The following is a 258,207-nucleotide window of genomic DNA, read 5'->3' on the forward strand; positions in this document are numbered from 1 at the left end:
TTGAGAAACCCACGACATAACTTGGGACTGCCATCATATTTGGGTGGTCTTCTGTATGCCGAATGTCAGGATACCGGCGCACAGTATACCGGTGCCGGAATCCCGACACCCGGCATACCGACCTATATTCTCCCTTGTGGGGGTCCATGACCCCCCTAGAGGGAGAATACAATAGCGTGGCGTGTGCAGGGCGCCACCGTGCCCGCAGTGTGGCGAGCGCAGCGAGCCCGCAAGGGGCTCATTTGCGCTCGACACACTGTCGGTATGCCGGCGGTCGGGCTCCCGGCGCCGGTATGCTGGTCGCCGGGAGCCCGGCCGCCGGCATACCGTACTACACCCATCATATTTGCCGGGCACGGGCAGATGCAGGCGTGACACTGGAGTTGATGCAGCAGGTGAAGGAGAACCCACTGAACTTGCAGGTGCAGAGGTGACTGGAACTGAAGGAATGACTTCTAAACAACTAAACTGTTGCAGTGTATCGAGATGGGAGGACATTCCTTGCAGGAATTGGATTATCTGCTGCTGCGCAGCCTCTTGACCATCCAGGCGGGAGACCAGATTTTGTACGGCCCCTGACCTCACATTCTGACCATCGGCCGAGTCCATTGGCCTTGGACTTACTGTCAGGCTCTGTCTAGTTTGTGTTCCCGGAGAGGGCACTAGTGGGTCAGTGGAGATGGGATGGAGAAAACGAGGAGGCTGGATAATATTCCTGCGCATGTGCACTGTGTTGTTTATTTGGCAATTGATTCAAACAATATGGCAGCAGGAATACTGATGAAAACAGAAGATATGCAATTGTGGGTGGAACAGCGTGGAAGCTGAAAGTCTATGGCAAAGTCTGTGACGTGAGTAACAATCGATCAGGGGACCGATGTATCGGTATGGGAACCGATGGTTCCTGGATCGTGGAGCACAGCAGGGATAATGGTGGGAATAGCGAGCCAGGTAACTGTTTGCAGGAGACAGGAACAAGTGGTTTAAATCCTCAGTGCAGGTTGGAATAACACTGGCAGCTTGCAGGCTGACAAACAGGTGTAGGTTAACGAGATGCACCTGGAGGAGAGTCTCTACTGCAGAGGACTGGAGCACACTGTAGCTGGATAAGGGGGGTAATTCCAAGTTGATCGCAGCAGGAAATTTTTTAGCAATTGGGCAAAACCATGTGCACTGCAGGGGGGGCAGATATAACATTTGCAGAGAGAGTTAGATTTGGGTGGGTTATTTTGTTTCTGTGCAGGATAAATACTGGCTGCTTTATTTTTACACTGCAATTTAGATTGCAGATTGAACACACCACACCCAAATCTAACTCTCTCTGCACATGTTAAATCTGCCCCCCCTGCACTGCACATGGGCCCTCATTCCGAGTTGTTCGCTCGCAAGGCGATTTTAGCAGTATTGCACACGCTAAACCGCCGCCTACTGGGAGTGAATATTAGCTTCTTAAAATTGCGAACGAAAGATTCGCAATATTGCGATTACACATCTCGTAGCAGTTTCAGAGTAGCTTCAGACTTACTCGGCATCTGCGATCAGTTCAGTGCTTATCGTTCCTGGTTTGACGTCACAAACACACCCAGCGTTCGCCCAGACACTCCTCCGTTTCTCCAGCCACTCCCGCGTTTTTTCCGGAAACGGTAGCGTTTTTTCCCACACGCCCATAAAACGGCCTGTTTCCGCCCAGTAACACCCATTTCCTGTCAATCACACTACGATCGCCTGAGCGAAGAAAAAGCCGTGAGTAAAAATCCAAACTTCATAGCAAATTTACTTGGCGCAGTCGCAGTGCGGACATTGCGCATGCGCACTAAGCGGAAAAACGCTGCGATGCGAAGAAATTTTCCGAGCGAACGACTCGGAATGACCTCCATGGTTTTGCCCAACTGCTAAAAAATTTACTGCTGCGATCAACTTGGAATTACCCCCAAGGTGTGAAGCTGATCACAGGTACCCGGGTTGCTGGTGCTTGAGGTTCCACGGCAGTGCAGGACCAGACTGGATGGAAGAGCAGATACAAAGAGGAACTGGAGAACAGAGCCAGAGACACAGGTCAGAGGGATGACACGAAGTCCAAGGCAAGGACTGACTCACCCTGCTGCTCCTGATATACCCCCCGGTCTGCAGGTATGTGTTGGGAGTGAATGGGAGGTGTGGCCAGGCTCTGGATTGGCTGATGCGGAAGAGCTGACAGGGACTGTCATGGCAGCGCCCATGCCGTGGTTTGGCGTGAATGCGGCGTGCGTGCACGCCTGCTGACAACAGGAGTGTCCTTAGGCCCAGAATGGCATTTAGCGACAAGGTGACCAGTGGCAGCGAGACATGGGTGCCTCAGACGGAGGTTGCACCGGCGGACAGGTGCAGCTGCAGTAAGTCGATTCCTGACACTGTAACATGGCAGTTAGAAGCTAATTGGTTGGTGCTTTAACTCTCTTCAAGCTTTGATAAATCTCGACCCAATGATGCGGCAATATGATGTAATTATAAATTGCATCTGCCATACACACAAAATGATACGCTATACGACAGCACAATGTATTGTAATACGATGCATGTAACAACACCACATCCGCTGTGGAATTGTCCCATTGGACATTCAGCACACATAATGGGACAATTTAATGAACGATGGTCTGGAATGACAGACCTGGGGTACACTCTATACAATGTGTATGATCTAACACACTGTTATTATATATTTTGTACAATATAACTAATAGTGTGTACCTGGATTTAGTGAGTCCCTTAAGTGATTACCTATTCTACATCCATTCCTCTATGCCGCTACAGTACTTTAGCCTACACTCAATATGTATGTTGCGGTGCTGCTACATAGGTTTACACTTGGGGGGGGGGAGGTTTAGTCACCATCGTGGAGGGGGAGGGATAGGCTGCGAGGGGGGGGGGGGGAGGTGGGGGGGGGGGAGGTAGGATGCGGTTAGGGACAGAATGTGGGAAGGGAATGGGATGGTTAGGGGGGGTAGAGGGTGAGGGTTAGGCTACTTACCTACTGGGTGTCAGATTCCTACGCATCAGGATGCCACTGTCTGTATTCTGATCACCGGCATCCCAAGTGCGGGTATCCGATACCAACCCTATGAAAGTACTGTTTGCATTTGCTAGGAATCCAAACTCATGCCCCATAGTCATAATAATAATAATAATAATAATAATTTTAATTATATAGCGCTTTTTCTCCAACAGGACTCAAAGCACATAGTCATGTTTTGTACCTGTTTCTGACTTTTTGCTCTGTGCAAGAATACTCTGCAGGTATGTCTCATATACAAGTCTGTTTCTTTGTGATTAATGAAATGATGATTGGATGAATATAGAGCAGATCTCAGGCCAGGTACTGACACTAAACCATTCTCTACAAATGCCTGATTGCTGGGCCTAATTCAGTAAGGATTGCAAATTCTGCTAATTAGCAGAATTTGTAATCCTTCTGTTCGCATACTGGGGGCTGCCTATTGCTGGGCAAAGCCACCCAGCATGCTGACCGCCGCCTCCCCCTCTTCAACAAGCAGAAATTGCAATCGCTTTTATTTAAGTCCAGAAGAACCTAACAACATGCTGAAGGCAGATAGTTTCCATTATACTCAGACAACATGCTATGTCCCCAAAGGCCAATTCATGAGGGTCATCAGAATCTCACCAGTATTGTGATGAATTCACTGATTATTGGAAGGAGGGTATGACAGGCAGCTTTTACGACATACAAAACAAAAGGAGAGCAGGAAATGTTACCTAGGTATGTGGCTCTCTGCATGGACATCCTCTTGAATTCCAACAATATCCTAATAATAATTGGTGTCACAATCCATCATGATCGGATCCCAGAATATGATATTTCTCCTATTGTGTGTGATAAAAAATTGTATTTTCCTGTGGACATAACCCCAGGGGGGCTAAGAGGTCTGCCCACCATTCCTCTCTGCTAGGCAGAAGCGTAACTAGGGTTTTCGGAGCCCCGGGCAAGATGAAGAGTGGCGTCCCCCCTCACTTCCCCAATTAAAAAAAAACCATAAAATGAACTGTGTGTGTGCGCGCCAAAGGTGTGCGTCGAGAAATTTGCCGTGGCCTCGCTCCAGAAGGGGCATGGCCACATACCAGAAGGGGCATGGACACTGAAAATGGGGTGTGCCAACATGACTATAACCTACCCCTTGTGTCACCTCTCAGCACACTATCACCTACCCCTTGTGTCGTCTCTCAGCACGCCTTCGTTCAATTTTTGCACATTATGGCTGTAGAGTTCCCTATTTACACAGTACACAGGCAGAGTCCCATTTTTACACAGTATGCAGGCAGAGTTCCCTTTTTACACAGTACCCAGGCAGAGTTCCCTTTTCACACAGTACGCAGGCAGAGTCCCCTTTTGACACTACACAGGAAGAGTCCCCTTTTTGCACAGTACACACAGTGCCAGATACACATTGCCCCAGTGCCAGATACATATTGCCCCACAGTGCCAGATACATATTACTCCACAGTGCCAGATACACATTGCCCAACAGTGCCAAATACACATTGCCCAACAGTGCCAGATACACATTGCCCCACAGTGCCAGATATATATTGCCCCACAGTACCAGATGCACATTGCCCCACACAGTGACAAATACACGTTGCCCCACAGTGCCAGATACATTTTACCCCACAGTACCAGATACACATTGCCCCACACAGTGACAGTCAGATACACATTGCCCCACACAGTGAGATGCACATTGCCCCACACAGTGACAAATACACATTGCCCCACAGTGCCAGATACATTTTACCCCACAGTACCAGATACACATTGCCCCACACAGTGACAGTCAGATACACATTGCCCCACACAGTGAGATGCACATTGCCCCACACAGTGACAAATACACACTGCCCCACAGTGCCAGATACATATTACCCCACAGTGCCAGATACACATTGCCCCACACAGTGACAGTGAGATGCACATTGCCCCACACAGTGAGATGCACATTGCCCCACACAGTGAGATGCACATTGCCCCACACAGTGAGATACACATTGCCCCACACAGTGACAGATACACATTGCCCCTCACAGTGACAGACACACATAGCCCCAAGATACACATTACCACCATGACCCCCCCCCCCCGCGCTCACCCACTCACCCATGTGAGGGAAGGAGAGCACAGCGCCATGCCTCTCCTGCCCCTGAATGCTCGATGAAGTCCTGTCTCCGGCGGCGGGTATCTTGGCGCTGGTTCATTAGCTAATCAGGGCTCGCGGACAAGCAGACAATCAGGAGCTGGTCCACGAGCTCTGATTGACTAACAAACCAATCCAAATGGAGACCAGACACAGCACATTGAGGGGCAGGAGAGGCAGTGTGCTCTCCTCCCCTCACATAGCAGCAGGATGGGGGACAGCCCGGGGGTAGGCAAAGCAATTGCAGGGGCGAGTGGGCATGATGCGCCACCCTCTGCAGGGCATGTGCCCGGCTCGAACCCCCTTAGTTACGCCTCTGCTGCTAAGTTGTAAATATTGCGGACATAACCCTAGGGGGGCTAGGAGGTTATCACTCTGAGTGCATTGCCACTATGTCCTGAGACCATAAATGTGTTTAGTAGTGACACTATCAAAACCCAGCAATAAAGTGGGAGAAAAAATTTATGTTTGAGGTTCTGGACTCTCGTCCTGTCATAAATGTTTGGTGGGGGGGTGAAAGACTGCATCAGTCAGTTCCCATTTTTCAAACAACCTGGTTAGATAACAAAGCAGAGAATGGAATGCCTGTGTGTGTGTCCCATCCCCACTGTGTTTGCAAGACAGCTACAAGTCCAGCATTAAGCTGGTTAAAGATCTCAAGGGTTGGGGAAAGCAAGTTTAGCCGAAGGGTATAACTATCTCTTCCACTGTAAAATTATGGTTCATTCTTCACGAGATGTAGCTATAGCTAGAAGTGGACCAATCAACTCCTCTGTGTCATCCCCATGGCAGTCCTAGATCTGTGTGTATGGGGCAGTACACACGGGGAGAGATGTGTGCTGAGCGATCTTTCACAGACCACTCAGCACACAGCGCAATGTGTGCTGAGTGAGGGAGGGGGACAGGGGGGCTGCTCATTTCACCCAGCGGTGAAATGAGCGACCTGCTAGATTGTGCCTGCATGCAGAACAATCTAGTACCAGCGATAGCGACACATGGGGCCGCGCATCGCTATCGCTGTGGGGCATACACAGTCAGATTGCTTAGAATTTAAGCACTGATCTCTCCGTGTGTACCCCCCTTAAGTCTAGGCTTCTGAATTATTATCTCCTTTTATTTTTTTGTTAGAGATTGTACTGTATTCTGTGTGTATTTTTAAAATACTCTTAATAATCTTTGTAACACTTTTTTTTAACTAAAGCTCTGAAGTATTCTTGGAATTAAACTTACATATTCTAGTCCTGATTCTGTGATTCTTAGAACCCAAGGCCTCGTGTGGCCCATGTCTACCTATTTTTTCTAAGTATTGCAGTGTGTTTGCAGGTAAAAGCCAAAGCGTACCTTGCACACAGCACTAAATTAGACTTTTGCTGGTGGCAGCTAAGGTGTTTGTATAACCCCGTGTGTCCAATGTGACTCCCATGTCACAGGTGGTGATTCTCAGATTGGCGTATCTGGAGAAGCAACTGGCAGGTCTGTGACACTTGGTATGGAGTAAGATTTAACTTTTAATAATATTTAATTGTAAAAATGTAAACTATAAAAGCTCCAAGGATGGTTGCTAGGTAACCTAAGATAGGTAGCAGTTTTCATATGTAATCAATTATCGGTTGTGTGGATCACTATATTATGAATTCATTCAGTGTAAGATGAAACTGGTTTATATATGCTAATATTAAGTTTCTCAACAAGGATTTATTTAGACAAACACATACACCAATGTTTCATGTGTATTGTATGTCAGAACCCCAGCACACATGCAGAATATTTTAAGTGGCCTAAGGTTCAGGTGATTTACCAACTAGGACCAATATGTAAGTTCCAGACTTGAATTTAGGAATTCATATTTTATAATTAAAACAGCAATATGTTTGTTTGTTTATTTATTTAATTATTTAGGCCTGATTCAGAGATGGACGCAATGCTACAACCACTGCCTCATTCTATGCTATGTCTGTGATAAAATGTAAAAGCAGCAGGAGGTGGGTGCAGTAGAAAGATGCCCACTGCAGGCTTATGTGATCGGCTGCTGTGTCCAAAGATGCAGCGTGAAATCCTCTACGTGAACATCGGCCATCTGAGTTACCCTCAGGTTACTCATGATGGCCAGTGAAACTGCATCAAAGGGTGTAGACACTGAATTCAGCACGCTGGGAAAATAAAGGCAACACCCCCACTTACCGTTTGCTTGGTGCACTGCAAGAAACATCACAGCCTATGATCTGCACATGAGGAGTACAGCTACTGTGCATACACAGCGCTAAACACACTGGAGATGTACAGTACTTAAACATCAGGTTTATGTACATTGCTGAATTAGGCCTTAGTTATAGATAACAAACAGTACCAAGAAAAGATATGCGCCGGACCAAATCTTGGGTTTGGGTTTTGGATCTGTATCTCCTATGTGTTTTGCAGCTGTATTGGTTTTGCCCCAACCGCCTTTGTGGGTTTTGGTTCTGTATGTGTATTTAAGAAAAAAAAAAGCATACAAACAGCGAAAATCACAGAATTTTGGATGTCCACACAGTATACTGGGTTTTAACATTGTGGCAGAGCCCCTGTATATGGATTATGGACAGATCACCCCTTGTCAGATAAACCACCAGATGACAGACAGAGTACCCCTGGACTGTTACACTAGCCCTACAGCAACCACAAGCCTCACGCCACACAACCAAGCACTGAAACAGACCCGTCCATTCAGTGCACTCTCCACAGTCAGAGTGAAAATGGCACCGATCACCAGGACCTTTATAGAATCTGAAACCCAGCAAGAATCCAGCAGCAGGATGATGACGTTTTGCCTTGTTTTGGGATCCGAGTCTGGTGGGAAACCCCGAGCCTGACTCGGATCTGGCCTCAGATCAGGAAGTTCGGGTGGGTCCGGTTCTCTGAGAACCAGACCCGCTCATCTCTAGTACCAAGCCTAATCTACCCATTTACCTGCTATATAATCTGGCAATGCCTTAACTAGGCATTTTAGCGCTGTGTGCAAGAAACAGCATTGGCGCCCCCCCATGCAAAAAAGGGGCAGTGCGCACCATAAGTGCGCAAAAATGTATAGGGTCGTGGCTTCATGGGGAAGGGGCGTGGCCACAAAATAATACCACTTTAAACTACGGTGCACAGTAGTCTCCATTATTCAAATTACGCTGCACAGTAGCGCCACTACACTAGGTACAGACCCTTTTACACATTACTTCAGACAGTCCCCCTTTTTACACATTACGGCAGACAGCGTCCCCTTTTTACACATTACAGCAGACAGCGTCCCCTTTTTACACATTATGGCAGACAGCTTCCCCCTTTTTACACATTATGGCAGACAGCGTCCCCCTTTTTACACAGTACGGCAGCCAGTCCTCATTTTCATACATTGCGGCAGACAGAATAGATAGAGAAATATATATATATATATATATATAGAGAGAGAGAGAGAGATACTTACCATCTCTCCCCGCTGGCAGTCAAGCTCCTCGTGCTGGCAGATCCCTCGGTGCAGGCAGGGGAGGAGGAGGAGAAGGGAGGGGGACTGGAGCCGCAGCAGCGCTATGTAATTGGTAGAGGCGCCGCTGCAGTAGTCCCCTCTCCTTCCGTATTGGCTGCCCGCCGCCGCTGTGAATGCTGGGATGAAGGAACCGCATCCCAGCATTCACAGCAGCGCCGGGCAGTCAATACGGAAGGAGAGGGGACTGCTGCAGCAGCACCTCTACCAATTACATAGCGCTGCTGCGGCTCCAGTCCCCCTCCCTCCTCCTCCTTCTCCGCTGCCTCCTGCGCTGCTGCTCTCCTCACCAGCGCGGCGCACACAGCAGAGGCGGCTTGTAATGAGTCAATTCGACTCATTACAAGCCGCTGGCCGTTGCGCACTCAGGGCACACCTGGCACACACGTAGTTACGGCCCTGCTGGGTCGGTGTATTGGTCTTGCTAATCCGCCCTCTCGCACTTCTCTCACACACACCCACACTTTACAGTACTGACATTTTAAAAGAATGTCATATTTTCTTGCACATTTTATATCAAAAAATATCTTATCTGCTGGTCAGATTATTATTAATTAATAAACAACATATACATGATGATATATATTATATAACAATCTAAGCCCTGGGTATAATTAATTGTGTCAAGGGCAGCAAGAAGTCTGTAATGTGTAGAGATATAAGTTTAATTGTGGGTTATTTTCACTAGTATAGTATAAATTGAAAATGTTAGTGTCTTAAAGCCTTACTGTATTTCCTGCAATAACACTGTGCTTCCACAAGAGGGAGATTTTGTACTGTTCTGTTTTTGGTTGATAACAGCATCCAAGCATAAATTAATTCATTATGACAATGAATAAACAAGTACAGCAGATCTTCAAAGTGTAATTAGTTTTTCAAAACTAATTACACTTTAATATAAAGCAAGGCTTGTGCTGGGACAAGTTATTTTTTTATTTTAATTACATTTGACCAGTTAACATGTGTTTCTTACATTGATCTGTTTATAGACTAGAGCCCCCTAGAGCAGAGGTTCTCAAACTCAGTCCTCAGGACCCCACACAGTGCATGTTTTGCAGGTAACCCAGCAGGTGCACAGGTGTATTAATTACTCATTGACACATTTTAAAAGGCCCACAGGTGCAGCTAATTATTTCACTTGTGATTCTGAGGAGACCTGCAAAACATGCACTGTGTGGGGTCCTGAGGTCTGAGTTTGAGAACCTGTGCCCTAGAGCATAGGTTCTCAAACTCGGTCCTCAGGACCCCACACAGTGCATGTTTTGCATGTAACCCAGCAGGTGCACAGGTGTATTAATTACTCACTGACACATTTAAAAGGTCAACAGGTGGAATTAATTATTTCACTTGCAATTCTGTGAGGAGACCTGCAAAACATGCCCTGTGTGGGGTCCTGAGGACCGAGTTTGAGAACCTATGCCAGAGCACAGGTTCTCAAACTCGGTCCTCAGGACCCCACACAGTGCATGTTTTGCAGGTCTCCTCACAGAATCACAAGTGAAATAATTTGCTCCACCTGTGGACCTTTTAAAATGTGTCAGTGAATAATGAATACACCTGTGCACTTGCTGGGTTACCTGCAAAACATGCACTGTGTGGGGTCCTGAGGACCGAGTTTGAGAACCACTGCCCTAGAGTATCAGTATTATTTTCCCAGCACCTCGAGCCAAAAAATTTAATCAAGTAAATGTTGCTTACCTGTCATCCTTATGTGGAATTATGTGGTGGATGACAAGGTTATGCTTCTATTTGTCCATTTATTTTATTATTGGTAGCCACCGGCACTGGTTTTGCCTATTACATTGGCCAGAAATAATTTGTTCTGGTTCTGGACCACCAACACATAGCACTCATGCAAGTGCCCCGGCACTCAGTTTGGGACCCACTGGACTAGAAAATTGATTTTCTAGGTATTCGGATGGAAGTTAGACTGTCTTTAGACAGTCAATTGGCCGATGCCAGATGCTCGACAGGCAATTAGGTTAAAAAGGTTGACAGTTAAATGATCATTTAACTGTCGACCTTTTGACTTTTTTGACTGTTTACCATCTGGTGTCGGCCTGTTGACTGTCTATATACTGTTGATCTTTTAATCTACACCTGATTTACTAAAGGTGCATCTTTGACACTAGCGGTGTGGTTATGTGTTGCTTATAATGTCCAACTAGGGGATGCTAAATTAAAATCATCACATTGTAGCAGTGCAGTACAATATTTAACTGGCTTTTAAAATACAATTATAGTTTTCAACTCCTGAGGCAGTTATTGAGTGGGATATTTACAGGCTTAAAAATTAGCACATAAACTTATTTCAATAATCAAAATAACGGTTATAAACACCATAATCCAGTTTCTTCTAAATACTCCATGGCAGCCCTTACTATGTGTTTGTAAACTATTCCCCTAGATGTAGTTTTTCCACAGGGAACACCCACCTCGTGTATGTAGGCTAGCTCCTCCTCTTCCCCCTTGTGTTTTAGAGTCTTTCTTTCCTGGAAAAACACAATCGGATGTGTGGTGTGTGTGTGTGTGTGTGTGTGTGTGTGTGTGTGTGTGTGTGTGTGTGTGTGTGTGTGTGTGTGTGTGTGTGTGAGGAGGCAGTTGGGAGGCTCCTGTCACTAATTAAGTTTCTGCTCTGCAGTGGTGAATAGACGCTGTGCGCATGTGCACAGCGTCTATTCACTGGAGGCAGAGGAGAAAGGCCGGGGGCATGGCCAACAGCTCACAGAGCGCTGGCCATGCCCCCACGGTGACAAACATGGAAGGGGTGGCTCGCGATAGCGGTATTCCCTCTAAGCCATCTGCCCTTTTTGCCACAGCCATGCCCCTTTTCCGGGTGGGCGCGTGCGCTATGTGCGCAAGGGGGGAGATTCAAATGTTTGAAAAGTCAGTTGGGAGTCTGTTTTTTCCTATCTAATAGACAGGAAAAAACAGACACCCAACCGACTTTTCAAACATTTGAATCTCCCCCAAGGAGTCTCGCATCCGGCATTTTGATTGTTGGGAGGTAATCTATAGGGAGGGCAAATATCTACTCAAAACTTCAAAGCATGTGTTTACACAAGTGCAAAATACACATTTGTAGGTGGCAAATGAAAGTACGCATCCTTTAAATCTATAGAGGCGGCAAAGTCTTATTTGCTCATGCCTGCTAAAATTGTCTTCAGAGTTACTATGCAGAATTACTTTATTAGGGCAAATTTGTTTAGTTCCCTCAGATCCAATATTGCTCTGAAATCCCCCAAGGGTTTCTTTACTAAGAACAGACCAAAGAGAATAGTTTTATCACTGACCTGGGTTGAGAGTTTTGTGAACTCGGGGGTTCTTCCGGTGACCGGGAAAAGGAACCACAGCTGGGCCGAAGTAGAGATGGCCGAATGTAGGTTTTCTTCATGCAGGATTTAGCGGCAGGCAAGGTTCGTGACGGATACTGGAAGCCACCTGAAAGACAAGGACTTGAGAACGGTGCTGGTGAATACTGTGAGTGATGCTGAAGAATCACTGTGAGCGATGCTGAGGAGCACTGGGGTTGAGGCTGACAAGCACAGAGACAGGGATTTAAGGACAATGCTGAAAGCACAGTGATTTTTGTGAGCGATGTTGGAGAACACTGTGACAATTGATTGTGAGTGTTGCTGAAGCACACGGTGACGAAGGATTGTGAGCATTGCTGTAGCACACGGTGACAAAGGATTGTGAGCGTTGCTGTAGCACACGGTGACAAAGGATTGTGAGCGTTGCTGTAGCACACGGTGACCGATGATTGTGAGCGTTGCTGAATGCTGGAGCACTGGATGCTGGAAGCACAGAGGTTGGTGCAGCAGAAGAGCACGCTGAATGCTGGAGCCCAGGAGGCTGGAAGCACAGAATGCTGGAAGCACAGGAGGCTGGAAGCACAGGAGGCTGGAAGCACAGGAGGCTGGAAGCACAGGAGGCTGGAAGCACAGGAGGCTGGAAGCACAGAATGCTGGAAGCACAGGAGCTCGTTTGGCAGGAGCAGGAGACACTGAGAACGCTGGAGCACTGGAGTTCTCTTACACAAGAAAGAGATGATACTCAGGCGCCGGAGCTCTGCCCGGCGTCTGAATTTGAACTTCCCGCCTCTGTCTGATTGGCGAGGAGAGCCGATGACGTCACCAGCCGTGGACGCCGGACGCACCCGCGGCGTCCACACTCCGGATGACCGCCGGGACCAGCGCCAACGGGACACCGGAACCCGGAGACCACCAATGGGGACGGCCGCGAGGAGACCCAGCGCGCTCGGAGGGGTAAGCGCGGCGGCGGTGTGACAAGTTTTCCTCTTCTGTAAATTAATCAATTTACTTAAACTGTCCTCAAGAGGGGTGACTTCAATTATTGTAGTATGTGTGACATCACAAATCTGTTCTTTATTTGAACTTTCCTGAATTCTATCTGGGAACCCTCTGGATACCACCTGGGTCATTCCATGTAAATCACTTTACATTTCATGTCCATTCTTAGAAGTCTAAATGTACCACACACAAAAATGAAGTAGAAATTCAACATTTTAAAAATATGACAATAATGTATGGTGTAGGTAGTCATAATACCTAGAAGCAGAATACAATGTACACTCTTAGGGGAGAATTACCTTCCAGATGAAGGCATCCACCACACCGAATCATCACAGCAATAGCCGCACGGGAGCCCAGTCTCGTACACAGGTGTTCGCAGCCCCACTTGGGCTAATTTGGTAAGGGTGCTAAATGCGGTGCAGTTGCCAGCGTTTTAATGCCGCAGCAATGGCAATACGTGCCTTTCGTCTGGAATTGAATTCCCATTAGTGGTTAGATCTTATTTATTATACAGTATGTGTAACTCATGTTACAACAGTATGGACACAGGAATTGATTTAGATTTATTTAAACCTGCTCTCTTAATTATTTTTACAATATGATTGCTATACTGTACACTTATAAACCCTAAATGTATGATTGACACACAAACAAAAAACTGAATGCCAACCAAACTATACTTAAAATCAGTTTTGACATGTGACACGTTACATTTCTGTCCCCAGTGATAGGGCTCTGATACAAATTTCTCAAGCCTGTAAAATCCACGTGAATTAATCAGTGTATGCCTGTTTATCTTCCTAATTAACTGGAAATATGTATTAAATTGTTATGAGCCACGGCTGTGGCTCATTCCTGTTTTGCATGTCGGTTAGGTATTTTATGTTATACTTCTGTTTATGTTCCCCGTGGGTGTCATGGGGTGCTTGGAGCTCTCCCTTAAGGAGAGGATACTGTTATGAACCACAGGTAGTGGTTCATTCCTATTTTATGTTTATAGTTCTGTTGCAGGCCAGGATTTCCCTTTGCTCTGGTTTAGAGGATTATTGTTTGCTGTCAGTGGTCAGTCTGTGTAATTGCAATCTGTTCCCATGTGTTCAGCCTCACCTGGCTGCTAATTGCATCTTGTCAGTTTGGAGTCATGCAACAGGGCAGCTGCATTACATAATTAATTAGGCCTCTCTGTTATATGCTGGCTGAGTGCAATTCACAGACGCTGGTGATATTTCTAGGTTTCCACTCTGCTTGAGTTCTGAGCTTGTTCCTGCCAGTTCCTGAGCTCCTGTGTAGCAGTGTCTGTCGAGCTGCTTCCTGTGTCGATTCCTGTGTCAGTCCCTGTGTCGATTCTTGTGTCTGATCCCGTGTCCTGCCGTGAAGCGTTCCTGTCCAGAAGTCCTGTGGCTTTGCCTATGCCTGGTCGAGTTTCTGGCTTCTTGGTGTACACCGGTCTGTCGTTTGGGATTCTGCCTGTCCTCCAATTCTGAGAGTCTGTGTCGGCAGCATTGGGGGTTCCTGTCCGTTTGCCAGTATTCGTACCGGTTCCGTGAGTAGCGGCTCTGCCGCGTCCGTCGGCCTAGGCCGCTGTATTCCGTTATTATTTCTGTCACTGGTGTTTTGCAGAGGGTTCTGCTTATGCTGTCACCGCCGGTAAACAAAAGTATTGTGTCGGCGTGTGGTCAGCATTTCCTTTGTTGTTCTTTTCCTTTGGCGGCAAGCCGCACATACTTTGGTTTTAGGTTTGTTAGTAGCCCCTGGCCTTGTTGTTTAGTTAGAGGGCCCCTTGTCATCACCCTGTCTCGGTTCACTCTTTGTCTCTCATTAAGACCTGAGGGGGCATCGAAGTTGGGCAGATGTAATCCGCCCTTCAAACGCGGCTGCCATGGGCTCAAGCAACCATAGTCTCGCAAGAGTGTACTGACAGCACGGGCGAGACAACGGAGATAGGGCACCAGGGGCTATTCCCTTTCCATTCCCTTTTCCCAGCATTACGTCCTGGTGCTCTGGACTCACTTCATAATATCTCCCTTGTTCTGAGCACCAGGAACCTAACATAAATATTACATCTGCTGATGATTATTATTATAATTTTAAGTATAAAATACGCAGAAATTAGTCATTTTTGCATCCACTTCAACAACTTCCATATACTGTATGTTTAATGTTTACACATGTAGGAAATCAATGCGAGATAAATACACTGCTCAAAAAAATAAAGGGAACACTTAAACAACACAATGTAACTCCAAGTCAATCACACTTCTGTGAAATCAAACTGTCCACTTAGGAAGCAACACTGATTGACAATCAATTTCACATGCTGTTGTGCAAATGGAATAGACAACAGGTGGGAATTATAGGCAATTAGCAAGACCCCCCAATAAAGGAGTTGTTCTGCAGGTGGTGACCACAGACCACTTCCCAGCTCATATGCTTTCTGGCTGATGTTTTGGTCACTTTTGAAAGCTGGCGGTGCTTTCACTCTAGTGGTAGCATGAGATGGAGTCTACAACCCACACAAGTGGGTCAGGTAGTGCAGCTCATCCAGGATGGCACATCAATGCGAGCTGTGGCAAGAAGGTTTGCTGTGTCTGTCAGCGTAGTGTCCAGAGCATGGAGTCGCTACCAGTAGACAGGCCAGTACATCAGGAGATGTGGAGGAGGCCGTAGGAGGGCAACAACCCAGCAGCAGGACCGCTACCTCCGCCTTTGTGCAAGGGGGAACAGGAGGAGCACTGCCAGAGCCCTGCAAAATGACCTCCAGCAAGCCACAAATGTGCATGTGTCTACTCAAACGATCAGAAACAGACTCCATGAGGGTGGTATGAGGGCCCGACGTCCACAGGTGGGGGTTGTGCTTACAGCCAACACCGTGCAGGATGTTTGGCATTTGCCAGAGAACACCAAGATTGGCCACTTCGCCACTGGCGCCCTGTGCTCTTCACAGATGAAAGCAGGTTCTCACTGAGCACATGTGACAGACGTGACAGAGTCTGGAGACGCCAAGGAGAACGTTCTGCTGCCTGCAACATCCTCCAGCATGACCGGTTTGGCAGTGGGTCAGTAATGGTGTGGGGTGGCATTTCTTTGGGGGGCCGCACAACCCTCCATGTGCTTGCCAGAGGTAGCCAGACTGCCATTAGGTACCGAGATCCTCAGACCCCTTGTAAAACCATATGCTGGTGCGGTTGGCCCTGGGTTCCTCCTAATGCAAGACAATGCTAGACCTCATGTGGCTGGAGTGTGTCAGCAGTTCCAGCAAGACTAAGGCATTGATGCTATGGACTGGCCCACCCGTTCGCCAGACCTGAATCCAATTGAGCACATCTGGGACATCATGTCTCGCTCCATCCACCAATGCCACGTTGCACCACAGACTGTCCAGGAGTTGGCGGATGGTTTAGTCCAGGTCTGGGAGGAGATCCCTCAGGAGTCCATCCGCCACCTCATCAGGAGCATGCCCATGCGTTGTAGGGAGGTCATACAGGCATGTGGAGGCCACACACACTACTGAGCCTCATTTTGACTTGTTTTAAGGACATTACATCAAAGTTGGATCAGCCTGTAGTGTGTTTTTCCACTTTAATTTTGAGTGTGACTCCAAATCCAGACCTCCATGGGTTAATAAATTTGATATCCAATGATAATTTTTGTGTGATATTGTTGTCAGCACATTCAACTATGTAAAGAACAAAGTATTTAATAAGAATATGTCATTCATTCAGATCTAGGATGTGTTATTTTAGTGCTCCCTTTATTTTTTTGGAGCAGTGTATATACATTTTCAATTATCACACTATATACTACGATAATTTAGCAGCACATACTAAAATGCTAGTGGCAGGGACGTGCGGTGAGGTCAATGGCTCAGGAGGCAGTGGCTAGTACCAGAACCAGATTTACACACACTATATGACCCATAAGGTCCATCTGGGCATTATGTAAAGATGCAGCAGTATATACTGCTGGAAATTTGGTGAGGTTTGATCAGAGATGTGCGGAAAAGGTAGGCAGCACTGCCTCACCTGCCATAGACTTTTACTCCAGAGTTATGACTATAAAAATGATTAGAATAATGCAAAGAAGATATTTATAATAAATACTTTGTATTTTTCATATACTTTATAAAGTCAAAACTCTGGTTTATACGTTAGTATGACAGTAAAAGGCTCTGCCTCACCTCACCACACATCACTGATTAGTGGTTATGTGAAATTTCATTTCCATGTACTGTGGTGGTCATTCCGAGTTGATCGCTAGCTGCATTCATTCGCTGTGCAGCGATGAGGCAAAAAAATGGCACTTCCGCGCATGCGTATGAGGCGCAATGCGCACGCACGTCGTACTATTACAACGGCCAATGTAGTTTCACTCAGGGTCTAGTGAACCTTTTCAGTCGCACTGCTGACCGCAGAGTGATTGACATGAAGTGGACGTTTCTGGGTGTCAACTGACCATTTTCAGGGAGTGATCGTAAAAACGCAGGCGTGCCAGGAAAAACGCAGGCATGGCTGGGTGAACGCAGGGCGTGTTTGTGGCGTCAAAACAGGAACTGAATAGTCTGAAGTGATCGCAAGCGCTGAGTAGGTTTTGAGCTACTCAGAAACTGCACAAAAAAACTTTGTAGCGGCTCTGCGATCCTTTCGTTCGCACTTCTGCTAAGCTAAAATACACTCCCAGTGGGCAGCGGCATAGCATTTGCATGGCTGCTGAAAATTGCTAGCGAGCGATCAACTCGGAATGACCCCTTGTGTCCTATATTTCACGGAAAGACCCACTTACAGTATCCATCTGCCTTGAACAAAGTTTTATCATCTTTTGGCGAATCTCAAAAGCCTTCCCCTACTGCATGGTTGGGAGGGACCACGCATAGTCACTGTTGCTGTGGATTAGATCTCCTATAGGTCTGATAAAAGGACTGCCTTGTCATCCCAAGCAATATTTTCGATTGTACTGATGGGTTGGGTACAGAGGCAGACATCCCAACTGCCACAAACCCGGCAGTTGTAGGGTATTGTAAACTCCTCCCCACCCTCCCCCTAACCCTCCTTTCCCACAGCCTAACCCTCCCACAACCTAAACTTAACCCTCCCTTCCCGCAGCCAAACCCTTCCTTCCCGCAGCCTGACCCTAACCACCCCCACCCCCGCAGCCTAACACTAACCATCCTCCGCAGCCTAACCTTAACCCTCCATCCCCACAGCCTAACCTGCCTCTGATGCTTATGTTCATGATGCCTACTGTCGGGATTCCAGATTCGGTATTCTGATAGATGTCAGGATTCCGGCGCCAATGTTCCATCTGCCAGCACCCTGAGCACCGGGATGCCAACTACATCCCATTCTGACAAACTGGCCTGTAACCTCTGGCCTCTCAAAACTGTTGTCTTGTAGTTGTCTTGGTTCATATATTCTGGCAGTCTAGACCTACCTCTTGTCATTTCTTGTATAGATTCATAGATTCAAGTCTGTTTCCAAATAGCAGTTATCTTTAATAAGGTGGAATACACAACCCTTGGAAGTTATTACCCAAAATGCCTACACCAATCATGCAATATGCTTTCTGTGTGCTTAAGGTTGTCTGTTATGTCTGTGTTGCTTATCTAGCGCTGTATAACTTAGATCCTCTGTATTAGGTGCATTGTTTTTGTAAAGCGCCTTGAGTCCTGTTGGAGAAAGAGCGCTATATAAAATTATTATTATTATTAATGTCACTAAACTATTCCGCTGACCAGCAGCAGTCATAATGCGCCTCTTGCCACTAGACCAGCAGCCATAGATCCTGCCAAAAATGTTACCACATCACTGGCTTATTTATAATGGGTGCAGTGTGTGCATTATTTTCAGTACTTACCCTCCGGAGTCCTGCGGTACAGCAGCAGCGCTGCAGAAATCACTGGGAATATGGCGCAGTGGCATTTTCCTGGTGTTTCTCGCATGAGCAGTAGAAAAATCACTGGGAGAATGGCCGCCGTGCCATTTTCTCAGAGATCTGCGCATGCGCTGTAGACTCTGGGACAGCGCCTGGGTCCCCTAGTGCACAGAGCCAAGTGCTGCTGGCTAGAGAGAAGGGGGGCCAGACGAAGCCTGCACACAGGCCTCCTCCACTCTAGAAATGCCCCTGTACCACATCAAGTGAAACTTCACATAAATATTCTACAGCTTTCTATGTTATCTCCACAAGTACTGTTTTGAAATGTTTTCTTGTCTGTTGAACTACAATAATCTTAAAGCCAAGAAAACTGAGGCCTTTGCTCAGCTGTAAAAATATGGAAATTTCTCAAAAGAGATTTTCATCCTCTTATCAATTGCATCTTTAAATGAAGCTCCATTCTCTAGAGGAGAGTTCCCAAACTTCGCTATTACAGTACAGGTTTCAAGGATATCCATGATAGCGTCAAGATGGTTAAATCAAGTTGACTGAGGGTCTACCTCACCACAGAATGCAGCTTTAGGAGGTACATCTCTGGAAAAAAATACATGAGGTAGGTCCTATAAATTGAAAAACTAAACTCTACTGCTAGTGAGACAGGAAAAAAATACAAAGTGGGAAGAGGAGTTGTTAGCCCATATACACCAGGTGGGTGGTCCCTATGTAAAAACTTCCTGTCTACATCTGCGGGAATTGGTAACTAGCCCATAGTAAGGGCAGCCATGGATGAGATAAGAAATTATGAATATCTACATCAGTGGTTCTCAAACTCGGTCCTCAGGACCCCACACAGTGCATGTTTTGCAGGTATCCCAGCAGGTGCACAGGTGTATTCATTATTCACTGACACATTTTAAAAGGTCCACATGTGGAGCAAATAATTTCACTTGTGATTCTGTGAGGAGACCTGCAAAACATGCACTGTGTGGGGTCCTGAGGACCGAGTTTGAGAACCTGTGATCTACATCTGGACATGAAGCGTACCAGTTGCCAGAAATTTGCCTTCTTTGGTAAGACCAATAGGTTGTAGAGTGGTTCATAATACATGCCCCAAGGGGTTTATGTAATAAATCACAATTTTTCATAATTTCAAATGATCAGTGATTTATAAAACTGCCATTTTATTAAAGGCAAAACACAGACTGTCCTTTCTGTATCTTCCAACTGACAATTAGGTAGATGTCCTTTCACATGTACTGTACATGGTGCTATCCCAGTCAATGGTGACACTCAAAATAAAGAGATTTATGGTAGACTTACCATTGTTAAATCTCTTTCTGCAAGGTACATTGGTTCCACTGGGAAACATCGGGGTGTAGAGATGAATCTTGATGCAGGCACCAACAGGCTAAAGCTTTAGACTGTCCCAGGATGCATTGGGGCCTCCTCTATAACCCCGAATCCAGACACTGTGAGCTCAGTTTCATTAACCAGTCCAATGCAGGAGCAGGTAAAAGAGAAGGTGATGTTAGTCACATAGAACCACGTTCTCACGACAGAAGGGACTAGCGGCTAATGCCATACAAACCCATAGAAGCTAGGTGCGTCAGGGTGGGCGCCCTGTGGAACCAATGTACCTTTCAGAAAGAGATTTAATAATGGTAAGTCTACTATAAATTGTTAGGCGTCGGGGTCCGCTTGTCCACGCGACCCGGCGCCTAGCAACTAGGGACGCCATGCACGTACAGCCGCCGGCTCCCTAGCAACGCTAGACGCCGGGCGCGCTGAAGCCGCACGGACCCTAGCAACGGGGATGCCACTGGCGGACCGCGTTCCCCGTTGCTGGGTTTTAGGATTTAATGCGTTCACCTGTTCTCTGGCCGTGCAGCAAGGCAGCTGCACGGCATTTAGTCCAATCAGCCTCTAAACAGCTGATTGGAGGACTCCCTGTTAAGTACACTCCCAGGGCTTCTCACAGACGCCGGTAATAGCTTCCTGCATGCTGCCCTTGTTTGCTGAGAGTCTGTTTCCAGTCCTGCTGTAACCGGTCATTCCAGTCCTCAGAAGTCCTGTACTCGGGAGTTACCATCTCGTCCCTGGAGTCCTGACTGATCACCGTTTTATATCCAGTGGTGTTCGTGAGTTGCGGCTCTGCCGTGTGTTGCGGCTCAGCCGCTTTACCTTTTATATTTTGGGTTTGGAGCATTTGCGGAGGGTTCCGCTTCCACAAGTCCTCTCTGGTACTCGGCGGTGCCGGGTAGGAGAATTGGACAAGTGGATATTTTGGTTGTCCTTTTCCTTGGCGGTTTCTCCGCACATATTATAGTTTTGAGTTTGCTTAGCCCCTGGCCTGGTTGTTTAGTTAGAGGGCCTCTTGTTATCACCCTGTCTCGGGTTTCCCTTTGTCTCTCATTAAGACCGGGGGGCATCGAAGTTGGGCAGACATAATCCGCCCTTCAAACGCGGCTGCCAAGGGCTCAAGAAACCATAGTCTCGCAGGGGATTTCTGACAACACGGGTGAGACAACAGAGTTAGGGCGCCAGGGGCTATTTTCCTGTCCTGCTCCCTTCCCCAGCATTCCGTTCCAGTGCTCCGGTCCTTGCCATGAGATCTCCTCTGACCAGAGTGCTGGAATCATAACATTATTACCGGCCAAACCAAAACTTAAAGTTAAACGAGTTTAATTTTTTCTCATTCAGTTTTGTGAGAGTTTATCGGCCTCATGAATCCAACAGGTTTAGGGCCAAATCCTGGTCAGCTCTTAGTCAGCCAGATTCAAGAACTTACTCAGATGGTTCAGGATCTTTCTCTTTGGGGGAAGTCGCAGGAAGATTTTTTGCGAGCTTCCCCAGGGGTAGTCCCTGAACCAAAGATGCATTTGCCTGACCGTTTTTCTGGTGATAGAAAAGAGTTTTTTAATTTTAAAGAATCCTGTAAACTTTATTTTCGTTTAAGACCAACTTCCTCGGGTACTGAATCTCAGCGGGTCGGGATTATTATTTCTTTGCTCCAGGGGGATCCTCAGACCTGGGCATTTGGTTTAAGAGCAGAGGATCCGGCATTGTTGTCAGTTGACGTTTTTTTTGAGTCTTTAGGGCTCTTGTATGATGACCCTGATAGAGAGGCGTCCGCTGAAAGTCAGTTGCGCGCTTTCAGACAGGGTAGAAATCCTGCGGAGGTTTATTGTACGGAGTTTCGCCGTTGGTCGAACGACTGTGGCTGGAATGACCCAGCCCTGCGCAGTCAGTTTTGCCTCGGCTTATCAGAGTCTATAAAAGACAGTCTCCTTCAGTACCCCGCTCCTGAGACTCTCGATAAACTCATGGAGCTTTCTATTAAGATTGATCGTCGTCTCAGAGAGCGGAGGGCTGAAAAAGGAGCACCTGTAAGGTCAACTCCGTGTGTATATTCCATTCCTGAAGACGTAGAGGAGCCCATGCAGATGGGTCTCTCCCGGCTGTCTCCTGAAGAAAGAGCCAGAAGGCAAAATTCTGGTCTTTGTCTGTACTGTGGGGGTAAGGGACATTTTGCTCGTAATTGTCCGAACAAGTCGGGAAAACGCTTTGACCAGGTGAATTGTGAGAGGGTTCACCTAGGTCTGCAGCTTATTTCCTCGAATAACTCCCTTTTAGTCCCAGTTAAAGTTTCCTTTGGCAGCCTCAGTTCTTCGGTGTAGGCTTTTGTTGACAGTGGAGCTGCAGGAAACTTTATGGATTTAACTTGGGCTAAGGCCTTAGGCATTCCTCAGTTACCTTTGGGTAGGTGTGTCACCATGCATGGCTTAGATGGGAGTCCGCTGTCTAATGGGATTATTTCTCTCCGTACACCCCCTGTACTACTTACAGTAGGAGCTCTACATTCCGAGAAAATCGAGTTCTTTCTTACACATTGCCCAGCAGTTCCAGTTGTTCTGGGTCACCCTTGGCTGGCCTTTCATAATCCCACCATTGATTGGCGGTCGGGGGAGATTTCACAATGGGGTACTTTTTGTGATAAGGAATGTATTACGTTTCCAGTCAGAGTAGCAGCTATCATTCCAGAACCCATTCCGATGGAATACCAGGAGTTTGCTGATGTTTTCTCCAAAGGCAATGCGGACATTCTGCCTCCCCATCGGCCTTATGATTGTGCTATTGAGTTAATTCCTGGTGCCGCATTGCCAAAGGGAAGATTATATGCATTATCCGGGCCAGAAACTGCGGCTATGAATGATTATGTAAAGGAGAGCCTTGAGAAAGGATTTATTAGACCATCAAAATCTCCTTTAAGTGCAGGCTTCTTCTTTGTGGAGAAAAAGGATGGCTCGCTTAGACCTTGCATTGATTTTAGAGCCCTGAATAAGATCTCAGTTAAAAACACCTATCCTTTGCCGTTGATTTCTGTACTCTTTGATCAGTTACGTTCTGCTGTGATTTTTTCTAAAATTGACCTTAGAGGACGTACAACCTCATCCGAATTAAATCTGGGGATGAGTGGAAAACGGCCTTAAGTACTCAGTCGGGTCACTACGAGTACCTGGTGATGCCGTTCGGCTTGTCTAATGCTCCAGCAGTTTTTCAAGACCTCATTAACGATGTGCTCCGTGACTTCCTAGGGAAATTCGTGGTCGTTTACTTAGACGACATCCTGATTTATTCTGAATCAATGGAACAACATGTTACCCAGGTGCGTCTGGTTCTTCAAAAGTTACGTGAGAATCATTTATATGCCAAGCTGGAGAAGTGTGAGTTTCATGTCACGGAAGTATCTTTTTTAGGGTACATTATTTCCCCTCTGGGATTTTCCATGGAACCAAAGAAGCTCCAGGCCATCCTTAGTTGGGCGCAACCCACCAATTTAAAAGCAATTCAGCGCTTTTTAGGGTTTGCGAATTATTATAGGAGGTTCATTCATTCTTTTTCTGACCTGGTTGCTCCCATTGTAGCTCTGACAAAGAAAGGAGCGGATCCTACCAACTGGTCGCGTGAAGCTGAGTTGTCCTTCCGGGCCTTGAAACAAGCCTTTGTCTCGGCTCCAGTCCTCAGACATCCCAATCCGGAATTGCCCTTTGTTGTGGAGGTTGATGCCTCGGAGGTTGGAGTGGGGGCTATCCTTTCTCAAAAGGATCCGGAGTCTCTGGAGTTACATCCTTGTGCCTTTATGTCCAGGAAATTCTCCTCCGCTGAATCCAACTATGACGTTGGTAATCGGGAGCTACTGGCGGTAAAGTGGGCTTTCGAGGAGTGGAGGCATTGGCTGGAGGGAGCAAAACATACTATTTCAGTATTGACTGACCATAAAAACCTGCAATACATCGAATCGGCTAAACGGCTTAATGCCCGGCAGGCACGTTGGGCTGTATTTTTTACTCGTTTCAAATTTATAATCACTTTCAGGCCTAGTTCCAAGAATACTAAGGCTGATGCCCTGTCACGCAGCTTTCTTCCGGTTCACAATAACAGTCCTGTTACTCCCATACTTCCATCTTCGGTCATCTGGGCAGGCCTCACACAAGATTTATTTACCCAGTTAAAACAGCTTCAACACCAAGCTCCTGGAAATACTCCTGCTGGTCGTCTTTACGTCCCTGAGTTTTTGAGAGCTACTGTTTTAACGGAATTCCATGATAACAAAGTTTCCGGGCATCCGGGAATCTCTAAGACTTTGGAGTTAGTCTCTCGCTCAGTATGGTGGCCTGGTCTTTCTAAAGACGTTAAGGAGTTTGTTTATTCATGTCAGGTTTGTGCACAGCATAAGGTTCCCCGTTCCTTGCCTATCGGGCAACTTATGCCCTTAAATGTACTGTTAGGCGCCGGGGTCCACTTGTCCACGCGACCCGGCGCCTAGCAACTAGGGACGCCGTGCACGTACAGCCGCCGGCTCCCTAGCAACGCTAGACGCCGGGCGCGCTGAAGCCTCATGGACCCTAGCAACGGGGACGCCACTGGTGGACCGCGTTCCCCGTTGCTGGGTTTTAGGATTTAATGCGTTCACCTGTTCATAAATCATAACATAAATCTCCTTTTCTGCAGAGGGGTACATTGGTTTCCACAGAGAAACATTGGGGATGTCCTAAAGCAGTTCCTCATGGGAGGGGACGCGCCATAGCGGGTATGAGAACCTGGCGTCCAAAGGAAGCATCTTGGGAGGCGTAAGTATCGAAGACAAAGAACCTAATGAAGTGTTCATGAAGGACCACATAGCCGCCTTGCACAATTGTTCAGTGGACGCGCCTTGGCGGGCCGCCCAAGAAGGTCCAACAGACCGAGTAGATTCAGATGGAAGGCGGAGACAACCTTCGGCAGGAACTGCTGTCTAGCCCGGAGCTCCGCTCTGTCCTCGTAAAAGTAAAGTAGGGACTTTTACATGATAAGGCCCCCAATTCTGAGACGTGTCTAGCAGAATCCAGGGCCAACAACATCACTGTCTTCCATGTGAGGTACTTGTCTTCTACTGTCATCTGAGGTTCAAACCATGAGGTCTGTAGAAATTGCAACACTACATCCAAAGCCCAGGGTGCCGCCAGCGGCACAAAGGGAGGTTGTATGTGGAGCACCCCTTGTAAGAAGGTCTGAACTTCTGGCAACACAGCCAATTTCTTCTGAAAGAAAATTAAAAGGGACGAAATCTGAACCTTAACGGAACCCAGACGTAAGCCTTTATCCACACCAGCCTGCAGGAAACATAGAAAACGTCCCAAATGAAACTCCGCCGGCGTCCCAAATAAAACTCCACCGGCGGAAATGTGCGTTCCTCGCACCAAGAGACGTATCTCCTCCAGATATGATGATAATGTTTTGACGTCACAGGTTTTCTGATTTGCACCATAGTGGCAATTACCTTTTTGGAAAGCCCTTTGTGAGCTAGGATGTTCCACTCAATTTCCATGCCGTCAAACAAAGCTGCCGTAAGTCCGGGTAGACGAACGGTCCTTGCTGAAGAAGATCCTTTCGTAGCGGCAGATGCCAAGGGTCTTTTACGGACATTTCCAGAAGAGTTGTGTACCACACCCTTCGGGGCCAATCTGGTGCAATCAGGATTGCTTGGACTCTGTCCATTGGAGCACCCTTGGGATCAATGAGATCGGAGGAAACAGGTAGACCAGCCGGTAAGGCCAAGGTGATGTCAGTGCATCCACTGCCCTCGCCTGAGGGTCCCTGGTTCGCAAGCAGTAGCAGCGTTGCTTCTTGTTGAGGCGGAACGCCATCATGTCGATCTGCGGGTATCCTCACCTGTCGACAATCTGTTGAAACACCTGAGGATGTAATCCCCACTCCCCCGGGTGGAGGTCGTGGCCACTCAGCAAGTCCGCTTCCCAGTTGTCCACTCCCGGAATGAAAATTGCGGACAGTGCTCTTGCATTTCTTTCTGCCCAGAGAAGTATTTTTGACACTTCTCGCATGCAGGCCTTGCTTTTTGTCCCTCCTTGCCAATTGATGTATGCCACTGCCGCGGCGTGGTCTGACTGAACCTGGATCGCCCGATCCCTGAGCACAGGTGAGGCCTGAAGGAGAGCATTGTATATCGCCCGAAGTTCCAGAATGTTGATCGGGAGTAGGACCTCTTGGGTAGACCACCTGCCCTGGAACTGCACCCCCTGAGTGACAGCTTCTCATCCATGTAGACTCGCATCCGTCGTGAAGAGGGTCCAATCCTGAATCCCGAAATGTCAATCTTCCAGCAGGTTGGAAGACTGCAACCACCACAGGCGCGAAATCCTGGCCTGGGGTGACAGCTGAATCAGTCTGTGCATATGGAGATGTGAACTGGACCACTTGTTCAGGATGTCCAATTGGAAAGGTCTGGCATGGAACCTACCAAACTGTATCGCCACGTACGAGGAAACCATTTTTCCCAACAACTTTATGCAAAGGTGAATGGAAACTCGAGCAGGACGAAGAACCATGCGAACCATCTCTTGGAGTGATCTCACCTTGTCCTCTTGGAGAAACACTCTTTGAGCTACAGTATCCAGTATCATACCCAGAAACAGGAGCCGTTGAGACGGTTCCAGTTGAGACTTCTGAAGATTAAGGATTCACCCGTGGTGAGACAGAAGTTGGATAGTGCAATGTATATGAAGCAATAGAAGCTCCCTGGAACTTGCTTTTACCAGGGGATCGTCCAGGTACGGTACAATGTTGACCCCATGGACTTTGAGCTGGAACATAATTTCCGCCATCACCTTCGTGAACACCCCCCTGGGAGCTGTAGATAGGCTGAAGAGCAATGCCTGAAACTGGTAGTGATCGTTCAGTAGAGCGAACCATAGATAGGCCTGATGAGGAGGCCAAATCGGGATATGCAGGTAAACGTCCTTGATATCCAGGGACACGAGGAATTCTTGTTGTTCCAGGTCCACGATCACCGCTCTCAAAGATTCCATCTTGAATTTGAAAATCTTCAGGTAAGGATTCAAGGACTTCAGATTCAAAATGGGGTACTGGAACAATGACCTGGGACAGGACCAACTTGTTGATGGCCAGTAGTAGCGTAGCACGCATATTTTCCAAAGCTGGCAAGCCTGATTTGAAAAATCGTTGGGGAGGAGCACAGTCGAACTCCAGCTTGTAACCCTGAGAGATAAGATCCCTTACCCAGGCATCTTGGCAGGAACCATCCCAGATGTGGCTGAAGTGACGTAATCGAGCTCCCACCACGAGGTCCCCTCGGACTGGGTGGGCACCGTTATGCTGAATTCTTAGCGGAAACTGAACTGGTGCTCTGGTCCAGAGAGCCGGCAACGGCTGGTTTCTTAGGCTTACCTCTGGAGCCTCTAGCTAGATTGGAGGCACCCCGGGCCCTAGATCGAAATCTGGAGGACCGAAAGGACTGAGTAGACGGTCCCGGGTAGGTACGTCTAGCAGGTGGACCCCCGGAAGGGAGAAAATAGGATTTGAATTACCAACGGTAAATCCTTTTCTCGTAGTCCGTAGAGGATGCTGGGGTCCACATTAGTACCATGGGGTATAGACAGGTACACTAGGAGCCATTGGCACTTTAAGAGTTTGAGAGTGTGGGCTGGCTCCTCCCTCTATGCCTCTACTACCAGATTCAGTCTAGAAACTGTGCCCGAGGAGACAACTTCGAGAGAAGGATTTTACGCAGATAGTGGCGAGATTCACACCAGCTCACTAGCTTGAAACATCAGCAACGGCTGAACAAGATTACTTAACCAAGTAACAAAACAGTACTTAACCAAGAACAAAGCATTACTGAACAAAGTAACCACTGCAGGATCACGAAGCGCTGGGCGGGCGCCCAGCATCCTCTACGGACTACGAAAAAAGGATTTACCGGTAGGTAATTCAAATCCTATTTTCTCTTACGTCCTAGAGGATGCTGGGGTCCAATTTAGTACCATGGGGATGTACCAAAGCTCCCAGAATGGGAGGGAGAGCGCGGAAGCTCCTGCAGAACTGATTGACCAAACTTCAGGTCCTCAGCGGCCAAGGTATCGAACTTGTATAACTTTGCAAACGTGTTCGACCCCGACCAAGTCGCCGCTCGGCAAAGCTGTAATGCTGAGACACCCCGGGCAGCCGCCCAGGAAGAACCCACCTTACGAGTAGAGTGGACCTTAACAGAGCAATCTTGCCATAGAATACGCATGCTGAATAGTGAACCTGATCCAGCGAGAGATCGTTCTTTTTAGAAGCAGGACATCCAAGTTTTTTGGGATCATACAGGACAAACAGAGAGTAGTACTCTTCACATAGATTTTCAGAGCCCTTACAACATCCAAGGACTTTGATGAAATTCAGGAGTCAGTAGCAACTGGCACCAACAATAGGTTGGTTGATATGAAATGCCGACACAACCTTAGGAAGGAACTGCTGACATGTCCGGAGCTCAGCTTTATCTTCATGGAGGATCAAGTAGGGGCTTTTACAAGACAAAGCCCCCAGCTCCGACACACGTCTAGCAGAAGCTAATGCCAACAAAGTGACAGTATTCCATGTGAGAAACTTGACCTCAACCTCCTGTAGAGGCTCGAACCAATCCGATTGGAGAAACTGCAGCACCATGTTAAGATCCCATGGTGCCGTAGGTGGCACAAAGGGAGGCTGGATGTGCAGAACCCCTTTCAAAAAGATTTGAACCTCCGGGAGGGAAGCCAACTGTTTCTGGAAGGAAACAGATAGGGCCGAAAGCTGGACCTTTACGGATCCCAACCTCAGGCCCATATCCACACCTGCTTGCAGGAAGAGGAGAAACCGTCCCAGTTGAAACTCCACCATAGGAAACTTCTTGGACTCACACCAAGATATATATTTTTTCCAAATATGATGGTAATGTTTAGACGTTACTCCTTTCCTAGCCTGTATCAGGGTAGGAATAACCTTGTTCGGAATGCCCTTCCGAGCTAATATCTGGCATTCAACCTCCATGCCGTCAAACGTAGCCGTGGTAAGTCTTGATAAGCGAACGGACCCTGCTGCAGCAGGTCCTCCCGAAGAGAAAGAGGCCTCGGCTCTTCTAGCAGTAGATCCAGAAGATCCGTATACCAAGCCCTTCTTGGCCAGCCCGGGGCAATGAAGATCGCCTGAACTCTTGTTCTCCTTATGAGTTTTAGAACTCTTGGAATGAGTGGAAGTGGAGGAAACACGCACACCGACTGGAACACCCATGGAGTCACTAGGGCGTCTACCACCACGGCTTGCAGGTCCCTCGACCTGGAACAATACTGCCGAAGCTTCTTGTTGAGACGAGAGTCCATCATGTCTATTTGAGGACCACACAAAAGATCTGTTACCTCCATGAACACCTCCGGATGGCGTCCCCACTCTCCTGGATGGAGATCGTGTCTGCTGAGGAAGTCCGCTTCCCAGTTGTCTACTCCCGGAATGAAGACTGACGACAGTGCCAACACGTGTTTTTCTGCCCAGAGGATGATTCTTATTACCTCTGACATTGCAGCTCTGCTTTTCGTTCCGCCCTGTCGGTTTATGTAAGCCACTGTCGTTACATTTTCTGAATGCTCTTGTATGGCTCGATCTCGCAGAAGATGGGCCGCTTGGAGAAGACCATTGTAGACGGCTGTTAGTTCCAGAATGTTTATTGGTAGGCTGGATTCCAGGCTTGACCACCTTCCTTGGAAGGTTTCCCCCTGAGTGACTGCGCCCCAGCCCCGGAGACTTGCATCCGTGGTTAGAAGGATCCAGTCCTGAGTCCCGAACCTGTGGCCCTCCAGAAGGTGAGGTAGTTGTAGCCACCAGAGGAGTGAAATCCTGGCTTTTGGCGACAGATGTATTCTCTGGTGCATGTGTAGGTGAGATCCCGACCACTGGTCCAAGAGATCCAGTTGAAAGGACCAAGCACGAAACCTTCCGTACTGCAGAGCCTCATAGGAGGCAACCATCTTCCCCAGAAGGCGGATGCACTGATGAACCGATACCCGGGCCGGCTTTAAGACATCCCGGACCATTGTTTGAATCACCAACGCTTTCTCCACCGGTAGAAACACCCTCTGCACCTCCGTGTCGAGGATCATCCCCAGGAAAGAAAGGCTCCTTGTCGGCTCCAGATGAGACTTTGGAAAGTTCAGGATCCAACCGTGCTCCTTGAGCAGGTGTGTCGTGAGAGCAATGGATCTTAAGAACTTCTCCCTGGACGATGCATTGATCAGTAGGTCGTCCAGATACGGAATTATGTTCACTCCCTGCTTGTGGAGGAGAACCATCATCTCTGCCATCACCTTGGTGAAGATCCTCGGTGCTGTGGAGAGACCGAATGGCAGTGCCTGAAACTGATAGTGATCGTCTAACAGTGCAAATTGGAGATAAGCCTGATGCGGCGACCAAACGGGAATGTGGAGGTACGCATCCTTGATGTCCTGGGACACCAGGAACTCCCCCTCCTTCAGTCCTGAGATAACCGCTCGCAGAGACTCCAATTTGAATTTGAAGTCCCTGAGATAAGGGTTCAATGATTTCAAGTTCAGAATTGGCCTGACTGAACCATCTGGCTTCGGTACCACAAAAAGGTTCGAATAGTAACCTTTGTTCAACTGATGTGGTGGAACTGGAACAATGACCTCCGACAATACCAATTTTCGGATAGCATCCAGTAAAAATAGGATTTTGATAACCTACCGGTAAATCCTTTTCTCCTAGTCCGTAGAGGATGCTGGGGACGACATCAAGACCATGGGGTATAGACGGGATCCGCAGGAGACATGGGCACTCTAAAGACTTTTCATTGGGTGTGAACTGGCTCCTCCCTCTATGCCTTTCCTCCAGACCTCAGTTGTAGGAACTGTGCCCAGGGAGACTGACATTTCGAGGAAAGGAATTACTTAACTAGTGGTGAGATATCTACCAACTCACACCCTCAACCATGCCGCACACATGGCATTCAACATAACACACGCCAACAGGCAAGAACTAATTGCAGCAACATGCTGAAACCAAGATAACACAACTTGTGTAACTGTAATAACTAAACTGCAGGTAAAGTACGCACTGGGACGGGCGCCCAGCATCCTCTACGGGCTAGGAGAAAAGGATTTACCAGTAGGTTATCAAAATCCTATTTTCTCATACGTCCTAGAGGATGCTGGGGATGACATCAAGACCATGGGGTCTATACCAAAGCTCCAGTACAGGCGGGAGAGTGCGGATGACCCTGCAGCACCGATTGACCAAACTTTAGGTCCTCATCGGCCAAGGTGTCAACCTTGTAGAATTTTGCAAATGTGTTTGACCCTGACCAAGTAGCTGCTCGGCAAAGTTGTAATGCCGAGACCCCCCGGGGCAGCCGCCCAGGAGGAGCCCACCTTCCTAGTAGAATGGGCCTTCACCGACATCGGTAACGGCAATCCAGCTATAGAATGAGCTTGCTGAATCGTACCTCTGATCCAGTGCGCAATAGTCTGCTTGGAAGCAGGACACCCAATCTTGTTGGGAGCATACAGGACAAACAAAACCTCTGTTTTCCGTATTCGAGCTGTTCTAGCGACATAAATCTTCAAAGCTCTAACCACATCTAGAGACTTTGACTCAGCGAACGTGTCAGTAGCAACTGGCACCACAATAGGCTGGTTTATGTGGAAAGAGGAAACCACCTTTGGAAGAAAATGTTGACGAGTTCTCAACTCTGCCCTATCTTCATGGAAGATCAGGTAAGGGCTCTTGTGGGACAAGGCCCCCAATTCAGACACCCGCTTTGCGGATGCCAATGCCAAAAGCATCACCACTTTCCAAGTGAGAAACTTCAACTCTATTTCTTGTAGAGGCTCAAACCAACCCGATTGAAGGAACTGCAACACCACATTAAGGTCCCATGGTGCCACTGGAGACACAAATGGAGGCTAGATGTGCAGAACCCCTTTCACGAACGCCTGAACTTTTGGAAAGGAGGCCAATTGTTTTTGAAAGAAAACTTATAAGGCCGAAATCTGGACCTTGATTGACCCCAATGTAAGGCCCGCATCCACACCAACCTGCAGAAAATGGAGAAAACGTCCCAACTCAAACTCTTCCATAGGAGCCTTCTTGGATTCACAGTCACACCAAGATACATATTTTCTCCAAATACGGTGGTAATGTTTAGACGTTACTCCTTTCCTGGCCTGAATAAGAGTGGGGAAGACTTCCTTGGGAATACTTTTTCGGGCTAGGATCCGACGCTCAACAGCCATGCCGTCAAACATAGCCGCGGTAAGTCTTGATACACACACGGCCCCTGCTGTAGTAGGTCCTCTCGAGGAGGAAGAGGTCGAGGATCTTCTATGAGCAACTCCTGAAGATCTGGAACCAAGCCCTCCTTGGCCAGTCTGGGGCAATGAAGATTGCTCAAACTCTTGTTCTTATTATTATTTTGAGAACTTTTGGAATCAGTGGAAGTGGAGGGAAAACATATACCGACCGAAACACCCACTGGGTCACCAGTGTATCCACTGCCATTGCTTGAGGGTCTCTCGACCTGGAACAATATATCTGAAGCTTCTTGTTTAGACGAGATGCCATCATGTCTACTTGAGGAACTCCCCAAAGACTCGTCACCTCTGCGAAGACTTATTGTTATGATTCCAGTACTTCTGACCAGAGGAGATCTTATGACAAAGGCCAGAGTACTGGAAGGGAATGCTGGTTACGGGAGCAGGAAAGCCTAGTAACCCCTGGCGCCCTAACTCCGTTGTCTCGCCCGTGTTATCAGAAATCCCCTGCGAGACTATGGTTGCTTGAGCCCATGGCAGCCGCGTTTGAAGGGCGGATTATGTCTGCCCAACTCCGATGCCCCCTCAGGTCTTAATGGGAGACAAAGGGAAATCTGAGACAGGGTGATAACAAGGGGCCCTCTGACTAAACAACCAGGCCAGGGGCTACAAGCTAACTAAACTTAAACCAGAAGTATGTGCGGACAAACCGCCAGGGAAAAGGACAACCAAAATCCACTAATCCGTTACTCCTACCCAGCACCGCTGGATACCAGAGTGGATTTGTGGGAGCGGAATCCTCCGCAAAAGCTCCGAGACTCAATATAACAAATAATAAATAGTAAGCGGTCAAGCCGCAACACACGGCTACGCCGCGACTCACGAACACCACAGGATGTTAAAGGTGCTCGGTCAGGACTCCAGGAACAGATGACAACTTCCGAGTACTGGACCACTGAGGACAGGAACGACCGGAAAGAGCAGGACTGGAAACACTCTCTGCAACAGATACAGCAAACAGGAAGCTATTACCGGCGTCTGTGAGAAGTCCTGAGAGTTCCTTTAAATGGAAGCCCTCCAATCAGATGCCAGACAGGGCTAATTACAAACATGCCGTGCAGCTGCCATACTGCACGGCCGGGAAACAAGTGTGGTAATTAACTTTGGACCCAGCAACGGGGAACGCGGTCCGACAGTGGCGTCCCCGTTGCTAGGGTCTGTGCGGCTCCGTGCGCCCGGCGTCTAGCGTTGCCAGGGAGCCGGCGGCTGTCCGCGTACGGCGTCCCTGGTTGCTAGGCGCCGGGCCGCACTGACGAGCGGACCCTCGGCGCCTAACAGTACCCCCCCCTTGAGGAGGGGTCAAGGAACCCCTAAAGCCAGGTTTCCGAGGAAATTCTCGAAAAAATGCCCTCTTGAGCCTCGGGGCATGGAGATCCTTATCCAGGACCCAAGACCTTTCTTCTGGACCATAACCTCTCCAGTGTACCAGAAAATAAAGCCTACCCCGGGACAACTTGGAATCAAGAACCTTCTCCACCAAGAACTCCTGATGACCCTGTACATCTACTGGTGATTTCCCCTGAGAGATCTTTCGAGGAAATCTACTGGAAGAAACGTATGGTTTCAACAAGGAGCAATGGAACGTATTTCCGATCCGGAGAGCTCTTGGTAAACGTAACCGGAAAGCAACTGGATTGATTTTTTTAATAATATGAAATGGTCCAATAAATTTGGGACCCAATCTGGCTGAGGTTTGTCGAATTTTAACGTTGCGAGTCGACAACCATACCCTATCTCCTACCTTAAAAGTGCAAGGCCGCCGGAGCCTGTCAGAAAATTTTTTCTCCCGAAATGCCGCTTTTCTGAGAGCAAGGTGCACTTTTCTCCAAATGAGTCTGAGATGAGAGGTTAAGGTTATCGAGGAGACAGAGGAATGTTGAAAAAAGGAATTAGCTCTGGGGTGAAAACCAAAAACTGTAAAGAATGGAGACACATTGGTGGAGGAATGACAGGAATTGTTGTAAGCAAACTCCGCCAAAGGAAGAAACTCAGACCAATCATTTTGGAGTTTGGCTGAGTACAAACGCAAATACTGTTTTAATGATTGATTAACTCGCTCAGTCTGCCCGTTGGATTGGGGATGGTAGCCAGACGTCAAAGACAATTTCATCTTTTTTTTTTTTTTAATCTGTTTATTATGATTTTCATAGAGTACAATGTAAGACAGAAACAGATAGCAATTATTTGATGAATAAAGCACAAAAACAACATTGGTGTGTACATCAATCAATGTCAGGAATCAAATCTATAATATCGTCAAAGTCGTGGAGTAGATGTGATTCATCAATAAGAACACATTGCACTGGAGTCAAATAGTACTCCAAAAATCAAACCTCAGGAAACCCTTCCTTGAAGTAGAACATCAAAAACATTATATCAAACATAAGTCCATAAGAAAAGGGGGAGATAGAAGAATAGTAGAGAGAAAGTAGGGAGGGGGGGGGGAGGACAGGGAAACACATAAGGATAAGTAGGGAGGAAGAATCAGGATGTTTTTTATTCATAAAGACAAAGTATGGTAGCAATTGATACTTCAATATCAGGACGGAGAGTACTAAATTTCAACTCCAGGGCTTATCTTAAGGTACGGAAAATAGTTTCATAACATGGATTCTTCCAATATCTTCCTGTGAAGGAACCATTCAGTGTGCTCAAATACCTTAAATATTTGGGCCTGTGTGGTCTGATCCCGCGAGTCAATGTAAAGGCCCCACTTTTTGTAGAAAGTTTTGACACCTGACTCTATATTTACTTGAGCCGATTTTCTGTCGTAATATAAGATCTGTAACAACTTACTATGAACTTCTACCAATGTAGGTGAAGAAGACGATAACCAGTGGGATACAATTTCATCTTTAATGAGGCACAAGAAGACTTCCAAAATTGTGCAATGAATTGTGGACCCCGATCAGAAACAATATCAGTAGGTAACCCATGGAGTCTGAAAACATGACGGAGGAACAAAACTGCCAATCCCTGGGCAGATGGCAGTCGGGGAAGAGCAATGAAATGGGCCATCTTGCTAAAACGGTCCACTACTACCCATATGACTCGGCATCCGGCTGACAGAGGGAGGTCTACCACAAAATCCATGGAAATATGAGACCATGGCCTGAGAGGAACATTCAAGGGCATAAGTTGCCCGATAGGCAAGGAACGGGGAACTTTATGCTGTGCACAGACCTGACAAGAAAAAACAAACTCCTTAATGTCTTTAGAAAGACCAGGCCACCATACTGAGCGGGAGACTAATTCCAAAGTCTTAGAGATCCCCGGATGCCCGGCAACTTTGCTATCATGAAACTCAGTCAAAACAGTTGCTCTCAAAAACTCAGGGACATAAAGACGACCAGCAGGAGTATTTCCAGGAGCTTGATGTTGAAACTGCTTTAACTGGGTAAATAAATCTTGTGTGAGGCCTGCCCGAATGACTGAAGATGGAAGTATGGGAGTAACAGGACTGTTATCATGAACTGGAAGAAAACTGCGTGATAGGGCATCCGCCTTGGTATTCTTGGAACCTGGCCTGAAGGTGATAATGAACTTGAAACGAGTAAAAAATAAAGCCCAACGAGCCTGCCGGGCATTCAGCCGTTTAGCTGATTCGATGTACTGAAGATTTTTGTGATCAGTCAAAACTGAAATGGTATGTGTTGCTCCCTCAAGCCAATGCCTCCACTCCTCGAAAGCCCATTTAATAGCCAGTAATTCCCGGTTACCAACATCGTAGTTGGATTCAGCAGATGAGAATTTCCTGGACATAAAGGCACAAGGATGTAATTCTAGAGAGTCCGGATCCTTCTGAGACAGGATAGCCCCTACTCCAACCTCCGAGGCATCAACCTCAACAATGAAAGGCAATTCTGGGTTGGGATGTCTGAGGACTGGGGCTGAGACGAAGGCTTGTTTCAAGGCCTGAAAAGATAACTCAGCTTCACGAGACCAACTGGTTGGATCCGCTCCCTTCTTAGTAAGTGCCACAATGGGAGCAACCAGGTCGGAAAAAGAATAAATAAATCTTCTATAATAATTTGCAAACCCTAAAAAGCGCTGAATTGCTTTTAAGTTGGTGGGTTGCGCCCAACTAAGGATGGCTTGGAGCTTCTTTGGTTCCATACAGAATCCCCGAGGGGAAATAATGTACCCCAAAAAGGATACCTCCGTGACATGAAACTCACACTTCTCCAGCTTGGCATATAGGTGATTTTCACGTAATTTTTGAAGAACCTGACGCACCTGGGTAACATGTTGTTCAATAGAGTCAGAATAGATCAAGATATCGTCTAAGTAAACGACCACGAATCTTCCAAGAAAATCACGGAGCACGTCGTTAATGAGATCCTGGAAAACTGCAGGAGCGTTAGACAGGCCGAATGGCATAACCAGATACTCGTAGTGACCCGACTGAGTACTGAATGCCGTTTTCCACTCATCTCCTGACTTGATTCGGATGAGGTTATATGCTCCTCTCAGGTCAATCTTAGAAAAAATCACAGCCGAACGTAGCTGATCAAAGAGGACAGAAATCAGCGGCAAAGGGTAAGTATTTTTTACTGAGATCTTATTCAAGGCTCTAAAGTCAATGCAAGGTCTGAGTGATCCATCTTTCTTCTCCACAAAGAAGAAGCCTGCACTTAACGGGGATTTAGATGGCCTGATAAATCCTTTCCCTAGGCTCTCTTTAACATACTCATTCATGGCCACAGTTTCTGGTCCGGACAATGCATATAACCTTCCCTTTGGCAATGTGGCACCAGGAATTAGCTCAATAGTACAATCATAAGGCCGATGGGGAGGCAGAATGTCTGCATTGCCCTTGGAAAATACATCAACAAAATCCTGGTATTCCACAGGAATGGGTTCGGGAATGGCAGCAGCTATTCTGATGGGAAACGTAATACATTCCTTATTACAGATGGTACCCCATTGTGAGATCTCCCCCGACTGCCAATCAATGATGGGATTATGAAAGGCCAGCCAAGGGTGACCCAGAACCACTGGAACTGCAGGGCAATGGGTAAGGAAAAATTCAATCTTTTCGGAATGAAGAGCTCCTACCGAAAGTAGAACAGGGGGTGTACAGAGGGAAATAACCCCATTGGACAAGGGACTCCCATCTAAACCATGCATGGTGATACGCCTACCCAAGGTTAACTGAGGAATACCTAAGGCCTTGGCCCACATTAAGTCCATAAAGTTCCCTGCAGCTCCACTGTCAACAAAAGCCGACACCGAAGAACAGAGGCTGCCAAAGGAAACTTTAGCTGGGACTAACAGGGAATTATTCGAGAAGATAAGCTGCAGACCAAAGTGAACCCCCTCACAATTCACTTGGTCGAGGCGTTTCCCGACTTGTTCGGACAATTACGGGCAAAATGTCCCTTACCCCCACAGTACAAACAAAGACCAGCATTTTGCCTTCTGGTTCTTTCTTCAGGAGACAGCTTGGAGAGACCCATCTGCATGGGCTCCTCTAAGTCCACAGGAATGGAAAAAACACAAGGAGAAGACCCGACAGGTGCTCCTTTTTCAGCCCTCCGCTCTCTGAGACGACGATCAATCTTAATAGAAAGCTCCATGAGTTTATCGAGAGTCTCAGGAGCGGGATACTGAAGGAGACTGTCTTTTATAGACTCAGATAAGCCGAGGCGAAACTGACTGCGCAGGGCGGGGTCATTCCAGCCACAGTCGTTCGACCAACGGCGAAACTCCGTACAATAAATCTCTGCAGGATTCCTACCCTGTCTGAGAGCACGCAACTGACTCTCGGCGGATGCCTCTCTATCAGGGTCATCATACAAAAGCCCTAAAGATCCTAGAAAGGCGTCTACAGACAATAATGCCGGATCCTCTGTTCTTAAACCAAAAGCCCAGGTCTGGGGATCCCCCTGAAGTAAAGAAATAATAATTCCGACCCGCTGAGATTCCGTACCTGAGGAGATTGGTCTTAAGCGAAAATAAAGTTTACAAGACTCTTTAAAATTAAAAAACTGCTTCCTATCACCAGAAAAACGGTCAGGCAAATGCATTTTCGGTTCAGGGACGACCCTCGGGGAAGTCCGTAAAAGATCTTCCTGCGACTTCACCCGAAGGGAAAGATCCTGAACCATCTGAGTACGTTCTTGAATCTGGCTAACTAGAAGCTGGCCAGGATTTGGCCCTAAACCAGTGGGATTCATGAGGCCGACAAATCTTCCAAACTGAAATAAGGGAAAAAATCAAACCTTGTTTAATTTTAAGTTTTGGTTTGGCCGGTAATAATGTTATGATTCCAGTACTTCTGACCAGAGGAGATCTTATGACAAAGGCCAGAGTACTGGAAGGGAATGCTGGTTACGGGAGCAGGAAAGCCTAGTAACCCCTGGCGCCCTAACTCCGTTGTCTCGCCCGTGTTATCAGAAATCCCCTGCGAGACTATGGTTGCTTGAGCTCATGGCAGCCGCGTTTGAAGGGCGGATTATGTCTGCCCAACTCCGATGCCCCCTCAGGTCTTAATGGGAGACAAAGGGAAATCCGAGACAGGGTGATAACAAGGGGCCCTCTGACTAAACAACCAGGCCAGGGGCTACAAGCTAACTAAACTTAAACCAGAAGTATGTGCGGACAAACCGCCAGGGAAAAGGACAACCAAAATCCACTAATCCGTTACTCCTACCCAGCACCGCTGGATACCAGAGTGGATTTGTGGGAGCGGAATCCTCCGCAAAAGCTCCGAGACTCAATATAACAAATAATAAATAGTAAGCGGTCAAGCCGCAACACACGGCTACGCCGCGACTCACGAACACCACAGGATGTTAAAGGTGCTCGGTCAGGACTCCAGGAACAGATGACAACTTCCGAGTACTGGACCACTGAGGACAGGAACGACCGGAAAGAGCAGGACTGGAAACACTCTCTGCAACAGATACAGCAAACAGGAAGCTATTACCGGCGTCTGTGAGAAGTCCTGAGAGTGCCTTTAAATGGAAGCCCTCCAATCAGGTGCCAGACAGGGCTAATTACAAACATGCCGTGCAGCTGCCATACTGCACGGCCGGGAAACAAGTGTGGTAATTAACTTTGGACCCAGCAACGGGGAACGCGGTCCGACAGTGGCGTCCCCGTTGCTAGGGTATGTGCGGCTCCGTGCGCCCGGCGTCTAGCGTTGCCAGGGAGCCGGCGGCTGTCCGCGTACGGCGTCCCTGGTTGCTAGGCGCCGGGCCGCACTGACGAGCGGACCCTCGGCGCCTAACACTTATTGGTGGAGGCCCCACTCTCCTGGATGGAGATCGTGTCTGCTGAGGAAGTCTTCTTCCCAGTTGTCCACTCCCGGAATGGAAATTGCTGACAGAGCTCTAACATGTCTTTCTGCCCAGAGGAGAATCCTTGTCACCTCTGCCATTGCCGCTCTGCTTTTCGTTCCGCCTTGCCAGTTTATGTACGCGACTGCTGTTATATTGTCCGACTGGATCTGCACGGGATCTTGAAGAAGATGTATCGCTTGTAGAAGGCCGTTGTAAATGTCTCTCAATTCCAGAACGTTTATGTGAAGGCAGGCTTCCTGACTTGACCATTTTCCTTGGAAGCTTTCTCCCTGTGTGACAGCTCTCCAGCCTCGGAGACTTGCATCTGTGGTTATTAGGATCCAGTTGTGAATACCAAACCTGCGTCCCTCTAGTAGGTGAGAACTGTGTAGCCACCATAGGAGCGAAATCCTGGCTTTGGGGGACAGGATTATTTTCTGGTGTATGTGTATGTGGCATCCGGACCACTTGTCCAACAGGTCCCACTGGAATACTCTGGCATGAAATCGGCCAAACTGTATGGCCTCGTAGGCCGCTACCATTTTCCCCAACAACCGAATGCATTGATGGATCAACACGCTTGTTGGTTCCAATATTTGTTTGACCATTTTCTGGATTTCCAGAGCCTTTTCCACTGGAAGAAATACTCTCCGTACTTCTGTGTCCAGAATCATCCCTAAAAAGGACAATCTTGTCGTCGGTTCCAAATGCGACTTTGGAAAATTCATGATCCAACCGTGTTGTTGGAGTATTGACAGGGAGAGTGCGATGTTCTGCACCAACTGTTCCTTGGATCTCGCTTTTATCAGGAGATCGTCCAGATAAGGAATTATATTGACTCCTTTTTAACGAAGGAGGACCATCATCTCCGCCATCACCTTGGTGAATACCCTCGGTGCCATGGAGAGTCCGAACTGCAACGTCTGAAACTGGTAATGGCAATCCTGTACTGCGAATCTCAGATAAGCTTGGTGAGGAGGATAAATGGGAACATGCAAGTAAGCATCTTTTATGTCTACTGACACCATGAAGTCCCCCTCTTCCAGACTGGAAATCACTACCCTCAGGGATTCCATCTTGAACTTGAACCTTTTCAGGTAGAGATTCAGATTTTCAGGTGTGAAATCGGTATGACCGAGCTGTCCGGCTTCGGAACTACGAAGAGGCTTGAATAATAAAAACCTTCTCCTTACTGTGCCAAGGGTACCAGGACACTGACCTGATCCTGACATCATTTTTTAATTGCCGTTGTTACTGCCTCTCTTCCCGGAAGAGAAGCTGGCAAGGTCGATTGGAAAAATCGGCATGGGGGGACATCTTGAAACTCTAGTTTGTACCCATAGGACACTATTTGTAAGACCCATTGGTTCAGGCCAGATTGAATCCAGATTTGGCTGAAAAGTTTCAGACGTGCTCCCACCCGAGCGGACTGTATGTGAGAATGATGTGTCTTTTTCGCCGGTGTAGGAGCATAAGGCAAGAATGTCGACTTACCTGCGGTAACCGCCGACACTAACGCATCCAGCCCATCACCAAACAAGGCCTCACCTTTATACGGGAGAGCCTCCATATTTTATTTTGGAATCTACATCAGCATTCCACTGGCGAATCCACAACGCCCTCCGAGCCAATACTGCCATGGTAGCGGTTCTTGATCCCAAGAAACCAATATATTTCATGGATTCTAGTACATACGCAGCAGCGTCTTTGATATGACCTAACGTTAGGAGTATCTCATCTCCATCTATTGTGTCAATGTCTAATGACAAGTTTTCTGACCACTTTTCAATAGCACTACTCACCCACTCACAGACAATGGTAGGCCTGAGTAGTGTCCCATTGGCCACATCAATAAATCACCTCACTCACTTGCGGTCTGTCGGCTCCTTAAGTGAAGCCATTCCAGGAGCAGGGAGAAACACCTTTTCTCTTTTATGACAGGGCCCTGTCTAAAATGCGGGGTGACACCCACCTTTTTTGAAAAAAGGTAAGCTGCCTGAATTCCTTTTGGGAATCTGAAATTTCTTTTCAAGTTAAATCAGACCTGAGGTGGAGGGAAAATTACATTACTTCTTTACTAAAGTAAACCCTCTCCTTGTGGTAAAAGAGGGGGCTTCGTAACTTCTAACACCTCCTTTATAGCTAAAACATGTTTTGAATGCTTTTTTGCTAATTTAGGAACTATTCCCCTGGAATCACTAGTGTCGACACAGGAATCAGTCCGTGTTGGTATCAGTTTGTACTACTTGTGCAAATTTGTATGTGACCCAGAAAGGTCCCTGTGGATGAAAGGCAGAACTATTTAAAATCACATCTTCAACAGATTATTTTCATTTTCTGTATGAGATTCAGTCCAACCTCTTACTGATATGATTCACACTATCATATAACCTTTCACCCAGTCAGGCTCTTGGTGTCATATTACACCTCTGTGTCCCTAACATGTCTCCACAGAGTTCCCTGCCACAGACATGTCACACACACGTCCAGAACCACACCACAGACACTCCGGGACTTATAGGGGGATAGACCCACAGTAAAATCTGTCAGAGGGACACAGATGGGATTTGCCAGTTCACAACCCAGCGCCAGTAACACAATGTCTGTGAACACAAAATGCCCACTGATATTCAGCGCTTTTATAATGTTAATCACACAATCACATAGCACCAAATTCACTGTGCCCCCCCCCCCCCCCCCCCCCGTTTTGCACCCTGATACTTGTTCAGTAGTGGAGGAGGACTAGCCTTGTCTCTGCAGCCTGAGGAGAGAAAATGGCGCTGAGCAGTGTGCTGGCTGACTGAGGAGGAAGCTCCACTCTTCAATGGTGTGTTTCTCCTCAGCTTTTATGAGGTAATTTTTTATACTGGTGGGGGTAGGACTGTGCCTCAGTAACTTATGCCCCTTATTTATGCCAGTTTCCATAGGTTTCATGCTGCCCAGGCCCCCCCCCCCCCCGCACCCTGCACCCTGCAGTGCCTGTGTATGTGTGGGCAACATGGCGCGCTGCTCTCCCGCCAGCCACGCAGTACCTTTAGCCATGGCCCATCACTTTCTTGATTGAAGATCTGTCTTCTAACACTCACCTGTCTTCTGACTTCTGGCTCTGTGAGGGGGGTGACGGCGTGCTGTGGAAGTGAACATAGCGTTCAGTTCCCTTCAGGAGCTAATGGTGTCCTGTCAGCCAGAAGCAGAGCCATGAAACTCTTTAGGAAGTTGGTTCCTACTTCTGCCCCCTCAGTCCCACGAAGCAGGGAGTTTGATGCCCGCAGATCTCCCTGAAAATAAAAAACCTAACATTAGTCTTTTCAGAGAAACTCAGTAGAGCTCCTCAGAGTGCATCCAGTCGACCTGGGCACATTTCTAAAACTGAGGTCTGGAGGAGGGGCATAGAGGGAGGAGCCAGTTCACACCCAATGAAAAGTCTTTAGAGTGCCCATGTCTCCTGCGGATCCCATCTATAGCCCATGGTCTTGATGTCGTCCCCAGCATCCTCTAGGACGTATGAGAAATAGCTCTGTCTGCCGGCAACGCCGGCAAGCCTGCTTTGAAGAATCGGTGAGGTGGGAGAGTTTGAAACTCCAGCCTGTACCCCCGGGACACAATATCCTGTGTCCAGGGATCCAGGCCGGATGACACCCAGACGTGGCTGAAATGCCGGAGTCTCGCTCCCACCTGACCTACTTCCAGGCTGCGCGGTCCACCGTCATGCTGAGGACTTTGAGGCACCAGAAACAGGCCTTTGGTCCTGGGATCCTGCGGGAGCAGGCTTTTTGGATTTGGCACGACCACCTCTAAAGAAGGTGTAAGAGGGCTTGTTCTTTCTAGTCCTATTGGGCCGAAAGGACTGTGACGTGTTGGGAGAAAAAGGCTTTTTCATAGCCGGTGCAGCTGAGGGGAGAAAAGGACAGAGCCTGACCTGTATAGGGTAGGCTCTCCACACTTTTCCTGGATTCCGCGTCCGCAGACCATTGGCGCAGCCAGAGACCCCTGCGAGCCGAGACGGACATGGAGGATATCCCCACAGCCATGGAACCCATATCCTTCATGGATTCCACCAGAAACCCTGCAGAATCCTGTATGTTACGTAAACACAAATCAACGTCACCTTTATCCATCGTAATCAAGTCCTCCTGCAGAGTGATTGACCACTTTGCTATTGCTTTTGAAATCCATGCACAGGCAATAGCAGGCCGCAGTATCGCCCCTGAAGCCGTGTATATGGATTTGAGCGTAGCATCCACCTTGCGTTCCACCGGGTCTTTCAACGCGGTAGATCCCGGGACAGGCAAAACCACTTGTTTTGACAGCCTGGAAACAGAGGCATCAACTCCCATTTTTTTCTATCGTCATTCGGGAAGGGAAAAGCAACCAGAACCCTTTTAGGGATCTGGAATTATTTCTCCGAGTTTTCCCTGGCCTTTTCAAAAACGAGTTTTATGGTAAGAACTTACCTTTGTTAAAACTCTTTCTGCGAGGTACACTGGGCTCCACAAGGATAGACATTGGGGTGTAGAGTAGGATCTTGATCCGAAGCACCAACATGCTCAAAAGCTTTGACCTTCTTCCCAAGATGCATAGCGCCGCCTCCTATATCACCTCGCCTCCGTGCACAGGAGCTCAGTTTTGTTAATCAGCCCAATGCAGTAGCAAGTAAAAGAGACGACAACTGCCAGTTGCCACAAACACCACACTCTCCCGACAGGAGTAGTGTCAGCGGCTAATGCCATACCAACCCAAAGAAGCTAAGTGCGTCAGGGTGGGCGCCTTGTGGAGCCCAGTGTACCTCGCAGAAAGAGTTTTAACAAAGGTAAGTTCTTACCATAAAACTCGTTTTCTGCTGCGGGGTACACTGGGCTCCACAAGGATAGACAATGGGGATGTCCTAAAGCAGTTCCTTATGGCAGGGGACGCACTCTAGCGGGCACAAGAACCCGGCGTCCAAAGGAAGCATCATGGGAAGCGGCAGTATCGAAGGCATAGAACCTAATGAACGTGTTCACTGAGGACCACTTAGCCGCCATGCACAATTGTTCAAGGGTCGCACCACGGCGGGCCGCCCAAGAAGTTCCAACAGACCGAGTAGAATGGGCCTTAATGTGAGCAGGAGCTGACAGACCAGCCCTCACATAAGCATGTGCAATCACCATTCTAATCCATCTGGCCAAAGTCTGCTTGTGAGCAGGCCAGCCCCGTTTGTGAAATCCAAACAGAATAATGAGAGAATCAGATTTCCTAACAGAAGCAGTTATCTTCACATAGATACGGAGAGCCCGTACCACATCCAAAGACCGCTCTTTGGAAGACAAATCAGCAGAGACAAAGGCCAGAACCACAATCTCCTGATTAAGGTGGAATGAAGAAACCACCTTAGGTAAATATCCGGGACGAGTCCTAAGAACCGCCCGGTCACGGTGAAAAATCAGATATGGGGAACTACAAGACAAGGCACCCAGATCCGACACTCTTCTAGCAGAGGCAATAGCCAGCAAGAACACCACCTTAAAGGAAAGCCACTTAAGGTCAGCTGAACCAAGGGTTCAAAAGGAGGCTCTTGCAACGCCTCCAAAACCACGACAAGTCCCAAGGAGCCACAGGCGGGGCATAGGGAGGTTGGATACGCAACACACCCTGAGTGAAAGTATGAACATCAGGTAAAGTCGCAATTTTTACTCTGAAACCACACCAACAAGGCAGAAATATGAACCTTGAGGGAGGCCAGACGCATGCCTAACTCTAGACCTTGCTGCAGAAAAGCCAAAAGCTTGGCTGTACTAAACTTGGAAGCGTCATAATTGTTAGATGCGCACCAAACAAAGTAGGAATGCCTGACCCTATGGTAAATCCGAGCAGAAGCCGGTTTCCGGGCCCGCAACATAGTTTTAATGACCTCCTCAGAAAAACCCTTAGCCCTTAAGATGTAAGCTTTAAGAGCCACGCCGTCAAAGACAGCCGGGCTAGGCCCCGGTAGACACAGGGGCCCTGTACAAGGAGGTCTGGGCGTTGTAGAAGTAGAATTGGACGCTCTGACGATAGGCCCTGCAGGTCTGAGAACCAGTGCCGTCTGGGCCACGCTGGAGCTATGAGAAGCAGATTTCCTTTTTCTTGCTTGAACTTCCGAATTATCCTGGGCAGGAGTGACACCGGAGGGAACACGTACGGCAGCCGAAACCTCCAAGGCACCGCTAGCGCATCCACGAATGCTGCTTGAGGATCCCTTGTCCTTGCTCCGAAGACAGGAACCATGTGATTGTGTCGAGACGCCATCAGATCCACATCTGGAAGACCCCACTTTTCCACGAGGAGTTGAAACACTTCTGGATGGAGGCCCCACTCGCCGGCATGCACGTCCTGACGACTGAGAAAATCCGGTTCCCAATTCAGGACTCCCAGAATGAATATTGCCGATATTGCCGGTAGATGGCGTTCCGCCCAACGTAGAATCCGTGAGACTTCCTTCATTGCCAAACGGCTTCGAGTGCCGCCTTGATGATTTATGTAAGCCACTGTGGTGGCGTTGTCTGACTGTACTTGAACAGGACGGTTCTGAATTAAATACTGGGCCAGGTTCAACGCATTGAAGACAGCCCGCAATTCCAGAATGTTGATCGAGAGGAGAGATTCCTCCTTGGTCCACCGACCCTGAAGGGAGTGCTGCTCCAGCACCGCGCCCCATCCTCTTAGACTGGCATCTGTCGTCAACAGGACCCAGTTGGATATCCAGAAGGGACGGCCCCTGTACAATTGTTGGTCCTGGAGCCACCAGAGCAGCGACAGAATAACCTCCGGAGTCAATGAGATCATGTGAGACCTGATCCGGTGAGGCAGGCCGTCCCACTTGGCTAGAATTAGCCTCTGGAGGGGGCGAGAATGGAATTGAGCATACTCCACCATGTCGAATGCTGATACCATGAGGCCCAGCACCTGCATTGCCGAATGTATCGACACTTGCGGACGAGAAAGGAAGCAACGAATCCTGTCCTGAAGCTTCAGGATTTTCTCCTGAGACAAGAACAACCTCTGGTTGTGAGTGTCCAATAGCGCTCCCAGGTGCACCATGCTCTGAGCAGGGACCACGGAGGATTTCTTCCAGTTGATGAGCCACCCGTGGGCTTGTAGAAACTGGACCGTCATATCCAGATGACGAAGGAGAAGATCTGGGGAATTTGCCAGGATTAACCAGTCATCCAGATACGGCAGTATCCTGACCCCTTGACGGCGGCGTACCACCGTCATCACCGCCATAACTTTGGTGAAGACTCGCGGAGCCATTGTTAAACCAAAAGGTAATGCCCGAAACTGGTAATGGATGTTGCCAATAGCAAACCTCAGGTATTGCTGATGTGACACTGCTATAGGAATATGCAGGTAAGCATCCTGTATGTCCAGGGAGACCATGTAGTCCCCAGGTTCCAAGGCCAGAACTATAGAGTGAAGGGTTTCCATACGGAACTTGGAAATCTTCACAAACCGGTTCAATGCCTTGAGGTTGAGAATGGGCTGGGAGGACCCATTCGGTTTCGGGACTAGAAACAGCGGAGAATAGTACCCCCGGTCCCTCTGAGCAAGGGGCACCTGTACTATGACTCCTGTATCCAGGAGGGTCTGTACCACCAAGTGTAGAGTTTTTGCCTTTGCTTGGTCCAAAGGGACGTCTGTCTGGCAAAATCGATGAGGGGGTCGGTTTTTGAAGGCTATGGCGTAACCTCGAGTGACGACTTCCCATACCCAGGCATCTGAAGTGGTCTTCAACCATTCCTGGGTATACCCTTGAAGCCAGCCCCCCACCCTGGGATCCCCCAGAGGGAGGCCCGCCCCGTCATGCGGCAGGCTTATCGGTCTTGGCAGCTGGCTGACGGGCAGCCCAGGCTCTTTTGGGCTTCGGCTTACCAGGTTTGGAAGTGCGGGCCTGCTTATGGTACGCCTGACCTTTTGCTTTACCTGGAGGACGAAAGGGGCGAAAGGACGTACCTTTAGCCTTCGACACAGAATGAGCGGTATTAGGCAGACAGGCAGTTTTTGCAGTAGCCAAGTCAGCCACTATCTTATTTAAGTCCTCCTCAAACAGAATATCTACCTTGAAAGGGAGTACCTCCAGGGTTTTTCTAGAGTCCATATTCACAGACCAGGATCTCAGCCACAATATCCGGCAAGCCAGGACTGACGTAGTAGAGGCCTTGGCTGCCAGGATACCGGCATCAGAAGCCGCCTCTTTAATATATCAAGAAGCTGTGACAATATATGACAAGCATTGTCTAGCATGGTCAGAGGAGATTTCAGCTTCTAACTCCAAGGCCCATGCTTCAATAGCCTCTGCAGCCCAAGTAGCTGCAATAGTGGGCCTTTGTGCAGCACCCGTGAGGGTGTAAATCGCTTTCAGACAACCCTCCACACGTTTATCCATAGGCTCTTTTAGAGACGTGACGGCAGTGACAGGTAGAGCTGAGGAAACCACCATCCTAGCCACATGTGAGTCCACTGGAGGAGGCGTTTCCCAATTCTTAGACAGCTCTGGCGCGAGGGGACAGCGAGCCAGCATCTTCTTTTGAGGCACAAACTTCGTACCCGGGATTTCCCAGGGTTCCTGACGTATATCCACTAGGTGATCAGAGTGAGGTAAAACTTGTTTAACCACCTTCTGACGCTTGAACCTATCTGGTTTCTTAGGAGGAACGGATGGCTCGGGATCTTCCGTAATCTGCAGAATTAACGTAATAGCCTCCAAAAGATCAGGAACATCCACATGTGAACTACCCTCCCCATCAACCGTATCTGAGTCAGAATCTGTGGGGTCAGTGTAAGTGCCGTCTTCATCAGACGAGGTGTCAGTGACAGCAGTGGATTGTGAGGAAACAAGTGCTCGCTTAGAGGACCTCTTGGACTTAGGCGAGCGTTGGTCAGACTTTTTAGTTGTCAAGGACTGGTTCAACTTCTTTAATTGAGCAGATAAATCGTCCGCCCATGGCGGGTTAGCTGCAGGGACCACATACGGTTGTACCGGCATTGGGGGTCCCATAGGGGGTGTTAGTTTATGCAGTGGCGGAACTGTGGGAGGCAATGGAGTCGGCTGCCGCCGGGCTCCTGAGCTGCAGGGGGCTCTTCTCCATTGCCTCCCACCCGACAATCCATCGCCGTGAGTGGACGGAGGAGCTGTGGACACGGCAGCAGCAGCAGCTGCCTCCTCGTATCTATGCACAGAGACGAGAGCTCAGCTGACAGCTGGCTGCAGCTAGGGGGAGCTCTAGCGCACAGCTGCTCACAGGACTTCCAACAGAGCTGGCCGGCTGTAGCTCTCTCTTCCTCCGTCCTGGGGATAGCAACAGGTAGGCACTGGCACCACCTGCCTCCAGCTGCTGCATTGTGTGTGTATGTGTGTGGTGTATGGGTATGTTTGTGTGTGTGTGTGTGTGTGTGTGTGTGTGTGTGTGTGTGTGTGTGTGTGTGGTGGGGGGGTATCTTTAATAAATGTTGGCAGCACTGTGTTTATGTGTGTGAATGTTTTTAAGTGAGGTGTGTGTCTGTGTTTTTTAAAGGAAAGTTGTGTGTTTAAGTGAAAGAGGCGTGTGTGTGTAATTGTGTGTAAGTAAAAGTGGCATGTGTGTGTTTGTGTAATTGTGTGTGTGAAAGTGATGAGTGTGTAATTGTGTGTAAGTGAAAGTGGCGTGTGTGTAAGTGAAATACGCGTGTGTGTGTGTGTGTGTGTGTGTGTGTGTGTGTGTGTGTGTGTGTGTAAGTAAAAGTGGCATGTGTGTGTAATTGTGTGTGTAAGTGAAAGAGGCATGTGTGTTTGTGTAATTGTGTGTGTAAGTGAAAGTGATGTGTGTGTGTAATTGTGTGTAAGTGAAAGTGGCGTGTGTGTAAGTGAAAGTGGTGTGTGTGCAATTGTGTGTGTGGGTGTGTAAGTGAAAGAGGCATTTGTGTAATTTGTGTGTGTGTAAGTGAAAGTGGCGTGTGTGTGTGTGTGTGTGTGTGTGTGTGTGTGTGTAATTGTGTGAAAGTGGTGTGTGTATGTAAGTGAAAGTGGCGTGTGTGTGTAATTGTAAGTGAAAGTGACGTATGTGTGTAATTGTGTGTAAGTGAAAAAGGTGTGTGTGTAAGTGAAAGAGGCGTGTGTGTACGTGAAAGAGGCGTGTGAGTTAGTGAAAGAGGTGTGTATAAGTGAAAAAGGCGTGTGTGTAGATGAAAGAGACGTGTGCAAGTGAAAGAGTTAGTGAAAAAGATGTGTGTGTAAGTGAAAGAGGTGTGTGTGTTTTAAGTGAAAAAGGCGTGTGTGTGCAAAGAAAAGAGGCGTGTGTGTGTGTGTATCTATACTATTTTGAAAGGCGCCTGAGTACACTGCTACTGTTCACCCTGTGTACCAGATATCTACATATGGCGTATGTGTATATATATATATACATATATATATATCCCTATATGTATATATATCCCTATATGTATAGGGGTGGTGGGGGGGCATCAGCATTTTATCATGCCTCCGGGCGACTGGGGCGAACTTACGCCACTGAGTTTATGAACTAGCGTATACAGAAGCGTGGAAAAAGCGGCCCACGGTGGGTGAGTATGTGCCTCCGTTGCCACAGTCCCACTGGGGGGCAAGGATCCTCCAGAACCAGAGCCCAAAGCTGCTATATTCTCCTCATAGGGATCTGTGGCTTCAGCAACACCGGCAGTGTGTTCCGCCCCAGAACCGTTACCCTCAGAAACAGACATTATATAACTAGCAGTATGAGGTAACACAGTACAATTATCAGCAGCACTATATCCCTAAACCCAAACCCCTGCGCAGTGTAGTCAGCACTAGCAGAGATAAAGGAGAGATATGGTGACTAAATCACAGAGAAAAATACAGTATATCTTTGTGAAAATCCTATATTAGATAACACCTGACGCACCAAGCCCCCTCAGGTTATGGAATATAGGGATAGCAAGTTGAGTGAAAGACAAGAAATGGACACCACTCAGCTATCAAATGCACACATAAATAGTCACAGTCTGTACAATGCAGAGGTTATTACTGACAATAATACTGCACTGGACTAGCTTACACAGCTATATAACAATAGATATAAAAGTACACAGTAAGAACTGGATGTATATCACAGGGTAATTGTACTATAAAACCCTGACTAAACGCACTCTTTCTTAACTATCACTGTCTAAAAAGGCAGGTAGAATACTTAAGTGTCATGTAAAGGCACAGCGCTGACAACCAGGCGGCTTTACATAGGAGGATTTGCCCAAGCAGTCCCAGGAACAGTGGACTGAGGAATAATGGCGCCGCAGACACTGACAGGGAGTGAGGAAAAGACAGAAATGCAGCTCCAGGGCGGGAACACTTGCTGGAAATGGCACCCTGGGGCTGGGGGAGGGGCTTCAGGTCTAAGCCTTATCCCCTCTGCTGGCAAAACCACCGGGTACTGTGGGCGATATAAAAACCGGTTTAGAGAGAAAACCTGACCTGCGCCCAAGCCCTGGTGATCTAGTGGGATCGCCTGTACTGCCGCAGTGTCCACCGCCAGCGCGCGCTGCCCATCTCCCACTGACCGCGCCGGATCGCGATAAAGACCGGGTCCCGCAAGCGGGACCCACTTACCACCTCCCGAAGCGTGGCCACGCGATCCTGGAGAACCCCAGCCGTGTGTGTCTAACGTGAAGAAAACCGGAGCCTCCGCTGTAGGTACCCGGCAACCAGGCCTCGGGAGTGTACAGCGCCGCTTGGGGAGAGATGGAGCTGCAGCCGGCAATGTCTACTGACATCTAACACAATCTGTGCCTCTGCTGCAGCCCTTGTAGTCTTCTTTTTTCCTCAGAAAAAGCTTTTATAGAGCTGCTGTGAGCAGCTCTACCTGTTACATGCTTGCACTGCAAGCACCAACTACAAACTAAGCTCCGGTGCACGGAGGCGGGGTGATATAGGAGGCGGCGCTATGCATCTTGGGAAGAAGGTCAAAGCTTTTGAGCCTGTTGGTGCTTCGGATCAAGATCCTACTCTACACCCCAATGTCTATCCTTGTGGAGCCCAGTGTACCCCGCAGCAGAAAATGGCATTTAATTCCTTAGAAGGTGAGAGGGACTTTCTTACAGTCTGTGAAAAAAGCCTCCTCAACCTGCTCAGGAGGTGTGCCAAAAATATTTAACACATCCCGCATGGCCTCAATCATCAACTGCACCCCCTTAGCAAGTGATGCCGTCCCCCTTGACACATCCCTATCACCGCCTGCTGTGTCAGAATCGGTATCCGTGTCATCCTGCGTAATTTGGGCAAGAGGACGTTTATGAGAATGTACCACAAGGGGTCCCGGGGGAGCAGTATCGGACCATACTGCCATAGAGGACTGCAATACATGAGTTGCATGCTCAGTCCTTGCAACCCTTTCAGAAATCTGAGAAATAGCCCCCCTAAGAGAGGCTAACCACTCCGGTTCCCTAGCCAGGATCTGCGCTACAACAGTGCAATCCTGATTACATGGGATGGGATCTTCCTGAGAAGATATATCCTCTGCAGCATATGAGAGTCTCTAAACATGGTTGCTTGCACGCCCCACACACCCCACATGCACACAGGGTACATGGCAGACAGAGTTTCCCCCCAAGAATGGCAGAGAGACACAGACTGGAGCCAACCCACACACAGCGCTATACAGGTATAGGGAGACCCTTAACCAGCGCTGACTGTATCCCTTAATAGGTGACACAGTCCATACACAGCCTCCCCTCCCTTCTACAACCCCCTGGTACCGTACAGATATCTGGAGTTGCTCTGGAGGGACTGCTCTTCACAGGCAGCGTGTCTGCAGGCAGGAAAATGGCGCTGACCACTGCTGGGTCCGCTCTGAGAAGCTCCGCCCCCTTAATGGCACTGTCTTCCCGCTCTTCCAAGATTATACTGGCCTGAGTATTTTCTGTTGGCTGAGAACCAAGGACCCCGACAGGCTTTCTGGTCAGTGTAGGGTTAAGGTGCCGGCTCAGGGCGCCCCTCACAGCGCTGCACCATGTACCGCTGAGCCCCCGGAGAGCAGTCAGTACTGCGCTCCCTACCCTATAGCCGCCATCTTCACATCGGCGCCCTGCTTGCCAGGGAGCCGATGACTCACTCGCCACACTTCAGCTCTGCAAGGGGGTCGCGGCATGCTACCGGGCTGAGCGTTCCCATGCGGCGGGGAACGATCTATCCCCTCTGGAGCTCAGTGTCCAGTCAGCGGAGACAGTGGCTCAATCCCCGCAGGGCGGACACTGCCTCCCCCCTCAGTCCCTCGCTGCAGGGAGACTGTTGCCAGCAGCCTCCCTGTAAAATAACAAACTGTAAAAAAAACTTTTACTAAAGAAGCTCTGTAGAGCTCCCGTAGCTGTGATCGGCTCCTCCGGGCACATTTTCTAAACTGAGTCTGGCAGGAGGGGCATAGAGGGAGGAGCCAGCCAACACTGTTAAACTCTTAAAGCGACAATGGCTCCTGGTGGACCAGTCTATACCCCATGGTACTGATAAAGCTAAATATTTATCTTACTTAAACCCTTTAAGAGGCCTAAGAACACTGTACGCTATTTACGTCTGGAGTACCGTAAGGGTACGCACGTTGCGTAACAATCGCTTAGCCGTAGTCGAGACGCTCAAGCGTTACGCTCGCTCACGGCCAAGAGATCACAGGCAGGCCCGCTATTGGCTGCCGACTAACGTTATGGTTCGCTATAGCGTAGCGTACGCTCGGGACCACGAGGAGATCACCAGCGGCGCAGACGCTCACAATGTTTAACCTTTACATGTAAACCATGAACAATGTATTATACAGGAAAAACCTTAGTGTAATGGTGGGGTGTGGATGCAACACAATGTAACCTTATTAACTTAAAGCTGTTCGAGCGTCTCCGACACTCTGAGAATACTTAACACTATAAGAAATACACAAATACCGGGCTCAGGGTCTAACGCCTTATATGAATGTTATACTTGCAAAAGAATAATACAATACAAGTCATACACTACCAATATAACATAGACTAACTAACCAGATAACTACACAGGAAATACAATACAATACAATACAAGTACGTTTAAGGGAAAAATGAGAGAAAGAGGAGGAGAGAGAGAGAGAGAGATATGGCCCACAATACCAATAAAGACAATATGATTGCGGAGAAAACTTACGCACAAGGGGAACGATCGCATGCGCCTCTGGATATCCAGCTCCCGATTATCAGCAATGAGAACCATTGAAGAGTGAGAGCTGGATATGATCGGCTTGTCTATTTATGCCCCACACACAATACAATTCAATGGTCCCTACAATCTCATTGTTCATTGGACACAGGAATTCGTCTTCACATTATAACAGAAGGTCATAGGTTGATTCATACAGGTGGGCTGTGTCTACTTCCAACTGCTCAGGTGGGTGGGAAACTAGGTTTCCCGCCGCCTGGATAAGTAAGTGCAAATAATAGTAAAAGTACATAAACTTCTTATGTCCATAACTATTCGCACGAGCGATTAATCCGCTTCAAACCAACACCGGAATATTGCTAATTAAATACTCTTCCGATGGATACTAAACACCACTGTATGAATCATGTCTGACCCTTCGTATCAAACAAAGAGGGATCTCTTTGTCCATGAACATGCTATATTAACTAAACTTTCAGAATCTATCAAAGGGACCATGATCTACAAAATACGTTATACAGTTAAAATATATATCGATTGAGTCGCCCGCTAGACGCATACAAACTCTACCGTAAATCCGCATATCGTGCGCCTGCGGGTGCACGCGAAGGCAAATATGCGCACGCACGGGAGAGCTCTTGCACGCGCAGCGGGAGCTCGCATGAGGTGCAAATATGGCAGTGTGCATAGTGATATTTTTCTGACTTTGACAGTCCACCCTTTGGCAGTCAACAATAACTGCCACTTCCTAAAACATTTCAAAACGAGAAAAATATATGTCAAGTGTAAATATTTCTATGGTTGGGTAGGGGAGGAGAGGAGAAGGTAGGAAAAGGGTATGACCTAGTGAGATAGCAGAAGCATGTGTGTATGAATCCATGTTTGGGGGGGTCATGTATCATCGTACCGTACATGTTTTAAATCAAGCTTCGAGGTATTGCAAAGTATACATTCGAATTCCTTCTTATCCCGTGGTACGGGTCTGTGGATGGGCTGTCAAACTTTACCGAGCTCTCTTCGGCTGTGGTTGTAACAAAATGGGGAAGCACATTTTAGTTGATGATACAGGAATGGGGGAATATGTGATTGCTGATATTTGTGCCTGTATTCCCTATCGACTATGTGTTTTATTACCTGAAGGTTGTAGAGATGAAGATAAGACACAATTATGGTAAATGCAGTGGTATTCTATGTCAGGTTAATGAACATTTGTCGGTTGAAGTCTTGTTCGGTGTCTGTTGAATGCAGTCTTCTTTGGGCTTTTGCCAATAGGTGTGAGCAAAAGCTTTGTCAATGTCCATAGACTTACAAAAGTGTTGGGCTAGCGTAAATTTAAAATTTCTAGGGAAACTGGGGGTCTATGGCATAGTTCATCAAATATCTGTGTATAAGGTTGTCAAAACTTCTTCTTTAATCCATCTGTTGTCTGTATACAGGATCATCAAATTCCTCGTCCAAGTGGGTCTTTTTACCTTGGAGAAAACGGAAAAACAGGTGAAAGAAACGGACCGTATAATCGCATTTTCATCACATCATTGTTTCTACAGTTGGGTCAGAAATCAAATCCATTGGAATTACAATTTCCTCACTCCTTAGACTCATTACCCTGGTACTACGTTTGCACTTCATTAAAGCCTGACCGCATCTAAATATCAAGCCAATCGTTATGACAACACCTAAGATACATAGGAGAAACTTCCCTACATCCATTATGACTCCTTGAGCCCATTCTCCTAAACCAGAGAACCAATTTCGCGGGTTCAACCATGACACCCAACCAGTCAGCTTATTACCCACAGCAGCAAGGGTGAGATTGTGTCTCCTGCGAAATTCCCACTTTAATTGGAGAATATCGTCCATCTTTTGGTCTATGACCTCGACCGGATCCTCGGTACTATTCGTTATATATGTGCAGCATTTCACGCCGTACTGCGTTGCCAGTGTGACACAATATCCACCTGTCACTGCCGTGAGATAATTGAGAACCATTCTATGCTGAACCAGTTCTGTTTTATAAGCTTGAAGCTATCTTCCAGTATACCTAAACGTGTCATCATACATTTCTGTGATATTGTCTAACAAATTTGCGAGCGCGGATATGTATTTATAATTCAACACTCCTCTGGCGGTGCGAGTGATGTCTAACGCAAGTAGAAACTGAATCCCGGTGGATTCATGGATCATGTCAGAGGCCGGATGCTCTGTTCTTTCTATCAGGTGCCATTTAACTACGTGCTCGTAATGAGTGTGAGTATAAGGAGCTTGGGCACCACGGTGTATATCTTTCATTTTGGCATGTGATACAGTCATTACTTCAGGCAGTACTTTTCCAATATAACACAATCCTTCAGAGTTTGGGGCAAGCCACTTATACGCCTTCCTCCCGCATATGAAATATGCATCATCGGGGAGAACATATGGGACAGAGTAGGACATAACCATATTACACATCTTCCATGTGAAATCTCCTAACCCTAATTCTCCCATCTGTCTGGTACACGTATCAGTTTGTACGATATGTGCACAGTATCCTGGTGATACCTCTCCAACTCTCGTAATCCTACTTCCTAGGGTATACCTATATCGGAAAGATTTTTCTCTACTGGCTATGTGGCGTATAAGCTCTGTATCTGTCGGCATTCTATCTGCTCTATATGAAAAGGTCATGGTTTGGTTACTCCATGACACTTCCCAATTTCCCGGCTTTCGGGGATTGGAAATGTTAAAACATATTAGGGATCTATCCACATGATATTGGTGGAGCTTCAAACTAGGAGGACTGGAGATATTAAACCTCCTGTCCACCGGTCTCCCACCCTTTAGCTCAAGTACCTCCCCTACCGTTAAAGGAAAAGGTACTAGTCCTGATTTGCTATGACCTTGAGGTACTTGAGAACATACCCAACAATCTGTTTGATTTAACACACTACCCACTAAGGAGTGATAGTCACTCAAGGGATGCCGGTCCATGTGGATATTAAAACTGGATTGGCATTTCTTGATGCACCCATCCTCAACTACATTGTCACAGAGCCTACAGATACAGTTTTCTTCAGCTAACAATCCTTCACAATTCCTTCTATGGTCTATGTTATCGGATCGTTTTCTGATACTCGCCTTTGCTTGTTGATTATGTTGTTCTCGGAAAACTACGCCTCCATCTCCGTCATCAGAACCCATTCCAGAACCTCTCTCGACCTCCATGGTACTCTCGCCGGAACAGACTGCTCTGGTCAACATCATGGTCAACAGGAAAATCCGGATCACAGTCTCTTGAGGCAAGTCCATTTTATAGGAGGAAACGAAGAAGAATGAGAAGGGGGAAAAAATAATTTGAGGGAGAGGGGATGGGAAGTGGAGAAAAACAATAAAAGGGAACAGGGAATCGACAACTGCTTTTGATCTTGTGATTTTCAATGCTCAGGTGCCGCCTCAGTCCTCCTGGAACAGACACTCCAGTGATACAACTTCCTCTACCGTCTGTTCCTTATCACAGGACCTCTCTGGATCAGCAACCTTCTTACAATAGGACGAATGAACCCAAGTCTCTCTCTCGGCAACCTTCAATGCTGTAGTGCTAGTCAATAAGACTTGGTATGGTCCTTCCCATCTGTCAATAAGGCAACCTGAGCGTAGAAAATTCCGTATCATTACATAATCCCCAGGTTCAATGTCATGACAATTACTATCTGGTAAATCAGGAATCACCAACTTCAAATTATCATTTTGATTCCTTAGCTGTTTACTCATGTTAATCAGGTACTTTACAGTCACTTCATTGTTACACTTCAAATCATCCTGAGGGTTAATTATAACATGCGGTTGTCGACCAAACAAGATTTCAAAGGGAGACAGATTAAGAGGGGACCTGGGAGTGGTTCTGATGCTGTACAGTACTATGGGTAAAGCTTCTGGCCATGTCAATCCTGTCTCTGCCATAACTTTGCTCAGTTTATTTTTAATAGTGCTGTTCACTCTTTCCACCTTCGCACTCGCCTGTGGACGGTATGGAGTGTGCAGCTTGCTATCAATTCCCATCAACTTACACATTCCTTGAAAGACATCACCTGTAAAATGGGTACCCCTATCACTTTCGATAATTCTAGGGATACCATATCTACATACAAATTCCTGCACAATTTTCTTAGCAGTAAACATAGCGGTATTTGTGGCCGCAGGAAATGCTTCGACCCAATTTGAGAACACATCTATACAAACAAGTACATATTTCAAATTTCGACAAGGGGGTAATTGGATAAAGTCAATCTGTATTACCTGAAAAGGGCCACCTGTAGGTGGGATATGCGATGGTTCTGTTGGTATTGCCTTTCCGATATTCTTTCTCAAACAGGTAAGGCATGACATTGCTCTTTTACCTGCATGAGATGAAAATCCTGGGGCGCACCAATATGCTCTTACCAACTTACACATTCCCTCCTTGCCCAGATGAGTCAGCCCGTGTGCTGCCTCGGCTAAACATGGAAGATATGCTCTGGGGGCCACTGGTTTACCCTGTCCATCTGTCCAGAGTCCTGAGGACTCCTGGCCATATCCCTTTGCCTTCCAGACTGCCTTTTCCTGTGTGGAACACAAATTTTGCATCTCACACAACTTCTGTGTGTTGATGGTATTGAATACCATCAGTTGTGTGGTGTCTGTCTGTCTGGGGGTACCAGCTGCTAACTTAGCAGCTTCGTCTGCTCGGCTGTTACCAAGTGATACTGGGTCCTGGCTATATGTGTGTGCTTTACACTTGATAACAGCCACTCTGTCGGGTTCCTGTATCGCTGTTAGAAGCCTTTTTATGTGAGCTGCATGCGCTACCGGTGTACCAGCTGCTGTCATGAAATTTCTGAGGCGCCATAGGGCTCCGAAATCATGGACTACCCCGAATGCGTATCTAGAGTCGGTGTAGATATTGGCTGATTTGCCCTTAGCCAATTCACATGCTCTGGTTAGGGCGACCAGTTCAGCAACCTGGGCTGAGTGAGGTGGGCCTAGCGGTTCAGCTTCTATGGTGCCTTGGTCATCTACGACTGCGTATCCAGTACACAAGTCTCCCGAGTCTGACTGTCTGTGACAACTACCATCCGTGTAGAAGGTAATATCTACATCTTCCAGTGGGTTGTCACTGATGTCAGGCCTTGCGGTAAAATTTTGGGTCAAATATTCCATACAATCATGTGTGTCCTCCTTTGTATTAAATTCTCCTTCCCCACCACTCTCATCCTCCACCCTTTGTGCCTGTCCAGGCACACCTGGGAGATATGTTGCAGGGTTTAATGCACTGCATCTCCTTATGGTGATGTTTACGGGGGCCATTAGTGCCAATTCCCATCTTGTAAACCGCGCTGATGAGACGTGCCTGGTTTGGGCAGAATTTAGCAAGGCTGACACTGCATGTGGTGTATGAATTGTGAGGTTGTGACCTAGCACTACATCTTCGCTTTTCGTTACTAGCAATGCTATCGCAGCAACGCTTCGCAAGCATGTGGGGAGGGATCGCGCTACCGTATCTAGCTGAGCGCTGTAGTATGCTACCGGCCTGCTGGCATCACCGTGCTTTTGGGTTAGGACGCCTGCTGCGCAACCAGCACTTTCTGTTCCATACAGCTCAAAGGGTTTCCCATAGTCTGGCATACCTAATGCTGGCGCCTGTGTTAGGCACTGTTTAAGTTTCTCAAATGCCACCTCGGACTCGTCTGTATGCGAAATCCGATCCGGTTTGTTTGAGGAGACCATCTCCTGCAAAGGTAACGCTAGAATGGAAAACCCTGGGATCCAGTTACGGCAATACCCACACATTCCTAAAAACGTTCTGATCTGTTGCTGGGTTTGTGGCAGAGTCATGTCTCTAATTGCTTGAATTCTATCAGCGGTCAGGTGTCTCAGTCCTTGTGTTAGACAGTGTCCCAAATATTTTACTTTAGTTTGGCATAATTGTAACTTGTCTTTGGAAACCTTGTGTCCTGTGTCTGAAAGATGAAACAGGAGCTGTTTCGTATCCTTCAGGGATGCTTCCACTGAATCAGAACACAGTAGTAAATCATCCACGTACTGTATCAATACTGATCCACTCTCTGGTTGGAAAGACTGTAAACAATCATGCAAAGCCTGGGAAAATATACTTGGACTGTCTATGAAACCTTGTGGTAATCGAGTCCATGTGTATTGGACTCCTCTGTATGTAAATGCAAACAAATATTGGCTGTCAGGGTGCAGAGGTACTGAAAAGAAAGCGGAGCAGAGGTCAATAACAGTGAAAAATTTCGCAGTGGGAGGGATTTGCATAAGGATGACAGCTGGATTTGGCACTACGGGGAACTGACTCTCAACTATTTTGTTAATCCCCCTTAGATCCTGCACTAGCCTGTAACCCCTCCCCCCACTCTTTTTCACAGGGAAGATGGGACTATTGGCTGTGCTGGATGTTCTTACCAGAATGCCCTGTTGTAGCAAGCGCTCTATTACTGGGTATACTCCTAACTCCACCTCTGGCTTCAGAGGGTATTGTGGGATTTTTGGAGCTATCCTACCATCTTTTACTTGCACAACTACTGGAGCTACGTTTGCCATCAATCCAGTGTCTTGTCCGTCTTTAGTCCACAGTGACTCTGGTATCTGGGATGTCATTTCTTCTACTTGGGATGGAGTCCTATTTGTCATAATGGTATGTGACATTAATTTTGATGGGGAGTCTAACATGTCTCGCACTTCCTGAGCGTGATTCTCAGGTATGTCCAAGAATACACCTTCAGGAGTACAATAAATGACGCACCCCATTTTACACAATAAGTCTCTTCCCAGGAGATTAGTCGGTGCCGATGCAGCCAGCAAAAAGGAATGCTTGGTATGTAAAGGCCCTACTGTAATCTCGGCTGGTTTGCTAACAGGGTAGTGCTGGACTACTCCCGTTACTCCTATGGCTGGGATTGTCTTACCAGTGGTTCTCATGCCCACTGTCGAATTTATCACTGATTTGGCCGCCCCCGTATCTACAAGAAAGTTTAATGATTTACCAGCTACATTAATTGCAATTTCGGGTTCACTTCCAAGACTTGCAATCAATTTTACTGGCTGCAGATTACAGGTATGGCCATACCCCTATTGGGTATGGTGACCTCCCTGAATCCCGCTGACAGCAACTACTTGTGAAGGGGTTAAATGGGAACTACCAGAGGCTTGCCAGTCTCTGTTCGGGGGGTATCTTTTTGTTGACCCTGCATGTGGCTCATAACTCCGTTTCTGCGGACCCTGCTCCCAATGTCGTGTGTCGTGTCGTTGTCTAGGGGGTTGATAAGACTTTTGTATGTTTCTCGATTTACAGTCTCGTGCAAAGTGTCCCTCTCTATGACAGAAATAACAGGTTACCACATTTGACTTACCCACAGGGTTTGGTGATCTATACAAAGGCTGCCTTGTGGTCAGGGCCTGTATACTTACGGCCATTAACTTATCACCTTGTAATTCCCTGTGTCTGGTGATATTCCGATCGTGATCCACAGCTGCCTCTCTCAAAGTAGCCACCGACAGACCTCGCCAACATGGTTGCGTGGTCTGTACCCTTGTCTTTAATGCCTCTTTTAAACCATCCATTAGTACAGATACTGCTACTTCTCGATGGTTTATGTTTGTTTTAATGTCCTCTATGCCTGTGTATTTTGCCATATCTAGTAATGCCCTGTGAAAATATTCTGCAGCAGTTTCTGACTCTTTTTGTTTAATGTAGAAAATCTTGTTCCATTTAACTACAGCTGGAAAATACTCCTTTAACTGTAAACTTATCCTTTTTACATTGTCTTTGTTGTACACATCTGTAAGAGGTACATCCTGATCCAATCCACAGTCAGCTAAAAATTGAGCCGAGTCGACATTGGAGGGTAAACAAGCCCTCAGCAATACCTGCCAGTCTTTGTTATTGGGCTCTAAAGTGTTCCCTAGGTCTCTGATGTATTTCTGGCTAGCAACTAGATCTTTTCTAGGATCAGGGAATTCAGACACTATGGTTCTTAATTCCATTCGGGAAAACGGGCTGTACATGGCAATGTTTCTGATAGGAGTGACTCCTGTGGTGTCCGTTTTCCCATTGGGAACTGCGATTACCCTAACAGGAGCAAGTTTAATAACATCATTCTGTGTAGATTCTACAGCCTGTGGTGAAATGGTTTCAGCATAGTGTATGGTGCCGTACTTACCTGTAGATACGACCTCACCTGTCCCTCCGCTAGGGGCCTTTGTTACTAATCTTAAGGGTTGGGCCGTGCCTACTGTTGTTTCTGATATGGTGGCTGCTAGAGAGAGCGCCGATATTGTTGCCGATTCGTCCTCTTGATCACACTCCTGGGGAAAGTTCAAAACAGGGTACAACTTGCACGGGTTAATACTTGCATTGGTTAACTTATTAACATTTACACAGTTGCTAAGTGTTTGTTTGTTACACCCTAATGCGTCATTCTCCGCAACCAGTTTCTCTCCTGATATGTATGGTGGCGGCGGGGCCGTGGCTATCAGTTTCTTGATAGGATTAGATCCCGCCGCCTGAGCCAATCCTTTCTGTATTTCACCCTCCTGTTGCCATAACTGCAAATAATCATAATGTTTGATTCGTCTCTTTGTTGATTTAATGAGACATATCCTCCTCCTTAGATTTTGTAACACTTCTGGGCTAAAGCTGCCTACTCTTGGGAACTTCTCCCCGTCATGTACAGTCATTCTCTCCCATTCATCACATAAAACCTCTGTGTGTGAACCGTATTTTTCACACATTACGTACCTTGCCGACCCGATTGGTCGGTTTACTGAATCAACCCGAACCGAGGTTGATCGCCCCCTACCTGAATAATTGGCCCCCATAACTTGCAGGTGTTGCTTTCACCACCTCTGACCTTCTATCAGGGTCTTCAGCGAACCCTTACAAAAACCAAAATGTTCAAGATAGGCTGACGGTGGCGGTTTACCGAGTACCCCACTCACTCGCCCACGCCGACCAATACGACCTACACACTGCCCTAGTGCTGGCGTACTCGACCCAGGGCCCCTATGAACCTTCGTTTACTGGAACATGTGAGTGTGATCCGCAGAGCATTAACCCTTTCCAGTAACTGTTGGTTGTTGGATAATTCCTGAGTGACCAGCAAACTTCCCTTCAGAAAATAAAAAATTACACAAATCACGTCAGAATGTACAAATAGTGTTTGTGACCCGTTTCGTACACAAATGGTACTGGTCAGATTAACTAATGCACACAATTACGTGCGGTACAATCGTTCAGCACATAAGCAACTAATATTATGTGCGGAGCGACCAGTGGAATCGAAAATTGCGGCTGCAAATTCCTTCAGCATGAGCTTTATTGGCCTATATGGGTTCTGCACCAACCCCCTGGGTTGTGCTCTTTTCTCTATTTATAGCGGACTTCCTTGTCTGCTGTACTTGGACCTCCTGGTCTGTTCTGGACCTCCTGGTCTATGCTACAGTATGACCTCCTGGTCTGCTATACTCTAATGCTCAGATTTTATGTTTAACAAAGGATGCCTCCCTTGCCACCATGCACGTCACTTACATGTATGTACCCTGCGAGAACTCGACTTCTTGTGGTTCAAACCTCAAAAATTGTATAAACTTATATATGCAAACACTCACACAGCACATGTACACTTTTGTTTCTATTTCTATTTCTGCGCAGAAATTTTCTTTCCTTTAGACCAGATGTGTTGTAAATTTGGAGAAGGATCTGTTAGTCTAGATTTCGGACACTAAAATAGATTTGCGCTATTTATCGCGTTGCCACCTTTTCGCCTGTTACAATAACACTAGCGTGTGATTTGAGTTACGTGGGCGTACCTGGACGCTCCGTTGCGTAATATACGCTGCGTGCGTCGGCCTTTGAGTTGCGTACGCGAGTCTCACCCTTTGTTAGAGACACGTGTACACAAAGCAAATATCCACCGTAACACAATTTTACACGTTTATCAATGTAGATGATCCTCGATCATCTACCGAACACCACACCAATCTCTCCTTGTATCTTTAGGCAGAGCTGCGTGTGTGCTTTGCAATTTATCTCTTAATGTATTACTTTTACTCTTTAACTATGAAATAGCGACAAATCTCTCTTAGCACGTTTATCAATTATAAAATGGCAAACAGAAGAGTGATATATGAAAATACACGAAAAATGAAAAGAAATGCAGATATGTGCGTGCGTGCGTGCGTACGCAAGACAGAAATAAACAGTTTTAAAAGACACTAGCGTGTTGTTCTTACCTCCGGTTCCGGATTCCCTCAGCACCCTTTACTAAGCGAAGCAGACGCTTATCCAGACAGCACTACGAGGAATATGACCTCCCGCCCTTTGCTGATGGATAATGTCTGCTGAAATTACCTAGTGCAGATATGTGAAGGACGGACGAGCCGCCAATTGATAAAGCTAAATATTTATCTTACTTAAACCCTTTAAGAGGCCTAAGAACACTGTACGCTATTTACGTCTGGAGTACCGTAAGGGTACGCACGTTGCGTAACAATCGCTTAGCCGTAGTCGAGACGCTCAAGCGTTACGCTCGCTCACGGCCAAGAGATCACAGGCAGGCCCGCTATTGGCTGCCGACTAACGTTATGGTTCGCTATAGCGTAGCGTACGCTCAGGACCACGAGATCACCAGCGGCGCAGACGCTCACAATGTTTAACCTTTACATGTAAACCATGAACAATGTATTATACAGGAAAAACCTTAGTGTAATGGTGGGGTGTGGATGCAACACAATGTAACCTTATTAACTTAAAGCTGTTCGAGCGTCTCCGACACTCTGAGAATACTTAACACTATAAGAAATACACAAATACCGGGCTCAGGGTCTAACGCCTTATATGAATGTTATACTTGCAAAAGAATAATACAATACAAGTCATACACTACCAATATAACATAGACTAACTAACCAGATAACTACACAGGAAATACAATACAATACAAGTACGTTTAAGGGAAAAATGAGAGAAAGAGGAGGAGAGAGAGAGAGAGAGATATGGCCCACAATACCAATAAAGACAATATGATTGCAGAGAAAACTTACGCACAAGGGGAACGATCGCATGCGCCTCTGGATATCCAGCTCCCGATTATCAGCAATGAGAACCGTTGAAGAGTGAGAGCTGGATATGATCGGCTTGTCTATTTATGCCCCACACACAATACAATTCAATGGTCCCTACAATCTCATTGTTCATTGGACACAGGAATTCGTCTTCACATTATAACAGAAGGTCATAGGTTGATTCATACAGGTGGGCTGTGTCTACTTCCAACTGCTCAGGTGGGTGGGAAACTAGGTTTCCCGCCGCATGGATAAGTAAGTGCAAATAATAGTAAAAGTACATATACTTCTTATGTCCATAACTATTCGCACGAGCGATTAATCCGCTTCAAACCAACACCGGAATATTGCTAATTAAATACTCTTCCGATGGATACTAAACACCACTGTATGAATCATGTCTGACCCTTCGTATCAAACAAAGAGGGATCTCTTTGTCCATGAACATGCTATATTAACTAAACTTTCAGAATCTATCAAAGGGACCATGATCTACAAAATACGTTATACAGTTAAAATATATATCGATTGAGTCGCCCGCTAGACGCATACAAACTCTACCGTAAATCCGCATATCGTGCGCCTGCGGGTGCACGCGAAGGCAAATATGCGCACGCACGGGAGAGCTCTTGCACGCGCAGCGGGAGCTCGCATGAGGTGCAAATATGGCAGTGTGCATAGTGATATTTTTCTGACTTTGACAGTACTAATATGGCCCCCGCATCCTCTAGGACGTAAGAGAAAACTGTGTTTTTTGTGCATGTGATATATCGCATGCGATGTATTACAGGGAAGTTTGACTGCCATTCTCAGGACACTCCCAGCCCCCGTAGCCCTCTATCCAGCCCATCAGATATATCTTATGGTACAATTGTATGCCGTCCGATATATTGCATGCAATGTATAGCGTTTTCATCAATCGCATGCGATAATCTTATGCAAAAATAGAACAAAAGTACCAAATCCTATGGAATCACTCCCGGGAAGCTCCCAGGGGAGTTCAAGAAAAACTGCATCCGACTTCAGCCTCAGACATATCGTTGTAGTGTATGGGGCCCTTAATGCTAGCCATACATCAGACCAACCATCCAACTTGTCTGTACAACCATCCAACATGTCTGTCCAACTAAAACACTGCCCCACACAGCTAACCAACTTTTTCATCCATCCAGTAACCAGCCAACTTTTTCATCAAACCAGCCAACTTCTCTCCAACTCATGATGTCACAGTAGTAGGCGGATAGTGTCTGCCTACTTTGTATGTTTTGAATAATTTTTTTTAGAAAATAGGATTTTAATTACCTACTGGTAAATCCTTTTCTCTTAGTCCGTAGAGGATGCTGAGGTCCGTATTAGTACCATGGGGTATAGACGGGTCCCTTGGGAGCCATGGGCACTTTAAGAGTTTTAGAGTGTGGGCTGTCTCCTCCATCTATGCCCCTCCTACCAGACTCAGTCTAGAAACTGTGTCCGAGGAGACGGACAACTTGTGGTGAGATTCACAGCAGCTCACACATACAAGGCAAACCAAGCTAACCAGCTTGAAGACTCAGCAACAGCTGAATAACAATACTTAACCAAGTAACAACACAGTACTTAACCAAGAAAAAAGCAGTACTGAATCAAGTAACTACTGCAGGATAACAAAGCGCTGGGCGGGCGCCCAGCATCCTCTATGGACTACAAGAAAAGGATTTACCGGTAGGTAATTAAAATCCTATTTTCTCTTACGTCCTAGAGGATGCTGGGGTCCACATTAGTACTATGGGGATGTACCAAAGCTCCCAGAACGGGAGGGAGAGTGCGGAAGCTCCTGAAGAACTGATTGACCAAACTTCAGGTCCTCAGAGGCCAAAGGATCAAACTTGTAGAATTTAGCAAACGTGTTCGACCCAGACCAAGTAGCCACTCGGCAAAGCTGTAAAGCCGAGACACCCCAGGCAGCCACCCAGGAAGAACCCACCTCCGAGTAGAGTGGGCCTAAACCAATTTAGAACACGGCAATCCTGCCATAGAATATGCATGCTGGATAGTGAACCTGATCCAGCAAGAAATCGTCTCCTTAGAAACAGGACACCCAATTTCTTGGGACCATACAGGACAAACAGAGAGTCCGATTTCCTGTGACGAGCAGTCCTCTTCACATAGATTTTCAGAGCCCTTACAACAACCAAGTACTTCAATGGAATTGCGGAGTCAGTAGCAACTGGCACCACAAACGGTCGATCGATATGAAAAACCGACACAACCTTTGGAAGGAACTGCTCAGCTCTATCTTCATGAAAGATTAAGCAGGGGCTTTTACAAGACAAAACCCCCAACGCCGACACACGTCCAGCAGAAGCCAAGGCCAACAAAGAGACAGCCTTCCACGTAAGAAACTTGACCTCAACCTCCTTGAAAGGCTCGAACCAATCCAATTGCAGGAACTGCAACACCACGTTAAGATCCCATGGTGCCGTAGGAGGCAAAAAGGGAGGATGAATGTGCAGAACCCCTGTCAAAAAAGTCTAAACCTCAGGGATGGAAGCCAGTTGTTTCCGGAAGAAAAGCGATGGTAACGTTTAGATGTTACTCCTTTCCTAGCCTGTATCAGGGTAGGAATAACCTTGTTCGGAATGCCCTTCCGAGCTAAGATCTGGCGTTCAACCTACATGCTGTCAAATGTAGCCGTGGTAAGTCTTGATAAGCGAACGGCCCCTATTACAGAAGGTCCTCTCGAAGAGGAAGAGGCCTCGGATCTGCCAGCAGTGATTCCAGAAGATCCGCGTACCAAGCCCTTCTCGGCCAGTCCAGAGCAAAGAAGATTGCCTGAACTCTCGTTCTCCTTATGAGCTTTAGAATCCTAGGAATGAGTGGAAGTGGAGGGAACCTGTACACCGACTTGAATACCCACAGAGTTACCAGGGTGTCCACAGCCACTGCTTGCGGGTCTCTCGACCTGGACCAGCACCTCCGGAGCATCTTGTTGAGACGGGAGGCCATCATGTCTATTTGAGGTACAACCCCAAAGACTTGTCACCTCCGTGAACACCTCCGGATGGAGGCCCCACTCTCCTAGATGGAGATCGTGCCTGCTGAGGAAGTCTGCTTCCCAGTTGTCCACTCCCGGAATTAAGAATGCTGACAGCGCTACTGCGTGCCTTTCTGCCCAAAGGAGGATCCTTGTCAACTCCGACATTGCAGTCCTGCTCTTCGTTTCGCCCTGTCGGTTTATGTATGCCACCGTTGTTACATTGTCCGACTGCACCTGAATGGCCTGATCTTGTAGAAGATGTGCCGCTTGTAGAAGACCGTTGTACACGGCCCTTAGTTCCAGAATGTTTATTGGAAGAATGGATTCCAGACTCGACCACCTTCCTTGGAAGGCGACCCCTTGGGTGACTGCACCAGAACCTATGAGACTTGCACCCATGGTTAGAAGGATCCAGTTCTGAATCCCGAACCTGCGTCCCTCGCGAAGGTGAGGCAGCTGTAGCCACCACAGGAGTGAAATCCTGGCTTCCAGCGACAGACGTATCCTCTGGAGCATGTGCATAAAAGAGCCTGTACTGTAGAGCCTCATAGGAGGCAACCATCTTCCCCTTTTTTCCACCGGTAGAAATACCCTCAGCACTTACGTGTCGAGGATCATCACTAGGAAAGACAATCTCCTTGTCGGCTCCAAATGTGACTTTGGAATATTCAGGATCCATCTGTGTTCCCTGAGCAGTCTAGTCGTGAGAGCAATGGACTGCAACAACTTCTCCCTGGAAGATGTCTCTATCAGCAGAACGTCCAGATAAGGAATTCTGTTCATTCCCTGCTTGCGGAGGAGTAGCCTCAGCTCTGCCATCACCTTGGTGAACACCCTCGGTGCCGTGGAAAGGCCGAATTGCAGTGCCTGGAACTGATAGTGACAGACCAACAGTGCAAAACTGAGATAAATCTGGTGTGATGGACAAATCAGAATGTGGGGGTAAGCAACCCTGATATCCAAGGATACCAGGAATTCCCCCTCCTCCAGACCTGAGATCCCTGCTCTCAGAGACTCCAGTTTGAACTTGAATCCCCTCAAATAAGGGTTAATGATTTCAGGTTCAAACATGGTCTGACCGAACCGTCCGGGATCGGTACCACCATATAGGTTGTAATTGTAATCCTTGCTTTCCAGATGAGGCTGGACTGGAACAACGACATATGCCCTTTCCAACTTTGAATGGATTCCTGTAGGATAGCCCTTCTCTGTCAGCAAAGCTGGTAAGCCTGATTTCAGAATCTGTGAAGTGAGAGTTCTAGAAACTCCAGTCTGTACTCCTGGGACACAATATCCTGCACCCAGGGATCCAGGCCTGATGACGCCCAGACTCGGCTGAAAATAAAAATTTTTGGAGTCTCGCTCCCACCTGCCCTAATCTGCAGGCTGTGAGGTCCACCGTCATGTTGAGGATTTGGAGGAAACAGAGCCAGGCTTCTGTTCCTGGGAACCTGCAGGTGCAGGTTTTCTGGATTTTTCCCGACCACATCCGAAGAAAGTGGTAGGTGCTTTGGACTTTGTACCCTTTGCAATCCGAAAGGACTGTCTTGCAGACGTATAAAAGTCGTTTCTACGGTGTCTGAGTGGCTGAGAGAAGAAGGGTCGACTTACCCGCGGTCGCCGTGGAGATCCACGCATCCAATGCTTCCCCAAATAGAGCCTGACCTGTGAAGGGTAGGTTCTCCACACTTTTCTTGGATTCTGCCTCCGCAGACCAATGGCATAGCCAGAGTCGCCTGCATGTCTTTGCATTCAGATGACCCAGGTCCTTCATGGCCACTACCATGAAATCAGCAGAATCCTGTATGTGACGTAGAAACATTTCAATGTCACTTCTATCCATAGAATCTAATTCCTCTAGTAATGTGCCTGACTACTTTACTATGGCTTTAGAAATCCATGCACAGGCAATAGTGGTCCTTAACGCCACTCCTGAAGCAGTGAATATGGATTTGAGAGTAGTCTCAATCTTGTGGTCTGCCGGTTCTTATGAAGTGGTAGACCCAGGGACAGGTAAAACCAACTATTTTGACAGTCTAAATACAGAAGCATCTACTATAGGGGGGGTTCCCACCTTTTCCTATCCTCTTCAGGGGATCTGGATTTTTTTTCTCTGGGTTTACCCAGAAATTTCCCAAATAATGCGTTGAATTTCTTAACGCCGAAAAGGTCAGGGAGGCTTTCTTATTTGTCTGTAAAGTAAGCCTCCTCAACCTGCTTAGTTTCTTTGTCATTAACGTAATACATCCCCCAATGGCCTCAATCATGAGCTGCACCCCATTAGCAAGGGATGCCTCACCCCCCCCCCCCAACCTATCCCCATCACCGTATCCCATATTAGAGACGGTATCTGTGTCGACTTGCATAATTTGGACAAGTGCATGCTCATTTGGGGATATACCATGGGAGTTTGATGAGGTATTGGGAACAGAACCAGACAAAACCACCACAGATGTTTACAAAACCTGTGTTTCAGTCTCATTATGAGCTACCCAAGATAAAATCTGGGATATCATTCCCTTAATTGAAGCCACCCCCAAAGGTTCGGTTTCAGCAGGCTGAGACCATAGGTGTGCGCAGGGGGGGTGCCTGGTGCGCACAGGCACCCCCTAATGTCCAGCACCCCTATCTTACATGCCTGATGCAGCCGAGCAGGCTGATTACTGTCCCCTCTGCGCTGATCCCTGTCAGGACTGCATTACTGAACGGATGCCTGGGTTAATCAAGGGTGCCACTGCCACTGACTTTCAAACGCCCGGCTCCACCTCCATGTATAAAAACAGCGTGATGTGACGTGATTATGTCATGCTGATCGCACGCCCACCCATCACACCTGCCACACGCCCACCTCTCTCCTTCTATGCTATGCCAATGTCAGCCTCTGATGAGGATCAGCATGCAGCCAGCGTTCCTCTTAGGAAGGCAAATTCAATACTGGCAGGCGGTCGGCAGCAGCATTGACACGTCACTCGTTTTTCCAGCAGCAGCAGTACTAGTCTGCGACTGTCAGTGTCAGTGAGTTGCTGACTTGTAAGTAAGCTGCTGCAGTTTGCAGGGGAAAGAGAGGGGGAGCCAAACCAGGCTGAGGAGGAGCAGTGTAATTGCAGTGAGTGTCAGATGTTGTGGTGTGCCCCAAACAAACACCCCTGATGGCAATGTATCTGCTTTATTAGGATTGGTACAAAGGTGGATATTTTATATTGCGATGACCGTCAATAGATAATGCTAGACACGCCCCAAAAGGCGGTGCTAGACACACCCCTCCGATGGTGCACCCCCTAATAAAATGTGCTGCGCACGCCTATGGCTGAGACATTACATGACATTCCGGAGTACATGGAATGGATTTCTCTGGAGAAGATACATACTCTGCAGCACAATACACATCGTCCCTAGACATGGTAATGTGATAATGTACACACACAGGAAATTGTCAGACACAGTTTCCCCCAAGTACCTTCAGAGAGACACAGAGATAATGGAACCAGCCCCCACACAGCACCCCAGTAGACAGTTATAAAATAACTGCCTGGCGCTGACTGTGCAACCTAAATTGATTATACAGTGCCAAAAGTGAATAAACACTCTCCCCCCCCCCCCCCCCCCCCCCTTCTATGACCCCCTGTACCTTACAGGATAGCTGGAGTTATGTGGAGGGGCAGCGCTCCCTGTCAGCATCTCTTTTGTGATCTGCAAGGAGAAAATGGCGCTGGTGAGCTGCTGGGTCCGCACTGAGAAGCTCCGCCCCCTGTAATGGCGCATCTTCCCGCACTTTAGATTAGACTGGTCTGAGGTAATTTATCATGCTAGCGGCAGAACAGCCTTCCCTGATAGCCCAGTGATCAGTTTTTTAAGGGTAATGCGCTGGTCCAGGGCGCCCCTCACAGCGCCGTACCTGAGTACAGCTAAGCCTTCTGGAGCACAGCTACAGTACTGCGCTCCCACCCTGTTGCCGTCATTCACACCGGCTCCCCGCTTGTCGGGTCACCGGTGACACACTCACCACCGCGATCTTCTGGCTCTGTTAGGGGGTGGCAGCATGCTGCGGGAGTGAGCGGTCGCCTCGGGGGCTAACGATCATCACCCTCAGGAGCTTAATGTCCTATCAGCGGAGATAGTGGTCGTTAACCTCAGAGGGTTGGACACTACTCCCCCCCACGAAGCAGGGAGGCTGTTGCCAGCAGCCTCCCTGTGCTTAACTCTACAATTAAACAATAAAACCAGAAAAACTCCTATGGAGCTCCCCTAGATGTGGCACATTTTCTAAACTGAGTCTGGTGGGAGGGGCATAGAGGGAGGAGCCAACCCACACTATTAAACTCTTAAAGTGCCCATGGCTCCCAAGGGACCCGTCTATAGCCCATGGTACTAATATGGACCCCAGCATCCTCTAGGACGTAAGAGAAATATATTTCAATATGCTTTTTTATGCTATTGACAGGTTTCCTGTTATCTAGGGAACAGGACTGAACTGTTGAACTACTGCATTACTGCTGAATTAATTTACCTTTGTTGAAGGTAACAAATAGATACTTTTGTTTCTTTATATACGTAAGTTGCAACTACCATAAGCAGATACATAAAGTGATAGTTACTGACATTTCTGTCACATTACACCAGGTAAAGCTCTTATACTCTTTACCCCGTTTACAGCCCTTTATGCACATCACACCAGGTAGAGCCAATTACACACATTACGCCAAGTAGAGCACCTTACACGCATTTATGAAAAGTAGAGCCCCTTACACGCATTACGCCAAGTAGAGCACCTTACACGCATTACGCCAAGTAGAGCACCTTACAGGTTCGTTTCATCATATGTTGCCCGGGGCCGCCACTAGTCAATCCGGCCCTGCCACCTGCCTCAATCTCCCCTATTTCCCTATGCAGCAAGTGTAGTCAGAATAATAGGATTTTAATACCTACCGGTAAATCCTTTTCTCTTAGTCCGTAGAGGATGCTGGGGACTCCAAAAGGACCATGGGGTATAGATGGGATCCGCAGGAGACATGGGCACACTATAAGACTTTGAATGGGTGTGAACTGGCTCCTCCCTCTATGCCCCTACTCCAGACTTCAGTTAGAAAACTGTGCCCAGGGAGACGGACATTTCGAGGAAAGAATTTATTGTTTAAACACGGTGAGTGTCATACCAGCTCACACCTCGAACATGCCGCAGAATGCGGCATTCAATAGAACACCAGCTGACGGCATGGAAAAAACATACAGCAATATGCTGACCGAAAATGTAACACAACCTGTGTGTAAACACGACCAATAATCACATACCGCATGCCATGGCATGAATAACAGTAGCAACAGACTTGACTGAAAAGAAACACCACATGAGTGTAACGACAACCAATAGCTGCAGATACAGTACGCACTGGGACGGGCGCCCAGCATCCTCTACGGACTAAGAGAAAAGGATTTACCAGTAGGTATTAAAATCCTATTTTCTCATACGTCCTAGAAGATGCTGGGGACTCCAAAAGGACCATGGGGTCTATACCAAAGCTCCAGACCGGGCGGGAGAGTGCGGACGACTCTGCAGCACCGATTGAGCAAACATGAGGTCCTCATCAGCCAGGGTATCAAACTTGTAGAACTTAGCAAAAGTGTTTGAACCCGACCAAGTAGCTGCTCGGCAAAGTTGAACCGCCGAGACTCCTCGGGCGTCTGCCCCAAGAAGAGCCCACCTTCCTGGTAGAATGGGCCTTCACCGACTTCGGTACCGGCAATCCAGCCGTAGAATGAGCATGCCAAATCGTATCACAGATCCAACGTGTAACAGTCTGCTTAGAAGCAGGGGCACCACTATAGTTGGGAGCATACAGGATAAACAGAGAGTCTGTTTCCCCAATCTTAGCCGTTCTGGCGACATAAATATTCAAAGCTCTGACTACATCGAGAGACTTCGAATCAGCCAAGCCTTAAGTAGCCCCAGGCACCACAATAGGCTGGTTCCTGTGAAACGCAGAAACCACTTTTGGCAGAAAATGTTGCCGAGTTCTCAATTCCGCTCTATCCACATGGAAGATCAAATAGGGGCTGTTGTGAGACAAAGCCGCCAATTCCGACACCCGCCTTGCGGACGCCAAGGCCAATAGCATGACCTCTTTCCAAGTGAGAAATTTTTACCCAACCTTTCGTAAAGGTTCCATCCAGTGTGACATAAGAAACTGCAACACCACGTTAAGGTCCCATGGTGCCCCTGGGGGCACAAATGGAGGTTGGATGTGCAGCACTCCTTTCACGAAAAGTCTGAACTTCTGGAAAGGTGGCCAATTATTTTTGAAAGAAAATTGATGAGGCCGAAATCTGCACTTTAATGGAGCCTAACTTTAGGCCTGCATCCACACCTGCTTGCAAAAAATGGAGAAAAAGACCCAGCTGAAATTCTTCCGTAGGAGCCTTCTTGGATTCACACCAAGACACATACTTCCTCCAAATACGGTGGTAAAGCTTCACTGTTACTTCTTTCCTAGCCTGAAGCAATGTGGGAATGACTTCACCGGCAATACCCTTTCGGGCTAGGATATGGGATTCAACCGCCAAGCCGTCAAACGCAGCCCCGGTAAGTCTTGATACACGCCCGGTCATTGCTGTAACAGGTCCTCTCGTAGAGGAAGAGGCCAGGGATCTTCTATGAGTAAGTCTTGAAGATCTGGATACCAAGATCTCCTTGGCTAGACAGGAACAATGAGAATCGCCTGAACCTTTGTTTTTCTTATGTTTATCACCTTCGGAAAGAGTGAAAGTGGAGGGAACACACAGACCGACTGAAACACCCAAGGTGTCACGAGGGCATCCACTGCTATAGCTTGAGTGTCCCTTGACCTGGAACAATATCCCTGAAGTTTCTTGTTGAGGCGAGACGCCATCATGTCTAATCGAGGAATTCCCCAAAGACTTGTCACTTCTGTGAAAACTTCTTGATGAAGACCCCACTCTCCTGGATGGAGATCGTGGGGTATATTTACTAAGGTCCCGATTTTGTCCGAGATGGTGTTTTTTCTTCAAAGTGTCAGCTCGGGAATTTACTAAACTCAAATCACGGCAGTGATGAGGGCATTCGTATTTTTTTGGAACTCAAAGAAAAAAATTACGAATGAATACACCATCGGTCAAATACGCCTGAAATTTGGTAGAACTCGGTCATTTACTAAAAAGTGTAATTCACAAACACTGCCGGCAATAGCCAAACACTGCCGTGAAAAAATACAAATCGTAAAAAAGTGCTAAAATAAAACAGACCTGCTTTTTTTTACCGTGTTCTGATAGGCATGCACGGATCCATGAGATCCGTGCATGTTTATCAGTGGGAAGGGGTGGGAAAGTGTTAAATTTTTTGAAAAAAAATGCGTAGGGTCCCCCCTCCTAAGCAAAACCAGCCTCTGGCTCATTGAGCCGGTCTTGGTTTAAAAAATATGGGGAAAAAAGTGACAGGGGTTCCCCCATATTTAATCAACCAGCACCGGGCTCTGCGCCTGGTCCTGGTTCCAAAAATACGGGGGACAAAAAGCGTAGGGGTCCCCCGTATTTCTGAAACCAGCTCCGGGCTCCACTAGCCAGATACATAATGCCACAGCCGGGGGACACTTTTATATTGGTCCCTGCGGCCCTGGCATTACATACCCAACTAGTCACCCCTGGCCGGGGTACCCTGGAGGAGTGTGAACCCCTTAAATCAAGGGGTCCCCCCCCTCCAGCCACCCAAGGGCCAGGGGTGAAGCCCGAGGCTGTCCCCCCCATCCAAGGGCGGCGGATGGGGGGCTGATAGCCTTTTTGACAAAATGTGAATATTGTTTTTAGTAGCAGTACTACAAGTCCCAGCAAGCCTCCCCGCAAGCTGGTACTTAGAGAACCACAAGTACCAGCATGCGGAGGAAAACCGGGCCCGCTGGTACCTGTAGTATTACTACTAAAAAAATACACCAATAAAAACAGGAGACACACACCTTGAAAGTAAAATTATTACATACATCCACACCACCAAACATACATACTTACCTATGTTCACACGAGGGTCGGTCCTCTTCTCCATGTAGAATCCATGGGGTACCTGTAGGAAAAATTATACTCACATAATCCAGTGTAGATCGGTCCTCTTCTGTTCTATTTGTAATCCACGTACTTTGCAAAATAAAAAAACGGACACCCGACCACGCACTGAAAGGGGCCCCATGTTTTCACATGGGACCCCTTTCCCCCGACTGCCAGGAACCCCCCCTGACTTCTGTCTAAGAGGGTTCCTTCAGCCAATCCGGGAGCGCCACGTCGTGGCACCCTCCTGATTGGCTGTGTGCTCCTGTAGTGTCTGCCAGGCAGCACACGGGAGTGATACAATGTAGCGCCTATGCGCTCCATTGTAACCAATGGTGGGAACTTTGTGGTCAGCGGTTGACCGAAAGTAACCTCACCGATGACCACAAAGTTACCACCATTGGTTACAATGGAGCGCATAGGCGCTACATTGTATCACTGCCGTGTGCTGCCTGACAAACACTACAGGAGCACACAGCCAATCAGGAGGGTGCCACGACGTGGCGCTCCCTGATTGGCTGAAGGAACCCTCTTAGACAGAAGTCAGGGGAGGTTCCTGGCAGTTGGGGAAAGGGGTCCCATGTGAAAACATGGGGCCCCTTTCAGTGCGTGGTCGGGTGTCCGTTTTTTTATTTTGCAAAGTACGTGGATTACAAATAGAACAGAAGAGGACCGATCTACACTGGATTATGTGAGTATAATTTTTCCTACAGGTACCCCATGGATTCTACATGGAGAAGAGGACCGACCCTCGTGTGAACATAGGTAAGTATGTATGTTTGGTGGTGTGGATGTATGTAATAAACTTTTACTTTCAAGGTGTGTGTCTCCTGTTTTTATTGGTGTATTTTTTTAGTAGTAGTACTACAGGTACCAGCGGGCCCGGTTTTCCTCCGCATGCTGGTACTTGTGGTTCTCCAAGTACCAGCTTGCGGGGGAGGCTTCCTGGGACTTGTAGTACTGCTACTAAAAACAATATTCACATTTTGTCAAAAAGGCTATCAGCCCCTTATCCGCCGCCCTTGGATGGGGGGGGCAGCCTCGGGCTTCACCCCTGGCCCTTGGGTGGCTGGAGGGGGGACCCCTTGATTTAAGAGGTTCCCACTCCTCCAGGGTACCCCGGCCAGGGGTGACTAGTTGGGTATGTAATGCCAGGGCCGCAGGGACCAATATAAAAGTGTCCCCCGGCTGTGGCATTATGTATCTGGCTAGTGGAGCCCGGTGCTGGTTTCAGAAATACGGGGGACCCCTACGCTTTTTGTCCCCCGTATTTTTGGAACCAGGACCAGGCGCAGAGCCCGGTGCTGGTTTATTAAATATAGGGGAACCCCTGTCACTTTTTTCCCCATATTTTTTCAACCAGGACCGGCTCAATGAGCCCGAGTGTGGTTTTGCTTAGGAGGGGGGACCCCACGCATTTTTATTTTTTATTTTTAACAATGTTTTATTTTTTTACGAAAGGTGCACAATGAAGCCCAGCACAGATCTCACAGATCCGGCGAGATTCATTGTGTTAAAGTCGGCAGTGTTTTACAATTCACTCCCGTAAAACACTGCCAAAAAATACGAATGACATCGACATCGGTAAATATGAAAATGCAGAATACGACAGCTTAGTAAATTAGTCGTAATAAATTCAAAAAGTTGCAAATTTACACTTTCGATGTCATTCGTGTTTGAACTTTAACCTCATTCGGAAAAATACGAATTTTAGTAAATATACCCCTGTGTCTGCTGAGGAAGTCTATTTCTCCGTTGTCTTCACCCGGAACGACGACCTCTAATAGAGCGTTTACATGCCTTTCCGCTCATCGGAAACTTTTGCGGCTTCTACCATTTCTGCTTTGCTCCTCGTTCCGCCCTAGCGGCTTACTTACGCCACTGCTGTTTAGTCGTCCAACAGAATTAAGACGGGCAGAACACGAAGAAGATGTTCCGTTGTAAATAGCTCTTAATTCAAGAATGCTTATTGCAGACAAGCTTCCCGGCTTGACCTTTCCCCATGGAAAGACTGCTCCCCAGCCTCGGAGACTTGTATCCATGGACACCAGAATCTAATCCTGGATCCCGAACCTTCGTCCCTCTAGGAGGTGAGAACTGTGAAGCCACCACAGGAGATATATCCTGGTCCTGGAAAATAGGATTATTTTCCGGTGCATGTGCAGGTAAGGCCCGGACCACATGTCCAACTGGTCCCACAAAAACAACTCTGGCATTTGACCTGCTCACCAAATGGCCTCGTAGGCCGCAACCATCTTCTGCATTAACGGAACGTATCGACGGGTTTACACTGTTGCAAATCTGATCCGACTCTGGATCATCAGATCTCTTTCCACAGGAAAAAACAAACTCTCAACAGATCAGTATCTAATCTTATTCCCAACTCCGACCACTGCGTCATTGTTATCAACAGTGATTCTTTGTGTTGAAGAACTGTCAGAGAGAAACAACAAATTGTACCACTTGTTTCTTGACCTCACCGTAGTCAGGAGAGCGTCCCAGTACAGAATAATAATGGCTCTTACTATAGAAGGAAAGCCATCATACTGCCATCACTCCGGTGAAATGGCAATGACAATCCTGAATAGCAAAACCAGGTAAGCTTAATGCGGATGACACCGCATTTAAACCCTCTTTCTTCTTTTACAGGTTGGAGATCCCTGCCCTGAGAGATTCCATCTTGTAGTTGAATTTCTTGAGTAGAAATCTTTTTTGGGATTGTTCTGACCGAGCTGTCCGGGCTCAGAAGCACGAAAAAGCTTGAATAACAGCTATTTTTTTTTTGTGTGACAGGGACAGCAGGACAATGTCCTGATCCTGACCCAACTCTTGTATGGCGTCGCATACTACCTCTCCAGAGGAGAATCGGTAAGATCTATTTGAAAACTCAGTGAGGGGAATCTTTTGGAAAACTCGAGTATGTCCCCCTTTGGACTCTATTCTTAACTCACTGTGTCAAGTCCATTCCAGGACTGACTGAAGATAATTAGATGAGTTCCCACCGGTGTGGGCTCCAGCAAGATAGACCCAGCAACCTGCGGTGGATGTGGTAGAAACAGAGGACGATATCAGGTTCTGCGAAGTTGAAAAGGCTGCAAACCTCTTACCTTTTCACCTCCCTCTACCTACAAAGAAGGGGAATAAAAACGGTATCCACCCGGTCAAAATGACTGCATCCCACAAAAAATGCGTCACCAACCGTTGTGATGGAACATAGCACAAGAAGGTAGACTTACCAGTGATATCTGCCGAGATCAACTTAACCAAGTCATCCCCAAACCAGATTATCCCTTCATAGGGAAGATACTCCAGTATTTCTCGGAGTCAGTGCATACCTCTTGTAGTCGCACGGCAGCAAGCTGCAATATTCTAGATAAGACCCAAGGAATATCCCATTTCTCCCCAGGGTAATTATATCGGATAACAAGGTAACCGACCATTTCTGAATACAAGCACTCCCCCATGCGTATGTAATGCAAATATCATCAAAGCATATAATTAAAATATCACTTAGCTTCCTGTATACGATCCTTTGTGACAGGGCCCCGTGCAGACCAGGGGTTGACATTCACTTTATTCTATCCACGGCGGGAGAAGAATAAACACTCAGACTCCTTGTGAGGATTCGAGACCATCTTGTCACGGCTGACCTAGAGCTTCATCAACAGAGCGACCAGCACATGAGAAGGAATAACTTTACTTCAGCATTCATAATAAATTGTAATATAAATGTACACATTTAAATACACATATACACACATATATCTATATATACATCTCATATATATATATATATAATCTGTCAGGAACAACAGGGTCCCTAGTGACATTAATGTGTTCTGAATGTGTATGAACATTAAACCTCATATAGTCTGAGGATTGTCCGTAACATAAACCATAACATCTTAACACTTAATTATAATAAATAAAGACACGGAGACTTGAATTTGGCAGAAAATGTAAGCTATTTATTTAAGTGAACCATTAACTGTGGATAATTAAACTAAAGTATGGTGGCCAGAAAGAACGGCTAAAACAACCCTATCCCATAAACAAACTATCTTGTAAAAAACTGACGTAAACCTTTCAACAAACAATAGGTATCCGCTCAACCTCCATCCTGACTACCCACCCGTGAAGGTGATGAGGCTGCCACCCGAGAAGGCGGTCCAGCAGCTGTAAAACCAGTCAGCGAAGGAGAGCGCACCTAAAAATCAACCACCAAACGACCTCCAATCCACTCTTTAATACAACAAATGTTAACTTGCCGTTCTTTCCCGCCAACAGCGAAGTTCTGCTCCACAGAAACTACGCACCGCCACCATACCCCTAACCCACCGAACCAACCACCGAAACCAGATCCTCCAGAAATATAGATAGTCCCTGTCCTGTCAAGTCCACCCCATCAGGTCCAAACAAGTAGAAGTACCGGAACTTGATCCGCTGGTGCCAAACTACCGCACCGCCATGGGCCACCACAAACTTAGCAACCGCGGCATTCACTTTCCGGCGAGCCACATCGATCGCCCGACAAATCACCACTCCACGCCAACACAACCGCGGCACTATACAAGACCAGATAAGCCTACAGCCTGGCCAAGCGCCCGTAATCACTTGCAAATCCTGAATAATGGGCAATCGAAGATTCACTGCCTTCCTCTTACCCAGGTCGTTCCCTCCTAAGTGAATCACCAACAGCTTGGGGATGCCAAACCGCCGAACCTGCTCCATAAGCCTCGCTTTCAGGTCATGCCAAAGCATACCCCGAACACCTATCCACCGTACGTCATCCGATCCAACAAAGCAAGGAGCCCCTTCCGCAGCCAGAAACTCGGCTGCCCAATAAACATAGGAGTGACCAATCACCCACACACCACACACATCCTCCCGCCAACCTATAAAGGGAAAGACAGATAAACAAATGTGAATATGTGAGGTAAAACCAAACCCAGCCCAGAACAGGAACCAACTACCAAAACGAGGATCTGCCAAAAAGAAAAATTGAATAGAGGACTATAACTTTCCTCTTGGACAAGTTTCAGGCCAATCGAAGCAACAGAAAGAAACAAAAGGAAAAACAAAATAATAAAAAGGGGGAGGGAAGGGGGGGGTTAGAGTTGGGGGGGTGGGGGGTGTAGGAACACACAGGATAACTCGGCTGGAGGTGAAACGTAAAAACCTGCTGAGGAACTTGTAATTAGATGCCAATTAGCTGAATTGAATGAATTAAGCCAAATCAGTTCGTCAGTTCAGGCAAAAAATTGCGAAGCACTCCAGACCCCTACTGCCAGCAGTGGCGAGTAGCTAGCCATCCGAGTAGGGAGGACAGGGGAGACAAACAAAACAGCACGAACACACTGAACTGAAACACATAACGCAGTAAACGAACAACATGTTAGTAGCAACAAACTCGCTTACGCAACAGCGGGCCGAATGTAACGTTTATAAGCCGCCGACTTCCAGCGGCCCAAAGCCATAATTTCGTCCACAGCGCGCCCTGCAGATGCTGCGGAAGTGGCGGCCCCGATTCTAAAGGAATGTGAACCAAAGTCCCGAGGGGAGAGGCCCAAACTGGACAGGCAGCGCCGCATCATCCATGTAAATTGGTACTTCGTCAATGGCGACCCATCGTAATGTAGCAGCCAAGACCCCTCAGACAAGGGCCTGACCTCCGCATACCGACTAGCCAAAGCCACCGGACAACAGTCCTAACCACCCGATGGTGCCAAAGAGATCCAATGACCTCTACCCATCTGATCAGTTTTGGAGCGGCGCAGCCTGCACAGCACAGACCCCCCACCCACGACAACATCCGCGCACCGCATCATGGCCTCGGACTTCTTAGAAGCCGCAACCAGCTCAGAAACCCTGAACGCGCCATGGAAAGCCATGGAAAAAGCCAGCTGAAACCGGAGCGCTTCAAAACGGGAGTCCGCCACCCCAGCCACCGAGAGGGAAGAAAGCAGGGACGCTTCAATAGGGCGCCGACCATCAGGAGGGACCGGTGCCGAGCGCGCCCAACCTCTAAGCGCCCTCGCCAGCAGGAAACCCTTCGTAAAATCCGGCATACCCTTCAATTTAGAATAAAAGGATATCCCGGCGAGGTATCGAGACACCACGGCCCTCGATCTCCCCGTTACGAAGAGTTGCCAAACGAAGTCTAGAAACAAGCTCTGACCCCTCTTACCTCTAGGCCCTTGGTCACGGGAAAAGTCTTCCCACTCCTTCCAGGCCCGACGGTATCCAGCGAGAGTGGACGGAGCCAAAGACAGCTCTGCTAGCCCTTTCAATCCGCCATGATGACCTGCCAAACATAAGAAGGGCAGGGCAAACCTGCCGAATCAGCCTCCGGGGCCAGCAAACGGAACCTATCCCACTGCCCCCTGGACAATGCATCGGCGATCCCATTATCAACCCCGGGGACGTGTTGAGCCCTAAACAGAATATTGCAGCGCATACAAGTCAGCACGAGACGCGAAAACACCCGAATGACCCGAAGGGCCTTAGCTCTTTGGTTGTTAACCGCGTGCACGACCCCTAAGTTATTGCAGCGGAAGAGAATACTGCAATCGCGAAGGCGCTCTCCCCAAACCTCCAAGGCCACCATGATGGGAAAAAGCTCCAGCAACAACAGGTCGCTGGTCAGCCCCTCCCGCGACCAAGACTCGTGCCATGAGGCCGCGCACCAAGCCCCGTCTAGGTAACAACCGAACCCCAACGAGCCCGCCGCATCCGTAAACAACTGCAGGTCGAAACTGTCAACGAGCGGGGCCATCCAGATCAGCACACCATTGAAATCTGCCAGAAACGAAACCCACATAGCGAGGTCCCGCCTAATCTCAGCCGAGAAACGAACAAAATGGTGCGGCCTGGACACCCCAGCCGTGGACCGTTCCAACTTCCGACAAAAAACCCGGCCCATGGGAATCACTCAACAGGCCTAGGAGGGATTGAGCCTCCCGCAACGTCACCTTACGCCGCTCCGAGCACTGCGCAATGGACTCCCGAAGCTTCGCAACCTTGTCCTGAGGCAGCCGGCAAGCCCCCGCGACCGTATCGATCTCGATATTTAAAAAGGACAAACAGGAGAGGGGCCCCTCCGTCTTGTCTTCGGCCACAGGGACGCCAAAATGCCCCAACAAGGCACGCAGCGAAAACAGCAGGAAACCACAGCGAGGAGAACCCGCGGGCCCCACGCACAAAAAATCATCCACGTAATGTGCAATCTCGCTACCTCCGCAAGAAAACTCCACACACCAATGTAAAAAGGTGCTGAACTTTTCGAAAAAGGCACACGAAATGGAACACTCCATAGGCAGACACGCGTCTACAAAGTATTCCTCCCCGACGCGGAAACCCGTGAATCGAAACGACTCCGGGTGCAAAGGGGAGCAAGCGAAAAGCCGATTCAACATCCAGTTTAGCCATGAGGGCCCCGGGGCCACAGCCCCGAACCATGTCCAAAGCATCCTCAAAGGACTGATACACCACCGAACAATATTCCGGCAAAATTGCATCGTTCACCGAGGACCCAGATGGATAAGACAAATGTTGAATGAGCCAGAACTTACCCGAAGCCTTTTTGGGCACGACCCCCACCGGGGAAATAATCAAATCCTCGACAGGCGGCAGCGCAAAGGGGCCCGCCATTCTCCCCAGGCGAACCTCCTGCTCAACCTTTCCCCGAAGCACGTCGGGGAAATCCAGAGCAGACTGCAGGTTCCTGGCGGCCCGAACCAAAACCTCCCCCCACCACTGGTAAACGAAAACCCGACGCAAAACCCTCCCGCATAAATTTTGCGTCGTCTGTGTTTGGGTACCACCCCGACCATTTTAGCATGGCACCCAAACGAACCGGGGTCGGCGCCCTAACTAGCGGCAAGCCCCCCAGCTATTTTTCCGGCTGGGCCCGCGGCCGCCCTGGCACCCAGTCGCCCCCCGCGGAAGTAATTGGAAGCAGGGTGGGATCCGTTACATCGTAAGCAAAGCTGGCGAAAACAACACCGTTGCCAGAGGGGGCACGTGGAATCGTTGAACGCGAAACACTTCCCCTTCGCCGGCGCCTGCTGCGGAGAACGGGCCGCGGTCCGAGGGCGGCGCGGCGGAACCTCAACCGCGGGCCGAAACTGACTCGCCGCCGCGGCCTGCGCCACAGCCGCCCCCTTAGTCACCATCTTCATATCCTGCGCTCGCGTGACCCGAAGACATACCTCCACATCTTTGCATCCAAAGTCAATGATGTGCAGGCAATCGTGCTTCTGACGAAATTGCTTGTCATAATGCAGCCACGAATCGTCCTTAGACTGACGCTGCATGTCATGCACGAGGTGGATATACCTGATGACGTTCACCTGTTCATCAGGGCGATCCTCCAAGTAGCACGCCGTGAAGACACAGAAACCCGCCAGCCAGTTGTCATACGAGCGGAAGGCCTCCGCCCCAATACCGACCTTCGCAAGCGCTTCCTTACCTTCCCTCTTGGTGTCCTCCGTCAACGTAAAAAGGTTGACATATTCCCCCCGTCTAATCTTCCTCCTGCAACTCTCACGCAACCCTCGCAAGACTGCCGTGCACTCGCAGCGAACCACGCCCGGCAAATTACGCCTCCTCCTTTCCCGATGGGAACTACTACTACTCTCCTGAGACCGTTTATCCCGGTGCCACGCCTCACGCCGCGCGTACTTGATAGCCCTCTTCCTAGCCTTTGCGGTGCTACTAACCGCAGACTGGCACGACGAAGAAGAGGAAGAAGATCTACTTGACATAGCAACTGTATCGGCGTCCCACTCACCGGCAGGCCCGCCTACGGAAGGCGAAACTTCGGCCACGACTGGCTCCTCGTCGTGATCGCCATCCAGATCCGCACCTGAAAAAGAAGGGACAACCGCCACAGGAGCCGAAGCCCCCCCGGCGGGAATGAAAGCAGACGCCCCTGCGAGCGATGGGGTAGCGCTACCCGGAACGCAGCGGCGGAGACCAGACTGCGACACGTCTGTAGAAACTGCGCCATGGCAGGGCCAGAAGCACCTGGGAGAACGGCCGCGTCGACCGAAGCGGGAACCACGGAAACGCCACCCGGAGACAAAGTCGACAAAAACGGTGCAAACGCCGCCGTCATGGCCGACATTGCCGCCGCAACGGCGGAGGGATCCGGAGCAGCAGCTCCAGTGGTTCCCCCGGTCCCCGGGTCCGAAGCAGGGATGGCTCCAACCGCGTCTTCACGCCGCCCAGGCTGGCCCCGCCTGGGACCGGCGCTAGCCGCCCTAAGAACCCCCATTCTCTCCTGCGGCGGTGCACCACGAGCCACAGCGCTGCCCCGGCCCCCACTGGCCCCCCCACCGGGAGAACTCGCTGACCCCCGCCTCCAGGCATCACCCCCCCATCCCTCTGGTCCCGTGCCGACACCACCAAAGGCCCCCGGGAGCCCCCCCTGCTAGAGCGAGGAGAGCGCCCAGGGAGTCCAGCAGCCCCACGGGCGTGCGCGTGCACCCGCGACACGGAAATCGCCTGGCTTAAGGGACGGCCAGTGGAAGAGCCACTGGCCCCATCCCTACAAGCAGTCCCCTCATTCTCTGGGGAGCCGCCGGTGACTCTCAGCGGTGGAGGGCGCAGGGAACGCGCGCGCGCGCGTCCCCTTGCCGCAGCAGCCGGCGGGGGATTCACACCAGCGGGCACTCCGGCCAGCTCCCCACGCCGGCTGCCAGATCCAGTTCGCCACCGGCCGCCGCCCTGTCCCCCGCCAGCCGCCGCCGCGCCGGAGGGATCCCCCCGGCGCCCGCGGCCTAGCCGGCGAAGGGGCGGACGCATGCACCACCGCACGCGCCCGTGGACGGGTGCCCGCAGAAGCGCCAGCAGGCTCAGCCCCGGCCGTGAGCAAAGTGCTCTGGCCCGGGGCACCGGACACCGGCTCCCGAGCAGGAGCTGCATCAATATAGCGGGCAGGGGGGCCAGAGGAGCGGCGGGGACGGGGCATGGCAGGCCACAAGTTCATACCCTCCAACTGTACCTTTTTAATAGGTACAGTACCTTTTTTTTGTGGTCTGTACCGATTTTTGGCTCTCCAAACTTCCATTGAAAGCATAGGAAAAGGCCCTTACCCGCGCCCACGCCCTTTTTTCGGATTTGTACCGATTTTTCTGTGTAAAATGTTGGAGGGTATGCAAGTTAATCCCAGGTAATGGGGACAGAGGAGGCATAGTATAAAGCACACTGCCACAGCAGCAGCAACCTAATATTTCACAATGGCAAGCAGCACAGCAAGGAGACAAAGGGGGGAAGAGCACTCACCCTCACCACGACAAATGCAGAAGAGGCTGACCCATTCCCTTACCAGGCTTAAGAACCCTTTCCACCTACCCCCAACATTCATTCCTATTGGCTAATCATAAACTCCCATAATGCCTTACCGTCCTGCCTCCCAGACTAGCTGAGATTTAACCCACTCCTCTCCTATTCTGTCAATTCGTTCTCCGTACTGAATGCCAATGTTGTGGATCTAATCAGGAAACATTATGGCCGACACAGAACATAGCATTCGTGTCGACAACAGGGAGTAGTAAATGGGCAAAATAAAATTTTTGTGACCCCGAAGGGTCTGAGGCAAACATATACCTAATTTCACTAGGACGCCCCCACAAATACTATCACGTCTGTGCTCGAGCTACAGCTCAATGCAAACGTATCATACATATATATACATACAGGTATAGGTTTTTTACATTATTTCACACCCAGGCATAATAGTTGGTGCCAACAGGGTCACCCACTTACGTCTGTGTCTCCCAAACAGTGTTTACTTTGGAAAAGCTTACAACTACTGACATGCTGACACTCAATCTCATGAATCAAGTACCATCTGGAGTCGGCAATGCCGAAAGAGGGATTCCCATATCTGTTTGTGGTAGAGCACTCACACATGTCGACACACGTGTACTAAACGCCCACCAACATTGATAAAATGGCCAGATTTCTGACAGGGAAAACACAGAAACTTTAACCAACTCATTTAACACACGCTCATTATATATACATATATATAGTGCTTCATGCTTGAACCCATATTGCACTAAATAACTGTGCCCCTGCGGGCCCAGCATCTCTGTGAGGAGAAAATGGCGCTGTATAGAGTTGTGAGGGCGCGCTTCAGTCCCGTTATTTTTGCATATTTTTATACTGGCGGGGGTCAGTATACAGTGCCTATGCACTGTATATCACTTTTGCCAGGTCATATCTAAGAGGTATATTGCTGCCCAGGGCGCACCCCCTGCACCCTGCACCCTTGTAGTGCCGCTTGTGTGTGGGAGCAATGCAGCGCAGCGCGACCGCTGCGCGGTACCTCAGAGATCCTGAAGTCTTCTGCCATCACTGAAGTCTTCTGTTTTTCTAATACTCACCCGGCTTCTTTCTTCTGGCTTTGTGAGAGGGGGGACGGCGCGGCTCCGGGAACGAGCAGCTAGGCGAACCAAGTGTTCAGACCCTCTGGAGCTAATGGTGACCAGTAGCCTAAAAAGCAGAGCCCTTAACTCAGAAGAAGTAGGTCTGCTTCTCTCCCCTCACTCCCATGATGCAGGGAGCCTGTAGCCAACAGGTCTCACTGAAAATAATAAACATAACATAAAGTCTTTTCAGAGAAACTCAGGAGAGCTCCCCTAGTGTGTGTCCAGTCTCTCTGAGCACAGAGTCTAACTGAAGTCTGGAGGAGGGGCATAGAGGGAGGAGCCAGTTCACACCCATTCAAAGTCTTATAGTGTGCCCATGTCTCCTGCGGATCCCGTCTATACCCCATGGTCCTTTTGGAGTCCCCAGCATCCTCTAGGACGTATGAGAAAACGAGTTTTATGGTAAGAACTTACCTTTGTTAAAACTCTTTCTGCGAGGTACACTGGGCTCCACAAGGATAGACATTGGGGTGTACAGTAGGATCTTGATCCGAAGCACCAACAGGCTCAAAAGCTTTGACCTTCTTCCCAAGATGCATAGCGCCGCCTCCTATATCACCCGTGCACAGGAGCTCAGTTTTGTTAACCAGCCCAATGCAGTAGCAAGTAAAAGAGACGACAACTGCCAGTTGCCACAAACACCACACTCTCCCGACAGGAGAAGTGTCAGCGGCTAATGCCATACCAACCCAAAGAAGCTAAGTGCGTCAGGGTGGGCGCCTTGTGGAGCCCAGTTTACCTCGCAGAAAGAGTTTTAACAAAGGTAAGTTCTTACCATAAAACTCGTTTTCTGCTGCGGGGTACACTGGGCTCCACAAGGATAGACATTGGGGATGTCCTAAAGCAGTTCCTTATGGGAGGGGACGCACTGTAGCGGGCACAAGAACCCGGCGTCCAAAGGAAGCATCCTGGGAAGCGGTGGTATCGAAGGCATAGAACCTAATGAACGTGTTCACTGAGGACCACGTAGCCGCCATGCACAATTGTTCAAGGGTCGCACCACGGCGGGCAGCCCAAGAAGTTCCAACAGACCGAGTAGAATGGGCAGTAATGTGAGCAGGAGCTAACAGACCAGTCCTCACATAAGCATGTGCAATCACCATTCTAATCCATCTGGCCAAAGTCTGCTTGTGAGCAGGCCAGCCCCGTTTGTGAAATCCAAACAGACTAAAGAGAGAATCAGATTTCCTAACAGAAGCAGTTCTCTTCACATAGATACGGAGAGCCCGTACCACATCCAAAGACCGCTCTTTGGGAGACAGATCAGGAGAAACAAGTGCCGGAACCACAATCTCCTGGGTAAGGTGGAACGAAGAAACCACCTTAGGCAAATAAACGGGACGAGTCCTAAGAACCGCCCGGTCACAGTGAAATATCAGATATGGGGAACTACAAGACAAGGCACCCAAATCCGACACTCTTCTAGCTGAAGCAATAGCCAGCAGAAACACCACCTTAAGGGAATGCCACTTAAGATCAGCTGAACCAAGAGTTTCAAACGGAGACTCTTGTAACGCCTCCAAAACCACCTACAAGTCCCAAGGAGCCACAGGCGGGACATAGGGAGGTTGGATACGCAACACACCCTGAGTAAAGGTATGCACATCAGGTAAGGTCGCAATTTTTCTCTGAAACCACACCGACAAGGCAGATAATTGAACCTTGAGGGAGGCCAGACGCAGGTCTAAGTCCAGGCACTGTGGAAGAAAAGCCAACAACTTGGATATACTAAACTTGGAAGCGTCATAATCGTTAGATGCGCACCAATGTAAGAATGCCAGACCCTATAGTAAATCCGAGCCGAAGCCGGTTTCCGGGCCCGCAACATAGTTTGAATGACAGCCTCAGAAAACCCTTTAGCCCTTAAGACGGAAGCTTCAAGAGCCACGCCGTCAAAGACAGCCGGGCTAGGTCCTGGTAGACACAGGGGACCTGTACGAGGAGGTCTGGGCGTTGTGGAAGTAGAATTGGACGCTCTGACGATAGGCCTTGCAGGTCTGAGAACCAGTGCCGTCTGGGCAACGCTGGAGCTATGAGAAGCAGAATTCCTTTTTCTTGCTTGAACTTCCGAATTACCCTGGGCAGGAGTGACACCGGAGGGAACACGTACGGCAGCCGAAACCTTCCACGGTACCGCCAGCGCATCCACGAATGCTGCTTGAGGATCCCATGTCTTTGCTCCGAAGACCGGAACCTTGTGATTGTGTCGAGACGCCATCAGATCTACTTCTGGAAGGCCCCACCTTTCCACTAGGAGTTGAAACACTTCTGGATGGAGGCCCCACTCGCCGGCATGCACGTCCTGACGACTGAGAAAGTCCGCTTCCCAATTCAGGACTCCCGGAATTAATTTTGGCGATATGGCCGGTAGATGGCGTTCTGCCCACTGTAGAATCCGTGAGACTTCCTTCATTGCTAGGCGGCTTTGAGTGCCGCCTTGATGATTTATGTAAGCCACTGTGGTGGCGTTGTCCGACTGTACTTGAACAGGATGGTTCTGAATTAAATGCTAGGCTAGGTTCAAGGCATTGAATACCGCCCGCAACTCCAGAATATTGATCGAGAGGAGGGACTCCTCCTTGGTCCACCGCCCCTGAAGGGAGTGTTGCTCCAGCACCGCGCCCCAACCTCTTAGACTGGCATCTGTCGTCAACAGGACCTAGTCGGATATCCAGAACGGACGGCCCCTGCACAGTTGTTGGTCCCGGAGCCACCAGAGCAGCGACAGACGGACCTCCGGAGTCAATGAGATCATTTGAGACCTGATCCGGTGAGGCAGGCCGTCCCATTTGGCTAGAATCAGCCTCTGGGGAGGGCGAGAGTGAAATTGAGCGTACTCCACCATGTCGAATGCTGACACCATGAGGCCCAGCACCTGCATCGCCGAATGTATCGACACTTGCGGATGAGATAGGAAGCAACGAATCCTGTCCTGAAGTTTCAGGACTTTCTCCTGAGACAGGAACAACTGCTGGTTGTGAGTGTCCAATAGTGCTCCCAGATGCACCGTGCTCTGAGCAGGGATCAGGGATGACTTCTTCCAGTTGATGAGCCACCCGTGGGCTTGCAGAAACCGGACCGTCACATCTAGATGACGTAGGAGAAGTTCTGGGGAATTTGTCAGGATTAATAAGTCGTCCAAATACGGCAGTATCCTGACCCCTTGACAGCGGAGTACCACCGTCATCACCACCATGACTTTTGTAAAGACTCGCGGAGCCGTTGTTAAACCAAAAGGTAATGCCCGAAACTGGTAATGGCAGTTGCCAATCGCAAATCTGAGGCATTGCTGATGAGACACTGCTATAGGAATATGCAGGTAAGCATCCTGTATGTCCAGGGAGACCATGAAGTCCCCAGGTTCCAAGGCCAGAACTATAGAGTGAAGGGTTTCCATCCGGAACCTGGAAACCTTCACAAACCTGTTCAATGCCTTGAGGTTGAGAATGGGCCGGGAGGACCCATTCGGTTTCGGGACTAGAAACTGTGCAAGAGGCACCTGTACTACGACTCCTGTATCCAGGAGGGTCTGTACCACCGAATGTAGAGTGTTTGCCTTTGTCTTGTCCAACGGGACATCTGTCTGGCAAAATCGATGAGGGGGTCGGTTTTTGAAGGCTATGGCGTAACCTCGCGTGACGACTTCCCGTACCCAGGCATCTGAAGTGGTCTTCAACCATTCCTGGGTATACCCTAGAAGCTGGCCCCCCACCCTGGGATCCTCAGCTTGGAAGCTGGCTGACGGGCCGCCCAGGCTCTTTTGGGCTTAGGCTTACCAGGTTTGGAAGTGCGGGCCTGCTTGTTGTACACCTGACCTTTTGCTTTACCTGAAGGACGAAAGGGGCGAAAGGAAGTACCTTTAGCCTTCGACACAGAAGGAGCAGTACTTGGCAGACAGGCAGTTTTGGCAGTAGCCAAGTCAGCCACAATCTTATTTAAATCCTCCCCAAACAGAATACCTCCCTTAAAAGGGAGTACCTCCAGGGTTTTTCTAAAGTCCAGATCCACAGACCAGGATCTCAGCCACAATATCCGGCGAGCCAGGACTGACGTAGTAGAGGCCTTGGCTGCCAGGATACCGGCATCAGAAGCCGCCTCTTTAATATAACGAGAAGCTGTTTCAATATAAGACAAGCATTGTCTAGCATGGTCAGAGGAGATTTCAGCATCTAACTCCAAGGCCCATGCTTCAATGGCCTCTGCAGCCCAAGTAGCTGCAATAGTGGGCCGTGAGGGTGTAAATCGCTTTCAGACAACCCTCTGTTATGCACACCAGTGCCTGCAGGAATGTACTGGTGTCTGAACTGTTATGCACACCAGTGCCTGCAGGAATGTACTGGTGTCTGAACAGATAGGGATGCAAAACAAATGAACTCACAGACAGACTGGGGAATATGACATTACGTACACAGAAGGTGATAGGGTAACAAAATAAACACAAAGTGAACAGAGAAGCCCAGAGGCTAAGAAACTGGGTGTCTCCCTAGTATTAAGAATGCTCAGATGGAAAAAGCAAGATGTTGTGTTTTAATACGTAGAGAACCCGAAATGCTGTTGCTAAGGGCAACAGCAAAACCCTAAAGGGTTACCAACGGGTGTGGCAGTAAACTCCTTGGTCAGAGATGGAATGATAGACACAAGGAGAGTCTCCACAATCCTAATCCTCACTTGCAGTGCACAGGTTCAGCTTACTGCCACTAAACTGACACCTGAACACCTTGCACAGTGAGACAGGATTTAGGCAGGCAAATCTGAGAATACAGCCGCAAACTTGCTAAGTTCACAGAGTAGCAAAAGAACCCCAGCAAGTTAAACGACTGACTCCAGTCTTATTGCTAGGTCTGGATTGGCAGAGTGTAGTACCAAATCCCAAGGCCTATATGCAGTAAGCAACAACAAATACAAAGCTACACAGTACTGGCTAACTTTCAGGAACTAACTAACCAACAAAGATTCAGCAGCATCTGCTTAACCTGAGAAGAGGCCTTATATAGCAGGTGCTGTCCACGCCCCACTCAGACCTCACAGACTGTGAGCACAAAAACCAGCACCGGATCCCCTGCCGTGCACAGAGCCTGTAACCACTGCACAGCAAAAGACCCGAACCGGAGTATCAACTGCTCTCAGGTTACTCCGCTAGCACTTTTCTCCCGGTTGCCATGACGACGTGGCAGCACAGGGCAGGAGACCCTAACACCCTCCACACGTTTATCCGTAGGCTCTTTTAGAGACGTGACGGTGGTGACCGGTAGAGCTGAGGAAACCACCATCCTAGCCACATGTGAGTCCACTGGAGGAGGCGTTCCCAATTCTTAGACAGCTCCGGCGCAAGGGGATAGCGAGCCAGCATCTTCTTTTGAGGCACAAACTTCGTACCCGGGTTTTCCCAGGGTTCCTGACGTATATCAATTAGGTGGTCAGAGTGAGGTAAAACTTGTTTTATCACCTTCTGACGCTTGAACCTATCTGGTTTCTTAGGAGGAACGGATGGCTCGGGATCATCCGTAATCTGTAAAATTAACTTAATAGCCTCCAAAAGATCAGGAACATCCACATGTGAACCACCCTCCCCATCAGCCGTATCTGAGTCAGAACCTGTAGGGTCAGTGTAAGTGCCGTCTTCATTCGACGAGGTGTCAGTGACAGCAGTGGATTGTGAGGAGACAAGCGCTCGCTTAGAGGACCCCTTGGACGTAGGCGAGCGACGGTCAGGCTTTTTAGTAGTCAGGGACTGGTTCAACTTCTTTATTTGAGCAGATAAATCGTCCGCCCACGGTGGGTTCACTGCAGGGACCACAAACGGTTGCACCGGCATTGGGGGTCCCATAGAGGGTGTTAGTTTATGAACTAGCATATGCAGAAGCGTGGAAAAAGCGGCCCACGGCGGGTCATTATCTGCCCCCGTTGCCACCGTCCCACTGGGGGGCAAGGAGCCCCCAGAACCAGAGCCCAAAGCTGCTATATTCTCATCATAGGTATCTGCGGCTTCAGCAACACCGGCAGTGTGTTCAGCCCCAGAACCGTTACCCTCAGAAGCAGACATGATATAACTTGCAGTATCAGGTAACACAGTACAATTTGTCAGCAGCACAATACCTCTAGCCCAAAACCCTGCGCAGTGTACCAGCAGAGATAAAGGAGAGATATGGTGATAAATCACAGAGAAAAAATAAGATTTTAAACCTACCGGTAAATCTTTTTCTCCTAATCCGTAGAGGATGCTGGGGACTCCATAAGGACCATGGGGTATAGACCGGGCTCCGCAGGAGACATGGGCACTATAAAGAACTTTTAGTATGGGTGTGCACTGGCTCCTCCCTCTATGCCCCTCCTCCAGACCACAGTTAGAGAACTGTGCCCAGAGGAGATGGACAATACGAGGAAAGGATTTTGTTAATCTAAGGGCAAGATTTATACCAGCCCACACCAAGCATACCATATAACCTGGAAATATGCAACCAGTTAACAGTATGAACAAAAAACAGCATCAGTCAAAGACCGATTCCCACTGTAACATAACCCTTATGTAAGCAACTACTATATACAAGTCTTGCAGAGTAAGTCCGGACTGGGACGGGCGCCCAGCATCCTCTACGGACTAGGAGAAAAAGATTTACCGGTAGGTTTAAAATCTTATTTTCTCTTACGTCCTAGAGGATGCTGGGGACTCCGTAAGGACCATGGGGTTTATACCAAAGCTCCAGACCGGGCGGGAGAGTGCGGATGACTCTGCAGCACCGATTGAGCAAACACGAGGTCCTCATCAGCCAGGGTATCAAACTTGTAGAATTTTGCAAAAGTGTTTGAACCCGACCAATTAGCTGATCGGCTAAACTGCAAAGCCGAGACGCCTCGGGCAGCCGCCCAAGAAGAGCCCACCTTCCTAGTGGAAAGGGCCTTTACCGAATTTGGTAACGGCAATCCAGCAGTAGAATAAGCCTGCTGAATCATATTACAGATCCAGCGAGCAATAGTCTGCTTCGAAGCAGGCGCGCCAATCTTGTTGGCTGCATACAGGACAAACAGAGCCTCTGTTTTCCTAATCCTAGCCGTCCTGGCTACATAAATCTTTAATGCCCTGACTACATCCAGGAACTTGGAGTCCTCCAAGTCACTTGTAGCTACAGGCACCACGATAGGTTGGTTCATATGAAATGAAGACACCACCTTAGGTAAAAACTGAGGACGAGTCCTTAATTCTGCTCTATCCACATGAAAAATCAAGTAGGGGCTCTTGTGAGACAAGGCCGCCAATTCTGACACCCGCCTTGCCGAAGCCAAAGCTAATAACATGACCACCTTCCAGGTGAGAAATTTCAATTCAAACGTTTGAAGGGGTTCAAACCAGTGTGATTTAAGGAACTGTAACACCACGTTCAGGTCCCATGGTGCCACTGGGGGCACAAAAGGAGGCTGGATGTGCAGCACTCCCTTCACAAAAGTTTGGACTTCTGGGAGAGAAGCAAATTCCTTCTGAAAGAATACAGATAGGGCCGAAATCTGTACCTTAATGGAGCCTAACTTCAGGCCCATATCCACTCCTGTCTGTAGGAAGTGGAGAAAACTGCCCAGATGGAAATCTTCCGTAGAAGCATTCTTGGTTTCACACCAAGAGACATACTTCCTCCAGATACGGTGATAATGTTTTGCCGTCACCTCCTTCCTAGCCTTTATTAGAGTAGGTATGACCTCCTCCGGAATACCTTTCCCAGCTAGGATCCGGCGTTCAACCGCCATGCCGTCAAACGTAACCACGGTAAGTTTTGGAACACGCAGGGCCCCTGCTGCAACAGGTTCTCCCTGAGAGGAAGAGGCCAAGGATCTTCTGTGAGCATGTCCTGAAGATCTGAGTACCAGGCCCTTCGAGGCCAATCTGGAACAATGAGTATTGTCTGTACTCTTTTTTGTCCTTTTTTATGATCCTCAAAACTTTTGCGATGAGAGGAAGAGGAGGAAACACATAGACCGACTGAAACACCTATGGTGTTACCAGGGCGTCTACTGCTATTGCCTGAGGGTCCCGGGACCTGGCACAATACCTCCGAAGCTTCTTGTTGAGGCGTGACGCCATCATGTCTATTTGAGGAATTCCCCAGAGACCCGTTATCTCTGCAAAGACTTCTTGATGAAGTCCCCACTCTCCTGGATGGAGATCGTGTCTGCTGAGGAAGTCCGCTTCCCAGTTGTCCACTCCCGGAATGAAGACAGCTGACAGAGCGCTTACGTGATTTTCCGCCCAGCGAAAATACTGGTGGCTTCCGCCATCGCGACTCTGCTCCTTGTCCCGCCTTGGCGGTTCACATGAGCCACGGCTGTGACATTGTCTGATTGAATTAGAATCGGTAGGTCGCGAAGAAGACTCTCCGCTTGTTGAAGGCCGTTGTATATGGCCCTTAATTCCAGCACGTTGATGTGTAGACAAGCCTCCTGGCTTGACCATAGTCCCTGAAAATTCCTTCCTTGGGTGACTGCTCCCCATCCTCGGAGGCTCGCGTCCGTGGTTACGAGAACCCAGTCCTGAATGCCGAACCTGCGACCCTCTAGAAGGTGAGGACTTTGCAGCCACCATAGGAGAGACAACCTGGCCCCGGGGGACAGTGTTATTTTCTGATGTATTTGTAGATGGGACCCGGACCACTTGTCCAGAAGGTCCCACTGAAACGTCCTCGCATGAAACCTGCCGAAGGGAATGGCCTCGTAGGAGGCCACCATTTTTTACAGAACTCGAGTGCATTGATGAACTGACACTCTTTTTGGTATTAGCAGGTCTCTGACCATGTTCTGGAGGTCCTGGGCTTTTTTCCAACGAGAGAAAAACCTTCTTTCGTTCCGTGTCCAGTATCATGCCTAGGAACGATAGTCGAGTTGTTGGAACCAATTGCGACTTTGGCAGATTGAGAATCCAACCGTGCTGTTGGAGCACTCTCAGGGAGAGCGATACATTAAGCAATTGATCTCTTGATCTCGCCTTTATCAGGAGATCGTCCAAGTATGGGATAATTGTGACTCCCTGCCTGCGCAGGATCACCATTATTTCCGCCATCACCTTGGTGAAAATTAGAGATGAGCGGGTTCGGTTCCTCGGAATCCGAACCCCCCCGAACTTCAGCCTTTTTACACGGGTCCGAGGCAGACTCGGATCTTCCCGCCTTGCTCGGTTAACCCGAGCGCGCCCGAACGTCATCATCCCGCTGTCGGATTCTCGCGAGGCTCGTATTCTATCGCGAGACTCGGATTCTATATAAGGAGCCGCGCGTCGCCGCCATTTTCACACGTGCATTGAGATTGATAGGGAAAGGACGTGGCTGGCGTCCTCTCCGTTAGAATAGATAGAGACACTTGAGTTGATTTACTACTAACTTAGTAATTTTGGGTAGCATTAGGAGTACTCAGAGTGCAGAGTTTTGCTGATAGTTACTAGTGACCACCATCTAGGTTCCATTTCTCTAGGCAGGCGATACCGAAAATGTACACAGACCTCAGAAAAAGACTCACCAGTGTCCTAAAAAATGCAGTTGTACCCAATGTCCACTTAACCACGGACATGTGGACAAGTGGAGCAGGGCAGACTCAGGACTATATGACTGTGACAGCCCACTGGGTAGATGTATTGACTCCCGCCGCAAGAACAGCAGCGGCGGCACCAGTAGCAGCATCTCGCAAACGCCAACTCTTTCCTAGGCAGGCTACGCTTTGTATCACCGCTTTCCAGAATACGCACACAGCTGAAAACCTCTTACGGCAACTGAGGAAGATCATCGCAGAATGGCTTACCCCAATTGGACTCTCCTGTGGATTTGTGGCATCGGACAACGCCAGCAATATTGTGTGTGCATTAAATCTGGGCAAATTCCAGCACGTCCCATGTTTTGCACATACCTTGAATTTGGTGGTGCAGAATTATTTAAAAAACGACAGGGGCGTGCAAGAGATGCTGTCGGTGGCCAGAAGAATTGCGGGACACTTTCGGCGTACAGGCACCATGTACAGAAGACTGGAGCAACACCAAAAACGCCTGAACCTGCCCTGCCATCATCTGAAGCAAGAAGTGGTAACGAGGTGGAATTCAACCCTCTATATGCTTCAGAGGTTGGAGGAGCAGCAAAAGGCCATTCAAGCCTATACAACTGACCACGATATAGGAGGTGGAATGCACCTGTCTCAAGCGCAGTGGAGAATGATTTCAACGTTGTGCAAGGTTCTGCAACCTTTTGAACTTGCCACACGTGAAGTCAGTTCAGACACTGCCAGCCTGAGTCAGGTCATTCCCCTCATCAGGCTTTTGCAGAAGAAGCTGGAGACATTGAAGGAGGAGCTAACACTGAGCGATTCCGCTAGGCATGTGGGACTTGTGGATGGAGCCCTTAATTCGCTTAACAAGGATTCACGGGTGGTCAATCTGTTGAAATCAGAGCACTACATTTTGGCCACCGTGCTCGATCCTAGATTTAAAACCTACGTTGTATCTCTCTTTCCGGCAGACACAAGTCTGCAGGGGTTCAAAGAACTGCTGGTGAGAAAATTGTCAAGTCAAGCGGAACGCGACCTGTCAACATCTCCTCCTTCACATTCTCCCGCAACTGGGGGTGCGAGGAAAAGGCTCAGAATTCCGAGCCCACCCGCTGGCGGTGATGCAGGGCAGTCTGGAGCGACTGCTGATGCTGACATCTGGTCCGGACTGAAGGACCTGACAACGATTACGGACATGTCGTCTACTGTCACTGCATATGATTCTCTCACCATTGAAAGAATGGTGGAGGATTATATGAGTGACCGCATCCAAGTAGGCACGTCAGACAGTCCGTACGTATACTGGCAGGAAAAAGAGGCAATTTGGAGGCCCTTGCACAAACTGGCTTTATTCTACCTAAGTTGCCCTCCCACAAGTGTGTACTCCGAAACTCCGCTTCCCAATTCAGGACTCCCGGAATTAATTTTGGCGATATGGCCGGTAGATGGCGTTCTGCCCACTGTAGAATCCGTGAGACTTCCTTCATTGCTAGGCGGCTTTGAGTGCCGCCTTGATGATTTATGTAAGCCACTGTGGTGGCGTTGTCCGACTGTACTTGAACAGGATGGTTCTGAATTAAATGCTAGGCTAGGTTCAAGGCATTGAATACCGCCCGCAACTCCAGAATATTGATCGAGAGGAGGGACTCCTCCTTGGTCCACCGCCCCTGAAGGGAGTGTTGCTCCAGCACCGCGCCCCAACCTCTTAGACTGGCATCTGTCGTCAACAGGACCTAGTCGGATATCCAGAACGGACGGCCCCTGCACAGTTGTTGGTCCCGGAGCCACCAGAGCAGCGACAGACAAACCTCCGGAGTCAATGAGATCATTTGAGACCTGATCCGGTGAGGCAGGCCGTCCCATTTGGCTAGAATCAGCCTCTGGGGAGGGCGAGAGTGAAATTGAGCGTACTCCACCATGTCGAATGCTGACACCATGAGGCCCAGCACCTGCATTGCCGAATGTATCGACACTTGCGGATGAGATAGGAAGCAACGAATCCTGTCCTGAAGTTTCAGGACTTTCTCCTGAGACAGGAACAACTGCTGGTTGTGAGTGTCCAATAGTGCTCCCAGATGCACCGTGCTCTGAGCAGGGATCAGGGATGACTTCTTCCAGTTGATGAGCCACCCGTGGGCTTGCAGAAACCGGACCGTCACATCTAGATGACGTAGGAGAAGTTCTGGGGAATTTGTCAGGATTAATAAGTCGTCCAAATACGGCAGTATCCTGACCCCTTGACAGCGGAGTACCACCGTCATCACCACCATGACTTTTGTAAAGACTCGCGGAGCCGTTGTTAAACCAAAAGGTAATGCCCGAAACTGGTAATGGCAGTTGCCAATCGCAAATCTGAGGCATTGCTGATGAGACACTGCTATAGGAATATGCAGGTAAGCATCCTGTATGTCCAGGGAGACCATGAAGTCCCCAGGTTCCAAGGCCAGAACTATAGAGTGAAGGGTTTCCATCCGGAACCTGGAAACCTTCACAAACCTGTTCAATGCCTTGAGGTTGAGAATGGGCCGGGAGGACCCATTCGGTTTCGGGACTAGAAACAGCGGAGAATAGTACCCCTGGCCCCTCTGCGCAAGAGGCACCTGTACTACGACTCCTGTATCCAGGAGGGTCTGTACCACCGAATGTAGAGTGTTTGCCTTTGTCTTGTCCAACGGGACATCTGTCTGGCAAAATCGATGAGGGGGTCGGTTTTTGAAGGCTATGGCGTAACCTCGCGTGACGACTTCCCGTACCCAGGCATCTGAAGTGGTCTTCAACCATTCCTGGGTATACCCTAGAAGCCGGCCCCCCACCCTGGGATCCCCAGCTTGGAAGCTGGCTGACGGGCCGCCCAGGCTCTTTTGGGCTTAGGCTTACCAGGTTTGGAAGTGCGGGCCTGCTTGTTGTACGCCTGACCTTTTGCTTTACCTGAAGGACGAAAGGGGCGAAAGGAAGTACCTTTAGCCTTCGACACAGAAGGAGCAGTACTTGGCAGACAGGCAGTTTTGGCAGTAGCCAAGTCAGCCACAATCTTATTTAAATCCTCCCCAAACAGAATACCTCCCTTAAAAGGGAGTACCTCCAGGGTTTTTCTAAAGTCCAGATCCACAGACCAGGATCTCAGCCACAATATCCGGCGAGCCAGGACTGACGTAGTAGAGGCCTTGGCTGCCAGGATAACGGCATCAGAAGCCGCCTCTTTAATATAACGAGAAGCTGTTTCAATATAAGACAAGCATTGTCTAGCATGGTCAGAGGAGATTTCAGCATCTAACTCCAAGGCCCATGCTTCAATGGCCTCTGCAGCCCAAGTAGCTGCAATAGTGGGCCTTTGTGCAGCACCCGTGAGGGTGTAAATCGCTTTCAGACAACCCTCTGTTATGCACACCAGTGCCTGCAGGAATGTACTGGTGTCTGAACTGTTATGCACACCAGTGCCTGCAGGAATGTTCTGGTGTCTGAACAGATAGGGATGCAAAACAAATGAACTCACAGACAGACTGGGGAATATGACATTACGTACACAGAAGGTGATAGGGTAACAAAATAAACACAAAGTGAACAGAGAAGCCCAGAGGCTAAGAAACTGGGTGTCTCCCTAGTATTAAGAATGCTCAGATGGAAAAAGCAAGATGTTGTGTTTTAATACGTAGAGAACCCGAAATGCTGTTGCTAAGGGCAACAGCAAAACCCTAAAGGGTTACCAACGGGTGTGGCAGTAAACTCCTTGGTCAGAGATGGAATGATAGACACAAGGAGAGTCTCCACAATCCTAATCCTCACTTGCAGTGCACAGGTTCAGCTTACTGCCACTAAACTGACACCTGAACACCTTGCACAGTGAGACAGGATTTAGGCAGGCAAATCTGAGAATACAGCCGCAAACTTGCTAAGTTCACAGAGTAGCAAAAGAACCCCAGCAAGTTAAACGACTGACTCCAGTCTTACTGCTAGGTCTGGATTGGCAGAGTGTAGTACCAAATCCCAAGGCCTATATGCAGTAAGCAACAACAAATACAAAGCTACACAGTACTGGCTAACTTTCAGGAACTAACTAACCAACAAAGATTCAGCAGCATCTGCTTAACCTGAGAAGAGGCCTTATATAGCAGGTGCTGTCCACGCCCCACTCAGACCTCACAGACTGTGAGCACAAAAACCAGCACCGGATCCCCTGCCGTGCACAGAGCCTGTAACCACTGCACAGCAAAAGACCCGAACCGGAGTATCAACTGCTCTCAGGTTACTCCGCTAGCACTTTTCTCCCGGTTGCCATGACGACGTGGCAGCACAGGGCAGGAGACCCTAACACCCTCCACACGTTTATCCGTAGGCTCTTTTAGAGACGTGACGGTGGTGACCGGTAGAGCTGAGGAAACCACCATCCTAGCCACATGTGAGTCCACTGGAGGAGGCGTTCCCAATTTTTAGACAGCTCCGGCGCAAGGGGATAGCGAGCCAGCATCTTCTTTTGAGGCACAAACTTCGTACCCGGGTTTTCCCAGGGTTCCTGACGTATATCAATTAGGTGGTCAGAGTGAGGTAAAACTTGTTTTATCACCTTCTGACGCTTGAACCTATCTGGTTTCTTAGGAGGAACGGATGGCTCGGGATCATCCGTAATCTGTAAAATTAACTTAATAGCCTCCAAAAGATCAGGAACATCCACATGTGAACCACCCTCCCCATCAGCCGTATCTGAGTCAGAACCTGTAGGGTCAGTGTAAGTGCCGTCTTCATTCGACGAGGTGTCAGTGACAGCAGTGGATTGTGAGGAGACAAGCGCTCGCTTAGAGGACCCCTTGGACGTAGGCGAGCGACGGTCAGGCTTTTTAGTAGTCAGGGACTGGTTCAACTTCTTTATTTGAGCAGATAAATCGTCCGCCCACGGTGGGTTCACTGCAGGGACCACAAACGGTTGCACCGGCATTGGGGGTCCCATAGAGGGTGTTAGTTTATGAACTAGCATATGCAGAAGTGTGGAAAAAGCGGCCCACGGCGGGTCATTATCTGCCCCCATTGCCACCGTCCCACTGGGGGGCAAGGAGCCCCCAGAACCAGAGCCCAAAGCTGCTATATTCTCATCATAGGTATCTGCGGCTTCAGCAACACCGGCAGTGTGTTCAGCCCCAGAACCGTTACCCTCAGAAGCAGACATGATATAACTTGCAGTCAGTGGCGTCACAAGGCGGGTGCGGGGGGTGCGGCCCGCACCCGGGTGTGACACCTGGAGGGGGTGACACCAAATGTCAGCTCCTCCGCAGTGACAGGAGCCAGGTGCTGCAGTGTGAAATTCCGTTACAGCACCCGGCTCCTGTCATAGCAGAGGCGCCGACAGCACACTGAGACCGTCTCTGGGGGAAGCCCAGCATCTCCGGAGATGCTGGGCACGCCCCCAGAGTGACGATCCCGGTATCCCCGCGAAGCCACGCCCCCTAGCTGTAAGGTCACGCCCCCTTTTTTGCCGCGATCGCGGCAGTACATCAGGGGTGCGCACCGGGTGTCACCACACTTGGTGACGCCTCTGCTTGCAGTATCAGGTAACACAGTACAATTTGTCAGCAGCACAATACCTCTAGCCCAAAACCCTGCGCAGTGTACCAGCAGAGATAAAGGAGAGATATGGTGATAAATCACAGAGAAAAAATAAGATTTTAAACCTACCGGTAAATCTTTTTCTCCTAATCCGTAGAGGATGCTGGGGACTCCATAAGGACCATGGGGTATAGACCGGGCTCCGCAGGAGACATGGGCACTATAAAGAACTTTTAGTATGGGTGTGCACTGGCTCCTCCCTCTATGCCCCTCCTCCAGACCACAGTTAGAGAACTGTGCCCAGAGGAGATGGACAATACGAGGAAAGGATTTTGTTAATCTAAGGGCAAGATTTATACCAGCCCACACCAAGCATACCATATAACCTGGAAATATGCAACCAGTTAACAGTATGAACAAAAAACAGCATCAGTCAAAGACCGATTCCCACTGTAACATAACCCTTATGTAAGCAACTACTATATACAAGTCTTGCAGAGTAAGTCCGGACTGGGACGGGCGCCCAGCATCCTCTACGGACTAGGAGAAAAAGATTTACCGGTAGGTTTAAAATCTTATTTTCTCTTACGTCCTAGAGGATGCTGGGGACTCCGTAAGGACCATGGGGTTTATACCAAAGCTCCAGACCGGGCGGGAGAGTGCGGATGACTCTGCAGCACCGATTGAGCAAACACGAGGTCCTCATCAGCCAGGGTATCAAACTTGTAGAATTTTGCAAAAGTGTTTGAACCCGACCAATTAGCTGATCGGCTAAACTGCAAAGCCGAGACGCCTCGGGCAGCCGCCCAAGAAGAGCCCACCTTCCTAGTGGAAAGGGCCTTTACCGAATTTGGTAACGGCAATCCAGCAGTAGAATAAGCCTGCTGAATCATATTACAGATCCAGCGAGCAATAGTCTGCTTCGAAGCAGGCGCGCCAATCTTGTTGGCTGCATACAGGACAAACAGAGCCTCTGTTTTCCTAATCCTAGCCGTCCTGGCTACATAAATCTTTAATGCCCTGACTACATCCAGGAACTTGGAGTCCTCCAAGTCACTTGTAGCTACAGGCACCACGATAGGTTGGTTCATATGAAATGAAGACACCACCTTAGGTAAAAACTGAGGACGAGTCCTTAATTCTGCTCTATCCACATGAAAAATCAAGTAGGGGCTCTTGTGAGACAAGGCCGCCAATTCTGACACCCGCCTTGCCGAAGCCAAAGCTAATAACATGACCACCTTCCAGGTGAGAAATTTCAATTCAAACGTTTGAAGGGGTTCAAACCAGTGTGATTTAAGGAACTGTAACACCACGTTCAGGTCCCATGGTGCCACTGGGGGCACAAAAGGAGGCTGGATGTGCAGCACTCCCTTCACAAAAGTTTGGACTTCTGGGAGAGAAGCAAATTCCTTCTGAAAGAATACAGATAGGGCCGAAATCTGTACCTTAATGGAGCCTAACTTCAGGCCCATATCCACTCCTGTCTGTAGGAAGTGGAGAAAACTGCCCAGATGGAAATCTTCCGTAGAAGCATTCTTGGTTTCACACCAAGAGACATACTTCCTCCAGATACGGTGATAATGTTTTGCCGTCACCTCCTTCCTAGCCTTTATTAGAGTAGGTATGACCTCCTCCGGAATACCTTTCCCAGCTAGGATCCGGCGTTCAACCGCCATGCCGTCAAACGTAACCACGGTAAGTTTTGGAACACGCAGGGCCCCTGCTGCAACAGGTTCTCCCTGAGAGGAAGAGGCCAAGGATCTTCTGTGAGCATGTCCTGAAGATCTGAGTACCAGGCCCTTCGAGGCCAATCTGGAACAATGAGTATTGTCTGTACTCTTTTTTGTCCTTTTTTATGATCCTCAAAACTTTTGCGATGAGAGGAAGAGGAGGAAACACATAGACCGACTGAAACACCTATGGTGTTACCAGGGCGTCTACTGCTATTGCCTGAGGGTCCCAGGACCTGGCACAATACCTCCGAAGCTTCTTGTTGAGGCGTGACGCCATCATGTCTATTTGAGGAATTCCCCAGAGACCCGTTATCTCTGCAAAGACTTCTTGATGAAGTCCCCACTCTCCTGGATGGAGATCGTGTCTGCTGAGGAAGTCCGCTTCCCAGTTGTCCACTCCCGGAATGAAGACAGCTGAAAGAGCGCTTACGTGATTTTCCGCCCAGCGAAAATACTGGTGGCTTCCGCCATCGCGACTCTGCTCCTTGTCCCGCCTTGGCGGTTCACATGAGCCACGGCTGTGACATTGTCTGATTGAATTAGAATCGGTAGGTCGCGAAGAAGACTCTCCGCTTGTTGAAGGCCGTTGTATATGGCCCTTAATTCCAGTACGTTGATGTGTAGACAAGCCTCCTGGCTTGACCATAGTCCCTGAAAATTCCTTCCTTGGGTGACTGCTCCCCATCCTCGGAGGCTCGCGTCCGTGGTTACGAGAACCCAGTCCTGAATGCCGAACCTGCGACCCTCTAGAAGGTGAGGACTTTGCAGCCACCATAGGAGAGACAACCTGGCCCCGGGGGACAGTGTTATTTTCTGATGTATTTGTAGATGGGACCCGGACCACTTGTCCAGAAGGTCCCACTGAAACGTCCTCGCATGAAACCTGCCGAAGGGAATGGCCTCGTAGGAGGCCACCATTTTTTACAGAACTCGAGTGCATTGATGAACTGACACTCTTTTTGGTATTAGCAGGTCTCTGACCATGTTCTGGAGGTCCTGGGCTTTTTTCCAACGAGAGAAAAACCTTCTTTCGTTCCGTGTCCAGTATCATGCCTAGGAACGATAGTCGAGTTGTTGGAACCAATTGCGACTTTGGCAGATTGAGAATCCAACCGTGCTGTTGGAGCACTCTCAGGGAGAGCGATACATTAAGCAATTGATCTCTTGATCTCGCCTTTATCAGGAGATCGTCCAAGTATGGGATAATTGTGACTCCCTGCCTGCGCAGGATCACCATTATTTCCGCCATCACCTTGGTGAAAATTAGAGATGAGCGGGTTCGGTTCCTCGGAATCCGAACCCCCCCGAACTTCAGCCTTTTTACACGGGTCCGAGGCAGACTCGGATCTTCCCGCCTTGCTCGGTGAACCCGAGCGCGCCCGAACGTCATCGTCCCGCTGTCGGATTCTCGCGAGGCTCGTATTCTATCGCGAGACTCGGATTCTATATAAGGAGCCGCGCGTCGCCGCCATTTTCACACGTGCATTGAGATTGATAGGGAGAGGACGTGGCTGGCGTCCTCTCCGTTAGAATAGATAGAGACACTTGAGTTGATTTACTACTAACTTAGTAATTTTGGGGAGCATTAGGAGTACTCAGAGTGCAGAGTTTTGCTGATAGTTACTAGTGACCACCACCAGCTTTATTTATTATTTAATATAATACGTTCTCTGCCTGAAAAAAAACGATACACAGTCACATACCATATCTGTGCTCAGCCTCAGTGTGCTGCATGATAATATCATCTATGTATATCTGACTGTGCTGAGTGCTCACTGCTCACACAGCTGAATTGTGGGGGAGACTGGGGTGCAGTTATAGCAGGAGTACAGTGCACACTTTTGCTGCCAGTGTGACTGACCAGTGACCACCAGTATATTGTCTGCCTGAAAAAGTTAAACACTCCTGTGGTGTTTTTTTTATTTATTCTATAAACGCAGTCTGCTGACAGTGTCCAGCTTTCCGTCATTCATTATATTATATAAATATTTACCTGCAGTAGTGTTATATTTTTTTTGTTCATCTCTATCATCTTTATCATCTCTATATTAGCAGACGCAGTACGGTAGTCCACGGCTGTGGCTACCTCTGTGTCGTCAGTGCTCGTCCATAATTGTATACCTACCTGTGGTGGGGTTTTTTTTTCTATCTTCTTCATACTAGTAGTTTAGGAGTCTGCTGACAGTGTCCAGCAGGTCCGTCATTATATTATATATACCTGCAGTAGTGATATATATATATTTTTTATATCATTATCATCTCTATACTAGCAGACGCAGTACGGTAGTCCACGGCTGTAGCTACCTCTGTGTCGTCAGTGCTCGTCCATAATTGTATACCTACCTGTGGTGGGGTTTTTTTTTCTATCTTCTTCATACTAGTAGTTTAGGAGTCTGCTGACAGTGTCCAGCAGGTCCGTCATTATATTATATATACCTGCAGTAGTGATATATATATATGTTTTATATCATTATCATCTCTATACTAGCAGACGCAGTACGGTAGTCCACGGCTGTAGCTACCTCTGTGTCGTCAGTGCTCGTCCATAATTGTATACCTACCTGTGGTGGGTTTTTTTTTTCTATCTTCTTCATACTAGTAGTTTAGGAGTCTGCTGACAGTGTCCAGCAGGTCCGTCATTATATTATATATACCTGCAGTAGTGATATATAAATATTTTTTATATCATTATCATCTCTATACTAGCAGACGCAGTACGGTAGTCCACGGCTGTAGCTACCTCTGTGTCGTCAGTGCTCGTCCATAATTGTATACCTACCTGTGGTGGGGTTTTTTTTTCTATCTTCTTCATACTAGTAGTTTAGGAGTCTGCTGACAGTGTCCAGCAGGTCCGTCATTATATTATATATACCTGCAGTAGTGATATATATATATTTTTTATATCATTATCATCTCTATACTAGCAGACGCAGTACGGTAGTCCACGCGGCTGTAGCTACCTCTGTGTCGTCAGTCACTTGTCATCCATCTCCATTGTTTACCTGAGGTGCCTTTTAGTTGTGCCTATTAAAATATGGAGAACAAAAATGTTGAGGTTCCAAAAATAGGGAAAGATCAAGATCCACTTCCACCTCGTGCTGAAGCTGCTGCCACTAGTCATGGCCGAGACGATGAAATTCCATCAACGTCGTCTGCCAAGGCCGATGCCCAATGTCATAGTACAGAGCATGTAAAATCCAAAACACAAAATATCAGTAAAAAAAGGACTCAAAAATCTAAAATAAAATCGTCGGAGGAGAAGCGTAAACTTGCCAATATGCCATTTCCACACGGAGTGGCAAGGAACGGCTGAGGCCCTGGCCTATGTTTATGGCTAGTGGTTCAGCTTCACATGAGGATGGAAGCACTCAGCCTCTCGCTAGAAAAATGAAAAGACTTAAGCTGGCAAAAGCACAGCAAAGAACTGTGCGTTCTTCGAAATCACAAATCCACAAGGAGAGTCCAATTGTGTCGGTTGCGATGCCTGACCTTCCCAACACTGGACGTGAAGAGCATGCGCCTTCCACCATTTGCACGCCCCCTGCAAGTGCTGGAAGGAGCACCCGCAGTCCAGTTCCTGATAGTCAGATTGAAGATGTCAGTGTTGAAGTACACCAGGATGAGGAGGATATGGGTGTTGCTGGCGCTGGGGAGGAAATTGACAAGGAGGATTCTGATGGTGAGGTGGTTTGTTTAAGTCAGGCACCCGGGGAGACACCTGTTGTCCGTGGGAGGAATATGGCCATTGACATGCCTGGTGAAAATACCAAAAAAATCAGCTCTTCGGTGTGGAAGTATTTCAACAGAAATGCGGACAACAGGTGTCAAGCCGTGTGTTGCCTTTGTCTAGCTGTAATAAGTAGGGGTAAGGACGTTAACCACCTCGGAACATCCTCCCTTATACGTCACCTGCAGCGCATTCATCATAAGTCAGTGACAAGTTCAAAAACTTTGGGCGACAGCGGAAGCAGTCCACTGACCAGTAAATCCCTTCCTCTTGTAACCAAGCTCACGCAAACCACCCCACCAACTCCCTCAGTGTCAATTTCCTCCTTCCCCAGGAATGCCAATAGTCCTGCAGGCCATGTCACTGGCAATTCTGACGAGTCCTCTCCTGCCTGGGATTCCTCCGATGCATCCTTGAGTGTAACGCCTACTGCTGCTGGCGCTGCTGTTGTTGCTGCTGGGAGTCGATGGTCATCCCAGAGGGGAAGTCGTAAGACCACTTTTACTACTTCCACCAAGCAATTGAATGTCCAACAGTCCTTTGCGAGGAAGATGAAATATCACAGCAGTCATCCTGCTGCAAAGCGGATAACTGAGGCCTTGGCATCCTGGGCGGTGAGAAACGTGGTTCCGGTATCCATCATTACTGCAGAGCCAACTATAGACTTGTTTGAGGTACTGTGTCCCCGGTACCAAATACCATCTAGGTTCCATTTCTCTAGGCAGGCGATACCGAAAATGTACACAGACCTCAGAAAAAGACTCACCAGTGTCCTAAAAAATGCAGTTGTACCCAATGTCCACTTAACCACGGACATGTGGACAAGTGGAGCAGGGCAGACTCAGGACTATATGACTGTGACAGCCCACTGGGTAGATGTATTGACTCCCGCCGCAAGAACAGCAGCGGCGGCACCAGTAGCAGCATCTCGCAAACGCCAACTCTTTCCTAGGCAGGCTACGCTTTGTATCACCGCTTTCCAGAATACGCACACAGCTGAAAACCTCTTACGGCAACTGAGGAAGATCATCGCAGAATGGCTTACCCCAATTGGACTCTCCTGTGGATTTGTGGCATCGGACAACGCCAGCAATATTGTGTGTGCATTAAATCTGGGCAAATTCCAGCACGTCCCATGTTTTGCACATACCTTGAATTTGGTGGTGCAGAATTATTTAAAAAACGACAGGGGCGTGCAAGAGATGCTGTCGGTGTCCAGAAGAATTGCGGGACACTTTCGGCGTACAGGCACCATGTACAGAAGACTGGAGCAACACCAAAAACGCCTGAACCTGCCCTGCCATCATCTGAAGCAAGAAGTGGTAACGAGGTGGAATTCAACCCTCTATATGCTTCAGAGGTTGGAGGAGCAGCAAAAGGCCATTCAAGCCTATACAACTGACCACGATATAGGAGGTGGAATGCACCTGTCTCAAGCGCAGTGGAGAATGATTTCAACGTTGTGCAAGGTTCTGCAACCTTTTGAACTTGCCACACGTGAAGTCAGTTCAGACACTGCCAGCCTGAGTCAGGTCATTCCCCTCATCAGGCTTTTGCAGAAGAAGCTGGAGACATTGAAGGAGGAGCTAACACTGAGCGATTCCGCTAGGCATGTGGGACTTGTGGATGGAGCCCTTAATTCGCTTAACAAGGATTCACGGGTGGTCAATCTGTTGAAATCAGAGCACTACATTTTGGCCACCGTGCTCGATCCTAGATTTAAAACCTACGTTGTATCTCTCTTTCCAGCAGACACAAGTCTGCAGGGGTTCAAAGAACTGCTGGTGAGAAAATTGTCAAGTCAAGCGGAACGCGACCTGTCAACATCTCCTCCTTCACATTCTCCCGCAACTGGGGGTGCGAGGAAAAGGCTCAGAATTCCGAGCCCACCCGCTGGCGGTGATGCAGGGCAGTCTGGAGCGACTGCTGATGCTGACATCTGGTCCGGACTGAAGGACCTGACAACGATTACGGACATGTCGTCTACTGTCACTGCATATGATTCTCTCACCATTGAAAGAATGGTGGAGGATTATATGAGTGACCGCATCCAAGTAGGCACGTCAGACAGTCCGTACGTATACTGGCAGGAAAAAGAGGCAATTTGGAGGCCCTTGCACAAACTGGCTTTATTCTACCTAAGTTGCCCTCCCACAAGTGTGTACTCCGAAAGAGTGTTTAGTGCCGCCGCTCACCTTGTCAGCAATCGGCGTACGAGGTTACTTCCAGAAAATGTGGAGAAGATGATGTTCATTAAAATGAATTATAATCAATTCCTCCATGGAGACATTCACCAGCAGCAATTGCCTCCACAAAGTACACAGGGAGCTGTGATGGTGGATTCCAGTGGGGACGAATTGATAATCTGTGAGGAGGGGGATGTACACGGTGATGAATCGGAGGATGATGATGAGGTGGACATCTTGCCTCTGTAGAGCCAGTTTGTGCAAGGAGAGATTAATTGCTTCTTTTTTGGTGGGGGTCCAAACCAACCCGTCATTTCAGTCACAGTCGTGTGGCAGACCCTGTCACTGAAATGATGGGTTGGTTAAAGTGTGCATGTCCTGTTTATACAACATAAGGGTGGGTGGGAGGGCCCAAGGACAATTCCATCTTGCACCTCTTTTTTCTTTCATTTTTCTTTGCGTCATGTGCTGTTTGGGGAGTGTTTTTTGGAAGGGCCATCCTGCGTGACACTGCAGTGCCACTCCTAGATGGGCCAGGTGTTTGTGTCGGCCACTAGGGTCGCTTATCTTAGTCACACAGCTACCTCATTGCGCCTCTTTTTTTTCTTCTTTGCGTCATGTGCTGTTTGGGGAGTATTTTTTGGAAGGGCCATCCGGCCTGACACTGCAGTGCCACTCCTAGATGGGCCAGGTGTTTGTGTCGGCCACTAGGGTCGCTTAGCTTACTCACACAGCTACCTCATTGCGCCTCTTTTTTTCTTTGCGTCATGTGCTGTTTGGGGAGTGTTTTTTGGAAGGGCCATCCTGCGTGACACTGCAGTGCCACTCCTAGATGGGCCAGGTGTTTGTGTCGGCCACTTGGGTCGCTGAGCTTAGTCACACAGCTACCTCATTGCGCCTCTTTTTCTCTTTGCGTCATGTGCTGTTTGGGGAGTGTTTTTTGGAAGGGCCATCCTGCGTGACACTGCAGTGACACTCCTAGATGGGCCAGGTGTTTGTGTCGGCCACTTGGGTCGCTGAGCTTAGTCATCCAGCGACCTCGGTGCAAATTTTAGGACTAAAAATAATATTGTGAGGTGTGAGGTGTTCAGAATAGACTGAAAATGAGTGGAAATTATGGTTATTGAGGTTAATAATACTTTGGGATCAAAATGACCCCCAAATTCTATGATTTAAGCTGTTTTTTAGGGTTTTTTGAAAAAAACACCCGAATCCAAAACACACCCGAATCCGACAAAAAAAATTCGGTGAGGTTTTGCCAAAACGCGTTCGAACCCAAAACACGGCCACGGAACCGAACCCAATACCAAAACACAAAACCCGAAAAATTTCCGGTGCACATCTCTAGTGAAAATCCTCGGGGCCGTGGAAAGCCCAAACGGCAACGTCTGAAACTGGTAATGACAATCCTGTACAGTGAATCTCAGATACTCCTGATGAGAGGGATATATGGGGACATGAAGGTAAGCATCCTTTATGTCTAGCGACACCATAAAATCCCCCCCCCTTCCAGGCTGGATATTACAGCTCTGAGCAATTCCATCTTGAATTTGAATCTTTTCAAGTACAGGTTTAGGGATTTTAGATTTAAAATGGGTCTGACCAAACCCATTGGTCTGACCACAAATAGCGTTGAATAATATCCTTTTCCCTGTTGGACCAGGGGAACCCTGACAATCACTTGCTGTTGACACAGCATTTGAATTGCAGTTAACACTACTTCCCTCTCTGGGGAAGAAGCTGATAAGGCCGACTTGAAAAACCGGCGCGGGGGCACCTCCTCGAATTCCAGCTTGTAGCCCTGGGAAACAATTTCTATCACCCAAGGATGACCGAACCCAGACTTGGCTGAAGAGTAGAAGGCGTGCCCCCACCGGTGCGGACTCCGGTAGGGTAGCCCCAGCGTCATGCGGTGGATTTTGTAGAAGCCGGGGAGGACTTCTGCTCCTGGGAACTAGCCGAAGCAGGCGTTCTCTTTCCTCTACCCTTACCTCTGGCAAGGAAAGAGGAGCCGAGACCTCTTTTGGACTTATGCGACCGAAAGGACTGCATCTGATACTGTGGAGTTTTCTTTTGTTGTTGGGGAACAAAAGGTAGAAAGGTAGATTACCCGCTGTAGCTGTGGAAACCAGGTCCGCGAGCCCCTCCCCAAACAACACTTCACCCTTGTACGGTAAAACCTCCATATGCTTTTTTGAGTCTGCATCACCCGTCCATTGGTGGGTCCATAAGGCTCGTCTCGCAGAAATAGCCATGGCATTGGCTCTGGAACCCAGCAATCCAATGTCTCTTTGAGCGTCTCTTATTTATAAGACTGCGTCCTTAATATGGGCTAAAGTTAACAAAATGGTATCCCTATCTAGGGTATCAAGGTCAGCTGACAGGGTATCTGTCCAAGCTGCAACAGCGCTACATACCCATGCCGACGCAATTGCCGGTCTGAGCAAAGCACCAGTATGTGTATACATAGACTTTAACGTAGTCTCCTGCCTGTATGCCATAAGAACCCTTTTGGGAATCTGCAGTTTCTTATCTGGAGTTTCCCAAGCTTTTTCAAATAACTCGTTAAGTTCATGAGATGGGGGAAAGGTTACTACCTGCTTCTTTCCCTTAAACATGTGTACCCTCGTGTCGGGAACAGAGGATTCATCAGTGATATGCAAAAATAAGATTTTACTTACCAGTAAATCTATTTCTCGTAGTCCGTAGAGGATGCTGGGACTCCGTAAGGACCATGAGGAATAGACGGGCTCCGCAAAAGATAGGGCACTTTAAGAAAGCTTTGGATTCTGGGTGTGCACTGGCTCCTCCCTCTATGACCCTCCTCCAGACCTCAGTTAGGGAAACTGTGCCCAGAGGAGATGGACAGTACGAGGAAGGATTTTTGTAAATCTAAGGGCGAGATACATACCAGCCACACCAATCACACCGTATAACTTGTGATAAACTTACCCAGTTAACAGTATGAACAACAACATAGCCACGGTATCACCGAAAACTATAACATAACCCTTATGTAAGCAATAACTATATACAAGTCTTGCAGAAGAAGTCCGCACTTGGGACGGGCGCCCAGCATCCTCTACGGACTACGAGAAATAGATTTACCGGTAAGTAAAATCTTATTTTCTCTAACGTCCTTGAGGATGCTGGGACTCCGTAAGGACCATGGGGATTATACCAAAGCTCCCAAATGGGCGGGAGAGTGCGGATGACTCTGCAGCACCGATTGAGCAAACAGGAGGTCCTCCTCAGCCAGGGTATCAAACTTATAGAACTTTGCAAAGGTGTTTGTCCCCGACCAAGTAGCTGCTCGGCACAACTGTAATGCCGAGACCCCTCGGGCAGCCGCCCAAGAAGAGCCCACTTTCCTAGTGGAGTGGGCCTTAACCGATTTCGGTAACGGCAATCCTGCCGTAGAATGCGCCTGCTGAATCGTGTTACAGATCCAGCGAGCAATAGTCTGCTTTGAAGCAGGGGCGCCAACCTTGTTGGCTGCATACAGAACAAACAAAGCTTCAGTCTTCCTGATCTGAGCCGTTCTGGTCACATTAATCTTCAAAGTCCTGACTACATCCAGGGACTCAGAATCCTCTAAGTCCCTTGTAGCCACAGGCACGACAATAGGTTGGTTCACATGAAAAGATGAGACCACTTTTGGCAGAAAGTGAGGACGAGTCCTCAACTCTGCCCCATCCACGTGAAAAACCAAGTATGGGCTTTTATGCGATAAAGCCGCCAATTCTGAAACACGTCTCGCCGAAGCTAACGCCAACAACATGACCACTTTCCATGTGAGGAATTTCAACTCCACAGTTTTAAGTGGTTCAAACCAAGGTGACTTGAGGAAACGTAACACCACGTTAAGATCCCAAGGCGCCACCGGAGGCACAAAGGGAGGCTGAATATGCAGCACCCTCTTCACAAAAGTCTGTACCTCTGGAAGAGAGGCTAATTCTCTTTGAAAGAAAATGGATAAGGCCGAAATCTGGACCTTTATGGACCCTAATTTTAGGCCCAAGGTCACTCCTGTTTGAAGGAAGTGAAGTAGACGGCCCAAATGGAACTCCTCCGTAGGAGCAGCTCTGGCCTCACACCAAGAAACATATTTCCGCCATATACGGTGATAATGTTTTAACGTCACGTCTTTCCTAGCCTTGATCAGGGTAGGAATGACTTCCTCCGGAATTCCTTTTTCCGCTAGGATCCGGCGTTCAACCGCCATGCCGTCAAACGCAGCCGCGGTAAGTCTTGGAACAGACAGGGCCCCTGCTGCAGCAGGTCCTGCCTTGGAGGAAGAGGCCACGGATCTTCTGTGAGCAACTCCTGTAGTTCCGGATACCAAGTCCTCCGTGGCCAATCTGGAACAATGAGGATTGTTCTGACCCTGCTTATTCTTACAATTCTCAACACCTTGGGTATGAGAGGAAGAGGAGGAAACACATAGACCGATCTGAACACCCAAGGTGTCACCAGAGCGTCTACCGCTACCGCCTGAGGGTCCCTTGACCTGGCGCAATACCGCTTTTGCATTTTGTTGAGACGGGACGCCATCATGTCTATTTGAGGCAGGCCCCACTGATCCGCGATCAGTGCAAAGACTTCTTGATGAAGTCCCCACTCCCACGGATGCAGGTCGTGCCTGCTGAGGAAGTCCCCCTCCCAGTTGTCCACACAGCGGACAGCACGCTTACATGGCCTTCCGCCCAGCGTAGAATCCTGGTCGCTTCTGCCATGGCCACTCTGCTCCTTGTTCCGCCTTGGCAGTTTATATGAGCCACTGCCGTGACATTGTCCGACTGAATCAGAACCGGTCTTCTCTGAAGTAAGTTCTCCGCTTGGCGCAGGGCGTTGTATATGGCCCTCAACTCCAGGACGTTGATGTGGAGACAAGTCTCCAGGCTTGACCAGAGACCTTGAAAAATTTTTCCCAGTGCCACTGCTCCCCAGCCTCGGAGGCTTGCGTCCGTGGTTACCAGGACCCAGTCCTGAATGCCGAACCTGAGACCCTCTAGAAGGTGAGCACTGTTCAGCCACCACAGGAGAGATACCCTGGTCCTGGGAGACAGGGTGATCCTTTGATGCATTTGTAAATGGGACCCGGACCACTTGTCCAAGAGGTCCCATTGAAAAGTCCTCGCATGGAATCTGCCGAAAGGGATGGCCTTGTATGAAGCCACCATCTTTCCCAGGACCCGCGTGCACTGATGCACTGAAACCTTCTTTGGTTTCAATAGGTTCCTGACCATGGTCATGAGTTCCTGAACCTTTTCGATCGGAAGAAAAACCTTTTTCTGGTCTGTGTCTAGGATCAGGCCCAGAAAGGTCAGACGCGTTGTAGGATCTAGCTGGGACTTCGGTATATTGAGAATCCAGCCGTGTAGCTGCAACGTCTTCATGGACAGAGACAAGCTGTCCAGCAACTTCTCCCGAGATCTCGCCTTTATTAGGAGATCGTCCAAGTATGGGATAATTGTGACCCCCTGCCTGCGCAGGAGCCCCATAATTTCCGCCATTACCTTGGTGAAAATCCTCGGGGCCGTGGAAAGCCCAAACGGCAACGTCTGAAATTGGTAGTGACAGTCCTGCACTGCAAATCTCAGGAATGCCTGATGAGGGGGGAATATTGAAACATGAAGGTATGCATCCTTTAGGCCAGGGACACCATCCAATCCCACCCCTCCAGGCTGGCGATGACCGCCCGGAGTGATTCCATTTTGAACTTGAACCTTTTCAAGTACAAGTTCAGAGATTTCAGGTTTAAAATGGGCCTGACCGAACCGTCCGGTTTCGGGACCACAAACAGGGTTGAATAATATCCCTCTCCCTGCTGGAGATGAGGAACTGTGACAATAACCTGTTGAACATACAATTTTTGGATTGCTGTCAACACTGACTCCCTCTCTGACGGGGAAGTCGGTAGAGCCGATTTGAAAAACCGGCGAGGAGGCAAGTCTTCGAATTCCAGCCTGTATCCCTGAGCAACAATCTCTATTGCCCAGGGATCCACCTGCGGAACCCAGACGTGGCTGAAAAACCGAAAACGAGCCCCCACCAGATCTGCCTCCCCCGGGAAGCCCCAGCGTCATGCGGTGGACTTTGCAGACGCAGGGGAGGACTTCTGCTCTTGGGAACTAGCTGTGTGCAGCTTCTTTCCCCTGCCTTTTCCACTGGTAACAAAGGACGATCCCAGCACCTTCTTGTTTTTATTGGAACGAAAGGACTGCATTTGACAATGAGGTGCCTTCTTAGTATGCTGCGGGGGGACATAAGGTAAGAAATTCGACTTACCAGCCGTAGCCGTAGAGACTAGGTCCGAGAGGCCGTCTCCAAACAACTCCTCCCCCTTGTACGGCAAGGACTCCATGTGCCGCTTAGACTCGGCATCTCCCGTCCACTGCCGGGTCCACAGGAGTCGCCTAGCAGAAATAGACATAGCATTTATTCTGGAGCTTAATAAACAAATGTCTCTCTGAGCATCTCTCATATACAAGGCAGCATTTCTGATATGCTCTATGGTCATTTGAATGGCATCCCTATCTAAGGTGTCAATCTCCGCAGATAAGGAATCTGCCCATGCCACAACTGCACTACAAACCCAGGCCGACGCCATAGCCGGTCTAGCAATAGTACCGGAGTGAGTGTAAAATGTGCTTCAAGGTAATTTCCTGCCTGCGATCGGCCGGTTCCTTGAGGGAAGCCGTATCCTGAGAAGGCAGTGCCACCTTTTTGGACAAGCGTGTCAGCGCCTTGTCCACTTTTGGTGAAGATTCCCAGATCAGTTTGTGGAAAAGGATACGCCATAAGAATCCTTTTGGGAACTTGTGGTCTCCTATCTGGAGAGTCCCAAGCCTTTTCGCACAATTCACTTAACTCAAATGATGATGGAAAAGTGACATCAGGCTTTTTCTCTTTATACATGTGTACCCTCGTGTCAGGGACAGGGGGTTCCTCAGTAATATGCAAAACCTTTTTAATGGCCATAATCATGTACCGTATACCCTTAGCCACCTTCGGCTGTAATTTTGCATCTTCATAGTCGACACTAGAGTCAGAATCTGTGTCGGTATCTGTGTCATCGATCTGGGATATGGTGCGCTTCTGAGACCCCGACGGGCCTGGCGCTATAGGGACAGTCATGGACTGGGTACCTGACTGATCCCTAGCTTCTGCCTTGTCTAACCTTTTATGCAATAGATTTACATTTGCATTCAAGACATTCAGCATATCCACCCATTCCGGTGTCGGCGTTGCCGACGGCGACCTGACATTCAAACACTCCCCCGTAAGCGAGCCTTCCTCGTCAAACATGTCGACACACGCGTACCGACACACTTCACACACACAGGAAACCCCTTTTCTGAAGACAGTATCCCTGTCAAGGCCCTTTGGAGAGACAGAGAGAGAGTATGCCAGCACACACCCCAGCGCAATAACCCTGGAGACCAACACAAAATGTTTTTCCCCAGCAGCGCTGTGTAATATGTAAACCGCCAATTATGTGCCCCCCCCCTCTCTTTTAAGCACCCTTTCACCGTGTGTAATCAGGGGAGAGTCCAGGGAGCTTCCTCTCAGCAGTGCTGTAGAGAGAAAATGGCGCTGGTGAGTGCTGAGGGAGAAGCCCCGCCCCCTCGGTGGCGGGCTTCTGTCCCGCTCAAACTTAGTAAAATATGGCGGGGGCTCTGTTATATACATGTACAGAGCCCACCTGTACATGTATATAGTCTTTTTGCCATGTAGAGGTTATATTGCTGCCCAGGGCGCCCCCCCCCCCCCCTGCGCCCTTACAGTCAGCGGCGGATCTTGCCACGGGCAAGCAGGACTTTTGCCCGGGGCGCCGCCTTCCGGAGGGCGCCGGCGCCATCCGGAGGGCGCCGCACCATGGCAAGATCCTCCACTGTCAGTGTGCGCCCCAGCAGTGTCCCCCCGCTGTGCCCACCCTCCCGCTGTGAGAAGGGAACCAGACGCTATGCGTCTGGTTTCCCTTCGTGGCGCTGGTCCTCCCCCGCTCTGAAGGGAATCAGACGCTAAGCGTCTAGTTTCCCTTCATGGAGAGGACCTTTGGTGTGCGGTGCGCGATGACGTCATCGCGCACCGCACAGCATTGTGGCATAGACGCTAGGGGTCATAATTGACCTCTAGCGCTTATGACGTCTCTCCCATAGATCCGAGGAGAAGAGCGGCGCCGGTCTGCAGGGTCTGGAAACAGGAGCGGGGTACAGTAAGTATACTTTTTTTTTTTTTTTTCAGCGGCGCTACAAGAAGGTCTGCTCCTCTCTCCTCAGTCCCTCGATGCAGGGAGCCTGTTGCCAGCAGTGCTCCCTGTGAAAAAGTAGTAAAAAGTAGAAGAAAAATCCAAACAAAAATGCTTTCAGCTAGAGAACTCTGGAGAGCTCTCTACAGTGCACCCATCTTGCTCTGGGCACAGTGTAAAACTGAGGTCTGGAGGAGGGTCGTAGAGGGAGGAGCCAGTGCACACCCAGAATCCAAAGCTTTCTTAAAGTGCCCTATCTCCTGCGGAGCCCGTCTATTCCCCATGGTCCTTACGGAGTCCCAGCATCCTCAAGGACGTTAGAGAAACATCCCTTATTGCAATAATCATACACTGAATACTTTTTGTCACCCTAGGGTGCAATCTTGCTTCATCATAGTCGACACTGGAGTCAGAGTCCGTGTCGGTATCCGTGTCTACTATTTGTGACAAGGGACGTTTCTGAGACCCCGAAGGGTCCTGTGAGTCGGTCCAATCCGTGGATTGACCCCCTGTTGTCTCCCTGGACTCTGCTTTGTCCAGTCTCTTTTGTAAGGATGCTACACTTGCATTTAACATATGCCACATATCCATCCATTCTTGAGTCGACACCACCGACGGGGACTCACCACTCATCTGCTCCACCTCCTCCTTGGACGAGCCTTCCGCTTCAAACATGCCGACACGCACGTACCCACACACACCGGGATATAACTATAAGGGGACAATTCCCCAACCAGGCCCTTTGGAGAGACAGAGAGAGATTATGCCAGCACACACCCAGCGGTGAGGTTACTTTCGGTCAACCGCTGACCACAAAGTTCCCACCATTGGTTACAATGGAGCGCATAGGCGCTACATTGTATCACTGCCGTGTGCTGCCTGTCATACACTACAGGAGCACACAGCCAATCAGGAGGGTGCCACAACGTGGCGCTCCCTGATTGACTGAAGGAACCCTCTTAGACAGAAGTCAGGGGTGGTTCCTGGCAGTCGGGGAAAGGGGTCCCATGTGAAAACATGGGGCCCCTTTCAGTGCGTGGTCGTGTATCCGTTTTTTTATTTTGCAAAGTACGTGGATTACAAATAGAAAAGAAGAGGACCGAACTACACTGGATTATGTGAGTATAATTTTTCCAACAGGTACCCCATGGATTCTACATGGAGAAGAGGACCGACCCTCGTGTGAACATAGGTAAGTATATGTGTATGGAGGTGTGGATGTATGTATTAAACTTTTACTTTCAAGGTGTGTGTCTTCTGTTTTTATTGGGGTATTTTTTTAGTAGTAGTACTACAAGTACCAGTGGGCCCGGTTTTCCACCGAATGCTGGTACTTGTGGTTCTCCAAGTACCAGCTTGCGGGGGAGGCTTGCTGGGACTTGTAGTACTGCTACTAAAAACAATATTCAAATTTTAACAAAAAGGCTATCAGCCCCCCATCCGCAGCCCTTGGATGGGGGGGGACAGCCTCGGGCTTCACCCCTGGCCCTTGGGTGGCTGGAGGGGGGGGACCCCTTGATTGAAGGGGTCCCCACTCCTCCAGGGTACCCCGGCCAGGGGTGACTAGTTGGGTATGTAATGCCAGGGCCGCAGGGACCAATATAAAAGTGTCCCCCGGCTGTGGCATTATGTATCTGGCTAGTGGAGCCCGGTGCTGGTTACAGAAATACGGGGGACCCCTACGCTTTTTGTCCCCCGTATTTTTGGAACCAGGACCAGGCGCAGAGCCCGGTGCTGGTTGATTAAATATGGGGGAACCCCTGTCACTTTTTATCCCATATTTTTACAACCAGGACCGGCTCAAAAAGCCCGAGGCTAGTTTTGCTTAGGAGGGGGGAGCCCACGCATTTTTTTTTCAAAATTTTAACAATGATTTATTTTTTCCGAAAGGTGCACAATGAAGCCCAGCACGGATCTCACAGATCCGGCCGAGATTCATTGTGTTAAAGTCGGCAGTGTTTTACAATTCACTCACGTAAAACACTGCAAAAAAATACGAATGACATCGACATCGATAAATACGAAAATGCAGAATACGACAGCTTAGTAAATTAGTCGTAATAAATTCAAAAAGTTGCAACTTTACACTTTCGATGTCATTCGTGATTGAACTTTAACCTCAATCGGGAAAATACGAATTTTAGTAAATATACCCCACAGTTTGTACAATGCAGAGGTTATTACTAACAATAATACTGCTCTGGACTAGCTTACACAGCTATATAACAATAGATATAACAGTACACAGTAAGAACTGGGGCGGTCATTCCGAGTTGTTCGCTCTGTAAATTTCTTCGCATCGCAGCGATTTTCCGCTTAGTGCGCATGCGCAATGTCCGCACTGCGACTGCGCAAAGTAAATTTGCTATGCAGTTAGGAATTTTACTCACGGTTTTTTCCTCGTTCTGGTCATCGTAATGTGATTGACAGGAAGTGGGTGTTTCTGGGCGGAAACTGGCCGTTTTATGGGTGTGTGTGAAAAAACGCTACCGTTTCTGGGAAAAACGCGGGAGTGGCTGGAGAAACGGAGGAGTGTCTGGCCGAACGCTGGGTGTGTTTGTGACGTCAAACCAGGAACGACAAGCACTGAACTGATCGCAGATGCCGAGTAAGTCTCGAGTTACTCAGAAACTGCACAGAGATGTCTTATCGCAATATTGCGAATCTTTCGTTCGCAATTTTAAGAAGCTAAGATTCACTCCCAGTAGGTGGCGGCTTAGCGTGTGCAAAGCTGCTAAAAGCAGCTTGCGAGCGAACAACTCGGAATGACCCCCATGATGTATATCACAGGGTAATTGTACTAGTAAACCCTGACTAAGTGCACTCTTTCTTAACTAACACTGACTAAAAAAGGCAGGTAGAATACTTAAGTGTCTTGTAAAGTCACAGCACTGACAACAAGGCGGCTTTACATAGGAGGATTTGCCCAAGCATTCCCAGGAATAGTGAGCTGAGGGATAATGGCGCCGCAGACACTGCCAGGGAGTGAGGGACAGATATGCAGCTCCAGGGCGGGAACATTTGCAGAAAATGGGGCCCTGGGGCTGGGGGAGGGGCTCCAGGTCTAAACCTTATCCCCTCTGCTGGCAAAACCACCGGGTACTGCGGGCTATTTGTAAAAAAGGTTTAGAGAGAAAACCTGACCTGCACCCATGCCCTGGTGATCTAGTGGGATCGCCTGTACTGCCACAGTGTCCACCGCCAGCGCGCTCGGCCCGCCTCCCACCGGCCGCGCCGGATCGCGATAAAGTGCGGATCCCGCGAGAGGGACCCACTTACCTCCTCCCAAAGTGCGGCCACCCGATCCCAGAGAGCCCCAGCCGTGTGTAACTAACTTGGAAGAAAACCGGAGCCTCCTGCTGTAGGTACCCGGCAACCAGGGCACGGGAGTGTACAGCGCCGCTGGGGGAGAGATGGAGCTGCAGCAGGCAATGTCTACTGACATCCAGCACAATCTGTGCCTCTGCTGCAGCCCTTGAAATCTTCTTTTTTCCTCAGAAAAAGCTTTTATAGAGCTGCTGTGAGCAGCTTTTCCTGTTACATGCTTGCACTGCAAGCACCAACTACAAACTGAGCTCCTGTGCATGGAGGCAGGGTGATATAGGAGGCGGCGCTATGCATCTTGGGAAGAAGGTCAAAGCTTTTGAGCCTGTTGGTGCTTCGGATCAAGATCCTACTCTACACCCCAATGTCTATCCTTGTGGAGCCCAGTGTACCCTGCAGCAGAAATATAGATTAGTGGTAGCAGCAGCCGTCTCCGTGGTCCTCTCTTCTTACTGGAGCAGCAGCAGCAGTAGCGGGTTCAGATGCTGTAACGTCTCCTTGCAGGGTTCCCTATGTGACAGCTCACAGCACTTGGGCTCAGTGCAGAGCCAACAGCAGCAGAATAGGGTGAGCTGTCACAAGCACTGATGAATGGGGCGCTGCAGGGAGCAAAGGAGGTCATTCCGAGTTGTTCGCTCGCAAGCGGATTTTAGCAGATTTGCTCATGCTAAGCCGCCGCCTACTGGGAGTGAATCTTAGCATCTTAAAATTGCGAACGATGTATTCGCAATATTGCGATTACACACCTCGTAGCAGTTTCTGAGTAGCTCCACACTTACTCGGCATCTGCGATCAGTTCAGTGCTTGTCATTCCTGGTTTGACGTCACAAACACACCCAGCGTTCGCCCAGACACTCCTCCGTTTCTCCGGCCACTCCTGCGTTTTTACCGGAAACGGTAGCGTTTTTCCCACACGCCCATAAAACGGCCTGTTTCCGCCCAGTAACACCCATTTCCTGTCAATCACATTACGATCGCCAGACCGATGAAAAAGCCGTGAGTAAAATTACTAAGTGCATAGCAAATTTACTTGGCGCAGTCGCAGTGCGAACATTGCGCATGCGCATTAAGCGGAAAATCGCTGCGATGCGAAGATTTTTACCGAGCGAACAATTCGGAATGAGGGCCAAAGCCTGGAGAAGGGAAAGGTGATGTAGGGAAGAGGAAGAAGTTCTGCTACAGCTGGGACGTGTGTTAGGGAGGGCAGTCTGGTAATCAGTGGCGGCTCTGGGGTACAGTATTCCGGCGAGGAGCATTTCTCTTACGTCCTAGAGGATGCTGGGGACTCCGTAAGGACCATGGAGTATAGACGGGCTCCGCAGGAGACATGAGCACTATAAAGAACTTTAGAATAGGTGTGCACTGGCTCCTCCCTCTATGCCCCTCCTCCAGACATCAGTTAGATCCTGTGCCCAGAGGAAATTGGGTGCATTACAGGGGAGCTCTCCTGAGTTTCTCTGATAAAGAATTTTGTTAGGTTTTTTATTTTCAGGGAGCACTGCTGGCAACAGGCTCCCTGCATCGTGGGACTGAGGGGAGAGAAGCAGACCTACTTAAGTGATAGGCTCTGCTCAGTAGCGGATCTTGCCACGGGCAAGCAGGACTTTTGCCCGGGGCGCCGCCTTCTGGAGGGCGCAGGGCGCCATCCGGAGGGCGTTGCACCAGGGCAAGATCCGCTGCTGCTGTGTGCCCCCCGCTGCCGCTGACCGCTGCCGCTGTGAAGGGAAACTGTACGCGTCTAGTTTCCCTTCGTGGACAGGTCCTTTACTGTGCGGTGCGCGATGACGTCATCGCGCACCGCACATCATTTAAGTCTGTACAGGGGGCGTAAATGGTCACGCCCCCTGTACGAAGCCACGCCCCCTATTGCCGCTCGGGGCGCACAGAGCCCCAGGACCGGCCCTGGCTCTGCTTCTTAGGCTACTGGACACCATTAGCTCCAGAGGGAGTCGGAACGCAGGTCTCCCCTCGCTGTTCGTCACAGAGCCGCGCCGCCGTCCTCCTCGCAGAGCCGGAAGATAGAAGCCGGGTGAGTATAAGAAGAAAAGAAGACTTCAAGGTGGCAGAAGACTTCAGATCTTCACTGAGGTAAGGGCTGTGAGCCATTGCTCCCACACACTACACACTCTAGCGGGCACTGATGGGTGCAGGGCGCAGGGGGGGGCGCCCTTGGCAGCAATAAAACCTCTCTATCTGGCATTATAAGGTTGGACACTGCGGAGGCAGTAATTCTTTGAATCCCCCGCCAGTTTGATTTACTTTGAGCGGGACCAAAGCCCGCCGCTGGAGGGGGCGGAGCTTGGTCCCTCAGCACTAACCAGCGCCATTTTCTCCACAGAGATCTGCAGAGAAGCTGGCTCCCCGTTCTCTCCCCTGCTGAACACGGTGACACAGGGCTGAAAAGAGAAGGGGGGGCACTTGTAAGGCGCAGTGAGTGTATTAACACAGTGATTAATATAAAAGCGCTATTATCTGGGAGTTTATTTTCCAGTGTCAGTTGGCGCTGGGTGTGTGCTGGCATACTCTCTCTCTGCCTCTCCAAAGGGCCTTATTGGGGAACTGTCTCCATATAGATATATCCCTGAGTGTGTGGGGGTGTCGGTCCGTGTGTGTCGGCATGTCTGAAGCGGAAGGCTCATCTAAGGAGGAGGTGGAGCAGATGATTGTGGTGTCTCCGTCGGCAACGCCGACTCATGATTGGATGGACATGTGGAATGTTTTAAATGCAAATGTGACCTTATTACATAAGAGATTGGACAAAGCAGAGTCCAGGGAAAAAGCAGGGAGTCAATCCACAGCTTCGGCTGGGTCACCGGGCCCTTCTGGGTCTCAAAAACGTCCCCTATCCCAAATAGCAGACACTGATAACGACACGGACTCTGACTCCAGTGTCGACTACGATGAAGCGAGGTTACACCCCAGGGTGGCAAAAAGTATTCATTATATGATTGTTGTAATAAAAGATGTTTTGCATATCACAGATGACCCTTCGGTCCCTGACACGAGGGTGCGCATGTATAAGGAAAAGAAACCTGAGGTAACCTTTCCCCCATCCCATGAGCTTAACGAGTTATTTGAAAAAGCTTGGGAAACTCCAGATAAAAAGCTGCAGATTCCGAAGAGAATTCTTATGGCGTATCCTTTCCCTGCACAGGACAGGGTACGTTGGGAATCCTCACCCAGGGTGGACAAGGCTTTAACACGCCTGTCCAAGAAGGTGGCGCTACCGTCTCCAGACACGGCAGCCCTCAAGGATCCTGCTGATCGCAGACAGGAAACTACTTTAAAGTCTATTTATGCGCATACAGGTGCTTTGCTCAGACCGGCAATAGCATCGGCATGGGTGTGTAGTGCAGTTGCAGCCTGGACAGATACCTTGTCAGCTGACCTTGATACCCTAGATAGGGATACCATTTTATTGACCTTAGGCCACATTAAAGACGCAGTCTTATATATGAGGGACGCTCAAAGAGACGTTGGGCTGCTGGGTTCGAGAGCCAACGCCATGGCGATTTCTGCTAGGAGAGCCCTGTGGACCCGCCAATGGACGGGTGATGCCGACTCAAAGAAGCATATGGAGGTTTTGCCATACAAAGGTGAAGTTTTATTTGGGGAAGGTCTTGCGGACCTGGTTGCCACAGCTACCGCGGGTAAATCTACCTTTTTGCCTTTTGTTCCCCCGCAGCAAAAGAAAACTCAACAATATCAGATGCAGTCCTTTCGGTCGCATAAGTCCAGAAGAGGTCGGGGCTCATCTTTCCTCGCCAGAGGTAAGGGTAGAGGAAAGAGAGCACCTGCTCCGGCTAGTTCCTAGGAGCAGAAGTCCTCCCCGGCTTCTGCTAAATCCACCGCATGACGCTGGGGCTCCACTGAGGGAGTCCACACCAGTGGGGGCACGTCTTCGACTCTTCAGCCAGGTCTGGGTTCTGTCAGACGTGGATCCTTGGGCGATTGATATTGTATCCCAAGTCTACAAACTGGAATTCGAAGAGGTGCCCCCTCGCCGATTTTTCAAGTCGGCCTTGCCAGCTTCTCCCCCAGAGAGGGAAGTAGTGTTAGCTGCAATTCAAAAGCTGTATCAACAGCAAGTGATTGTCAAGGTTCCCCTAGTTCAACAGGGAAAAGGGTACTATTCGACCATGTTCATGGTCCCGAAGCCGGATGGTTCGGTCAGACCCATTTTAAATCTAAAATCCCTAAACCTGTACTTGAAAAAGTTCAAATTCAAGATGGAATCGCTCCGGGCTGTGATCTCCAGTCTGGAAGGGGGGGATTTTATGGTGTCAATCGACATAAAGGATGCATACCTTCATGTCCCCATATATCCCTCTCATCAGGAGTACCTGAGATTCGCTGTACGGGACTGTCATTACCAGTTTCAGACGTTGCCGTTTGGGCTTTCCACGGCCCCGAGGATTTTCACTAAGGTGATGGCGGAGATGATGGTGCTCCTGCGCAGGCAGGGAGTCACAATTATCCCATACTTGGACGATCTCCTGATAAAAGCAAGATCGAGAGATTAATTACAGAAGAGCGTGTCGCTCTCCCTGAGAGTGCTACAACAACACGGTTGGATTCTCAATCTGCCAAAGTCACAATTGATTCCAACGACTCGACTATCATTCCTAGGCATGATTCTGGACACGGAACAGAAGAGGGTTTTTCTCCCGAGGGAAAAAGCCCAGGACATCCAGAACATGGTCAGAGACTTGCTAAAACCAAAAAGGGTGTCGGTTCATCAATGCACTCGAGTTCTGGGGGAAATGGTGGCAGCCTACGAGGCCATCCCCTTCGGCAGGTTTCATGCAGGGACGTTTCAGTGGGACCTCCTGGACAAGTGGTCAGGGTCCCATCTACTAATACATCAGAAGATAAGCCTGTCCCCTCGGGCCAGGGTGTCACTCCTGTGGTGGCTGCAAAGTGCTCACCTTCTAGAGGGTCGCAGGTTCGGCATTCAAGACTCGGTTCTGGTGACCACGGACGCGAGCCTCCGAGGATGGGGAGCAGTCACACAGGGAAGAAGTTTTCAGGGCCTATGGTCAAGCCAAGAGGCTTGTCTACACATCAACGTACTGAAATTAAGGGCCATATACAACGGCCTACGACAAGCGGAGAATCTTCTTCGCGACCTACCGGTTCTGATTCAATCAAACGTCACAGCCGTGGCTCATGTAAACTGCCAAGGCGGGACAAGGAGCAGAGTGGCAATGGCGGAAGCCACCAGGATTCTTCGCTGGGCGGAAAATCACGTAAGCGCTCTGTCAGCGGTCTTCATTCCAGGAGTGGACAACTGGGAAGCAGACTTCCTCAGCAGACACGATCTCCATCCAGGAGAGTGGGGACTTCATCAAGACGTTTTTACAGAGATAACAAGTCTTTGGGGAATTCCTCACATAGACATGATGGCCTCACGCCTCAACAAGAAGCTTCGGAGGTATTGTGCCAGGTCAAGGGACCCTCAGGCAGTAGCGGTGGACGCCCTGGTGACACCTTGGGTGTTTCAGTCGGTCTATGTGTTCCCCCCTCTTCCTCTCATCTCAAAAATATTGAGAATTATAAGACAAAAAAGAGTGAGAACAATCCTCATTGTTCCGGATTGGCCTCGAAGGGCCTGGTATTCAGATCTTCAGGAGATGCTCACAGAAGATCCATGGCCTCTTCCTCTCAGGAAGGACCTGTTACAACAGGGGCCCTGCGTGTTCCAAGACTTACCGCGGTTACGTTTGACGGTATGGCGGTTGAACACCGAATCCTAGCTGGGAAAGGTATTCCGGAGGAGGTCATCCCTACTCTGAAAAGGCTAGGAAGGAGTTGACGGCAAAACATTATCACCGTATCTGGAGGAAATATGTTTCTTGGTGTGAAGCCAAGAATGCTCCTACGGAAGATTTCCATCTGGGCCGTTTTCTCCACTTTCTACAGACAGGAGTGGATATGGGCCTAAAATTAGGCTCCATTAAGGTACAGATTTCGGCCCTATCTATTTTCTTTCAGAAGGAATTGGCTTCTCTCCCAGAAGTCCAGAGTTTGTAAAGGGAGTGCTGCACATCCAGCCTCCTTTTGTGCCCTAGCCTCCTTTTGTGCCCTCAGTGGCACCCTGGGACCGTAACGTGGTGTTACGGTTCCTGAAGTCTCACTGGTTTGAGCCTCTTCAAACGGTTGAATTGAAATTTCTCACTTGGAAGGTGGTCATGTTATTGGCCTTGGCATCTGCAAGGCGGGTGTCCGAATTGGCAGCCTTGTCTCACAAGAGCCCTTATTTGACCTTCCATGTGGATAGAGCAGAGTTGAGAACTCGGCCTCAATTTTTGCCTAAGGTGGTTTCTTCATTTCATATGAACCAACCTATTGTGGTGCCTGTGGCTACGGGTGACTTGGAGGATTCCAAGTCCCTGGATGTAGTCAGGGCTTTAAAAATCTATGTAGCCAGAACGGCTCGAGTTAGGAAAACAGAAGCACTGTTTGTCCTGTATGCAGCCAACAAGGTTGGCGCTCCTGCTTCGAAGCAGACTATTGCTCGCTGGATCTGTAACACGATTCAGCAGGCTCATTCTACGGCGGGATTGCCATTAAATTCAGTAAAGGCCCATTCCACTAGGAAGGTGGCCTCTTCTTGGGCGGCTGCCCGAGGAGTCTCGGCTTTACAACTTTGCCGAGCAGCTACCTGGTCAGGTTCAAACACTTTTGCAAAGTTCTATAAGTTTGATACCCTGGCTGATGAGGACCTTGCGTTTGCTCAGTCGGTGCTGCAGAGTCGTCCGCACTCTCCCGCCCGGTCTGGAGCTTTGGTATAAACCCCATGGTCCTTACGGAGTCCCCAGCATCCTCTAGGACGTAAGAGAAAATAAGATTTTAAACCTACCGGTAAATCTTTTTCTCCTAGTCCGTAGAGGATGCTGGGCGCCCGTCCCAGTGCGGACAAAATCTGCAAGGCTTGTATATATTTGTTGCTTACATAAGGGTTATGTTACAGTTGTGATCAGTCTTTAGCTGATACTGGTTTTTATTCATACTGTTAACTGGTTGCATATATTCCAGGTTATACGGTGTGGATGGTGTGGGCTGGTATGAATCTTGCCCTTAGATTAACAAAATCCTTTCCTCATATTGTCCATCTCCTCTGGGCACAGTTTCTCTAACTGAGGTCTGGAGGAGGGGCATAGAGGGAGGAGCAAGTGCACACCCATTCTAAAGTTCTTTATAGTGCCCATGTCTCCTGCGGAGCCCGTCTATACCCCATGGTCCTTACAGAGTCCCCAGCATCCTCTACGGACTAGGAGAAAAAGATTTACCGGTAGGTTTAAAATCTTATTTTATCCTGGGACTAGCACGTAGGAGGAGAGCGTCCGGTGACAGTCTCGGGCTGCTGTGCAGAGTGTCTCTCCCAGTACTGTCCCGGAAAGTCACAATCAGGTAGTGAGAGGAAGGAGGGGATTAAAACAGCGGCACCTGTAGCTTTGTGAGGGGAGCCGGGTCTAAGCTCTCGCTCCCCGCTGACATCCTATTAGACTCCCTGCCTCCGGATGGCTCCTGCACCAGGTTGACAGGGGCAGCTAGGCAGCAGTGAGGGACTGCCCCTGAACCTCCTCCCACCTCCCGCTTCTTTACCGCCGCTGCCGGGGTGAGAAGGGCAGCCCGACAGCAGTAATACACTGCCGCAGCTGCCCCTGAACTTTCTCCCACCTCCCGCTCCTCTGCCGCCGCTGCTGGGGTGAGAAGGGCAGTCCAACAGCAGTAATGCACTGCCGCAGCTGCCCCTGAACCGTCTCGTGCTCCACAGTACCGCTGCTGCCGGGGATCCTGGGCTGACAGAGGCAGCCCAGCCAGCAGTGACGGGGAAGAAGTAGGACACTGCTGGTCAGTGTCCTCCTACTTATTGATTTTCCCAACTAATCGTTCAGGTGTAGGGGGAACTTTCCCCCCACACCTGGACGATTAGTTGGGAAAATCAAACAGGTTTGATTTTCCCAACTAGTTGGACAGACCATTTCTGGACGTTTTTTAGCATGTGGGAGCAAATGGCTGATAATTGTTTGCTCCCACACACTGCCAGATTATCTGTCCAACCAGGCAAAAGTTGGCTGGTTGGAAAGAAATCGTCCTGATGTATGGCTAGCACTAGACAAGCTAGAATCTCTCATTTTTAATCTAATTATGTGGTTTTAGCCTTTAGTTAATATTTATTGTTCTGTATACCCTTTTTCTGCGGCTCTCATGTAAAGTACGATTATATATTTTATTTTACATTTCTATTCTTCTTTTTAAATATATCATTATATAGTTGTGGAAATAAATTTATTGCTCAACTTTTACTACAGCCTAGTACCACGTATCTCTTATTTAAACTGTTATTTCTTCATGGATAGTTATATTTATTCAGACACCGTTGGTCGCTGATACCCCTATCCCCCCCATTCCTATTTTTGTTTTAAATGGCATTCTACCTATGCCAAATACTTAGGGGTTAGCTGACACCCTATAATAATAAGGGAGTGTTTGTATTGTGGCAAGAGTGACTACCTATTCAGCTTATTCACACTCGCATGTGGCGCCGTACTCCTATTGCTGATAATATAATACAAAGGACGTGCACAGGGTGTTGGAGACATTGCGGACACAGACAGCAGAGCCGTAACTAGGTGTGTGCCGATGGTGCATTGCCAACAGCGCAAATGCACCGAGGTGCACCATCGGGCAACACACCCGCAGGGCCGCAATCTCCAACCTGCGACACAGTCACTGCCGCTGGCGGCGCTGCCTGTGTCCAGCATGCCGCGCCGCCTGTGTTCCGAGTCCCGCTGGTGGTCCCCCCTGTGTGCCGCTGGCGGCGCCGCCTGTAACCAGCGTACGGCGCCGCCTGTAACCAGCGTACGGCACCGCCTGTATCCTGACTCACGCTGGTGGTGACCCCCCGTGTGCCGTTGGCGGCGCCACCTGTAACCAGCATGTGGCGCCGCCTGTATCCCGACTCCCGCTGATGGTGCCCCCCTGTGTGCCGCTGGTGGTGCTGCCTGTGTTCAGCGTGCAGCGCCGCCTGTGTCTCGTCCCCCACCGCTGCTTTTACAGTTAAGGGTCTGGCTGCCGCTGCACTCACCCGGCTGTGATGCTGCTGCTCCGGAGAGATGGTAAATATCAACTATTCTATCTATCTATCTATCTATCTCTCTATCCTGCCGTAATGAGTAAAAAGGGGGACGCTGCCTGCCGTAATGAGTAAAAAGGGGGACGCTGCCTGCCGTAATGAGTAAAAAGGGGGACGCTGCCTGCCGTAATGTGTAAAAAGGGGGACGCTGGCTGTTGTAATGAGTAAAAGGGGGAAGGCTGGCTGCCGTAATGAGTAAAAAGGGGGACGCTGTCTGCCGTAATGTGTAAAAAGGGGACACTGTCTGCCGTAATGTGTAATAAGGGGGACACTGTCTGCCGTAATGTGTAAAAAGGGGGACGGTCTGCCGTAATGTGTAATAAGGGGGACACTTGCTGCCGTAATGTGTAAAAAGGGGGACGCTGTCTGCCGTAATGAGTAATAAGGGGGACACTTGCTGCCGTAATGTGTAAAAAGGGGGACGCTGTCTGCCGTAATGTGTAATAAGGGGGGCGCTGTCTGCCGTAATGTGTAAAAAAGGGAACGCTGTCTGCCGTAATGTGTAAAAAAGGGAACACTGTCTGCCGTAATGTGTAAAAAAGGGGACGCTGTCTGCCGTAATGTGTAAAAAAGGGGACGCTGTCTGCCGTAATGTGTAAAAAGGGGACACTGTCTGCCGTAATGTGTAAAAAAGGGGACGCTGTCTGCCGTAATGTGTAAAAATAAGAATTTACTTACCGATAATTCTATTTCTCGGAGTCCGTAGTGGATGCTGGGGTTCCTGAAAGGACCATGGGGAATAGCGGCTCCGCAGGAGACAGGGCACAAAAGTAAAGCTTTCCGATCAGGTGGTGTGCACTGGCTCCTCCCCCTATGACCCTCCTCCAAGCCAGTTAGGTACTGTGCCCGGACGAGCGTACACAATAAGGGAGGAATTTTGAATCCCGGGTAAGACTCATACCAGCCACACCAATCACACCGTACAACTTGTGATCTAAACCCAGTTAACAGTATGATAACAGCGGAGCCTCTGAAAAGATGGCTCACAACAATAATAACCCGATTTTTGTAACTATGTACAAGTATTGCAGATAATCCGCACTTGGGATGGGCGCCCAGCATCCACTACGGACTCCGAGAAATAGAATTATCGGTAAGTAAATTCTTATTTTCTCTATCGTCCTAGTGGATGCTGGGGTTCCTGAAAGGACCATGGGGATTATACCAAAGCTCCCAAACGGGCGGGAGAGTGCGGATGACTCTGCAGCACCGAATGAGAGAACTCCAGGTCCTCCTTAGCCAGGGTATCAAATTTGTAGAATTTAGCAAACGTGTTTGCCCCTGACCAAGTAGCTGCTCGGCAAGGTTGTAAAGCCGAGACCCCTCGGGCAGCCGCCCAAGATGAGCCCACCTTCCTTGTGGAATGGGCATTTACATATTTTGGCTGTGGCAGGCCTGCCACAGAATGTGCAAGCTGAATTGTATTACACATCCAACTAGCAATAGTCTGCTTAGAAGCAAGAGCACCCAGTTTGTTGGGTGCATACAGGATAACAGCAAGTCAGTTTTCCTGACTCCAGCCGTCCTGGAACATATTTTCAGGGCCCTGACAACATCTAGCAACTTGGAGTCCTCCAAGTCCCTAGTAGGTGCAAGGCACCACAATAAGCTGGTTCAGGTGAAACACTGACACCACCTTAGGGAGAGAACTGGGGACGAGTCCGCAGCTCTGCCCTGTCCGAATGGACAAACAGATATGGGCTTTTTTGAGAAAAAACCACCAATTTGACACTCGCCTGGTCCAGGCCAGGGCCAAGAGCATGGTCACTTTTCATGTGAGATGCTTCAAATCCACAGATTTGACTGGTTTTAAACCAATGTGATTTGAGGAATCCCAGAACTACGTTGAGATCCCACAGTGCCACTGGAGGCACAAAAGGGGGTTGTATATGCAATACTCCCTTGACAAACTTCTGGACTTCAGGAACTGAAGCCAATTCTTTCTGGAAGAAAATCGACAGGGCCGAAATTTGAACCTTAATGGACCCCAATTGGAGGCCCATAGACACTCCTGTTTGCAGGAAATGCAGGAAACGACCGAGTTGAAATTTCTTTGTGGGGCCTTCCTGGCCTCACACCACGCAACATATTTTCGCCACATGTGGTGATAATGTTGTGCGGTCACCTCCTTTCTGGCTTTGACCAGGGTAGGAATGACCTCTTCCGGAATGCCTTTTTCCCTTAGGATCCGGTTTTCCACCGCCATGCCGACAAACGCAGCTGCGGTAAGTCTTGGAACAGACATGGTACTTGCTGAAGCAAGTCCCTTCTTAGCGGCAGAGGCCATAAGACCTCTGTAAGCATCTCTTGAAGTTCCGGGTACCAAGTCCTTCTTGGCCAATCCGGAGCCATGAGTATAGTTCTTACTCCTCTACGTCTTATAATTCTCAGCACCTTAGGTATGAGAAGCAGAGGAGGGAACACATACACCGACTGGTACACCCACGGTGTTACCAGAACGTCCACAGCTATTGCCTGAGGGTCTCTTGACCTGGCGCAATACCTGTCCCGTTTTTTGTTCAGACGGGACGCCATCATGTCCACCTTTGGTATTTCCCAACGGTTTACAATCATGTGGAAAAAACTTCCCGATGAAGTTTCCACTCTCCCGGGTGGAGGTCGTGCCTGCTGAGGAAGTCTGCTTCCCAGTTTCCATTCCCGGGATGAAACACTGCTGACAGTGCTATCACATGATTTTCCGCCCAGCGAAAAGTCCTTGCAGTTTTTGCCATTGCCCTCCTGCTTCTTGTGTCGCCCTGTCTGTTTACATGGGCGACTGCCGTGATGTTTTTCCCACTGGATCAATACCGGCTGACCTTGAAGCAGAGGTCTTGCTAAGCTTAGAGCATTATAAATTTACCCTTAGCTCCAGTATATTTATGTGGAGAAAAGTCTCCAGACTTGATCACACTCCCTGGAAATTTTTTCCTTGTGTGACTGCTCCCCAGCCTCTCGGGCTGGGCTCCGTGGTCACCAGCATCCAATCCTGAATGCCGAATCTGCGGCCCTCTAGAAGATGAGCACTCTATAACCACCACAGGAGAGACACCCTTGTCCTTGGATATAGGGTTATCCGCTGATGCATCTGAAGATGCGATCCGGACCATTTGTCCAGCAGATCCCACTGAAAAGTTCTTGCGTGAAATCTGCCGAATGGAATTGCTTCGTAGGAAGCCACCATTTTTACCAGGACCCTTGTGCAATGATGCACTGTTTTTAGGAGGTTCCTGACTAGCTCGGATAACTCCCTGGCTTTCTCTTCCGGGAGAAACACCTTTTTCTGGACTGTGTCCAGAATCATCCCTAGGCACAGCAGACGTGTCGTCGGGATCAGCTGCGATTTTGGAATATTTAGAATCCACCCGTGCTGTTGTAGCAGTATCCGAGATAGTGCTACTCCGACCTCCAACTGTTCCCTGGACTATGCCCTTATCAGGAGATCGTCCAAGTAAGGGATAATTAAGACGCCTTTTCTTCGAAGAAGAATCATCATTTCGGCCATTACCTTGGTAAAGACCCGGGGTGCCGTGGACAATCCAAACGGCAGCGTCTGAAACTGATAGTGACAGTTCTGCACCACGAACCTGAGGTACCCTTAGTGAGAAGGGCAAATTTGGGACATAGAGGTAAGCATCCCTGATGTCCCGGGACACCATATAGTCCCCTTCTTCCTGGTTCGTTATCACTGCTCTGAGTGACTCCATCTTGATTTGAACCTTTGTAAGTGTTCAAAAAAAATTTTTAGAATAAGTCTCACCTAGCCTTCTGGCTTCAGTACCACAATATAGTGTGGAATAATACCCCTTTTCTTGTAGTAGGAGGGGTAATTTAATTATCACCTGCTGGGAATACAGCTTGTGAATTTTTTTCCCATACTGCCTCCTTGTCGGAGGGAGACCTTGGTAAAACAGACTTCAGGAGCCTGCGAAGGGGAAACGTCTCGACATTCCAATCTGTACCCCTGGGATACTACTTGTAGGATCCAGGGGTCCTGTACGGTCTCAGCGCCATGCTGAGAACTTGTCAGAAGCGGTGGAACGCTTCTGTTCCTGGGAATGGGCTGCCTGCTGCAGTCTTCTTCCCTTTCCTCTATCCCTGGGCAGATATGATCTTATAGGGACGAAAGGACTGAGGCTGAAAAGACGGTGTCTTTTTCTGCAGAGATGTGACTTAGGGTAAAAACGGCGGATTTTCCAGCAGTTGCCGTGGCCACCAGGTCCGATGGACCGACCCCAAATAACTCCTCTTCCTTTATACGGCAATACACCTTTGTGCCGTTTGGAATCTGCATCACCTGACCACTGTCGTGTCCATAACATCTTCTGGCAGATATGGACATCGCATTTACTCTTGATGCCAGAGTGCAAATATCCCTCTGTGCATCTCGCATATATAGAAATGCATCCTTTAAATGCTCTATAGTCAATAAAATACTGTCCCTGTCAAGGGTATCAATATTTTTAGTCAGGGAATCCGACCAAGCCACCCCAGCTCTGCACATCCAGGCTGAGGCGATCGCTGGTCGCAGTATAACACCAGTATGTGTGTATATACTTTTTATGATATTTTCCAGCCTCCTGTCAGCTGGTCCTTGAGGACGGCCCTATCTATAGACGGTTCCGCCACTTGTTTTGATAAGCGTGTGAGCGCCTTATCCACCCTAAGGGGTGTTTCCCAACGCGCCCTAACTTCTGGCGGGAAAGGGTATACCGCCCATAATTTTCTATCGGGGGGAACCCACGCATCATCACACACTTTATTTAATTTATCTGATTCAGGAAAAACTACGGTAGTTTTTTCACATCCCACATAATACCCTCTTTTGTGGTACTTGTAGTATCAGAAATATGTAACACCTCCTTCATTGCCTTTAACGTGTGGCCCTAATAAGGAATACGTTTGTTTATTCACCGTCGACACTGGATTCAGTGTCCCTGTCTGTGTCGACCGACTAAAGTAAACGGGCGTTTTAAAACCCCTGACGGTGTTTTTGAGACGTCTGGACCGGTACTAATTGTTTGTCGGCCGTCTCATGTCGTCAACCGACCTTGCAGCGTGTTGACATTATCACGTAATTCCCTAAATAAGCCATCCATTCCGGTGTCGACTCCCTAGAGAGTGACATCACCATTACAGGCAATTGCTCCGCCTCCTCACCAACATCGTCCTCATACATGTCGACACACACGTACCGACACACAGCACACACACAGGGAATGCTCTGATAGAGGACAGGACCCACTAGCCCTTTGGAGAGACAGAGGGAGAGTTTACCAGCACACACCAAAAACGCTATAATTATATAGGGACAACCTTATATAAGTGTTTTCCCTTATAGCATCTTTTTTATATATTTCTAACGCCAAATTAGTGCCCCCCCTCTCTGTTTTAACCCTGTTTCTGTAGTGCAGTGCAGGGGAGAGCCTGGGAGCCTTCCCTCCAGCCTTTCTGTGAGGGAAAATGGCGCTGTGTGCTGAGGAGATAGGCCCCGCCCCTTTTTCGGCGGCCTCGTCTCCCGCTCTTAACGGATTCTGGCAGGGGTTAAATATCTCCATATAGCCTCCGGAGGCTATATGTGAGGTATTTTTAGCCAAAATAGGTATTCATTTGCCTCCCAGGGCGCCCCCCTCCCAGCGCCCTGCACCCTCAGTGACTGCCGTGTGAAGTGTGCTGAGAGGAAAATGGCGCACAGCTGCAGTGCTGTGCGCTACCTTTAGAAGACTGAGGAGTCTTCTGCCGCCGATTCTGGACCTCTTCTTACTTCAGCATCTGCAAGGGGGCCGGCGGCAAGGCTCCGGTGACCATCCAGGCTGTACCTGTGATCGTCCCTCTGGAGCTGATGTCCAGTAGCCAAGAAGCCAATCCATCCTGCACGCAGGTGAGTTCACTTCTTCTCCCCTAAGTCCCTCGTTGCAGTGATCCTGTTGCCAGCAGGACTCACTGTAAAATAAAAAACCTAAGCTAAACTTTTCTAAGCAGCTCTTTAGGAGAGCCACCTAGATTGCACCCTTCTCGGCCGGGCACAAAAATCTAACTGGCTTGGAGGAGGGTCATAGGGGGAGGAGCCAGTGCACACCACCTGATCGGAAAGCTTTACTTTTGTGCCCTGTCTCCTGCGGAGCCGCTATTCCCCATGGTCCTTTCAGGAACCCCAGCATCCACTAGGACGATAGAGAAAAGGGGACTCTGTCTGCCGTAATGTGTAAAAAAGGGGACGCTGTCTGCCGTAATGTGTAAAAAGGGGGACGCTGTCTGCCGTAATGTGTAAAAAGGGGGACGGTCTGCCGTAATGTGTAAAAAAGGGGACGCTGTCTGCCGTAATGTGTAAAAAAGGGGACGCTGTCTGCCGTAATGTGTAAAAAGGGGACTCTGTCTGCCGTAATGTGTAAAAAAGGGGACGCTGTCTGCCGTAATGTGTAAAAAGGGGACTCTGCCGTAATGTGTAAAAAAGGGACGCTATCTGCCGTAATGTGTAAAAAGGGGGACGCTGTCTGCCATAATGTGTAAAAAAGGGGACGCTGTCTGCCGTAATGTGTAAAAAGGGGGACGCTGTCTGCCGTAAGGTGTAAAAAGGGGCTCTACCTGATGTAGTGGTGCTACTGTGCGGCGTAATTTGAATAATGGTGACTACTGTGCACCATTATATGAATTGGTATTATTTTGTGGCCACACCCCTTTCCTGTGAAGCTAAACCCCTATATTTTTTGCGCACGTCTGCGGCGCGCACTGCCGACGATTTACGTTAAGGGGGGCGCCGATTCCGTTTCTTGCACACAGCGCTAAAATGTCTAATTACGGCACTGAGAGACAGCGGTGTTGCAGTGACATGAGGGAGAGGGTCCCCCTGTTTTAAGTTCCCCAGGACCCTCAAAGGCTTATTCCACCTTTGGGTTGGGGGTTTAACTGTACCATCGACGGCGGGGAACCATTAGCCAAACTATCCATCACCAGCTATCATCCATCAATGTCTTTCAAGCACTGATGGTCGATGGCCATCCCCAAAGCAATACAGTTCCCACTATGTTTGTTCGGGTGTGGTTCATAGGGTCGACTACACTTTGGTCGATAGTCACTAGGTCGACACCTGAAATAGGTCGACATGAGTTCTTTTTATTTATTTTTGTGTCATTTTCTCCGTAAAGTGACCGGGAACCCCAATTAATGCACAGTGTCCGCGCGCCATGCTTGAGGCAGGGTGCCTCGCTTCCCTATTGTAGTCCACGCGGATCGTAAAGTAGAATAAGGTAGAAAAAATGTAAACTTTTTTTGAAGAACCAATGTCGACCTTTTGTCGTCAACCTAGAAACCATGTCAACCTAATGAATGTTGACCAATAGTGGTCGACCTAGAGACAGGATACCGTTTGTTCTGTGAGTTCTCCATAGATTTCTGAAAGCTGTTCATTTAAAGCCTCTATTTATTATGCACTCCCCAGTGACTCGGGTAACTCAGGCCAGAAAGCCCCAACAAACAGTGCATCCTGCCCAGAGAGTGTGCAGAAAAGGTGGGCGCACAGGAAGCTCAGGAGGTTTGGGGTGTTCCTGACTCCTCACCCGCATGTGGCACAGGCACTGTCTGGGCTTTGTGTGCTAATGACGTGTTGGTGCCATGCAGAGGCTCAGTTGTATACGGCTATCCCAGTGCAGACGGGCTGCAGGCTTGGACCAGCCGTGGATCCCAGCTCCTGCCTCCGTAACATCACTCACTCAAACAAAGAGCACAGCGATCGCTATCACAGGACCGAGCGTCACATGCAACGTCCAGCCAATCCTAGGCCACGTCTCAAGCGCCATTATTGTCACACGACGTCTGCTATTGGTGGCCTGTGCGAGGCTCAGGGCCTGGCGACGACCCGTAGGTGGGCGTGGCGCAGGGAAGTGCCTGGCAGGGTTACCGGGTTCCCGCACTGCTTCCGGGACACACATACATTATTTACCTCTGTACCGCCGCTGCGCAACGCGTCTGTACCGGCTCTGACGGTGCAGCTAGCAGGTATGTCGTGCCAGGAGCCGATCACAGCCCGCCACGACTGTATTGTCTGCAGTGCCTGAAGCGGGCATTCCTGTCCCGAGTGACCCCCGGGCAGTGATGGTGCAGTGCCCGGCCTGGCTGCGCTCTCTGTGCCCCATGCATTATATGTGTTAGTGCTTTCCCAGCACCGTAGGTAGGGTGCAGCTGCAGGTCGCCGGTCACTGGATGCCATTCAGTGTGTGCAGCTCCCCGAGCTTGCCTGGCATCAGTTCCAGCAGTTGGAGCACACTGCACCCTATTATTATAGCTGTGTGCTGTATGTAGCGCCTACACACTGTGCAGCTGCACGGAGAACGTTTGATCCCCTGTAGTTTACACTCTGCATTCCCGACTACTACACATTGGGGCCCAAATGGGCAGAAGCCAGTTATCAAAGTGATCTGTGTCTACACCAGGGTTGGACTGGCCCACAGGGGTACACGGGAAGTGATCCTCCTCTAGGGATCAGGTTCCAGACTGTGCACCTGAATCATACATTATATGTTGCATTAATACTGCACATAACTATGGTGTATTTTCTGCAGTGCGTTGCTGTTATTAATCTGATATGATGTCATGCATGCACTAGCAATATTTATATATACATATATATAATGTATCTCAAGAGGCCTAAATCATTCACCCACTACTGGTTAGCCAAGCCTCTGAGCATTGGCCCCTACCACTACATTCCCCCGGTGGGCCCATCATGCACACCAAGGGAATGTATTGGTCTACACTGAGGGAGGACAACAGAGAAAATCAAATTGCACATGTGGGGAGAACATACACACTCCACACAGATACAGCCCTTTTCAGAATAAACTCATGATCAAAGCGCTGTGAGGCAAAATACTGTGCTACCCTGCTGCCCATCACCAAGGGCATTGGGTTTGAAGGCACACACATAATTTGTATCTAGAATCTTAGGGGTCTATTTACGAAGCCTTGGATGGATAGTGTTCACTCTAGGAGTGAAAAGGGGCAGGGCGCCGGACTCCGGGGGGCACATTTGTGCGCGCGCGGCTCGTCCGAAACGGGTGCGCGGCCACGCAGATTAGGGGGCATGGCCACGCCTACGTCATTTTAGGGGGCGGTGCGGCCCACAGACGCTACTATAGAGAGCGTCTGTGGCCGGCGACGTCACTGTTGGGGGCGTGCCCAGCACCTCCGTCGGTGCTGGGCTTCACCCAGCTCTCTCCCAATGCGTGAATGGATGCCGCGCGCATGCGCACGGCATCTATACACGCCGGGAGGGCAGGAAGCGGACGGCTGTTCTAGCAGGGCGCCGCAAAAGGGGCAGGGCGGGTTTTGCCTGCTAAAAAACGGGCAGGGCGCGGCGCCCTGCTAAAACAGCCTAGAGTGAACACTAGATGGAGATAAAGTACCAGACAATCAGCTCCTAACTTATTTTTCAAACACAGCCTGTGACATGGCAGTTAGGAGCTGATTGGCTGGTGCTTTATCTCTGTCCACTTTATCTCCATCCAAGGCTTCATATATAGACCCCTTAGAGCTGAATCTCAGATGGTAGACTGTATTTGGCTATTTTCCATGCACTTACGTCTATTATTAGGTCAGCGTTTTGGTAAAAATTCAAATTATGGTAACTGCATTAAAAGATAAAGACAACACATCTAGAGACAATAAAATAATCGTAACCGTATGCTAATAATACATTATCATTATATATTTTGTTATACTGTGTATAAGAGTTTAGACTCCTATTTTACCAACACTGGATAGTGTATAAGACTGATTATTTACATTTTATGTATTTGAGATTTTATGGGCGGACTTCAATTGATTATCGTGAGCAATTTCCCATCTAAAGTGACGGGAAATCGCTGGGTCGATATTCTATTGTGTCTCGTGATCGCGCCCATAGAGGTCAGGTTTAGCCACGTAAACCTGACCAAATGGCTGGACGCGATCATGAAAAGTGCCATTTGGGCGCCCAAACAGGTCACTTTTCACACATTTCAGCTCACCAGCCTCGGGGAATGCAAACGGAAATGCAGATGCCAGCAGCCACTACAATTGAATAGCTCCATTTGGGCGCCACCTAGTGGCTGCCGGCGGAACAAGATTTGAATCTCGCCCTATGAATTGTGTTCCAGTGTTAACCATAGACTAGTGTTCTACTGTATGTGTGCAATTGGAGGTTAGCAGGATGATATCTGAGAAATTGTAAGAGATTACCCCTCACACAAAAATGTTGATGGTACAGATCTACTGATAGTGACTAAGAATAGTTAACTGTCATATGATTCCAGGAAACACAACTACTACATGATTGTCTTAGTGGAGTTTTTTTAAGTCACTCCCTATAAGCAGTGCCCTTTTCACTCTGGCCTTGATTATGTGGCATATTTACTGTGTAAAGCTGAAGCTCTGGGCGCAGCTGTGGTCTTCACAGAGTTGAGCTTGTCAGAAGTTGATTCATTGGATTTGCAGACATATAGGTCTATTCAGACGCGAACGCAGCCGCACATCTGTACGCAAACAATGGCATTCAGAGTCTACGCACGTGCGTGACCCTTCACCTGGCGTCCGCATCCTGGAAGGATGCGTCCGCAAGGTGATTGACAGCGGCGGCCATTGGGGGGCATTATTGTGGGCGGCCTTGCCCCATGATGGGCAGCCCCCAACATGTAAGTAGATGGATGCAGATCTTGCTGTGGGAGGCAAGATCTGCGTCCATCTCTGAATAACCCCTGCAAAGTATGCAGATCACATTGAAAAAGTGCTGCATATAGTAGCATTACTATTACAGGGCTGGACATTTTATTATATATAGGAGCCAGTGAATCTAGGAAATAGCCGGATCTACCCGATACCCCTTTCACACTGCACAAATAACCCGGTATATTGCCGGGTCGACGCGGGTCACTGTGCGGTGTGAAAGGGTTAGTCCCGAAATCCCGGGTCGCCTGACCCAGTAATTCAACCTGGGAATAGAGAAGGGTTATTACCGGGTAAGATGCAGTGTGAACGAGTTTCCCGGGTCAATGTGACCTGGAACCTGTTCACAGCATAGGGAGAGGCGGCTCAGAGATGATCTCATCTCCTAGCACTGCCCCCGCACCCATCCCCGATGGCAACCCATCCCAACAATATGCCGCGTCAGGAAGCCATTTCTCAGGGTCCAATGCCGGGTTGCACACGGGAAGGACCCGTAACCAATTCCCGAGTGCGACCCTGCATTAGCGATCTGAAAGCGATATGATGAAGCTGAAAAGATGTGCTGCCATTGACATTGATATAAAAGACTTTGAAAACTTGCCTCTGGCAGTCTTTTTTTAGGTACAATGCCTAGCTGGCTCCTGGAATTTGGCCTTTGAGTGTAACTTCTTCTTGGTATTGGCATTTTATCTACTGTTCAATTTTATAACACTTAGGGCCAGTACTGACGGGAGAGATATGTGCTGAGCGATCTTAACACAGACCGCTCAGCACACATCTCTCCCCCCACTCAGCACAGCGCGATGTGTGCTGAACGAGGGGGGGGGGCACTCACTTCACATAGCGCTGAAGTGAGCGACCCGCTAGATTGAGCCTGCATGCAAGCTCAATCTAGCACCGGCGATGCCCCGCGCATCACTATAGCTGGGGGGCATGCACACAACAGATCCGTGGTTAAAATCTAAACAATCTAGTCAGATTGCTTAGATTTTAAACACGGATCTCTCCGTGTGTACCCCCCTTTAGGGGTCTATTTATTAAACCTTGGACGAAGATAAAGTGGATGGAGATAAAGTACCAGCCAATCAGCTGATTGGCTAGTACTTTATCTACGTCCACTTTATCACCGTCCAAGGCTTAGTAAATAAACTCCACAGTTTGGGGGCTATAGTTACTAAGCGACATGTTCTCAAAGTCACTGATTTAGTAATAAATGCAAAATCAATTAATATTTTCTCTGACGTCCTAGTGGATGCTGGGGACTCCGTCAGGACCATGGGGAATAGCGGCTCCGCAGGAGACAGGGCACAAAAGTAAAAGCTTTAGGATCAGGTGGTGTGCACTGGCTCCTCCCCCTATGACCCTCCTCCAAGCCTCAGTTAGATTTTTGTGCCCGGCCGAGAAGGGTGCAATCTAGGTGGCTCTCCTAAAGAGCTGCTTAGAGTAAAAGTTTTGTTAGGTTTTTTATTTTCAGTGAGTCCTGCTGGCAACAGGCTCACTGCATCGAGGGACTTAGGGGAGAGAAGTGAACTCACCTGCGTGCAGGATGGATTGGCTTCTTAGGCTACTGGACACCATTAGCTCCAGAGGGAGTCGGAACACAGGTCTCACCCTGGGGTTCGTCCCGGAGCCGCGCCGCCGACCCCCTTGCAGATGCCGAAAAGTGAAGAGGTCCAGAAACCGGCGGCAGAAGACTTTTCAGTCTTCATAAGGTAGCGCACAGCACTGCAGCTGTGCGCCATTGTTGTCAGCACACTTCATAGCAGCGGTCACTGAGGGTGCAGGGCGCTGGGGGGGGGGCGCCCTGGGCAGCAATGATAGTACCTTATTCTGGCTAAAAGTACATCACATATAGCCCCTGGGGGCTATATGGATGTATTTAACCCCTGCCAGGTCTCAGAAAAACGGGAGAAGAAGCCCGCCGAAAAGGGGGCGGGGCCTATTCTCCTCAGCACACAGCGCCATTTTCCCTCACAGAAATGCTGGTGGGAAGGCTCCCAGGCTCTCCCCTGCACTGCACTACAGAAACAGGGTTAAAACAGAGAGGGGGGGCACTTATTTGGCGATATGACTATATATATTAAAATGCTATAAGGGAAAAGCACTTATATAAAGGTTGTCCCTGTATAATTATAGCGTTTTTGGTGTGTGCTGGCAAACTCTCCCTCTGTCTCCCCAAAGGGCTAGTGGGGTCCTGTCCTCTATCAGAGCATTCCCTGTGTGTGTGCTGTGTGTCGGTACGTGTGTGTCGACATGTATGAGGACGATGTTGGTGAGGAGGCGGAGCAATTGCCTGTAATGGTGATGTCACTCTCTAGGGAGTCGACACCGGAATGGATGGCTTATTTAAGGAATTACGTGATAATGTCAACACGCTGCAAGGTCGGTTGACGACATGAGACGGCCGGCAAACCAATTAGTACCTGTCCAGGCGTCTCAAACACCGTCAGGGGCGTTAAAACGTCCTTTTACCTCAGTCGGTCGACACACAGACACGGACACTGACTCCAGTGTCGACGGTGAAGAAACAAACGTATTTTCCTTTAGGGCCACACGTTACTTGTTAAGGGCAATGAAGGAGGTGTTACATATTTCTGATACTACAAGTACCACAAAAAAGGGTATTATGTGGAGTGTGAAAAAACTACCTGTAGTTTTTCCTGAATCAGATAAATTAAATGAAGTGTGTGATGATGCGTGGGTTTCCCCCGATAGAAAATTATTGGCGGTATACCCTTTCCCGCCAGAAGTTAGGGCGCGTTGGGAAACACCCCTTAGGGTGGATAAGGCGCTCACACGCTTATCAAAACAAGTGGCGGTACCGTCTCCAGATAGGGCCGCCCTCAAGGAGGCTGGAAAATATCCTAAAAAGTATATACACACATACTGGTGTTATACTGCGACCAGCGATCGCCTCAGCCTGGATGTGCAGCGCTGGGGTGGCTTGGTCGGATTCCCTGACTGAAAATATTGAGACCCTTGACAGGGACAGTATTTTATTGACTATAGAGCATTTAAAGGATGCATTTCTATATATGCGAGATGCACAGAGGGATATTTGCACTCTGGCATCAAGAGTAAGTGCGATGTCCATATCTGCCAGAAGTTGTTTATGGACACGACAGTGGTCAGGTGATGCAGATTCCAAACGGCACATGGAAGTATTGCCGTATAAAGGAGAAAAAGACAACGTCTTTTCAGCCTCAGTCCTTTCGTCCCCATAAGGGCAAGCGGGCAAAAGGCCAGTCATATCTGCCATGGGATAGAGGAAAGGGAAGAAGACTGCAGCAGGCAGCCCATTCCCAGAAACAGAAGCCCTCCACCGCTTCTGCCAAGTCCTCAGCATGACGCTGGGGCCGTACAAGCGGACTCAGGTGCGGTGGGGGGGGTCGTCTCAAGAGTTTCAGCACGCAGTGGGCTCACTCGCAAGTGGACCCCTGGATCCTACAAGTAGTATCCCAGGGGTACAGATTGGAAATTCGAGACGTCTCCCCCTCGCAGGTTCCTGAAGTCTGCTTTACCAACGTCTCCCTCCGACAGGGAGGCAGTAGTGGAAACAATTCACAAGCTGTATTCCCAGCAGGTGATAATCAAAGTACCCCTCCTACAACAAGGAAAGGGGTATTATTCCACACTATATTGTGGTACTGAAGCCAGACGGCTCGGTGAGACCTATTCTAAATCTGAAATAGTTGAACACTTACATACAAAGGTTCAAATCAAGATGGAGTCACTCAGAGCAGTGATAGCGAACCAGGAAGAAGGGGACTATATGGTGTCCCGGGACATCAGGGATGCTTACCTCCATGTTCCAATTTGCCCTTCTCACCAAGGGTACCTCAGGTTCGTGGTACAGAACTGTCACTATCAGTTTCAGACGCTGCCGGTTGGATTGTCCACGGCACCCCGGGTCCTTACCAAGGTAATGGCCGAAATGATGATTCTTCTTCAAAGAAAATGGACGATCTCCTGATAGGGGCAAGGTCCAGAGAACAGTTGGAGGTCGGAGTAGCACTATCTCAAGTAGTTCTACGACAGCACGGGTGGATTCTAAATATTCCAAAACCGCAGCTGTTTCCGACGACACGTCTGCTGTTCCTAGGGATGATTCTGGACACAGTCCAGAAAAAGGTGTTTCTCCCGGAGAAGAAAGCCAGGGAGTTATCCGAGCTAGTCAGGAACCTCCTAAAACCAGGAAAAGTGTCAGTGCATCATTGCACAAGGGTCCTGGGAAAAATGGTGGCTTCTTACGAAGCGATTCCATTCGGTAGATTTCACGCAAGAACTTTTCAGTGGGATCTGCTGGAAAAATGGTCCGGATCGCATCTTCAGATGCATCAGCGGATAAGCCTGTCTCCAAGGACAAGGGTGTTTCTTCTGCGGTGGCTGCAGAGTGCTCATCTACTAAAGGGCCGCAGATTCGGCATTCAGGACTGGGTCCTGGTGACCACGGATGCCAGCCTGAGAGGCTGGGGAGCAGTCACACAGGGAAAAAATTTCCAGGGAGTGTGATCAAGTCTGGAGACTTCTCTCCACATAAATATACTGGAGCTAAGGGCAATTTACAATGTTCTAAGCTTAGCAAGACCTCTGCTTCAAGGTCAGCCGGTATTGATCCAGTGGGACAACATCACGGCAGTCGCCCACGTAAACAGACAGGGCGGCACAAGAAGCAGGAGGGCAATGGCAGAAACTGCAAGGATTCTTCGCTGGGCGAAAAATCATGTGATAGCACTGTCAGCAGTGTTCATTCCGGGAGTGGACAACTGGGAAGCAGACTTCCTCAGCAGGCACGACCTCCACCCGGGAGAGTGGGGACTTCATCGGGAAGTATTCCACATGATTGTGAACCGTTGGGAAAGACCAAAGGTGGACATGATGGCGTCCCGCCTGAACAAAAAACTGGACAGGTATTGCGCCAGGTCAAGAGACCCTCAAGCAATATCTGTGGACGTTCTGGTAACACCGTGGGTGTACCAGTCGGTGTATGTGTTCCCTCCTCTGCTTCTCATAACCAAGGTACTGAGAATTATAAGACGTAGAGGAGTAAGAACTATACTCGTGGCTCCGGATTGGCCAAGAAGGACGTGGCACCCGGAACTTCAAGAAATGCTCACAGAGGACTCATGGCCTCTGCCGCTAAGAAGGGACTTGCTTCAGCAAGTACCAGGTCTGTTCCAAGACTTACCGCGGCTGCGTTTGACGGCATGGCGGTGGAACGCCAGATCCTAAGGGAAAAAGGCATTCCGGAAGAGGTCATTCCTACCCTGGTCAAAACCAGGAAGGAGGTGACCGCAAAACATTATCACCACATGTGGCGAAAATATGTTGCGTGGTGTGAGGCCAGGAAGGCCCCACGAAGAAATTTCAACTCGGTCGATTCCTGCATTTCCTGCAAACAGGAGTGTCTATGGGCCTCAAATTGGGGTCCATTAAGGTTCAAATTTCGGCCCTGTCAATTTTCTTCCAGAAAGAATTGGCTTCAGTTCCTGAAGTCCAGAAGTTTGTCAAGGGAGTATTGCATATACAACCCCCTTTTTGTGCCTCCAGTGGCACTGTGGGATCTCAACGTAGTTCTGGGATTCCTCAAATCACATTTTAAACCGCTCAAATCTGTGGATTTGAAATATCTCACATGAAAAGTGACCATGCTGTTGGCCCTGGCCTCGGCCAGGGCGAGTGTCAGAATTGACGGCTTTGTCTCACAAAAGCTATATCTGATTGTCCATTCGGACAGGGCAGAGCTGCGGACTCGTCCCCAGTTTCTTCCTAAGGTGGTGTCAGCGTTTCACCTGAACCAGCTTATTGTGGTACCTGCGGCTACTAGGGACTTGGAGGACTCCAAGTTGCTAGATGTTGTCAGGGCCCTGAAAATATAGGTTTCCAGGACGGCTGGAGTCAGGAAAACTGACTCGCTGTTATCCTGTATGCACCCAACAAACTGGGTGCTCTTGCTTCTAAGCAGACGATTGTTCGTTGGATTTGTAGCACATTTCAACTTGCACATTCTGTGGCAGGCCTGCCACAGCCTAAATCTGTCAAGGCCCATTCCACAAGGAAGGTGGGCTCATCCTGGGCGGCTGCCCGAGGGGTCTCGGCATTACAACTCTGCCGAGCAGCTACGTGGTCGGGGGAGAACACGTTTGTAAAATTCTACAAATTTGATACCCTGGCTAAAGAGGACCTGGAGTTCTCTCATTCGGTGCTGCAGAGTCATCCGCACTCTCCCGCCCGTTTGGGAGCTTTGGTATAATCCCCATGGTCCTGACGGAGTCCCCAGCATCCACTAGGACGTCAGAGAAAATAAGATTTTACTTACCGATAAATCTATTTCTCGTAGTCCGTAGTGGATGCTGGGCGCCCATCCCAAGTGCGGATTGTCTGCAATACTTGTACATAGTTATTGTTACAAAAATCGGGTTATTATTGTTGTGAGCCATCTTTTCAGAGGCTCCGCTGTTATCATGCTGTTAACTGGGTTCAGATCACAGGTTGTACAGTGTGATTGGTGTGGCTGGTATGAGTCTTACCCGGGATTCAAAATCCTTCCTTATTGTGTACGCTCGTCCGGGCACAGTATCCTAACTGAGGCTTGGAGGAGGGTCATAGGGGGAGGAGCCAGTGCACACCACCTGATCCTAAAGCTTTTACTTTTGTGCCCTGTCTCCTGCGGAGCCGCTATTCCCCATGGTCCTGACGGAGTCCCCAGCATCCACTACGGACTACGAGAAATAGATTTATCGGTAAGTAAAATCTTATTATTTTAAATCTGGAATGTAAAACTGATGAAAATCAGTGGCTTTGAAAAAATAGCTCTTGGAAGTGCTATCAATAGGCGCAACAAAAGTCAACTTTTTATTTATTTTTGAACCAGGTCATATTCTTCATGGTGGGAACAAGCAGCAAGTAAGCCACCTCAATGGATGCAGACAGTGATGTGGCATTAGATATTTTGATCACAAATGTTGTATGTGTGTTCCGAACAAGATGCCATTTAAACCTGCGAAAGATTGCTTTGGAGGGAGTAAATGTCATATACAAGCGTGAAGTTGGAGTGAGTATGTTTTTTTAATCTGTTTATTTCTTTTTTAGTGTTTTAACTTTGCAATAAAAAGACATACAGGTCGGTTTGAGCACTGTATTGTAATTAATCTTTAACTTCTGTTTACATATATCCTCAATATGCCATGCAGTGCGAGATGCCTCATGTGAGGGAGCTGCCAGGTCCCATGCAACTCTGCTAGCATCGGGCATTCTTTTTTTCCAGAAATGTGTTGCGACTAAGATGCATTTTTAGCAGAAAAGCGCCCCATGCTAGCGGAGTCTCATGGGACCTGGCGCACTGATGGGGGCTTTTTGGCATGCTGCAGCAATGATTTATGAGGACACATCTGTATCTGGGATGCTTACAGTTTTGAAGTGGGAAATCTGTACAGCTGCAGGAGAGGAGTGTGGGATTGTTAGCAGGAATCTGTCTGGGGATCAGTATGATTTGCCAATGGACGGGATGCCTGCTCTCAGTATACAGACAATGGCATCCCGTCCATCAAAATCCCGACAGCCCCCCATTAGTGTCACTAACCCTTCCCTTTTCCTTACCCTAACCCTTCCTTAGGGGTGCCTAACCTTCCCCGGTGGTGCCTAACCCTAACTCTCCCTTTCCCGCTGCCTAAACCTAACCCTCCCTGCTTGATGTCTAACCCTAACCTCCCCCACTAATACCTCTTTCACATCTCCAATGCCGGACCCCACCCGGGAATTGGAAACGGGTCCTTCCCGGGTGGGATCCGACATTGGAGACTATCTTCTGGCTTCCCAACCTGGCAAATTGCCTTAGCGGCGGGGGGGCGGAGCCAGCAGCGGTAGCGGAGGCAGCAACCCTTCGGACATGGCCCTTTCACACCGCACACTGACCCGTGTCGACCCGGCAATATGCCGGGTTGATACCGGGTTATTTGTGCATTGTGAAAGGGGTATAAGTGCCTAAACCTAACCCTCCCTTCCCAATCCCTAATTTCTCTTATGTCCTAGAGGATGCTGGGGACTCCGTGAGGACCATGGGGTATAGACGGGCTCCGCAGGAGATATGGGCACTCTAAAGAACTTTTAGTATGTGTGCACTGGCTCCTCCCTCTATGCCCCTCCTCCAGACCTCAGTTAGTTAGATTCTGTGCCCAGAGGAGAATGGGTGCTCTACAAGTGAGCTCTACTGAGTTTCTCTGATAAAAGAATTTTGTTAGGTTTTTTATTATTTTCAGGGAGCACTGCTGGCAACAGGCTCCCTACATCGTGGGACTGAGGAGAGAGAAGCAGACCTACTTACATGGTAGGCTCTGCTTCTTAGGCTACTGGACACCATTAGCTCCAAAGGGATCGGAACGCAGGTATTCCCCTGCTGTTCGTCTCAGAGCCGCGCCGCCGTCCTCCTCGCAGAGCCGGAAGATAGAAGCCGGGTGAGTATAAGAAGAAAGAAGACGTCTAAGGCGGCAGAAGACTTCTGATCTTCACTGAGGTAAGCGCGCAGCGGTAACGATGCGTGCCATTGCTCCCACACGTTACACACACAGCAGGCACTGATGGGTGCAGGGCGCAGGGGGGGCGCCCTGGGCAGCAATATATACTTCTTTCTTGGCATGATAAACACATATGGGCTGCGGAGTCAGTGAATATGTTTACCCCCGCCATTATTTGTAAATTTGAGCGGGACCGAAGCCCGCCACTAAAGGGGGAGGAGCTTGGTCGCACAGCACTAACCAGCGACATTTTCTCCACAGTGTGCTGAAGGAAGCTGTCTCCCCGTACTCTCTCCTGCAGAATGGTGATACAGGGCTGAAAAAGAGGGAGGGGGGGGGGCACATTTTGGCGCAGTGAGTGTATTACACGACTGACATATTATAAAAGCGCTATATCTGGGAATTGTTTCCAGTGTCAGTTGGCGCTGGGTGTGTGCTGGCATACTCTCTCTCTGTCTCTCCAAAGGGCCTTGTTGGGGACCTGTCCCCTTACAGATAGATCCCTGTGTGTGTGAGGGTATCGCTACGCATGTGTCGACATGTCTGAAGCGGAGGAGGTGGAGCAGATGATTGTGGTGTCTCCGTCGGCAACGCCGACTCATGATTGGTATGATATGTGGAATATTTTAAATGCTAATGTGACCTTATTACATAAGAGAATGGACAAAGCTGAGTCCAAGGAAACAGCAGAGAGTCAATCCGCGGAATTGGCTGGGTCACAGGGCCCGTCAGGGTCTCAAAAGCGTCCCTTATCACAAATAGTAGACACTGATACCGACACGGATTCTGACTCCAGTGTCGACTATGATGAGGCAAGGTTGCACCCTAAGGTGACCAAAAGTATTCATTATATGATTGTGGCAATAAAAGATGTTTTGCATATTACAGATGACCCCTCTGTTCCTGACACGAGGGTACACATGTTTAAGGGGAAGAAACCTCAGGTAACGTTTCCTCCATCTCATGAAGTGAACAAATTGTTTGAGAAAGCTTGGGAAACTCCAGACAAAAAACTGCAGATTCCCAAGAGGATCCTTATGGCGTATCCTTTCCCTGCAAAGGACAGGGTACGTTGGGAATCCTCGCCCAGGGTGGACAAGGCATTAACGCGTCTGTCCAGAAAGGTGGCGCTACCGTCTCCAGACACCGCGGCCCTTAAGGATCCTGCGGATCGTAGACAGGAGTCTACCTTATTTATGCACATACAGGGGCTTTACTCAGGCCGGCAATAGCATCGGCATGGGTCTGTAGCGCTGTTGCAGCATGGACAGATATCTTGTTGGCTGACATGGATACCCTGGACAAGGATACCGTTGTCCTGACTTTAGGCCACATTAAGGACGCAGTCTTGTATATAAGAGACGCTCAAAGAGACGTGGGGCTGCTTGGTTCCAGAGCCAACGCCATGGCGGTTTCGGCAAGGCGAGCTCTGTGGACCCGCCAATGGTCGGGTGATACCGACTCAAAAAAAAGCATATGGAGGTTTTACCTTACAAGGGTGAAGTTTTATTTGGGGATGGTCTCGCGGACCTGGTTTCCACAGCTACCGCGGGTAAATCTACATTTTTGCCTTTTGTTCCCCCACAGCAAAAGAAAACCCCAGAATATCAGATGCAGTCCTTTCGGTCGCATAAGTCCAGAAGAGGTCGGGGCTCCTCTTTCCTCGCCAGAGGTAAGGGTAGAGGTAAGAGAACACCTGCTTCGGCTAGTTCCCAGGAGCAGAAGTCCTCCCCGGCTTCTGCTAAATCCACCGCATGACACTGGGGCTCCACGTAGGGAGTCCGCACCGGTGGGGGCACGTCTTCGACTCTTCAGCCAGGTCTGGGTCCTATCGGGCGTGGATCCTTGGGCGTTGGAAATTGTGTCCCAAGGTTACAAACTGGAGTTCGAAGAGGTGCCCCCTCGCCGATTTCTCAAGTCGGCTTTGCCAACTTCTTCCCCGGAGAGGGGAGTGATATTAGATGCAATTCAAAAGCTGTGTCAACAACAAGTGATTGTCAAGGTTCCCCTAGGCCAACAGGGAAAAGGGTACTATTCAACAATGTTTGTGGTTCCGAAGCCGGATGGTTCGGTCAGACCAATTTTGAATTTAAAATTACTAAACCTTTGCTTGAAAAAGTTCAAATTCAAGATGGAATCACTCCGGACTGTGATATCCAGTCTGGAAGTAGGGGATTTTATGGTGTCACTGGACGTGAAGGATGCCTACCTTCATGTCCCCATATTTCCTCTTCATCAAGAATACCTACGTTTCGTGGTACAGGACTGTCATTACCAGTTTCAGACGTTGCCGTTTGGGCTTTCCACGGCCCCGAGGATTTTCACCAAGGTAATGGCAGAAATGATGGTGGTCCTGCGCAAGCAGGGTGTCACAATTATCCCATACTTGGACGATCTCCTGATAAAGGCGAAATCAAGGGATCAATTGCTGAAAAGCGTGTCACTCTCCCTGAGAGTGTTACATCAACACGGTTGGATTCTCAGTCTGCCAAAGTCACAGTTGCTTCCAACGACTCGACTATCTTTACTAGGCATGATTCTGGACACGGAACAGAAGAGGGTTTTTCTACCAATAGAAAAAGCCCAGGACATCCAGAACATGGTCAGGGACCTGCTAAAACCAAAAAGAGTGTCGGTGCATCATAGCACTCGTGTTCTGGGAAAAATGGTGGCAGCCTACGAGGCCATCCCTTCGGCAGGTTCCATGCGAGGATGTTTCAGTGGGACATTCTCGACAAATGGTCAGGGTCCCATCTACACCTTCATCAAAAGATAAGCCTGTCCCCCAGGGCCAGGGGGTGTCTCCTGTGGTGGCTGCAGAGTGCTCACCTTCTAGAGGGTCGCAGGTTCGGCGTTCAGGACTGGGTTCTGGTGACCACGGACGCGAGCCTCCGAGGATGGGGAGCAGTCACAAAAGGAAGACATTTTCAGGGGATATGGTCAAGCCAGGAGGCTTGTCTACACATCAACGTACTGGAATTGAGGGCCATATACAACGGCCTTCGACAAGCGGAGTATCTTCTTCGCAAACCTACCGGTTCTGATCAATCAGACAACATCACAGCAGTGGCTCATGTAAACCGCCAAGGCGGGACAAGGAGCAGAGTGGCTTTGGCGGAAGCCACAAGAATTCTGCGCTGGGCAGAAAATCACGTAAGTGTTCTGTCAGCAGTCCTCATACCGGGAGTGGACAACTGGGAAGCAGACTTCCTCAGCAGACACGATCTCCATCCAGGAGATTCGAGACTTCATCAAGAGGTCTTTGCAGAGATAGCAAGTCTTTGGGGACTTCCTCAAATAGACATGATGGCGTCACGCCTCAACAAAATGCTTCTGAGGTATTGTGCCAGGTCAAGGGACCCTCAGGCAGTAGCGGTAGATGCCCTAGTGACACCATGGGTGTTTCAGTCGGTCTATGTGTTTCCTCCTCTTCCTCTCATCTCAAAAGTGTTGAGAATCATAAGACAAAACAGAGTACAAGCAATACTTGTGGTTCCAGATTGGCCTAGAAGGGCCTGGTATTCGGATCTTCAGGAAATGCTCACGGAAGATCCGTGGCCTCTTCCTCTCAGGGAAGACCTGTTACAGCAGGGGCCTTGCATGTTCCAAGACTTACCGCGGTTGCGTTTGATGGCATGGCGGTTGAATACCGGATCCTAGCAGAGAGAGGTATTCCAGAGGAAGTTATCCCTACTCTGATAAAGGCTAGGAAGGAGGTAACGGCGAAGCATTATCACCGTATCTGGAGGAAACCAAGAATGCTCCTACGGAAGATTTCCATCTGGCCTGTTTTTTCCACTTCCTACAGAAGGGAGTGGATATGGGCCTAAAATTAGGCTCAATTAAGGTACAGATTTCGGCCCTATCTATATTTTTTCAAAAAGAATTGGTTTCTCTCCCGGAAGTCCAAACTTTCGTGAAGGGAGTGCTGCACATCCAGCCTCCTTTTGTGCCACCGGTGGCGCCATGGGACCTTAACGAGGTGTTACAGTTCCTTAAGTCACACTGGTTTGGACCTCTTCAAACGGTGGAATTAAAATTTCTCACCTGGAAGGTGGTTATGTTATTAGCCTTGGCATCTGCACGACGGGTGTCGGAGTTGGCGGCCTTGTCTCACAAGAGCCCCTACTTGATTTTTCATGTGATAGAGCAGAGTTGAGGACTCGTCCTCAATTTCTGCCTAAGATGGTCTCTTCTTTTCATTTGAACCAACCTATTGTGGTGCCTGTGGCTACGGGTGACTTGGAGGACTCCAAGTCCCTGGATGTGGTCAGGGCCTTGAAAATTTACGTAGCCAGGACAGCTAGGGTTAGGAAAACAGAGGCTCTGTTTGTCCTATATGCAGCCAACAAGGTTGGCGCACCTGCTTCTAAGCAGACTATTGCTCGCTGGATCTGTAACACGATTCAGCAGGCTCATTCTACGGCTGGATTGCCGGTACCAAATTCGGTAAAGGCCCATTCCACTAGGAAGGTGGGCTCTTCTTGTCTCGGCATTACAGTTGTGCCGAGCTGCTACTTGGTCGGGTTCAAACACTTTTGCAAAATTCTACAAGTTTGATACCCTGGCTGATGAGGACCTCGCGTTTGCCCAATTGGTGCTGCAGAGTCATCCGCACTCTCCCGCCCGGTTTGGAGCTTTGGTATAATCCCCATGGTCCTTACGGAGTCCCCAGCATCCTCTAGGACGTAAGAGAAAATAAGATTTTAAACCTACCGGTAAATCTTTTTCTCCTAGTCCGTAGAGGATGCTGGGCGCCCGTCCCAGTGCGGTCTAAATCTGCAAGACTTGTATATAGTTGTTGCTTACATAAGAGTTAAGTTACGGTTAAGATCGGTCTTTGACTGATACTGTTTTTCGTTCATACTATTAACTGCTTGCGTATATTCCAGGTTATACAGTGTGATTGGTGTGGGCTGGTATGAATCTTGCCCTTAGATTTACAAAATCCTTTCCTCGTATTGTCCATCTCCTCTGGGCACAGTTTCTCTAACTGAGGTCTGGAGGAGGGGCATAGAGGGAGGAGCCAGTGCACTCCCATACTAAAAGTTCTTTAGAGTGCCCATATCTCCTGCGGAGCCCGTCTATACCCCATGGTCCTTATGGAGTCCCCAGCATCCTCTACGGACTAGGAGAAAAAGATTTACCGGTACGTTTAAAATCTTATTTTTCCCGTCCCTGCTCTCTAATGCTAACCACCTTTCTCCTGCCTAAACCTAACCCCCCCGGCGGCAGGATGCCATCTTAGTCCCACTTTGAGGACGATCGGGTTGCTGATTGTCGGTTTGTAGATGCCGGCATTGCGTCCTCCTTCGGGATCCCGGCGTCGGTATATTGACCGCCGGGATCCCATCCATCAGGAAGCTAACTGCTTCCCCCTGTCTGCATGTGACATGAGCAGCGTAATGATGTGAGGAGGGGAGTGGGATTAGCAAGTGCCCTGCACAACACTGGCAAACAGAATCACCAAACCACTGAATTTATTGTTCAGTGGTTTTACTGGAATTTTGTGGTATTTCTTTCATGGGGTTTTGACTGTGTTTAACTGATCTAATGGCTAAACAGCATGCAGTTTGTCTTGCTTATCACAACCACCTCATTATTTTTATGGGTTGAAGCGGTTTCTAAACCCTCTGTTTACTAAATCTGTGGACTCTATACTTGTAATGGTAAAAACATTAATTGTTATTCAATATTTTATTCTAATGTGTGCTGTTTTGCAACGGGTTTTGGCTTAGTAAATATGCAGGATGCAATATTACCAGAAACTTCAGCAAATCTATTGGGATAGCAGCATATAGTGTGTTTCTTTTTATAATAGGAAATATCCCTGGTGCACTATTAACAAAGTTCATACTGTATATGTATATGAGATCAGAGCATGGATAAAAGATAAAAGAATTTATTAAATGTGTAAAATAGGCAAAACCATTGCTGGTGGCTGCCAGTGATAAACTATGTGGACAAACAGAAGCAAATCTTGTCTCTAACCACACAATTGAACATAAGGATGGCATATGAATACAATTTACAATCTCTCAATAAGAAACTTTTGGCCTAGGGGTGCCGTGAAAAGAATTCTGATACTCTAGTTTGTGTACCACTGCTTTTATGTGTATTTTTATGCACCTCTATACAGTACAAATATAATCACTGTTACTGTACCTTGACCATAAATAATTTGAATTGGTTCTGTACCACCAACCCAGGGCACCCCTGCAAGTGTCCCGAGGCACCCCAGGGTGCCACGGCACACAGTTTGAGAACCACTGCATTAAAGCTAAACGGAATAATAATGAAAATTTGCCAGTTTTAAAGGAGTAGTTTTTTGCTAATTTAAGCAAACATTTTTTTACGCCATTCAATATGGTGATAGGGTATGTGAGCCTTCAAGTTCATTATAAGGAATCCTCTATGTAAAGTGCCTATGTAATACAGCTTTATAGTTTCAGTATTGTGAAGTGCTATAGGCAGCATGCAGTACTTTCCACCCATGTTCTAATGCCACTGCAGTGGGACTCTCCGCATCAGCCCAGCTCCAATACTGTTGCTGAAGTGATGTTCTTTTCCCCCAGGCTCATGGTCCCATGCATTAATGAGGAGTGTTTCCACACTGCTTGTATATAAGCAGCAAGGGCACTGTGCAAGACTCTTTACTGCTTCTTCCTGGTTCGAGGTCTTGGATACAGCAGTTGGTTGGCTGGCCTGACTAATGTGTGGTGGGGGCATTAACCTACGTGTTTCACCCAATTATGGCTTCCTCAAGATATGATGTTAGGCCCCTGGTCCATCCTCTTAAATCCTATGCCTTTTATGATGATTATTATTATCCTTTATTTATATGGCACCACAAGGTATCCGCAGCGCCCAGTTACAGAGTATGCAAACAAATAAGCAAAACAAGACAAAGAAGTGACTTACAGTTCAAGACAATATAGGACAAGTACAGGGTATATAAACATAGCTGCATCAGCAGACGACACTGAAATACAGTAAGTATTAGGGTGGCAGAAAAGCGAGAGATCTGGTTCAGTCAAAGGTATGGAGTAGAAGATGGTTAAGTAAGAGAAGGAAAGGCACATGAGGGAAAGGGCCCTGCTTGTGAGAGCTTACATTCTAAAGGGGAGTGTCAGTTGGGTGACACAGGTGGGGTGGACAGTGAGCATGGAACAGAGGATTAGGATGAGAGTTGGTTGGTTTTGGTGAAGAAGTGAGTCTTGAGAGCCTGTTTGAAGTTTTGTGGAGAGTCTGAGGGTGAGAGGTAGAGGACTCAAAAGATAGGGAGCAGCACGTGGAGGTAGGAGAGGGAGGAAATAATCAATAGGCAGGAGGGGCAACGTGCATTCACAGAGCAAAGAGGATAGGTAGGAGTATACAGGGAGATAAGGTCAGATATGTAAATGGAAGAGGAGTAGGTAAGTGAGTGTGAGAAGCTTGAATTGGGTTCTGAAGGGGAAGGGGAGCCAGTGAAGAGCTTGTAAGAGAGGGGTGGTGGACCTAGTTCGTTTGAGGAAGATGAACCAGGCTACAGCATTGAGGGTAGAATAGAGGTGGAGTCCATCATAGTTGGATTCATTTTTGACTAATGGTTGGTCCTTGGGTATAGGTAATTACATACATTACCTCTACTTTTTTTCTTATTTTGTGAATATTTAGACTGTATATAAATTAAGATTACGCTGCTCAATTTTGGCATATTTGAAACCGTAAACTTATAATAGCGGTTATCTTCTCTAATCTCTTTTGTCCATTCTATCCTTAGATGGTGTATATAAGGTGTAGATTGAAGTGTAAAAAATTGCAAAGATAAACATTTTTTAAATAAATAGTGACAGATACTCGTAGAATTTAACAAGTCTATTCAATTACTGTTGGATTTTTTTTTTTAAAGTCAGAATAAAGGCACTTTCCGACTTTTTAGGTCGAATTTGGATTCGACCTATTCAATTATAGTGCCGTTTTTCCTACTTTTTAAAAAATCCAACTTGTCGGAAAACACGTTGATTGGGAGGATTAGCCGGGTATCCACGTGTTTTGTCGGATTTGCGGGTGATTCCGACACTTTTTTGGCCCGTTTCCAACATCGCCAATACGACTTTAATAAAAGTCGGATCAGCATTGTCGAAAACGAGCAAAAACCTGTCAGAATTGCCCGCAAATTAAATACTGAACTGTGGGAGAGGATCCGACAGGCATTGAATAGACCTATATATATATATATATATATATATATATATATATATGCCTTAAAGCAGTGGTTCTCATACTTTGTGCCACCTTACCCTGGGGTGCCTTGGCACACTTGCAGGAGTACCTTGGATTGGTGGTTCAGGACCAGTTCAAGTTATTTATGGTCAATGTAAAAGGCTAAACCAGTGTTTGTGGTTGTTAATCATAAAATATGTGTGTGGACAAACAGAAGCAAATCTTGGGCCTAATTCAGACCTGATCACAGCAGCAAATGTGTTAGCTAATGGACAAAACCATGTGCACTGCAGGTGGGTTAGATATAACATGTGCAGAGAGAGTTAGATTTGGGTGGGCTGTGTGTTCAAACTGAAATCTAAATTGCAGTGTAAAAATAAAGCAGCCAGTATTTACCCTGCACATAAATAATATAACCCACCCAAATCTAACTCTCTCTGCAAAGCTTAAATCTGCCCCACCTGCAGTACAAATGGTTTTGCCCGTTAGGTAATAAATTTGCTGCTGCAGTCAGGTCTGAATTAGGCCCCTTGTCTCTCACCACACAATTGAACTTAAGGATTACATACAAACACAATTTACTTAATTTCTCTGACGTCCTAGTGGATGCTGGGGACTCCGTAAGGACCATGGGGAATAGACGGGCTCCGCAGGAGACTGGGCACTCTAAAAGAAAGATTAGGTACTATCTGGTGTGCACTGGCTCCTCCCTCTATGCCCCTCCTCCAGACCTCAGTTAGAATCTGTGCCCGGCCAGAGCTGGATGCACCTAGTGGGCTCTCCTGAGCCTGCTAGAAAAAGAAAGTATTTGTTAGGTTTTTTATTTTCAGTGAGCTTCTGCTGGCAACAGACTCACTGCTACGAGGGACTGAGGGGAGAGAAGCAAACCTACCTGCTTGCAGCTAGGTTGCGCTTCTTAGGCTACTGGACACCATTAGCTCCAGAGGGATCGAACACAGGCAGCTGTCCTCGATCGTCCGTCCCCCTCGCAGAGCCAGAAGCACTGAAGTCCGGAGAAGACAGAAGACGTCGAAATCGGCGGCATGAAGACTCCTGTCTTCAATAAGGTAGCGCACAGCACCGCAGCTGTGCGCCATTGCTCCCACTGCACACCACACACTCCGGTCACTGTAGGGTGCAGGGCGCTGGGGGGGGGGCGCCCTGGGCAGCAATTAGAGTACCTTTGGCATAAGAAACACATAATACAGTCTGTGGCTGTATATGTGTAAAACCCCCGCCATTTTTCTGTCACAAAACAGCGGGACAGAAGCCCGCCGCTGAGGGGGCGGGGCCTTCTTCCTCAGCACACCAGCGCCATTTCTCTTCACAGCTCAGCTGGAAAGAAGCTCCCCAGGCTCTCCTCTGCAGTATCCAGATACACAAAGGGTGAAAAGAGGGGCGGGCACATAAATTTAGGCGCAAAATTGAATATACAGCAGCTACTGGGTAAACACTGAGTTGTAGTGTAATCCCTGGGTTATATAGCGCTGGGGTGTGTGCTGGCATACTCTCTCTCTGTCTTTACAAAGGGCCTTGTGGGGGAACTGTCTTCAAATAGAGCATCCCCTGTGGGTGTGGTGTGTCGGTACACGTGTGTCGACATGTCTGAGGTAAAAGGCTCCCCTAAGGAGGAGATAGAGAAGATGTGTGTGAGAGGGTGTCTCCGTCGACAACGCCGACACCTGTTTGGATATGTGTATGTGCTAAGGTGAATTTATTGCACAAAAGGTTAGAGAACAGACAGGAAATATACCTATGTCTGTCCCTATGTCACAGAGACCTTCAGAGTCTCACAATGCTCACTATCCAATATAATAAACACTGATATCGACACGGGTTTTGACTCCAGTGTCGACTACGATAATGCAAAGTTACAGCCAAAATGGCTGAAAGGTATTCAATATATGATTATTGTAATAAAAGACGATTTGCATATCACTGATGACTCATTTGTCCCTGGCACAAGGGTACACATGTTAAGGGGAAGAATGCTGAGGTAAATTTCCCTCCTCTCATGAGGAAAAAGAGCGGGAATCTCCAGACAAGAGACTGCAGCTTCCCACAAGAAATTCTCAGGCAGTATCCTTTTCCCACTAGGGCCAGATGTTTTGAGAATCTTCCCCTAGGGTGTCCTGCTTTGCACAGACGGTAGCACTAGCTATTCTCAGGAATCCTGCAGATAGCGTGCACATTCTAGTATACTACTCAGACCGGCGATTGTGTCGGCATGGGTTTACAGCGCTGTGGACAGGTACCTTATCAGCAAAGATTAAGACCCTAGTATGCATATAGATATATATAGGTATATATAGAGATATATATAGACATATATATTAAAGATGCTGTCTTAAGTGACAGGTGTATATATATATATAAATAAATGGGGTCTAGAGTCAAAGCTATGTCGATTTCTGCTTGACGTGTCCTGTAGAATATGCAATGGACAGATGATGCCGACTTAAGAGGCATGTGGAAGGCTGAGGATTGTGTGGAGAAGGGTTCTCGGAACTGCTCTACACAGCTATAGCTGGTAATTCTGATGTTTTGCCATACATTCCTGCACAGCCTAGGAAAGCACGACATTATCAAATGCAGCCTTTCGAATAAAGTAACAAGAAAGTCCGAGGTGCGTCCTTTCTTGCCAGAGGCGGCGGCAGAGGAAAGAAGCTGCACAACACAGCTAGTTCCCAGGAACAGAAGTTCTCCCCGGCCTCTACAAAAATCCACTGCATGTCGCTGGGGCTCCACAGGCGGAGCTAGGCCCGGTGGGGGCACGCCTTCGTAAGTTCAGCCACAAGTGGGTTCACTCCCTGTTAGATCCCTGGGCAATAGATATTGTGTATCAGGGATATAAGCTGGACCCTACCGGCTTCCCCCCACGAGAGGGAAACAGAGTTAACTGCAATTCACAAATTGTATCTTCAACAGGTGGTGGTCAAGATTCCCCTCCTTCAACAAGGAGGGGGGTTATTATTCGACCATGTTGTAGTCCCGTAACCTGACGGTTTGGTAGGACCCATATGGAATTTAAGATCCCTGAGCATATACCTGAAAAGGTTTAAGTTCAAGGTGGAATCGCTAAAAGCGGTTATTGCAAGCCTGAAAGTTGACTCAGGACATAAAGGATGCATACCTTCATGTCCCCATTTATCCACCTCATCAGGCGTACCTCAGAATTACGGTACGGGATTGTCATTACCAATTTCAAAGTTTGCCATGTGGTTTCTCCACGGCCTTGAGAAAGTTCACCAAGGTAATGACGGAATTGTTGGGGCTCCTGCGGAAGCAAGGTGTCACTATTATCACGTACTTGGACAATCCCCTCATAAAAGCGTGATCAAGAGAGCAGTTGCTGAACAGTGTTTCACTTTCTCTGGAAGTGTAACGGCAACACGGCTGGATTCTATATATTCCTAAGTCGCAGTTGGTTCTTACAACTCATCTGCACGACCTAGGCATGATCCTAGACACAGACCAGAAAAGGGTTTATCTCCCGATAGAGAGAGCTCAGGAGCTCGTGACACTGGTCAGGAATCTATTAAAACCAAAACAGGTGTCAGTGCATCACTGCACTAGTGTCCAGGGAAGGAGGGTGGCATAATTCGAGGCCATTCCCTTCGGCGGGTTCCATACAAGGACCTTCCAATGGGACTTACTGAACAAGTGCACCGGATCACATCTTCGGATGCATCGGTTTATCACCCTATTCCCCAGAGCTAGGGTGTCTCTCCTGTGGTGACTGCAGAGTGCTCACCTTCTTGAAGGTAGCAGGTTCGGCATTCAGGACTGGGTCCTGGTGACCAGGGATGCAAGCCTCAGAGGTTGGGGGCCAGTCACACAGGGAAAAAAAATTCCAAGGGCTGTGGTCAAGGCAGGGGACTTGCCTTCACATCAATTTCCTGGAACTATGGGCCATATACAACGCCCTAAGTCAAGCAGAGACTATGCTTCGCGACCAACCGGTTCTGATCCTGTCAGACCGCGGTGGCTCATGTAAACCGCCAAGGCAGCACAAGGAGCAGGGTGGCGATGGTAGAAGCCACCAGTATTCTTCGCGGGGCGGAGAATCTTGTAAGCGCACTATCAGCAGTGTTCATTCCGGGAGAGGACGACTGGGAAGCAGACTTCCTAAGCAGACACGACCTCCTCCCGGGAGAGTGGGGACTTTATCGAGAAGTCTTCACACAGATTACAAATCGATGGGAACTGCCACAGGTGGACATGATGGCGCCTCGCCTCAACAAAAAAGCTAAAAAGATATTGCGCCAGGTCAAGGGACCCTCAGGCGATAGCTGTGGACGCACTAGTAACACCGTGGGTGTTCCAGTCGGTCGGTGTGTTTCCTCCTCTTCCTCTCACACCCAAGGTGCTGAGAGTAGTAAGGAAAAGAGGAGTGAGAACAATATTCATTGTTCTGGATTGGCCAAGAAGGACTTGGTACCCAGAACTATAGGAGATGATCACAGAGGACCCATGGCCTCTGCCTCTCAGCAGGACCTGTTCCAACAGGGGCCCTGTCTGTTACAAGACTTACCACGGCTGCATTTGATGGCATGGCGGTTGAACGCCAGATCCTAACAGAAAAGGGCATTCCGGATGAAGTTATTCCTACGCGGATAAAGGCTAGGAAGGACGTGACAGCAAAGCATTATCACCATATATGGCGAAAATATATTGCTTGGGGTGAAGCCAGGAAGGCCTCTATAGAGGAATTCCAGCTAGGTCGTTTCCTGCACTTCCTACAGTCAGGGGTGACTATGGGCCTAAATTTGGGATTCATAAAGGTCCAGATTTCGGCCCTATCCATTTTCTTTCAATAAGAACTGGCTTCACTGCATGAGGTTCAGACGTTGGTTAAGGGAGGGCTGCATATTCAGCCCCCTTTTGTGCCACCAGTGGCACCTTGGGATCTTAATGTGGTGTTGGATTTCCTGAAATCCCACTGGTTAGAGCCACTTAAAACCGTGGAACTAAAGTATCTCACGTGGGAAGTGGTCATGCTATTGGCCTTAGCATCGGCTAGGTGGGTGTCAGAATTGGCGGCTTTGTCATATAAAAGCCCCTATCTGATCTTCCAAATGGACAGGGCAGAATTGAGGACTCGTCCCCAATTTCTCCTTAAGGTGGTATCATCGTTTCATTGAACCGACCTATTGTGGTGCCTGCGGCTACATGGGACTTGGAGGACTCCAAGTTGCTGGACGTAGTCCGGGCTTTGAATATTTAAGTTTCCAGAACGGCGGGAGTCAGAAGGTCTGACTCGCTGTTTATTTTGTATGCAGCCAACAAGGTTGGCGCTCCTGCTTCGAAGCAGACTATTGCTCGCTGGATCTGTAGCACGATTCAGCTGGCTCACTCTGCGGCTGGATTGCCGCATCCAAAGTCAGTGAAAGCCCATTCCACAAGGAAGGTGGGCTCTTCTTGGGCGGCTGCCCGAGGGGTCTCGGCATTACAGCTTTGCCGAGCTGCTACTTAGTCGGGTTCAAACACATTTGCTAAGTTCTACAAGTTTGATACCCTGGCTGAGGAGGACCTTGAGTTTGCTCATTCGTTGCTGCAGAGTCATCCGCACTCTCCCGCCCGTTTGGGAGCTTTGGTATAATCCCCATGGTCCTTACGGAGTCCCCAGCATCCACTAGGACGTCAGCGAAAATAAGAATTTACTCACCGGTAATTCTATTTCTCGTAGTCCGTAGTGGATGCTGGGCGCTCGTCCCTAGTGCGGACTTCTTCTGCAATACGTGTATATAGTTATTGCTTAAAAAAGGGTTATTGTTATGAGCCATCCGTTGAATGAGGCTCAGTTGTTGTTCATACTGTTAACTGGGTATGGTTATCACAAGTTGTACGGTGTGGCTGGTATGAGTCTTACCCTGGATTCCAAATCCTTTCCTTGTTGTGTCAGCTCTTCCGGGCACAGTTTCCCTATCTGAGGTCTGGAGGAGGGGCATAGAGGGAGGAGCCAGTGCACACCAGATAGTACCTTATCTTTCTTTTAGAGTGCCCAGTCTCCTGCGGAGCCCGTCTATTCCCCATGGTCCTTACGGAGTCCCCAGCATCCACTACGGACTACGAGAAATAGAATTACCGGTGAGTAAATTCTTATTTTAATATTTCTTTATGAATATAATAAGAAACTTTTGGCCTAAGGGTGCAGTGAAAAAAATTCTGATACTCTAGGGCAGGCATTCCCAACCACGGTCCTCAAGGCACACCAACAGTGCAGGTTTTAGTGATATCCAGTAGAGATGTGCACCGGAAATTTTTCGGGTTTTGGTTTTGGGTTCGGTTCCGTGGCCGTGTTTTGGGTTCGAACGCGTTTTGGCAAAACCTCACCGAATTTTTTTTGTCGGATTCGGGTGTGTTTTGGATGCGGGTGTTTTTTTCAAAAAACCCTAAAAAACAGCTTAAATCATAGAATTTGGGGGTCATTTTGATCCCAAAGTATTATTAACCTCAATAACCATAATTTCCACTCATTTTCAGTCTATTCTGAACACCTCACACCTCACAATATTATTTTTAGTCCTAAAATTTGCACCGAGGTCGCTGGATGACTAAGCTCAGCGACCCAAGTGGCCGACACAAACACCTGGCCCATCTAGGAGTGTCACTGCAGTGTCACGCAGGATGGCCCTTCCAAAAAACACTCCCCAAACAGCACATGACGCAAAGAAAAAAAGAGGCGCAATGAGGTAGCTGTGTGACTAAGCTCAGCGACCCAAGTGGCCGACACAAACACCTGGCCCATCTAGGAGTGGCACTGCAGTGTCACGCAGGATGGCCCTTCCAAAAAACACTCCCCAAACAGCACATGACGCAAAGAAAAAAAGAGGCGCAATGAGGTAGCTGTGTGAGTAAGCTAAGCGACCCTAGTGGCCGACACAAACACCTGGCCCATCTAGGAGTGGCACTGCAGTGTCAGGCCGGATGACCCTTCCAAAAAATACTCCCCAAACAGCACATGACGCAAAGAAGAAAAAAAAGAGGCGCAATGAGGTAGCTGTGTGACTAAGATAAGGGACCCTAGTGGCCGACACAAACACCTGGCCCATCTAGGAGTGGCACTGCAGTGTCACGCAGGATGGCCCTTCCAAAAAATACTCCCCAAACAGCACATGACGCAAAGAAGAAAAAAAAGAGGCGCAATGAGGTAGCTGTGTGACTAAGATAAGCGACCCTAGTGGCCGACACAAACACCTGGCCCATCTAGGAGTGGCACTGCAGTGTCACGCAGGATGGCCCTTCCAAAAAACACTCCCCAAACAGAACATGACGCAAAGAAAAATGAAAGAAAAAAGAGGTGCAAGATGGAATTGTCCTTGGGCCTTCCCACCCACCCTTATGTTGTATAAACAGGACATGCACACTTTAACCAACCCATCATTTCAGTGACAGGGTCTGCCACACGACTGTGACTGAAATGACGGGTTGGTTTGGACCCCCACCAAAAAAGAAGCAATTAATCTCTCCTTGCACAAACTGGCTCTACAGAGGCAAGATGTCCACCTCATCATCATCCTCCGATTCATCACCGTGTACATCCCCCTCCTCACAGATTATCAATTCGTCCCCACTGGAATCCACCATCACAGCTCCCTGTGTACTTTGTGGAGGCAATTGCTGCTGGTGAATGTCTCCATGGAGAAATTGATAATAATTCATTTTAATGAACATCATCTTCTCCACATTTTCTGGAAGTAACCTCGTACGCCGATTGCTGACAAGGTGAGCGGCGGCACTAAACACTCTTTCGGAGTACACACTTGTGGGAGGGCAACTTAGGTAGAATAAAGCCAGTTTGTGCAAGGGCCTCCAAATTGCCTCTTTTTCCTGCCAGTATACGTACGGACTGTCTGACGTGCCTACTTGGATGCGGTCACTCATATAATCCTCCACCATTCTTTCAATGGTGAGAGAATCATATGCAGTGACAGTAGACGACATGTCCGTAATCGTTGTCAGGTCCTTCAGTCCGGACCAGATGTCAGCATCAGCAGTCGCTCCAGACTGCCCTGCATCACCGCCAGCGGGTGGGCTCGGAATTCTGAGCCTTTTCCTCGCACCCCCAGTTGCGGGAGAATGTGAAGGAGGAGATGTTGACAGGTCGCGTTCCGCTTGACTTGACAATTTTCTCACCAGCAGTTCTTTGAACCCCTGCAGACTTGTGTCTGCCGGAAAGAGAGATACAATGTAGGATCAATGTAGGTACAATCTAGGATCGAGCACGGTGGCCAAAATGTAGTGCTCTGATTTCAACAGATTGACCACCCGTGAATCCTTGTTAAGCGAATTAAGGGCTCCATCCACAAGTCCCACATGCCTAGCGGAATCGCTCAGTGTTAGCTCCTCCTTCAATGTCTCCAGCTTCTTCTGCAAAAGCCTGATGAGGGGAATGACCTGACTCAGGCTGGCAGTGTCTGAACTGACTTTACATGTGGCAAGTTCAAAAGGTTGCAGAACCTTGCACAACGTTGAAATCATTCTCCACTGCGCTTGAGACAGGTGCATTCCACCTCCTATATCGTGGTCAGTTGTATAGGCTTGAATGGCCTTTTGCTGCTCCTCCAACCTCTGAAGCATATAGAGGGTTGAATTCCACCTCGTTACGACTTCTTGCTTCAGATGATGGCAGGGCAGGTTCAGGCGTTTTTGGTGTTGCTCCAGTCTTCTGTACGTGGTGCCTGTACGCCGAAAGTGTCCCGCAATTCTTCTGGCCACCGACAGCATCTCTTGCACGCCCCTGTCGTTTTTTAAATAATTCTGCACCACCAAATTCAAGGTATGTGCAAAACATGGGACGTGCTGGAATTTGCCCATATTTAATGCACACACAATATTGCTGGCGTTGTCCGATGCCACAAATCCACAGGAGAGTCCAATTGGGGTAAGCCATTCTGCGATGATCTTCCTCAGTTGCCGTAAGAGGTTTTCAGCTGTGTGCGTATTCTGGAAAGCGGTGATACAAAGCGTAGCCTGCCTAGGAAAGAGTTGGCGTTTGCGAGATGCTGCTACTGGTGCCGCCGCTGCTGTTCTTGCGGCGGGAGTCAATACATCTACCCAGTGGGCTGTCACAGTCATATAGTCCTGAGTCTGCCCTGCTCCACTTGTCCACATGTCCGTGGTTAAGTGGACATTGGGTACAACTGCATTTTTTAGGACACTGGTGAGTCTTTTTCTGAGGTCTGTGTACATTTTCGGTATCGCCTGCCTAGAGAAATGGAACCTAGATGGTATTTGGTATCGGGGACACAGTACCTCAAACAAGTCTATAGTTGGCTCTGCAGTAATGATGGATACCGGAACCACGTTTCTCACCGCCCAGGATGCCAAGGCCTCAGTTATCCGCTTTGCAGCAGGATGACTGCTGTGATATTTCATCTTCCTCGCAAAGGACTGTTGGACAGTCAATTGCTTGGTGGAAGTAGTAAAAGTGGTCTTACGACTTCCCCTCTGGGATGACCATCGACTCACAGCAGCAACAACAGCAGCGCCAGCAGCAGTAGGCGTTACACTCAAGGATGCATCAGAGGAATCCCAGGCAGGAGAGGACTCGTCAGAATTGCCAGTGACATGGCCTGCAGGACTATTGGCATTCCTGGGGAAGGAGGAAATTGACACTGAGGGAGTTGGTGGGGTGGTTTGCGTGAGCTTGGTTACAAGAGGAAGGGATTTACTGGTCAGTGGACTGCTTCCGCTGTCGCCCAAAGTTTTTGAACTTGTCACTGACTTATGATGAATGCGCTGCAGGTGACGTATAAGGGAGGATGTTCCGAGGTGGTTAACGTCCTTACCCCTACTTATTACAGCTTGACAAAGGCAACACACGGCTTGACACCTGTTGTCCGCATTTCTGTTGAAATACTTCCACACCGAAGAGCTGATTTTTTTGGTATTTTCACCAGGCATGTCAATGGCCATATTCCTCCCACGGACAACAGGTGTCTCCCCGGGTGCCTGACTTAAACAAACCACCTCACCATCAGAATCCTCCTTGTCAATTTCCTCCCCAGCGCCAGCAACACCCATATCCTCCTCATCCTGGTGTACTTCAACACTGACATCTTCAATCTGACTATCAGGAACTGGACTGCGGGTGCTCCTTCCAGCACTTGCAGGGGGCGTGCAAATGGTGGAAGGCGCATGCTCTTCACGTCCAGTGTTGGGAAGGTCAGGCATCGCAACCGACACAATTGGACTCTCCTTGTGGATTTGTAATTTCGAAGAACGCACATTTCTTTGCTGTGCTTTTGCCAGCTTAAGTCTTTTCATTTTTCTAGCGAGAGGCTGAGTGCTTCCATCCTCATGTGAAGCTGAACCACTAGCCATGAACATAGGCCAGTGCCTCAGCCGTTCCTTGCCACTCCGTGTGGTAACTCCGACGATTTTATTTTAGATTTTTGAGTCCATTTTTTTACTGATATTTTGTGTTTTGGATTTTACATGCTCTGTACTATGACATTGGGCATCGGCCTTGGCAGACGACGTTGATGGAATTTCATCGTCTCGGCCATGACTAGTGGCAGCAGCTTCAGCACGAGGTGGAAGTGGATCTTGATCTTTCCCTATTTTTGGAACCTCAACATTTTTGTTCTCCATATTTTAATAGGCACAACTAAAAGGCACCTCAGGTAAACAATGGAGATGGATGGATACTAGTATACTTATGGATGACGAGTGACTGACGACACAGAGGTAGCTACAGCCGTGGACTACCGTACTGCGTCTGCTAGTATAGAGATGATAATGATATAAAAAATATATATATATCACTACTGCAGGTATATATAATATAATGACGGACCTGCTGGACACTGTCAGCAGACTCCTAAACTACTAGTATGAAGAAGATAGAAAAAAAAAACCCACCACAGGTAGGTATACAATTATGGACGAGCACTGACGACACAGAGGTAGCTACAGCCGTGGACTACCGTACTGCGTCTGCTAGTATAGAGATGATAATGATATAAAAAATATATATATATCACTACTGCAGGTATATATAATATAATGACGGACCTGCTGGACACTGTCAGCAGACTCCTAAACTATTAGTATGAAGAAGATAGAAAAAAAAACCCCACCACAGGTAGGTATACAATTATGGACGAGCACTGACGACACAGAGGTAGCTACAGCCGTGGACTACCGTACTGCGTCTGCTAGTATAGAGATGATAATGATATAAAAAATATATATATATATCACTACTGCAGGTATATAGAATATAATGACGGACCTGCTGGACACTGTCAGCAGACTCCTAAACTACTAGTATGAAGAAGATAGAAAAAAAAAACCCACCACAGGTAGGTATACAATTATGGACGAGCACTGACGACACAGAGGTAGCTACAGCCGTGGACTACCGTACTGCGTCTGCTAGTATAGAGATGATAATGATGTAAAAAATATATATATATCACTACTGCAGGTATATATAATATAATGACGGACCTGCTGGACACTGTCAGCAGACTCCTAAACTACTAGTATGAAGAAGATAGAAAAAAAAACCCCACCACAGGTAGGTATACAATTATGGACGAGCACTGACGACACAGAGGTAGCCACAGCCGTGGACTACCGTACTGCGTCTGCTAATATAGAGATGATAGAGATGAACAAAAAAAATATAACACTACTGCAGGTAAATATTTATATAATATAATGAATGACGGACCTGCTGGACACTGTCAGCAGAATGCGTTTATAGAATAAAAAAAAAAAACACCACAGGAGTGTTTAACTTTTTCAGGCAGACAATATACTGATGGTCACTGGTCAGTCACACTGGCAGCAAAAGTGTGCACTGTACTCCTGCTATAACTGCACCCCAGTCTCCCCCACAATTCAGCTGTGTGAGCAGGGAGCACTCAGCACAGTCAGATATACATATAGATGATATTATCATGCAGCACACTGAGGCTGAGCACAGATATGGTATGTGACTGTGTATCGTTTTTTTTCAGGCAGAGAACGGATTATATTAAATAATAAATAAAACTGGTGGTGGTCAGTCACTAGTAACTATCAGCAAAACTCTGCACTCTGAGTACTCCTAATTCTCCCCAAAATTACTAAGTAATCAACTCAAGTGTCTCTATCTATTCTAACGGAGAGGACGCCAGCCACGTCCTCTCCCTATCAATCTCAATGCACATGTGAAAATGGCGGCGACGCGCGGCTCCTTATATAGAATCCGAGTCTCGCGATAGAATACGAGCCTCGCGAGAATCCGACAGCGGGATGATGACGTTCGGGCGCGCTCGGGTTAGCCGAGCAAGGCGGGAAGATCTGAGTCTGCCTCGGACCCGTGTTAAAAGGCTGAAGTTCGGGGGGGTTCGGATTCCGAGGAACCGAACCCGCTCATCTCTAATATCCAGGCTGCAGCACAGATGGTTAAATCAAAATAACTGAGCTACTAATTAAGTCACCTGTGCTGAAGCCTGGATATCACTAAAACCTGAACTGTTGGTGTGCCTTGAGGACAGTGGTTGGGAATGCCTGCTCTGGGGCGCCGTGATTCAAACAAGTTTGGGAACCACTGCCTTAAAGAACAGTCCCTAGATTAAAATCTATGTTCGGACCTTGCAAACAATTGTTTCTATATTATAGCTCCATCATGCTTTTTCATGGGAAATGCCTGGAATGGTATCCCGTACTCTTCATGATTCTTTTTTGTTTTCCAATCCCTTTGAATTTTAGTCCTGATGGATCTTATTGTGAACCTCTTTGAAGTGTGCCGAAACACTGTGCACATCAATTTCATTCAGATATGTTCCGATATTCTATTTTTTAATTCGCTTGTGATTCTCCTTACATATTGGATACCACAAGGGCATCCAGAAGGTAAATCACACTTTCTCTTACGTCCTAGAGGATACTGGGGTCCACATTAGTACCATGGGGGTATAGACGGGTCCACTGGTAGCCATGGGCACTTTAAGAAATTAATAGTGTGGGCTGGTTCCTCCATATATGCCCCTCTTACCAGACTCAGTTTAGAAAATGTGCCCGGAGGAGCCGGTCACGCTTATGGAAGCTCCTGAAGAGTTTTCTGCATTTATATTTCTATTTGTTATTTTCAGGCAGGGCTGAGTGGCACCAGCCTGCCTGCTTCGTGGGACTTAGGGGGGAGAACGGCCCAACTTCCTGAAGAGTTAATGGTCCCGTTTCTCTGCTGACAGGACACTGAGCTCCTGAAGGAATAATTTGCAAGCCCCACCACGGCGAGCGTACACTCTCGCAGCACGCCGCCATCCCTAACAGAGCCAGAATAAAGAAGAGTGGTGAGTAGAACGCCAATGTCTCGGTTAGCGGGTTGCTGGCGGTAATGGCAGCACAAGGGTAGGAGCGCAGCGCTGAAGGCTGCTGCTCCAGGCTTCAGAGTAACATGCTGTGAGGTGTGTATCCACGGTGAGAGGCGAGCTGAAGCCACTACAAGTACCCACACTGGCACCATTAGCTTACAGGGGTTCTAACCCACTGTTAAGCACACAAAATTACCTCAGCCAGTCTAAAAAAACGGGAAGGCCACGTGCTATTAAGGGGGCGGGGCTTCAAATGAGCGGATCCAGCAGCTCGCTAGCGCCATTTTCTCTCTGCAGTTCACACTGAAAACGCTGGCAGGGAAGCGCAGCTCCTCCACAAAGGAGGGGGGAGCAGTATTATAAGTACTAATACCCTATTAAGGGTACTTAGTCTGCGCCCAGCAGAGATTATTATTAGCTAAAGGGGCGCTGTGTGGCTGGTTTCCTCATAACTCTGTGTCTCCCTAGAGGGCTCTGTTGGTTAATTGTGCTTAATTTGTATTCGTGTGTGTGTGTGTGTGTGTGTGTGTGTGTGTGTAAACTTCCACATTACAATGTCTAAGGAATGTTGTTTCCTGCACAGCAGAGTGTTTCTCTTCCCCTGGGGGATGATTACACTGTACATTCTCAGGCTAGTGGGTCCGACCCAGCATGGTTGGATTCCATAAAGGGGATGATTAAAAATATTCAAATAAATTATCCCATAATGAGAAAAAGATGCAATACTTAACCACTTAACTGACGATTTATTTCGCAAAAAAACGCTCCGAAATTGTCGGGGTTTTTTTTTAGTGAATTAGGTGAAGAACATGAATTTAACCCTATCCCAAATGATTTTAGTTAAAAAAAGAAAAAAAAATTTTTTTTACACCCCCCCCCAAACATCGAAACATCGATCGGGAACATCGTGACCATCGCGGCTTTCATTTTGAAAGCCGAGACAGCCTCGAGGTATGCAGGAGGGGTCTGGGGGCAGCTAGGGAGGGGTTATTTACACTCCCCAGCAGCTGCCATTGTCTGCAGCCGCTGGAGGGGGGAGATCCTGCCGTGCTGACCGATCAGCAGTGATCGGCAGCACAGCAGACACGGGGAGAGTGCAGGGAGGCAGAGGGACCTTCCGGTCCCTCTGACAGCAGCAGCGGAGGGAAGTTTCCCTTCCGTGCCGCTGCTAACACTCTCTATCTGACTGGTCGCATCCCGTGCGACCAGGTCAGATAGAGCACTTGCAGGCATGGTCACATCTGATGCGACCATGCCAGGCAAGTGGTTAAGAAAGTCTGTGGATGACCTGATGAACTGAGATTCAGCTCCGACACCAGCGCCTCAAACCCCTACCATTGGTCCACAAAAGCGTACACTGGCCCAGATCTTGCAGGCTGACACTGATGACGATGCCTCAGATGCAGGGGACGGTGAGGTGGATATAGGGAAGGGGGGGGGGGGAAATGCAGCTCTGGCTCAGGGGGTGCAAGCTCTGATAGAAGCTATTAGAGATGTATCGCAGATTCCTGATAAGGTGACAGTAGGCGAGGAGGAATCTTATTTTAATGTAAAGAAGAAATCCTCAGCTACCTTTCCTGCGTCAAAAGAGTTCAATTCTCTGTTTGAAGTAACTTGGGTAAATCCAGAGAAAAAGTTTCAGATCCCTAAGAGGTTGCTCATTTCCTTCCCTTTCCCTCAGGAGGATAGGAAGAAATGGGAAAACCCACCGATCGTAGATGCATCTGTATCTAGATTGTCACGTAAAATTATTTTACCTGTCCTTAAAGGACATGGCTGACCGCAAGATTGAGACCTCTCTCAAATCCCTGTACACAGCTGCTGGGGTGGCCCAGAGACCCACTATTGCTTGTGCATGGATCACTATGGCCATTGCAAAATGGTCAGGTAACCTAATTGATGATTTGGATTCTCTTCACAGGGGAGAGATCGTTTTGCTCCTGCAACATATACAAGACTCTGCAAATTTTATGGTGGAGGCCATGAAAGAAATAGGCCTGCTCAACGCACGCGTCACTGCCATGGCAGTGTCAGCACGCAGAGGCTTATGGATACGCCAGTGGACTGCGGATGTGGATTCCAGGAAAGGCGTGGAGAGCCTACCTTTCACAGGTGAGGCCTTGTTTGGAGATGAACTGGATACGTGGATATCCAAGGCAACTGCGGGTAAGTCTGCATATCTTCCTTCCGCAGCACCCCCAGCTAGGAAGTCCTCCTCTGCTCCAACGTTGCAGTCCTTTCGGACAGCCAAATTTAAGAATAAATCCAGAGGTTCCTCTACAGTCTTCAGAGGTCCTAGAGGTAAACCCAGAAAACCGGCAAATGCAAGTTCACAGGAACGGAGCTCAGGTTCTGCTTCCTCAAAGCCTTCAGCATGACTGTGTACCACACTGCCTGAAGGACAGGCAGGTGGGAGCCCGATTAAAAGATTTCAGTCACATATGAGCAACAGTATGCTTAGTTCCCTGGGTCAAAAATCTTATTGCCCAGGGTTACAGACTGGAGTTTCAGGAACTCCCACCTCACAGATTCTTCAAATCAGTTTTACCAGCTTCTCAGGAAGCAAGTATAATCCTACAAGAGGCAATTCAAAAGCCGGTACAGACCCAGTGCCATCTCAGCTACAAAACAGGGGTTACTATTCCCACCTGTTTGTGGTTCCGTAACCGGACGGTTCGTTAAGGCCCATTGTAAATCTCAAGTCACTGAACCCGCACTTACGGGTTTTCAAATTCAAGATGGATTCTCTGTGAGCCGTAATCTCAGGTCTGGAGGAGGGGGAATTCCTAGTGTCTCTGGATATCAAGGATGCGTACCTTCATATTCTGATCTGGCCGCCTCATCAGCCTTATCTAAGGTTTACATTACAGGATTGTCACTGCCACTTCCAGGCCCTGCCATTTGGCCTTTCCACAGCACCGAGGGTGTTCACCAAGGTCTTGGCAGATATGATGCTTCTCCACCAACAGGGAGTGAACATAATTCCGTACCTGGACGATCTGCTGATAAAGGCATCATCCAGGGAGAGGTTGTTGGAAAGCATTTCCCTTTCAACTCGACTACTCCAGGATCACGGGTGGATTCTGAACCTACCAAAATCTCACCTGGGACCAACACATAGACTTCCGTTCCTGGGAATGATACTAGATACGGAAGCACAGAAGGTGGTCCTTCCATTGGTAAAGGCATTGGTAATCCAATCAATGGTCTGGGATGTCCTGAAGCCAGCGCAGATATCGGTGCATCTGTGCATTCGTCTTCTAGGGAAGATGGTAGCCTCCTACGAGGCGCTGCAGTACAAAAGGTTTCACGCAAGGCACTTCCGGCTAGATCTCTTGGAAAAATGGTCCGGAGCGCATCTTCACATGCACCAGAGGATTCGTCTGTCGCCAAAGGCCAGAATTTCGCTTCTGTGGTGGCTCCAGACTTATCACCTGATCGAGGGCCTCAGGTTCGGGATTTAAAATTGGATTCTACTAACCACAGATGCAAGCCTCAGAGATTGGGGAATAGTCACCCAGGGGGAACAGTTCCAAGGAAAATGGTCAAGCCAGTAAACCATTCTTCCAATCAACATTCTGGAACTAGGGCCATATACAACGCCCTTCTACAGGCATCGCGTCTTCTTTAAGATCAAGCCATTCAAGTGCAGTCGGACAATGTGACGGCGGTAATGTCCATAAACCGACATGGCGGAATGAAGAGCAGAGCAGCCATGTCAGAGGTAACAAGAACTCTTCTCTGGGCAGAAAGACACGCTGTGGCGTTGTCGGCAATCTTTATTCCGGGAGTAGACAACTGGGAAGCAGACTTCCTGAGTGGACACGAACTCCACCCAGGAGAGTGGGGTCTTCACCCAGAGGTGTTCGGGTACTTAACACATTGATGGGGGATTTCACAAATCGACATGATGGCCTCTCGTCTAAACAAGAAGCTCAGGCGGTATTGTTCCAGGTCAAGGGACTCACACGCAGTGGCGGTGGACGCTCTGGCATCCCCATGGTGCTACCAGATGTTTGTGTTTTCGCCTTTTCCGTTGATCCCAAGGATTCTCAAAAGAATAAATAGGGAAAAAGTTCAAGCAATTCTCATTGCTCCTGACTGGCCAAGAAGGGCTTAGTACGCAGATCTACTGGACCTGCTCCTGGAGGATCCGTGACCTCTACCTCTTCGTGAGGATCTCCTGCAACAGGGGCCATTCGTCTGTCAAGACGTACCACGGCTACGTTTGACGGCATGGAGGTTGAGCGTCAAATTATAGCCCGGAAAGGGATCCCGGACAAGGTTTTTCCGACTTTGATCCAAGCCAGAAAAGGGGTAACATCTAAGCATTACCGCCGTATTTCGAAAAAGTACGTCTCTTGGTGTGAGAACAGGAAATTTCAACTGGGACTTTTTTGTTTTTTTCTGCAGTCAGGTGTGGATGTGGGCCTACGTCTGGGCTCCTTGAAGGTTCAGATTTCGGCCTTATCCATTTTCTTCCAGAAACAATTGGCTTCCCTTCCTCAGACATTCTTGAAGGGTGTTCTGCACATCCAACCGCCCTTTGTGCCTCCCACAGCACCTTGGGGTCTCAACGTGGTGTTGCAAATCCTCCAGTTAGGATGGTTTGAGCCCTTACAGGAGGTTGACTTAAAGTTTCTTACATGGAAAGCTGTCACACTGTTGGCCTTGACTGCTGCCAGGCGTGTGTTGGAACTGGGGATATTGTCTCAGAAGAGCCCTTATTTGATATTTCATGAGGATAGAGCTAAACTCAGAACTCATCAGCAATTTCTCCCGAAGGTGGTGTCTGCGTTTTGTATCAACCAATCTATTGTGGTTCCGGTGGTTACCGACACCTCTTCTACCTCAAAGTCCCTAGATGTTGCGAGGGCTTTGAAGGTATATGTAAAGCGAACAGCTCGTCACAGAAAATCGCTGTTTGTCCTCTATGATCCCAATAAAATTGGGTGTCCTGCTTCAAAGCAGTCTATCGCTCGCTGGATCAGGCTTACTATCCAGTATGCTTACTCTACGACAGATTTGCCGGTTCCAAGATCTGTACAGGCCCACTCTACTAGGTCGGTGGGTTCTTCCTGGGCGGCTGCCCGGGGTGCCTCGGTTTTACAGCTCTGCCGAGCAGCTATTTGTTCAGGTTCGAACACGTTTGCTAAGTTCTACAAGTTCGATGCTTTGGCCTCTGAGGACCTTCAATTTGGTCGATCAATTCTGCAGGAACCTCAGCACTCTCCTACCCGGTTTGGGAGCTTTGGTACATCCCCATGGTACTAATGTGGACCCCGGTATTCTCTAGGACAGCAGTGGCCAACCCGTGACTCTTGAGCCGCATGCGGCTCTTTCTTTATTCAAATGCGGCCTCCCGACACTCAAGGTCACGTGAGCACAACAGATCTGTAAACCGCTGCACTCCATCCAGACACACAGCAGCACTATAGGGATTAAGAACTTAGGGAGCCAGATACTAGAGGTGAGACACCCACCGGCAAACAGAGGACACATAAAGGACTTCTGCAGTGGTACGAGTTGGGGTGGGGGGGGGGGAAGGCTGTAATGACACATGAGGGTGGGCTGGAGCGACACAGGAAGGTGCTGACTGGAGAGACACATGGGGTAGCTGGCTGGAGTGACACAGGTTGGTGCTGGTAGGAGTGGCATATGGGGGAGCTGGCTGGAGTGATACACAGGGGAGCTGGCTGGAGTGACACATGGGGATCTGGCTGGAGTGACACATGGGGGAGTTGGCTGAAGTGACACAGGAGGATGCTGGCTGGAGTGACACAGGAGCGTCCTGTATTATGTGAACATGGGTTTTTCAATTATTTTATGTGGATTTGTCTTTTTGAATTATTTTATGTGGAAGTGGCTTTTTCAATGTACTTTATGTTGGCTCTAGCTTTTTTTATTTTTTTTATTTTATACCAGGGGCATGGCCTAGCAGGCACAAGGCCACATCCCATTTTTGCACGTGCACCTTCGGTCCAATGTCGGTTCTTAGATGTACCTAGCAAGATTTTGTGTCTCTTTGTCTCTGACTGGTTGGCCACCCCTGCTCTAGGACGTAAGAGAAAATAGGATTTTAATTACCTACCGGTAAATCCTTTTCTCATAATCTATAGAGGATACTGGGCGCCTGCCCAGTGCTTCGTACTTCCTGCACTGTTACTTGGTTAAGTATTGTTGTTTGGTTCAGCTGTTGCTGTTCCTGGTTCAAGTTTGGTTAGCATGGCTTTCCTCTTGTTTTCTTGGTGTGCGTTGGTTCGAATTTTACCGCTGTCTTTGTATATCCTTCTCTCAAAATATGTCCGTCTCCTCGGGCACAGTTTCTAGACTGAGTCTGGTAGGAGGGGCATAGAGGGAGGAGCCAGCCCACACTATAAATTTCTTAAAGTGCCCATGGCTCCTAGTGGACCCGTCTATACCCCCATGGTACTAATGTGGACCCCAGTATCCTCTACGGACAACGAGAAAAAGATTTACCGGTAGTTAATTAAAATCCTATTTTTGCTGTTGCATGTAATTTTGTTTTTTATGTGGTAGATGTTTTTTTTTCCTGAAGGATCGAAACCATTATGGTGGATTACACAGGCACTTTAGATAGAGGATTAATTACAATGAGGCAGGAAACAGATACCCTTCTAACGTGTGAGCACCATTACTGAATGGACTAACAAAATGTATTGCTTAAACTAGCAAAACACTACTTATTTATATCTGACCGTTTTCCATTATTTTTTATATTTAGCATTTATTAAAAAAAAATTTATGCACCTTTATACAGTACACATATAGTGTTCCCCCCTAGGAATATCTGAGGGCAGGTGTTAGGGTCTCCTGCCCTGTGCTGCCACGTCGTCATGGCAACCGGGAGACAAGTGCTAACGGAGTAACCTGAGCGCAGCTGATACTCCGGTTCGGGTCTTTTGCTGTGCAGTGGTTATAGGCTCTGTGCATGGCAGGGGATCCGGTGCTGGTTTTTGTGCTCACAGTCTGTGAGGTCTGAGTGGGGCGTGGACAGCACCTGCTTTATAAGGCCTCTTTTCAGGGTAAGCAGATGCTGCTGAATCTTTGTTGGTTAGTCAGTTTCTGAAAGTTAGCCAGTACTGTGTAGCTTTGTATTTGTTTGTTGCTTACTGCAAATAGGCCTGGGGATTTGGTATTACACTCTGCCAATCCAGACCTAGCAGTAAGACTGGAGTCAGTCGTTCAGCTTGCTGGGGTTCTGTTACTACTCTGTGAACTTAGCAAGTTTGCGGCTGTATTCTAAGACTTGCCTGTCTAATCCTGTCTCACTGTGCTAGGTGTCAGGGGTCAGTTTAGTGGCAGTAAACCGAACCTGTGCACTGCAAGTGAGAATTAGGATTGTGGAGAATCTCCTTGTGTCTATCATTCCATCTCTGACCAAGGAGTTTACTGCCACACCCGTTGGTAACCCTTTAGGGTTTTGCTGTTGCCCTTAGCAACAGCATTTCGGGTTTTCTATGTATTAAAAACACAACATCTTGCTTTTCACATCTGAGCAGTTCTAATACAAGGGAGATACCCTGTTCCTTAGCCTCTGGGCTTCTCTGTTCACGTTGTGTGTATTTTGTTACCCTTCCACCTTCTGTGTACGTTATGTCATATTCCCTAGTCTGTCTGTGAGTCCATGTGTTTTGCATAACAGTTCAAACACCAGTACATTCCTGCAGGCACTTGAGTGCATAACAGTCCTGACACCAGTACTTTCCTGCAGGCACTGGTGTGCATAACAGCAGGGCGCTGGTCTGTGGGGGCACTTGTGAACGAGCGTGTCAAAGCGGCACCCGGAAAGGGGTCGTGACCATGCAAATAGGGGCATGGCTTATATCAACATTATAGTGGGCGGTGCGGCCCCCACAGACGTCACTAAAAGGGGCGTGGGCGGCCAGCGGCATCACTGTTGGGGGCGTGCCTAGCACCTGTGGAAGTGCTGAGCTTCCCCCAAGCTCTCTCCAGTAGCGTGAATAGATGCCGTTCGTGTGCGCACTCCATTTATACGCGCTGGGAGAGCAGGAAGCGAGCAGGCTGTTTTAACAAAAAGGGCAGGGCGGATTTTGCCCTTAAAAAATCGGGCAGGGCGAGGTGCCCTGCTAAAACAACATAGCGTGAACATTACACATATAACTATTGTGTTTTACGCATTTAATAAATTGCTCTATTTTTTGTGTACACATTGATCTTGAGTTCATATACATATGACCTATGTTTTTTTTTTGTTAAATCAAATTGCAAAAGAGCAAAACATTAAAAAAAATCAGGATGGGAATGAATATAAAGTCACATGGTACATAGCAAAGTAAGGCACATACACACTTATAAAATCTCAACTAACACATGATAAAAATAAAGGACTTAATGGCAGTTTGGCGCGCAGCATCATGGTAACGCAAAACAGGCATTATAAGTTAAGGTAATCGCAAATGAGGCATATGGTCTGCTCAAATAGTGCAAGATCCAAGCAAAGAAGGATAACGTTACAATTGTACACATATTCATTAATTATCAGTGACACTCAGGCAGTACATTAAGGGAAAAAAGGCGCCACTCAAGGCCAAACCACAACAACAAACATTAAAAAAAAAATGCTAGAATATAATTTAGAACTGGACTATAAATTAACTTCAGACATATGAGATAAAGCAAAAAAGGTACTAAAGGACCAACAAGCTTCCGCCCCCAAAGGAACTAAAGTTACCCATGTACCCAATAATGAATCAAGCCAACAAATACCAATCTTGTGTCACAATAAATAAGATAATTACCATGACCATATAACAGGGATTCTCGGCATAAAAGAAAAAAAATAATAATCCCAACACTAATATCCCCCACCTACCCCAATCACAGTACACCTAGATCCTTAGCAACAAGCTACAATAGACTACAGTATATACCCAAATAACCCTACACCCCATATACCAAACTCATCAACAATAACCTGCTACCCACTGACTAAACAAATCATCCACCTGCCAATCCCTAACCTAAAATCTCAAAATAGAAAAAAAAGTATACCTAGTTGGTAACCCAGCTATTCAACTCCTTGAGACAAGCGGAGTATAAGAGCAATAATAATTAAAGCATTGTTGTGTGGTCTAGCAAAATAAACTAACCATATCAGCAAGATACACAGAACTATGAAAGATAGGCAAGGGTTGGATCAAATGAAACTAAATAGTCCAACACATGTATAGAATATTCAATAAGAACATAACAAAATGAGCTTCCGTGATTAGCACTGGAAAGCACAGCACAGAAATTGCAAGAAGTTTCTACGATACAGGAGGAAGAAATTGCCAGTCATTGAGCCATCTGACGGCATCTCGGGGTCCATCAGAGAAGTTGATAGGCAGTTCTTCCAAATACATTCAGAGATACAGCGACACAGCAGATTCCAACACAGTGCAGGAGGAAGTGCCTTGGTGGATAGAAAGTAAAGGGCCAGTCCGCTGGAACAGAACAAACAAAAAGCAACCGGGCAGACCTGTGGAGGTATGGAAGTACAAAAGTGTCACCATCTTCATGATAGAGGAGCTTAGACCAGGAAGTATTCAGTGAGACCCTCAGTGGTACAGCTCAGGTGATTATGTAAGAAATCCAAACCGTAGCATAATGGTCCTTTAAAACATCTGGGCCAAAGGAGGCACTGAGCAGCTGCTACAAATCAGACTCAGGCTGAACGTCCACAATCCACACAGGTGACACAAACAATTTAACATTATCCGAGCAAAGATATTCCACAGTATTGGTCTGTTGCGTGATAACATTCACCGAAGAGTGCAATGCACTATATTGAAATCTGCAACCTTACTACCCCTTAGCGAACATTAAAAATGACCAGGTACCGAGTGAGAGAGCAGGTCTGGAATGGGAAGAAAAGCTATACACAGGATTGACCTGGTCAGGAATTACCTGAAGAGCACACAACGTCACCAACCACAGCAGGAGAGACACAAACAGGTGAAACACTCAGTTACTTCACTGGATATGGAGAGTATGAAGAAAGATTCCTACCACTGGTCAGGACGATTTTAGTTCCGCTACCTCGGAAAGTCTCAAATCAGTCACAGCTCGGCAATAAGACCAAAGGAACCGGATGCAATAGGCACTAAGATGCTGAAAATGGCACGAGATACCAGTCAAAGGTCCACTTGGGCACCAAACAGCAGGACTTGCAAGCGCCGACCCCATGATGGTGGCAAACAGGTCTATCACAGGGACAGAACCCAAGTTTCAAATCTCTGCCATAGATCCCCGCAGTCAGCCACTCAGTCAGGGACTCGTCAGATGGAGTAAGAAGCAACCAACACCTGGGCTAATCATTTGAAGTAAAGCACCAAGGCAGGATAGTAAATCACAGTATTGTAGTTGGGGAGCTCACACAGATGCGTTCTACTCCTCGCCTGTCTGTATGATCTATAGTAAATAGTGCACCCCAATATTTCCTTTTCTGTACTATTAGCAAAGCCAAATTAACCTTTGTTTTTAACACTTTCCACTTAGGCAGACTTTGCAATGGATATACACACTCACCCCACCCGAGGAGAGCAGCACAGATCTTTATAGCCTTCCCATGTGCTGCTCTTTGATGCAGTTACCACATTTGCTGCCAGTAGCCCACAATATGTATCTTTCTCTGTATAAATACTGTCTTCAACACAGTATAAGTCAGGTTCCTTATGTCTTGAGGCAATGTAATGCTCTAACTGGGTTTGATTATAGTAAATCTGTACAGACATGATTTATCTGATAGGAGGCTGGTTGCTGTGCTCTGCACTTTTCCTAACTACTTTGCACTGAATTTATTCTTTAAGATTTAAACATTAATAAGATATGACTTTTTGCATGTGTAATGAGAAGTATGTAGAATCAGAAGCAATACGAAGCCTTGAGATGGTAATTCAAATATTTTTGTTTCTTTAATGATAGATTATTGAAAATAGAATGCTGGTTTTATTTTCTCTGCTTATCCTTCTCTAATTTTTAATGTTTTAGAAGGTGTTAATGAAACTTAGAAAGCCCAGAGTAACTGCTACAATCTGGTCATCAGGAAAAATTATTTGCACAGGAGCAACAAGGTAAAGTTTTGTTACATTAAGGTCAGGTTCTATCACCACTAGGGGTGGGGGGGGTAATAGCACTGGGGATCTGTTGCTGATGGGGATCTGTCATTGCTGGGTAGGAGATGGCCTATGGTCACAAGGTAGACATATTTGTTTGCAATCAAATATTTAAATATATATAAAAATGTGTTATAAACTTAGTTACATTGTTTAAAATAACAAAACATTTCTGATCAGTGTTTGAAAAATAGCCAGTTAAATAACTGCTGAGATGTTTCAGTAGAAAAAAAATATTTAATAACACTGCACATAGTCTGAGTGCATTATCGTATAACTATAGATCTCCTTTTAGGTATTTTAGTAAGGCTTCTTGTAGTATATCCCATATCAAATAGGAAGATTGGAGCACAAACATGTTTCTGCCTTTTACAAATTTTTTATATTCTCAAATATTTAATATGATTTACTCCATTAAGGTTTCCAAGATATGGTCTTTAAAGTTGTTTTCCAATTTAAAAATCAACTGTGATAAATAACTTCCTTCTGTAATTAGGTGATGGTCACTCCACTAGAACATCCTCAATTTGACGTATTTATCAGAGTTTCTGCACTTACATATTAGGCGTGCATTTCTTTGCTACTTAATAGATTTGTTTTGTTGACGGTGGAATGTTAACATTGTGAAAGTCACCAGTTGACCGTGCAGGTTTACATTTACTCTGAAAGTAAACTTGATCCTGACTTCAGCCTACCTCTAATCTAACCCTAACCTTATTGCAGCCTACCCGTAACCCTGAAGTCGGGTGTTAACATTCACAATGTTAACATTTTGACAAAGATGACATAATAAATGTCGACATTCTTTGTAACGCTTAACTGCAGTCTAAATCTGATCCTAATTTCACCCTAACCGTTATGTAACCATGGGGTTGATGTATCAAGCAGTGAAAAGAGAAGATCAGTGGAGAAGTTGTCCATAGAAACCAATCAGTACAGTATAATTTTACAGACTGTACTTGATAAATGGTTCCTCAAAGCTGATTGGTTACATTGGGCAATTTCTCCATTGGTCCACTTTTCCTCTCTTTTCACTGCTTGATATATCAACCCACATAACCCTAATTGCAGTCTAACCGTAACCCTAATTTAACCCTAAAATCAGGTGTTAACATTCTGCCTGCATATCTTTTCAGTGGAGTATACTGCAGTCCAGGAATTCTTAACTCCAGTCTGTAAGTGCCACCAACAGGTCGTGTTTTGTGGATGTGTTTAATCATGCACAGGTGAGTTACTCTATTGTGCTGGCGCAGTAATTATCCCACCTGCTTCCAGTAACCGAAATCCCCAAAACATGACCTGTTGGGATAACTTTAGGTTGAAGTTGAGAACTACTGCTGTAGTCTTGTAACTTTTGTATTTACTTGTGGTCCATGGTATACTAACTTCTAAATTGTTTGTTTTTCCGTTTTAGTGAAGAGGAAGCTAAATTTGGTGCCAGAAGATTGGCTCGTTGTTTGCAGAAGCTTGGATTTTTGGTGCAGTACTTTTTAGGTTTTATGTTTGTTTGTTTTTTCCCCCCAATTATTTAGGTTTGGCCACAAAAACATGCTATATGTGTCTTATTTTCTACAATATATCCATATATGCGTATGTTAACATTCATTCCACCAATACAGGAGTCATTGGGCCTAATTCAGAGTTGATCGCAGCAGCAAATTTGTTAGCAGTTGGGCAAAACCATGTGCACTGCAGAGGGGGGGGGGGGGGGGGGGGGGGGCAGATATAACATGTGCAGAGAGCGTTAGATTTGGGTGGGGTGTGTTCAAACTGAAATCTAAATTGCAGTATAAAAATAAAGCAAGTAGTATTTACCCTGCACAGAAACAAAATAACCCACCCAAATCTAACTCTCTCTGCACATGTTATATCTGCCACACCTGCAGTGCATATGGTTTTGCCCAGCTGCTAATAAATTTGCTGCTGCGATCAACTCTGAATTACCCCCATAATACAGTACATTTTATGATCCGTTTCTGCGGAAACTCAATACTAATTGATTCAGAAGTACATTTTTCATGCAGTATTTAGTATGATTATTGGGGACCTGTCACCTACACCCATCCAGAACAGGGCTTAACCAATATATGGCTCCATCCACCGCTCGTATACTATGTTGGAGGAGCTGGAAGCTGCCCAGCAGCCCTTCATCTATTCGTTTATGAGACAAAAAGCATATACACACTAAATTGTCAGCTGCCATGGACAGTACTCTCTCCAATCCTGTCTGTTTCTACCTTGTGTGTTCTTGTGTCCTGCTTTATGTACATCTTGCTTTCCGTCCTGCGGAATATTGTGTTCTGTAAAATGTTAAATAATAACGTGTGACATTATAATATAGAGAAATTCATGCGTGTACACTAAAGTGCCAACAGTCATGGGGATAGGTGCCTAGTATCGTGTAGGACTCCCTTTAGCCCAGCGAAGTGCAGCAACTCAACGTGACATCAATTCCACAAGTGGACGGAAGACCTCTGGAGAGATGTTGACCCATGCCGTCCGGATAGCTTCCGACAGCTCCCTGATACTAGGTGCAGGATCGTGGGTGCAGTTGACCCTCTCAACCACATCACATAAATGCTCGATTGGGTTCATGTCGGGAGAAACAACGTGTTCAAGCTGACCCAACTCATGCCACATGAATACACCCCACACTGTTATGGATTCACCACCAGCTTGCACGGTGCCTTGTTGACAACTGGGGTCCATGGCCTCATGGTGTATGCGCCACACCTGAACCCTACCATCAGCTGAAATAACTCAAACTGTGACTTATCGGACCAAGCCACATGTTGCCAGACTTCCAGGGTCCAATTAGTGACATCACGAGGTGAGGCACTGTGTCAGGTGTCGTCGTGTTAACAGGACTCTGGTGGGTCCAAAGCTCCCAGATTCCATAGAAGCTAAAGAACGCTGTGCTGACCCGCTGGGTATGCATATGGTTAACTCCTGCATTGAATCTGATTTGGACCAGTGTCGCTTGTCTGTTACCATGGACAATTCTGGCCAGGCACCGCTGGTGATGATCATTAAGCACCCGTTCCGGCCACTACATTTACTTTTCTACTGTGAGTGGTAATGCCTTTTTCTCTAACGTCCTAGTGGATGCTGGGGACTCCGTCAGGACCATGGGGAATAGCGGCTCCGCAGGAGACAGGGCACAAAAGCAAGCTTTTAGGATCACATGGTGTGTACTGGCTCCTCCCCCTATGACCCTCCTCCAAGCCTCAGTTAGGTTTTTGTGCCCGGCCGAGAAGGGTGCAATCTAGGTGGCTCTCTTAAAGAGTTACTTAGAAAAAGTTTTTAGGTTCTTTATTTTCAGTGAGTCCTGCTGGCAACAGGCTCACTGCATCGAGGGACTTAGGGGAGAGATTTTCAACTCACCTGCGTGCAGGATGGATTGGATTCTTAGGCTACTGGACATAGCTCCAGAGGGAGTCGGAACACAGGGCTCGCCCTGGGGTTCGTCCCGGAGCCGCACCGCCGACCCCCCTTGCAGACGCTGAAGATGAAGAGGTCCGGAACCAGGCGGCAGAAGACTCTCAGTCTTCATCAGGTAGCGCACAGCACTGCAGCTGTGCGCCATTGTTGTCAGCACACTTCACACAGCGGTCACGGAGGGTGCAGGGCGCTGGGGGGGGCGCCCTGGGCAGCAATGTATAATACCTGTATGGCGAAAAATACATCACATATAGCCCTTGAGGCTATATGGATGTATTTAACCCCTGCCAGATATCTAAAACTCCGGAGAAGAAGCCCGCCGAAAAGGGGGCGGGGCCTATTCTCCTCAGCACACAGCGCCATTTTCCCTCACAGAAAGGCTGGTGGGAAGGCTCCCATGCTCTCCCCTGCACTGCACTACAGAAACAGGGTTAAAACAGAGAGGGGGGGCACTGATTTGGCGATATGTATATATATTAAAATGCTATAAGGGAGGAACACTTATATAAAGGTTGTCCCTGGATAATTATAGCGTTTTGGTGTGTGCTGGCAAACTCTCCCTCTGTCTCCCCAAAGGGCTAGTGGGTCCTGTCCTCTATCAGAGCATTCCCTATGTGTGTGCTGTATGTCGGTACGTGTGTGTCGACATGTATGAGGAAAATATTGGTGAGGAGGCGGAGCAAATTGCCTGTAATGGTGATGTCACTCTCTAGGGAGTCGACACCGGAATGGATGGCTTATTTATGGAAATTACGTGACAATGTCAACACGCTGCAAGCCGGTTGACGACATGAGAGGGCCGGCGAACAAATTAGTATCTGTCCAGGCGTCTCAAACACCGTCAGGGGCTGTAAAATGCCCATTTACCTCAGTCGGTCGACCCAGACACGGACACTGATTTCAGTGTCGACGGTGAAGAAACAAACGTATTTTCTTTTAGGGCCACACGTTAAGGGCAATGAAGGAGGTGTTACATATTTCTGATACTCCAAGTACCACAAAAAAGGGTATTATGTGTGAGGTGAAAAAACTACCTGTAGTTTTTCCTGAATCAGATAAATTAAATGAAGTGTGTGATGATGCGTGGGTTTCCCCCGATAGAAAATTATTGGCGGTATACCCTTTCCCGCCAGAAGTTAAGGCGCGGTGGGAAACACCCCTCAGGGTGGATAAGGCGCTCACACGCTTATCAGAACAAGTGGCGGTACCATCTACGGATAGGGCCGTACTTAAGGAGCCAGCTGATAGGAGGCTGAAAAATATCCTAAAAAGTATACACACACATGCTGGTGTTATACTGCGACCAGCGATCGCCTCAGCCTGGATGTGCAGAGCTGAGGTGGCTTGGTCGGATTCCCTGACTAAAAATATTGATACCTTTGACAGGGACAGTATTTTATTGACTATAGAGCATTTAAAGGATGCATTTCTATATATGCGAGATGCGCAGAGGGATATTTGCACTCTGGCATCAAGAGTAAATGCGATGTCCATATCTGCAAGAAGATGTTTATGGACACGACAGTGGTCAGGTGATGCAGATTCCAAACGGCACAAAGATGTATTGCCGTATAAAGGGGAGGAGTTATTTGGGGTCGGTCCATGGGACCTGGTGGCCAGGGCAACTGCTGGAAAATCCACCGTTTTTTACCCTAAGTCACATCTCTGCAGAAAAAGACACCGTCTTTTCAGCCTCAGTCCTTTCGTCCCTATAAGAGTCATATCTGCCCAGGGATAGAGGAAAGGGAAGAAGACTGCAGCAGGCAGCCCATTCCCAGGAACAGAAGCCCTCCACCGCTTCTACCAAGTTCTCAGCATGACGCTGGGACCGTACAGGACCCCTGGATCCTACAAGTAGTATCCAAGGGGTACAGATTGGAATGTCGAGAGGTTTCCCCCCTCACAGGTTCCTGTAGTCTGCTGTACCAATGTCTCCCTCCGACAGGGAGGCAGTATTGAAAACAATTCACAAGCTGTATTCCCAGCAGGTGATAATAAAATTACCCTTCCGACAACAAGGAAAGGGGTATTACTCCACACTATATGGTGGTACTGAAGGCTAGGTGAGACCTATTCTAAATCTGAAAAATGTGAACACTTACAAGGGTTCAAATCCAGATGGAGTCACTCAGAGCAGTGATAGCAAAGAACAAGGGGACTATATGGTGTCCCGGGACATCAGGGATGCTTACCTCCATGTCCCAAAATTTGCCTTTTCTCACCAAGGGTACCTCAGGTTCGTGGTACAGAACTGTCACTATCAGTTTCAAGACGATGCCGTTGGATTGTCCAAGGCACCCCGGGTCCTTACCAAGGTAATGACCGAAAGGAGGATTCGTCTTCAAAGAAAATGGACGACCTCCTGATAAGAACAAGGTCCAGAGAACAGTTGGAGGTCGGAGTAGCACTATCTCAAGTAGTTCTACGACAGCACGGGTGGATTCTAAATATTCCAAAACCGCAGTTGTTCCGACGACACGTCTGCTGGTCCTAGGGATGATTCTGGACACAGTCCAGGAAAAGGTGTTTCTCCCAGAGGAGAAAGCCAGGGAGTTATCCGAGCTAATCGGGATCCTCCTAAAACCAGGAAAAGTGTCAGTGCATCATTGCACAAGAGTCCTGGTAAAAATGGTGGCTTATTACGAAGCGCTTCCATTCGGCAGATTTCACGCAAGAACTCTTCAGTGGGATCTGCTGGACAAATGGTCCGGATCGCATCTTCAGATGCATCAGCGGATAACCCTATATCCAAGGACAAGGGTGTCTCTCCTGTGGTGATTACAGAGTGCTCATCTTCTAGAGGGTCGCAGATTCGGCATTCAGGATTGGATGCTCGTGACCACGGAGGCCAGCCTGAGAGGCTGGGGAGCAGTCACACAAGGAGTGTGATCAAGTCTGGAGAATTCTCTCCACATAAATATACTGGAGCTAATAGCAAATTTATAATGCTCTAAGCTTAGCAAGACCTCTGCTTCAAGGTCAGCCGGTATTGATCCAGTGGGATAACATCACGGCAGTCGCCCACGTAAACAGAAAGGGCGGCACAAGAAGCAGGAGGGCAGTGGAAACTGCAAGGATTTTTCGCTAGGCGGAAAATCATGTGATAGCACTGTCAGCAGTGTTCTTTCCGGGAGTGGACGACTGGGAAGCAGACTTCCTCAGCAGGCACGACCTCCACCCGGGAGAGTGGGAACTTCATCGGGAAGTTTTCCGCATGATTGTGAACCGTTGGGAAAGACCAAAGGTGGACATGATGGCGTCCCGCCCGAACAAAAAATGGGACAGGTATTGCGCCAGGTCACGAGACCTTCAGGCGATAGCTGTGGACGTCCTGGTAACACCGTGGGTGTAACAGTCGGTGTATGTGTTCCCTCCTCTGCTTCTCATAACCAAGGTATTGAGAATTATAAGACATAGAGGAGTAAGAACTATACTCGTGGCTCCGGATTGGCCAAGAGGGACTTGGTAACCGGAACTTCAAGAGATGCTCACAGAGGACTAATGGCCTCGGGAGCTAAGAAGGGATTTGCTTTCAGCAAGTACCATGTCTGTTCCAAGAGGAACCGTGGCATCGGCCTTTAAGAAAGGACCTGCTCCAGCAGGGACCTTGTCTGTTCCAAGACTTACCGCGACTGCGTTTGACGGCATGGCGGTTTGAACGCCGGATCCTAAGGGAAAAGGCATTCCGGAAGAGGTCATACCTACCCTGGTCAAAGCCAGGAAGGAGGTGACCGCACAACGTTATCACCACATGTGGTAAAAATATGTTGCGTGGGTGAGGCCAGGAAGGCCCCACGAAAAAATTTCAACTAGGTCGATTTCTGCACTTCCTGCAAACAGGAGTGTCTATGAGCCTCAAATTGGGGTCCATTAAGGTTCAAGTTTCGGCCCTATAGATTTTCTTCCAGAAAGAATTGGCTTCAGTTCCTGAAGTCCAGACGTTTGTCAAGGGAGTATTGCATATACAGCCCTTGTGTGCCTCCAGTGGCACCGTGGGATCTCAACGTAGTGTTGGGATTCCTCAAATCATATTGGTTTGAACCACTCAAATCTGTGGATTTGAAATATCTCACATGGAAAGTGACCATGCTGTTGGCCCTGGCCTCGGCCAGGCGATTGTCAAAATTGGCGGCTTTGTCTTACAAAAGCCCATATTTGATTTTCCATTCGGACAGGGCAGAACTGCGGACTCGTCCCCAGTTTCTTCCTAAGGTGGTGTCAGCGTTTCACCTGAAACAACCTATTGTGGTGCCTGCGGCTACTAGGGACTTGGAGGACTCCAAGTTGCTAGACGTTGTCAGGGCCCTGAAAATATATATATATATATATATATATATATATATATATATATAATTCCAGGACGGCTGGAGTCAGAAAGTCTGACTTGCTGTTTATATTGTAGGCACCCAAAAAGCTGGGTGCTCCTGCTTCAAAGCAGACTATTGCTCGTTGGATTTGTAGTACAATTCAGCTTGCACATTCTGTGGCAGGCCTGCCACAGCCAAAATCTGTAAATGCCCATTCCACAAGGAAGGTGGGCTCATCTTGGGCGGCTGCCCGAGGGGTCTCGGCTTTACAACTTTGCCGAGCAGCTACTTGGTCAGGGGCAAACACGTTTGCTAAATTCTACAAATTTGATACCCTGGCTGAGGAGGACCTGGAGTTCTCTCATTCGGTGCTGCAGAGTCATCCGCACTCTCCCGCCCGTTTGGGAGCTTTGGTATAATCCCCATGGTCCTGACGGAGTCCCCAGCATCCACTAGGACGTTAGAGAAAATAAGATTTTACTTACCGATAAATCTATTTCTCATAGTCCGTAGTGGATGCTGGGCGCCCATCCCAAGTGCGGATTGTCTGCATTACTTGTACATAGTTATTGTTACAAAAAAATCGGGTTATTATTGTTGTGAGCCATCTTTTTTAGAGGCTACTTCATTGTTACCATACTGTTAACTGGGTTCAAATCACAAGTTGTACGGTGTGATTGGTGTGGCTGGTATGAGTCTTACCCGGGATTCAAGATCCTTCCTTATTGTGTACGCTCGTCCGGGCACAGTACCTAACTGAGGCTTGGAGGAGGGTCATAGGGGGAGGAGCCAGTACACACCATGTGATCCTAAAAGCTTGCTTTTGTGCCCTGTCTCCTGCGGAGCCGCTATTCCCCATGGTCCTGACGGAGTCCCCAGCATCCACTACGGACTATGAGAAATAGATTTATCGGTAAGTAAAATCTTATTTTATGAGGTATTCCTGGTACACAGGTAACACTAGATCGAGGAATCTTGAATGTCCGCACAACTTTGTAAATGGAATGTCCCATCCGTCAGGCACACCCACTATCATGCCCTGTTCAAACTACGAAAATTCACGTTGCCTTGCCATGAGCAGCATAGCCAGTGTTCAAACTGACTCACAAGATGTCACATTAAAACTAATGCAGGCCTGGGCATTACCAAGATGTCAGTGTATGCTTCGGCCACCTATTGTTACCTTTATATACTACTATCCCATGACTTTGGCACATCAGTGCATTTTTGTGCATAACTTCGTTAAAAAAAATGCTTTTGCTTAAGGAGAATTATTCATTATTCAGTTTTAGCTGTATGGGAGATAGATGTTCCTAGTATAATGTAATGGTTTCCTGTAGGATCATATTTAATTTATCCCACAAACCTTATATTTTCCATGTGGGATTGTTGGCCCAAAGTGTAAATTCTAAGGATAAATTTCTCTTATGTCCTAGAGGATGCTGGGGTCCACATTAGTACCATGGGGTATAGATGGGTCCACCAGGAGCCATTGGCACTTTAAGAGTTTGAGAGTGTGGGCTGGCTCCTCCCTCTATGCCCCTCCTACCAGACTCAGTTTAGAAAATGTGCCCGGAGGAGCCGGTCACAGCTAGGGGAGCTCTCCAGCTATCTCCGCTGACAGGACACTGAGCTCCTGAGGGTATAGATCGTTCCCCACCACAGGGGATCGCTCACCCAAGCAGCATGCCGCCACCCCCTTACAGAGCTGAAGAGCAGTGGCGAGTGAGTCACCGACACCCCTAGCAAGCGGGGGGCCGGTGTGAAGATGGCAGCATCAGGGTAGGAGCGCAGTATTAACTGCGCTCCGGTGGCTCAGCTGTACATAGTGCGGCACTGTGAAGGGTGCTCTGAGCCAGCGCCTACACCCTTCACTGGTCACACAGCCTGTCAGGGTTCCGGGATCTCAACCAGTATAATCCTAGGAAGAGCTGGAAGACAGCGCCATTTTGGGGGCGGGGCTTCTCAGAGTGGACCCAGCAGCGTTCAGCGCCATTTTCCTGCCTGCACAGCGCTTTCCAGGAAGAGCAAGTCCCTCCAAAGCAACTCCAGCTATCTCTCACGGTACCAGGGGGTTGTAGAAGGGGGGGGGCTGCAAAACGACTGTGTAACCTATTAAGGTGCACAGTCAGCGCTGATAGGGGGTCTCCCTTTATATTAAAAGCGCTATGTGTGGGTTGGCTCCAATCTCTGTGTCTCCCTTGCCATTCTTGGGGTTGAAACTCTGTCTGTCCTCCCCTGTGTGTGTGTGGAGTGTCTGTGGTCTCCATTAAGCAATGTCCAGGGACTCTGTGTCATATGCTGCAGAGGATATGTCCTCTCAGGATGATCCCATTCCATGTAATCAGGATTGCACTGGTTTAGCACAGATTCCAGCAAGGGAGCCTGAGTGGTTATCCTCTATTAAGTCTATGATTTCTCAGATTTCAAATAGGGTTGCACAAAATTAATCTGCAACTCAGGTTTTACAAGACTCTATGGCAGTCTGGCCCAGTTCTGGTACATCAGGGCTTCCCGCTGTGTATTCACATAAACGTGCTCTTGCACAGATCATGCAGGATGATACTGATTCTGATACTACAGACGGTGATGGGGGATGTGTTGCATGGGGCAGCATCTCTTGCAAAAGGAGTGCAATTGATGATAGAGGCTATTAGGGATGTGTTGAATATTGCACCCTAGCAGGTTGAGGAGGCTTACTTCACTGAAAATAAGAAAGCCTCGCTAACTTTCCCTGTGTCAAAGGAATTAAATGCTATTTTTGAAAAGGCTTGGGAAAACCCGGATATAAAAATCCAAATACCTAAAAGGATTCTGGTAGCGTTTCCTTTCCAGGTAGAGGATAGGAAAAAATGGAAAAACCCGCCTATTGTTGACGCGTCAGTATCCAGACTCTCAAAAAAGGTGGTTTTACCTGTTCCAGGATCTACCGCCTTGAAAGAGCCGGCTGATCGTAAAATTGATAATACGCTCAAATCCATGTACACGGCTTCTGGGGCAATACTACATCCCACTATTGCCAGTGCTTGGATTGCCAAAGCTATAGTAAAGTGGTCAGGCACGTTACTTGAAGACTTGGATACTATGGAGAAATGTTATGTTGAATTGTTTTTACGTTACATTCAGGATTCGGCAGGATTTCTGGTAGAATCCATAAAAGACCTGGGTTCCATGGCGGCAGGAATTTCTTCCATGTCTGTATCAGCTCGTCGAGGACTATGGTTGCGCCAGTGGGTTGCCAACGCGGAATCCAGGAGAAGTGTGGGGACCCTACCCTACACAGGTCAGGCTCTCTTTGGGTAAGCGTTAGATGCGTGGATCTCCATGGCTACGGCTGGTAAGTCACCTTTCTCTATCGTCCTAGTGGATGCTGGGGTTCCTGAAAGGACCATGGGGAATAGCGGCTCCGCAGGAGACAGGGCACAAAAAGTAAAGCTTTAGGATCAGGTGGTGTGCACTGGCTCCTCCCCCTATGACCCTCCTCCAAGCCAGTTAGATTTTTGTGCCCGGCCGAGAAGGGTGCAATCTAGGTGGCTCTCCTAAAGAGCTGCTTAGGAAAGTTTAGCTTAGGTTTTTTATTTTACAGTGAGTCCTGCTGGCAACAGGATCACTGCAACGAGGGACTTAGGGGAGAAGAAGTGAACTCACCTGCGTGCAGGATGGATTGGCTTCTTGGCTACTGGACATCAGCTCCAGAGGGACGATCACAGGTACAGCCTGGATGGTCACCGGAGCCTTGCCGCCGGCCCCCTTGCAGATGCTGAAGTAAGAAGAGGTCCAGAATCGGCGGCAGAAGACTCCTCAGTCTTCTAAAGGTAGCGCACAGCACTGCAGCTGTGCGCCATTTTCCTCTCAGCACACTTCACACGGCAGTCACTGAGGGTGCAGGGCGCTGGGAGGGGGGCGCCCTGGGAGGCAAATGAATACCTATTTTGGCTAAAAATACCTCACATATAGCCTCCGGAGGCTATATGGAGATATTTAACCCCTGCCAGAATCCGTTAAGAGCGGGAGACGAGGCCGCCAAAAAAGGGGCGGGGCCTATCTCCTCAGCACACAGCGCCATTTTCCCTCACAGAAAGGCTGGAGGGAAGGCTCCCAGGCTCTCCCCTGCACTGCACTACAGAAACAGGGTTAAAACAGAGAGGGGGGGCACTAATTTGGCGATATGCTTATATATATATTAAGATGCTATAAGGGAAAACACTTATATAAGGTTGTCCCTATATAATTATAGCGTTTTTGGTGTGTGCTGGCAAACTCTCCCTCTGTCTCTCCAAAGGGCTAGTGGGTCCTGTCCTCTATCAGAGCATTCCCTGTGTGTGTGCTGTGTGTCGGTACGTGTGTGTCGACAGGTAGGAGGACGATGTTGGTGAGGAGGCGGAGCAATTGCCTGTAATGGTGATGTCACTCTCTAGGGAGTCGACACCGGAATGGATGGCTTATTTAGGAAATTACGTGATAATGTCAACACGCTGCAAGGTCGGTTGACGACATGAGACGGCCGACAAACAATTAGTACGGTCCAGACGTCTCAAAAACACCGTCAAGGGTTTTAAAACGCCCGTTTACTTTAGTCGGTCGACACAGACACAGACAGGGACACTGAATCCAGTGTCGACGGTGAATAAACAAACGTATTCCTTATTAGGGCCACACGTTAAAGGCAATGAAGGAGGTGTTACGTATTTCTGATACTACAAGTACCACAAAAGAGGGTATTATGTGGGATGTGAAAAAACTACCATAGTTTTTCCTGAATCAGATAAATTAAATAAAGTGTGTGATGATGCGTGGGTTCCCCCCGATAGAAAATTATGGGCGGTATACCCTTTCCCGCCAGAAGTTAGGGCGCGTTGGGAAACACCCTTTAAGGTGGATAAGGCGCTCACACGCTTATCAAAACAAGTGGCGGTACCGTCTATAGATAGGGCCGTCCTCAAGGACCAGCTGACAAGGCTGGAAAATATAATAAAAAGTATATACACACATACTGGTGTTATACTGCGGCCAGCGATCGCCTCAGCCTGGATGTGCAGAGCTAGGGTGGCTTGGTCGGATTCCCTGACTAAAAATATTGATACCCTTGACAGGGACAGTATTTTATTGACTATAGAGCATTTCTATATATGCGAGATGCACAGAGGGATATTTGCACTCTGGCATCATGAATAAACGCGATGTCCATAACTGCCAGAAGATGTTATGGACACGACAGTGGTCAGGTGATGCAGATTCCAAACGGCACAGTATGGCCGTATACAGGAAGAGGACTTGTTTGGGGTCGGTCCATCGGACCTGGTGGTCACGGCAACTGCTGGAAAATCCACCGTTTTTTACCCTAAGTCACATCTCTGCAGAAAAAGACACCGTCTTTTCAGCCTCAGTCCTCTCGTCCCTATAAGATCATATCTGCCCAGGGATAGAGGAAAGGGAAGAAGACTGCAGCAGGCAGCCCATTCCCAGGAACAGAAGCGTTCCACCGCGTCTGACAAGTTCTCAGCATGGCGCTGAGACCGTACAGGACCCCTGGATCCTACAAGTAGTATCCCGGGGGTACAGATGGGAATGTCGAGACGTTTCCCCTTCGCAGGCTCCTGAAGTCTGCTTTACCAAGTCTCCCTCCGACAAGGAGGTAGTATGGGAAAAAATTCACAAGCTGTATTCCCAGCAGGTGATAATTAAATTACCCCTCCTACTACAGAAAAGGGGTATTATTCCACACTATATTGTGGTACTGAAGCCAGAAGGCTAGGTGAGACTTATTCTAAAAAAATTTTTTGAACACTTACAAAGGTTCAAATTAAGATGAAGTCACTCAGAGCAGTGATAACGAACCAGGAATAAGGGGACTATATAGTGTCCCGGGACATCAGGGATGCTTACCTCTATGTCCCAAATTTGCCCTTCTCACTAAGGGTACCTCAGGTTCGTGGTGCAGAACTGTCACTATCAGTTTCAGACGCTGCCGTTTGGATTGTCCACGGCACCCTGGGGTCTTTACCAAGGTAATGGCCGAATTGATGATTCTTCTTCGAAGAAAAGGCGTCTTAATTATCCCTTACTTGGACGATCTCCTGATAGGGGCATAGTCCAGGGAACAGTTGGAGGTCGGAGTAGCACTATCTCGGATACTGCTACAATCAGCACGGGTGGATTCTAAATATTCCAAAATCGCAGCTGATCCCGACGACACGTCTGCTGTGCCTAGGGATGATTCTGGACACAGTCCAGAAAAAGGTGTTTCTCCCGGAAGAGAAAGCCAGGGAGTTATCCGAGCAAGTCAGGAACCTCCTAAAAACAGTGCATCATTGCACAAGGGTCCTGGTAAAAATGGTGGCTTCCTACGAAGCAATTCCATTCGGCAGATTTCACGTAAGAACTTTTCAGTGGGATCTGCTGGACAAATGGTCCGGATCGCATCTTCAGATGCATCAGCGGATAACCCAATATCCAAGGACAAGGGTGTCTCTCCTGTGGTGGTTATAGAGTGCTCATCTTCTAGAGGGCAGCAGAGTCGGCATTCAGGATTGGATGCTGGTAACCACGGAGCCCAGCCTGAGAGGCTGGGGAGCAGTCACACAAGGAAAAAATTTTCAGGGAGTGTGATCAAGTATGGAGACTTTTCTCCACATAAATATACTGGAGCTAAGGGTAAATTTATAATGCTCTAAGCTTAGCAAGACCTCTGCTTCAAGGTCAGCCGGTATTGATCCAGTGGGAAAAACATCACGGCAGTCGCCCACGTAAACAGACAGGGCGACACAAGAAGCAGGAGGGCAATGGCAGAAACTGCAAGGACTTTTCGCTGGGCGGAAAATCATGTGATAACACTGTCAGCAGTTTTTCATCCCGGGAATGGAAACTGGGAAGCAGACTTCCTCAGCACGACCTCCACCCGGGAGAGTGGAAACTTCATTGAGAAGTTTTTTCCACATGATTGTAAACCGTTGGGAAATACCAAAGGTGGACATGATGGCGTCCCGTCTGAACAAAAAACGGGACAGGTATTGCGCCAGGTCAAGAGACCCTCAGGCAATAGATGTGGACGTTCTGGTAACACCGTGGGTGTACCAGTCGGTGTATGTGTTCCCTCCTCTGCTTCTCATACCTAAGGTGCTGAGAATTATAAGACGTAGAGGAGTAAGAACTATACTCATGGCTCCGGATTGGCCAAGAAGGACTTGGTACCCGGAACTTCAAGAGATGCTTACAGAGGTCTTATGGCCTCTGCCGCTAAGAAGGGACTTGCTTCAGCAAGTACCATGTCTGTTCCAAGACTTACCGCAGCTGCGTTTGTCGGCATGGCGATGGAAAGCCGGATCCTAAGGGAAAAAAGGCATTCCGGAAGAGGTCATTCCTACCCTGGTCAAAGCCAGAAAGGAGGTGACCGCACAACATTATCACCACGTGTGGCGAAAATATGTTGCGTGGTGTGAGGCCAGGAAGGCCCCACAAAGAAATTTCAACTCGGTCGTTTCCTGCATTTCCTGCAAACAGGAGTGTCTATGGGCCTCAAATTGGGGTCCATTAAGGTTCAAATTCGGCCCTGTAAATTTTCTTCCAGAAAGAATTGGCTTCAGTTCCTGAAGTCCAGAAGTTTGTCAAGGGAGTATTGCATATACAAACCCCTTTTTTGTGCCTCCAGTGGCACTGTGGGATCTCAACGTAGTTCTGGGATTCCTCAAATCACATTGGTTTAAAACCAGTCAAATATGTGGATTTGAAGCATCTCACATAAAAAGTGACTATGCTCTTGGCCCTGGCCTGGACCAGGCGAGTGTCAAATTGGTGGTTTTTTCTCAAAAAAGCCCATATCTGTTTGTCCATTCGGACAGGGCAGAGCTGCGGACTCGTCCCCAGTTCTCTCCCTAAGGTGGTGTCAGTGTTTCACCTGAACCAGCTTATTGTGGTGCCTTGCACCTACTAGGGACTTGGAGGACTCCAAGTTGCTAGGAGTTGTCAGGGCCCTGAAAATATGTTCCAGGACAGCTGGAGTCAGAAAATCTGACTCGCTGTTTATACTGTATGCACCCGACAAGTTGGGTGCGCCTGCTTCTAAGCAGGCGATTGCTCGTTGGATTTGTAACACAATTCAACTTGCACATTCTGAGGCAGGCCTGCCACAGTCTAAATCGGTTAAGGCCCATTCCACAAGGAAGGTGGGCTCATCTTGGGCGGCTGCCCGAGAGGTCTCGGCATTACAACTCTGCCGAGCAGCTACGTGGTCAGGGGAGAACACGTTTGTAAAATTCTACAAATTTGATATCCTGGCAAAAGAGGACCTGGAGTTCTCTCATTCGGTGCTGCAGAGTCATCCGCACTCTCCCGCCCGTTTGGGAGCTTTGGTATAATCCCCATGGTCCTTTCAGGAACCCCAGCATCCACTAGGACGATAGAGAAAATAAGAATTTACTTACCGATAATTCTATTTCTCGGAGTCCGTAGTGGATGCTGGGCGCCCATCCCAAGTGCGGATTATCTGCAATACTTGTACATAGTTACAAAAATCGGGTTATTATTGTTGTGAGCCATCTTTTCAGAGGCTCCGCTGTTATCATACTGTTAACTGGGTTTAGATCACAAGTTGTATGGTGTGATTGGTGTGGCTGGTATGAGTCTTACCCGGGATTCAAAATTCCTCCCTTATTGTGTACGCTCGTCCGGGCACAGTACCTAACTGGCTTGGAGGAGGGTCATAGGGGGAGGAGCCAGTGCACACCACCTGATCCTAAAGCTTTACTTTTTGTGCCCTGTCTCCTGCGGAGCCGCTATTCCCCATGGTCCTTTCAGGAACCCCAGCATCCACTACGGACTCCGAGAAATAGAATTATCGGTAAGTAAATTCTTATTTTTCTTCCCTCAGCTACACCTGCTCCGAAGAAACCCTTTTCTTCAGCTACATCACAGCCCTTTCGGTCTACCAAGGCCAGAAAGGCCAAGCCGTCCAACACCTTCTTTCGGGGAGGTTGGCCCAAGTCCAAGAAACCTGCGGCTGCAGGATCCCAGGAACATAAACCTGCTTCAGGTACACCAAAGTCCTCTGCATGACGGTGGACTGCACGTTCCCCGGAGGTGGGGCCGGTGAGAGCGAGACTCAGGCATTTTAGTCACGTCTGGGTGTCATCCGGCCTGGACCCCTGGGTGCAAGCTATTGTGTCTCAGGGGTACAGGCTGGAATTTCAAAATCTCCCTCCTCAGCGATTTTTCAAATCAGGCTTGCCAGCTCTGCTGGCGGACAGGACTGTCCTGCAAGAAGCCGTCCAGAAGTTGGTGGAGGCACAGGGCATTGTGCCAGTACCACCTCATATGCAAAACAAAGGTTACTATTTGAACCTTTTCGTGGTACCGAAACCGGATGGTTCGGGCAGTCCCATTCTGAACTTAAAATCACTAAACCCCTTTCTGAGGGAGTTCAAGTTCAAAATGGAGTTTCTAAGGGCAGCTATATCAGGTCTTAAGGAGGGGGAATTCCTAGTATCAGTGGATATCACGGATGCGTACCTCCACATTCCGATTTGGCAGCCGCATCAAGCTTATCTTCGATTCGCACTGTTGGGCTGTCATTTTCAATTCCAGGCCCTACCATTCGGCCTCTCCACAGCACCGAGAGTATTCACCAAGGTGATGGCGGAAATGATGATTCTCCTTCGCAGACAGGGGGTGAACATAATTCCATATCTGGACGATCTGCTGATAAAAGCATCATCCAAGGAGAAGCTGTTACGGTCCATAGCTCTCATGACCCAGCTTCTCAGGGAACATGGCTGGATCCTGAATCTTCCAAAATCATATTTGGAACCAACCAGGAGGTTGTCCTTTCTGGGAATGATCCTCGACATGGAAGTGCAGAGGTGTTTCTTCCAGAGGAAAAAGCATTGGTGATACAAAAAATGGTCCGGGATGTCCTGAAGCCAACCCGGGTGTCGGTTCATCAGTGCATTCGCCTTCTGGGAAAGATGGTGGCTTCTTACGGAGCCCTGTAGTACGGGAGGTTTCACACTCGGTCCTTCCAACTGGATCTCCTGGACAAGTGGTCGGGATCCCATCTACACATGCACCAGAGAATACGTCTGTCACCCAAGGCCAGGATTTCTGGTGGCTGCAACTGCCTCACCTTCTGGAGGACCGCAGGTTCGGGATTCAGGACTGGATCCTTCTAACCACGGATGCAAGTTTCCGGGGCTGGGGCGCAGTCACTCAAGGGGAAACCTTCTAAGGAAGGTGGTCAAGTCTGGAAGCTGGCCTGCCGATAAACATTCTGGAACTAAGAGCCGTCTACAACGGTCTTTTTCAAGCGGACCATCTTCTGAGAAATCGGGCCGTTCAAGTGCAGTCGGACAATGTGATAACAGTGGCTTACATAAACCGACAGGGCAGAGCTGCAATGTCAGAGGTAACAAGAATCATCCTTTGGGCAGAAAAACGCGTTGGTGCAGTCAGCAATCTTCATTCCGGGAGTAGACAACTGGGAAGCGGACTTCCTCAGCAGAGACGATCTCCGTCCAGGGGAGTGGGGTCTCCATCCTGAGGTGTTCAAGGAGGTAACAGATCTTTGGAGGTAACAGTCCCTCGACATGATGGCCTCTCGTCTCAGCAAGAAGCTTCGGCGGTATTGTTCCAGGTCGAGGGACCCGCAAGTAGTGACGGTGGACGCCCTAGTGACTCCGTGGGTGTTCCAGTCGGTGTACGTGTTTCCTCCGTTTCCACTCATCCCAAGAGTTCTAAAGCTCATAAGGGGAACAAGGGTTCAAGCGATCCTCATTGCTCCAGCCTGGCCAAGAAGGGCTTGGTACGCGGATCTTCTGGATCTACTGCAATAAGAGCCGAGGCCTCTTCCTCTTCGGGAGGACCTGCTGCAGCAGGGGCCGTTCGCTTATCAAGACTTACCGTGGCTACGTTTGACGGCATGGAGGTTGAACGCCTGGTACTAGCTCGGAAGGGCATTCCGAACAAGGTTATTCCTACCCTGATACAGGCTAGGAAAGGAGTAACGTCTAAACATTACCATCGAATTTGGAAAAAATATGTATCTTGGTGTGAGTCCAAGAAATATCCTGCAGTGGAGTTTCAACTGGGACGGTTTCTCCTCTTCCTACATGCCGGTGTGGATATGGGCCTGAGGTTAGGATCTGTGAAGGTCCAGCTTTCGGCCCTATCCATTTTCTTCCAGAAACAATTGGCTGCCCTCCCTGAGGTTCAGACCTTTTTGAAGGGAGTTCTGCACATCCAACCTCCCTTTGTACTGCCTACGGCGCCTTGGGACCTTAACGTGGTGTTGCAGTTCCTCCAATCGGACTGGTTCGAGCCTCTACAGGAGGTTGAAGTCAAATTTCTTACATGAAAGGCTGTCACGTTGTTGGCCTTAGCTTCTGCTTGACGTGTGTCGGAGTTGGGGGCTTTGTCCTGTAAAAGCCCATACTTGATCTTCCAAGAAGATAGAGCTGAGCTTCGGACACCTCAGCAGTTTCTTCCGAAGGTTGTGTTGGCATTTCAAATCAACCAACCTATTGTGGTGCCAGTGGCTACTGACGCCTCAATTTCATCAATGTCCTTGGATGTTGTAAGGGCTCTGAAAATCTATGTGAAGAGGACTGCTCGTCACAGAAAATCGGACTCACTGTTTGTCCTGTATGATCCCCAAAAAATTGGGTATCCTGCTTCTAAGCAGACAATCTCTCGCTGGATCAGGTTCACTATCCAGCATGCGTATTCTACGGCAGGATTGCCGTGTCTTACGACTGTCAAGGCCCACTCTACTCGTAAGGTGGGGTCTTCCAAGGCGGCTGCCCGGGTTGTCTCGGCTTTACAACTTTGCCGAGCTGCAACTTGGTCTGGGTCGAACACGTTTGCAAAGTTCTACAAGTTCGATACTTTGGCCTCTGATGATCTGAAGTTCAGTCACTCAGTTCTGCAGGAGCCTCCGCGCTCTCCCTCCCGTTCTGGGAGCTTTGGTACATCCCCATGGTACTAATGTGGACTCCAGCATCCTCTAGGACGTAAGAGAAAATAGGATTTTGGTTACCTACCAGTAAATCCTTTTCTCGTAATCCGTAGAGGATGCTGGGCGCCCGCCCAGCAGCTCGTTTTCCTGGTATCGTTATTTGGTTCAGTACAACTTCGTTTTAGTTGAGTACTGCATTGTTACTTGATAAGTAATGTTTCAGCGGTTGCTGAGTTTTCAAGCTAAGTTAGCTTGAGGTGCTTTGTATGTGTGAGCTGGTATGAATCTCGCCACTATCTGTGTTAAATCCTTCTCTCGAAGATGTCCGTCTCCTCGGGCACAGTTTCTAGACTGAGTCTGGTAGGAGGGGCATAAAGGGAGGAGCCAGCCCACACTCTCAAACTCTTAAAGTGCCAATGGCTCCTGGTGGACCCGTCTATACCCCATGGTACTAATGTGGACCCCAGCATCCTCTACGGACTACGAGAAAAGGATTTACCGGTAGGCAACCAAAATTCTATTTTTCCTCAGCATTCTATAACGCTATAACTATAGATGTTAGCTCAGAGGTTGTGTCTTTGTGTATGCTACAAACTCAATTATGTTTTCCTTTAATAAAATATATTTTTGTATTTCAGTTCTTGCTTATCTCAATATTTTTTTTAACAGGTCAAGTTTACAGAGTTTAAAGTTGTCAATGTCTTGGCAGTATGTACTATGCCATTTGAAATAAGGTTGCCAGAATTTACCAAGCGAAATCGCCCTCATGCTAGGTAAATGGTGTTGGGTTTTTTTTTTCTTCCATCTTTTTCTTTTGGGATTTGTGTACTAAACCCCATTTTTTTTTTTGGCATTTTACAGTTATGAACCTGAACTTCATCCTGCAGTTTGCTATAGGATAAAGTCCCTGAAGTCAACATTGCAGATATTTTCCACCGGAAGTATTACAGTCACAGGTAACAGTTTAATTGTGCATAATACAGTACTGTTATGACCTATTATAATATTAATTAATAACCATTTCTAAGAATCATTTGTGTGTTTCCATGCTGTATATTGTACCTATACATGATCCTTTTGAAGGGAAAACTGACTACATATTTGCTTTTTTATTAACAAGGGCTGCCATGGTGCTATTTATACTGTGTAAAACGTATTCTATGGATTTCCAGAGAACTGTGAATTAGTGACCAAAATATACCAAGCATTAACCTTTGACCCACACACACACCTTAACCATGGGAGTTTCATTGTTTCAATCCCCAAGATGTGCATTACAAAACATACATGGTTATTTGTATAAATGGTATTTGAATACCATGGGGTCTGTTCATGAAGCAGTGAAAAGTGTGGAGGAGTGAGCCAGTGGAGAAGTTGCCCATGGCAACCAATCAATTGCTTTGTATCATTTTGTAGTATGCAAATTATACAAATGTTACTTCAATGCTGATTGGTTGCCATGGTCAAAATCTCCACTGGCTCACTTCTCCACACTTTTCTCTGTTTCATGAATAGACCCCATGGGGTATATTTACTAAGGTCCCGATTTCATTAGAATCTATTCGAGTTGTTGTTTTTTTTCTTTCTAAGTAGCATCTCGGTAATTTACTAAACATTAAACTCGGCAGTGTTTGGGGCATTTGTATTTTTTTTCACGGCAGTCTACACAAATACGAATGAATACACCATCAGTCAAATGCGCCTGTTATTTAATAGAACTCGGTAATTTACTAAGAATTTGTATTCTCATTCACTGCCGACAATAGCCAAAAACTGCTGGGAAAGCATAGAATTTGTAGAAAAATGGAGCTTACAAATAGACCTGCTTTTTGCTGGCGTGTTCAGATAGTCATGCATGGATCAGTGAGATCCGTACATGCTTATCTGTGGAAAATGGCCTGTAAAAGTTAAATATCCCCCCCAAAAATTGCGAGGGGTCCCCCCTCCTAAGCATAACCAGCCCCTGGCTCTTTGAGCTGGCCCTGGTTGTTTAAATACCGGTGAAAAATTGAACAGGGGTTCCCCAATATTTAGCCAACCAGCACCGGGCTCTTGGGCCGGTCCTGGTTCCAAAAATACGGGGTACAAAAGACGTAGAGGTCCCCCGTATTTTTGAAACCAGCATCGGGCTGCACTAGCCAGGGAGATAATGCCACAGCCGTGGGACGCATCTATGTAGTGGCCCTTGGGTCCCCCCCTCCAGGCACCCAAGGGCCAGGGTTGAAGCCTGAGGCTGACACCCCCCCCCCCCCCCCCCCCCACCCCCCACCCGCCCCCCATCCCTGGGCGGTGGATGGGGGGCTGATATCCTTTTGAAGTGTCAAAGAATATTGTCTTTTGCTGTGGAACTACAAGTCCCAGCAAGCCTCCCCCGCTTGCTGTTACTTGGAGAACCACAAGTACCAGCATGCAGGGAAATAACGGGGCCCGCTGGTACCTGTAGTTCTACAACAAAAGAAATGCCCCGCCAAAAACAGGACATACACACCGTGAAAGAAAAACTTTAATTAACATAGATGCACACTTACACACACATACTTACCTAGTGTCCCATTGGTCCTCTTGTCAAGTAGAATCCACGGGGTACCTGTAAAAAATACACATACTTACAACCAATCCAGTGAAGTTCGGTCCTCTTTGTTCCTGAAGTAATCGTAAGGTGCACGAAAAATGTATATTAAAATATAACTTTTATTATCAAATTAAGAGGCCGTATATATCGGTCAGCATAGCGAAATATATGGATAAAATTGAATACAGAATCCAAAGAAATTGTGCTCAAAGATAGAGAAGTGATAAGAATTAAAATTGTCCACTCCGAGAATTGCAAGAACTACCAATATCGGGTAAGTGTAGAATGTACTCAAATATCAGATTGATCTATTGTGTGTACCGGTTTGTGTGCCCACAGCTTCCAGTATCCTATACAGCGTAAGTATTCACCCTAACATGTACTTTCAACATCCACCGTGTGTATGCCAAGAAGTAAATGGACAAAATTGTCAGTACTGGTTTTTGTGCCCGCGGTTATCTGTTGACAATTAAATAAATGAATTGCTGCTGCTGCTGTTCCATAAATTGAAAATAGAAACAGCTTATTCCCAGTATGTATCACTGCATTTATTAATGGAATAATTGGCACTGTATTAAAGGCAATTGCTGCCTGTGTCCATCAGTCCCATGGAGATATGCAATTAAATTGAGTTGACACAACCTTTAAGTGTCCCGTGTTGATAACATGGGCACTCGCTGTTGAGATCTAACCGTTAGTACGTGAATTGTATAGTATGAAGTAGGCAAGTGGGGGTTAACACATACGTTCATTCATATAGACATAATAGTTACTGATCCGTGGTTTGCCCCTAGGCTGCTGATGATACTTGAACAAAAAATTTAATGTGCCCGATATTCAGAATGTATTACAATCACTAAATGCAAGCAAAGACAGTATATACTCTGTGATTAACTAGTGTGCAGAGACAGATTTCTATCCTGAATTTTGGGAGAATAACTGATAGTGGGAGTGAATATATAAGCCAGTTTATCGTGTGGCTGGTTAAACCCACTGGTTTACACACAGTGTCCTTAGTACAGATGGAACCATGTAACCATTTGCTACACGGACGACCACACTAGAACGGTATTTCAGTTAATGGGCATTTATCCACGTAACGGGTATTCCCGTATCAACCATATAGTGGTGTAGTAGCCCCTAATAGACACAGAGTACCTGAGTGTTATCTATGGCACTGATTGCTATAACTATCAGGGGTGATTGCGCTGCAGTGACATATAATTGACATATAATTGCAATAATCATATATACGATATATACGGCCTCTTAATTTGATAATAAAAGTTATATTTTAATATACATTTCTCTTACGTCCTAGAGGATGCTGGGGACTCCGTATGGACCATGGGGATAGACGGGCTCCGCAGGAGACATGGGCACTAAGAAAGAACTTTAGGTATAAGTGTGCACTGGCTCCTCCCTCTATGCCCCTCCTCCAGACCTCAGTTTATTACGGTGCCCAGAGGAGACTGGGTGCATTACAGGGAGCTCTCCTGAGTTTTCCTGAAAAAGAAAATATATTTGTTAGGTTTTTTATTTTCAGGGAGCCTGCTGGCAACAGACTCCCTGCAGCGAGGGACTGAGGGGAGAGAAACAGACCTACTTTAATGTTAGGCTCTGTTTCTTAGGCTACTGGACACCATTAGCTCCAGAGGGAACGGAACGCAGGTCTCACCCCGCAGTTCGTCCCAGAGCCGCGCCGCCGTCCTCCTTGCAGAGCCGGAAGATAGAAGCCAGGAGAGTATGTGAAGAAAGAAGACTTCAAAGGCAGCAGAAGACTTCAGATCTTCACTGAGGTAACGCACAGCGGTAGCGCTGTGCGCCATTGCTCCCACACAGCACACACAAGCTCCCCGGACTCTCCCCTGCTTAACCACGGTGAAAGATGGTTTTAAAGAAGGAGGGGGGGCACATAATTTGGCGCAAAATAGATATTACAGCGCTATCTGGGTAAACATATAGTGTGTTTTTTCCTGGGTCATTAGCGCTGGGTGTGTGCTGGCATACTCTCTCTCTGTCTCTCCAAAGGGCCTTTGTGGGGGAACTGTCATCAGATAAGAGGTTTCCCTGAGTGTGTGGTGTGTCGGTACGCGTGTGTCGGCATGTCTGAGGTAGAAGGCTTTCCTAGTGAGGAGGTGGAGCAAATGAATGTGGTGTCTCCGTCGGCAACACCGACACCTGACTGGGTGGATATGTGGAATGTTTTAAGTGCTAATGTAAATTTATTGCACAAAAGGTTGGACAAAGCTGAGTCCAGGCAGTGTACAGAGAGTCAGGCCCTGCCTGCCCCTATGTCGCAGGGACCCTTGGGGTCTCAAAAGCGCCCACTATCCCAAATAGTAGACACTAATACCGACACGGATTCTGACTCTAGTGTCGACTACGATGATGCAAAGTTACAGTCAAAATTGGTTAAAAGTATTCAATATATGATTATTGCAATAAAGGATGTTTTGCATATCACAGAGGAACCCCCTGTCCCTGACACGAGGGTACACATGTATAAGGAAAAGAAACCTGAGGTAACCTTTACCCCTTCTCATGAGTGAACGAGTTATTTGAAAGGGCTTGGGAATCTCAGACAAGACACTGCAAATTCCCAAAAGGATTCTTATAGCGTATCCTTTCCCGACCAAGGACAGGATACGGTGGGAATCCTCCCCAAGGGTAGACAAAGCGTTGACACGCTTATCCAAAAAGGTAGCACTGCCATCCCAAGATACGGCTACCCTCAGGGATCCTGCTGATCGCAAGCAGGAGGCTACATTAAAGTACATTTACACACACTCTGGTACCTTACTCAGACCGACGATAGCGTCGGCTTGGGTTTGTAGCGCTGTAGCAGCGTGGACAGATACCTTATCGGCGGAATTGGATACCCTGGATAAGGATACCATTTTATTAACCCTGGGTCATATTAAAGATGCTGCCTTATATATGAGGGATGCTCAAAGAGACATTGGCCTACTGGGTTCTAGAGTCAACGCTATGTCGATTTCTTTTTCATCCACTAGGGGTCACTGGAGTACTCTTGGGATATAGACGGTTTCCGCAGGAACAGGGCACTGAATATTTAAATTTAGAACTCTCCTCCCCTCCATATCCCAGAGTACCTCAGTGTTTTTTCAGTGCTCACAGCACTAACAGGGTTGTGTGGAGCTCCACACACTTACTTTGAATTTATTTTTTATTTTTATTTTTGATCTTCATTTTTTATACTCAGCACATCCCTTCCCAGTTTTTAAAAAAAATGTGGGTCCGGGATAGTGCCGCTGCGCGGAGGCAGCGCATGGCCTGTCAGTCCTCACATAGAGCACCCTCACAGCCACACGCAGCTCACTCACTGACTGCAGCAAGAGCTGGACGGAGCTTACAGAAAGAAGCCCCGTCGCAGCCCTCCCTACAGGAGACGAGGTATGCTGGGGGGACGGGGCGGTCAGCGCACGCTGCCGCCCCGCTGTGTGGGGAAAGTCTCTTCTGTTCACGCCGCCCGCACCCGCCGCTCATAACAGGCGCCCGGGCCAGCCGCTCCGTCCATCGCTGTACGGGGCTCAGCGTCCGCCACAGCCGCTCCGACTAGCGCCCGCCAAGAGCCGCTACACCGCCGCTCAGACACGCCGCACACAACCGCCGGCCGCACTTCTGCAGCACGGCCGCTCTCCCCGCTGAGTATGCTCCCCGGCTCCCTGCACCCCATGTCCGGCTTACAGGACCCGCTTCCCGGCGCAGTGGTACACACAGGAGGGGGGAGAAGTCTCACAGGCAGCGCTGCTGCAAGGGGGGAGAAAGTGAGCAATATAGAGGCTGGGTGGCTTATAACAGAGGTAACATAGGCTGCATGGGTTTTAACAGTTATTACATAGGCTGTTATGCCTATGTTAACAGGGTTAGTTTTGCTACAGTGGTTACAGGTTATACAGACTTTTTTTATAACCTGCACTGTGATTCTAACTGTAAGTATGGCATGGGGGCCATTTTAACCATGCTTCCTGTGTCTTCTTGTTTGTGATTTCAAAACGTTCCTGCCCTACATCTCTACTCCACCGGATGGCGCAGGGGTGTTAGTGGGAATTTTGGTTCGGATTTTATATAGTACTGGCCACGTGCACTGCACTGCAGCCATATATATATATTAAACACTCCTTAGTACAATTTTACTGAGTCGTGCAAGTGTCTGTCTTTGTATATTGTATTGTCTGTCTGCATAATGAGTAAGGCACCAGCAAAAACAAAAAAGCAGTTTCACTGCAATGTCTGTAAGAGAGTGTTGCCGGATGGATCTACCACATGTACAGTATGTTTTGTGGATTCAGCTATGAATACAATTTCCGCTCCGGTTTCAAAGCCGGTTTCATTGCCAGAACCTCCATGGGCTATGCTAACAAAGGTCATGGCTGGATTGCAATCAGAATTGGCCGCCGCTCGACAAGAGCGGGAAGCGGCAAGATCTGAGTCTCGTGTGAGACTGCCAGAACTACCGGAGGGGTCTCAGTCTGGCCAAATGTCCAAGTCCATTTTGGGTAGAAGAGATACATTTCATTTGTCTTATGATTTACCAGTTTCTGCTATGTTGCATTCTGACGATTCTATGCCAGACCTCACTGCGCAAGATGAGGGTGAGGAGGGCAAAGTAGACCAGCAGTCAGATAGTGAAGATCTTGACAGCCCAGGCATTGATAATCTCATCAGAGCGGTGCGTCAGTCTCTGAAGTTTACAGAAACTGAGGAGCCCCTGACAAATGATGAGGTCGTCTTTACTAAATGAAAGAGATCTCCAATGTGTTTTCCTGTTTCGGAATCTCTTAATAAGATGTTAGTAGAAACACGAAAGAATCCAGATAAACGGTTTTCTATACCTCGCAGATTTAAGTCTAGTTACCCGTTTCCAGAGTCTGTGACATGTACATGGGAGAATCCGCCAATGGTGGATTCGTCTGTGTCAAAACTTTCAAAGAAATTAACCATACCAGTACCAACGGCTACTACGCTTAAAGACCCTTCAGACCGTAAAATAGAAGCTATGCTAAAGTCCATGTGTATAGCAGCAGGAGTGTTGCTTAGACCTGGGTTGGTTGGCATTTGGGTCACTAAGGCGCTAATTGTATGGATAACAGAACTCAAGTCTGCCCTACATGACGATCACCTTATACTTCTTGCTGATCAAATCTGTGAAGCTGCTGAGTATCTATGTACAGCTTCTACTGACGTCTGTCAGCTCGCTTCTCGCATTTCATCGTCGCTAGTTACAGTATGACGAGCACTCTGGCTGCGTTCTTGGCAAGCGGAGGCAGAGGTCAAAAGAGCTATAGAGGCGTTACCTTACGGTGGCGAGAAGTTGTTTGGTCCTGATTTGGACAAATGGATTTCTGAGGCCACGGGAGGAAAGTCTGTTTTTTTACCATTGCCTCCAACGGTACCTAGACGGAAATACTCTGGCCCGGCGTTCAAATCTTTTAGACCTCAGCCCTTTCGAGGCCGTGGTAGAGGAACAGCCATGCCTGGTAGACGAGGTCAAGGACGTGGTTTCCAACAAACCAACACCAGTCGTCAGGACGCTAAGGTCACCCACAAGCCTGTGGCATGACGGGCTCCCAGCCCATCTCGGATCTCCAATTGTAAGAGCACGCCTTCAGACGTTCCATTTGGCGTGGTTCCAGACATCCACAGATGGGTGGATCCGCAATTTAGTGTTAAAAGGTTACAAAATAGAGTTCGACTGTCTCCCGCCAATGCGGTTTTTCAAGACAGGACTGTCTCTCTCGGACGACAAGAGGGCGTTTCTGCAAATTGCCATTCAGTCCCTGCTGGATTCAGCGGTTTTGATTCCGGTCCCCGTACAACAACAAGGTCAGGGTTATTATTCCAGTCTGTTTGTGGTACCAAAGCCAGATGGCTCGGTCAGGCCAATATTGAACTTAAAGGGCCTCAATCAGTACGTCACTTACTACAGATTCAAGATGGAATCTCTGCGGTCAGTAATTGCAGGTTTAGAGCCACAGGAATTCATGATTGCGCTGGATCTCAAGGATGCGTACTTACACATTCCGATTTGGCCACCTCATCAGAGGTTCTTGCGGTTTGCAATACGCCAGAACCATTACCAGTTTCAGGCTCTACCGTTTGGCCTCTCGTCAGCGCCTCGGGTATTCACCAAAGTGATGTCTGTGATGATAGCTCATCTCAGATCCCTGGGAGTGATAATAGTTCCGTACTTGGACGATCTGCTCATCAAAGCTCCGTCTCAACAGATGCTCCTCCAACATGCGTTGCTCACGTACAATGTACTAGTTCAGCACGGTTGGATTGTCAACTTCAAGAAATCACATCTAATTCCGTCCCAACGACTTCAATTCATAGGTATGAGTCTCGATACGGTAAATCAAAGAATTTACTTACCAGAACAGAAAGTACAGATTATTGGTCATCTGGTACAATTAGTGCTCAAGCCACGCACAGTCTCGGTACATTTGTGCATTCGCCTCTTAGGCACAATGGTGGCGGCTTTCGAAGCGCTTCAGTTCGAAAGATTTCACTCACGTCCTTTTCAACTGGATGTGCTCGCACAGTGGTCGGGCTCGCATCTGCAGATTCACCACAGGGTGAGGTTGTCGCCACGGGCCAGGGTATCTCTACTTTGGTGGCTCAAAGTACACAATCTAACCGCAGGAAAATGGTTCGGCGTCTGGAATTGGATAATTCTAACGACGGACGCCAGTCTCAGAGGTTGGGGAGCTGTAGTTTAAAATTATCAGCTCCAGGGTCTCTGGCGGATCACGAAAGATTGCTGTCTATAAATGTCCTGGAACTCCGGGCAATTTACAATGCGCTACGACAAGCAGTGCACATGCTTTGGTCGCAGACTGTCCAGGTGCAGTCAGACAACGCGACGGCGGTCGCGTACATCAACAAACAAGGAGAAACGAGAAGCCGCATGGCAATGCGGGAAGTAGCTCGAATCCTCAATTGGGCCGAGCATCACCCAGTGATATTGTCGGCAGTGTTCATTCCGGGAGTGGACAACTGGGAGGCGGATTATCTCAGCCGTCAGGATTTTCATCCAGGAGAATGGGCATTAAATCCAGAAGTGTTTCACATGTTGGTCCAGAGGTGGGGTTACCCTCAAGTGGACCTGATGGCATCTCGCCACAATCACGAAACGCCCCAGTATGTGTCCAGAACGCGAGATCCAAAGGCAGTGGCGGTGGATGCTCTCACAATCGCGTGGCCGTACAGCCTCGTGTATCTGTTTCCACCGTTTCCGCTGCTTCCTCTGTTGCTAAAACGGATCAAAAGAGAGTCCGCCACAGTCATACTAGTGGCACCTCATTGGCCTCGGAGAGCTTGGTTCTCGGATCTCCGCGGACTACGCGCAGACGATCCTTGGCCGCTCCCACTACGTCCGGACCTGTTACAACAGGGTCCATTCCTTTACCCCGATTTAGCGCGGCTGCGTTTGACGGGGTGGCTGTTGAGACCGCCCTCTTAAGAAGAGAGGGCATTCCAGAATCGGTTATACCAACCATGTTACATGCTAGGAAGCCGGTTACGGCAGCTCATTATTACAGAATTTGCCGTCCCTATATAGGTTGGTGTGAAGCTCTGAAGTTTCCGACATCATCTTTCAAGTTATCCCGTCTTTTGTTCTTTCTACAGACGGGGTTAGATGGAGGACTGCATTTATCTACACTAAAGGTGCAGGTATCTGCTTTGTCAATTTACTTTCAAAGACGATTGGCTCTATTGCCGTCTGTACACACGTTTCTGCAAGGTGTCCTCAGAGTACAGCCGCCATTCATTCCACCTACAGCGCCATGGGACTTGAATCTGGTTTTAGATTTCTTACAGTCTTCATATTTTGAACCCTTACAACAAGTGGATATTAAGTTTCTCACTTGGAAAACTGTTTTTCTCCTAGCCTTAGCTTCGGCAAGGCATGTTTCAGATTTGGGTGCCTTGTCATGCAAGCCACCGTATTTGGTGTTTCATGATGACAGAGCGAAACTTCGGACGAATCTCGCTTTCTTACCAAAGGCAGTGTCATCTTTTCACATCAATCAACCAATAATAGTTCCTGTGTTAACAGGAGATTCTGGAACTTTAGATGTGGTACGCGTTTATGTATCCCGAACGTCTACAGTTCGTAAGACGGATACGTTGTTTGTTCTCTATGATGATGCCAAGATGGGTTGGCCAGCTTCTAAGTAGACCTTATCCAGATGGATTAAACTGACCGTATGTCAGGCTTACCTTCATGCTAGGTTACAGCCGTCTACATCAGTAACAGCTCATTCCACATGTTCTGTGGGACCTTCATGGGCAGCTGGTCGTGGGGCTTCTACGACGCAGCTTTGCCGTGCGGCTGCATGGTCATCAGTGCACACGTTTGTGCGCTTTTACAAGTTTGATACGTTTGCGGCATCAGCATCTAGCTTTGGCCGCCTAGTGTTACAGGTGCCAAACAGCTCTCCCGCCCACGGGGGAAGCTTTGGTACGTCCCAAGAGTACTCCAGTGACCCCTAGTGGATGAAAAAGAAAATAGGATTTTGGTACTTACCAGGTAAATCCTTTTCTTTGAATCCATAGGGGGCACTGGACGCCCACCCAGAGCAGTTTTACCTGGTTTGTGATAAGTTCAGGGGATCTTATGGTAACACATTCTCACCGACTAGTTCAAAGTTTCAAGTTCTATCGGTTATGGTGCCAACTGTTTAGTAGTCAGTAACGTTTTGTGTTCAACTTTATTGTTGTCCGTTATGTTATATGTAATTCTCCATTGTCAACCTCTCTATAGCTCATGTTCTTCTCAGTAAAAAACACTGAGGTACTCTGGGATATGGAGGGGAGGAGAGTTCTAAATTTAAATATTCAGTGCCCTGTTCCTGCAGAAGCCGTCCATATCCCAAGAGTACTCCAGTGCTCCCTATGGATTCAAAGAAAAGGATTTACCTGGTAAGTACCAAAATCCTATTTTCTCTATCGTCCTAGTGGATGCTGGGGTTCCTGAAAGGACCATGGGGAATAGCGGCTCCGCAGGAGACAGGGCACAAAAAGTAAACCTTTAGGATCAGGTGGTGTGCACTGGCTCCTCCCCCTATGACCCTCCTCCAAGCCTCAGTTAGATTTTTGTGCCCGGCCGAGAAGGGTGCAATCTAGGTGGCTCTCCTAAAGAGCTGCTTAGAAAAGTTTAGCTTAGGTTTTTTATTTTACAGTGAGTCCTGCTGGCAACAGGATCACTGCAACGAGGGACTTAGGGGAGAAGAAGTGAACTCACCTGCGTGCAGGATGGATTGGCTTCTTTGGCTACTGGACATTAGCTCCAGAGGGACGATCACAGGTACAGCCTGGATGGTCACCGGAGCCTCGCCGCCGGCCCCCTTGCAGATGCTGAAACGAGAAGAGGTCCAGAATCGGCGGCAGAAGACTCCTCAGTCTTCTTAAGGTAGCGCACAGCACTGCAGCTGTGCGCCATTTCCTCTCAGCACACTTCACACGGCAGTCACTGAGGGTGCAGGGCGCTGGGAGGGGGGCGCCCTGGGAGGCAAATGAAAACCTTTTTTGGCTAAAAATACCTCACATATAGCCTCCAGGGGCTATATGGAGATATTTAACCCCTGCCAGAATCCATTAAAGAGCGGGAGACGAGCCCGCCGAAAAAGGGGCGGGGCCTATCTCCTCAGCACACAGCGCCATTTTCCCTCACAGAAAGGCTGGAGGGAAGGCTCCCAGGCTCTCCCCTGCACTGCATTACAGAAACAGGGTTAAAACAGAGAGGGGGGGCACTAATTTGGCGTTAGAAATATATAAAAGATGCTATAAGGGAAAACACTTATATAAGGTTGTCCCTATATAATTATAGCGTTTTTGGTGTGTGCTGGCAAACTCTCCCTCTGTCTCTCCAAAGGGCTAGTGGGTCCTGTCCTCTATCAGAGCATTCCCTGTGTGTGTGCTGTGTGTCGGTACGTGTGTGTCGACATCTATGAGGATGATGTTGGTGAGGAGGCGGAGCAATTGCCTGTAATGGTGATGTCACTCTCTAGGGAGTCGACACCGGAATGGATGGCTTATTTAGGGAATTACGTGATAATGTCAACACGCTGCAAGGTCGGTTGACGACATGAGACGGCCGACAAACAATTAGTACCGGTCCAGACGTCTCAGAAACACCGTCAGGGGTTTTAAAACGCCCGTTTACTTTAGTCGGTCGACACAGACACAGACACGGACACTGAATCCAGTGTCGACGGTGAATAAACAAACGTATTCCTTATTAGGGCCACACGTTAAGGGCAATGAAGGAGGTGTTACATATTTCTGATACTACAAGTACCACAAAAGAGGGTATTATGTGGGATGTGAAAAAACTACCGTAGTTTTTCCTGAATCAGATAAATTAAATGAAGTGTGTGATGATGCGTGGGTTCCCCCCGATAGAAAATTATGGGCGGTATACCCTTTCCCACCAGAAGTTAGGGTGCGTTGGGAAACACCCCTTAGGGTGGATAAGGCGCTCACACGCTTATCAAAACAAGTGGCGGTACCGTCTATAGATAGGGCCGTCCTCAAGGAGCCAGCTGACAGGAGGCTGGAAAATATCATAAAAAGTATATACACACATACTGGTGTTATACTGCGACCAGCGATCGCCTCAGCCTGGATGTGCAGAGCTGGGGTGGCTTGGTCGGATTCCCTGACTAAAAATATTGATACCCTTGACAGGGACAGTATTTTATTGACTATAGAGCATTTAAAGGATGCATTTTCTATATATGCGAGATGCACAGAGGGATATTTGCACTCTGGCATCAAGAGTAAGTGCGATGTCCATATCTGCCAGAAGATGTTTATGGACACGACAGTGGTCAGGTGATGCAGATTCCAAACGGCACAAAGGTGTATTGCCGTATAAAGGAAGAGGAGTTATTTGGGGTCGGTCCATCGGACCTGGTGGCCACGGCAACTGCTGGAAAATCCACCGTTTTTACCCTAAGTCACATCTCTGCAGAAAAAGACACCGCCTTTTCAGCCTCAGTCCTTTCGTCCCTATAAGAGTCATATCTGCCCAGGGATAGAGGAAAGGGAAGAAGACTGCAGCAGGCAGCCCATTCCCAGGAACAGAAGCGTTCCACCGCTTCTGCCAAGCTCTCAGCATGACGCTGGGACAGTACAGGACCCCTGGATCCTACATGTAGTATCCCAGGGGTACAGATTGGAATGTCGAGACGTTTCCCCTTCGCAGGCTCCTGAAGTCTGGTTTACCAAGGTCTCCCTCCGACAAGGAGGCAGTATGGGAAACAATTCACAAGCTGTATTCCCAGCAGGTGATAATCAAATTACCCCTCCTACAACAAGAAAAGGGGTATTATTCCACATTATATTGTGGTACTGAAGCCAGAAGGCTAGGTGAGACCTATTCTAAATCTAAAAAAATTTGAACACTTACAAAGGTTCAAATCAAGATGGAGTCACTCAGAGCAGTGATAACGAACCAGGAAGAAGGGGACTATATAGTGTCCCGAGACATCAGGGATGCTTACCTCCATGTCCAAAATTTGCCCTTCTCACTAAGGGTACCTCAGGTTCGTGGTACAGAACTGTCACTATCAGTTTCAGACGCTGCCGTTTGGATTGTCCACGGCACCCCGGGTCTTTACCAAGGTAATGGCCGAAATGATGATTCTTCTTCGAAGAAAAGGCGTCTTAATTATCCCTTACTTGGACGATCTCCTGATAAGGGCAAAGTCCAGGGAACAGTTGGAGGTCGGAGTAGCACTATCTCGGATACTGCTACAACAGCACGGGTGGATTCTAAATATTCCAAAATCGCAGCTGATCCCGACGACAAGTCTGCTGTGCCTAGGGATGATTCTGGACACAGTCCAGAAAAAGGTGTTTCTCCCGGAAGAGAAAGCCAGGGAGTTATCCGAGCTAGTCAGGAACCTCCTAAAATCAGTGCATCATTGCACAAGGGTCCTGGTAAAGATGGTGACTTCCTACGAAGCAATTCCATTCGGCAGATTTCACGCAAGAATTTTTCAGTGGGATCTGCTGGACAAATGGTCCGGATCGCATCTTCAGATGCATCAGCGGATAACCCTATATCCAAGGACAAGGGTGTCTCTCCTGTGGTGGTTACAGAGTGCTCATCTTCTAGAGGGCCGCAGATTCGGCATTCAGGATTGGATGCTGGTGACCACGGAGGCCAGCCCGAGAGGCTGGGGAGCAGTCACACAAGGAAAAAATTTCCAGGGAGTGTGATCAAGTCTGGAGACTTTTCTCCACATAAATATACTGGAGCTAAGGGTAAATTTATAATACTCTAAGCTTAGCAAGACCTCTGCTTCAAGGTCAGCCGGTATTGATCCAGTGGGAAAAACATCACGGCAGTCGCCCACGTAAATAGACAGGGCGGCACAAGAAGCAGGAGGGCAATGGCAAAAACTGCAAGGACTTTTCGCTGGGCGGAAAATCATGTGATAGCACTGTCAGCAGTGTTTCATTCCGGGAATGGAAACTGGGAAGCAGACTTCCTCAGCAGGCACGACCTCCACCCGGCAGAATGGAAACTTCATCGGGAAGTTTTCCACATGATTGTAAACCGTTGGGAAATACCAAAGGTGGACATGATGGCGTCCCGTCTGAACAAAAAACGGGACAGGTATTGCGCCAGGTTAAGAGACCCTCAGGCAATAGCTGTGGACGTTCTGGTAACACCATGGATGTACCAGTCGGTGTATGTGTTCCATCCTCTGCTTCTCATACCTAAGGTACTGAGACTTATAAGACGTAGAGGAGTAAGAACTATACTCATGGCTCCGGATTGGCCAAGAAGGACTTGGTACCCGGAACTTCAAGAGATGCTCACAGAGGACTTATGGCCTCTGCCGCTAAGAAGGGACTTGTTTCAGCAAGTACCATGTCTGTTCCAAGACTTACCGCAGCTGCGTTTGACGGCATGGCGGTGGAACGCCGGATCCTAAGGGAAAAAGGCATTCCGGAAGAGGTCATTCCTACCCTGGTCAAAGCCAGAAAGGAGGTGACCGCACAACATTATCACCACATGTGGCAAAAATATGTTGCGTGGTGTGAGGCCAGAAAGGCCCCACGAAGAAATTTCAACTCGGTCGATTCCTGCATTTCCTGCAAACAGGAGTGTCTATGGGCCTCAAATTGGGGTCCATTAAGGTTCAAATTTCGGCCCTGTCGATTTTCTTCCAGAAAGAAGTGGCTTCAGTTCCTGAAGTCCAGAAGTTTGTCAAGGGAGTATTGCATATACAACCCCCTTTTGTGCCTCCAGTGGCACTGTGGGATCTCAACGTAGTTCTGGGATTCCTCAAATCACATTGGTTTAAAACCAGTCAAATCTGTGGATTTGAAGCATCTCACATGAAAAGTGACCATGCTCTTGGCCCTGGCCTGGACCAGGCGAGTGTCAAATTGGTGGTTTTTTTCTCAAAAAAGCCCATATCTGGTTGTCCATTTGGACAGGGCAGAGCTGCGGACTCGTCCCCAGTTCTCTCCCTAAGGTGGTGTCAGTGTTTCACCTGAACCAGCTTATTTTGGTGCCTTGCGCCTACTAGGGACTTGGAGGACTCCAGGTTGCTAGATGTTGTCAGGGCCCTGTAAATATAGGTTCCAGGACGGCTGGAGTCAGGAAAACTGACTTGCTGTTATCCTGTATGCACCCAACAAACTGGGTGCTCTTGCTTCTAAGCAGACTATTGCTAGTTGGATGTGTAATACAATTCAGCTTGCACATTCTGTGGCAGGCCTGCCACAGCCAAAATATGTAAATGCCCATTCCACAAGGAAGGTGGGCTTATCTTGGGCGGCTGCCCGAGGGGTCTCGGCTTTACAACTTTGCCGAGCGGCTATTTAGTCAGGGGCAAACACGTTGGTAAAATCCTACAAATTTGATACCCTGGCTAAGGAGGACCTGGAGTTCTCTCATTCGGTGCTGCAGAGTCATCCGCACTCTCCCGCCCGTTTGGGAGCTTTGGTATTATCCCCATGGTCCTTTCAGGAACCCCAGCATCCACTAGGACGATAGAGAAAATAAGAATTTACTTACCGATAATTCTATTTCTCGGAGTCCGTAGTGGATGCTGGGCGCCCATCCCAAGTGCGGATTATCTGCAATACTTGTACATAGTTACAAAAATCGGGTTATTATTGTTGTGAGCCATCTTTTCAGAGGCTCCGCTGTTATCATACTGTTAACTGGGTTCAGATCACAGGTTGTACAGTGTGATTGGTGTGGCTGGTATGAGTCTTACCCGGGATTCAAAATCCTTCCTTATTGTGTACGCTCGTCCGGGCACAGTATCCTAACTGAGGCTTGGAGGAGGGTCATAGGGGGAGGAGCCAGTGCACACCACCTGATCCTAAAGCTTTACTTTTTGTGCCCTGTCTCCTGCGGAGCCGCTATTCCCCATGGTCCTTTCAGGAACCCCAGCATCCACTACGGACTCCGAGAAATAGAATTATCGGTAAGTAAATTCTTATTTTCTCTGACGTCCTAGTGGATGCTGGGAACTCCGTAAGGACCACGGGGAATAGCGGCTCCGCAGGAGACTGGGCACAAAAAGAAAAGCTTTAGGACTACCTGGTGTGCACTGGCTCCTCCCCCTATGACCCTCCTCCAAGCCTCAGTTAGATTTTTGTGCCCGACCGAGCTGGGTGCAATCTAGGAGGCTCTCCTGAGCTTCTTAGGAAAAGTTAGTTTTAGGTTTTTTATTTTCAGTGAGACCTGCTGGCAACAGGCTCACTGCATCGAGGGACTAAGGGGAGAAGAAGCGAACCTGCCTGCTTGCAGCCAGCTTGGGCTTCTTAGGCTACTGGACACCATTAGCTCCAGAGGGACCGAACACAGGCCCAGCCTCGGAGTCCGGTCCCAGAGCCGCGCCGCCGGCCCCCTTACAGAGCCAGAAGCAAGAAGAGGTCCGGAAAATCGGCGGCAGAAGACATCAGTCTTCACCAAGGTAGCGCACAGCACTGCAGCTGTGCGCCATTGCTCCTCATGCACCACACGCTCCGGTCACTGATGGGTGCAGGGCGCTGGGGGGGGGGGCGCCCTGAGCAGCAATATAAACACCTTGGCTGGCTAAATTACATCACATATAACCCCCAGGGCTATATGGATGTATATTAACCCCTGCCAGATTCCTGAAAAAAGCGGGAGAAAAGTCCGCCGAGAAGGGGGCGGAGCCTATCTCCTCAGCACACTGGCGCCATTTTCCCTCACAGCTCCGCTGGAAGGACGTCTCCCTGACTCTCCCCTGCAGTCCTGCACTACAGAAAAGGGTAAAACAAGAGGGGGGGGCACTAATTAGGCGCAGTATAATATACACAGCAGCTATAAAGGGAAAAACACTCTGTTTGGTGTTATCCCAACATATATATAGCGCTCTGGTGTGTGCTGGCATACTCTCCCTCTGTCTCCCCAAAGGGCTAGTGGGGCCCTGTCCTCTATCAGAGCATTCCCTGTGTGTGTGCTGTGTGTCGGTACGACTGTGTCGACATGTATGAAGAGGAAAATGATGTGGAGGCGGAGCAATTGCCTGTAATGGTGATGTCACCCCCTAGGGAGTCGACACCTGAGTGGATGAGCTTATGGAAGGATTTACATGAAAGTGTCAGCTCTTTACAAAAGACGGTTGATGACATGAGACAGCCGGCTACTCAGCTGGTGCCTGTCCAGGCGTCTCAAAGACCATCAGGGGCTCTAAAACGCCCGCTACCTCAGATGGCAGATACAGACGCCGACACGGATACTGACTCCAGTGTCGACGATGAAGAGACGAATGTGACTTCCAGTAGGGCCACACGTTACATGATTGAGGCAATGAAAAATGTTTTACACATTTCTGATACAGGTTGAGTATCCCTTATCCAAAATGCTTGGGACCAGAGGTATTTTGGATAACGGATTTTTCCGTATTTTGGAATAATTAGATACCATAATGAGATATCAGGGTGATGGGACCTAAATCTAAGCACAGAATGCAGTTATGTTTCATATACACCTTATACACACAGCCTGAAGGTCATTTTAGCCAATATTTTTTATAACTTTGTGCATTAAACAAAGTGTGTGTACATTCACACAATTCATTTATGTTTCATATACACCTTGTACACACAGCCTGAAGGTCATTTAATACAATATTATTAATAACTTTGTGTATTAAACAAAGTTTGTGTACATTGAGCCATCAAAAAACAAAGGTTTCACTATCTCACTCTCACTCAAAAAAGTCCGTATTTCGGAATATTCCGTATTTCGGAATATATGGATATGGGATACTCAACCTGTAGTACAAGTACCACTAAAAAGGGTATTATGTTTGGTGAGAAAAAACTACCTGTAGTTTTTCCTGCATCTGAGGAATTAAATGAAGTGTGTGATGAAGCGTGGGTTTCTCCCAATAAAAAACTGATAATTCCTAAAAAGTTATTGGCATCATACCCCTTCCCGCCAGAGGATAGGGCACGTTGGGAAACACCTCCTAGGGTGGATAAAGCGCTCACACGCTTGTCAAAACAGGTGGCACTACCGTCTCCGGATACGGCCGCCTTTAAGGAACCTGCTGACAGAAAGCAGGAGAATATCCTAAAATGTATATACACTCACACGGGTGTTATACTGCGACCAGCAATCGCCTCAGCCTGGATGTGCAGTGCTGGGGTGGCTTGGTCGGATTCCCTGACTGAAAATATTGATACCCTGGATAGGGACAGTATATTACTGACTATAGAGCATTTAAAAGATGCATTTTTATATATGCGTGATGCACAGAGGGATATTTGCCGACTGGCATCAAGAGTAAGTGCGCTGTCCATATCTGCCAGAAGAGGGTTATGGACGCGGCAGTGGTCAGGTGATGCTGATTCCAAAAGGCATATGGAAGTATTGCCTTATAAAGGGGAGGAGTTATTTGGGGTAGGTCTATCGGACCTGGTATCCACGGCAACTGCTGGGAAATCCACATTTTTACCCCAGGTAGCCTCTCAACATAAAAAGACGCCGTATTATCAGGCGCAGTCCTTTCGGCCCCATAAGGGCAAGCGGGCGAAAGGCTCCTCATTTCTGCCCCGTGGCAGAGGGAGAGGAAAAAGGCTGCAGCAAACAGCCAGTTCCCAGGAACAGAAGCCCTCTCCCGCTTCTGCCAAGTCCTCAGCATGACGCTGGGGCTCTACAAGCGGACTCAGGCACGGTGGGGGCCCGTCTCAAGAATTTCAGCGCGCAGTGGGCTCACTCACAAGTGGACCCCTGGATCCTTCAGGTGGTATCTCAGGGGTACAAATTGGAATTCGAGACGTCTCCCCCTCGCCGTTTCCTAAAGTCTGCCTTACCGACGTCTCCCTCCGACAGGGAGGCGGTATTGGAAGCCATTCACAAGCTGTATTCAGAGCAGGTGATAATCAAGGTACCCCTCCTGCAACAGGGAATGGGGTATTATTCCACGCTGTTTGTGGTACCGAAGCCGGATGGCTCGGTGAGACCTATTTTTAAATCTAAAATCTTTGAACACTTACATACAGAGGTTCAAATTCAAGATGGAGTCACTCAGAGCGGTGATCGCGAACCTGGAAGAAGGGGATTATATGGTGTCTCTGGACATCAAGGATGCTTACCTCCATGTCCCAATTTACCCTTCTCACCAAGGGTACCTCAGGTTTGTGGTACAGAACTGCCACTATCAGTTTCAGACGCTGCCGTTTGGATTGTCCACGGCGCCCCGGGTCTTTACCAAAGTAATGGCCGAAATGATGATACTCCGAAGGAAGGGAGTTTTAATTATCCCCTACTTGGACGATCTCCTGATAAGGGCAAGATCCAAGGAACAGTTGGTAGTCGGAGTGGCACTATCTCAAGTAGTGCTGCGGCAGCACGGGTGGATTCTCAATATCCCAAAATCGCAGCTGATCCCGACGACACGTCTTCTGTTCCTAGGGATGATCCTGGACACAGTCCAGAAAAAGGTGTTTCTCCCGGAAGAGAAAGCCAGAGAGTTATCCGAGCTAGTCAGAAACCTCCTAAAACCAGGCCAAGTATCAGTGCACCAATGCACAAGGGTCCTGGGAAAAATGGTAGCTTCCTACGAAGCAATCCCATTCGGCAGATTCCACGCAAGAACATTCCAGTGGGACCTGCTGGACAAATGGTCCGGATCGCATCTTCAGATGCATCAGCGAATAACCCTGTCCCCAAGGACAAGGGTGTCTCTCCTGTGGTGGTTGCAGAGTGCTCATCTTCTAGAGGGCCGCAGATTCGGCATTCAGGACTGGGTTCTGGTGACCACGGATGCCAGCCTGCGAGGCTGGGGAGCAGTCACACAGGGAAGAAACTTCCAGGGCTTGTGGTCAAGCCTGGAGACATCACTTCACATAAATATCCTGGAGTTAAGAGCCATTTACAATGCTCTAAGCTAAGCAAGACCTCTGCTTCAAGGTCAGCCGGTGCTGATCCAGTCGGACAACATCACGGCAGTCGCCCACGTAAACAGACAGGGCGGCACAAGAAGCAGGAAGGCAATGGCAGAAGCTGCAAGGATTCTTCGCTGGGCGGAAAATCATGTGATAGCACTGTCGGCAGTGTTCATTCCGGGAGTGGACAACTGGGAAGCAGACTTCCTCAGCAGGCACGACCTCCACCCGGGAGAGTGGGGACTTCACCCAGAAGTCTTCCACATGATGATAAACCGTTGGGAAAAACCAAAGGTGGACATGATGGCGTCCCGCCTCAACAAAAAACTGGACAGGTATTGCGCCAGGTCAAGGGACCCTCAAGCAATAGCTGTGGACGCTCTGGTAACACCGTGGGTGTACCAGTCAGTGTATGTGTTCCCTCCTCTGCCTCTCATACCCAAGGTGCTGAGAATTATACGGCGGGGAGGAGTAAGATCTATTCTCGTGGCTCCGGATTGGCCAAGAAGGACTTGGTACCCGGAACTTCAAGAGATGCTCACAGAGGACCCGTGGCCTCTACCTCTGAGAAGGGACCTGCTCCAGCAGGGACCCTGTCTGTTCCAAGACTTACCGCGGCTGCGTTTGACGGCATGGCGGTTGAACGCCGGATCCTAAAGGAAAAAGGCATTCCAGATGAAGTCATCCCTACTTTGATAAAAGCCAGAAAGGATGTAACCGCAAAGCATTATCACCGCATCTGGCGGAAATATGTTGCGTGGTGCGAGGCCAAAAAGGCCCCGACGGAGGAATTTCAATTGGGTCGATTCCTGCATTTCCTGCAAGCAGGAGTGTCTATGGGCCTAAAATTAGGATCCATTAAGGTCCAGATTTCGGCCCTGTCGTTTTTCTTTCAGAGAGAACTGGCTTCAGTGCCTGAAGTCCAGACGTTTGTTAAGGGAGTGCTACATATACAGCCTCCTTTTGTGCCTCCAGTGGCACCCTGGGATCTGAATGTTGTTTTGGATTTCCTAAAATCACATTGGTTTGAACCACTCAACACTGTGGAATTAAAATATCTCACATGGAAAGTGGTCATGTTGTTGGCCCTGGCTTCAGCCAGGCGTGTGTCCGAATTGGCGGCTTTATCCTGTAAAAGCCCTTACCTGATTTTTCATACGGACAGGGCAGAATTGAGGACTCGTCCTCAATTTCTCCCAAAGGTGCTTTCAGCGTTTCATCTGAACCAGCCTATTGTGGTACCTGCGGCTACTAAGGACTTGGAGGACTCCAAGTTGCTGGACGTTGTCAGGGCCCTGAAAATATATGTTTCCAGGACGGCTGGAGTCAGAAAATCTGACTCGCTATTTATCCTGTACGCACCCAACAAGCTCGGTGCTCCTGCTTCTAAGCAGACTATTGCTCGCTGGATTTGTAGTACAATTCAGCTTGCGCATTCTGTGGCAGGCCTGCCACAGCCAAAATCTGTAAAAGCCCACTCCACAAGGAAGGTGGGCTCATCTTGGGCGGCTGCCCGAGGGGTCTCGGCTTTACAACTCTGCCGAGCTGCTACTTGGTCAGGGTCAAATACTTTTGTAAAATTTTACAAATTTGACACTCTGGCTGAGGAGGACCTGGAGTTTTCTCACTCGGTGCTGCAGAGTCATCCGCACTCTCCCGCCCGTTTGGGAGCTTTGGTATAATCCCCATGGTCCTTACGGAGTTCCCAGCATCCACTAGGACGTCAGAGAAAATAAGAATTTACTTACCGATAATTCTATTTCTCGTAGTCCGTAGTGGATGCTGGGCGCCCATCCCAAGTGCGGATTATCTGCAATACTTGTACATAGTTATTGTTAACAAATCGGGTTATTGTTGTTGTGAGCCATCTATCCAGAGGCTCCTCTGTTATCATGCTGTTAACTGGGTTCATATCACAAGTTGTACGGTGTGATTGGTGTGGCTGGTATGAGTCTTACCCGGGATTCAAAATCTTTCCTTATTGTGTACGCTCGTCCGGGCACAGTATCCTAACTGAGGCTTGGAGGAGGGTCATAGGAGGAGGAGCCAGTGCACACCAGGTAGTCCTAAAGCTTTTCTTTTTGTGCCCAGTCTCCTGCGGAGCCGCTATTCCCCATGGTCCTTACGGAGTTCCCAGCATCCACTACGGACTACGAGAAATAGAATTATCGGTAAGTAAATTCTTATTTTCTGCTAGACGAGTCCTATGGACCCGGCAATGGACAGGTGATGCCGACTCAAAGAGGCATATGGAGGTTTTACCTTACAGGGGTGAGGAATTGTTTGGGGAAGGTCTCTCGGACCTAGTCTCCACAGCTACGGCAGGTAAATCAAATTTTTTTGCCTTATATTCCCTCACAGCCTAAGAAAGCGCCACATTATCAAATGCAGTCCTTTCGGTCAAATAAAAACAAGAGAGCACAAGGATCGTCCTTTCTTGCCAGAGGTAAGGGCAGAGGGAAAAAGCTGCCAACCACAGCTAGTTCCTAGGAGCAGAAGTCCTCCCCGGCCTCTACAAAACCCACCGCATGACGCTGGGGCTCCGCTGAGGGAGTCCGCCCCAGTGGGGGCACGTCTTCGACTTTTCAGCCACATCTGGGTTCACTCACAGGTGGATCACTGGGCAATAGAAATTGTTTCCCAGGGTTACAAGCTGGAATTCGAAGAGATGCCTCCTCGCCGTTTTTTCAAATCGGCCCTACCAGCTTCTCCCCCAGAAAGGGCGATAGTTTTAAATGCAATTCAAAAATTGTGTCTTCAACAAGTGGTGGTCAAAGTTCCCCTGCTTCAACAAGGGAGGGGGTATTACTCAACCCTATTTGTAGTCCCGAAACCGGACGGTTCGGTCAGACCCATTTTAAATTTAAAATCCTTGAACCTATACTTGAAAAGGTTCAAGTTCAAGATGGAATCGCTCAGAGCGGTCGTCGCCAGCCTAGAAGGGGGGGATTTTATGGTTTCCCTGGACATAAAGGATGCAAACCTTCATGTTCCCATATATCCACCTCATCAGGCGTACCTGAGATTTGCGGTACAGGATTGTCATTACCAATTTCAGACGTTGCCGTTTGGGCTTTCCACGGCCCCGAGGATTTTCACCAAGGTAATGGCGGAAATGATGGTGCTCCTGCGCAAGCAGGGTGTCACAATTATCCCTTACTTGGACGATCTCCTAATAAAAGCGAGATCACGAGAGCAGTTGTTGAACAGCGTGTCACTTTCACTGAAGGTGTTACAGCAGCACGGCTGGATTCTCAATATCCCGAAGTCACAGTTAGTTCCTACGACTCGTTTGATCTTCTTAGGCATGATTCTGGATACGGACCAGAAAAGGGTTTATCTACCGATAGAAAAGGCCCAGGAACTCATGACTCTGGTCAGGGACCTATTGAAGCCAAAACAGGTGTCGGTGCATCACTGCACTCGAGTCCTGGGAAAGATGGTAGCATCTTACGAGGCCATTCCTTTCGGCAGGTTCCATGTGAGGACCTTCCAATGGGACCTACTGGACAAGTGGTCCGGGTCACATCTACAGATTCATCAGTTGATCACCCTGTCCCCCAGGGCCAGGGTATCTCTCCTGTGGTGGCTGCAGAGTACTCACCTTCTTGAGGGTCGCAGATTCGGCATTCAGGACTGGGTTCTGGTGACCACGGACGCGAGCCTCCGAGGTTGGGGAGCAGTCACACAGGGAAGGAACTTCCAAGGTCTTTGGTCAAGTCAAGAAACTTGTCTTCACATCAACGTCTTGGAACTGAGGGCCATATACAACGCCCTTCGTCAAGCGGAGACTTTGCTTCGCGACCTACGGGTTCTGATCCAGTCAGACAACATCACCGCAGCAGCTCATGTAAACCGCCAAGGCGGCACAAGGAGCTGAGTGGCAATGGCGGAAGCCACCAGGATTCTTCGCTGGGCGGAAAATCATGTAGGAGCACTGTCCGCAGTGTTCATTCCGGGAGTGGACAACTGGGAAGCAGACTTCCTCAGAAGACACGATCTACATCCAGGACAGTGGGGACTTCATCAGGAAGTCTTCGCACAGATTGCAAGTCAGTGGAGCCTGCCCCAGATAGACATGATGGCGTCCCGCCAAAACAAAAAACTACAGAGGTATTGCGCCAGGTCAAGAGACCCTCAGGCGGTGGCAGTGGACGCCCTAGTGACACCGTGGATGTTCCAGTCGGTCTATGTGTTTCCTCCTCTTCCTCTCATCCCCAAGGTGTTGAGAATAATAAGAAAAAGAGGAGTACAGACAATTCTCATTGTTCCAGATTGGCCGCGATGGGCCTGGTATCCGGATCTGCAGGAAATGCTCACAGAAGATCCGTGGCCTCTTCCTCTAAGACAGGACCTGTTACAACAGGGGCCCTGTCTGTTCCAAGACTTACTGCGGCTGCGTTTGACGGCATGGCGGTTGAACGCCAGATCCTAGCGGAAAAGGGCATTCCGGATGAGGTTGTTCCTACTCTGATAAATGCTAGGAAGGACGTGACAGCTAAACATTATCACCGTATATGGCGAAAGTATGTTTCTTGGTGTGAGGCCAGGAATGCTCCTACGGAAGAATTCCATCTGGGCCGTTTCCTTCACTTCCTACAAACTGGAGTGAATTTGGGCCTGAAGTTAGGCTCCATTAAGGTTCAGATTTCGGCCCTATCAATTTTCTTTCAAAAGGAATTAGCTTCTCTCCCAGAAGTACAGACTTTTGTGAAGGGAGTGCTGTGCATATTCAGCCTCCTTTTGTTCCTCCGGTGGCGCGTTGGGACCTTAACGTGGTGTTGAGTTTCCTTAAGTCGCACTGGTTTGAACCACTTAAAACCGTGGAATTAAAATATCTCACTTGGAAAGTGGTCATGTTGTTAGCCTTGGCTTCGGCTAAGCGAGTGTTGGAATTGGCGGCTTTGTCTCGTAAAGTCCCCTATCTGGTTTTCCATATGGATAGAGCGGAATTGCGGACCCGTCCTCAATTCTTGCCTAAGGTGGTTTCATCTTTTCATATGAACCAACCTATTGTGGTGCCGGTGGCTACACGAGACTTGGAGGATTCAGAGTCCCTTGATGTGGTCAGGGCTTTGAAAATTTATGTAGCCAGAACGGCTAGGGTCAGAAAAACAGAAGCACTGTTTGTCCTGTATGCTGCCAACATGGTTGGCGCTCCTGCTTCAAAGCAGACTATTGCTCGCTGGATCTGTAACACGATTCAGCAGGCTCATTCAATGGCTGGATTGCCGTTACCAAAATCGTTTAAGGCCCATTCCACTAGGAAGGTAGGCTCTTCTTGGGCGGCTGCCCGAGGGGTCTCGGCATTGCAATTGTGCCGAGCTGCTACTTGGTCGGGTTCAAACACCTTTGCAAACTACAAGTTTGGTACCCTGGCTGAGGAGGACCTCCTGTTTGCTCAGTCGGTGCTGCAGAGTCATCCGCACTCTCCCGCCCGTTTGGGAGCTTTGGTATAATCCCCATGGTCCTTATGGAGTCCCCAGCATCCTCTAGGACGTAAGAGAAAATAAGATTTTAAACCTACCGGTAAATCTTTTTCTCCTAGTCCGTAGAGGATGCTGGGCGCCCGTCCCAGTGCGGACTACTTTGCAAGACTTGTATATAGTTTCTCTAACGTCCTAAGTGGATGCTGGGGACTCCGTCAGGACCAGGGGGATAGCGGCTCCGCAGGAGACAGGGCACAAAAATAAAGCTTTAGGATTAGGTGGTGTGTACTGGCTCCTCCCCCTATGACCCTCCTCCAAGCCTCAGTTAGGTTTTTGTGCCCGTCCGAGCAGGGTGCAATCTAGGTGGCTCTCCTAAAGAGCTGCTTAGAAAAAGTTTTTAGGTTTTTTATTTTCAGTGAGTCCTGCTGGCAACAGGCTCACTGCATCAAGGGACTTAGGGGAGAGAATTTCAACTCACTTGCGTGCAGGATGGATTGGATTCTTAGGCTACTGGACACCATTAGCTCCAGAGGGAGTCGGAACACAGGTCTCACCCTGGGGTTCGTCCCGGAGCCGCGCCGCCGACCCCCCTTACAGATGCTGAAGATTGAAGGTCCGGAAACAGGCGGCAGAAGGCTCTTCAGTCTTCATGAAGGTAGCGCACAGCACTGCAGCTGTGCGCCATTGTTGTCACACACTTCACACCAAGCAGTCACGGAGGGTGCAGGGCGCTGCTGGGGGCGCCCTGGGCAGCAATATTTAATACCTTTATGGCAAAAGAATACATCACATATAGCCATTGAGGCTATATGTATGTATTTAACCCATGCCAGATATCTAAAACTCCGGGAGAAAAGCCCGCCGAAATAGGGGGCGGGGCTTATTCTCCTCAGCACACAGCGCCATTTTCCTGCTCAGCTCCGTTGTGAGGAAGGCTCCCAGGACTCTCCCCTGCACTGCACTACAGAAACAGGGTAAAACAGAGAGGGGGGGCATTTTTTGGCGATATTTTGATATATTTAAGCTGCTATAAGGAACAACACTTATATAAGGTTGTTCCCATATATATTATAGCGCTTGGGTGTGTGCTGGCAAACTCTCCCTCTGTCTCCCCAAAGGGCTAGTGGGGTCCTGTCTTCGATAAGAGCATTCCCTGTGTGTCTGCTGTGTGTCGGTACGTGTGTGTCGACATGTATGAGGACGATGTTGGTGTGGAGGCAGAGCAATTGCCGATAATGGTGATGTCACCCCCCAGGGAGTCGACACCGGAATGGATGGCTTTGTTTATGGAATTACGTGATAATGTCAGCACATTACAAAAATCAGTTGACGACATGAGACGGCCGGCAAACCAGTTAGTACCTGCCCAGGCGTCTCAGACACCGTCAGAGGCTGTAAAGCGCCCTTTACCTCAGTCGGTCGACACAGACACTGAATCTAGTGTCGACGGTGATGAAACAAACGTATTTTCAAGTAGGGCCACACGTTATATGATCACGGCAATGAAGGAGGCTTTGCATATCTCTGATACTGCAAGTACCACAAAAAGGGGTATTATGTGGGGGGTGAAAAAACTACCTGTAGTTTTTCCTGAATCAGAGGAATTAAATGATGTATGTGATGAAGCGTGGGTTAACCCAGATAGAAAAGTGCTAATTTCAAAAAAGTTATTAGCATTATACCCTTTCCCGCCAGAGGTTAGGGCGCGCTGGGAAACACCCCCTAGGGTGGATAAGGCGCTCACACGCTTATCAAAACAAGTGGCGTTACCGTCTCCTGATACGGCCGCCCTCAGGGATCCAGCTGATAGGAGACTGGAAACTACCCTAAAAAGTATATACACACATACTGGTGTTATACTGCGACCAGCCATCGCCTCAGCCTGGATGTGCAGTGCTGGGGTCATCTGGTTGGATTCCCTGACTGAAAATATTGATACCCTGGATAGGGACAGTATTTTATTGACTATAGAGCAATTAAAGGATGCTTTCCTTTATATGCGAGATGCTCAGAGAGATATTTGCACTCTGGCATCGAGAGTAAATGCGATGTCCATATCTGCCAGAAGGAGTTTATGGACGCGACAGTGGTCAGGTGATGCGGATTCCAAACGACATATGGAAGTATTGCCGTATAAAGGGGAGGAATTATTTGGCGTCGGTCTATCGGATCTGGTGGCCACGGCAACTGCCGGAAAATCCACCTTTTTACCTCAGACCCCCTCCCAACAGAAAAAGACACCGTCTTTTCAGCCGCAGTCCTTTCGGTCCTATAAGAACAAGCGGACAAAAGGACAGTCATATCTGCCTCGGGGCAGAGGAAGGGGTAAGAGAGGGCAGCAAGCAGCCCCTGCCCAGGAACAGAAGCCCTCTCAGGGTCCTGCAAAGCCCTCAGCATGACGCTGGGGCCTTACAAGCGGACTCAGGAGCGGTGGGGGGTCGACTCAAGAATTTCAGCGCACAGTGGGCTTGCTCACAGGTGGACCCCTGGATCCTGCAGGTAGTATCTCAGGGTTACAGGTTGGAATTCGAGAAGTCTCCCCCTCGCAGGTTCCTAAAGTCTGCTTTGCCAACGTCTCCCTCAGACAGGGCGACGGTATTGGAAGCCATTCACAAGCTGTTTTCTCAGCAGGTGATAGTCAAGGTACCCCTCCTACAACAGGGAAAGGGGTATTACTCCACGCTATATTGTGGTACCGAAGCCGGACGGCTCGGTAAGACCTATTCTAAGTCTGAAATCTTTGAACCTGTACATACAAAAATTCAAGTTCAAGATGGAGTCACTCAGAGCAGTGATAGCGAATCTGGAAGAAGGGGACTTTATGGTGTCCCTGGACATAAAGGATGCTTACCTGCATGTCCCAATTTGCCCTTCACATCAAGGGTACCTCAGGTTCGTGGTGCAAAACTGTCATTATCAGTTTCAGACGCTGCCGTTTGGATTGTCCACGGCACCTCGGGTCTTTACCAAGGTAATGGCCGAAATGATGATTCTTCTGCGAAGAAGAGGCGTATTAATTATCCCTTACTTGGACGATCTCCTGATAAGGGCAAGGTCCAGAGAACAGCTGGAGGACGGAGTAGCACTAACCCGACTAGTGCTGCAACAACACGGGTGGATTCTGAATTTTCCAAAATCTCAGTTGACCCCGACTACACGTCTGCTGTTTCTGGGAATGATTCTGGACACGGTTCAGAAAAAGGTGTTTCTTCCGGAGGAGAAAGCCAGGGAGTTATCCGAACTTGTCAGGAACCTCCTAAAACCAGGGAAAGTGTCTGTGCATCAATGCACAAGAGTCCTGGGAAAGATGGTGGCTTCTTACGAAGCGATTCCATTCGGCAGATTCCACGCACGAACTTTTCAGTTGGATCTGCTGGACAAATGGTCCGGATCACATCTGCAGATGCATCAGCGGATAACCTTGTCGCCACGGACAAGGGTGTCTCTTCTGTGGTGGTTGCAGAGTGCTCATCTGTTAGAGGGCCGCAGATTCGGCATACAGGACTGGGTCCTGGTGACCACGGATGCCAGTCTGAGAGGCTGGGGAGCGGTCACACAGGGAAGAAACTTCCAGGGAGTATGGTCAAGCCTGGAGATGTCTCTTCACATAAATATACTGGAGCTAAGAGCGATTTACAATGCTCTAAGTCTGGCAAAACCCCTGCTTCAGGGTCAGCCGGTGTTGATCCAGTCGGACAACATCACGGCAGTCGCCCACGTAAACAGACAGGGCGGCACAAGAAGCAGGACAGCAATGGCAGAAGCTGCAAGGATTCTTCGCTGGGCGGAAGATCATGTGATAGCACTGTCAGCAGTATTCATTCCGGGAGTGGACAACTGGGAAGCAGACTTCCTCAGCAGACACGATCTACACCCGGGAGAGTGGGGACTTCATCCAGAAGTCTTCCACATGATTGTGAACCGTTGGGAAAAACCAATGGTGGATATGATGGCGTCCCGCCTCAACAAAAAACTGGACAGGTATTGCGCCAGGTCAAGAGACCCTCAGGCAATAGCTGTGGACGCTCTGGTAACACCGTGGGTGTTCCAGTCAGTGTATGTGTTCCCTCCTCTGCCTCTCATACCAAAAGTACTGAGAATTATACGGCAAAAGGGAGTAAGAACGATACTAGTGGCTCCGGATTGGCCAAGAAGAACTTGGTACCCGGAACTTCAAGAGATGCTCACGGAGGATCCGTGGCCTCTACCTCTAAGACGGGACCTGCTTCAGCAGGGACCGTGTCTATTCCAAGACTTACCGCGGCTGCGTTTGACGGCATGGCGGTTGAACGCCGAATTCTAAGGGAAAAAGGCATTCCGGAAGAGGTCATTCATACACTGGTAAAAGCCAGGAAGGAGGTGACTGCACAACATTATCACCGCATTTGGAGAAAATATGTTGCGTGGTGTGAGGTCAGGAAGGCCCCCACGGAGGAATTTCAACTGGGTCGATTCCTACATTTCCTGCAAACAGGATTGTCTATGGGCCTCAAATTGGGGTCCATTAAGGTTCAAATTTCGGCCCTGTCGATTTTCTTCCAAAAAGAATTGGCTTCAGTTCCTGAAGTCCAGACTTTTGTAAAAGGAGTACTACATATACAGCCCCCGGTTGTGCCCCCAGTGGCACCGTGGGATCTTAATGTAGTCTTGGATTTTCTCAAATCCCATTGGTTTGAGCCGCTCAAATCGGTGGAGTTGAAGTATCTTACATGGAAAGTAACCATGCTACTGGCCCTGGCTTCAGCCAGGAGAGTATCAGAATTGGCGGCTTTATCATATAAGAGCCCATATCTGATTTTCCATACGGACAGGGCAGAACTGCGGACGCGTCCTCATTTTCTGCCTAAGGTGGTGTCAGCGTTTCACCTGAACCAGCCTATTGTGGTGCCTGCGGCTACTAACGATTTGGAGGATTCCAAGTTGTTGGACGTGGTCCGGGCATTGAAAATATATATTTCAAGAACGGCGGGAGTCAGAAAGTCTGACTCACTGTTTATATTGTATGCACCCAACAAGATGGGTGCTCCTGCTTCTAAGCAGACGATTGCTCGTTGGATTTGTAGCACAATTCAACTTGCACATTCTGTGGCAGGCTTGCCACAACCTAAATCTGTCAAGGCCCATTCCACAAGGAAAGTGGGCTCATCCTGGGCGGCTGCCCGGGGGGTCTCGGCATTACAACTCTGCCGAGCTGCTACTTGGTCAGGGGCAAACACGTTTGCAAAATTCTACAAATTTGATACCCTGGCTGAGGAGGACCTTGAGTTCTCTCATTCGGTGCTGCAGAGTCATCCGCACTCTCCCGCCCGTTTGGGAGCTTTGGTATAATTCCCATGGTCCTGACGGAGTCCCCAGCATCCACTTAGGACGTTAGAGAAAATAAGAATTTACTTACCGATAATTCTATTTCTCGTAGTCCGTAGTGGATGCTGGGCGCCCATCCCAAGTGCGGATTGTCTGCAATACTTGTACATAGTTATTGTTACAAACAAATTCGGGTTGTTATTGTTGTGAGCCGTCTGTTCAGAGGCTCCTACGTTTGTCATACTGTTAACTGGGTTCAGATCACAAGTTATACGGTGTGATTGGTGTGGCTGGTATGAGTCTTACCCGGGATTCAATATCCTTCCTTATTGTGTACGCTCGTCCGGGCACAGTATCCTAACTGAGGCTTGGAGGAGGGTCATAGGGGGAGGAGCCAGTACACACCACCTAATCCTAAAGCTTTATTTTTGTGCCCTGTCTCCTGCGGAGCCGCTATCCCCCTGGTCCTGACGGAGTCCCCAGCATCCACTACGGACTACGAGAAATAGAATTATCGGTAAGTAAATTCTTATTTTTTGCTTACATAAGGGTTATGTTAGAGTTTTCATCAGTCTCGGTCTGATGCTGTGTTGTTTCATACTGTTAACTGGTTCGTATATCCCTAGTTATACGGTGTGAATGGTGTGGGCTGGTATGAATCTTGCCCTTGGATTAACAAAATCCTTTCCTCGTACTGTCCGTCTCCTCTGGGCACAGTTTCTCTAACTGAGGTTTGGAGGAGGGGCATAGAGGGAGGAGCCAGTGCACACCCATACCTAAAGTTCTTTCTTAGTGCCCATGTCTCCTGCGGAGCCCGTCTATCCCCATGGTCCTTACGGAGTCCCCAGCATCCTCTACGGACTACGAGAAAAAGATTTACCGGTAGGTCTAAAATCTTATTTTTTCGTGCACCTTACCAGTATAACCCCATTTTCTTTCTTGTATCATGTGTTACTAATGGTTGTTTTAGGTAGCACCCCCAAAACTTATGTACATGAATTCTTTAATGGGGTTATCACGTGTGATTTATTTCACTTTAGTATTGTTTGACATGAAGGGGGTCATTCCGAGTTGTTCGCTCGTTATTTTTTTCTCGCAACGGAGCGATTAGTCGCTAATGCGCATGCGCAATGTCCGCAGTGCGACTGCGCCAAGTAAATTTGCTGTGCAGTTAGGTATTTTACTCACGGCATTACGAGGTTTTTTCTTCGTTCTGGTGATCGTAATGTGATTGACAGGAAGTGGGTGTTTCTGGGCGGAAACTGGCCGTTTTATGGGTGTGTGCGAAAAAACGCTACAGTTTCTGGGAAAAACGCGGGAGTGGCTGGAGAAATGGAGGAGTGTCTGGGCGAACGCTGGGTGTGTTTGTGACGTCAAACCAGGAACGACACTGACTGAACTGATCGCAGATGCCGAGTAAGTCTGGAGCTACTCAGAAACTGCTAAGAAGTGTCTATTCGCAATTCTGCTAATCTTTCGTTCGCAATTTTGATAAGCTAAGATTCACTCCCAGTAGGCGGCGGCTTAGCGTGTGCAAAGCTGCTAAAAGCAGCTTGCGAGCGAACAACTCGGAATGACCCCCGAAATTCGAGAGTGCAGATTCTTTTCCAGTTCTTGTTCTCGGATTCCTGAAGTAATCCACAGGGTTTAAAAAAAAAAACTAAAAAATCCCGGTCCAACGAACTAAAGTGGTACCATGGAACAACTTTCCCCGAATGCTGGGACCCCCCCGTGACTCCTGTCACTAGAGGACCCGGCAGCCAGTCAGGGAGCGCTACGTCATGCATTTGTTTATTTTTAAACCCTGTGAATTACTTCAGGAACGAAGAGGACTTGACAAGGGGACCAATGGGCTCCGTGGGACACTAGGTAAGTATGTGTGAGTGTGTAAGTGTGCATGTATGTTAAAGTTTTACTTTCACGGTGTGTGTGTGTGTCCTGTTTTTTTTGGGGGGTATTTCTTTTGTTGTAGAACTACAGGTACCAGCGGGCCCGTTATTTCCCCACATGATGGTACTTGTGGTTCTCCCAAGTACCAGCAAGTAGGGGAGGCTTGCTGGGACTTGTAGTTCCACAGCAGAAGATAATGGGGCAGATGTATTAAGCCTGGAGAAGTGATAAAGCAGTGCTAAGTGCAACGTGATAACGCACCAGCCAGTCAACTCTTAACTGTTAATTTACATATTGGAGCTGATTGGCTGGTGCGTTATCACCTTGTACTTATCACTGCTTTATCACTTCTCCAGGCTTAATACATCTGCCCCAATATTCTTTATTTCTCTAACGTCCTAGTGGATGCTGGGGACTCTGTAAGGACCATGGGGAATAGACGGGCTCCGCAGGAGACTGGGCACTCTAAGAAAGATTTAATACTACTGGTGTGCACTGGCTCCTCCCTCTATGCCCCTCCTCCAGACCTCAGTTAGAATCTGTGCCCGGACAGAGCTGGGTGCATTTTAGTGAGCTCTCCTGAGCCTGCTAATAAGAAAGTATTTTAGTTAGGTTTTTTATTTTCAGAGAGCTTCTGCTGGCAACAGACTCTCTGCTACGTGGGACTGAGGGGAGAGAAGCAAACCTGCTAACTGCGGCTAGGTTGCGCTTCTTAGGCTACTGGACACCATTAGCTCCAGAGGGATCGAACACAGGAACCTAACCTTGTCGTCCGTTCCCGGAGCCGCGCCGCCGTCCCCCTCACAGAGCCAGAAGACAGAAGCCGGCGGGTTGAAGCAAGAAGACGTCAAAATCGGCGGCAGAAGACTCCTGTCTTCATATGAGGTAGCGCACAGCACTGCAGCTGTGCGCCATTGCGCCCACACTAACCCACACACTCCGGTCACTGTAGGGTGCAGGGCGCAGGGGGGGGGCGCCCTGGGCAGCAATTAAGTACCTCCTGGCAAAAGCAGCATATATACAGTTGGACACTGTTATATGCATGAGCCCCCGCCATTAATTTTACACAAAATCGCGGGACAGAAGCCCGCCGCTGAGAGGGCGGGGCCTTCTTCCTCAGCACTCACCAGCGCCATTTTCTCTCCACAGCTCCACTGAGAGGAAGCTCCCCAGGCTCTCCCCTGCAGACTCACGGTAGAAAGGGTAAAAAGAGAGGGGGGGCACATAAATTTAGCGCATTAATTATATATACAGCAGCTACTGGGTAAACACTAAGTTACTGTGTGATTCCTGGGTCATATAGCGCTGGGGTGTGTGCTGGCATACTCTCTGTCTCTCCAAAAGGCCTTGTGGGGGTCCTGTCCTCATATAGAGCATCCCCTTTGTGTGTGGTGTGTCGGTACGCGTGTCGACATGTTTGACGAAGAGGGCTATGTGGAGGCAGAGCAAGTGCAGATGAATGACGTGTCTCCGCCGACGGCGCCGACACCTGATTGGATGAATATGTGGAAGGTGTTAAATGATAATGTAAACTCCTTGCATAAAAGGTTGGATAAAGCTGATGCCTTGGGACAGTCGGGGTCTCAGCCCATGCCTGATCCTACAGCGCAGAAGCCGTCAGGGTCTCAGAAGCGCCCACTATCCAAAATTGTTGACACAGATATCGACACGGATTCTGACTCCAGTGTCGATGACGATGATGCAAAATTGCAGCCTAAAATGGCTAAAGCCATCCGCTACATGATTATAGCAATGAAGGATGTATTGCACATATCAGAGGTAAACCCTGTCCCTGACAAGAGGGTTTATATGTATGGGGAGAAAAAGCAAGAGGTGACTTTTCCCCCTTCACATGAGTTAAATGAATTATGTGAGAAAGCGTGGGATTCCCCCGATAAGAAAGTGCCGATTTCCAAAAGGTTACTTATGGCGTACCCTTTCCCGCCAACGGACAGGATGCGCTGGGAATCCTCCCCTAGGGTAGATAAAGCTCTGACACGCTTATCTAAGAAGGTGGCCCTGCCGTCACAGGATACGGCCGCCCTAAAGGATCCTGCAGATAGGAAGCAGGAAAGTATCCTGAAGTCTGTTTATACACATTCAGGTACTCTACTGAGGCCGGCAATTGCGTCGGCCTGGATGTGTAGTGCTGTAGCAGCATGGACAGATAATCTTTCTGAGGAAATGGATACCTTAGACAAGGATATCATTTTACTGACCCTGGGGCATATAAAAGACGCTGTCCTATATATGCGGGATGCCCAGAGGGACATTTGCCTACTGGGCTCTAGAATAAATGCAATGTCAATTTCTGCCAGAAGGGTCCTGTGGACTCGGCAATGGACAGGTGATGCCGACTCCAAAAAGCACATGGAGGTGTTACCTTACAAGGGTGAGGAATTGTTTGGGGACGGTCTCTCGGACCTAGTTTCCACAGCTACGGCTGGGAAGTCAAATTTTTTGCCATATATTCCCTCACAGCCTAAGAAAGCACCGTATTACCAAATGCAGTCCTTTCGATCACAAAGAAGCAAGAAGGTCAGAGGTGCGTCCTTTCTTGCCAGAGGCAGGGGTAGAGGAAAGAAGCTGCACCATACAGCTAGTTCCCAGGAACAGAACTCCTCCCCGGCTTCCACTAAATCCACCGCATGACGCTGGGGCTCCACAGGAGCCAGGAGCGGTGGGGGCGCGTCTCCGAAATTTCAGCCACCAGTGGGTTCGCTCACAGGTGGATCCCTGGGCTATACAGATTGTGTCTCAGGGATACAAGCTGGAATTCGAAGTGATGCCCCCTCACCGTTACCTCAAATCGGCCCTGCCAGCTTCCCCCATGGAACGGGAAGTAGTGTTAGCGGCAATTCACAAGTTATATCTCCAGCAGGTGGTGGTAAAGGTTCCCCTCCTTCAACAAGGAAGAGGATTCTATTCCACAATGTTTGTGGTACCGAAACCGGACGGTTCGGTCAGACCCATATTGAATTTAAAGTCCCTGAACATTTATCTGAAAAGATTCAAGTTCAAAATGGAATCGCTCAGAGCGGTCATTGCAAGCCTGGAAGAGGGGGATTTTATGGTGTCTCTGGACATCAAGGATGCTTACTTGCATGTCCCCATTTATCCACCTCATCAGGAGTACCTCAGATTTGTGGTACAGGACTGTCATTACCAATTCCAGACGTTGCCGTTTAGGCTCTCCACGGCACCGAGAATATTTACAAAGGTAATGGCAGAAATGATGGTGCTCCTTCGAAAGCAGGGAGTCACAATTATCCCATACTTGGACGATCTCCTCATAAAGGCGAGATCCAGAGAGCAGTTGCTAATCAGCGTAGCACACTCTCAGGAAGTGTTGCAACAGCACGGCTGGATTCTGAAGATCCCAAAGTCGCAGCTGATTCCTACAACGCGTCTGCCTTTTCTGGGCATGATTCTGGACACGGACCAGAAGAAGGTGTTTCTCCCGGCGGAGAAGGCTCAAGAGCTTGTGACTCTAGTCGGAGACCTCTTAAGACCGAAACAGGTGTCGGTGCATCGCTGCACGCGAGTCCTGGGAAAGATGGTGGCATCATACGAAGCCATTCCCTTCGGCAGGTTCCATGCGAGGATCTTTCAGTGGGATCTGTTGGACAAGTGGTCTGGATCGCATCTTCAGATGCATCGGCTGATCACCCTGTCCCCGACGGCCAGGGTGTCTCTTCTGTGGTGGCTACAGAGTGCTCACCTTCTCGAGGGCCGCAGGTTCGGCATACAGGACTGGGTCCTGGTGACCACGGATGCGAGCCTCCGAGGGTGGGGGGCAGTCACTCAGGGAAGAAACTTCCAAGGATTGTGGTCAAGTCAGGAGGCTTGTCTGCACATAAATATCCTGGAACTAAGGGCCATATACAACGCCCTGAGTCATGCGGAGCCTCTGCTTCGCAACCAACCGGTGCTGATTCAGTCAGACAACATCACTGCAGTGGCTCATGTAAACCGCCAGGGCGGCACAAGAAGCTGAGTGGTGATGGCGGAAGCCACCAGGATTCTTCGTTGGGCGGAGAATCACGTGCAAGCACTGTCAGCAGTGTTCATTCCGGGAGTGGACAACTGGGAAGCAGACTTCCTCAGCAGGCACGACCTCCACCCGGGAGAGTGGGGACTTCATCACGAAGTCTTCACTCAGATTACAAATCGATGGGAACTGCCACAGGTAGACATGATGGCGTCCCGTCTCAACAAAAAGCTACAAAGGTATTGCGCCAGGTCAAGAGACCCTCAGGCGATAGCGGTGGACGCACTGGTAACACCGTGGGTGTTCCAGTCGGTCTATGTGTTTCCTCCTCTTCCTCTCATACCCAAGGTGCTGAGAATCGTAAGAAAAAGAGGAGTGAGAACAATACTCATTGTTACGGATTGGCCAAGAAGGACTTGGTACCCGGAACTGCAAGAAATGCTCACAGAGGACCCGTGGCCTCTGCCTCTCAGACAGGACCTGTTGCAACAGGGGCCCTGTTTGTTCCAAGACTTACCGCGGCTGCGTTTGACGGCATGGCGGTTGAACGCAGGATCCTAGCGGAAAAAGGCATTCCGGAGGAAGTTATTCCTACGCTGATAAAGGCTAGGAAGGACGTGACAGCAAGACACTGTCACCGTATATGGCGAAAATATGTTGCCTGGTGTGAGGCCAGGAAGGCCCCTACAGAGGAATTCCAGCTGGGTCGGTTCCTGCACTTCCTACAGTCTGGAGTGACTATGGGCCTGAAGTTGGGGTCCATAAAGGTCCAGATTTCGGCCCTATCCATTTTCTTTCAAAAGGAACTGGCTTCTCTTCCTGAAGTTCAGACGTTTGTTAAGGGAGTGCTGCATATTCAGCCCCCTTTTGTGCCACCAGTGGCACCTTGGGATCTCAACGTGGTGTTGGGTTTCCTGAAATCCCACTGGTTTGAGCCACTTAAGACCGTGGAGCTAAAGTATCTCACGTGGAAGGTAGTCATGCTATTGGCCTTAGCTTCGGCTAGGCGTGTGTCAGAATTGGCGGCTTTGTCATGTAAAAGCCCCTATCTGGTTTTCCATATGGACAGGGCAGAATTACGGACTCGTCCGCAATTTCTGCCGAAGGTGGTGTCATCTTTTCATTTGAACCAACCTATTGTGGTGCCTGCGGCTACTCGTGACTTGGAGGATTCCAAGTTGCTTGATGTAGTCAGGGCTTTGAAGATCTATGTAGCCAGGACTGCTGGAGTCAGGAAGACTGACTCGCTGTTTATCCTGTATCCATCCAACAAGCTGGGTGCTCCTGATTCAAAGCAAACCATTGCTCGCTGGATCTGTAGCACGATTCAGCAGGCTCATTCTGCGGCTGGGTTGCCGCATCCGAAATCAGTGAAAGCCCATTCCACAAGGAAAGTGGGCTCTTCTTGGGCGGCTGCCCGAGGGGTCTCGGCATTACAGCTTTGCCGAGCAGCTACTTGGTCGGGTACAAACACATTTGCTAAGTTCTACAAGTTTGATACCCTGGCTGAGGAGGACCTTGTGTTTGCCCATTCGGTGCTGCAGAGTCATCCGCACTCTCCCGCCCGTTTGGGAGCTTTGGTATAATCCCCATGGTCCTTACGGAGTCCCCAGCATCCACTAGGACGTTAGAGAAAATAAGATTTTACTCACCGGTAAATCTATTTCTCGTAGTCCGTAGTGGATGCTGGGCGCCCATCCCAAGTGCGGATTTTCTGCAATACGTGTACATAGTTATTGCTTAATAAAGGGTTATGTTATGTGGGCATCCATTGTTGATGCTCTGTTGTTGTTCATACTGTTGACTGGGTAAGTTTATCACAAGTTATACGGTGTGATTGGTGTGGCTGGTATGAGTCTTACCCTGGATTCCAAAGTCCTTTCCTTATAATGTCGGCTCTTCCGGGCACAGTTTCCTTAACTGAGGTCTGGAGGAGGGGCATAGAGGGAGGAGCCAGTGCACACCAGTAGTACTAAATCTTTCTTAGAGTGCCCAGTCTCCTGCGGAGCCCGTCTATTCCCCATGGTCCTTACGGAGTCCCCAGCATCCACTACGGACTACGAGAAATAGATTTACCGGTGAGTAAAATCTTATTTTTACACTTCAAAAGGCTATCAGCCCCCCATCCACCGCCCAGGGATGGGGGAGACAGCCGTGGGCTTCACCCCTGGCCCTCTGATGCCTGGAGGGGGGGACCCCTTGATTTAAGGGGACCCCCACTTCCCCAGGGAACCCCGGCCAGGAGTAACTAGATGGGGGGGGGGAATAATGCCACGGCCGTAGGGACCTACATAAATGTGTCCCACGGCTGTGGCACTATCTCCCTGGCTAGTGGAGCCTGGTGCTGGTTTCAGAAATACGGGGAACCTTTACGTCTTTTGTCCCCCGTATTTTTGAAACCAGGACCGGCCCAAGAGCCCTGTTCTGGTTGGCTAATTACTGGGGAACCCCTGTTCAATTGCTCCCCGGTATTTAAATAACCAGGGCCGGCTCAAAGAGCCCGGGGCTGGTGATGCTTAGGCTGAAATCGGCAGAAACACGAAACTTAGTAAATATACCCCCATGTTGGGCTGTAACTGTCGGCTCAAATAGCAATTAAAAAATATATATATTGCCTTGTTTGAAATGGCACTGTCTGCTTTAACAGGTAACCGTCAATATTAGGGTGATTTAACATCTATTACCACTCTTCTTATATCACGTCACCACTATGATTCCTTGACAGGATAGAGAAACTAATACTTTACTGTACCTTCTAATATGCTGTTTTCTTTTCCTTCAGGTCCAGATGTAAAGTCCGTTGCAACAGCCGTGGAGCAAATTTACCCATATGTGTTTGAAAGCAGAAAACCGATTTTGTAAATAACCACTTCTGGTTTGAGATTTTAAGACTAGGCACCTTTTTTTCTTTTTATTCTTTTTTAAAGAAACAGAAGATATAACTACAACTTGATCAAATAAATCAGGACCAACAAAGAGACAATACCTGTTGTCTGTAACAGTGTTGAGAATCTCTGGACTCGGAGACATTTCTGTGTTAGGAAAGGACTGTTTACAAGACTTGGACCTGCTGCTTTTAAACAACTGTGCTATTTATTTGTGAAGTAATCCCAATGTACTCATACGGAGAGAGCTGTAATGATGTGCACTAACGCAAATCCTCAAATCCTCTGTTTGAGCTTGTGGTTTATTTATGGTCTTTTACTATTTTTATTTTTTTGTTTTGTTTTTAATATGGGCACCAAAGAAACTGTAAAAGTTTTCTTCTCACTCATTGAATGTGTTTTTATAAATGTTCTGTTGTCATAGCACAAATACTTTTTCTTTTCTTGGTTATGTAAATATTTTTTAATAAAATTTAATTGATTAACATGTTCTTGCTTTTTTTTTTTTTAATTATTGTGTTCGGGAAAATAATGAACATGTTTTCAGGAATTGTTTGTAAATGTATCAATTCAATCAGCAATGGGAGTAGTTATAGCTAGGCTTAGCATTTCCATTACTCTCACCAGGGTTCTGCTGGTGGGTTCTACATCTAGTTTACTACAAATACAACCTGGAGATAGTAGGGGTCATTCAGACCCGATTGCACACTGCCTTTTTTTGCAGCCGCGCGATCGGGTCTGAACAGCGCATGCGTGCGATCCGCAATGCGCAGGCGCGTCGCTGTCGCCGGACTGCGACGGATTCTACGAAGAAAGCGATCGCAGAGGTGATCGCAAGAAGATTGACAGGATGAAGGCGTTCGTGGGCTGCAACTCACCGTTTCCAGGGACTGTCCAGGAAAACGCAGGAGTGCCCAGAGGTTCAGGAGGCGGATTTCTGATGTCAGCAACAGCCCGGATCGTCGCAGCGGCTGAGTAAGTTCCGGGCTGTGCAGAAACTGCACAAACTTTTGTTTGTGCTGCTCACTGCACAGCCGTTTGCACCCCTGCACAGAGATTACCCTCTTCCCTGTAGGCGGCGATTACCTGGTCGCAGCAGTGCAAAAAATTGCCTGCGTGTGGCCAGGTCTGAATTACCCCCCGTGACTGTAAATTGTGTGTTAGTGGCATAAAAAAATAATTAGTGCATAAACTATTTTGACATCTTTATTGTTGGCCCCTGTAACTGTATTTAAAGCGTGCATACTCCATACTTATACTATTTGTAACCACATGACAAACTGGGGCAGATGTATTAAGCCTGGAGAAGTGATAAAGCAGTGATAACTGCAAGGTGATAACGCACCAGCCAATAAGCTCCAATATCTAAATTGACAGGAGCTGATTGGCTAGTGCGTTATCACCTTGCATTTGTCACTGCTTTATCACTTCTCCAGGCTTAATTCATCTTCCCAACTGTTATGTATCTTCATTGAGACAAACAATGCTCATTTTATCAACCTGTTTCAGGAATACCCAGGGTTTTGGAATTGAATCTAATTTTATAGATTTCTGCTGATTTTGTTTTAAGTGAAATAATCAAAAAAATATTTTTGTATTACTGTCTTTTATTTATATGGAGCCACCAATTGTCCATAGAGCAGTACAGGGGAGTATTACACAATCAGTCCAATATAAATATAACAAGGTTAAAACAGGACAGTACATTGGGAAAAATCATAGCAAGATATGAAGACAACTTAAGCTAGGTACACAATTGTCCAATCCACCAGGCATGCAACTCCAGATCAGACTGTTTATACACTGCAGACCTGGTCACGGATTCTTCATCCAATCTATACCTGTTCATTTTTGCTGCAGATTTCCAATATGCATCTGCTGAAACAATCTGCTGAAAGGATTGTATTGCCATACACACGTTTCTAATCTTTGGCAGACCGGCTGCCACTCACAGGGATGAATTGGGAGCAGAATTAGACAAACCAGTCTTAGTAGATAACACACTTCTAAATTGGTCTGGTGATTTTTCAGCCGGTTTGTACATCTGACAAAACCAGACCAGGATTGGATAAAACCGGAGGTAACCGTACACACTCTACCAATGCCTTACCAACTAGTTGGTTTGAGGTTGGATTGAATGAGGATCAGATAAGTGTGTACCCAGCATAAAAGAGTGACAGTGGCATTTAACAAACCAATGCCCTGGGAGGGTAGAGAGAGAAAGGGTCAGAGGACCTAATTCAGGTTGGATCTCACCTGCTATTCTCTACACTGTTTCACGATTAACGGGAAACTGTGCATGTGCAGAACGTGTCCTGCGATTGCATTGCAGGTATGCAAATGCAGGCAAAGATGTTCAGGGGGATGGGTGGCTGGTGTTGCTAGAAACGTGTGCATGTCACCCCAATTTTCTCTTACGTACTAGAGGATGCTGGGGACTCCGTAAGGACCATGGGGTATAGACAGGCTCCGCAGGAGACATGGGCACTATAAAGAACTTTTAGTATGGGTGTGCACTGGCTCCTCCCTCTATGCCCCTCCTCCAGACCTCAGTTAGATCTTGTGCCCAGAGGAGATAGGGTGCATTACAGGGGAGCTCTCCTGAGTTTCTCTGAAAAAGAATTTTGTTAGGTTTTTTAATTTCAGGGAGCACTGCTGGCAACAGGCTCCCTGCATCGTGGGACTGAGGAGAGAGAAGCAGACCTACTTAAGTGATAGGCTCTGCTTCTTAGGCTACTGGACACCATTAGCTCCAGAGGGATTCGGAACGCAGGTCTCACCCTGCCGTTCGTCCCAGAGCCGCGCCGCCGTCCTCCTCGCAGAGCCGGAAGATAGAAGCCGGGTGAGTATAAGAAGAAAAGAAGACTTCAAGGCGGCAGAAGACTTCAGATCTTCACTGAGCATTGCTCCCACACACAACACACAAGGCACTGATGGGCGCAGGGGGGGGGGGGGGGGGCCTGGGCAGCAATAAACCTCTAGGTCTGGCAAACATACATATATAGGCTACAGGCAATATATATCATAACCCCCGCCAGTATTGTAAAAATGAGCGGGACCGAAGCCCGCCGGTGAGGGGGCGGAGCTTGATCCCTCAGCACTGAAAGCGCCATTTTCTCCACAGCACACTGCATGGAGCTGGCTCCCCGGACTCTCCCCTGCTAAAGACACAGGGCAAAACAGAGGGGGGGGGCACTTATTAGCAGCAGTGAGTGTATATAATGTGATTATATATATATTTATATAAAAGCGCTGTTTTATCTGGGAATTCTATTTCCGGTGTCAGTGGCGCTGGGTGTGTGCTGGCATACTCTCTCTGTCTCTCCAAAGGGTCTTATTGGGGATCTGTCGCCATATAAATATCCCTGTGTGTGTGGGGTTGTGTCGGTACGTGTGTGTCTGCATGTCTGAAGCGGAAGGCTCATCTAAGGAGGAGGTGGAGCAGATGATTGTGGTGTCTCCGTCGGCAACGCCGACACCTGATTGGTTGGACATGTGGAATGTTTTAAATGCAAATGTAAATTTATTACATAAGAGATTGGACAAAGCAGAGTCCAAGGATTTGACTGTGTCACAGGGCCCTTCAGGGTCTCAAAAACGTCCCCTGTCCCAAATAGTAGACACTGATACCGACACGGATTCTGACTCCAGTGTCGACTATGATGATGCAAGGTTACACCCAAGGGTGGCAAAACGTATTCATTATTTGATTATTGCAATAAAAGATGTTTTGCATATCACAGATGACCCCTCTGTCCCTGACACGAGGGTACACAGGTTTAAGGTAAAGAAACCTGAGGTAACGTTTCCCCCATCTTATGAGCTGAACGCATTATTTAAAAAGCTTGGGAAACTCCAGACAGAAACTGCAGATTCCCAAAAGAATTATTATGGCGTATCCTTTCCCCTCAAAGGACTGGTTACGGTGGGAATCATCACCCACGGTCAACAAGGCCTTAACGCGCTTGTCCAAAAAGGTGGCCCTACCGTCCCCGGACATGGCGACACTAAAAGGTCCTGCGGATCGCAGGCAGGAAACTACCTTAAAATCAATTTATACACATACGGGGGCTTTGCCCAGACCGGCATGAGCATTGGCTTGGGTTTGTAGCGCGGTAGCAGCTTGGACAGATACCTAGTCAGCTGATATTGATACCGTAGATAGGGATACCATTTTATTGACCTTGGGTCACATCAAAGACGCAGTCTTATATATGCTGTGGACCCGCCAATGGACGGGTGATGCCGACTCAAAGAGGCATATGGAAATTTTGCCTTACAAGGGTGAGCTTTTAATTGGGGGAGGTCTCGCGGACCTGGTTTCAACAGCTACCGCGGGTAAATCTACCTTTTTTTTGCCTTATGTTCCCCCACAGCAAAAGAAAACGCCGCAGTTTCAGATGCAGTCCTCTCGGTCGCATAAGTCCAGAACAGGTCGGGGCTCTTCCTTCCTCGCCAGAGGTAAGGGTAGAGGGAAAAAGAATGCCTGCTACGGCCAGTTCCCAGGAACAGAAGTCCTCCCCGGCTTCTACTAAATCCACCGCATGACGCTGGGGCTCCACTGAGGGAGTCCGCTCCGGTGGGGGCACGTCTTCGACTCTTCAGCCACGTCTGGGTTCAGTCGGACGTGGATCCTTGAGCGATGCAAATTGTGTCCCAAGGTTACAAGCTGGAATGCAAAGACGTGCCTCCTCGCCGATTCTTCAAATCGGCTTTACCAACGTCTCCCCCAGAGAGGGAGATAGTGTGGGCGGCAATTAGAAAGCTGTGTCTACAGCAAGTGATTATCAGGGTTCCCTTAATGCAACAGGGAAAAGGGTACTATTCAACCCTATTTGGGCAACCGAAACCGGATGGCTCGGTCAGACCCATTCTCAACTTAAAATCCCTGAACCTGAACTTGAAAAAGTTCAAATTCAAGATGGAATCGCTCAGGGCAGTGATCTACAGCCTGGAAGGGGGGGATTTTATGGTGTCACTAGACATAAAGGATGCATACCTTCATGTCCCCATATATCCTCCTCATCAGGCATACCTGAGATTCGCTGTACAGGACTGTCATTACCAGTTTCAGACGTTGCCGTTTTGGGCTTTCCACGGCCCCAAGGGTTTTCACCAAGGTAATGGCGGAAATGATGGTACTCCTCCGCAGACAGGGAGTCACAATTATCCCGTACTTGGACGATCTCCTGATAAAAGCGAAATCGAGAGATCAATTGCAGAAAAGTGTGTCACTCTCCCTGAGAGTGCTGCAGCAGCATGGCTGGATTCTAAATCTACCAAAGTCACAGTTGTTCCAACGACTCGGCTATCTTTCTTAGGCATGATTCTGGACACAGAACAGAAGAGGATTTTTCTCCCAAGGGGAAAAGCCCAGGAACTCCAGAACATGCTCAGAGACCTGTTAAAACCAAAAAGAGTGTCAGTCCGTCAATGCACTCGAGTACTGGAGAAAATGGTGGCGACCTACGAGGCCATCCCCTTCGGCAGGTTTCAGGCGAGGACTTTTCAGTGGGACCTTCTGGACAAGTGGTCCGGGTCTCACCTTCCAATACATCAGAAGATAACCCTGTTCCCCAGGGCCAGGGTGTCTCTCCTGTGGTGGCTGCAGATTGCTCATCTTCTAGAAGGTCGCCGGTTCGGCATTCAGGACTGGGTCCTGGTGACCACGGACGCGAGTCTCCGAGGATGGGGCGCAGTCACACAAGGAAGGAATTTTCAGGGACTGTGGGCAAGCCAGGAGGCTTGCCTACTCATCTACATACTGGAATTAAGGGCCGTTTACAACGGCCTACGACAAGCGGAGAATCTTCTTCGCGACCTACCGGTTCTGATTTAATCAGACAACGTCACAGCTGTGGCTCATGTAAACCGCCAAGGCGGTACAAAGAGCAGAGTGGCAATGGCGGAAGCCACCAGGATTCTGCGGTGGGCAGAAAATCACATAAGCGCTCTGTCAGCGATATTCATTCCGGGAGTGGACAACTGGGAAGCAGTCTTCCTCAGCAGACACGATTTCCATCCAGGAGAGTGGGGACTTCATAAAGAAGTCCTTGCAGAGATAACAAGTCGTTGGGAGCTTCCTCAAATAGACATGATGGCATCACGCCTCAATAAGAAGCTTTGGAGGTATTGCGCCAGGTCAAGGGACCCTCAGGCAGTAGCGGTGGACGCCCTGGTGACACCATGGGTGTTTCAGTCGGTCTATGTGTTTCCTCCTCTTCCTCTCATCTCAAAAATATTGAGAATCATAAGACGGAAAAGAGTACTGACAATACTCATTGTTCCAGATTGGTCTCGAAGGGCCTGGTATTCAGATCTTCAGGGGATGCCCACAGAAGATCCGTGGCCTCTTCCTCTCAGAGAGGACCTGTTGCAGCAGGGGCCCTGCGTGTTCCAAGACTTACCGCGGTTACGTTTGACGGCATGGCGGTTGAACACCAAATCCTAGCGGAGAAGGGTATTCCGGAAGAAGTCATCCCATCTCTGATAAAGGCTAGGAAGGAAGTGACGGCGAAACATTATCACCGTATCTGGAGAAAGTATGTATCTTGGTGTGAAGCCAAGAATGCTCCTACGGAAGGTTTCCACTTTGGCCGTTTTCTCCACTTTCTACAGACAGGAGTGGATATGGGCCTAAAGTTAGGCTCCATTAAGGTACAGATTTCGGCTCTGTCTATATTCTTCCAGAAGGAATTGGCTTCTCTCCCAGAAGTCCAAACTTTTGTAAAGGGAGTGCTACACATCCAGCCTCCTTTTGTGCCCCCAGTGGCACCATGGGACCTTTACGTAGTGTTACAGTTCCTTAAATCGCACTGGTTTGAGCCTTTTCAAACAGTTGAATTGAAATTTCTCACTTGGAAAGTGGTCATGTTATTGGCCTTGGCATCTGCAAGGCGGGTGTCCGAATTGGTGGCTTTGTCTCACAAGAGCCCCTATCTGATTTTCCAGGTAAATAGAGCGGAATGGAGGACTCGTCTTCAATCTCTACCTAAGGTGGTTTCGTCTTTTCACATGAACCGCCCTATTGTGGTGCCTGTGGCTACGGGGGACTTGGAGGACTCCAAGTCCCTGGATGTAGTCAGGGCCTTAAAAATTTATGTAGCCAGGACGGCTAGGGTTAGCAAAACAGAGGTTCTGTTTGTCCTGTATGCAGCCAACTAGGTTGGCGCTCCTGCTTCTAAGCAGACTATTGCTCGCTGGATCTGTAACACGATTCAGCAGGCTCATTCTACGGCTGGATTGCCGTTACCAAATTCGGTAAAGGCCCATTCCACTAGGAAGGTGGGCTCTTCTTGGGCGGCTGCCCGAGGCGTCTCGGCATTACAGATTTGCCGAGCAGCTACTTGGTCGGGTTCAAACACTTTTGCAAAATTCTACAAGTTTGATACCCTGGCTCATGAGGACCTTGCGTTTGCTCAGTCGGTGCTGCAGAGTCATCCGCACTCTCCCGCCCAATTGGGAGCTTTGGTATAAACCCCATGGTCCTTACGGAGTTCCCAGCATCCTCTAGGACGTAAGAGAAAATAAGATTTTAAACCTACCGGTAAATCTTTTTCTTCTAGTCCGTAGAGGATGCTGGGCGCCCGTCCCAGTGCGGACTAAATCTGCAAGACTTGTATATAGTTGTTGCTTACATAAGGGTTATGTTACAGTTGGAATCGGTCTTTGACTGATACTGGTTTTTGTTCATACTGTTAACTGGTTGCGTATATTCCAGGTTATATGGTATGATTGGTGTGGGCTGGTATGAATCTTGCCCTTAGTTTAACAAAATCCTTTCCTCATATTGTCCATCTCCTCTGGTCACAGTTCTCTAACTGCGGTCTGGAGGAGGGGCATAGAGGTAGGAGCCAGTTCACACCCATACTAAAAGTTCTTTATAGTGCCCATGTCTCCTGCGGAGCCCGTCTATACCCCATGGTCCTTATGGAGTCCCCAACATCCTCTACGGACTAGGAGAAAAAGATTTACCGGTAGGTTTAAAATCTTATTTTCTTGGAGTGGCAGGGGTTTCCTTGGCCTCACAAGCTGCTCTGCGACTGCCAACCTGAGTAAGCTGAGGCTTACTCAGCTGGGAGTCTGCGAGGAACATCGCAACCATCAGTCACGATGTATATGCTAGGCTGTGACGCAATCGCATTGCTGAGATCGCAAATGTAACAAGGAGGTGATTAACTGCAGTTCATGTGGTTTTGCCCTTAACAATCCATTACATTATTTCAATAAATTGTCTAAATGTTATGGGAAGCATTATGTTTTATGTACTTATTTGTGGAACAATTATCAGAAATCAGGTCCATATTTGTAGAATGAATTGAATGTTTTAATATTTGTGCAATAGGTCTGGTGGACAATGTACCAGTGAATCCTATAGTCATTGTAATGCATACTTGCCTACTTTTTGAAAAAGCATTTCCAGGAGATTGTGAAAGCAACACTTAAAAGCGCGGACGTATACTGCTACATCTGAGAGGTGTGTCAGAAAAATAACTTACATGTAACTGAGCCCCAAAGCAGTTAGTAAGATCTACTTGTTGATGAAAATACTGATATTTTCCAGGGCTTGCTCGTGTATTGTGTTTTACAAGTGGTTCCATATAAGTGGCCATGAGAAACCTTATTAAAAAAAAATGAACGTAACCATGGGGATAATTGAGGCATCTGTATTAAGCCTGGAGAAGTGATAAAGAAGTGAAAAGCGGAAGGTGATAATGCACCAGCCAATGTGTTTGATCCCATTTGAATGTATATACCTCTGATTTCTTTTTTTTCCCAAAAGAATTTAGCAAAGCTTGGCAAGAGATACAATTGTGAGAGGTAAAGTACTAACCAATCAGCTTCTAATTTACCTTTTACAGGCTGGGTTTGAGAAATGACAGGAGCTGATTGGTTGGTACTTCATCTCTCACAATTGTATCTGTTGCAAAGCATTGATAAATATCCCCCTATCACCGCTACATAATGGGGGTAAGGTGCAATCAGGGAGATTCTTACTATTTCAGGGAATCTCACTAACAATCATGCAAGTATCTAGCAACTCCCTAGCAACTAGCAAGTATGTGAAAATGCACTGTGGCAATTTGAATGTTTTTTTTTTTTTTTTTTTTTTTTTTTATAACTTACACCTAACTTTTCCCAGCCGTGTGGTTTGCGTAGTACATAAACAGTGGGTGAATATTAGGAAATATAAAATGATTTTAGAATTGGGCTATACAACAATGTTTAATTTTGAAAGATCCTGCCAAAATAGTTTTTGTAGCTGCAATACAAAATTGCATGCTGATAATCCCAGTGTTTTGTCTATACAATAAATATTGCAGTATATAGAGCGATGACCTTGAATAGTTGGGGCCTTATGAAGTAGCCTGTAGGATGTTGGTTGGTTTTGTCTTTTAAATGATTGGCGCTTAAAAAATATGGACTGACTCCCTGGAATCTCACAGGCTGCTACGTAAAGCCTTTAACATCCATTTTGCCTTTTGGGTGCATGTAAATGCCATCACCACCCCTTTAGTGGAGGCAGTGCAGTATGCGGTGCATGTTTTATTGTGTTTGCATATTATTTCTGTGAATACCCATGTTCTATAAATGTATAGTGTAATTGCATATTTGTTGTTAGCTGCATTTGTCTTGTTTCTGCTTTAGCAATTGTTATACAAATATCCCATGGTGTGTGTGGCGGTAGAGACGTGTGCCTTACTTCATTAATATCTGTTGTGCATATCAGGGTCCTCTTCTCCCATTGGCTTTCCTAACCAAATGAAGGTACACAATATTAGTTTAAAACCAAGTGCTTGCAAGATTTATTTATTTATTAACAGTTTATTATATAGCGCAGTCAATTCCGTTGTGCTTTAAAGATGGAAACAACAGTGATAACATAAAAAACAACAATAAACAACATTGATAATACAACACTGGGTAATAACAGACAGACGTAGTGGTAGGAAGGCCCTGCTCGCAGCTTACAATCTATAGGGAAGATGGTATCCTCATATACTGGTCTGTTTTACCTTCACAGACATACAGTCAGTCCAACACCTTAGAATGAGCTGTGCAACATAAATCACATTAATATTCAAAGATTAACACAACCTGAAAGCTTTTCTTTTTTCATTTATGTATTGAGGTGACCAAAAAAAATAAAAAATCAATGTATCTTTTATAGGCCCATCTCATTGCTCAATGTCGACTTAAAAATGTATGCATAAATCCTAGCTTTGAGATTGGCCCCCCTTCTCCCTGCACTGGTACATCCCGATCAGGTTGGATTTATTCCAGGCCGACAGGCCTCCGATAACACCAGAAGGGCCATTGATACTATCCATTCTATCCACCAACAAAAGTCCTCTTCCCTGTTGCTAGCCCTGGATGCGGAGAAGGCGTTTGATCGCATTTCGTGGCCCTTCACCTTCTCGGTCCTCCAACGCATGGGCTTTTCTGGTAAGTTTTATGATGGTGTCTCAGCACTGTATCGCAACTCCTCAGCGCGGGTCTCTGTCAATGGGGTCACTTCTTCATGCTTTGAGATATCTAACGGTACCAGACAGGGATGCCCACTCTCGCCCTTGATTTTTGCCCTTGTCATGGAGCCTTTAGCGGCCAGAGTTCGTCTCAACCCGAACATTACAGGGATTCGAAATGGGCGCATGGAACACAAAATTGCACTTTATGCTGACGATGTACTGGTTTCTCTTTCAAACCCGACGTCGTCACTCTCTCCTCTCCTCTCTGAGATTGACCTCTATTCGCAATACTCGGGTTATAAGATTAATGCTACTAAAACAGAAGTTCTTGATTTTTACATTACCCCTGAGTCTAGGTCGCTACTTGAATCAACATTTCCATTCTCCTGGCATAACCGAAAACTCAAATATCTAGGTATTTATCTAACCCACAGACATCATCAACTCTATCAAGCGAATTTCCCACGTCTTTTGGACCGAATTCGTTCTGACCTCCTAACTTGGTCCTCCTATTTCATTTCATGGATTAGACGTGCCAATTCTGTAAAGATGAACGTTCTTCCCAGACTCATTTATCTTTTTCAAACGCTCCCGATTTATATCCCCCCCCCCCTACGTTTTTAAATTCTTGCAGTATCAAACTTCTCATTTTATTTGGGCCAACAAACATCCTAGAATTAAACTTTCGCTGCTACAACTGCCTTCCTGGGGCGGAGGTTTGGGCATACCCAATTTCAAATACTATTACCACGCAGCCCAGATGGCATCCTGTGTTCAGTGGTGTGGCCCGGGGGCGGACAAGGTGTGGATAGCTATCGAGGCCGGTGAGCTGGGACTCTCCACGCTCTCTTCCCTCTTGTGGCTTCCGAGAACCGCCCGCCCTCGTGCCACCTCATCTCACCCAGTGGTGGCCCGCTCTTTATACATTTGGGATTTTGTGGTGAGGAAACATCAATTGGCCTCTAACCCATCCCCCCTCATACCTCTGTTCCACAACCCTGCATTCCCTCCTGGAATGGTTAAATCTGCTTTCTCACTCTGGAAACAGGAAAACGTTGCCTTTCTTAACAACATTGCCTCTACTACACCCTTTCCTTCATTTATCCAGATTCAGACACAATACTCTCTCCCTCATAGTGAATTTTTCCGCTACCTCCAACTTAGACACTTTCACTCCAGGGTTCATAACACTCTCTCTTCTAGGCCTCTCGCCGCTCTTGAAAATATATGTTGGCGACGCTCTTCTACGAAAGGTCTTATATCAAATCTCTATACTTTGCTATTGCAGGGCTCTGCTACTCCTAGAGATCACAGAGAATTGGCCTGGGAGAGAGAATTGGGTGTCACTTTGGATGAGGAGGAATGGGGTGAAATTTGGAGTAATGCGTCCTCTAACTCTATCTGTGTCAGGATAAAGGAAAATGTATATAAACTGGTATATCGTTGGTACTATGTACCTTCGCGATTGAAGGCGATGTTCCCTGATGTTACGGATGGCTGTTGGAGGGGCTGTGCTTCTGAGGGGACATATATGCATATTTGGTGGACCTGCCCGAAACTAGTACCTTTATGGAAGGAAGTTGTCCGACTTCTTTCATCCCTATTCTCCACCCCAATCCCCCTGGACCCTAAATACTTTCTACTGCCTCTGGACCTTCCGACTTTGACTACGCATCAGAACAAGTTACTACGTCATGTGGCTACTGCCACGACATGTCAAATAGCAAAGGCCTGGAGGTCGCCCTCCCCACCGTCCCTACAATTCGTTGTCACTTACATTTGGTATGTTTATAAGATGGAATATATGACTAGTCTTATTAGACAATCTGCCAGGGCGTTCGATAAAATCTGGGCACCCTGCCTCACTTCTCAAAATGCCCCCTCCCCATTCGGTGACTGATTAAGCTACGCACCCTTATTTTTATGTTGGCTGCCCGATCCCGCCACTCGGACCTCCCCTCCTCTTCTTTCTACCTTCCCTTTTACCCACAATCTTGTTTCTTCCTTTTCCTGTCTCTATTCTTCCCGTTCTCTCACTCCCCTGGGCTGGCTGGCCACACCATGGACCTAGAGGACTTTTTCCTTTCTCGCACTATCTCTGTTGTCTCACTTTAAAAAAAAAAAAAAACGGATTTACTCACGGATTATTGTTATTTCCTAGTTGTGTACATCTTAGTACTAAAATGTCTGTCTATGCTTCTGAAACACACCGTTTATATGTATTACTGTGAATCGACCAATAAAATTCTTCTAAAAAAAAAAATCAATGTATCTTATATAACCCAGTGTTTGGAGGTGTTCATCTGATTGTCTTCCTTAACCTTCAATGACTAGGTGTAATTTATCACTCTGCCACTTTTGATGCAGTCTTCCACTGTTCTCCTGCACGCTACTTCCGTGTTCTACTTCTGCGGTACATCCTCCCTTCCTCTGCCACTCTCTGATGGGGTTTCTTGATGCTCTTTTCTGGGCCCTCTACTTTGCTGCATGGTGTAGTCGTTAGCATCACTGCCTCATAGCACTGAGGTCCTGGGTTCGTTTCCCACCAAGACCTTGTCTGTGGCATTTGAATGTTCTATCTGTATTGCGTGGGTTTCCTCTCACAATCGAAAAACATACTGGTAGGTTATTTGGCATTTGACAAACAATTTAGTGTATCTGCATATATACATTTAGTAGAGAATATGGATTGTAAGCTCAACTGAGTCAGAGACTGATGTGAATAACTAAATATGCGCTGTAAAGTGCTGTTTAATATGTATGTGCTATAAAAAAAGAACTTAAAAAAAATACCTCTTCTTTGCCCTCTATTACCATCTCTATTCAGATGTGATCGTAATCTACCTACATTTTCCTGGCCCCTCTCCCCTTTCTCCTGTGTGTCCAGCTGTGTCTCTGCTCCCTCCGTTGTATGTCAAGTGTTACTGTAAAGCTCAACATATTAAAAGCTTCCCTCTAGTCTCCCTCACTCTTTGGCAATGTCATGCTCTCCCATATCCAGTATTCCCACTGCATTGGTGTCGCACTTGACTACACCTTTGCTCACACATCCAGTACCTTGTACTCCAAACCATCCAAAATGCTGCAATGAGACTGACATCTCTTGCACCATTACATATTCACTAGAATACTCAGCAAATCTACGCTGACTGCATCTTGCCACCTGTCTGATTACTGCCTCCAAAGTTTTACTGATGTCATGTAGGCCCGCATTTACCAAGCCTTGGAGAGTGATAAATAGCACAGATAAAGTACCAGCCAATCAGCTCCTAACTGCCATGTTCATACCCTCCAACATTTTACACAGAAAAATTGGTACAAATCCGAAAAAGGGGCGTGGCCGCGTGTAAAGGGGGCGTGGCCACGCCCCTTTTCCTATACTTTCAATGGAAGTTTGGAGAGGCAAAAATCGGTACAGACCATGAAAAAAAGGTACTGTACCTATTAAAAAGGTACAGTTGGAGGGTATGCATGTTACAGGCTGTGTTAAAAAAATGACAGGCGCTGATTGGTTGGTACTTTATCACCGTACTATTTATCACTCTCCAAGGCTTGATAAATCTGGGCCCTTGTATGCTGAGAAAATGTCAACTGGAAGGTTCTTAAGAAAGACGGCACCATAAGGATGCTGGTCAGAATTCATGTATAGTTTAGAACAGTGTTGGACTGGGGCATGAAGGGCCCACTGGGGGGGGGGGGGGGGGATGCTGTGGTAGGGGCCCATGCACATGGGTGTGGCCAGCATCCAGTGGAGGTGTATCTAGCTACCACAGAGGCGTTATACTGCACAGGACTATGGTGCATTTTTTACAGTATACTGCTGTTGTTAACCATTAGAGAGTATATGGTCTGTGACCCTTTATAAATATATATAGTAAATACTGCTAGTGCATTTATGATAATGTGCCAAATTAACAACAGCAATACACTCTAATAAGTAGACCATAGTCCTATGCAGTATAATGTATATTTCTAGTGCACAGTCTGAAATCTGATCACTAGAGGAGGAGGTGGGTCCACAGGCAGTGGGGCCCACCAGAGGTTTCCCCTGTACCCCTGTGGGCCAGTCCGACCCTGGTTTAGAATCAGCCACAAATATCTGTCTGTACTGTGTATTAACAAATGCCCACGGACAGGAATAGAGTATCAGGTGATAATTACTGCTCAGGCCAGGATGGCCATATGGCACTTTTATGATGGACTTGATCCAATAAACAGCACCTTTATTATCATCATTCATGAGTGCCGCAGTCTTTCCACTTGCTTTACAATACTTCACTGAAGGCACCGCAAAAGATTCATATCAGCGACGAGTTCATTTCTGCATCTATATATATATATATATATATACACACACACTGCTCAAAAAAATAAAGGGAACACTAAAATAACACATCCTAGAGCTGAATGAATGAAATATTCTTATTAAATACTTTGTTCTTTACATAGTTGAATGTGCTGACAACAAAATCACACAAAAATGGTCAATGGAAATCAAATTTATTAACCCATGGAGGTCTGGATTTGGAGTCACACTCAAAATTAAAGTGGAAAAACACACTACAGGCTGATCCAACTTTGATGTAATGTCCTTAAAACAAGTCAAAATGAGGCTCAGTAGTGTGTGCGGCCCTGTTTTTTTT

The 258,207-nt window shown here is 48.3% G+C and overlaps 1 protein-coding gene across 1 annotated transcript; it reads left to right on the plus strand.

Moving 5' to 3' along the window:
* The first annotated feature begins 138,881 nt into the window (after positions 1-138,881).
* Positions 138,882-243,586, plus strand: TBPL1 (TATA-box binding protein like 1). Its single transcript, XM_063917365.1, has 7 exons — positions 138,882-139,025; positions 148,603-148,782; positions 182,779-182,861; positions 184,318-184,381; positions 203,265-203,368; positions 203,457-203,551; positions 242,993-243,586. The coding sequence occupies exons 2-7, from the start codon at positions 148,648-148,650 to the stop codon at positions 243,070-243,072; spliced, it is 561 nt and encodes a 186-aa protein (XP_063773435.1). The 5' UTR covers positions 138,882-139,025; positions 148,603-148,647; the 3' UTR covers positions 243,073-243,586.
* Positions 243,587-258,207: the final 14,621 nt, after the last annotated feature.

This window comes from Pseudophryne corroboree, chromosome 4 (assembly GCF_028390025.1).
Source record: "Pseudophryne corroboree isolate aPseCor3 chromosome 4, aPseCor3.hap2, whole genome shotgun sequence".
Taxonomy (NCBI): domain Eukaryota; kingdom Metazoa; phylum Chordata; class Amphibia; order Anura; family Myobatrachidae; genus Pseudophryne; species Pseudophryne corroboree.

Coding starts and splice junctions, on each gene's coding strand:
- TBPL1 (XM_063917365.1), top strand. CDS start 148,648: ATGGATGCAGACAGTGATGTGGCATTAGATATTTTGATCACAAATGTT. Junction 184,382..203,264: donor TGCAGAAGCTTGGATTTTTG/GTGCAGTACTTT, acceptor TTTTTTTAACAG/GTCAAGTTTACAGAGTTTAA. Junction 203,552..242,992: donor CGGAAGTATTACAGTCACAG/GTAACAGTTTAA, acceptor CTTTTCCTTCAG/GTCCAGATGTAAAGTCCGTT.